Below are 208127 nucleotides of genomic sequence, written 5' to 3'. Positions count from 1 at the left end.
AAATTAATTTGCCGCCTTAAATATTGTGTATGATATTTTTATAACCTCATGTTTATTTATAATAAAATTACATGTCGGCCGATTCTCTGTACTACGGTATCTCCACATATAGCACAGTATAAGGAAACTTCTGTAATACAGTGTTACATTATGTAGCCCTATTGGTGCCTGTATTATTTTTGCCTATGATACAGGTGTCTAATGTGATGTGGCATTCTATTACAGAATTTGCCATGATACTGGACAAAATTCAGTACCGAACGGCTATAACAGTGATTTTGAATATATTAATAAATTCTGAAATTTACTATTATTCGGTTTTATGATGACCGTGATAAAAGTGTGTGAACCTGTGAATCCAGAACAAGGCATTCTAACACCTGCCGGGAAAAAAGTTATATTAGCCGCCGGGAAGCAAGACAAAAACTGATATTGCCTAAAGGAAGTGATTTGGACAACGTCCGTTTTTTGTCGCTCATCTCAACAAACATGAAGCTCTTTAGTTGTGTCTTGATCAGCCGACAGTCGTTTGGACACATTCGTAAATATTGCTCAATGGTCAGTACACTATATAAACATTTGAGTTAATGTAGGCCTATATCTAGATTAAGTGTAATATAATATATAATACAATACACGTGTATGTCCTGCACATTATTTTAAACCACTGTGTAATTGAATTAGGAGAGGTGGACGAGAGGTGCATACGAATCTTGTCAGACTTTTTCTTCGACAATCCGGACCGTGACGATACATTCGATTTAAAAAGGGCCTGCTCATTGCTATGACAACTTTGTCAATACATGTACTGTAGGCCTATTTGTTTATTTTCATGATTTTGTTTTTGAAATTTATAACTATTTTTATAGATTGATTCTTCTTAAAAAAAGAGAAGAGTGTATGAATGTTGGTTGTCTCACTCGGATCCCGATCAAATCACGACTCGTGGTCCACACCTTAGGCGATAATTGTCTAGCTTTGACCGCTCTTAATGTCTCTCCCCAGTGCACCTTTTTTATGTATCACTGAAATAAATAAATCAAAAACTATGTGCTGAACCTAACCTAATTCATAATCATATCCTTTGTATTGAATGTGCCAACATTTAGAGTTCCTAGTTCTCTGGATCCGGCTAGATAGTAGTTAACTCCCAAGTTTTTTAAGATTAGGCAGCGCCTGTAGTTGAGTTTAATTTGAATTGATAAAACAAAATGTATTACAATGTTATGGTTATGTTGAAGATAATAATGTTTATATTCATGATTGGTTCTTATCTCAATAGATTGGTAAACTAGAAGAAATTGTACATCAACTTGAAAAGGAGAAAATAGAGATTGTTCGTTTCGAAAATTCTGATATGTTCGGTATCTCTCGATCCAAAGTAATTCCAGCCTCTCACTTTAAGTCGACGGCAGAGAAAGGTCTATGCTTCCGTCTGGGATATCTAGGGATGGATTCCTTGGCCAATATAGTCGAAGGATCGGGCTACAACGAAGGCAAGTACCGAAACTACCCAGATGCGGTTATGTTTCCAGATCTTGACACTTTTAGAGTGATCCCGTGGTGGGATAATACTGCTAGAGTCTTGACGGAACCAACGTTTAAAGGAGAAGAAGTGGCTGCACATCCAAGAACTCTTGCCAGAAAACAAGTAGAAGAACTGAAGCAGTTGGGTTACAGTCTGCTTTCATCTCATGAATATGAATTTTATGTTGTTGATGCAGCCACAATGAAGCCAGTGACGAATGATTGTAACTTAAGATCAACTATTATAATGTACGAATATGCTCCATTCATCCATCAATTAGTCAGAGATCTGCCTAAAGTTGGCCTTGATCTTGAATGTCTAGAAAATGAAAAAGGACCTGGACACCACGAGATAACGTACAAACCATCGTTTGGAATCAAAGCTGCGGATGACGCTTTTACACACAAATGTTCTGTCAAAGAGATCGCAAAGCAACATGGTTTGATAGCTTCCTTTATGAGTAAACCATATTTGGGTAAAAGTGGTTCCTCGTGCCATTATAATCATTCGTTATGGGATGCAGCTGGGCAAAAAGATGTTTCATTTGATACCAACTCGTCTGATGGCCTATCCGATGTTATGAAGCACTGGTTAGCAGGGTTGATCCATCACACACCAGCATTAAGTCTTTTTATGGGTCCTACCATAAACTGTAGAAAGCGATACGCGCCTTACACGTTCGTGCCAATTAATGCTACTTGGGGTTTTGACAACAGGTCATGCGCATTCCGCTTGAAGGTCAATGGAGAAAGCGGTACGTACATCGAGAATCGTATGGGTGCTGCAGGTTCGAATCCGTACTTGGTACTAGCCGCAACAATTGCTGCAGGAATAGATGGTATCAAAAATAAACTACCACTCCCGGATAATGTCACAGGATCTGCATACGTGGAGAATGACGTTTCTCCATCTACGCAAGAGATACCAATAACCATGGAAAACGCGATTGAAGCATTCTTAAAAGACAAGGTCATTCAGAATGCTTTCGGTGAAGATTTCTCCAAGTGTTTCATTGCCATTAAAGAACATGAAATAAGGCTAGCCAATCAACAAGCTGGTGTTGGTATCAAGAACGTACACAAATGGGATGCGTTCTTTAATAACGAGGTTATTCGGAATGCTTACGGTGAAGATTTCACCAAGTGTTTCGATGCCATTAAAGAACAGGAGATAAGTCCTGCTAATCAGCAAGCTGGTGTTGGTATTGAAGACGTACACAAATGGGAATTCCAACAATACTTTAAATACATGTAGGCCAAACATTCTTGAAATAATAATTCGTTTGGATCCTAATTAGGAGTAAAGTACTTACTACGACGCCCATATACATGTAAAACTTTCAGGTAGATATACCTACTACATAGGTTGTTCCATGTAATTATTGATAATGTAATAAATGTCATTAACCTTAATCTAGCAGAACCTGGCTGGTGGATCCAAAATTATAGTGACTTCATCGTCTTTCATGAATATTGCATTCCAATTAATTTGCTGTAGAAAAAACAAAGAAAATTGTGAATTAGATTTATTATTGTTTTATACATTTCGTGCTCGATCGAACTGCGAGTTTGGAACGAATGGTTTTCCAAAGTTTGTTTGACCATAGTTGATGAATTTGGGGAAATTGCAGAAACCCAGTCTACTATATTAGCAAGCTTTACCAAATTGGTGTTTGCAAACTCGAGATTGGAGATTGGAGAAACTACCAAAGTTTGCTTCTGCAGAAGAAGTCAACATGCCGATGTCAACATGTGAACTGGTCTACATTTATAAACCAAACACCAATTGTGGAAATAAGCAACATTCGTTGAGTTCATTAGTGTTGACAGTTGAAAAACTGCAAAACCATAATCTGAAGAAGTTAGATGTTAAATGTACACTAAACTTTACTTTGCAAAAGTCTGAGGTTTAGAACATTTTCCCCATGAAATACCAGTTTATAAACTTAGATAAACTGTTAGCTATGTACGTATAACTTCTAGTTGGCTGATGTATTGATCGGCGAATAAAATAACTTTATATTTAGCATACAGTTTTGCCAAAGTTGGTATTAAGAGGAAATGTATTTTATAAGTTTTATCAAAAAGTGTAAGGTACATTTTGAAAGACCAACTTTATTACATTAAAATTACACCTGGTTTTAGCTAATTCTTGTGAATTATAGTAGCCTTGTAACTTTAAAATGAGCTGCTCATCAATGCTGTTCTCCTTCCATTGAGTTCTCAAAAAGCTATTGAAGACACGTTTATTCTGTATTCGGATAAATTTCTACGCGAGTTTGGGTCTAAAGAAGACTGCTTCGCAATCATGCTTACGAATTTATATTACTTAGGCCTAATATTGAAGTTGTTATTGTTCAATTATAAGTAAATCCAAATTGGAATTGTATTATTTGGTAAAACCCAATTTTACAAACCCACTACCGAAGATTAATTAAAACAATATTCAAAATCATATAATTTGTTCGATTAAAAAGATATTTAGGCCAAATTATATCGTGTGAATATGTCATACTTTTTAATTGCCATATGCTTATTCTGAATAATAAATAATTAATACGGTAAAACAATAGAAAAATATATTTCAATTCCTTTGATTACTGTCGACTTCCGTAAAATGTCCATATTAAACAGGCTACTAAACTAATTTACGATCAGGTTAGTCTCCATGACGTTTATCGTACATATGGTTAAACAGAGAAAGATGCGGGTATAGTGTCTATATAAATGGAATTTTGTTATTTTCTTTAAACTGCATTAAGACTACATGATTATTTTATAGTTAAATAATTGTTTAGTTTACTTCTAAACCTTCACTTCTGATCTAAGAAATTAGCCACGAGCAGGTAAACATTTTTACAGAGATATCAAGGATTGTTTGCGTTTTCCAACGTTTTAGCTCTTTTTCAGGTAAATATATTCACGGTTTATAATTTACATTGTTTGTAGCTTTTAATGTTTAATTATATAAGTTTAACTTACTATTTTCTGAACGATTAATCCCACATCATTATTATTTATTGCAACTTGTTTTAACTCTAAAAGTAAGCCAAACTGTTCATCATAATCAAAACTTTTACAACATGATAGCAAAAAACACATTTTATATATATTGTATTATATTATTAAATATTATTTTTGTTTGTTGTTTCTTAGGTTATTTATATCTATTTTCATAGATTGTTATAATGGAAGAAATTTTAAATCAACTTGAAAAGGAAAATGTAGAGATTGTTCGTTTTGAAAATTCTGATATGTTTGGTATCTCTCGATCCAAGTTAATTCCAGCTCGTCACTTTAGATCGAAGGCCGAAAAAGGTGTAGGCTTCCGTCTGGGGTATCTTGGAATGGATTCCTTGGCAAATATAGTCGAAGGATCGGGCTATAACAACGATGGCAAGTACCGACATTACCCAGATGCGATTTTGTTTCCAGACCTCGACACTTTTAGAGTGATCCCTTGGTGGGATAATACTGCTAGAATCCTGGCAGAACCAACGTTTGAAGGAAAAGAAGTGACTGCACATCCAAGAACCCTTGCCAGAAAACAAGTAGAAGAACTAAAGGAGTTGGGTTACAGTCTGCTTTCATCTCATGAATATGAATTTTATGTTGTTGATGCAGCCACAATGAAGCCAGTGACAGATGATTGTAACTTAAGATCGACTATTAGAATGTATGAATATGCTCCATTCATCCATCAATTAGTTCTAGATCTGCCAAAAGTTGGCCTTGATCTTGAATGTCTAGAAAACGAATATGGACCTGGACAACAAGAGATAACGTACAAACCATCGTTTGGAATCAAAGCTGCGGATGACGCTTTTACATTTAAATGTTCTGTTAAAGAGATTGCAAAGCAACATGGTTTGATGACTTCCTTTATGACTAAGCCATATTGGGGGAAAAGTGGCTCTTCGTGCCATTATAATCATTCGTTATGGGATGTAGCTGGTAAGAAGAGCGTTACGTTTGACGCCAACTCGTCTGATGGCCTATCCGATGTTATGAAGCACTGGTTAGCAGGGTTGATCCATCACACACCAGCATTGAGTCTTCTTTTGGGTCCTACCACCAACTGCAGAAAGCGATACGCGCCTTACACGTTCGCGCCAATAAATGCTACGTGGGGTTTTGAAAACCGGTCATGCGCATTCCGTGTGAAGGTAAATGGAGAGAGAGGTACATACATCGAGAACCGTATTGGCGGTGCAGGTTCGAATCCGTACTTGATACTAGCTGCAACAATTGCTGCAGGAATGGATGGTATCAAAAATAAACTACCATTACCTAATGACATCACAGGATGTGCATACGTAGAGGATGACGTTCCTCCGTCTACGCAGGCAATACCAATAACCATGGAAACCGCGATTGATGCGTTTTTAAAAGATAAGGTCATTCGGAATGCATTTGGTGAAGATTTCACAAAGTGTTTCGTGGCCATTAAACGACATGAGATAAAGTTAGCCAATCAACATGCTGGTGTAGGTATCGATAATCTGCAAAAGTGGGAAATTCAACAATATTTTAAGTACATATGATATGTGACATTTATATATTTAATCTCAGTAATTAATTATTTTATTTAACCATTAATCGACTTTCCTTTCTTTTATTTTGTAAATTGACTATTTAATTAATACACACACTGCGGGGCAATTCCGAGGTAAAAGAACGGGCGGGCCTCTCAAGGTTTCCTATTATTATGAGACAGTATTTTAAAGATTTTCGACTTGTTGATAGAAAGTAATTTACTAAATATTTATTTATTTATTCCATATAACAATTGTATTATGATGTGATTAAATTGTGCAATAAATAAACAGAGAATGATTTGTATCTCACTCATTTTTGTAGGCCTTTCTTTTCTGAATATTTTTATAGAATACGACTATGGAAAGATATATGAAAATAGATTTGTTGAGTAAATTGATTTAAGCAACAGAATATATTATCAAAAATTAATTCTCAATTGAACTTAAACCGGTTACCGCACCGATAGGGCTAAACTATTTGTTGTTTTAACCATGTAGAAATAAGTTGAGATTTCTCCATGTTTTAAAGAAATTATAACATGAATATTATTTTCGATTGTCGAGAATTGTTACTTTTTTGTTATACTGCCCTCAACAATTTGAGCATTATTCTTTATCAGCTGGTAGTAAGTTGAGAATGTGTTTTGATTCTGCATACCATAGTAGACCTTAATCGCGGGGAGATGACAAAACGACAGATGCAAACTGAACAATGAGGTTAGTACATTATTATTATTTTGTCAAGAAATTAAATTACGTTATTATTCATAAACTTTAGTAAATAATAATAGTTTGAGTCTAGAACTGGTAGACCACCACCGATCTCTGATTGTCAGCTCTGTTCACGCATGGGTAGGTTAAGCAAGGGGATAAACTGCTCGTATGAGATGGGGATGATTGAAGAAGGCAGGAGAAGAGCGCCTAGGCATCAATTCTTTATTTTCTATCTTTAAATTTTGTGTCAGACTTAACGAAAAAATCTTTACACATTTTCACGTTATATACTGTTTTTTAAACATGAATTTTTACTGATTTTCTCCATTTAGTATTGATTATTTTAATATAATTGATACATTTTTTTTACTGCCAACAACATAGTTGTACTATATTTATTCTTTTACTAGGCCTACACTTATTTCTTTGAATTTTTATAATTTAACCACAAATTAGCTTTTGTCTATTTTTCTTTTTGATCTTTACTTTAAAATTTTTTGTTAAATTTGTCATAAAGTGAAACTATTTAAATGATAAATTCTATAATATCACCGCCAACACATGTTATTAATTATATTTAATACAAATCATGATCACAAATTTGTTTAATAGCAGATTGTTATGTGTGAGCGCTTTAATAATAGTTAAGGAATTATGTGATTAAAGATTACACATACCAAGTCCATAGCAACGCAATTTTTAATTCCTTTGTCCTACGTGGTCAGTAAAGTTCAACTTGTTGACAGATTAAGTAACAACTTGATATTGTTAGTTTGGTTTCACACCGATTTATTGACCGAGTAAATAAGCTGAACTGTTATTTTGTTGTTACTGTACATACTTTGTGTTTAAGATAATAATAAGATTCAGTGGTGTTACATGTTTGTATAATATTAATACTATCTTTATGTATAATAAATGATAATGGTATTTAATTGGCATTACTATGTAAGTATAATATATTATATTAGTAAACATTTTTCATTTTATATACAGTAGGATATTAATTTTACAGGCATAAAGTAAACATTAAACCACCCGATGAGTGCTATCTTAAAATTTATAAATGGTGAAGATAATAAATAGATGTGAGAATGAAAAAAAACTGAGCCAACCAAGATTTGAACCTGGAATCTTCTGCTTGATATGTAGACATCCTACCATTAGACCACTGAGGCTTTAATAGTATGGTTCTAAAATCTGATCAGATAACAACTATTTTACACCTTTCATGTAGAACGAACAACATAAGTTCTGGCGTGTATGCACACGAAACAGAGTTCGCCATGTAAACATTTAAATAAAAATTAATCATCTTAAAATATTCTATAAAAATTACCTAGAGTGACTAATTATATTTTAAAATTAAATCATTACAGAGAAAATTTGTTGGCATGAGAATTTTTACCTTTTAATTATAAACATGTTTTTCCCACCGAAAGCAGACAAAGCTGTATTTGTCGGTGATTTCTTTAAAATCCTGTAATTAAATAGAAATTTGGAAGTTGGCGACAAAGATAAAAAACAAATTTAATGGTAAATTTGGGAACAAAAGAAATAGTGTTCTGTACATGCCCAAGAGTAGGATTTAAATAACATTAATGTTAATCTCTAGAGATATATCGGAGATGTTTGTGAGTATGTGTTTTGGAAATGTACATGTTCCCATGCAAAGGTATTTACTTTCGTTCTGTTCCGTGATAAAAACATTTTATAAAAATATAAACGAATTCAGTACTAAATATTTTCCCATGTTTAAAAGTTATTTTTAAATTAAACCCCTATTCATTCATTCAAACTTTTATTTCGGAATCTCTGGTCCATAGAAAGTAAAAATTACATATAAATGAAATAAAATAAACAAGAATAATTACTACTACTCATCTAAGGATGGCATTCCACCAGCAAACCATAGGACCAAAACAAAATTTAAATATTTTTTAGTCTATTTCGTGCCTAGCTTACCTGGATAAACCGATAATAGCCCATGCTCTCCAGAGGGAGGGCTTTTTTTTTCGATATTGTACATGCATTCTATGGCTAAGGCCTTGTTCACACTGTCCGTTTTATCATGAGGTACATAATATGTGTGAATATAAATATTCTTTTTTTCATATTTTCCGGTTTGCATTTATCTACTTTAATTTTGTATATTAAAATATTTATTAAATATTTCTATTCAATTTTATACATGCATTCTATGGCTAAGGTCTTGTTCAAAACCATTTTCCTGTATTTTTTTAATAAATATTTTCTTCAAATCTATATGCTAATAAGATAAGATTATTTATGAAAATATGTATTATTTATATATTATTTTTACTTACTGGCACTTAAAAAATCGATAACGTTTTAGCAAAATAGATGTAGTATAGAATCTTACATTCAATGAGAAATAAATAACTTATACTGTACATTTTCACGACAAAAGACTTTAAACCTAATGTTTGTTTCAGATATTGGACAATCAATAATTTCTGTTGGAATTAAAGAAATTATTATTTCTCTAGATAAATTGATAGAAATTATAAATTTTCAATATTCATTTTAGTAGTGGTCTAGATAGATTATAGACATTATGGTTTTATTTTTTATTTTATTAATTTCTGCGAAAACTTGCTATATAAAGCATACATTAAAAATTAAAGGTATATAGTTTTTGCTATGTTTCTTTTTTTGTGAAAACTGGTCTTCATTAATAGGCTGTGCTGTAAATAAACATAATTCTGTACAGAGTTCTTTATTTTGAAATCAAAATCTTAGCAGAATTTAATTTTAAATAAAAAGTATGTTTCGGTCCAATTTTATATCTGTGTTAATAATTGAAGGTCATTAATGAGAGAAAGCTATTTAATATTGCTATTAACATTGAATGTTGACCATATTGACCACTGCTGTTCACAAGGTCAAGTAGCTTGTTGACCAACATAAAAGAATGAATTATCAAAATAACATTACCTTGAGGTCACTGTAGGTGGTATGTGTACAGACAGGAGTCACAGTTGAATTGAAGTAGGGTCACGGTGATGACGACCAATTTACACGGTGATGACAACCAATTTACTTTCAATTTAACATACAGCTCTAAAACACTGTAATGTTGGAGTAGCTGAACAATGTATGATGTATTTGGATGGGGAATCAGTTTACAATCCAGCGTTCGCAATAACACTGGTCCGCCGGCCAATGGCCAGTTTAATGTGTGGCGGACCAGTCAAATAGCAAGTCAAAATTTTAACAAAATCTGATGAAATATAATTCATTGTACACAAACATCAAATGAGCCGTTTTATATTATTGAGTACAGAATTAGGCTTTAACATGTGATCTTTGTTAAAATAATTAATAAAACCAGTTAAAAAAAAATGTTCTTTTGGAATTTTTCAACAGAAACAAGCCTTATAAATTTGTAAAATACTCTTTATAAAATTATATAGTACATTATAATTATACTTTATTGTATTATAATTTATAGTTATCATCAGTATCATAAACTATCATGAATCAGTGGATATTTATGTAGGTCAGCCCTGTAATTACTTCACCCAGTATCCTGATGAAATCGTAATTCTCTATTATACATGGTATTATATAATAATCTTTCTCTAAGTGACATATTGTTATAGTTCTCTTTCAATATTCTTTCTTTTTCTTTGTATTTGTGATTTACCCTACCACGAATTTGTTACAAAAAATGTATAGTGTCCAGCCCATGCAATTATTGCATATCCGGATCACCATAATTTTGTTTATGTCTAGACGTTATACTGTTATCTCATGTATTACGTTCTACGTGTAATCTATTAAAACTAAAGTAGGCCTAACACTAATATTGAAAACAATTGTTTTTTAAACAGCGCATGTTTGTCTAGTCCACAACGACAGGGGCTGAATGGACCAGTACACTGGGTAATCCTCTACTCTTCCGAAGGATGAACTGGGTTCTGTAAAGTGCACACGAGCCAGATATTAAAAATGTAAACAAAAATTGTTGAAGTTGTCATAGTGGTCTTTCATTAGAAGCACCATGGGTTTTATTTGGATGTAAATTGGTTTTAAATAGTCCAGATGTTTGTCATCAAAGTCACAACATTTCCCCAGGTCAAGAGCTAGTGGGCGTAATGGATGTTTATTTGTTATTTACAGAGATTCATATTGCTTTATTTGTTAGCTCTTTCAGACCACCTGTTACTCTGGGCGTTAACCTTTATCAATAAGCCCCAGAGGAAAATGTTCACATTTTTGTAGTCTTACAACATCAGTATAAACTTTTACTTACTACGCCATATATGATTCGTACATGTATAGTAAAACCCCTTTGCTAAAGGGGACACTTTCTTGTGTTAGCACAACAGCCAACCTGTATTCAGGAGGCTCACCCCTAAGGGGGTACTTTGTTGAGATTATTGCCTTGGCCCCTTGATAGGGGCGTTACTCTAGTAGGGGTTCTTGTATCCCATATGTTACTCTTTGGTTGTTTGACATTTATAGATCTTAAATTAAGGAGAACTTGTTTTGGGGAATGTCTAAAAGATACACGTCAGGTGGTGGCTCTAGACAAATGGAGAGATCTGTTAAACCAGTTACTTCCAGTCACGCTTCTATTGCAACGTCTTATCCGACACAACACTAGTAAACGGCCAGCATTCAAACATGTTTACATTCCGATATCAATGAAAGATTTACCTTATTTGTCTCAACCCCAATAATTAATTAAATGTTAATTATAAATTCACATTTAATTGATTCCACAAAACAGTCATGGTACTGATATGTTTTAATCCTGAAAATACTTTGTTTTGGGCTTATGTTAACATTAGATCTGATGTTTGAGTTGAAATAGTACAATTTACACTATATAATGTAAACACAATCAACAGCTGTATAAATGATTAGATTTCTGACAGAATGGTAATTCAATTAAACTACTTCAATTGTTGGAATTTATACTAAACAAATATTCCTTCTTTAACTATGTAGTTTTACAGTAATGTACACAGTATACAGTACCATCAGAATATACAGTTTAAATTATAAAATTATTTGTGTAGTGTACAGTACAATTGTTTTGGGATATTTTAATAAATTAAGAAGATAATTTATAGGTATAACAAGTTTTATCAACAATGCGTTATTTTTTTTATTGGCTGATGATTTCATTGTTTCAACAGCGTTCGTAAAATAGAAGGTTCGTATATGAGAAATACGTAAATGATAAGGTCGACTGTATATGTATTTTAAATACCAGAAAAAAACTGTTCCTATTTGATAGGTGGCATAAATCTGACTTCCTCCTTCTCCCCCTTCCCCACCAACACATGACTTAACTACTTGTCATTATATTTATATGCAAGTTTATCTATTATTATTAACTATTTTATCAATGTTATTGTATATTATATGTTGTTATATTGTGGGAATAAATAGGAATTGAATTGAATACAAATGTACATTTTTGATACCCCTGGATCCACCAGGCTGTGGCTATGTATATGATGCTTTATTAAATTTTACCTAAAGCCATGCTTATCATTTTAATATATATTTAACGAGGTCGGTTACAAATATAATAGTAATATAGTTAATATTCAAAATATTTATTCTTCCATAATTAGATGCAGTATTGTTTGCCATTGTGTTATTAAACAGAGAGCTATATTTACATACTTTATTGAAGTATTGTACTATTATTAATAGTGTGTGCTAAGTGCTATCTTTATGGTAACATGTTTTGTCATGTCCTTAATACTTCCACTTTTGTGTCATTGTCAAGGGCTTCTACAGTGTAAATATTGTGCCAATGATACTGTAGCTACTTCAGTGAAAGTTCCTTATTAATAATGACCTAGTCTCTTTAGCAGTTAAAGAAGTCTCCAGTTCAAAGTCCTGTTTCTCCTACCATTAATTGTTTTACCGTTTAAAAAACTACTTGAAGTTATTGAGTATTTTATGACAAATAAACAATTGTCCTACTCAAGAATTGTACATGCAGATTCTCAAATGTACTTTATGGCAAAAAATCTGACCAATCAAATAATTGTCACCGTGTAGTAGAATGTACAAATGTTGAAATTATTCACTTAATTTTTCAACACAGTTTGCACTGCATTGCAGAGAAATAGATTATTTAGGATAATAACTGATAACAGTTTAGGTGCTATTGGTTAGTTTTTCCTTTCAGTGAACAGATTTTTCTATCCAGTTTGAGACCCTTCCAATTGTAGACCCATCAAGTAATACAAGACTACTGTTGGCTCTTCCTCTCTATCATTTCAAGGTATAGGGTATATATATTCTGGGTACCACCACCATTGTAGAATTACTGTATATTCACCTATTAAAAGTCACCTAGACGCAGTATAAAGGACCAATTCTGCACCTTATTCTTAAAAGTGAAAGTAAAATGCTTTTGTTGTTCTTAAACAAATTCTATTTTATGACGCAAATGAAATATCTTAAAATCTTCCTCTTTCTGCTCATATTTGTTTTCTTAAAATCATGTTTGCTGTACATCCTAGTCATAAATAATATCTGATGACAACATGATTATGTTAGCCTATTGCCAGCACCTCCTCCCAAAGCGAGACTTGGAAATCAGCAAGTGGTAGGTCACATGGGGTCACGTTTTGCATTAGCAACCAAGTAAACTTACAACCCATGTTGTTGTAATTTATGACTGGAACACTTGTATTATAGCAATCACTTTACTAGTACTTGTCTGTACTTGTATGATTTAATGGGCTGCGTACACTTGTGTTTCCTCTCTATGAGGAAGAAACAACAAAAGAGGTAGCTCAAGAGATACTCACTGAGATACTAGAATGTGTTGATGAAGTTATTATTTCTCTGACTGGTGGTAGGAGTTTCAGATTTGTGCTTTGAAGGTATGTGTACATTCTGTCACATTAGACCTGTTGACAATGTATAGAGTTTTAATTTGAAATTTACACCAGTCTACTACCTGTGTCTATAGAGTTTTTAATTTCATGTTTGAACACGGTCTACTAAATGTTACCAAGTTTTTAATTTAACGCGAGACCTGTCTACTGCATGTATCGTTAGACATCTTATTTTCTTAGTGTTTGAGAAGTTTAGAGATGTAGCAAAACCTTATGTATAGTTGTTTTCTACAAATATTTGTAATAAGTAATACGTTTAATTGGGAACTGATTTATTGTTGTTGGACACATATTTTGTGGATTATTTCGTAGAAATAATTTGTTCCATTGAAAATCATTTAAAATTAATAAATCAATACAAAATCTAAATTTAATTCTAACTAAATTATTTTTATTATCATTTTAGACTATTGTTGGCATATAAATACTATGTGAATATAATTGGTTTTGTATAGCAATATTAATATTATTTATATTAGCTTCAAAGATCTGTGGCACAGATCTTAAGATATACATCTGCCATATATGTTTTCTTGTGCTTGGAAAAATAAATAAATAATATTCAAAATAAATTCCTCAATGAATAAATCTTATAACTTGGCCTTTCATATTATTGGGATTTACATTAATTGTATTATTAATCTGTATATTTATCTTAGCATTTAAGCATTTGTTTACATTGTGTTTAATGTAAACAACCTATAATTGAATTATTTTTATCCAACTAGTATTTTAATGCCCTTTTTAATCTTCAATAATTATCATTTTAATAGGGAGAGTTTTTTGATTTGCTAGGACTTAGGAACTAGTTACATCATTGTGCGCATACAGGGACAGTGGGACATGCTTTGCATAGCATAATTTAATTTTTTTTTCTTAAATTTATACTCAATTTGCTAAATATAAATTTAACCATTGGTGAAGTAGTAATAATAATATTTTGTGGTTTTATTTCCTGTAGTGCATTGGAAATATGTTGGCCAAATAGTATGGAGAGTCAGTATGTTTTGGGTTGTAGACTCCCACTGATACTCAAACAAACCTACTCAATTAGGCTAGACCCACTGTAGTCAGTCTGTGTACCAGTCATATTATTAAAACCAACAGTGGTTTCGTATTTGTAATTAAAATAACTTTCTTGTGAGAAAGCCAGAAGGCTTGTTGAGCAATCATCAAACCTGGATTAGCAATACAAGATATTTTCATTGTTGTATTGCGGCTAATTCATGGTGATGACAACTATAATTGTCGTTCATGAGTTCGTTATCGTTAAGAGTTCGTTACCGCTTAAGAGTTCGTTACCGCTTAAGACCTTGAGTTATTGAGGATAATTATAAGCGCTAGTTTTATTTCAAACATGAATGACGGATATTAAAAAAATAAAATATATTTTGTTTTTTTTTATCATCTTATGTGAGTTTTGTCCCACTTTTATTTCCATGTATTGTACAAGTTACTTATCTCTCTGCATATATTTTTTCTCTAAACACATTTTAATATTATTTGTTATTAACACTGTTTAAAATATATTTTTTTGTGTTTGACCTGGGTTGACACCAAAACACTAACTGTTGTAAAAGCTATATAGAGACCTTTAGATTATGTGAATGTGGACGCCATTCACATCGACCAGTTTTGAGGTGTATGGCAAATTCATAGTCATCTACCACTCAAGCAGTGAACGAAGATGTGGTGCATGCGCAATGTGTCAAAATGATGTAGTCAACTTGGCAATTTAGTCCCTATTGTATCTAAAAGGAGTTCATATGTGATTGAACCCAGGACCATGTATTTGGAAGACGTGCATCTTACCATTATTCCATTGTATTTAAAATGTCTGAATAGGTGCCTATAGTACAGATAATCTAGAAAAAATATGTTTTACAATTTTTTGCTCATTTATTGGAACCAAGATTCATGGAATTTGAAGACGGCTAAATATATTTTTAATATAATGTTTTCTTTACCCTGTCACTGTTTTGCATTAATTTATATACTGAGATTGACTTTAACATTTAGGGTAAAGTACCTAAAAATGGAAGAAAATCTGTTTCCTTATTTTGTTACAGTATTTTATTTCAAATAAAATACCAATATACCCATAGAAACAAGCAACAGAAATTAGTCATTGCAGTAAATAAAATAGAATATTTCATATTTTAAACTTGTTGATAAATTAGTGTAGGTGTAAAACAGATAGATCATTGTTGCCAACAACCATGTTTTAAGGTGTTTTCGTACATTCCCAGCAGAGCAATAAACCATGCTATAAAGCAAGAATCAAATTATGGGAAAATACCATGCTTGCACCATACCATTCATTCCATTTCTAATTACTGACATTTTAGAAGTGAGATTTTATTTCCAAAGTTTCTTTGTTGCAGTCTACTGTCAAATTATGATGTACTGTATGAAATAACATTTTATTTTATGAGAACCAAATTTTAGTAAGATTTTCTTTGTTACACTCTACTGTCATATTATGAGATAGGAAATGAAACTTCATTTTATGGGAACCAAATGTTATCTTGTGTGAAAACAATTTCATCTTTTGGGTTTAATAGCCAAATTTCATCTTGGTGAATACTTGATGTTATTGTCAGTTTGGATTGACAAACAGTACTATAATAATATTGGTTTCCGGTCACAATTAAATTATGTTATAAGGCCAGTTTATTTAAGGTTAAACAAACTGAAATCTACATAATTAGGTTTTGATTAATATTTGAAATTAAACTTTAATTTAACAATTGATGGCGTATAGAAAACTGTTTAGAAATGAGTTTGTGATATTCTTTGCAAACACAGCATTTAAAGAAAAGACACAGAGTTTTAATTACCACTAACGATTAATTAAGGTTAACTAGGAAGAGTAGTCTATTGATAATAGAAGAGGTAATTTAATTATAGCGAGACTGAGGCCTGTTCTGCATATTGCTAATATCCGTATTTTAACATTGGCCTAGAGCGTTTGTGCCGGGATTTGTGCAGTTTGATGTTTTTTTCCTTGTAGTTTTATTGTTTCTAATGATGAATGATCATTTATTCACACTGTTCATAATCAGTTATTTGTTCGCTGCAGGAACAGTGTGTGATGAGCAGACAGAGAACAACTTGCGATTTTTTTTATTCTGTATTGATGAATTGGTACAGGACAATCATGCCATTAGGGAACGTTCACATGTACGGCGTAAGGCTGGCGTGGCTTTACGCCATACGTGTAAACAACTTCATACTATAATCGCAACAAAATCTTCTTCAGGTATCTGCTTACTAATTGCGTCATAAAAATTGATATAAAATGCAATATAAATTTGTGACCTTTTAAAATCAGAACACTTCAGTTCAGGTGTAGATTTACAGTATTAATTGACATGCTTTTCTTGTTGTTTTGATTTATTGCGTCAAACGGTTACCTGCTTTGGATAAATGATAACTTTCAATTAATATTGCAAATGTGTTTCAATATAGAGCGCTTTATGATTTATAGTGATCCATTCAGTAAGGTAATTGGTGATTAATTTTTTACCAGTTTCAGATGCATCTATGTAATCATTAATTGAATATTGTTGTACTGTTGCAATAATTTGCCTTTTAGAAAAATTCTGGATAATAATCATGTCATGAACCTTCTTTTAAATCTATTTGTAGTTCAGGTATTTTTTACTTATTTCGAATTTACGGTATGTAGCAAAAATTCTTTTTTTTTATTCAATATTTGTTTTAAAAATACATATCATTATTTAGTATTGTTCTGTGAAAACTCTCTATATAAATCCCAGTTATGGCAGGCAATTATTATTTGTTTTAAAAATGCATATGATTATTTAGTATTCTGTACAGAATCTATTATAAACCCCAGTTACGGCAACCAATTATTATTTGAAAAAAAAAAAAAAAAAAAATGCATACCAATATTTAATATTGTTCTGTGTAGATTCTCTAATATAAAACCCAGTTACGGCCCAGCCAAAATGGGCTAAGTTTGTCAGTGAACAAAAATGTGGTTGGTTGAACTATAACCCCATCGTATTATATTTCCAGGAAGGAAAATGACAAAATTGTATTTTTAAGAAAAATGTAATAATACATACTGTACAATGTACATTAATACATAAAATGTGACATGGTGACAACGTGATATTTAACCAAATGTCAAAACAAATGAAATTATTAAAATATTGTAATATAATATAATATCATTTTACGATCATTCGGGAAACCACCTCACGACGTAAACACGTTTCTTTTGTACATGAATACCAATTTTATACTCGTTTTTGTTTTGAAAATGAAAAATGTTGAATTAATTTTTTTCAAGCATTGGTTTATTTATGTGATTAAATAACCATAGTTTCAATGAAATTGTATATATTGATCACATCTGTTTGTTCATTTATTCTTGGTTTATGTAAATAGTCCATTTATATATTCATTTTTTAATAGTTAATTTATTATCATAGCTGAAAAGATATTTTAACATTATATATTTATAACCCTCTGCCTGGTAATTAATCGAAAGTTAGGTTTTTAATCCCATACAATTTGCTTAAATATGGCTAATATACAGTAAGCCATATTTATTTACCTATAACCAACAGAATTCAACTAAACACAGATTTTAATTGAAAACAATTTTTAACTTTAAGTATTTTGTAGTACTGTTTTTTTTTGTATGTTATATCATTCAGGCTATTTTATTTGTTTATTTTATAATGGGTAGATCTAACAGCTGTATTACAGCATTACAGCTGATCTGAACAGGCCCTTTAAAAGATTTAAAAGGTTTATATTATTTGGTTTTCCAGTAAAGAATTTTGATTATTATATTTGAACTCCATTTTTTGAGATACTACTGTATAAACTTGTTTGATTGGGTTATATCTAAGCATTCAAGTAATACTTCCCTCACTTTGTAATTATAATACATGTTTTTTGTATGTTCATTTTGAAAATAAATCAATTAATCCGGATTCACATAGGTTTCCTGGAATTATAAATGAATAGCATAAAGTATTAATCTTCAGTCTATACCATTTCCCGAATGTTGGACGCGTGCTTAATTGCACTAATAATCGCTCATTAAATTAAATCTATTGTGTTTTTAATTATAGCACTCGTCTGTCCAGTTGGGGCCCTAGTTATGTCACAAACAAAGAAACATCAATACTGAAACCGACTAATGCGACAGAATCGGAACAAAAAGAATTGTTGTTCTGTTATTGTCTGAACATCAGTCTGCAATATTTATTAATAAATAACTTTTGATTGAGGTTTATTCTTGATCGTAAATCTATTTGTTGTTTGTACCGATGACAGCGATTTGGAGATTTAACAATAAATTGTTTTTGTTTTATGTTCTATTTAGGAGGTGATTAGAGACTTTTATGAGTGATCTCTATGTGGTTGTACACACTACTGGAATGAGATAGTTGGTTGAACTTTAATACAGGTTAGTCTTGTTATTGAATTTTACATGCAGTACATGTAATTTGTCAAAAATGAAAATGTTGTTTTTATGTAAGAAACCTGTAATTTATAATTTTTCTTTACAAAATACTAACAAGTATTAATTGTGTCCTTATTTTGTTGACAGTTTATTTTCTGCTATTTTGTCATCAGAATAGCAATTTTAAGCATAAATTGTTATCATAATATGTTGTAATAAAGACTATAGTATTTTTTTTTTCTTTTCCAAATCCTGTTAATATCAGAAGCCAAAGTTTCTTTATCCATAAAATAGGAATCTTGGCACCTGTATATTCAGGTATACTAAACACATACCCAGTTTTTTCTCAGTTAATAATAAAATTCTTTAATAACCTTAAACAAAATTAACCTCAAAGTATGCAAAGTGGTTTATCAGCCATCTGTAGCCACATGGTAGATAGACACCACCCACACAGATCTCTCTATAGGAACATTTAAAAAAAATCTGGTTTGATTTTTGATACTCTTGTATACAGATGTATATTTAATTGTTTTTCGTATGAAAAATGAATGTTATATTTTTTTATGATACAGTACAAACCGGGCCAGTAATTCAGTTTTTGTTGTTTGTTATTGGGCAAATTCAATTTTACAATATCATGTACAGTATATGGGAAATTTCTGTGACAAATTGGCCAATACAGGCCATTACTGGGACATTTTACCGGCCTGGTTTTGCTAGCGGATCTGTACTAAATCGAATGCTAGGTTGATAATCTCTTTGTGTCAAGTCATCTTTATTCCCCAGGCTGTACGCTGGTTCTTTCATTGCTATAGCATCCTTCAGATTAGGCATTTTAGATGTAGATCACCAGATTTTTATCTTTCCTTAGACTTCAATTTTCCTATTTTATTTTACAGGCATAATATACACAAAACTAAAAAATGAAGTCTTTTTATGTTTCTGTGATGTTCGCATTACTTCAGTCATTTCAAAGCAACAGGTGTTTGGGTCTAAATGCTAAAGGTAAGTTCATGTACAATTCATTTGAATGTTGGGGTCAAAGTTCACAGATTAAATGTGCGTTCCTGTCAGACAAACATTTTAAATTGCATAATCATTTGCAATTTTAATACTGGTACTGGTAAAGATGCCATACGTATTAAGATATTGAATTGTAAAAATGCATACAGAAATTAGAATAAAAGTTGTTAAAATGAATCAAATTGGTTTTAGAATGCAAGTATGATATAAAGAAATGTATTTTTTTTTATTAGACCTCATTTATTAGAATATGAACTACAATATTGTGGTTTACTCTCTAAATACAGGGACGGAAGCAATATTTATGTTTTAATCTATTTGACCATTTTTTAAAATAACTGCAATATGTCTTGAGCATAAAATTGTTATATGTTGTTAATGTTTTGATAACATTTCTATGTTTTTATTCTCTGTCCATTTATAAATGTTTTATATTTTTCGTGACATTTCATGTAATTAGAATCATTGAACATGGCCATCCTTGTGACAAGGTTTTTATTCATTAAAATATATAAAGTAGCATCCATTAGCAATGGTTAGAGGCAAAATTAGTGCTTACTATGTGAGGTGTATATACCAGTAATGCAAATGATTTATTTGCATTCAACTGGTATTTTTTTAAATATGTTTCATATTATAAATGCCTTAATTAATATATAGTGTATAAGTCTATTTCATGCCTAGCTTACATGGATAAACCGACAATAGCCCATGCTCTTCAGAGGGAGGTACGATGCGAAAAGTTAATGCTTTTGATCCTCAATCAACTTTATAAATTTATAAAATCCAATTATGTACAACATTAATTTAAGTGAAGATATTTGGCAGTGATATTTATTAAATTACATTAGAAAGCAAAAGATTTTTCAAGTATGCATTTAAATGTTTTACAGGTAAGTTCAAATATTCCTTTATAGTAATGTTGAGGTCAGGGTTCACAGTTTAAAGCACCTTTGTCTTTAATGAACTTGAATCATTCTAACAGCAAATACGGAAAATCGTAATAGGCCTAATATATAATTTCTTTGTTTTCTTTTTTTAGATTTTACTTCTATGACCACATATCAACCCAATACACAAACATCAAATTCAATTATTACAGAAGAAGAAAATGTATATAATGTGACAGATACTATGACATCACAAGATGGGATGATGTCACAAAATACGATGACATCATCACAAGATGAAATGATGTCACAACATGAGACTATGTCGCCTGAAGGGACTACATCACAAGAAGGAATGACAACACAAGAAGCGATGACAACACAAGAAGGGATGACAACACAAGAAGCGATGACAACACAAGAAGGGATGACAACACAAGAAGCGATGACAACACAAGAAGGGATGACAACACAGAATGAAACTACACAAACAATGATGACATCACAAGATAATACATCAGAATATAGTGCAACAGATGTCATTCTTAATACAACAGATGAACCATCTTCTACATTGGTATATGCAAGTGATGTAGACAGTAATTATACAGTAACTGAAGTTTATTTAGAACCTGTTACTACAGAGTCAAAATCATGGCTGACAAATTTGATGACTGACCATGTGGAGACAACTGATCATGTCAAAAGCACACCAGATACTACTATGTCATCAGTTACTCATGTTTCACTAACGTCAACCCCAGTTGATTCAACCACTTTGAACATTCCAGTATCAACAACAATATCCCCCTCAAGTACACAAGCAGGTCCAACGCTTGCAACGTCTCCAAAACAAACAACAGTTAGACCGCCTGGTACAATACAAGCTCCGAAAGATTTCAAATTTACAATGAAGATGGACGGAGATTGCAATGAAGTAACGAGAGATGAATACACGTTTAAGCAAGCGTGTGTGGACGCAATTGTAAAAAGAACTAGAGTTGATAGGGAGCAACTTAAGGTTGATGGTATTACGTGTGGTTCCATCATTGTTGAATTCACATTCTCTGATAAAACGGGAGATGATAAAGGTAGTGAGATGCTGGAGATGGCATCTGATGAGGAACCTTTGATCATCAGGTTTAAGGATGTTGATTACAGTGTGATACTGGTGGAACCTTTTGAACCTAAAGACACTTCAGAGGATGATGGTTTAAGTATCGAAGATCAACGTCGTCTTATCTATATCATAGCTGGTGGAATATTAGGCTTTGTTATTATCCTTGCCATGTGCGCTTGTCTCTGCCAATCGTGTAAAAACCGATGTAAAAAACGTGATAAAGACATTAGCTTCCAGACCGAGCATTTGACTAAACTTTCCGATATGAACCTCACAACGACAATCATCCCACGACCTAAGAGTATTTACGCAAATGTCGGGGATTACGAAACTCGCTGTAGCTTATTCGCGATAACGAACAACTATTACTATTATAACAATGGTGCATTCATGTATGATGACGAAACACAACCTAATGGAGAGGTTATGTCCAGTGATGGTGAAGGTGGTGTGGTAGTTGCGGCAGAGGTCAATGAACCCACTACGCCAGGTACTAAAGCCACTGAACAATTTGGAATGAGTAGCATTCCGGAATGGAAACTTCCACAACTAGAAGGTACATATTGGTTTACATTGGATATTGATTATCATTGTGTAAATTGTATTAAATATATAGAGTAGAACCCGTCCTTTGGGACATCCCTATTGAGGGGACACCCATATTAAAGGGACACTTTTCCATGACATGAACGAGGGCCAACCCTGCCATCTATTCTTTGGTTCTGAAGTTGTCCCCTTAATAGGATTTCTACTGTATATGTACTATAGTAAAAAATGAATAGTTCTTTATTAAGATTCTAGATTAATTTCCATGCATGCGATTTATAGTGGATTTAACATGGATCGATTCATTTTACTCTAGGGGTAGTTCGTGCTGGGAGTGAAGTAGACGGTTCTGAAACTGCAAGCATCCATGAATTCAGTCGGCCGTCTTCTCGTACATTCAGTGTACCATTCCCTCCTCCACCACCACCAATAGCAGCATCTAACAACCAAGACCCAACAGTGAAAGATATAATTTTACCCGTTCCACAATTGAACAGGCAGAGTGATGCATTCTCAGAGCTTACAGACTCATCTTCGGGTGATACCAATGTGCTTTTGAGGGGTGGTCCACAGAGGAAGGAGAAGGAGGGTGTGGACAATGCAGGGCTTCAAGTCGATGAGGATAAATCACACGGAAATAACACCTTGACACGTAAGGCACCAGGCTCTGAACTAGCCTCATATGAGGCTTTAAGTAGGTTATGAAATAATCGCTGAATTACTTCTGATAAAGGTACTATTGAAGATTAAACAACTCCAGTGCATTTACTTCTGAGAAATATGAAAATTAAACAACTCAATTAGTGCATTTACTACTAAGAAAGGTACTACTGTATTGGAAATTTAATTAACTATCACATAGTGTATTTTCATTACTGTATCACTTGTCTATTATCTTAGGCAAATTCTGTAATACAGAGTCACATATGTATCACATGTGATGGATGTCTAAGCCAACCTTAACATACAGGCACCACATACATGTGATACTGTATACACAATGTGCCTATATACTATGATAATAGACAAATGCCATATGTGGAGATACAGTACAAATTCTAATACAGTATTTTAATACATTTTTTAAAACTTCTGGAATCGAACAAACAACTTAACATTTTTTAAATACAAATCAAAGATATATATTTACAATGGTTTTATTACAAATTTTATTTATATATAAATATATTGAATATTTTAATATTTTTTGCAAAGATTTCATATGTTTGAAATCAACTGTAAAAAAAAAGCTATGAAAAGAAAATTATAAAAAAAAAAGTATTTTTGATGTGTATTTTAAAATCATTGCTTCATGTAATTTACTACAAAAAAATTCATAAAAATAACCTTGTATTTTCTTTGTTTTTGTGGTTTGAGTTATTAAATTATGAATGTGGAGTTTCTACCATTTTATATAGTAATTAATTAATTAATTATTACTATATAAAATGGTGATATTTATTGTTGCAATTTATCTAAGTAATTTTGAAGCAACAAATGTTACATATTGCAAAACCAGCCTATGCTATGTTAGTCCCTTTGTCTTAATATAAGGTATTGTACTTAAAAAATAAATTTTAAAAATATACTTTCTTATAATATGTTTAATCTGAAATTCTTGTAGCGTAATATTTATGTTTGTACACTTGGAGTTTATCAATGTATTGTGAGAAAAATTATTATTAATTAAAACAAGATAGTTATAAATGGTTACTTGAAATCTAGGGAAAATATCTTTTTATCCGGGATTAATAATCGAGGAGATCTATTTGAGGTATATTTGATTCCAAAATCAACTTATGCCATTTAGTTAGAACGATTACTTACAATAGCATTACATTTTATATACCATAATATAGATATATATTTTTTATTTTAAAATACCAATTGGTCTAATCGGTGCTAACCCTGTGAGGTTGATATTATTTCAGGGTGTGTGCTATACATACAGGGTTTTAAATACTTATATATCTTGAAAATATATTTTTTCCAGAATTTATCTATGCCTAGTAGAATGAAGGGAAAACTAGGTTGCTTTAGTTAAATTTGTTGAATCTGTTTTTTTTAAAATGCATGATTTGGAAGTGACTATTGGCACAGTTAACTGTGCATGTAAATCAATATTTTGTTTTCTGTTCCCTGTGCAGAAATAACGAGCAAGGAATTAGACCATGGTCAAACATGCCGAGAGTAAAGAATGTTTTTCGTACACAACCATACTATATATCAGCATGGCCAACTGTGCCGATAGAAAAAAACATGTTTAGTTAACTGAACTGTGCTGATATCGTCTTTCCAAATCTACAAGTGTTTTTTCACACTGAAGTATTGTTTCACTTTTATATTATAATTATATCTTCCTTAAAATTTGTGAAAGCGTAGCTGCTACTGTATGATGCTCTAAAAACTATCACATGCTGCTGTAAAATGCTGTATACTATAATCTCTATGTAATCTTGACATGAGTGTGAATGTGATTGTGCTTACAGCAGTGCAAAAAACATAAGCACCAAGGATTTATTTGTTGATAGCATACCATTTTTACAGTTGATACTACATACTGTGTAATCACCTTGGTGTGATGCTTGAATGTTGTGTGCGGACATGTGCGATCCCACATTACATTCTTTTCAAATTGTTTATGAAATTTTACAATTCACAATGTCAGCAGGAGGGTTATTAATATGATAGTTCGTTAAGTGTAAACCAGTATAAATTATATTTTACCATACCAATAGAAGCCAGAAGAAAATGTTTTCACTATTAGGAGGGTTATTCTGTAAAGAGGGATCATGTCAAAATTATTCTACTGCAGTTACTGCAGTTACTATATTTTTTACTGCAGTAATGTAAAGATTTTAGTGTTTTATGTAGAGGTTTTAGGCAGTCGCTGCAACAAACCGTGTGTATGATTTCCACGAACATCTTACTAACTATTGTAAAATAGGTTAAAATGTATTTTCTGCAGTACCGGTAGAATACTGCTACTATATGAATAGATGTGTTAATAAACAGGTTTGAGTTTACAAAAACAATGTTATAGGCATTCCATCCAAAGTGAATAATTAAAACTCCTTTTTTACTTGCTATGATTTACGTTTTATTGTTAATGTTACTAAAATTGATTTGTTTTAAATTATAAAATAATAGTATAGTTTGTCGATTTTTTGAAATAATTATTTTAGAGGTGCATATTGTTGAGATGTTTTATGAGTTTTACCAGCTTAAATGTAAAAATGGCAATACATTTATAATAAAAATAAAGATTTTTTATCTACATTTTTTGAATGGTTTTTTGTTGTTGAAAAGTCTTTAAAAAACAGTAACATTTCATTTTAATGTATAACTCCTTCATTCTATCTTGATTAATACATCTATGGCTATACTAAATACCATGTAATAAATTATGTTTTACTTGATCATGAATACATAAGTTGTGTTTGACTATTACTATATATTTATATAGTTAAAACAAAATCCAAATCTTAAAACACTGTTAATATAAATCGATTTAGAAAATAAATATGGAAAAGACCTCAACCAACAAATTCGCACAAGTGACCAGAAAATTTAAACACATTCAATAAGTAATCATTTTTATTCAAATAACTATATATTTATCTTTGATTCTGAAAATTATGACTTGTATTAAAATTAAATTTGAGGTATACATTATAGACAAAATACTGAAATGTCACCAAACAGTGGCTCAATTGTCATTCACAAATTGTAAATTATAAATATTATCATCCCTACATCCTACTATTATATAGTTATCATGAGCAATCAGTGATGAGAAAATGTCGCCATTCAGTTCCCACGACAACACTAACTGTCCTGATAAACTAAGCACGAAAATAAAACCCTGAGTACAAGAACAAACGACAAAGTGATTGTTACTGCCCTCGCTCTGTAGAATATCACTTTGAAAAATAAATGGTGTCGAATAGACAGGTGAGGGTGTTTTAAACTTCCAAACTTCTTTACCTGTCAATGTATGAACGCAATAGATATAAGAGTCATGTGATCCAATTACTGTTAATTCATTGGTTGATTGGTGAGTGTTTGATACACAGGGTGATGAAAATATTGGAGCACCGGTTTCGAAAGACCAAAGCTGTGGATTAGATGGAATCCTGTGTTTTAATGTTTAGTTATTTTTTCAGCCAATAACGATATGTTTAGGCTTGAGAACAGTTAGTAGGTTGTTATATACTGTAGTTTAAAGGTTAAAATGCTTTTATATTTTATTTATATACTGTATATTGATTTATATATTGTTTCAATTTACCATTACATTTGACGAGCTAATATGGTAGAGATGGTTGTCAACACACCCAACAACCACGCCCTCATTGGTTAACGCTGGTGATGAAAATATTGGCTTGCCAATGTTATTTTTCCATTTTACTTCACCAGATATCTGAAAATATGTAAAAACAAAATTGTATTCTACTATATATAAACACTTACAGTATGAATGTCTATTACATGGTGTGTTGGTTGTTTCCACTTGATGATGGGGTTTATGGATTGTACCATTAACTGATAGGGATGCTCTTCTGCGGTAATAATGTCATATATCTCTTACACAATTGATGGAAATTAGTTTCCCATTTAATGTACCAACGTAAACTGTATCCATGGCAACATCGATGCAAGGTGATGAAAATACTGAACCTCCGCCACAATGAGTTGAAAATAAACACTTTTTATTCTGTTGATGACAAAATAATCATTATGTTTATCCAGGTCTTTATATTCTAATAACATAATTAGTCTAAATGTCATTTAATCAATATATTTCATTTCATGTACTTAACCCAGCTTATATACATATAATATATCGTTCATTTTTTTACTTGGCCTTGATGAAACTATTGATTTTTCTCTCAAAATTTACTTGGAACCAAAAGTTCAATACATTATTAATGTACCAATGACATAGAAGTCCAATTTATATGGAAACCAAATTTTGTAATGTATACAATAAAAGTCTTATTTTATTCTTTTCAGCAAGACATAAAAATAAACAAGAACACAATTTGTTGTCAGTGGCGGATCCAGGATTTTGAAATAGGGGCCCAGGGCCTAAAAATGGTGAAATGAAGGACTACCTTAATTTGATTGCATTACAATTTTCGAAATTTAAAGGGGCTCACCCCCTGGTTCTGGAGTGGCAAGAGTAGACATATCCATGGGAATGGTTGACCCTCTAACTCCAGCTTCCAATAAATCAAACTTATATTGACATATTTAAGATACACTATTAGAGCTCACATTAAAAATTCAATTGGAATGAACCATATATATATATATTTTTTTTTTTTTTTTTCGTAATATTTATTCAACCAAAAAGCCATATTTAAACTTCAAATTATATTATTATTATATTATATGAAAAAAAATAAATATTGAGATTGAATAGAGTGCATTCAAATAAAGGCACTATTTAATAAGATAATTTATGTATCTACCTCTATATCAAGAGCGTGAATACACTGGTCATGTGACCCAATAAACACAATGCCTGTGTGTGGGTGTACAATAGGTGAGCTTTTGACTGGCCCACCTGTCTCCCATGTCCAAAATATTCCACCATTGTCTGCATTTAACACGTACACATTATGATCATAGCAGCCTAAAACAAAAGATGTTATCATCATCACCAACATTTTTTATTCAAGACAATTTTCTCCATCTTCCATGGGGTTACTGACTGTCACTCGCTCCATGTAATGTAATGTAATGCGAAATTTATATAGCGCTATTTCATGAAGATCAGAGCGCTGTGGACATCGGCAGCCAACTACAGCGCCATTATGTCTGTCCTCGACAGTGTGTGTGTGTGTGTGAACTAGTCCACCGGGGTAACCCCCTACTCGTCTCGAAAGATGTACTGGGTTCTTTAAAGTGCACATGAGCAATATGCTGTTATAGACATACTCCACTTCTTCCAAACTGAATTTTATGTTAACAATCTTTACCATACCTTTCCACATCACCTTGGCCATTTTCTTTCACTCCAACATCTAGATGCCAAGCTCTCTTTACTGGTTCATCTTTTTTTCTTAGTCCATCTCTTCTCATAACAACTTTTACAATTATTTCACTCACACCTAGGTGTTTCACAATTAATAAATTCATGGAGGTATATATCTCCAAAATCGAATTAATGTACTCACCAACTATGACATAATTTCCACACTTTGAAAGGCAGGCTGAGGATTCAATTCGGTCCCCTAACATTCTTGTCCAAAGCGGCAGCCCAGTATCAAATGAAACAGCTTGAAACTTGTGAGAGTGAGAACCAATATAAACTACACCATTGCCACTAATTATAAAAACAATAAAATAAATTTAATTATACATTTTGTGGTATACTTGCAAATAATGACCATATTAATTATCTTGCTGTAAACTCTTACTGATGGTGAAAGACTTAAAAAGGGAAAATGGACATAATAATAATAATAATATCCTGAATTTATATAGCACCTATGTTGTGAAACCTCTAAGCGCTGAACATTATTACCCCAGTCATTTTTTCCTGATCAAACATGTATGGAAACATACTCCCATAATGCAGCTAGTAATCAGTACAAAGTTGTGTCTTGATCTAACCGGGTTCCCATTTATATACATGGGTGGAGAGAGGCAAACGTAAGTAAAGTATCTTGCCTAAGGATACAAGCAATGTGGGGAGAGTTGGATTCGAACCTCGATCTCACAATTAGTAGTCAAACATCCAACACACTGCACCACACGCCCTCATATAGATTGATAGATTACCTACCCATCTTTACAAACCAACAGTGGAGATGCATCAATACATTTGCCTGTGTCATATTTCCACCTCTCCTTAATAGACACCGTTCCCTTACCCTTTCTTCTATTATTACATTCCAATATATTCTTGTCCGTACATTTCACTATTCTCTGCGAACCGCGACACACTTTTTTATCATCTGAAAATGTACAACTATTTGATGCAATTGTATTATCTGATTTTAATTGTTTTGATTTATTCAAATTATCCTTTACTGAGCTCATGCTTCTTTTCCTTTCATTCTCTGTATCTGAATTTGTTAATTTATTTGATACATTATCTGACAACAATCCATGTGAAATTAAACATCCTCTTGCTTCAGCATTTTGATTGGTAGTTACCTTACATGCGGCCTTTAAGTTATTTTTATTTTCTGTGTTCGGGTTTAACAGTTTATCTTTAACATTACTTGACAACAATCCATGTAAAACTGAACATCCTTTTTCTGCAGCACTGTGATTGGTCAATAGTTTACATGTGGTTGTCTTTGAGACATTTTTCTTTATAAGTTCAAATATTTCATGATAGTTGTTATGAAGAATGTAGTCTAATAGATCTGGTACAGACTGTCTTGTAACTTGTTCAATTTGATTTAATAGTCTGATAGCTTGGAAAGAATCTCCTCCGAGTAAAATAAAATTACTATCATCGTTAATTCCACTCTTAATTTGTAGAACATCCTGAAAGAAATGAAGCAATAAATGTCAAACAATTAATAGTAATATATAAGGTAAACATTATGTGACATTTTAAACTGAGAACTTGATTGATATTCAAAGTATAATTACAAAAGCAGAAATCATGTTAGTCTTAAGCTCTGTCTACACTATCAAACTTTATGTGACAAAAATTGTGATGTGCCCATATATGGACACGATGATGTCATATCACTACCATATTTAGGCATATCACTACCATATTTAGGCACATTACACCTTTTTTGTCAACTAATTTGATAGTCTAGACAGAGCTTTAGATTGTAATTTGAATTGTCTCAAGAGTTAGCCTGTCAGTAGTATATCACATTGTATTAATCATATAACATGATAATGTTAGAACATAACATACAATTTAGTTTATGTACCAACAAATTAAATTTAATAGATGACGCTACTTCAGCCTTACATGCTTATTATGTTTTATGTAGTATTATAAGATTAATTTAAAAATCCTTGACAGCTAATGAATATCAATTTTAATTTGAAAGATATTAAAACAATAATGCTGTAATAAATTATAATATGAAATGAAAATCTGCGAGTATATATCAAGGTTCATACAGAATTATTTTCCATGATTTTCAATTACCTTTTTTGCCGAAATTACATTTGAACAAATGTCATAATGAAGAGAAATAATTCTATATTAAAACTAGACATTCCATGATTTCCAGATATATAATAATTTTAATAATAAAATAATTTTATTTTATCCCTTCAGGAAAACATTACATAAAAAGAGTGGAGTGTGCTAAGAAGGGTCAAGATATCCTATCACCAGGAATGGTTTGACCCTTCAACTCCAGCTTCCAGAACATATGTATTCCTATGTTCCTTTGATATTGTAACTTTTTTATATTATGTCTTTTATATGTTTTTCTTTATTAATGTTTTATGGATGTTTTAATTGGCTGCAATGCGGAGCTGAGTCTTGCATTTTATATTTTTATATTTTACAGTATGACATGAAGTGTATCTACAGTATGTCTTAAGCTCTGTCTACACTACCAAACAAAAATCATATATGGCCACATCACAATTTTTTGTCAAACTAGTTTGATAGTACAGAAAGAGCTTAACAATTCAAAAAGAGATTCTACTGTATAGCCCTTCAAATTTTAGTTGTACCTTCCAAATCTGTCGCAGCTGCTCATCAGATATCGTTTCTCCAGCAACCCCACTTCTTGCAACTTTCCTTTGAGCTAGCAGCTTCTTAGTATCCACTTTCCCATGCTTTGTCATTGGTAGTTCCTCCAGGATTTGAATAGCATCAGGAATACAATTCCTGGGTAAAGCTTTTCCTAACTCTTGATATACGGAATCCACTGATGGTTGTGCTTTGCTTGTATTTAGCATAACAAATAGCAAAAGTTTATTGGTGCTTGGTTCTTGTAGAAAACAGCTACTTGTGAATAGTAAAATTGATGATACTGCCTAAATAAATAAAATCAAGTATCTTTTACCTTTAATTCCTTCCATTATTTAATGTTTTGTAGATTTAGATCCTTACAAACAGGATGCTGAGTGACCTACGGAGGTCAAAGGGTTTGTCTGTAGCTATGGAGAATATGTACATAGTACAGTACTATTGGTATTTGTTGCAGCCAGACATAAGATCAAAGCACTGTTATGAGTTCCATGCAAGGCGTGCGTTCTAATGTATGTTTGTGTAGCATTGGAACCTCATAACAAATACTGTCCCCTTAATAGGATTGTCCCTTGAATAGGGTTCCTTGTATAATGATGGTTTGTGTTGCATTTAACCAAAACCAAATATTTGGCAATACCTCTGATAGCTGTGACAGATTAATACGCTGTCCATTTCTCTTGATCTGGTGATCTTTCCTGCCAATGTACAATAGACCTTCAGGTGACAATTCAACAATGTCACCAGTTGCTCTCATTGTCCTCGGTATAATGACATCTTCATCATTTAGCAGGCAGACTCTTTCCTCTCCACCTGATGGCAAAGTTAGATTGAATTGTATTAATTTTTCAGATAGATGATGTTCTTGGTGGTTAACGTGCTTGCCTTCCAATCACAAGGTCTAGGGTTCAATCCTGACCTAGTGCCAGGGTTGTAACTCACGAATATTTCAACTCTACTCCCTAAGCCTCAAATGAGGCTTAGTTTATAAACACGATAATTTATAAAATAGTTAATCCATCCTGTTTTTCAATGATTGTTTTTAACAATATTTTTACAAAACAAACCTATGTAGAGTTGTCCTTTTCCAGAGGTTATAGCCTGCCCTCTATCATTCCTGACTTGAAGAACCGTTCCATCTAATGGTTCACCAAGTGGCACACTCCATTATCAAAATAAAAATCAAGAAGAGAAGAAATTTAACAGAAACAGTAGTTGAATAGTTATAAAGAGCTGAAACAGGCAGGCAACAAGTGGTCCATAGATAGAGACCATTCATTAAGATAAAATAATATACCTTTTATTCACTTTGTTCCTGATATCATTTTCTGCTATTTTGTACAGTGTAGCCCAACTTGAAACTTCTGTTATTCCATATATATTCCAGACCTCTGTTATATTTCCTTCCTCTTTCCATCCGGCTATCACGGCCGGCACTGGACATGGCTCTCCTCCAAGTATCAATGCTCGGAGCTTTGTACTTCTACTTAGAATGGTTTTCTTTAAGAGGTCTGGTCCGAATCTTAAAATAAGGCTTGGTGTTGCCTAATTTAAATAAATAAATAAACTTGTGTCTGCTGTTGTGATGTGTTTAAGTTTAGTAGATCGAAAACAATATTGATTTTGATTTATATTTTTTGGTACCTGTATGATTGTAACACTGTTGTCTTGTAAAGCTTTAGCCAGCTTCCTCGGCATCAACTTTGTTGTCATGGAAACCATAAATAATGTTGCTCCAGCAGACAAGGCCAGAAACATCTCCACAATACTAGCATCAAAGGTCAAAGGTGACGCCATGAAAACTACATCTTGACTACTGACGTTTAATTTTGATCTGAAATGTTAATAACACAAATTTAGAAAATCCTTTTTTAAAATTAAAAGATGAAGAAAACATTTTGCCAAAATCAGTGTATATACCTTCTCTCCACTGTCATATATCTGTCTTTTTCCGGCGATAAGATAATGTGAAAAGAATAATAGTAGAACCCCTTAAGGGGACATCTCAGGGACCCAACAAAGTGTCCATTTATTAGGGATTTCTCCTTATTAGCTGTATAGTGTTAAAACTATATTTCCCCTCATTCATTATACAAGAAAGTATCCCCTGAATAGGAGTGACCAAAGGCAGGGTTCTAGTGCATAAAGCTCTGTCTACACTATCAAACTAGTTTGAAAAAAGTGCCCAAATATGGTAGTGATATTCCCAAATATGGTAGCGATATTCCCAAATATGGTAGTAATATGACATCATGTCCATATACGGGCATATCACATTTTTTTGTCACATAAAGTTTGATAGTGTAGACAGAGCTTTATTAAAATGTTACCTTAAGCTCGTAATATTCGGTAAAATACATTTGTGGGGTACGCGTACCACTTTCGGTGTTCCAGTGGAGCCTGACGTGTGCATTGCATATGCTATTTCACAATTATGTTTTGATTGTAGTTGAGTAATATCTGTAGTCTGCGCCATCAATACCAGTTGATATGGGACAAGTGCTGGTGATTCCACATGCTTCATATGAAAACGTTCTGAGATTATCTGTAAAACAATTTCAGTACTATGTTGATGGTTGATCTTAAGCTCTGTCTACACTATCAAACTTTATGTGGAAAAATATGTGATGTGCCCATATATGGACACGATGATGTCAAAATACTACCATATTTGGGCATATCACTACCATATTTGGGCACATCACACTTTTTTTGTCAAACTAGTTTGATAGTGTAGACAGAGCTTAAGATAAAACAAATTTTGAAATATTTCAATAGCAATACAATATTTTGAAATAAAGTGTATTTATACCCGAGAATCATGGTTTGTACAGATCATGTAATCAATGCCGAGAATGTTGAGGGCAGTATCTGTCCAAAGATCTACGGGAACGAAGCAAGCTGGCGCATTCAGGATCCTGTGAAAGAAAAATTTTAAAATATCAAGCAAAAAATACTGCTAATACTAATCAAGTTTTCCGTCAGTAAAAATAAACATTAATGCAGAGGCCAAATAAAAAAAAAAGTTTAAATTCATGTCCAGGATTTTTTTTTATGATTAAAGTGAGTTAAAAAAATTCAGTCAATGTTTATCATATCTTTGAATGCTTAACGACCACAATCATGCATTTTCGATAATGATTCTTAAAATTGTGTTACTCAATTAGTTATCCAATACTGAATACGACTATTTTCAGTAATTGTAAAAAAAGTAATAATTTGACGAGGGGATGTGAAACTAAGAAATAGTTTTGCCATAAACAATTTACATACTTTACAATACATTAAAAGATACTAAAAGTTTTACTGATAATAGTATTGTTGTTAAGGATGATAAAAATGTATTGTATTAAAATATTTTTTATTTTAAAATATTTTTAGAACTTCGTTTGCAAATAGGGTGCGACAATAAAAGGCATACACACCCTAAAATAATAGCAGGAATGTGAATTGAAGGTGATGCAATGATACCAATAAACTTTCCAATACAACTGTATTGTCTCAGTACAGATGCTATTACTTTAGAAAGTTCTGATAGTTTAGAATATGTGGTGTTAAGTAACTCTTTCTCTGTCTGCATACAAACAGCAATGTTTTGGTTATTTTTAGCACATCCCTCGTCAAAAAGACTACACAGGTTGAGTGATTTCTGCATTTTGAGAAACAATACTGTAGTTCATATCTGATGAAAGAGAAAAGTCAAAGTGGTAATTATAATAATAAGCATAGCTTGAACTTTTAATATTTAAAAAAGAAAATTAATAGGCCTAGAATTTAATTTATATAATTTAATAAAAATTTATAATATAAAATATAATCAAAATCCATGTTTCTAAAAATATAATATAATTTATTAAACTGAAATTTTGTTTATTACAAATAACAAACCTCTTTGTCTAATATAATACATAGGCTTTCTTGGGAATATGCCTCGCGCTAAAAAACGGCTTTCCTCGGGAAAGTTGTTTTCGATATTGCCATTGATTGGCCTAGTTAACAATAGCCTAGCTTTACCATCTGCATACAGCTTAACCATTAATGCAACTAAAGATGTATTACATCTGAACTCTATAATAAACTTAACTGAATCGTACTGTATATCAATCTTTATAATCAAAGCATAAACTATACCATATTTTTACTAATTTTAACTGCTTTACTCTATCGGTCTTCCGCGACGACCATGTTTTTGTTTTGGTGCACTTTTATCAAACATTGAGGGCGGGCTGCATGCGCGTATTGTATGTCGGAAGTGCGTAGTAGATCAATGTGCGTCGGAAGTGCGTAGATAATGTGCGTCGGAAGTGCGTCAGTAATGCGCGCTTCATTTTGTACTCAATAAATGAGGCTTTTATAAAAAAGTTATTTTAACCATGGATTAATCCATGTTTTATAAAAAAAAAAAAGGAATTACTCCAAAATGAAAATACCGCCATCTATAATTAACTTAACAAGAGAGGGCCGAAATCTGGAAACAAAAATCCAAGCAGTGGTTGTTGAGGTGGCAAAATTGCATTTGTAAAGGTAATTTGCGTGAAGTATTTTAGGATTGTTGTAGGCTTGATTGCTCACTCACAGGAAAAAGTTAAGAAAAACCTACTAAAATACCAGTTATTGGATTCACAGAAGTTACTAATAGTATTGTTCTAAAGGATAATATAAATGTCATTGTAAGTTGTTTTATAAATTTAGCGATGGCAGTCGGAGAAGTTAAATACCCCGAAGACAGCGATTTCAAAGTTTTTCGCAATTTAGCAGACAGTGTTGACGGGTGGACAGAGAAATACAGCAAAAATGGAACAAAAGTTTGGGCTAAAAATTCAGACACTTCATCCAAAATGTTTAAGGTATGTTAAGTTGGATCTTTAAGTTAAATGTACATATTTTATAATTAGTGACATATGTTTTTTATTGATCTGGGGAATTTTGGTTTAGCCTAGGCCTAAAAAGCTATGGTGACAAGCCAGGTTAAAAATCAGACATCTATCACTCTCTATTAATAGCCTAGCCTACAATTTGTGTATATGTGTGGTTTTCTTTATGTTTTACCCTTTCTTTGCACCATTGTTAGTTGCATATTTATACACTCGTAGCACTATGTTATTTATTGATGTAATCTGTAATACCAGCAAATTCTTATGGGAAATTATATTTTATTTCTTAACTGACTTACAGAGAGAGAGTATTAATAAATCAGTAAAATTTTATACAGCTATAAAAAACATGCCGCATAATAAAAAATGTATAGACTGAACTTTTATTTTTTACAGTACAAAAATAACTGTTCATGATCTAGCAAGTGATTTTTTTTTAAATTTAACTTTCAGGCACATAAAGTATTTTCCGACGTATCGGCGTCTGTAATGTATGATGTTTTACACGATTCAGATTTTCGAGTAAAATGGGATTCAAGTATGGAGGAAGGCAAGGAGATGTATATGGTGTGCCCAAACAGTGATCTTAGTTATTATCAATGTACGTATGTCGGCCATTACAAGAAATCAGAGATGCCAAGTTACCCAGATTATGGGGTCTGTTTGCACCCTTAATAACCAATTTCCCTTGGCATCTCTGAAAAAATGTTTTAATTTATATCCTTTATAACTATTAGTATTAATTACTGTATATTTTCTATTTCACACAGTTGTTTTTTTCAAACATTACAGTATGTGACAAAAAAAGTGATGTGCCCATATACTCTATGGACATAATGATGTCATACAGTATCACTACCATATTTGAGAATATCACGACTATATTTGGTCACATCACAATTTTTTTTGTTAAACTAGTCTGTACTGTTGTTATTATACAATATCAAAATATAGCAGAATTCCATGACTTAGTGCAGAATTATTGTCTGTATTTTTAGAAAGACTCTTAATAATCTATACCCGTGAAAAAAAAATCGCACTTTATATTAACTGATACCTGATTTAAATTTCCTGATTGCTTCAAATGAAGCTACAGTACAGTATGTGTCAACCATTTCCAGAAAGTATTAGTAGAAATATCAGTATTTTAACAATAGGAAACACTCTTCAAATGATATACCCAAAAGAGATATCTCAAAATTGAGATAACACCAACACTTATTTTGAGGGTACCCCTAGAACATTAGTAGATTAGGGCACCCTTTAAAATTGACTTTTCCTAGGAATACAGTACTCTTATCATTACTGTACATACAACCAACACTTATTAATTAACCCATATTACTATATGTAAGAGCATCCTTACTGTATGTGGTTATTATTTCCAAGACAAAATATGGTGAATGTTTATTTTAACACACTATCCAATACATATTTATGAGATACAGTAATAAGAAAGTTAATATCCTAAAAATAAATATTGATTCTTCGGGTGATATGTTTGAAAACTGTAGTCATGGTCATTTTAATCGCGTGATTCATCTATTATTGCCATCTGAAGCAGACCATATTAAGTGAACCAAATTGACTTTATTTCTAAAGTAAACAGTAATTCTCAATCATTATGGATTCATCCCACTCACTCCTAATCATAATCTTATGCATTATTCATAAATACGGAAACGAAATAATATTTTTAGCAGTGGACAATTTACAGAATTGATTGCTAATCTTATTGAAGATTTTTAAACCAATTGAATGTCGAGACGAAAAACAATTATTTAGTTGAAATATAATAATAATAATAGTTCATTCTTATATAGCGCATACAGTATAAGCAAGCACTCAATGTGCTTCACATTATTATCCCAGTCATTTTTTGGATCAAACAACATACTCCCATAATAATGAATCGGCGCAAAGTTGTGTCTTGATCTAACCGGTACCCATTTTATACAAATGGGTGGAGAGCGGCAAATGTCTTGCCTAAGGATACAAGCAATGCAACAAGAGTTGGATTCGAACCATGATCAGTAATCCAACGTCCAACACACTGCGCCACATGCCTTCAAAATATATAACTTTAAAAAAGGTGAACAATATGAGTGATGTATTATATTTTGTGTGAGTGGGGGTTCTCAATGTTTGTTGTGTTGTGATTTTCATCCTACTCAATTTGTTTACTTACTGTAATCAAAGGAAATGTCATGAATAAAACGTTGAATTATATTTTTTTCAATGCATTTTGCTGAGAAGAGGAGTCTTATTTTTAGCTAGCACCCACTCATAGACATTTTTTTTACCTCCTACATTTGATATTGATTACAGATGGTAATGTACTACTACATAATTGCAAAGGAACAAATGGTATCTTGTTTACTGTGTATTTCAATTACGTTGTACGATACTGGATCATAGAATACTTACATGCAGATTTTGATACAAATATCATTTTACAGAACTTATCTTCTCAAATTATGATTACCGTAGTTGATTAGTAAAATGTTGATCTTAAATCAGTTGATTAAAATGAGAAAAAAACACAATTTTCTCAAACTCAGTCACCACCTTTTCAATTTTTGGTTTTCAAAAGAAAACACTGAAAGCAATATATCATACAGTAGTACTACAGTAGAACCCCTTGTTTGGGAGACCCCTATTAAGGGCAACACCCTATTTAGTATTATAGGGCACATCCTTATTTAGTATTTAAGGGCACACCCCTATGTAATAAAGACCACACTCCTATTTAGTATTAAAGAGCACATCCCTATTTAGTAAAGAGCACATCCCTATTAAAAGGTACACCTCTAATATTAAAAGGGTACTCCTTATAAAGGGTACATCCCTATTAAAAGATACACCCCTATTAAATGGTACACCCTATTAAAGGGTACACCTCTAATATTAAAAGATACACTCCTTATAAAGGGTATATCCAATTAAAAGATACACCCCCCCCCCTATTAAATGGTACACCCTATTAAAGGGTACACCTCTAATATTAAAAGATACACTCCTTATAAAGGGTATATCCAATTAAAAGATACACCCCTATTAAAGGGTACACCTAATAATAAAAGATACACTCCTTATATAAAGGGTACATCCCTATTAAAAGATACACCTGTACCACTATTAAAGCGTACGTATTGAAACAAATGAGGGGAACATTTCCCAAAACTGTCCTCTTAATACTATAGGGATTTTACTGTATTACATGTTCTACTATTCATTGCAACATTACAATATTGTATGTATGTAGCAACATTTAAAGCTATTCATTTTTCACAGTTTGAAATGTGTCAATTGGCTAGTGACTGAATCATCTTTCATCGCCCCCACAATTGGATGACAAATTACAGTCATGTATTAAGTGGGCTTAGCAGTTCATGGAAACATTATTTATCAGCCTACTTTCATGTATTAATTTGTCAGTTAAATTTCTATGCTATCAATTTATTTGAAACATTTTTTTTACAACTCTAATTATACAGTATTTTATTTACCAACAACACTTTTCCTTTAAAAATAAATATAATATTATTACTGTAGGCCTATATTATTAATTAAAAATAAATTGTCATCAACGTTAACTTATCACTCTATTTCACTTTCCAATTTGAGATTATTGTAACAATGAATTTACATGTAATTAATGCATACTAAATTGTTATTATTAATTATTAATAACTGTATTATGTACTGTATAGTACATTCTTCAGGACACTGAGTTTGCCTTGCCAAGATCGGAACTCGTAACAGTCCTTTGATCTTATTTCTGGCTGCTACAAATACCAACAATACTGTTACTAAAACTATGTACGGTGTCTGCTAAGGGGCATACTGTAGAACTGATCGTGTCACAGCCACAGATAAACCCTTTGATCTCCTGAGCTCAGCATCCAGTTGTTAGATTGCCTTGGTCACACTAACTTTTCTACTGTAATACTTAATGTACAGTACTGTATCATATAAATAATATTGACTATAAAATGCGCAGCAAGTTGAACGGAAAATGTGTCATAAGAAGAAATCAAATCCATGTCATAGAAATATTATTTTATTTGTAATTTCAACAATATGAATCCTTTAAAATGTCAACAACCTTTTTTTCAGTCGAGGTAGAACGTGTTTGTTAAATCTGATATCATTATGTTTAGTTTACTTTAATAGTGTATGTAAATTGGAATTTGTGACTGTGTTTGTCCATTTCTGTCATTTTGTTTGTGTTCCAAGTGATTGATTGAATAGTTTATGACCAGATATCAAATTTGAATAACTTGCCAGTTTTTAATATAATCATAATTTAATCAAATTAAACCCTGGCTTTAATTCTGTAACATTTCTGTTCCATTTTTTCAGTCGAGGTAGAACGTGTTTGTTAAATCTGATATCATTATGTTTAGTTTACTTAATAGTGTATGTAAATTGGAATTTCTGACTGTGTTTGTCCATTTCTGTCATTTTGTTTGTGTTCCAAGTAATTGATTGAATAGTTTATGGTAAAGGTAAAGTCGAAACCTAAGCTAATGCTAACGGCCGTGGTGCCCATCTCCATTTCTTTAGCGTTTGGGCCAGACTCCACTAAGTGTGTATGTTTGTGGGGGGTACGCTACTCCTGCCGCACAAATGAGTCTGATTTACCTTCCCAGTACTTTTTACATACCGGTACCCATTTCTATCACCTGGGTGGGGAGGAACAATGTTAATAAAGAATCTTGCTCAAGGACTCAACACTGCAGTGACTGGCTTTAATTCTGTAACATTCCTTGTTCCATACTAATTAAATGGATGATTGTTTCATTGGAGTAATGAAATGTCAACTAAAATGATGCTGGTAGTACAAACAATAGAAGAATAGATTGTGTAATGTGCCATACCATTATATTTGAACTTTGATTCTAAGTCATTGATATTATAGATATTATGATGGCATTATTATCTAGTTATATGAGGCTCCATTCCTGTCATTGTAAGAGAAAATCTATTGTATTCCATACAAAAAAGATTGAGACGGAGCGAAAATTCAATTGAAAGCATATTTCAACAGATTTTTTTTTATTTTTTTTTTCAGTTGTACAGTAGAACTTATTAAGGGATACCTTCACACAAAAAAAGTATCTCTTTAATAGGGGCTGGGCATACAGTTTTAGCTAAATAACAACTCTCTAGTAAACTATACAGAAGTGTGTACTGTATTGTATTTTAAATTAAAAAAAAAAACTTTATTATCTTTTTCTATTTTTCTCTATGCTTTTTCTCATTGTCTACATTTAACTAGTCGTTTTATTAAACTCTGCTAAATTAAATTCAGACATTGAAAAAATATATTTTTTATTATTTATGGACAAAATGGCTACTGTACATTACATGTTGAGCTTTAAAATTGATCCATACTGATCCTATTTTCTATAGCAGCGTTTCTACATGAGCTCTGATACGCCTCACTGACTCCAATATTCATTGTTTTGAAAGTGACTGCGATTTTGTATTGTTATTTTAGTTCAGTCAACTTCGTTCACTTAAAAAGACAATTATTCGAATCACTGCAAAGATTATTTTATCATCATTCAGTGACTTTTATTATGTAATAGTACTATTTGGCCTTGTGGAGCTCTTTTTTTAAAAGTAAAAATAGACTAAGCAATGAATAATATAATAAACTGCTGCATACAATGATTTTATGTCATAGAAATACAGTAATACTGTACTGTATCTCAATGTACTGTACAATACCTCTGCATGCTACAGCAGGCAGTTATTTACTTCAGCAAGAAATAAATATTACTTTTTATAGGACCAATTCAAGGCCATAGCCACCAGTATGGTTGGTAAGGTTTCAACCTGACCACTTTTTCACAGAGGCCTTTGACAACCCAGTGGCTTGAACAGAGCTCTAATAACAACTCCCTGAACAGAGATTGTTTCCTTCGTCCACTTTAATTCTTGTGACTACATCACTGAATATCGTTGAAGAGTAAAAATTACCAATGTTTATGTCATCGATTTGGTGAAACTTCTCTTTATTTACTTTCATTCTATATTTGGTATTTTGGTACAGAAATAAGCACCAAAAAATGTTGGCAGTAAAATTTACCAGCATGAATTGTTTGTTAACGCAATTTCTATTGTCAATATTATTATTGTTGTCCGGCTGCAGACAGAAAGAAATTACAGTAAATGGAAAAAAAAAAAATTTTCTAGAAAATCTCAATTACAGTCTTTTTTTTTGTAGATGTGTTTGATTTAAAACTTGCATATATATAATAATTCATATGACCTGCAGCTCTACAGCTGTTTAAGTTAACGTCATCTAACGCTGTACTGTATCGTTCAAGTACTCTACATTGTCAATACAACAACAATAGAAAACGATTTGGCTTTTTGTCTTTTGAAGTCATCACGCGTGACGTCAGTAAATAATGCACTTTGTACCCACGCATATATATTGTTATTCACACATTGATAAATGTTGTTTGTGCTTGGGGACCTCCATAGGAAAGAAGATAACATTGATAATTCATTAAAATAATTGGTAAAGATGATACCACCAAGAAGTGGAATAATAATTGCTTGTATTCTATAAAGTATCAAATACACAGTTATTAATACTTGGTGGTATTCTAATGATTAGTGTGTTTTTGTTTATAATAAAAATGAATTGAATTGTTAAGGCTTTATAGTAGAATGAATTAGAATAATTAAATCCACTATAACTTATAAGTGTAATGGCTTAAGCATAAAGCCCACCATGGGATATTATACAAATAATGAATGTTTATCAGTGCAATGGTACAAATAATTTCATGAGGTAAAAATAAAACATTTCATTTTTCATGGAATTAAATTATTTTTACCATTGCAAGAAGATAAAACATTATTATTTGGTTTTACAAATATGCCTATTTTACCGATAAGCTAGGCCAAGTCCTGAACCATTCGTGAAAGCAGTACCCTTAGTACAGTAGGTGGAGTAAAACAATTATAGATGGTATGACAATACAAGTTATTTTGGAACGTGCAGTTGACAGCCTAGCCTATATACAATTAACTATACTAAATATTAAAGTCAGTCCATATTGTTTCGCATTGAATACCAAATTTACATACGTCAATGAACTTTGTCCTATTGTTACACATTTATTGTTCATCTCATAAGGTAATGACTCATTTAGAAAAATTTGTTTTTAATTACGGAAATTAATATCCATTAAAAAAAAATTCATTTATATTTATCACAATATTAATTATAGAACCCATTCATAATATGGAGTGAAAAGTTATTTTAATAATGTTTTTACTGATTTTTATCTTCACAGTGAAAGTTCCTTCACCATTTAAAAACCGAGATTACTTAATGCAAAGAATATGGCTACAGACGCTAGATGCTTCATATATTTTCAATCATTCCGTATTCCACAAGGTAATTACAATAATCGCAGAAAATACCACATATTTTTAATAGCTCAATAAAGAGATGAGAAAGTATTTGTATCGTTCCTGTATTTAAAACCGTGATTGCTTTAATACAAATATATTTGAATACTGACTGTTAGTGGAGCACTGTGGCGAAGTGGTTAGAGCATTGGACTTGCAATCAACAGGTTGTCGGTTCAATGCCCGGCTCGGTCACCGCAGTGTTGAGTCCTTGAGCAAGATTCTTTATCCACATTGTTCCTCCCCACCCAGGTGATAGAAATGGGTACCGGTAGGTAGAAAATACTGGGAAGGTCAATCAGACTCGTTTGTGCGGCAGGAGTAGCGTACCCCCCACAAACATACACACTTAGTGGAGTCTGGCCCAAATGCTAAAGAAATGGAGATGGGCACCACGGCCGTTAGCATTAGCTTAGGTTTCGACTTTACCTTTACCTGACTGTAAATGCTTGGTATATTTCAGAAAATACCACGTTTTAGCTAGTGCACAGAATGTCAAGCCATTCTACAATATAGTTATAATGCAACAGGGTTTTTGTTAGGAATGGAAGAATTGAAGAAAAATATGGTAGACCATTTGGTATGCTTGGTTTAAGAAAGCTATGCCTAAACCTTAGTCTAAAACAAAAATATTGTAGTCTCTCTCTCTTCCTAAGCAAAAACCCTATGCAAGAGTAGCGTCTCTAATATTTTATTTTGAACTCTATAGTGAACATATCGTTAAAATTTGTGATCAAAGGGTGTATTGGACCCTGGCTTGTCACGTTGTATTCTTCATTCTGAACTGAATTTGTTGACTTAATCTGGCAAAAGAAATGGAATAACTAGAATGTCAATGTTATGAATAAAACATTGAAATATATTTTTGTAGGAAATTACTGTGCAGTGGTGCTTGACGATTTAACACCACAGAATGAGATCTATTTATACCGGAATAAATTAATTGTTAGATCTTGCATACAGATTTAACGGGTGTTAAAGTTCTTTTTTTTGTGTGGATACTTCACTGAATTCACCAATGAAATCCGATAAATATTTCTTATAATATAATGACGTCGTAAACACAGTCAATCCTGTGAAAAACCTTATTTAATTATATAATATTACATTAAAATGCAATAACGCATCATTTTATAATTCAAAACTGTTAAAAAAAACAATATGCGTTGTATACAGCAGTACCACCTCTCAAAGACTTATTTTGTGATGTTTTTTTTAATAGAATGTTCCAGAAAGGAAAGGTGTTATACGCGCGGAATCAATTTTAACTGGTTACCTGGTAAGGGTGAATGGAAAAGGCTGCGAATTGACATATGTTTCACAATCAGATCCAAGAGGTAAGGTTCAAATCCTAAGTGACTCAGCATAGTATCACATGACTGTTTCAAAACACTTTGAAGATTGTTATTAATGTATTTTTTTAAACCCTAAGTCGTCAGGAAGATATTTCTAAGGAGACACTTTTAAGTAATGTATTCAGTCCTGGAACTTAAAAACTGGACAATTTTCTCCACTTTACAGTTATTAGCTATTAGTTCCAGACACAAGACCATTGAGTCATTGTGTTGTATTTAGTCTTTAAATAATATTCACTCGTCAGTGACTGTCACATGATGAGAATGTTGTTGCCTATCAACTTGGCTATTGCTTGAGCTAGTTGATTCAAGTGTGCATAATTGAGTTATCGTCTTCGTAACACACTTAGTAGCCATCGGTTCACACTTAAGCTTACATCGCTATCAAGTGTCTTATTTAGTAACATTATCCTGTCATAATTTTATGTGAACTACGGTTATTACTCCTTCATTTGAATTTGATATTTTAATATTACATCAATCAATTTGTATTGTTTATTCTTGATAACATTCAATATGTTGTTTCCTTGTATATTTTGTGTTGATTGTACACTTTACTAATAACATGTTCAATAATAATGTACTGTAATATATGACAATTTATTTCATGCCTAGCTTACCTGGTTAAACCTACAATAGCCCATGCTCTCCAGAGGAAAGGCTTAGATACAAAAAGTAAAAATTTCCTAGAACACACCTGTACCATAATGGACTAGTCCGCAACTACGCCTCCTGTCATTCCCACAGTCAAGGCTAAATGATGTAGTTTTGGACGTTCCCACATGAAGGCATAGTTTCTGACTAGTCCATTATGGTACAAGGGTGTTCTAGGAACTTTTTACTTTTCATATCTAGGCCCTCCCTCTGGAGAGCATGGGTTATTGTCAGTTTATCCAGGTAGTAAGCGGCACTCATACTGTAGACTACAATAGTAGTTTTGACAAAGCCTAGGCTCCCAGGAATAAACAAAGTAACAGTACAGTAATAGTTGGGCAACTAAAGATTAACAAAGAACGTTCAAAGGTGGGTGTTCCCTGACTTTCTTTGCTTATGATTTATTTTTACTTTTTTTTTGCAGGGTCGTTACCAAAGTGGATAGTCAATAAACTCACACAATATCTCGCTCCAAAGGTATGCTTAAAATTTTAAAGAATTATTCATTGATGAAATGACTGTGTAATTACATAAACCATGCCAACTTCTTCTCTGAAGAGAACTATATTAAAAGTACCCTGGCAAAGCTAATACTAATTATACGTAGTATCCTACTCTATCAACTCTGTCTCTTTTTAGATCTTGATGCTTAGACGATGCATTACATATTTCTATTTACATGCAAATGCAATTATAAAAATTAGTAGTATAACTAGAATGCCCTTTCCATTTCGTTAATGACAACTCATTCGCGTGATTGGTATTCACTTCTCTAATAACGACACCACGTTTTAATGAAATTTCATCACGAGAGAAAAAAGTCTTTCTCTCGATTCAGTTATACAATGAAAGTAAAATATACAGTATACTTGATTGTACCGTGCCATCGTTTTGTCATAAAAATAAATTTGCATTTTTTTTTGCTATGGTAATATGAGAGTGAATATAGTAAATCCTTAATGCATTTTTTATGGAATGTTATTAGAGATTAATGTTTGATGATTTAGAAAAGTCTAAGAATATATAATAGATTCAGTGATAAAGCGTTAAATTAGAAGGCTTTCTTGAAGAGTTTGAGTATAAATGCAGTGATGTAGCCAGGAGAAAAAAAAGTGGTCCGGTTTTTGCCAGAAAGGGGAACAATCTCGGTTCAAGCCACTGGGTTGTCAAAGGCCCCTGTGAAAAAGTTGTCGGGTTGAAACCTTACCAACCGTACGTTGGCTAAGACCCTGGAACACTATAGGCAGGCTTGTTGCAGGCTGGGTCTTTTTTTTCCGAAATAGGGAATTGAAAGTGTAAACAAGAACTTTGTAAAAGACTACAGAAATTAATTTTAGGTATAGCCTGGTAGATAAAATTTGCTTACTGGTTAGGCAGAGTAGGATTTGCCAAAACATTGTCACTAGACCTATGGTCTCTAGTTTGAAACGGGCACTGAGAAAATACGGTCATACCAAGGCAATCTAACAACAGGATGCTGAGTTACAGAGGTCAAAGGTTTTATCTGTGGCTGTGACATGATCGTTCCATGCCCCTTACAGACACCATGCGCCGTGGAGAATATGTACATAGTACAGTACTATTTGTATTTGTCGCAGCCAGACGTAAGATCAAAGGACTGTTTTAATGTTTACGAGTTGTTATTTTGGCAAGGCGAGCTCAGTGTCCTCCAGTTAGATTGCCTTAGCCATACCAAGTGTATCAAGTAATGTGTGGCTTAGATTGTGTCAAGCATAGTGGGCCTGTACACAAATTATTCATTTTTATATAGTTAACAGATATTTATACTCTCATAAAAAAAAATAAATGTAGCAAATTTATGAAAGGTATAGCATGAAATTGCCAAAATAAGAAATATTGATGAATTCTACACAAATACAGTATAGTAATTAATACATGTCACATGATCTGAGCAACGGCACAGTGTGCCAATCAGAGGAGTGGGGAAAAAAAATCAGCACTACTGTCGTGATGTCATTGTTTGAGCGCTGCATCCAACGATGAATTTTCTGTTTACTTATTAAAATCAAAGTTGCTGCATGGAAAGAGTTGAATAATATGAATCTACCTGTAGACTGTTTTTAATCATACTTCGTCTGAGAAATATATCACAGAGTATTATTGACCATAGGTCTTCTTTTGTATTGAAATCATACAAACATAATATTATAATATCGTATCTTATCTCAATACTCCAAGCATACAGTAGGCTGGTTGATTTTGTTTAGGTTAAATACAGTTTTATATTCTGTTTTTATATTCTGGTACCTTTTTTCTAGTGTACGTCTCTATCATCGGTTTAATAAAAATGGTTTTTTCTATATGTTTGTTAATAAACAGCTGTTTGTATGTTATTTTATATACAGAAAAAAATAAATAGATCTTTACCTGTATATTAACTATATCCGTTTCCACTTGTAAGTATGTAGTACAGTAGATCTGTACTCAAAATAAATAAATAAATCGCCGCTATCAATATTTTATCTGTTATCTCTCTAAAACTCATAAATCTGCCGTAATATCTTTACAAGATGTTTGTTGATCATTTAAATATATTGATATCAAAATATTTTCAACATTTAATAATATTTTCAATTTTTCAGATGATGAACAGGCTCCACAAAGCATGTTTGAAATATCCAACATGGAAAAAAAAAAACAGACCGCATCATAAACCGTGGTTAAATCCCGAACAGCTGTCCATTCCACGACTCGATATGAACGACATTTTACCGAGACAAGAGTATACTGATGATGATTCACTCGACGAAAGCGAAGTGAAGGAGGAAGACGTTAAAGAGGATGAAATCAATTTCAATGACATTTGACGACGGTGTGTGAGTCTAGGCAATATTATAGTAATTAGGGTTATAATGTAAGAAATTTCCTGTAGTGTACAATATTCCACCTATTATTTCTGATTGGTTAATTAATATTATTTGTATTTTAAGTACCATATTTTTTCTATATAATCAAATTCCTCGTTAAAATGTCAAATTTGTCATTAATTTAGTTTTATCATGCGTATGAAAGGATGAAGGAATATATATTTATATATATTTACTCCATGTTTATACCAAAGTACCAAAAATTTAAATTGTTGATTTTATTTTGGAATTAAAAAATCAGTTTTGTTTGTTTTGGGAATAGTAAAATAATTACCTTTTTACTATTTTACATGACCTCTGTCATTGGCTTATACTGTTTTATGGAGAAATAAGTTAGTTCGTGCCTAGCTTACCTGGATAAACTGAAAATAGCCCTTTCTCCACGAAGAGCGAAAATAGAAATTTTCATTGAGCACCCCTCTCCATAAATGGTATGGTCCATGAACTATATACAGTAATTCAAATTTTAAATATACTGTAGAACCTTCAGATGTTTCAATTTTTGTTTAGTGCATGTAATAAATCTGTACAATTTTGTTTTAACCACTGATAAGACTATTGTTTAGTGTATTGACTTTTGTTTGTTACTCAACATCTGTGCTTATTTATTTAACTCGCAACACTTCAATTGCAGTATAATAGCATCTGCAATTAATTACATGCTAAACTTACCAGATAAAGTGATGACCGATTTCTATATAAAAATGAATAATTTTACAACCAAACAAATCTATATCATTTTTTTTTTCGCTCATCTTTTTCTGTTCCATTATAGTATTTTATTTCTACCAGTTATCTAAAACAACAAAAAATATTTACTTCGCTCATTTTTTTCTGTGCCGATATAGTATACAGTTTTGTTACAGGGCTCCGAAAACACTTTGGTTTCAGAACTTTTTCTGTACTCAAACAATATTATGATATTCTTTGTTTGCAATTTGGAAAAAATATAAAAATAAATTACCCAACTACTGACATTGTTTCCAATTTCCCACATATTGTGGTATACCACTTGATTAACTCTCCATAAATAATTAAATATTTGAACTGATGGTTTCAAATTAATTCATTATACAGTAGCCAGATACTGATTAAATTGAGTGGCCTATTATACATATGGATTTATTTTTCAATAGACTGATAATAATATATATCCCTTATTAGTGGCATAATGCAGGGGGAAAAGGTACTTTGGCACTCCTCACTAGGGTGCCCTCCAATGCTGGGTCGTTGCATTGGGCTGCTCATGCTCTGGCTTAAGCAGTGAGGCCTCTTGGTTTAGCCAGTGAAAGCACTGTCCTTTATTAAGAGACAGTCGGTTAAAAAAAGTGCTCCTTCAACAGAGGTTGACCATAGTGTTAAAATTTGTTTCACATTAAATAGGTGTGTCCTTTGAATAGGGGTTTCCCTTCAATAGGGATGTCCCAAGGAAGGTGTCTTGTAATTATGGTGTATTATGTATTGGATAAACCACCATATCAAAATGTATAACATTCCAAATAGATACATTGCCAACATACAACATTCCATCATATAAACTATACATTTATTGAGTCAGATATATGTTGTGTGGGCTTTTATAGAAACCTATTGTTTAAATCGTACAGTATATGATAATTTGTAAGTTGTTATAAGTTTTAGAAACATATATTGCCATGTGAATAAGAAGTTTTTGTTGCTGATAAACATTCTAGTGGAACTCCAAAAACTATACATTCAAAAAATCTAGAAAATCCTTTCCTATCCTGTTCCAATTTATTTTACACTCTTTAAAAATGCATCTTTTTGGCCAATGTTTTTAGCTACTAGATTTCTGTTGAGATTGCGGATTTCTAGTAATGTGCCACAGAAATTTGAATTTATGGAGTAATTTCATATAAACAGTCAACTCTCCCAGTACCAGATTCTTTGAAAACCAGAACACTCCAAAAAAACTGTTCTTGAGGTCTAAAATTCTTTTAAAAAAATACATTGGGATTACCACACTTTCCAGAAAACCATACATATTAAATTAGCCATAGTGTGATCGGTATTGGGAGAGTTGGGTGTATTTTCAAATTATGACTAGAACTCTTTTCACACAAGCACACATCCTTATCTCCTTCTAAGCAAGTTGGTGAAACACTTGGCTAGATTCATTACTGTCTAACCTTTGTTCTATATGATGGTTCTATGTTTTTCCATTCCAGTGCCAATACTTCTTTATAACATGGCTAAAAGGTTATAGGTTTTGGCTAAAGGTTATAGTTTTCCTTTCACTACAGCTGTCTTTTCACACTACAAAATTCCCCAAAGATTTTGTTGTTCTATAATTATTGCTAATTGTTTTTGTTGCAGTCTACAAAACTCTCGATTTCACTCTCACTGTTTAGAGAAGTGTAGTAACTGTTTGTTGCGTTTTCCATCTTCACGATCATGTGACAACATGTGGTTTGATTCACTTAGGTTCTCAAACCTCAGCAAAGGTTTTGTCAAGAAGATGCATGACTGAACATCTGCAAACTAGTTTTCTACAGTTTATCCATGGAGGAAATATATACAGTATAGTATAAATATATACTGTATATTTCCTCCATGGTTTATCGACTGGTCTACACTAACAAACTTTGGAAAACTTTGCTAAACTCAAAGTTTGCTCAAGTTAGCAAACCAAAGATTGCTAGTATAAGGCTCTTGTGTTTGTAGGTTTCTAAAGTTTGTCACTGTTCTACACCCTAACCAACTTTTCTTTCTAAACTCTGTTTACACTGGCAAACTTTGCAAAGTTGAGTGAACTCCTGAGTTTGCTGGTGTAGACCATGTGTAGACTATTCTATTCTTTTTTTCCTTTGTTAGGTAATTTAAGGTACATATTGTTTTGCCTTGTCTGTTTAGTAATAAAAAATAACTATACATGTCTTCCAGATATTATAATTGGTGAATGTAGTCGTAAGAAAATTTGAACATTTAAATGTTACATTTTAATAGATGTTAGTTTGTAATCCCGCCAATTTTTTTTTTTGGTTTAACAAGTAGATAAAGACCATGTTTTTTTTTGTTTTTTTTATAGAATAATTATGTGCGCCAGGCATGGATATAAATCACATTAAATTGAACTCATTTATTTGAATAATTAGTTTTTGGATGGGTATCTGTGCCAATGACATGTGATAAATGAATATTCATTATTATAATGAAATGAATCGCATTAAAACTTATCAATTTGAATAAATTAGTATAAGTTTGGTAATTGGAGAGTTTTATCTATTATAGTGTACAAATGTGATATATATATTCATTATTTTAAAAAGTATTGCATTTATTTAATTTAGTTAAGTCGATCCAGAGGCCTACATAATTTGAGATTTTTTGGAAGAAAAATTAATATTGGTTTTTAGAGTTGATATAGATTACAGAAATGTACATAAGAAACTATGTTTATTTTTGGGAATGTTTAAAAGAAAACGTTTTTTTTAGAATGTTCATTTTGCAGAAATGACCCAGGAAAACTATGTGACTATCTTTTAACTACTGGTAATTAGGAGACATATGATAAATTACAGTATGTGACCAATATGCCAGTGTATCATGCTAAAATTCCCAAAACAGGACATCCTTTAATACTTATCCGTATGAATTAATTTGAATGGTCTTTTTTAGTGCAAGAAAAAAAGAAACCTCTATTACCGCAGCATTGGTTACACAGAACACTGAACATTTAATATCACTGACAATATCACATACCCATTAGAAAATATTAAATTCAAAATCGTTTTATTTAAGGCAGATTTGTCGTAAGCTTTCTTGAACGATTCATCAATGTTGATTTCTCCAGTCGGAGAATATTTCCTGTGAATTATTCAGTTTGCTATGAAAAACAATTTAATGAATTAATATTGACGTGCCTACCTAGGAGTTGCGTCAATAATGAATTCTCGTCTGTGTACCAAAGGCAAACAAATCAAAATTCATTTACATATTAATATTAAATGAATTTTCTAATTTTAGAATGAAATTTATAGATTGTGTATACCAAATTTAATAGCATCGTTTGAAAGTCTTAAAAAAGTCTCAAAATAATATGGACATTCTTAATCTTTTTTTTCTGTATAACATGGCTATCTTCACATCAAATGACTGGACTTGAATTTTTCTTATTATTTCTAGTGGATCAACAAATACATGCATTATTGTTTTTAAAGCAGGAGAATTTGCATTGGATTGTGTTACACCCCTTCTCCCCCATCCCCCTTATTTTTTTTATTGGTGCATACAATTTTCCAAAATATAGACATCTATGTACTCCCTGCTACAGTATTAATAAAATTCCTATCATAAGCTTATTAAATACAAATTTAGGTGTAATTGTACTTCAAATTCAAAATAAATATTCAGTTTTAAATTTACCATTATATTACATATGCTACAGTGGGGGATCCAGGATTTTGAAATAGGGAGGGGATGATTGGGGTGTGTGGGGATGATTGGGGTGGGTTGGGGTGGGAGGTGTGTGACATGAAGTGCTGAACGTACGGTAATCTAATATTCTACCCTCTGCGTTGTAATTTTCAAAATTTGATCCGCATATGTGTTATATAACAAACTTTTATATTTAAGTATAGTCTAGGGAGGTTGTTAAGTAATGTGATCAAATAATACTTGTATTCCATAGCTCTGATTACATCACGCATACTGTGTAGTTGGTATTGTACTATACATGCCAAGAATAGGACATTGTACTAGGTTACTATATGTAATTGTACATGGCTAAGAATAGGACATTGTACTACTAGGTTCTATACTGTATGTAATAGTACATGGCTAACAATAGGACATTGTTCTGGTTTCATACTGTCCTAACATGTAGGCTAACAGTACATGTGATAGCTAATAACATTTGATGAAAGTTAAAGCAGTTACACAGTATGAATGTGCAAACAAAATACTATCTATTAATCTACAAAATTGAATGTTATGTTTTATGATGCCATGTGATTAGAGTCACGGAATGCATTATATATTTTAATTTAATATATTAGTAATAAAGTTGTCAAATAATAAGATATTGTATTTTATGTCAGCACGTTTAATGTACCATATTTCACTGCTGTAATTAAATTAATAAGTGCAAAATATTTTCAAAATTAGTAGTAAATTATATTTAATGTACATTTTTTTGTGATTACTACTTCTTATGCAAGTGCTGTTGTACAATTGAGAAGGTGAAGGGTCATAGTTTGTATTTATCTTTCTAATATGCAAATTAGGAGTGCATTAATTGAGGTACCTATATTGAATAATAATATTATCTTTCCGATTTATTGAATAAATGAAATTGATTATATACATTCTTTTGCGAATTTGGTTCATTTGTAATGTAGATATTTTCATATCATTTAATTTCTATTATTTCGAAATTCATATTCATAAAGAACAGTACATAATTGGTGTGGTCTTTACTGATGGAAAGTCTTTATAGGTCACAGTGGAATGTGTGCCTATAGTTCTGTCTTTGCAGAACATAATTATGGTGCATGATTGACCTTGACAATAAGACCCCTTTTACACCGCCAGCAAAAATGCAGAGTTGATCCGGAATTGTGTAACCTGAGTCGTACCCGGGACTCAGGAATGCGGAAATGTAGGCCGGTGTAAGCGACGTAAAAAGTTACCGGGGTCGCTGTGACGAACCTGTGTATTTGCATGTTCACGGTGTAAACAGTCCTGTGCGTATTATTTGCCCGGTTGGTTGCTATCCTCGCTCATTATTGTATTTGATTGATATAATAATAATTGATTTTGTTTGTTCGCTTGTTTATATAAATAAATCATATGATTATTTGTTATTCATTTATACTAGATGCATGGTTGGCTGTGCTGATAGAAAACAACAAACATTGTTCAGCACTGTCAACTGTGAAAATAGAAAATTCTAATTTACACGCATAGTAAACCGTGCTGATAGCCTCAACCGTCATACGAATGATTTCCAAGTTATTCCATAAATAAATCAAATTAAATGCGAGAGAAATCGACTAGACTTACGGCTTTATAAGATAATTTCTAGTACAAATAGAATCTTAATGGCGTCAAAGAGCTATGTAATGAATTTGTTGTTGATAAATCTTATTGATTCTGAACAGGATATTGTAATAGAATTCTGATGTATATTATGAACTTTAGTTTGACTTTCTACGATGTTGTCATTGATGTGATTTTATTTTATTGACCGGTAATTCAATATCAAGCCACATTTAGAATGATAACATTTTCAGAGATGTTAAAGAGTAGTACGGTGTACTGCAATGGAAAACAATTTTTGACAACAAACAATTGTTTGAAGTGCAGACAAATTGTATCTATATAAAGTCGACTCTCCCAATACCATACTCTCTGAAAACCAGAAACTCTTCCAATACCAGACTTTTCTTGAGGACCAAAATGTCCCAAATTCATTTTTACCATTAAAAACACATTCCAAATACCAGACTTTCCCGAAAACCAGACATACTGTATTAGGCCAGCCCAAAGGTGTCAAGTATTGGGAGAGTTGACTGTATTACGTGAACCTAATGTTACAATAAAATTACCTAATTGTGTTTTAATAGACAACACTTTCGCCACCTAATACAGTCAGATTAAATCAAGCAAGATATTGAGCTTCAATTCTACATCTAGTAGATTTAATCCATTCTAAAATAAAATCTCGTACATTGACAAATTTGTATTTATTGTGCATTGTTTATGCATGTTTGTACATTATTTTTTTTTTGCTGTTGTGTCAATTGTTGTCAGTTGTAATTCAAATAATCATGTTCAAAATTTACATTTTTTATTGTGAATTTTATAATACGGTCATGCTTTGTTTTCTCACGCGAGTGAACATGATGAAACGATAAACAGAACATTATTTACGAGAACACAAGACATTAAAATCTTGCGTTACAAAATTAATAAATAATTCAAATAACATGATATGAACGTTCATTTTCTTGTCATGAGAGTGAAGTTTGTTATATTTATGTACATGACCTTGGGTCAATTTCTATTAAAGGATTTTATTCTATATATATACTGTATATCCTCGAGTATAATCCCACTTCTGGTTTTCTTTATGTCTGATTTCACAAACAGGCATATCCCCAAATGTAGTCCCAGTATTGACTTTTAGCTCTGGATGTCTCTCTAGGCAGTCCAGATGAGTTTTTACAAGAAATGCTTACCAATCATTTTTTTTCCTGAATCAGGGTTTTCTGGTATAGTCCCACCCCCAAAGTCGGCCCAATTTCATATTCTAGTGGGGTTTACCAGAGGATATATGGTACATTATTATATATATATCTTATCAAACTGAACTGCTTTAACTCATGTACAGAAAAAGTACTGAAAAGTACCCTACAGTTCTATGGTTTTCATTTACCTGGAAGTTGAGGTTTTCCTTCAGATTAGACCTCTAATAGACCCACAGCAGCCTTGCATGCAAGTTAGAATCAAACTCATTTTCAAACATATACCATTCATTAATTTCATATTACTAAACATTTTAAAACATATTACTTTCATTTATTACATACAATTACAAAGATGCAATATGTTAATTAGCATAAGCGAAAGGAAAACTAAATTTAATGGAAATAACGCTTTTTTTTATGTTGCCGAATTGCAATTCTAATCACAAGCATCTCATAAATAATTGCCAACTAATATTGTTCTTAATCTAATGTAAGTATCAATCCATACTAATTTGATGTTTATGAGGGTTTTTCTTTCACTTCTGTGAACACTTATGTGCGACCGCAATGGAGTTAGCAATTTGAAATACAAACCATTTTTTCTGAAGAGAAATACGATTGATTAGTAGATTCAATTGCGAAAGTGTTTTAATCTCATCTTGTTTTCTTAGAAAGCAGTTTCATCTTTTTTCTTTGTAATTTATTTCTGTTTTTTTTCCCAGCGCTTTGAGACAATCTTTTGATTGTAAAAGCGCTTTATAAATCGAACAACATTACATTACATTAACATCTATTTTCACTCAGGTGCATACAAGCCTGCTAGTTTGTGACTAGACTTGCCCAAGTCTGTAGTTAGTATCTTCTTTATGTTAGTCTATCAGTTGGTGTTTCGATTTTTGTCTGAAACAAATTTATACATGAAACGCCATATGTGCCAAAATATTTATCTTTTTACTAATTTCAGTCTAGAACTTAGACTTGTCTGTGATTTACCTGGACTGATTATTACTTAATAGATAAATATAAATTATAGTATTAAAGAGAAAACGAACAATGTTTCAATTGTAAAAAAAATAACTTTATTACATTTCAAGGTGCAACTACAAACCACATCAATAATTATTTTTCTAATACTGTCACTAATGAGCTTTCAAAATAGTGTAACCCACACCTGATATTCTAGAAAATTCATCATTACCAATACAAAACTAGAGGTTAAAAAGTAAATATATAATAAAAATAAAATAAGGAAATATAAATATACTGCATTACTATTAAAATCTACAGTATCAGCTCTCTTAACATGGCAATAAGAAAATGTATTTATCTTATGTTTATTCATTAACTTTTTCTATGTACCTCAACCAAGGAGGTTAAATTTTGACTCTTGTGAAGTCTACACTATCAAACATTATGTGATGATGTCATATCACTACCATATTTGGGCACATCACAGTTGCTTTGTGAAAAGAACTCAATTCTTTGTGAAAAGAAAATTAGGAATTTGGCTTAGGTCCTCTACAGACCCAAGCCTGCCGTGCCTACCCAGATCAGCACACCGGGATATGATCCCTTAAGCTCTGTCTACACTATCAAACTAGTTTGACAAAAATAGTGTGATATGCCCATATATGGACACGATGATGTCATATCATTACCATATTTGGGCACATCACACTTTTTTTTGTCGTCAAACTAGTTTGATAGTGTAGACAGAGCTTTAGTCTGTTCGTGTACAAGATATATTAAAATACTTTGGCCCACGAAACAATCCATTGGCCTACATATAGGCACTTTAATTGCATTTTAATTTGCTTAAAAGGAATCTGCAGACTAGCAAGTTTCTTAATAAGAAAATATAGGTTTATTCCATGTCTTAGAATGTTGCATATGTGTGTACATAATTCTTTAAATGTGTTTCAGCTAAGTAACTTCTAACCAGTGTCAAGTGTCTCGCAGTTCTACTTCCAGCTGGTGGGGCTTAAGAGTGGGTTGAGCTACTGTCTCGTAGAGTGCTGTTTATTTTATTGGTTGAATTTTTTTTAACATATTCCTCATATTCTTGATAATCTAATCGTTTCTGCTGTAACTCTGACATCCGACAAAGCTTATCATAACCTAACAAAAATAAGAAATATTTGTTCAATGTTTTTTTTTTCAGAAAAGACTAATAAGTTTAATATCTGAACATTTGTATTAAATTGATATACAGTAGAATTTTTCTTTTGAAACAACCCCTCTTAAGGTGTCCCCTTAATAGAGGTCCTACTATCTGTATTATCTTACCATAAGGAAAATATTTCACTTGCATTTCTACATCTCTAGCTTCTTTTAAAACAGAAACTGCCTGAAAAAATAAAAAAAAATATGAACATACTACACAATAGAACCTCTATTTAGGGGACACTTTTAGGACCCAACAAAGTGTCCCCTTAATGGGGGTTTCCCCGAATAAGGGTGTCCTAAACGAGGAGTATTCTGTATTATGTATACTCCTTTCACATCACGTTGGAACACATCGCTGAGGCGAACACCAAGCAAAACTCCAGTGTTGATGTTTAAAAATCATTGTTTATGTTATTTATCAATAAAATCAAGAAATATAAATTATGGATTTTTCTGAAACCTAGAAACATTCTAAATTCAGTATACATATAGAATGATTGTTTCTGTTTTTCTATTATCAATGTTTTTCTCTTACAGAATGACATAGTCAAATTTCTTAAATTGTATCTATTTCACAACAATTGTATCTGTTTATATAAATTGATCTTGTAAGACGTAATCCAAGTATATCATTTTCCTAACACTTGATATTTTACAATCAATATATTACATCACAAAAATATTACAAGACTTCATGTCTCATTTTTTGAACTTTTTAAAGATTATTTTGTATTTAATTTGTATTTACGATGAGGATCTCGCACATTTAGCTTAAACTTTTTTCACTCACATATTTCATTATAATTTAATTTGTGAAGTGAGGGAGTGGCCGAGCGTTTAAGACAGTGGAAACGTAATACATAGCCATAACATCGGCAAGGGTTTGAGTCTCCCTCACTCCATGGTTCTGGTAGTAGAACAAGTCTTCTTGGATAAGGACTATAAACCGTAGGTCCAGTGTACACATCTGGCTCATGTGCACTTTAAAGAACCTAGTACATCTTTCAAAACGAGTAGGGGTTACCCCGGGGTACTAGTTCACATACAGCCAATGTCACAAACTCATCCTATATATATACACTGGGCCCTCTGAGAGAACAGTCTTAGACTGAAGAGGCTACCCAGTATAAAGAATAAATAAATAAAAAAACACAGAAACGAATCCTATATATCTATAAGAGTGTCTCCTTAGTGTTTAAACCAATATATTTAACAATTTAATATCATTGGTCAGTTGTTTATACCTCATCATGATCTAATGTTTCAAAATTATAACCATTGACAACTAAAATCTTGTCTGCCACTCTCAAACCAACACGGTATGCATTTGAGTCTTGCATTACCTACAGAAAAACAAAATATTATTGTGACTGTGTCTTTTTATAAGCACAAATCAGTGTTATCTGTGCTCAGATGGAAAGGTGTCTTGGGTTTAGGTCAGTTTTCATCTAACCTGATGAATCATACCAGCCAGCAGGTGTTTGCAGATCGACCAACATCTTTAAATGAATCCCCAAAAATCGGAGTATTACGATTTTATCTAAATTGTAGGCCTAAGTGACCACTATGTTCTTACCAGGTACAGACTTACTATGAATTAGAGTTGAGAAGTATGGCATAACGGTCAGGGTTATTAGGACTAGCATGTGAGAAGCATGTGTTCGAGACCTGTCTGTGTCATATTTCTTGTAACCTTCAGTCAAGATACTTTATTCTGATTCCCTTGTCCTTTGGATGGGACGCAAAGCTGTTGGTCCTGTGTACATACATTACACATACTGTATGTATGGTAAAGAATTTGGTACACATTTTAGTTCATTTAATGTTGTAACCTTTCACTCACCCTTGACACATAAAGACCCAGCTCATGCTCCTTGCCACCTTTTATGTGAAAACCAAACTAAAATATGACAAAAAGAAATCATGACACTGTTAATAATAATAGTTACTTATTTTAAGAAAATAATTGTGTTTAAAATGCTTTAGCCAACTGTGATTTTTTTCAGTAGGGTATTTAGATATGTAATTTACTATAACATATAATGCATGATGTTGGTTATTATTATACCTCCCTCTATCTGATGTTATGTCTATGTGATATATTGGAGGGTTACATTAATATAGCCTAAAGCTCTGTTTACACTATCAAACTAGTTTGACAAAAAAGTGATATGACATCATCATGTCCATATACTGTATGGGCACATCACATTTTTTTTGTCACATAAAGTTGGATAGTGTAGACAGAGCTTAAAAGGAGAGGTATTGTTTCTCTAAAAATGAAAACATTGTGTTAAGAATTCTATAATTTATAAGCTGTTGTGTGGAGAAAATTGATTGATGCAGATGAGTTTTCAAAAAATTACTTTATTTTATATTTAAACAATTAGCCAAGTCATATGCACCTGATTTGTCTGTCTTGATCGTGCGAAACGAACTGTACGAGAAAGAAATTGATTCAAAGTACTAGCATAATCAGGATGGCTGCGTCTCTGTAAAATGAAAATAATAACAATAAGTTAATAAATTAATTGCGATCATCATTCATTAAATTATAGCACAGATTATATATTTAACTCTCAACATATTTTATGTTTAGGCGGCCTTACTGAGTATTTTTTTCAGTTTTGTTCTTGATTTTAGAGAGCGGGCAAAAAGTCTATTATTATTAATTTCAATATTTTCATTTTAGAAATCGGGTGGTTAGTTTGATAAAAAATATCACAAAACCTACCTGCTCTGGTGGTATCCAAGGGGGAGGAAATTCATAAGGTGGAAGGGACACTTGAATGATCTCATCTTCATCCATAGTGTTTTTGCATATGATATGATGTATTAAAAACAAATCATGTTCTCCTCTAGGCCTATACAAAATAAAAAAACAATGAATTATTTACATAAGTCATACATACATATATATATACAATGAAAACAAAAAAATATTTATTATATATAAATATTTATTTAAACAATTTCAAAATAAATCATTAATTTTATTACCAACACTAGCCTAGCTAGGCTAATGGGGGTCATGTTTTTCATCTCATCATAGCCTAATCATTTGCCACTTATGAGCTTTCCTAGCATAGTTTAGCTAGCCTATCTATCAACTTCCCCAGCAGGCTAGAGAGTGCCACTTCCTCCTCCCTCTCCGACTCTGTCTGTCTTTTGGAGAGAGGCTAGCTTGAAGACTAGTCTAGGCCTAGCTAGCTGCTGGCCTACTTTACTTAATTTGCTTAGCCTACGCCAGTGTTCATTTTATAAAACACAGACATAATCATTATCTTAAATATTTCACTTAAAAAGAAAAGTTTAATACAGAATGGTTTATAAAAAAATGTTTGTTTACGTTTTTCCGCGACGATGATCCTCCTCTGAGTGACATTTGACCCAAAATCTTCCCAGCATGCCATGAAACTTCCTCTTTTAACCTGCAGTGATCCACCATGGCTGTCGGGAAAAATAAACGGTTAACAAAAGGTGGCAAAAAGGGTACCAAAAAGAAAATGTATGTAAAATAATGATAGAAATGAATATAAAAATTATCACTTTATTATTATGTTGAGTAAGAGTTGTGTGGATTTCTTGATTTATAAGATAAATACTGGATTAAAATGTCCTCTCTGAAGTCGAATTGGATAGGGTAGGCGAATAGGCTACTGTACTGTTGTACCGAAATGAGTCGATCATATAGTCCGTCAGTAGTTTCCCTATGCTGTGATATTTTTAATTAATTCATAGTAAAGAAGGACAATATACATGTAAAAATATTTAGGCTAGCTAGTACTGTAGTAGCTAGGCCTAGCTAGACTAGCTTGGGCCTTGGCCAGTCAGCAGCAGTCCTTCTATATTTACGGGATTTGGCTAGCTAGTGTACTGTAGGGTAGGCTAGCAGAAGCCCTAGCCTAGGTAGGCCTAGAGTTATTACATTAGCGGGACGATTCGGTCCATGTACAATTCAATAAATAGGCCTATACATTTATATAAATAAAGTCCTGCTGTAACTTGGACAAACTCGAATCTGCTGTAACTGGCCTAGGCCTAATTAATAACTGTTTAAATTTGATAATTAAAAAAATACATGGAATAACTTGACGTACATTTTGTTTACATAGTGTGGACCCTTTCATCAAAAAAGAATGGTATGATGTGAAAGCGCCATCTATGTTCAACATTCGAAACATTGGCAAGACCCTCGTTACAAGAACTCAAGGAACAAGTATGTTTATATTATCATTTATCGTGTAGTTCTGTATGTTAAAAAACTTTTTTGTTTTGCATATTGAAATCAATTAAATTTATTAACACATTGTTTCCTGTTGACAGTTTCACATTGTTTACATTGTACTAACTTACTTACACTTTTATACTCTATATGAAACATATATGTTTTTATAAATGATACTCCATTCATTTTCAGAAATTGCTTCCGATGGTCTGAAGGGACGAGTGTTTGAGATCTCTTTGGCTGATCTGCAAAATGATGAAGTTGCCTTCCGCAAGTTCAAGTTGGTTGTAGAAGAAGTGCAAGGAAAGAGTTGTTTGACCAACTTCCATGGCATGAGCCTCACCAGAGACAAGTGCTGCTCCATGGTGAAGAAATGGCAGGTATGTGTTTACCGTTCTGAGCTTTTCAACCAATCAAAATCATTTCTATAAGTTGTCGTATCTGAAATAGTATTTTCACTAAATTATGGCACACTTTTTTTTGTGTTCAGACTCTTATCGAAGCCAATGTTGACGTGAAGACCTCTGATGGATACACACTACGTGTGTTCTCAATCGGTTTCACCAAGAGGCGTGACAACCAAATCAAGAAGACATCGTACGCACAGAGTACCCAGGTACGTGCCATCAGAAAGAAGATGGTTGAGGTCATGACGAAGGAATGCCAGAGTAACGATCTCAAAGAAGTCGTCAATAAACTGTAAGTCTACTCTTTCAATTTGTTCTTTTTACATCATTCATATGAGCATGCTTTTTCTGTGAAAAACTACTTGCCAAAATGCGAAGTTTTACATGCCTGTCATGGGTTTTACTGGCTATTGGCCAGTAGATCTTTACTATTGTTTAATTATTGCGTTTTTTTTTTTCAATTACAAATAGTATCCCAGACAGTATTGGCCGTGACATTGAAAAGGCATGTCAAGGAATTTACCCACTTCACGATGTCTATGTAAGAAAAGTAAAGGTACTAAGGAAACCAAAGTTTGACAGTGAGTAGACATTTTAACCATAACTTATCACTAATGAATGTATACTTTATTTAAAGGTTTTATTTTTATCTGGTCCCAAATGTGGTCCATTATTTGAAGGCCCTCTCTTCATCTGGTCCTAAAGGTGGTCCCTTATTTGGCTGTTGTATAATTGATTTCCTCTTTAGAGTTTGGTAAACTTAAATTATTGTTGAAAATCTACCGCAAGGCATTACCTGTTTTTGTTAATGCTGTAGAAATATTTGGATGGTGTCCTCGTTTACAACTGATGAAATTTGCCATGTTTTTTTTCAGAATTGAAAAGAGTATTTAATAGAGTTAGGTTTAGTGTTAGGCTGATATCTATGGAGTTAGTAAGGCTAGCGGGTTAGATAGATGTATATTAAATGATGTAATCCATTTTTTGAATATGGTGATTAATGACATTCTGTTGATTATTTTACAGTTGGCCGTCTCATGGATATGCACGGTGAAGGTTCGGGCACTAAGGCCGCTGTATCGTCAACGGACGAAACAGGCACCAGAGTAGAAAGACCAGATGGGTATGAACCACCGGTCTTGGATGCCGTTTAAAGAAATAACACCATTGAATAGACAAATATGACAAACTGTTAATGACCATTCAACATCAAAATGGTTTTTCTGATATGAAATGAATAAAATATCGACAAAGAATATAATTTTGTTGGTGTTTTATTTTGTTGGGAGTCACAAAGATAAGGTTTTTATTTACTTTCATTTGTCTGCAATTTTATTACATTTTTTATTTGTGCAGAGAAAAATTAATTTGTTTATAATGATTGAATATCAAAATTTTTTATGATAGAAAGAAATAATTGCAAGTCTTAAGATATTTAATGCAAAATGAACATTTCTATCCTGTTAACAAAAATATTGTTTGTATGAAACATAAGAAAACACAAAAAAAAGTTACAAGGTGTACGCTAAACTAAAAGGTGAACATTTCAAAACAAACTTACAACAAAAAATTTCCTACTACATATAATATAATACATGATTTATAATGCTATTGTATAATTTAAATAGTACATCACATGAAATTAATAAAACGAATTGAAAGCTTGTCTTTTGATACGATATAAATATAATTTCTGAAATGCTTATTGATGAATAAATATCAAGGCGTCTATATTTACAAAGTTTAACAGATAAATTTTAATTATCAATTATCCTGTACATTGAATCAAATTACATGTGAAAGACTTAACATGGTCAAAGTACTTATTTTTTCCCACTAGAAAACTGCTAAATCAAGGAGTAATTTCATGGCTATTAATTAACTATGTGCTTTGTGTGGAAAATTATTTTACAAAATATATATTTCTACTTAAAAAAACTAACTTGCCATTACTTGCGTAAAGTAGGCCTACTATCATTCATTCAGAAAAACATTTTATGCAGTTCCACTAAGAAGAGCAACGACTTGCTTTGGTAAATTGATAAATTAAGCAAGAATAATTTAAAACCATGAATATTCTATTGCATGATCGTTAATTGTGTTCTGAAGTCACGTTCGGTCTATTTTAATCAAGCATGCGATCACTTTCACTCAATACAGTCAATATTTATTTAGCTATTCCTGACCCAGGTCGACTCCCTGCTCCAACACCTTTGATTGACAGCTTATCTTTATACTCGGCAATTTCTAAAAAAAAAAATTATATAAAAAAATAATATATATACCATTGCTACACGGATATAATTGCAACATGTAACAAGAAGTTATTGGTACTGATAGAATTGTAACCAAAAAATGAATTTTGTTGCGTTCGTCTACCTTGGCGTAATGCCTGGTTTTCCTGTACAAGTTCAGAGTTTCGTGTTGAAAGGAACACGGCATCTTGAATCGCATCTTCCAAAAGACCGCGGAAACGCTGTTCCAATGCTGCTTTCTGTTCTTCAAATACTTCACGGTAGTTGCGAAACGTCTGGTGGGGAAATATATTGGTGTAAAGTTAGTTAAATTCTCAATGCTGAAGATGTAAAAATATTTAAATAAATGAAAATTAGACCATGACAGTATTAGGTGAATTATGTAGAAATTCTAGCATTGATCATGAAAGGGTAAACCAATCATTTTCTTGAATTCTATCGAGACCTTAAAGATATATTGTCCCCCTGAAAATTTTTTTTTTTATTTTTTGTTGAATATGCCACTGTTACATAATAGTTATTCACTTTTGTCTTTTTATAATTGAAATAAGTATTTTTGTTGATTTTTCTTTCCAGAAGTGAATAACTTTATTAAAACTGCAAAATGGCATATTCAAAGTCTGATTTTATTAATTAATCTTTATTTTTCAGGTTTTGGGAGACAATACATCTTTAACACAACAAGTTCTTCCAACAGTTTATTCTACAAATATTTGGGATAACATTTCTGTCTCACTTGAAAATGTTGTAGTTGCTGAATTTCCAGTTCTTCTGAATGTTTCTGATAAGCCTCATCAAGCTCTTGTTGTATCGCATTCTTCTCTAGGTCTAGGCCCTCAAGTTGCCTTGCCACCACACTCCTCTCCTCACGCTCTTTCATCAAATCAATTTCAAGGTGCATGGCTTCCTCTGTGGTATATGTTTTACCCTGTGCCACTTTCATCTAAAGAGTAAAAAGAATTCAGTTACTTATACATACTCTACAGTTATTCCAGGTGGACTCATTTGCATATTTGCATAATAACATACTACACAAGGTGTTCTCAAAAGCAGTCCAGTAGCCAAGGAGTTGTCAGTTTTGCTTGAATATGTCTGGTTTTCCAGAAAGCCTGGTATTCAGAATTTTTTTTTTTTTTGGACTTCGAGAAAAGTCTGGTTTTGGGAGAGTTTCTAGTTTTCAGAAAGTGCGGTATTGGGAGAGTACAAGGATAATTTGAGCATCTTTATTTCTACAAAATTTATATTATTTGAGGTAAACTTCATAATAATAATCTACTTGTATTTCTGCTCTCTGCTGGTCCACTTCTAGCTTCATTCGTTCCAGTTCTTCTTTCAAGAGGGCGGTATTCTCAATTTCCAATCTCTTCCGTTCTTCTTCCATTACCATAGCTCTCATCTTGGGATTTGATTGCAAATCTCGGTTTTGTGCTCGTAATTCCTACAAAAATGAAATCATTTTTGTTAGTGCCAATGGCTATATATAGCTTATTATGTAGTTCTTTCTACTTGCCTTGGATGACCTATGACTGCTAGGAAATAGTTATGTTACGACCTATGACACAATATGCGTAGGTCATAGGTCTTTGCAAATTTAAAAGCTCCTTACTATAGTGAACAAACAGAAAAAAATATATATTTTTATTTCCTTTCTTATATGAGAATGATTCATGTATCTACCTCTTTCTCTCTCTTTTGTTTGTCTTGTAATTCTTTTAGCCTTTTCTTTACATCTTTTACCACTTCACTTTCTTTCTTGATTTTTTCCTTCAGTTCATGGATTGCGCTAACTTTAGCTTTGGTTTCTGCCTCATTTCCTTTGTTGTCTAAAAATGTGAAGAAATAATTATTTTGTACTTTTTTACACATAATGCTCTGTCTAAACTAAAGTGTGATGTGCCCAAATATGGGAGTGATATTACATCATCATCGTCCATATATGGGCACATCACATTTTTTTCATATAAAAGTTTGATAGTGTAGACAGAGCTTAAGAGTATGTAGCAGTTTTGGGCCAGCACATCCTCTCTCAGATTGAATCAACTGCCATTTCCCAGCTGCTTCAGGTAAGTACCCTTGCACATCATTAATATTGGTATATTCTACTGTAGTGACTATACTAACTTAAGTTGTAAAGTTGCATATTATGATGCATTGCATTGCGTGTGCCTTACCTTTCTCCGCTATTTTAGTGTAATCAACAATCTTTATCTGCAGGTTTTCTTTCATAGTATCCACCAGCTTCCGTTTTTCTTTGTATTCCTCCTGCAACTAAAATATATCATACAGTTTCCATATTTAGTATTACATTCAGTAAAAACCATAGTGAGCAAAATCATTCTCAGATTGGAGTAACTAATTTTTAAGTCTAAACCAAGGACTGTGATTTTATTTGAATTGCAATGCATTCCACATGGGATGCACATCTTATAATTGAATAATACCTGGTCTTTTTCTTTCTGCATAAGAAGCAGTTTTTCTTGGACTTCATTATTCCCTTTCCTCATACTGTCTCCCATCACATATTGCAAGATACCCTACAAAATTCAATAATACATTATTGTAAACATTTGGGTTTTTTTCAGACATAATCTGCCTTTGATTACGAAAAGCTGTAAAAGAATGACTACCTTATTTGCAAGGTTCACTTTCCTGTCATCTTCATATTGTATGGACAACCTTTCTTTCTCTTCCCATGTCTGTTTCTTTGCTATCTGCAGGTCTTTAATAAGTTCCTAAATGAGGAGGAACGAAAAGGAATTGTTTCATTCCAAAGTAAAGTGTTTGTTATCACATGTTATGATTTATTATAGGAATTGGTACATTCCTTAGAGATTTTTTTTGTAAAGCAGAATAAAAATCTGATGTTTTATTTACAATCATCTAGCTGATTCTAAAAGGACATTTGCCTCCCCTGTTGTTGAAATTATTAGTAGATTTCCTCTCACAAACTAGACTTTTCACTTCCAGCCTCGATTCAAGTATTCATCTTAAACTATAACACTCAAGACTCCATCTAAAACTCCACAACCTGTCTAAATTACAGTCCAGTATCATAGGAAATTTCTGCAATACAGCATCTTATGTGTTTCAGATGCGAGGCCTGTATCATAGACGCTAAATCTTAACCTAACCTTCCATGGATAAATATTGACATGTGTGGAGATACAGCACTAAGAATCAGGTAAGCTGCACCCCAAATCGTACCTGCATCCTAGTAACATCTTCTTTGCTTCCTGCCTCATTCAAATTACTGGTGGCCAACTTCTCTCTCAGACGGGATATCTCATCTCGCAGCTCATTAAGCATTTTTGTGCTGTCGTCCTTCAAAATCAAAACAAAGGAGTAACATTTTACTGAGATGAAGAAGTTTGTATAATAATATCCTGGATTGATAAAGTACCTAAAGCTTTGTCTACACTATCAAACTAGTGTCAAAAACCAAAAAAGTGTGATGTTCTCAAATAGGGTAGTGATATGCCCAAATATGGTAGTGATATGCTGTCCATGGGCACATCACATTTTTTGTTACATAAAGTTTGATAGTGTAGACAGAGCTTAATGTTGTGAAACCTCTAAGCACTGTACATGGGTCTACTGTATTATTACCCTGGTCATTTCTGGATTAAACACATATGAAAACATACTCCCATAATGCAGCTAATCAGCGTAAAGTTGTGTCTTGACCTTACCAGGTACCCATTTGTAAACTTGGGTGAAGAGTATGATTCTGCAACCCCTTTTAAGCAACTCATTTACAGTGAACCTGTCCCCATTTACAATGATTTCTGACAACCTATATGTTGGTTTTAAATCAGGTTTAACTTACAGCGTTCTTCTTGGCGTTGTTGGAGATGTTGTGACTTGTTTGAGCCATTTGAAGTGTGGCAATTGTTTCATTGTAGTTTGTATCAGCAGGAGATACAACAGCAAACAACAGCGTTTTGGCATTTCCACCCAACGAGTCCTGAAAAACCATAAATTGAGATTTATACACTGTATATTCTTAAGCTCTGTCTACACTATCAAACTTTATGTGACAAAAAATGTGATGTGCCCATATATGGACATGATGATGTCATATCACTACCATATATGGGCAAACTAGTTTGATAGTGTAGACAGAGCTTTAGAGCAAAGCATTCAAGTAAATTCTGCGTCCCATTATTTTACATTTCAATTTGTCATTGTTTTTTTTTTTTACTATTGTCTCATAGACATAAATAAATGTCTTTAGAAATGAATTGAAACATTGAAATGCATGTTATTTACCTGTAGGAGTCTTGTCATCTTGGAGTCTCTGTAGGGCACATGACCTCCCTTCTTTCGTGGGTCACCGAGTGTTGTTATAACTCTGTTCAAAGCACTGAGGCTAGAGGGATAAAAACATAAAATTAATATGCAAAGCCTAACACCTACTTTATATTTACTATTTTGTAGCCTTTAATTTTTAACTTAATAAATAATCTATTGTAAAGCTTTTTTGTTTTGTTTTCTGTTTTTCCATAGAAATCAGTCATACAGACATACCTTAAGTCCTTGCTTTGTACACCCTCGGAGCCTAAAAATTATAGAACAATTTAAAATATAATTATAGGAAACACTATTTTATTGTGAATTGTTACTTTAATTGTGAATTGTTATAACTTTCATTGCGAACTAAAAAAAACTTACCAGCGAGATCAACAAATAAAATCTTGCTTCTCAAACAATGCGTGCTATTCTCTTCACGTTGTTCTACGGTGATAGTGAAGTACCCATGAGCTCTGAAGATTAATTATCATTCACATTTATTTTATAAGATAGTAAGAGATATGGTGCAATGATAAGAAATCAGCCAACATTATCATAGGGCATTCTTCAATGATAAAAACTGCAAATTAACTGTAGGCATATATTAAACACTAAACATTTTCTATTTCTTCACCTTTGTCGATGAGCTCTGATATCTGATGTGCCCATCTTTCTAGCTTTGTTTCCTTGATTGTACAACTCTGTCAGCTCATCACTACTTGTAGCGACTATTTCAGACAAACCATCAACAAATCTATAAACAAAAGGAAATAAAATAAATTTAAATCTTTGTCTTAAGCTCTGTCTACACCATCAAACTTTATGTGACAAAAAAATATAATGTGCCCATATACAGACATGATGATGTCATACCACTACCATTATTTGGGTATATCACTACCATTATTTAGGAACATCACATTTTTTTTTGCAAAATAGTCTGATAGTGTTAGACCTCTAAAAAGATCTTCAAAAATGATATGGACTTCCTACACCTGTGTCATGTTACAGTAGGTAGGTAGTACACCCACACATAAATAGTTGAATTTTTTAAAAAGGTTACTGCAAAACCTCGAAAAGAAGCCCATGGGTTTACGGTATTACAATTATTGGTTATCAATGGTGTAAAGTAACTTACATTCCAACTTGTGGATGTTGTCGTATTTTCATCTCATTGCCATGAGGATTCAAAAGGTCAGTCAGGTTTTCATCCATAATCTGCAAAGATGTTTTGGAAATTTAGATTTAAATAATAGTACAATTATGGAATACAGTAAAATGTAACAGAAAAACAAAACAATACTGTATTTTATAATAAATTTACCTCTAGAAATGAAGCCGTCACAAAACTATCTTTCTTAGAATCTGAGTTCAAATGCTTGAAAAGACTTCTTATCAACTGAAATAAAAGAAAACCGAATATCTCTTTATTTACATATTGCTATAATATTACCATACACATCTAAACATTATGTTGCGATTAACTCTAGTGGTAGGAGACTGTTTTGTTAATTGTAACTTTGGGTAAGCGGAACAAAATCATACCATTGGCACCATTCCAGGGTCATCATCAGTGCCCGACAAGAGGTGTGTTTTGCCGCTACCGGTCTGACCGGATGCGATGATCGTTACGTTGTATCCTGAAAGCGCTTCTTTTAACAATGGTTCGCATTCTTCTTTATAAATCTGAATCTACGAAAATGAAGGAATAACATAAAATTATTAAAATTTATTATTATTACGGTAATACTGTTTTAGTCATGAAAAAAATGTGGGTATTGAGCTAGAGTTAGCCCACCACCCTAAATATGTGTATTATACTTACTGATTTAGCATCCCAGAAATAACTTGAGCTCAGTGCAAATGTGTTTTCCTGCAAAGGTAAAAATTAAATTTTAATTTCAAACTACAATACAATATGTATTTGAGAAAATGAACACACAACCAGTATCCTACTGTCAGTCAGACAGGGGTTATAGTTACACAGCTACTAGGCCTATTGTAAAAGCTGTGATGGGTTCAAATATGGTAGTAATATGCCCAAATATGGTAGTAATATGCCCAAATATGGTAGTAATATGCCCAAATATGGTAGTAATGTGATACAACTTCTTCTGGTGCTGTACCTGTCCAGATCCTCCCTGTGGACTTTGCACTGTTGTTTTATCACCACTCATCTTAATGATTCTTGTTGCTCCTTTTCCATTTTCTGTGTCTGTAAATGGTCGGCATCTTGCAACAACTTTGACTGAAACTGCTTTAGACTGAAAATAAATAAAACCAACAAAAATAGTGAATATAGTTTCAAGTAGGGCTTTGGCTGGCAAGTTATTAATTTATTATTTATTAATTATCCTGGATATCAAAACTACTAGACTTGGAAGAGGTCTGGGATGAACCTAGGTGTCTGCTACCTATATGATCACTATCATCCCTGGACTCTACTATTCCTATGTTTATTTAGGCCTAACTAACCACTGAATCCTGCCTTTTTAGTAGGCCTAGTAGGAGACTACAACAACAGTCATCATCAGTACCTACAGATAGGCCTACTAGGCCTAGATCCTACAACATTTAGGAGATGATCCCAAAACAAGGCTAGCAAACCTATCTAAATTGTACATTATAACAATACAATACAAATTTATGGTTACCATGATATTTATCTACAGAACAAAACTTGACTTTGAAGTTATTATATATATTAAATGCGAAAATTATAGTATTTTTCAGCGGAGTTACTAGAAACCATCAACGTTGTAGATTCCGTCAGTTTACAGTCAGCTAGGCAACTATTACGTCACGGCGGCAAGTCTTTGAGTTGAGTTCATAGTTCAATTTTTGTTTGGCCTCTCGTTCGTCGTCGAGCGTGCGTTTTATCTTCTTTTTTATTTGCCTAAAACTATGGCAATGGAGGCACAGGTAAGATGAATAAAACATAATATCATTTTTAGATGTAATAATTCTTGTGAACATGCTATAAACTTTTCCTTGTAATCGTCAGGTTGAAATTTAAAATAGATTTCTATCTGGCCTATTCTAGGCCCAGCCACGTACCGTTATCATCATCTATCTCAGGGGGTGGATTTCAGTTTCCCCGGCTGTAAACATCTTATGACTCGGGCATAAGGGCCTAGCCATACAAACTACCTTCCAATCGTGTATTATGCATTTGGATCTAATCAATTTATTGTCGTAATGTACAGAAATCAGTTTTGCAATACTTTATTTACATATTTTTATAAATTTGTAAATTAATGCATATTTTTTCTTAATTTTTTTTTTTGCATAATTCTATTTTTCTTTTTGTTGATTGCATATATACATTGCATGTATTCTGTATACTTTATTAAATATTAATATATTCTATCCATTGATATATTTTATTAAAGATAATAATTGAGACTTTTTTTGTATCCACCACCGGCGTGATTGCATCTCTTCAATTTTTAAAAATTTTACGGAACTTTTTTTTTCTAGCCTGAAGTGACTAAACATTCAGTTCATACTCTTGTATTTCGTTCACTAAAGAGGTCACATGATATGTTTATCGCTGATAATATTCAACCACCAGATTTAAATGAAGCAAGGTAAAAAGATTTATTTTTATGATAAAGACTCAACTCTTTTTTAAAAGATTGGCTTATAATACATCACTGTATGATTGAAAAAAGTAGAAACAATTGATTGCCTAAAACCCATCGAAAAAACACCACAGAGTGTATAAGCATATTTTTCACTGTATTTTCTTCTTATTTTCCATTAGTGAACGTACCAAGCTAAGCTGTAAAGCTAGAGATGAGTATGGCTTAGTAAAACAATTGATGGCAACCAGAGCCAGCTCATTTCAATCTGTCAGGCCTCAAGTAAACGATAATGACATTCCAGAAGGTAAAAATAATTTTTCTTTCCTAATCATATACAATATCTTCCTAGATTGCAAAATTCATAAGATAAAAACAGGATCAGCACTTCATTTTTACAATTTTTATCACCTTTATTTACCTTTAAATTTTAGAAACTGGACCAGAATCTGAATTGGAAACACAGATAACTACTGGACATCCATTTCCAAATGAACCTGGTAATATTGTTATTTTTTTATAAATAGTCAAAAGATGCTAGTTGTAACTTTAACATTTTAATGAATGCACTACAGGCTGTTTCATGAGGAGTACCTCATTCTTCAGGTGCTTGGCTCTGAATATATTGATGTTTATACAATTTGGTGGTCTATAGCTGCTGTAATACAGCCAACTCTCCCAATACCGGACACCCTTGGGTTGTTTTTCTAGAAAATCTTGTATATATTCTAAAATGTGTTTTTGGACCTCTAGTTTTATTTTAAGAAAAGTCCCGTATTATGAGTAGTTTGTTTATTTCTTTTCATACTTCTTCATTTTTTTTTTTTTTTGTGCTTTTCGATATTTTATTCTGACCCCAATGAAAAGTAATTCTTATTTACGATTAATTGGGTTGTCCTGAATCTATTCATATGTTTCTCTTTTGTTTTTTCCTGATGTTTTTTCTTTTGACTGTTATTTATGTATTGACTTCTTTATAAAAATGTATGATGTATGATGTATGATATGCATAATACTGATGTTTGTTTTATTACATTTTTTTTACAGGTGTACGGTTAAGTGCAGAAACAGCTGCACAACAGAGGGCGCTGAGCTCAGAAGGTATAAACTCAGTACTGGCGTCATTACCGCCATCACAGTCGCAGTAAGTTTGCAAGTGTTTGATTTTGTCATCCATTCATGTTATAGAGTTCACTGGTGGTTATCTTTTGTATTAAGCTCTGTCTACACTACACTGCCAAATAAGTGTGATGTGGCCAAATATGGTAGTGATATGACATCATCATGCCCATATATGGCCACATCACATTTTTATGTCACATAAAGTTTGATAGTGTAGACAGAGCTTTAGGTCTTTCAATATTTGTATTTAATTGGCTTTCTTGTAGGTTAGACAAACAAAGAACTGCTGCTGGCGTAGATGAGATTCAGAGAAGAGCAAGCATACCAGAACGAACGGGTCCATCAAAGGTATATTTATTTTGATATAAGTAGCTAATAACTAATTTGAAGTTTTGTTTGTTTGACATTATTGGGCCAAAGTAAAGTTTTAGCTAACTCTACTTACATTAAATTTTCCTTAATACTAAAATAATCAAATAATATTGTATTCACAGAAGTATCAGACTATCCTATGTAGCTATTGAAAATTCAATAAATAGTTGTATTTATTTATAGGCCCTTGTTGCTGTTTCTGGAACAAAAAATTCACAAGCATTGGTTTCAAGGAAAGCACCCACAATGCCAAAACCAAAATGGCATGCGCCATGGAAGTTGTATCGTGTTATAAGTGGACATCTTGGATGGGTACGATCTATCGCTATTGAACCAGCTAACACGTGGTTCGCTACTGGAGCTGGGGACAGGCTAATTAAAATATGGGATTTGGTAAGAACAGATATTAAATAACTATATGTTAATAACTTAAATCAATAAATTATTTTACTACTATAAATAAAGAAAAACAATGAATTTTATGAAAAATTGTAACTAAGAATAAAAGATTTTGTAATACAAATAAGATTCATTACATTTTTATTCAGACAGAAAATTATGAATAATAAGGTAAATTATACAGACAACTTTTTAGGAATCAAATGTATTTGTAAATTTATTATTAAAACTAACTTTTCTCTATTTTTAATCTGTGTTCTTTAGGCATCAGGCAAGTTAAAGTTATCTCTCACTGGCCATGTGAGTTCCGTTAGAGGATTGGCAGTCAGTGAACGGCAGCCATATCTCTTCTCTTGTGGTGAAGATAAAATGGTAAAATGCTGGGATTTGGAACAGAATAAGGTTATTCGTCACTACCATGGACATTTAAGTGCATGTTACGCCATGGATCTTCATCCCACCATAGACGTTCTCTGTACGTGTGGACGTGATGCTACAATCAGAGTGTGGGACATGCGAACAAAAGCATGCATTCACACACTAACAGGACACACAAATACAGTCGCTGATGTTAAATGTCAGGGAGCAGAACCTCAGGTAAATGTACATTAATTAAGCATGCATTCACACACAAATAGGTACTGATGTGAAATGCCAAGGAGCAGAACCTCAGGTAAGCATACCTTAATTAAGCCTGCATTCACACACAAATAGGCAGCTGATATTAAATGTCAGGGAGCAGAACCTCAGGTAAACATACATTAATTAAGCCTGCATTCACACACATTGGTAGATGATGTTAAATGCATTGAATCTATGCCAATATTGTGAATGTGATTTGAAGTGCTCCTTAACAACTCTGGCACTCGACTCAAAATTACATTCTCTTGTATAATTTATAGAACCTTTAACCTTTCACCTTTAAAATGTTTCTTACAGGTCATTAGTGGAAGTCATGATTCTACGATACGTTTGTGGGACTTGGCTGCAGGCAAGTCAAGAGCTACTCTCACCAATCACAAGAAGAGTGTCCGAGCTCTTGCACTCCATCCTAAACTGTAAGTAATTAAGTAGGGTATCGTTAAATAGTACGTATTATTGCACACCATGTGACCCACAATCGTCCAATCAAGTGACAGGAATTTTTTTATGTGTTATATAATAGGTCCAAAGGCAAAAAAAATGTGGATATCAGTGGCTGGATCTCAATGGAGATACAAAATAAAATAAGCAAAAATCTAAATCAAAACGATAAAGTAAAACAGCCAGAAAAATTAGCAGAGCTTTCGGCCAACGCTAGCCCTTCATCAGTGCAAGTGTGTTATATAATAGTAGTCTATAAATTAATATTAATTTTATGGACTAAAGCGTATATATATTTTTAGTTTTTAAAAAATGACAGCGCCCTCACAGCCTTATAATATGAAAGTAATTTACTCTGTTATGATATAATACAATAAAATTAGTATAAGGTAATGTTTTTATGCAAATGATTATGTATTTATGCAAATAACATATTTGCATATTTATTTCAAGGTATATGATGGCATCAGCTTCTCCTGATAACATTAAACAATGGAAGTTTCCAGAAGGCAACTTCATGCAGAATTTAAACGGACACAATGCAATCATCAATTGTCTGGCGGTCAATCCGGATGGAGTCATGGTTTCTGGAGGTCAGACATATAGAATTTCATAAATTCTTACCGTATTTATTCAAATAAATGCCTCGATTTGAATAAACTCCCCACTCAAATATATACCCCGTAGTAGTAGTAAGAATTTATCGATTGACATGGTCTACAATACCAAGCATTTTGATACAATTTTTACTTTATCTTATCATTTTTCAATATTAATTATTTATTTGATTAGATTATTCATGTTACCATATTACACCCAAAAAACACCTCCCCCAAATAAAGTCCCTCTTCCCCCCCTCCCACCTTTGTAAAATCCCTCTTGAACAATAAATGCTTTGAATATTTACGGTATTTAAAAATCTTCTAAACCCCTATTAAGAGAACACTTTCAAGACACAACAAAGTTAAATAGGGCTTGACGACCATAGTGTACATCTATGTCCCTTTGTTCGCTTCACAAAAAAATCTCCCCTTTTTTAAATATGGCTGTTTCAATAAAAAACGTGTGTATAAAATCCATGGTGTTACACATTTAGAGATATGTGAACCTGAACATCCCTTTGTTTTTTTCTCTTTATAAGGCTAATCAATTTAAATATACAGGTATTTAAATACAATACAGTAAAATGTTATAGAGTATAAATTCAATATTTCTCCATGGCACCACATGTCCATTAATTTCATTTCTCATTAGGTGATAATGGATCAATGTTTTTCTGGGACTGGAGAACTGGTTACAACTTCCAACGAATGCAGGCGCTGGCTCAGCCAGGCTCGCTAGACAGCGAATCTGGAATCTTTGCGTGCAGCTTTGATAAAAGTGGGAGTCGCTTGATTACCGCTGAAGCCGACAAGACGATTAAGATTTATAAAGAGGATGAGACAGCCGTAAGTTATAATGTATTTTACAGTACTGTTGTAGGTTGTTTAATGTTTATTTTACCTACCAAGACATATTTTTTTCTGTAATTCTGTTTTTATTTTTGTTTTATTTTTCATGATGAATGAAAAACATTTTATTTTATTAGTTTTTTCACAATGCTTTTGTTTAAATTTCGATTGTATGTGAAATTGATTTTCTTATTTTTATTATATAATGATCTAATAAATATATATTTATAATTTCTAACACTAAAACACACTGCGGTGTCGGCAAAAGGATTTTGAAATAGGGGTCACCGGGAGGCCTAACAATTGTGAAATTAAGTTTTTCTCTTTACCTAATGTCCTATATTTGAATGTCTGGAATTTAGTGAGGCTGTGGATGGTTGGGCCTTGGTTAGATCTGCCTATGCACTGTACAAATGAAGAACATTTAAAATATGCCATGTTTTGCATAGGCTTGCTGCGCATAGTGGTACATGGCTGAGCTGTTCATGACTGTTTTTTTGCAACCATATTGTACAGGAATGTTTCCAGCGTTGAACACAATTTTTTAGAAATAGTATCTATTGAATTTCACCCTCTATGGTTATTTTATTATTTTACATATACCAAAATATTTTTCATTTAAAATTAAAACAATTTTAAAATTTATTTGAAGCGGGCAGGTATAAAAACGATTATGCATAAGTATGTTGTAAAAAATATTAATTGGGCAATATAATGCTGTAAAAGATTAAACCCTATTGAATAGCCGTATGCATTGTCAAGCTATACTTTTATACCAAACCGCTTATAACTAAATACAATTAATACTTTTAATAGCATGCCTATAAAACATTTTTAAAGAGTGCACGTATAAAAGAGATTGTTCAATATTATATAAGCTACTAGGTGACAAAGTGACTCATTCGTTGCCGATTAACTATTATATCAACCATCACTAACAGTCACTTAGTCCTCATTAGCGGGTAACAATGAGAGTAGATTGGTTTATTTTTTATCGGAAGTGAAAATATGCAATTTGTTCATGATTGAAAATTTACATTATTTTCGTACATTAAGTTGGTTTGGCTCTCAAGGTATCTATTATGTTTTCTGTTTCTGATATTTTCACATATCATAAGTGTTTATATTGATTTGTTCTGAGGAACATAAATGTCACATGGTGCCATGTAAACTTGCACCAAGAAATGTAATGCACTTTACAGTTATGTTATTAGCAATGTCGGTGAAAATGTTAATATATTCTTGTTACCTACAAATAAATAATTAATATGCATAATCAGGAAGAGTGTATAGAAGTATAGCTTGACAATGCATATGACTATTCAATAGGGTTTAATCTTTTACTGCATTATATTGCCCCAACATACTTATGCATAATAGTTTTTATACATGCCTGCTGATATAATATATATAAACATCATAGGTACAGAACATTATTCTAAACCGCCTGGTCAAACTGAAAATTCATTATTTTAAACAATAAAGATGAGAAAATCTGTGAGAATGAGAAAAAGGCACCCCAACCGAGATTCAAACCTGTAACCTTCTGTTTGATATGCAAATGTCCTAACCATTAGACCATAGTATACGCCATTAGTCACAATAGCAACTGGTGGCTCCTAAGGGTAACCAGTTTTTAAATAGTGCTCAGGTAAACTGATGGTAATTAGCTTACATTAAGCGCTCAGAACTTGAAATTCTTAAATAAATGCAGAAAACAAGATTGTATACTAATTACTATTTAAAGATGTATTGTCCCCCTGAAAAAATGATTTTGAAATTGTTGTTGTTGAATATGCCATTTTCATGTCACATAATAGTTATCCACTTTGACCAAAAATTGGATTGGAAAACTATTATTTTTCTGAAAAAACTGTAATTTAAAGCAAAAATAGTCAGATTGGCTGCCAGCCAATGGATTTTGGGTTGAATTTAACCATTTATTTTATCATTTTACATCTTTAATAGAAATAGATTTTCCATACATATTTTGTTGGTACTGTATATGTTTATTTGAAAATGAATTTCATTTTTTTACAATATTTTTTGGTTTTTATAATGGAATTTATTTATTATGTTTGTTTTTGCATTAATATTGATTGCTAATTTTTATTTTCACTTAGACTGAAGAATCCAATCCGATTAATTGGAAACCAGAAATTATCAGAAAGAAGAAATACTAAGAGAAGATGAATAACATTCTCCAACTCCAATGACTTAAGCCTGGTTCACACTTAAAGGTTCTTATCTATCCTGTGCTCTAAAGGTTAGATGTTTGTGTGTGAACAGAATGTTAACTCAAAGGTTAAAGTTCACAATGTTTGAATATATCTAGATTTGTTATGAACAAAAACTTCTTTTATTTTATTATATAATCTGGATATTTTATCAAAGTTTTTGTGAACATTGACTAGGGTAGTAATACCTTTTAGTAAGTAAACCAAATTTGGAAGCACAGAAATTCTGGATCGAAAGGAGCAGTGATAGATAAAAGAACACTCCGTCAAGAAGAACAATCGGACGAACGCCTATGGATTTAAAGTTTGTCTGATCAATGAATTGGACCTTTTAATATTTTTAGTAAATAACCCAAATTGTGAAAAGTAAACATTTTGTATTGAAAGAAGCAGTGATAAATACAGGATGTATAAAAAAGATCACACAGCAAGAAGAGTATCAACAATTCTAAAGAATTTTTGGAAGAAAAAAAGAAGTTTGGATTCATGTGTACATGATGGCACATGTCTACGTTGTGTGATCAATGACCTGGGTCTTTAGCCCAAATTGTTACTCGTAGAAATTCTGTGATAAATGAAAGATGTGGGCAAAATCTAAGAATGCCATGTTATTTTATTTATTGTCATCATTGCTATCTCTGTATCCGGACATGTAGTATAGAGAAGATAATGTGCAGCTTTCTGCTGAATATGTCTGATAAAATGATTCTGGTAATAATAATAAAGACTTTTTTTTTTTTTTTTTTTTTTTTTTTCTTTTCATTGTTAGATGAAAACTGTTTCTCAAATTATTCTATTTTTTTAAACAAACAATATTTTCATGAAAATAATTTTACGAGAAAAAAAAAATGAATTAAACGCCGCAGTCGAGTAAGCTTCGCAGTCAAGTAACCGCTGCACTTAAGTAACCGCCGCAGTTAAGTAAATTCTGTCGCGATCAAGATTATTTTAATCATTTACGGAAGGTTACACTTTTATTTATGTCATAAATTTGATAATAAAGGTATACAAGTTTTGTACTGTACTACTTTGCATTTAATTGACGTAATACAGTTGTTCGCAAAATCCATCATTTTACGACACAATGGGTTTTTTTGTTGTTATATTTTATGAAATAAATGATGTTGGAAAAGAAAAAAACCTTGCAGTAATAAATGGAATATATTATATATATATATTATGAAGGGTTTCTGGTAATGGAAACCTAATTATTTCATCGACTATCGAATGAAAAGTACGTTGAGGTGGTATCCAAGTTGGTTGTTGTTCGAAACCGTTGTCGTGTCTTTGAATTAATCGGATTGGATGTTTTCAAGAATGTTCGCGTTTTGGCTGATTGAGTTTAATTTTTCTAATTCCACCATCGGATATTTTGTGAATAATGTTGATGAATTATCCGTTATACGTCATTCTGCGATGTAAGGTTAAAACAAGACGTCGCTGGTTGATGACATATACGAATTAATTGTTTGCTTTTGGTCGCTTTTAATTGTTTAAGAGTTTAGCAGGAACGATACAAAAAGTTGTCAAAACATTTGGAAACGTTCAAGCCTGAAAGTAGTTTTGACTATTATTTGCTTGGTTTTTAAATGGCATTTTTCGTTGAACGGTGCTTCAAAAGAATTTTACTTCAGCTTAGATAATCGTCATCATCGTAGTACCATCCGATATTCAGATATATCCACATTATATATGTTACCTGTTTTGATTCACGGTAAGTTTACATTTATTTTGTTAGGCTTACCGTTTTTAAAGGTATGAAATTCTCTAGAGTTGTTTAGGCCTAAAGAAAACTTCTTAAAACGTTTAAATCTGATAGTTGTGTAACGAAACTATTTTTTTTAAACAATTTAATTTCTTGTTGGACCGTATTTCAGAAAACAATTAGACAAGAACATTAGTAGAACAATCTCCGATATAATTCAGATGTTACCAGTTTTAATATAAGATGTAAGTGTACATTTATTTGTTGTATTGTAATTGCAATTGTGTAGAGATGAACCTATATTTACCCATTAGATAGCCGTATTTTTAAAGAAGCGATTTTTAAATTCAAATTCAGGTTTTTAAAAGTGTTTTTTTTAGCTGCAACGCGATCTTTTTTTTTTTATAAAACCGGTTCGAAGAAAACCGTGTTTGGGGATTTTCAATAGAATAGAACAGATCTTGTGTGAAAGTCTCCATTTGGTTTTTGAAAATAGGCATCAGACTAAATAGATAAGCGGCGCGGCACTTTTGTTGGTCGATCTTTAAGGCCAATTTACACAGACGAGCGGTAACGGTAAACGGCGAGCGGAAAACAAAAATATAGAATCTGTATGGTATTCACTGCTTACGACCATTTACACAAAACGCGGATCGGACGAGCGGTTGAGCGAAAACCAGGATAGATACAGATTCCACGTAGGACAAGCACGCGGTTTTCCGCTTACCGTTACTGCTCGTTTGACGGTAAATTGGCCTTTATTTTACATTTATTACAAACGCCATCCAAGGAACAATGTATAAAAATGAGAAAATCAATCTTTATATTACCTTAAATGGTGTTTGGTAATACATAGCAACTACGTTCCAATTCACAATTGTTATTTATGTAGGCCTACGTGTAGCCATGACAATCATTTGTGATATTAATTTGTTTATAAGTTTTATTACGTCACAAATTCTGATGGAATTAATCCAAGGCAACAACACTGTAATGTAATGAAATGTTTTGTACTTTGCAATCAAAAAGTCAATTTGTTATACCCCACGTTTTTTTTTGTGTCTATATAATTTCTATAAAATATTTTAATATTCTATAGAAAGTAGATTGCACTAAAATATAGTCATTGTATTTACAAAGATGAACCCAAATGATTGCTTTTAATGTCGTGATCGTTATTAGGCTGGTTAACCCAGCTAACAATTTTGTGTTGAAAAAAACGTTATATAAACGTATCCGTTTGTTTTTGAAAAAGTTATAATTATACGTTTTAATAACGTGGATTTGTGGAGTTTTGCGAACGTTAAAAAAACGTTTTATTGAAACGTTTTAAAAACGATGTTTAAACGTATAAATAAACGCAATATTGTTCCAATAAAATGTTAAAAAACGTTATTTTAACGTATTTAGAAATAGAAACGTTTCAATATAACGTTTCACAAACGCGTTTGTGGAGTTTTGAAAACGTTTAAAAATAATTTATTGTCACTTTTTTAAAAGCATTATAAAAAAGTCTTTGTGTTAAATAACGTTTAATTTTAAGGTTTCCTTTACCTTGCCGCTGTACATGACTTCAAATGCATAAGTGTGTTTAATCACCAATTTAATGAATACATCGTATAATCAAAATCTTAAAATTCTGCACAATCTGTGAACGTTCTTTGCCTCTCTTACGTTATGTTGTTAATGTTTCTGAGATTATGATACCAATATTTCGTATAAAACAATTAAAGCTTAACAAGTCATTGTCGGTTCCCTTATGTTTTAGAAGACTAGACGTACAAATGTTGTCACCTACATCTCCTACATGAACTTGAACAGGTTTCTGAAAAAATATGAACGAGTAATTAACAGAGTAATAGGAAATTTAAGTCATCATCAACATAATCGCGACATTTAATGAATGTACTTAATTTGTCTCAAGGGTCTATTCTATTGATTTGTGGCTCTGGTCATGTTTGTGTTACACTGTAATTTGAATAAACAATAACATTATTCTCTCTTATTATGAGGAGCTATAATTAGTGTAACCAATAACGGGTTTAATTTGTACTATACAGGAATTTTTAGAATAGCGTGATAATGATGTAGTCTAAAGTTTTTGTTACGTTTTTTTTTGCAAAAATTGATTGTGTTGAAAATGCAATATTACGCTTTTGAAACTGTGTAAAAAGACGATTAAATTTATGTAAAGAAAATTTAGTTTTTAAATAGTTTTGTACATACGTTTTTTATAACGTTTTATTACGTTTTGCTGCAAAATGTATTGTCTTAAAAATGCAATGTTAATAAAGACGTTTTAAAAACGCTTTTAAAACTTTGTAAAAAACGCTTAAATTTTATCTAACAAATTGGTAAAAATTTAGTTTTTAAATAATGTTTTGATTTCGCTTTATTAATACCCTTGTGTTTAGTTTTTATATGTATTTGTGCAACGTAATTTCCCATAAATTTGGTAAATACCGCCATTCCAACGATCATTGGTTGCTTATGATAGATGTTTAGGCCTACTACTACAGTACATGCTTCTACTCCATAGGGTCACGTCTTGCCATTTCCAGCGCGCTCTTACCTGTCCACGACACTGGCTGTGTGACCAAGGTTCTGTTGCGCAATGTGTACACGAACAGTTTGTGTACACTGAACCTATAGTTCGTAGTCTTTTACGAGAAGACTCAAATGCTCAGTTATCAAAAATTCTGTGCCTTAAATGCATCAACACCAAAATGTTGTTGTTTTTTAGGGGTTGCAATAGCTACCCGAAATAGTGATTTTACAACAAACAACCGATATACAGTATTTATGGTAGATTGCTGCCTAGAATAAACATGTATGCCTGGGCGGAGAAACCACCCATCAAACAGGAGGACGCTATATCCACTATAGTCTACTCAATCCCTATTGCGAAAGAGAAAAAGAAAAAGAAACAACCACAAAGAGTACATATTAAGGAGGCAAAGCAGATTAAAAAGAAGAAGAAGGATGACAGTAGTGACAGCGACAGTGACGATGATATGTTGCAGTATGTGATCAGTGATCTGGAAGAGTTTTCACAGCTCACTACTCTACATGGTCTACACTTCATAACGGGTAAAGATTCATCTATTGCCCGAAGGTCAGTATTTTGTAATGTAGGCCTAGCCTCTCCTTCCGAGTTTCTGAGAGAATGTCTTTTTAAGTATTCTCAAATGTGCATAAAGTAAAATTACGTCGGAGTAGACAGATATTTGATCAATTAACTTCAGATTTCTCTGGGCCTAAGCTACTTCGAAGAATTATCATTCTCATTGGTTCGCTTATTCATTCGAACAGCGGCGCGAACTTTGAACGGGCTCTTTCACATGCGGTGGTATGAATACAAATGAAAGAGTTATAGCTATTAAAGACCCTCTGAATACATAGTAGCGATGGCGCGATGTATTGCTCAACACATACATAGGGCCTACACTATCCCTTTTACAACATTACCAAGTTGTACGGTATTTGATGTAAATCATTTATTTCGTATATAAATTACTGTTTAACCTCCTTTTTTTTACAGAGTTACATGGACTTTAATAGTAGTCGGAATGATGTCATGGTTAGTGTATAGTGGTATTGTTGTAAGCATCATAAAATACTTCGATCGTCCGATCAACACTGTGATGAGCCTCAACTACGTCGATGACTTGAAATTTCCCGCCATTACGCTTTGCAACTACAACCAGTTTCGTCTGTCTGAGTTAGACGAAAGCACATCAACCGTCATCAAACTCATGTCAAAATCCACTTATATTTTAGACCCGGATGGGGTCGACTGGGATACAGTAACTGCAGCATTACGTAATTATGAATCCATTAACATGACGAGTTCGGCGACTAGACTTGCACATCAAATCGAAACGATCCTACTGTTTTGCTCATGGCAAGGAGTGCAGCCGTGTGATCCTCGCAACTTTTCGACTATCATAACAGATTTCGGCGTATGCTACTCGTTTAACAACGTGGCAGATGGTAAAGCATTGAGGGCCCGGCAAACTGGGAGTGAGTTCGGCCTGATGTTACGGTTGCATGTCCAACAGTACGAATATAGTTTTGGTGAAAACTCCGGAGCTGGATTTAAGGTAGTAGGCATAAGATTATAAATATATAAATTTTTAAGAGAATAGAAATATTATGTTATGAAAATCATCAGCACACTATAATGCTGTCAAATGTTGGATAAATGACCGTTTAGTGTACACGTTCTTTACTTTCAAATTCTATTCTCGGTACTGTATGTTCAAAATATAACGATACAATATTTCAGCATAAAATTAACAGTTTTAAGGCCCATTTACACTAGGGCGATAGGCTAATGATCGACGATAAATAGATAAACATACATTTTTCTTGGATAAAACGAAAGAAATTAGAACAGTTTTTGTTCTAGAACTGTAGGATAATCATGTATGCTGTATTTGATAAAAATAAAATTTTTGAAAATCCAATCAAATGACGTCATGATCAATAAAAACAATAAAATCGTTGTATTGTAACGATATTATTGCTCTTACTAATCATGACGTCATTTGATTGGACGTGTGGAAATATTATTTTCGTCAAAGGCAGCATAGATGATAATCCTATAGTTCTAGGATGAAAACTTTTTTAAATTCTTTTGTTTTAGGTATGAAAAATGCATATTTATCTTTTTATCGTCGATCGTTATCGCCCTAGTGTAAATGGGTCTTTATCTTTTTATCGTCGATCGTTATCGCCCTAGTGTAAATGGGCCTTTATCTTTTTATTTTAGTTGTTGATTCACCCTCAAGGACATCTGCCACTGGTGAATTCATTCGGTATCTCACTGTCACCTGGATTTGAAACTCACATTGCAATGAGAAAAACACGGGTAAAACTTGGTATACTTTTATATTACATCGTTATTAACATTCTCATCATCGTCGCTGTCATCATCATCATCATCATCATCATCATCATCATCATCATCATCATCATCATCACCATCATCATCATCATCATCATCATCATCATCACCATCATCATCACCATCATCATAATTAGCATCATCATCATCATCATCTATATTAAAACAATATATCATTATATGTTAAGTTTTCAACGATTAATTAATGTTCGTAATTGCTGCGCATCGGCTATTCGTATTCTGCACAGCAATTTGACCTCCTGTAACGCTTCATTGCTTGACAGATCCAAAAGTTCATTGTTTGACTACAAAACATTGGCCTAAGACGACCCAGGCAGGTTTACGGCTTCGCTCTTTGTTGGTGAAACCATTGACTGGGAGATATTTTGTCATCAAATTGGAAGCGTTCTAAAGCGTGGTTCCCACTAGCGACGGAACGTAACGCAACCTACGCAACGTATGAAAATGTCCTTCCGATAATTGTGTTTGCCCCCGCCTGCGTGAAATCAAATCTGCGATATTTGCAGCATTGGTGCGTCGTCGGTTCCCACTTGTGATTACGCAATACAGCACTTTGCGTCAAAACGTCGCTGCGTTGCGTTATTGCGTCGCTAGTGGGAACCATGCTTGTTATAGACATCCGTTTTGTCACTTGTCTCTTTAGGAGGGCCCTGCGTCATCAAAACTACGTTTGCTAGATCTTGCAAAGTATAACTATTATTTTCTTTATCATTGAAGGTGTTTAATTTACAAGATCCGTATGAATCAAACTGCACCAATGAAAAGCTGGAACACTCGCCGTATACAGTACCCATTTGTGATTATTTGTGCAAAGTGGACTATATTATCCAACATTGTGGCTGTCGAGAATATAAAATGCCTGGTAAATCTCTATTTTATTGCTCCTTTGTTGTTACCTATCGATTATTAATTTATTATCAATTGTTATGGGTAAAAAGGTAAGTGTTCTACTGTAGCATAGAGATATTATAGTTCACTATAATATCTGACTGTAGTCACTGCAGTAAACTTTGTTTACTCTTGTTCAATTCAATTCAATTTATTTTCCACATACTACCACCACTACAATCAAGTACATGGAGGATGCATATTTTAGGAGCTGAGCAGAGCACAGATCTGTTAAGCTAAATAAGCAACCTTAGAAAATAATAAATATTTACAATAAACATCAGTGAAAAATAATAGAAGTAAATAAATAAATAACCCGTTGATGTAAGTATTTAGGAAGCTTTTTTATGTAGGCCTACGGTAATATTATACACATCGATTATTGCAATAAATGCCTCAGGCACTGAGAAGCTAAATCATACGTTAAGCTTTGTTCTCACTTTGAGGCAACGCAAGCATGTATCATCGTAAAGCTTGTTTCCAACTAGCGACGCAACCTACGCAACGTAAGAAAATGCCCTTCCAATCATTGTGTTTGCCCCCGCCTGTTTGAAATCAAACTTGCGATTTCTGTTGCGTCGTCGGTTTCCACTTGTGATTACGCAATACATCACTTTGCGTAAATACGTCGCTGCGTTCCGTTCTAGTGGGAACCACGCTTAATTTGACCAATCACGACGCGGTGGATCATTCTGTCGCTTGTGATTAATCACATTCGTGGTTGCGTTGCGTCGAACCATGAAGTTTTATCGGGGTAAAAATATTTAGTTCCCGCCGTAACTGCATAGTTATTTTGACATTATTCCTTGGTTAGATTACATTTATTAATTTACAAATTTACGAATTAACTATTTAAATATTGATTTAATATTGTATTTCTGTCGATGCAGGAAACGTACGGGTATGCAGTCCTCTTGAAACGGTCCAATGCATATTTCCAGTTTCAGGTTGGTTTTGTAAATTCTTTTTTTTTTAGTCTGTCATGTTACTCATAGTGTTAGCTTTTAAAACAGCTTTCAAAAACATGTACTTTTTTAGTTCAGCTTTCTCAAATGTTTGACTTGTTGGAATATAGAAAACAGTTTTATACTTATTCTTATTCTTTATTGCCAATCAACAAACAAAAAACTAGTAAATGTATTCAAGCACGTGACTGGGCAATTACCATAATAGTAAACAAACTGAAAACAAACAAAATCCTGTATAAAAACTAATTGTTTAAACTTTCGTTTTTTGCAGATGATTTTGTGAATAAACATATTCGTTGTTCCTGTCCGACTGCTTGTTTCTCGGAGACGTATGAGCCCGCCATCTCATCTACTTTCTGGCCATCAGAATTCTTATCGAATGAGTATTTACCTACTTTGAACTTAACTACAGACTATGCTCGGTAAGACGACTTCTGGATATTCGTCAGGTTTAATTATCGTCCATCTATTATCAAACTCCAACTCTTTCCTTTCAGAGTATCACATTTGTATACACAGTCTGGGGAAAAATGGCAAAATCAGCACTGTCGTCATGTTACAAGAGTTGTCAAAACAATATAGACTATCTGATAAAAATCCTGTAAAGTAGGAAGCCTTTTGCCATTTTCCCCTGACTGTACAGTAGAACCCATACTTTGCGACACCCCTAAGCGAGACGCTTTTACGTGAAACGGACGAGAAGCAAAATGTTGTATGCAATATTCAGGGAAAACCCATATAATGGAGACGTTTTGTTATAATTAATATAACCATTATAATAATTGTTTTACAGACGAAACTTTCTGGAAATTCGCATATTTTTTGAAGAAATGAGCTTTTCGGAAATACGGCAAGTTCCAGCATATGAAAAAAGTAGTTTGATGAGTGAGTATACAAACATATGTCCAGTGTCCTAACCGGCGCTCCATCGTCGCGTCGCGTGCTAAATACGCAACATTATACTGAATACTGAACACAATATGCCGTGTGAACAATTTATACTCCACTTTAATATCGTACCCATTGCGCTTGCCAAAGTTACACACGTATAATAATCTCAACGTCGATGTTTTTGGCGGCGTTACTTTTGGCGGCGTTACATGCAAACCCCAAGTAGCCGACATTGGTTAATACCATCTTATTTTATTTCCAGGTGATATTGGCGGTTTTATGGGGTTACTTTGCGGAATGAGTTTGACAACTATTTTTGAATTCTTTGACTTGCTTTTTTGCAACTTCATCGTTGGTTGGAAGAAAAGACCCGTTACGCCATGACTTAATGTGTACATCATGACACATTCAATCCTGATTCGTCAGAAACATTATGATTCGTCTATACATCCTATTGATCTAGTTATCCTAACCGTCTATATATTATCTATGATTTGTCAGAAAACATTATGATTCGTCTATACATCCTGATTGATCTGGTTATCCTAACCGTCTATATATCCTGATGCAGATTCGTACGTCTAAAGCGTGGTTCCCACTAGCGACGCAACGCAAGGACGTAACGCAACGCAAGTGAATTGACCAATCACAAGCGATGGCTTATTCGCTTGTGATTGCTAACTGTCTATAACTTCGCTTGTCATTGGTTAAAACGCTTGCGTTGCGTTTACGTCCTTGCGTTACGTTCTAGTGGGAACCAAGCATAAGCATCTTGGTTCGACGTCTAAGCACCTTGATTCGACGTCTAAACGTCTCCATTCGTCTAAACGTCCTGATTAATATACTCTGTATCCTTAATCGTCTCTAAACGTCATAATTTGTCTATTCATCCTGGACTGGATGATTCTTCATCATCTATACATTTGTAGAGACATCGTTGTAATTTTAACTTTTTATTATCATTGTAAATAATTAAAACTGTTTTAAATATTTTTATTCCAACTATAAACCTCTTGAATTGGAAAACATGTACAGAAAAGATTATAATTAAACTTGTTGACATTTTTTACCCACATTTTTTCTCTTACACCTATCGATAAAAAATAGTTTTATAATAATATGTTATATACTAGTGGTGGTTGTATTGGTAGATAACAATATAGTTAAATGTATTCAGTTGTTCAACTATCGTAATAATTAGTATTATCTTGATCATATGCAAATTTATTCACATATTAACATATTATTCTGAATGTACAGGTAGTAAAATATAAACTAAACAGTATTTACGAAACTGTTTGGCTAATAAAGTTTTATTCATGCACATAAATTTACACAGTACTGTTCAATAAAGCCTTCTTTACAACTGAACTCACAACAAATTGTGGAGCTTAAACCATTAAAAAAAAAATGCTTTAGTAATGCTTTAAGCCTGGTTTCCACATGGACGAAAGCACATCGCAAATAATTTGACCAATCACAACGCGATTATAAATGATCCATCGAATCGTGATTGGTGAAATAACTTTCTGTTCTCTTAAATCCCGGCTACTCTGCGTCCTAGTAGTGGAAACCAAGCTGTAGGCGTGACATTGGGAAGAACATGGCTGCAGACGCTTGCTTAATTTAGTGTTTACCGACCGACCGACATAGTGAGCGGTAGACTAAAAAGATACAAAACAATAACAAGAAAAAACAATATCATTTTCTTTCTACTTCTAGGCTAGAACTAACTACTAAACTAAACTTTACCTGTTTTTATTACAATGGAATAATTAAAAGGTATAAAATGTATGTAAATTAAAATGGCAAGAACTTTTTTTCTTCATATTTGTCCATGTGTTTGATTAAAATACAGTGGCGGTACACTTTAATACTATTTAAACTTCTATTATTTTACCACGCACGAATTTTCGAGTAAAATTCGAGGATTTCGCTCGAATATTTAAGAAATGTCGATTAGTTGTTGCAAATTGCTAACCTTCTTCTTCGCTTGTTAGAATCTCCTGGCTAAATATTTGGCATTCTTCATCACTGGTATTGTTTCTACCGCCGATAAAAACTAGATGGTTCTCCTCGGCTTCGCCATTCATTCCAGTATAAGAGGATGGCAGCGCTCCAAATACGCACCTCATCGTTGTTTTTATTAGGATAATTTGCAAGGTTACTACGACAATCCCTAGAATACAGTGCCATGCGAAAATCATTGAGAAGAATTTGACATTTAAGTGGTCGTCTTCATCCCATGAATAATCATCGCTGCGCAAAGGATGATAAAGCGCTGACCCAACCTGCAACATCCAAGTACCTTGGAGAAACGTAGCCCACGTGCGTAACCACGGCAAGACATCATCTCGCGGGAACCAGATTTCACCCGCACTGAACAACACGCACATAAACACAGCGAGCACTTCTAATGTATGTAACCGTATATTTAATTCTGTTCGCCCATGGAGATGAAAATAAAATAACATACATTCTACGAAGTAAGCGAACGTTAAGAAGACTTTTGTCCACCTTTCCGCGCCTTTCAAATAAGTTCCAACAGCGATCTTTGAAGCTCCGTAGATTGCGAATACAGCGTACATAGTGCAGTGTTGCCAGACGTCAGAATAAACTACAACACCGTTGTCATCAAAAAGCCTCCATTTCCATGTTTTGTAAACTTGTTCACCAATAATCCCGATTACACCAACAACAAGCACTACAGTTCCTTCAACTGGTAATCTCTTCAATCTCTGTAACCTTCTATCACCTCTACGACCAGTTCGTTGGTAGCTAGCGTACGTAGGATTAAAAGTTTGCTGTATTGTCCAAAATGTTGCCAATGCCAGGAAAGAAATCCCGGACATAGCATGACCAGGAAAGCTACCCATAATTATACGCTTTCAGTAAGTAGCACTATATAAACTGTTCTCAATTAAATAAAATGTTAACCTAGGCTAGGCCTAATTGTACTGCCCTTCAGAAGTAGGCCTCGGAGGTTTGCCTTCGTTGGGTTTGAATCATCTGGCAGACACAATAGAAGCGATTGAAAAGTCTGGCTACATCCAGGCTGAAGAACAATGCTTTCAGATTGTTCTTTCTAGATCTACTAGGAAACTGAAGAACAAAATGCTTTCAACGCGCGATTCCGACAAACTAATATCGATTCCAATGTTTCCCTATATACCTGCAGTTTCGAATTCATATATTCCAAAAAGTATACAACCACCCGCAAATTGTTTTAATGTAGAATAATCAATATGTTTAAAATTAATTATGATAAGAAAACAAAGTAGTTTAGATATTCTTGGTGTAAGAGGAGGACCAGTAAAAGTTATAAAGGTGGTGATAATAGGCCTATACATGGTATATATTTACATTAATAAGAGAGTATAATAGTTTATAGATTTAAGACACAACGGTTTGTAAATGAATAACAATGAGAGACATTGAGTAGTAGACCTATATTTATTTATTGTCATATTTCGTGATTTAATTTTGTTGATATACTCTATTATAGGTCTATTGTATTTGTTTTATTTCGATTTATTTCATTAGTTGAAGGTAATTTGTATAGTATTGGTACATGCCATTACAGAAAACAAAAATCAGCCGTAGTCTTTAATATAGTCTTGGTTAAGAAGTTAAAATATATAATTACATTTACAACTCATACAAAAATAATATATATTTTTAAATTTATACCGCCGTATCATAATAATATTGATAAAACTATGTTACAATTACAGAAAACATTTACGTACCAAAATAGCTGAAGTTAAAATATATAATTACATTTACAACTCATACAAAAATAATATACATTTTTTTAATTATTGATAAAACTATGTTAAATTAATCGTACTGACCACAATCAATAACTCGTTTTGAAGACAAAACACTGTAAACATATATGAGTATTTAACTGTTGAAAAAATTCTCGAATACCTCAGCAGTTGTTGATTTCCACTTAATAAGCCGATTTTCCACTAGACGAATTTGTTCGCGCGAATCGAAAGCGCCAGCTTATACGCATGTGTATTCATGTTTCCATCTTCCAAACCCCTCTCTACACATGCGTATAAGCTGACACGCGATTAGCGCGAACAAATTTGCCTAGTGGAAAATCGGCTTTAGACAGATTTTCGACGACCGACGTACAACGTCATGTTTATTCACTGTGCGCATGAAAGGATATTAGGAAGCGTTTCCTCGCTCCCATCCCAGTTGATGGTTTCGGGTGATGACCGACGACATCAATTGACCTGACCTAGGTAGGTCGTCGGCAGTCGTCAGAAATCGAAATAGTCCGGTGGCAGGAGGGGGGATATCACCACCCGAAAGGGGACAAATTGCCATCCAACTTTTCTAGACTAGAATTTTCCGTAGATTACGAATATGGAAGGTAATCGATCAGAATAGGAAGCGTTTACGAGATATAAGGGGTCAAAGTTCAAAATTGACCAATATAAAAACATGCTATATCTCTGGAAATTCTGGACCTAGTGAGATAATTTTTGTGTCAAATTGTTCACAATGTATATGTTTATATTAGCTCTAACAGAACTTTCTTTGTAAAATTGACCGGAAACCCCATTTTTAGCAATTTTGACCTTTGACCTCTTTTTGCTATATCTAAGTAACAGCAGGTCAGAGAGAATTAAAAATAGGAGCAAATTGTTCCCAAGATATACATTTATATTCAGTGTAACAGATGATATTGCTTGAAAATGACCGGAAGTGTGGTTATTAACCTTTGACATAATTGAATAAGGTTATAAAAACATAAATTAATAAATATTTGTCGTAAGGAGCCAATTTTGGTATCAAATTGTTCACAATATATATGTTTATACTTGCCATAATGCAACATTTTTTTCAAAAAGTGACTGAAACACTATTTTTCTGTAATTTTAACCTTTGACCTGTTTTTCTCATCTAAATAACGTCATGGCATAGAGATTTCTAACGGCAAATTGTTTATAATAGATATTTTTATTCAATCTAATAGATTATACTGCTTGAAAAATACAAGTGTGATTGTTGCTTTGAAATCCTGTACATAAGAGCCTATCGGGAGGATTTAATTCAAAGAGGTGTGGAAGGGGAATACTACTACTATACAGTACAATGTCTTTCAGAAACATTTGAGCAATTTCAATCAGGTATCCATGTATCTCCAATAAACGGAATGTACGGTTCATAGAGAAGTTACCCTTGGTTCATTTTGGCAAATCCATATGGGTTCCTTTTAAAAGGATTGAGGGTACACAGACAGTCTTTTCCCATGGCATAATATTGGAACCTACAGTTTTAGTTACCCGATATATTTCTAACACAATAACTTATGTAGCCAAATGCATTGATCTGATACAGGGGCCAAATGTAGAACTAAACATACAGTAGAGAAGGGTCTAAATAGATGACCTGCTGTTTCATTTTAGGCAAAATCCAAATCGGTTACTTAAGGATCGAGAGTGCACAGGCAGCTTTATTCCATGTGCCTGTCTATATAAACCCACATTGTCACTCCTTATATTTCCATTATGGGGCTTAATGTCCATCCATGGAGGACCGGCCTTTGAGGGGTTAATTTTGGCAAATCCATAAGTGTTCCTTAAGGATCGAGAGTGCACAGGCAGCTTTATTCCATGGGCCGCGCCTGTCTATATGAACTCACAGTGTCACCCCTTCTATTTCCATTATGGGGCTTAATGTCCATCCATGGAGAACGACCGGCCCTTGGGTTAATTTGGGCAAATCCATAAAATGTTTCTTATGGATGATCGAGGGTGCACAGGGATATTTATTATATCTCTATGAACCCACATTTTCACCCCACATACAGTATTTCCAATATAGGGTCTCTTGTAGACCCACATAGAGAACCCCGAAAGGTCCATGAAGGATCGGCCCTTGGGTTCATTTGGGCAAATCCATAAATGTTATTTAAAGATTGAGGGTGAACATTTTAGTTCATCTATGAACTATTTACCCCATATTAATTTCTAATACAGGGCCTTATGTAGCACACCACATAGAGATCCCAAAAGGGTCCTTAGAGGGTTCATTCGGGCAAATCCATATGGGTTATTTTAGAATCTTTTGTGTACAGGAAACTCTTTCCTGTATGGGCCAAACTATCTGTGTCTATATAAAAATTGTGGTCTGTCTGTGTAGTGAGTTGTGGATTGAGTTTGGCCACCTGGATCTGCCTATGCCCTATCCTGTACGAATTGGTATTCTCTGGTTCTGATGAATAGTAGTTTCTTTTCCAAAAACGAATATTGTAGCCCTAATAAATTCAACTGTATAGTGGCAAATCATTGAAGGTCAGCGTAACATTTTAACATCATAACATTTTAACCGTCATAATATTAATAATTTTATTATTTATTTTACAGTATTATATTAATACATTTAAAATAATGCGCACTAGAAAAATATAAAAATACCATAACTTCACTGATCAAATAACGTGATTACATTTATGAACATCGATCTCATAGTTTGAACAACTTTACATTATTTAGTATATCACTTGTTCAAATGTTGACCTTTGACCTATGTCAACTTGTGTAATGATAAATGTGCTCTTTTGATTGTGTATGATTGATAGATGTCTTAACAGAATGATAAAACATAACATTTTTCTTAAATGTTAGTTTTTATTTGGGTTTATATGCAAATTGTGTGATTGGTCAATATTGACATTTGACCTTTAATTGAAAAGTATTTGTTTTATAAGGCGACTGAATAGATACCTATAACCATACATATGTATTAAAAGACCAAATTGAACTTCAATAAATTGGTTATAATACATATGTATATAATACATTGTTATAATTGGTCAATTTTGAACTTTGACCCCTTATCTCTTCCTATTCGCTTCCTATCCTGATCAAAGTCTGATTTGATTAAATACAGTATCAATTATAATTATATTAATCAAAATTAAAATGAAATAACATAACTTTACTAATCAAATAATTTGATTACTTGTAAAACCATCAATATCATAGTTTGGACAACTTTGCATTTATTTGTTAACTAATACGTGTATTAAAATGTTGACCTTTGACCTTAGGTCAACTGATGAAATTGACCTTATGTCAACTGATGAAATGATGTATTCGCTCTTTTACATTGCGTATGATTGATTAACAGGATGAGAAAACATCCAATTTTTATTAAATATAAGTTTTTATTTGGTTTTATAGGTACGTTCTATGATTGGTCAATATTGACATTTGACCCTTAATTACAAAGAATTTTTTTTTCATAAGGTGATTGAATAGACACTTATAATCATAAAAATGTAATAAAAGACCAAATTGTGCTTTAATAAATTTGTTATAATACATATACATAATACATTGTTGTAATTGGTCAATTTTGAACTTTGACCCCTTATATCTCGAAAACGCTTCCTATCCTGATCGATTACCTTCCATATTCGTAATCTACGAAAAATTCTGGTCTAGAAAAGTTGGATGGCAATTTGTCCCCTTTCGGGTGGTGATTCCCCCCTCCTGCCACCGGACTATTAGTACAACTCATCGGATTTTCCAACCTTTGTTGAAAACACAGACAAAAAAGTCGACAAATTCAAATATAGTTGTTAAACTCATGCCACAAAGTAGACCCATGTATCCGCCGATGTCACCTGAAAAAGATATTTAGGCCTATTAGATTAGTAACTCATGTTTTAAAAGTTTATAGTTATGTAATTGGTCAGTTTGCCCATTATCTTACGTAATTGTACTTCAATCTTAGCACATTGAGAACACTTACGAAAACATTAATTTCTTCTCAGCCAAAATCCCTGTACGGTAAGGAATAACTCTGGCCTAAAATAATTTTTTAAATTAAAAGTTAAAAAAACAAAATCACTTTACCTAATAAGCTCAGCAGGTCATAGGCGGGTATCTGCTCTACCTTCTCAAAACTCAACTCTTCAAAATATATTTTTACGTCAAGTAAATTTTTTCTGGTAAAATAATATCGAAATAGCGTTAAGATCTAAATATCAAAATGTTGCTTCATATACTGTATACACTGATTTCATAAAAAGTACATGAATGTTCCTACTAAGCAGTACATCATAAATGTTTGCGTTGAGTGAAGCTTCTAGTCTAAAGCTCCGTCTACACTATCAAACTTTATGTGACGTGCCCATATATGTCATATCACTACTATATTTGGTTATATTACCACCATATTTGGGCACATCACACATTTTTTGTCAAGCTAGTTTGATAGGGTAGACAGAGCTTAGACCATCACGTGTTGTTGATTGCGCATGCGTAATTTTCGGCCTGTCCCAATGACCAGTTTTTGGAATATTTCAGTTGTTGCTTCATCAGAAATGTGGAAATTACACAGTAATGACCTTGTTTACTGCTAATTGCTTACAATTAATACTGCTAGTGTTCATTTGAGAATATCGAAAACAAGTGCTATGTTTAAAATACGATTTTAGCTGAGACAAATTTAAGTATTGCAATGCTTGGATAGCAGCAATAATCTGTAGAACGAAACGAAGCATACAGGGAAGGAATGACGTTACGTCGGCCTTTTATCAACGTAACGCAACCGGAAGGAGTTCCAACTAGGCCTGCTTAGCTTGGGTAAGTTGATTTGATTTCAATATTATTCAATTCATAATTATTCTTTATAAGTATCACATTATACCAAGTAGATCGGCCCTTAATTGATATGTTACTCTTCAACATTAAACGAGCAAGGCTGATTATTTGTCATTGATTATTTGTTGACCTTTTATTAGTATCATTATTCCTCTCACTTCGCAAATTAATTTCGCTCAAAAATCCAAACACAATACTCGGTCAATATTTATCAATTTGACATACATTAGGCCCTAGGTTAAGATGATATTGATTAAGGTGTGATTCTGATAATGATACTGCTAAAGGATATTGTTATTAAATTTATTTGATGACGTCATTTGTGACTTAGCTCGGTCGCACTATCAAACTAGTTTGACAACAAATTGTGATGTGCCCAAATAAAGTAGTGATATGACGTCATCGTGTCCATATGGGCACATCACATTTTTGATCAAAAGAAAAGTGACGAAGATAAAAACAAAAGAAATATTGATTATTTTTATGAATATCGCCATTATTATGACGAAGTTGCCTTTGGAAAGATAATTATGAAGATGATATGGTATATGATAGTTATTGAAACGAGGAAGATAATGATAAATATGATAACAGATGATAAGAAACAAAATACAGTAAAACCTCGTAGAAGCCCGTTCAACCATGGAGGAAATATACAGATATTTCCTCCATGGTTCAACCAAGATTACGAAAAAAAGAAGCTCATGGGCTTCTTTTCGAGGTGTTGTTAAGAGAGACTCACCTTGCTTCGGTCTCTGAAACGTTCATCGGTCCTAAATACATATTAGTGACGTAAGAAGAGGGCCAATATGTTGACGAAACTCTGACGTCATAAACACCAGTCGAGCACGCGGTTGGACAGGAACACCTTTCCCCCTCCAAAATAAAATCAACTGAAAAGTTTTTAAAATATTTGAAAAGATTTATTTTAAACATAGTTTTGTTTACCATATTATTGTAAACAACAATATAAATGGTTAACTTTGTGGTGAAGATCACTAACTTTCCCGAAGAAACAATTATGATCTTGAACGGACCCCGCTTAAGCTTGGTTCCCACTGGTGACGCAACGTAATGCGACCTACGCAACGTAAGAAAATGCCCTTCCATTAATTGTGTTTGCCCCGCCTGCGTGAAATCAAACCTGCGTGAAACCAAACGATGTTAGCAGCATTGTTGTGTCGTCGGTTCCCACTTGTGATCACGCAATACAGCACGTCAATACGTCGCTGCGTTGCGTTACGTCGATAGTGGGAACCACGCTTTAGAACAGTCGGTGTTGCGTTGGGTTTTTTTTATGAAAATAAATACACGAAGGTACGGATTTCCAGTAATACATTTTACGTTGTCTGATTTCATCAAATCAAATCACTAATACTTACACGTTGCATTATTTACACAAGTTATTGTCTCGTAAACGTCGCATATTCGCACGTCTCCTGAAAGATTACATTTATGTAAATAATAACAGGTGATTATTTAAAAAGGCAAATGGCATTCTCTCCTCTTATATCCATTTCACCAATCCCAACCCCCTTCCGTTTTTCCAATAGGGTTGGTGAAATCTGTTCATTATAGGGGCTTCGTTTGGACTCAACCATAATAGGGGTTATCATTGTATCCATAATAGGAGCCGTTTGATGCGCGCCTTTTTAAAAATCCATATTATGAAGAGCTTAGGGGGCTGGTTAGGCCTATGTCTGATTTATAATTGCATATAAATAATAATAATAAACAAACCTGGCATTCTATAATCCCGGCAACCACAGTTTTTGATGACGTAATCCACATAGCATTCATAATTACAGGTTTGTGCCGTGTACGGTCCGTATTTCAAAGCCCTTTGTCTGCAATTTGACGGGTAGGGGTATGGTAAATTCTCAACCTAATACAACAGAAAAATAAACGAGACCCATGTTAATCATGATCGATGGGAATAGGGGTGTGACTATTAGTTTGCGTCTGATGGTATGACAGCCGATTCCCGTACTGTATCATGTCTTGTCTTGTCTTGTGTGACAATAAACAGCTGTCTTTTGAGGGAAACCATCGTCCAAAGTATTTACACAAATTAGATTTATGATACTGTTATTTATTTCTGCATAAAAGCAAATTTACATAGACGAGCGGAAACGGTAAGCGGAAAACCGCGTGCTTGCCCCCCCCCCCCTATCCCCCTCCCGCTTTTTCCACGTAGAACCTGTCTATCTGCCCATCCGCTCCGCGCTAACTGCCCATCCGCTCCGCGTTGTAGTAAATAACATAGCTTCTATATGTTTGCTTTCCGCTTATCTACCGTTATTGCTGAACATTACCACTCGTCTGTAAATTGGCCTTTAAATGAAATGCATTATAAAAACAAGACTATATACATCACATTAAGGCATCATTGCTGCACAAGTATTTAAAAAGATCATTACGGCGCCATATTTGTTATTGGTCGATATTTAGAAATGGTTGCAGCCTGTATAGCTACAGGTCTGGAAGCATTATGATTAGGTGTCGAAGTCAATCAATGTATTGAACTGAAATACATTAGGGAGATACGTTAAATACAAAGCCTGTGCGCGGTATACATTAATGGAATTGAAACCGGTGTCGGCCTAATAAAAATACACCTATTATTGATAATGAAAATCGAATTCAAATGAATGTGTCTCATTGATGGTGATATTCCAAAGGAGAAATTCTTCTGTAGTTAAAAAATGATTTAAAAAAACAGTCATTTGTAATACATAACATCGGTGACGTAACAGCACACACATCGGTGACGTAACAGCACACACATCGGTGACGTAACATCACACACATCGGTGACATAACATTACACACATCAGTGACGTAACATCACACACATCGGTGACGTAACATCACACACATCGGTGACGTAACATCACACACATCGGTGACGTAACATCACACACATCGGTGACGTAACATCACACACATCGGTGACGTAACATCACACACATCGGTGACGTAACAGCACACACATCGGTGACGTAACATCACACACATCGGTGACGTGACAGCACACACATCGTTGACGAAATATTTGACGCTCGTGTTTAAAATGTTGTTGGAGGAGATGGGTATAATCTCTTTGTGATATCCTTCAGAATATTCATACAGACGTCACAGAATCTTGATAGTAGTTGTTACTTACCTAGTGGCGTAACGCAGAGGCATGAGGCCCTGGTTTAGGGACCCTAAGTAGCCCTCCAACACTGGAGACTTAGGTCGTTTTTTAGCCCTTTTCGACTTCTTTTAATGTCTTCTGAGTTTAGCCAGTGAGCGGTCATAGCCGTTACGACACTGTACTTACCTTTGTATGTCTCATTCCAACGTGAGATTCAAACCCTGGGGAGACGGAGAACCCTAAGGATTTTACCAATGGTATCTGTCCTTGCTCATGTACCATTATCTGTAAAATATATTTCAAATTAAAATCATAGGCTTCAACATAATTTCTCGTCACCGTTATAAACTATTGTAGTTACATGTTATTACCATCGTCATGATCATAATCATCGTTATATTTATCACGAGTCAAATGGCCGCGTGATTAAGGCAGGGGCGCCGTTTACCGTACCTAAATAGCCAACAATATCGGCAAGGGTTCGAGGCCGACTCACTCATAGGTCTGGTGGTGGAACAAGTCTTCTCGGATAAGGACTATAAACCATAGATCCAGTGTACACAGTTATAACATGTGTGTACTTTAAAGAATTCATCATTCGAGAAGAGTAGGGAGTGAACTGGTTCACAAAATAGCCCCTGTATCAGGGGCTATTTGATAGGACAGTGATTAATTTACTATTGGTAATCCTTGGCCACATGTGCCTAAAGACAAAAAATAAAAGTGTCTTTGTATTCTACTATTATCATTATTATTACCCGGACTATCGTGGCGTTATCATCTTCATCGTCATCCAATACACTTTTATCACTGTCATTGTTGACGTCATCATCATCCGTATTTTGTGTAGTCATTAAATAAATTTTCAAATCTGATTTTAAATTGTTTATTTACCATCCTAATAATTATCGATGCTGTCATTACATAATTGACTTAAAATTTTGCATCGTCATTATGACCGCAATTTGTAAAATGTTTCCATTTTCACGCCGCCAGTCGCGTTTCGTTGTGTGTCGCGTTGTCGCTGTCGCGTCATCTTTGTCACGCCGTCGTTGTCACGCCGCCAGTCGCGTTTCGTTGTGTCGCGTTGTCGCTGTCGCGCCATCTTTGTCACGCCGTCGTTGTCGGGTCGACTTTGTCTTCCCCTCAATTTTGATGGAATTTTAGGTCAAATAGGTTAATAATTTCATTATAATTTGTGCTGATACCGATCTTTATTTAATTAGGAAATTCTCCTAAATTGGTGATATTGTTTCAAATGTTGACATTACCAATTTGTATTTGATTTATTAACGTGGGTCAATTTGCTCTCCTTGTAAAATTCAATTTATTTTTCTAGTCGATAACACAAGTATAATTATGGAATTGGTTATTAGGATATTAATATATGTATAGAAGAAGAGTTTTGTTTGTTTTTTAATTATCACAATTGCTCGGCGTCTTTCTTCTTAAATATTAATAACGTTAGTATACATCTTGATGGCCCGGTACAAATTTTGAATTTTTGAATTCGTTAGTGGTATTATGACGCTTTTTGCTCGTTCATGGTGCAATATCAAGTATGTAATTAGACTTGCCCCAAGTCTGTATTTCTGTCGTTTTATCTTAGTCCACCAGTCGGCGTTTCGATTTTAGTCTGAAAATACGAGCTCATGTATTATACGTATGAAACGCCATATGTGTCAAAATATTTATCTTTTTACTAATTTCAGTCTAGAACCTAGACTAGTAGGTAATCAACTGTGTACCAACAATAGGAACAACTATTGAGTTGAAATGTAATTAGACTCAATAGCTGCGTAGTTGCGTGGCGATGTTGCATGAAAATGAAAGGTCACTATTGGTAACAAAATTCGTGTTAATTAAAAATGTCAGACAATATATCGGCATATTCAGTTTAGCTTAACAATTTTAGGAAATTATTGTAGTTACATAACATTTAAAACGAGTTTTAATCAAATAGTACGATATAGAATCAGTGAATTTAAGTTCATTTACTTTATGTAAAACTTGTTCTTTTTTATATTTTTTGTTGATATGGCAAATTAATTATAAATTGCCTAAAGTAAAGTATGTATATGAACCCAACATTTATCGAACGTTATCCTAAACCTAAAACCATAAGGTAAAGTTATGTTACGCAAAGTAATTTTACGCACCCTGATTCCAGCTCCAGTATTATCGCCATGTATGTATTCTTCTTGCTCGACCTTCAGTCGCATACTTAGCCCATAATTACTACCTGACTGTTTTACTTTCCTTATTTGGCTTGAGTTTTCCGGGTTGTTGAATGTGTAACATACACCCCATTGGGTCACTACTCGCCTAAAATCTCGCGGACCACATCTCTCAGCATTCTTCCACGAGCAACTCATCAGCATATCCTCAATCTGATGAGTCATGTTAAAATCAGTTAAGTCAAAATCTCTTTTAGTTGCATTGATAATATCCAATGTCTCTTGATCCGGATACTTCAAGCTTGACCAGGAAAGCAGAAATAACATATTAAAATTGTCTGGTCCTACAATGGAGGCTTTCCATTGGTTGTAATTACAGATGGTCACTGCCGGAAAGTCCATATCTAACAGATAGTTCATTGATATGATGGTGTTGATGGGACGGTCTAGATACCGTAGGACATTGTTTATTATCCCGATGTATATGAACACAATCATCATTGCTGTGACAATCACTGTCCAAGCCAACCTTTTAGGAAAGAATATAACGAACAAGAAAAATAAAAATTAGCTTAATAAATTACGCGTACTGTACTGGACACATTATCAACATCTCTTACAAGAGTTGGTGTTCCACTATCTGAATCAAGTTGTGTGTTTTAAATTTGCAACATGAACATTCAATGTTAATTCGGCTTGAAAAGTTTAATGAACCACAAAATATAAATTACCTTAAAGAAACATTTGATTTCTGAATACATGGGCAGCCACCTCCAACACCACCCCCAAAAAATATATACAGATATTCATAAAAAAAAAAGTAATTAAATGTAATAGCATTTAAAAGCAGCAAGTTTTAATGCCAAATTTAAACGCAACGGACCAACAGACAGACGGGTAAACATACCTTCTAGCTGTGGACGACTCCTTACTTGTAACATAGTTGAGCCCATGTAGAGTAGTATTCTGTGAAAACGATTCCAAATCATCAATAATATGTTTTTTCTTTGAAGAGTTACTTTTACCAACATCGTCAGACTTTACGCCATCCCGTGGATGCACGATATAGTTAGTAGGCCTAAAACTTAGCCGGTTATCATTCGTTTTTTCCTGGTTTGCCGAAAATGTGTCCACATTTGACCAAGCTTCCATGACAAAGAATTGCCGTGAATGTTAAAATTGTTAAAAGTAGTTTACAGAAAACAGACTAAATGTACACCAAATAGAATGATCAGAAATCGTAACTCGAGGTAGTAGGCCTACACTATTATTACTTTTATTATTTTGTTATCCATTTCCCATGAGCCTCTTCATTACGCCGTATCGATTATTTAATTGATTCGTTATTGTGTTTCTAATGGACCTCTGAACTAGGTAATAATTAATTAAAGACTTCTCTTTCTTTTTCTTACGTCAGCGCACGCTCACATTTTCTTTGCTACTGCCGTACGAAAACAAAAATATATCTAATTAGTGTCTGCTGCGCATGCTATACATTCGTAGTTACCTTCAATCATTATTTTGATCGTAAAACACAGTAATCTCAACCATTGTTGCGAAACCTAAGTATCAAGATGTATTTAATTCCAAATAAATAATTATCAATAACATCGATTTTTGAATTAGGCCTAGTAATATCTGATGCATTAATATTTACTTTTGCCTTTGTGGACAATTATTTTCATGAGAATATTTTGTCAAATAATGTTCTTTCTTAAAATAACAAAGAATATTGGGACCCGGGGCAATTTAATTGTTTAGAAAATGTACGTGTCATGAGTTCAGAACTTGCGCGTGCGCAGTAATCATTTGTTTATTAATGGATTTTGTAAGGATGACTTTGTCTATTGACCAATAGAGAAGTAACTGTATATAATATTTTCCGCAATTAGTTAATTAAGTACACTATCAGACAAAGATTTATAATAAATGAATTTAAAGGAAGACTTTTACTGTTTTGAAGTGCCTTTAAATGTCATTGTTTGTAGTGGAAACGGTAGCTAACGATTGGAAAACAAAACACACACACTGGTATTTTCAATTAGTTAATAGAAACAACTAAGCACTTTCATATGCCAGATTCAATCAATCAATATATAACTTTTGCTTATAACCATGTTCATTTGTAGGCCGTTGCAAATATGCAGAATCTTCCTAAACACTATCTGCTATTTTTGATACTTATAATATTATATGTATAGGCCTACATTTTTTCCATTGATTGTTTCAAGTTTATTGTTTCACACAATATAATACAATATGAACAGAAACATAAATTAATAAATACAATTGTGTGAGGAGGACACATTAAGCCAAGGCTTTAAGTTTGGTCCTCCAGATAAGTAATATATTTAATTATCTAATTTAAGTGAGAGAACAAAGAAAAAAAGTTCTTCCTTTCGTCAAATTGACAAATAAAACTAAACAAAAAGGCACGAAAAAGAAACAAAAAAAAAATTGTAAACCTCTAATGAAACTTTGTATTTATTCAGTATTTTATTATGACTTCTGTTTCCAATAATAGTCAATATAATTTTTTATTATCATTACTGTAAATAATCAATGTATATATTTTATAAATAATTTTTTTGTGTGTAAAAATCACTGTAAATACACGTTTTTATGGTTACCATTATAATACCAAAAAAAATGTACGATTAATTGAATAAAGTTCACATATATATAAAAGAATTTTTTAATTTACTGTAAAATATTAGAAAGGTATTCAAAAAATAGAACATAATTATAAACTGTTCAGGTCTTTAAGTAGCTACTTCTATTACTTGTAATATTTAGCTGATCTCCAAATAGACCTCTAATTACTTAGTCAATTATCAGTCAAGTATAGACCTACTGTATACACTCACAGCGAAAAAATAGTTTTTCTCAAATTGTAATAATTCTCACTGACTATTGTTTATGGTAAGACAGTTTTTCATTTGTTTGTTTAAAATCAATTTTATTAACAAATATACATAAAAAAAATATAAGAAATAAGACTTCAATTTCAGTAAGTAAACACTGAAAGTATGAACAAACGAGATAAAAGATTTTAAAGTACAGTTATAAAATAATATAGTAATATTTCTTTTATGTAAAAAAGGTATTAATTATGTGACAAAATTGTGATACGATGGAAAATATATTTTTAGAAAAGGAAATATTTATAAGGGTAGTAAAAAAATTATTCGGGTTTATTTTCGTTGGAATCCTGAAATAAATTTATAATTTCAATGACGTTTGTTCTAATAATACCGTGGTTAACGTTGCCTAAAGCTCTTTCTACACTATCAAAGTAGTTTCACAAAAAAGTGTAATGTGCCCAAATGTGGTAGTGATATGCTCGAATATGGTAGTGATATGCTCAAATATGGTCGTGATATGACATCATCATGTCCATATATGGGCACATCATATTTTTTGTTTGTCACATAAAGTTTGATAGTTTAGACAGATAGATAGTTGCGTCGATAAATGGTGCTGAATATTTTGATATTTTCAGTGTTTTAGTAAAATTGAAAAGTTTATTCCATTTCAATGGATGTAGCAGCCCATCAACACAATATTTTTGTTGTTGTGGTACGTACGTTGCTTGGTCGATTTTTAGATTTTGTTTTCAACAATGTTGTGGAATCGATTTTATTATCTTTATTATTAGGAAAAAAGAAAAATATCAAGACTGATTAAGAATATTAAGATTTATTAATATTTCCATGATTGAAAATAGTTGAAGGTTGACTCGGTGATTGTTTGGAACCCATCATTAACATAGGATTTATGTGTCCAAACTAAATTTATTTCACCGCCTGCACTTACCCATTATAGCCAAACTAAATGCATTAATTCATATTATGCTGATGACACCGCTATTGTTGCTTATTAAGTTGAACTGAAGTAATAATTTAACTAGATATGATAAAATTAAATGTTTTTACAATGGAATCTAATCCAAAGACATTATTGAAAGGCAATTACCGGTGCGTCAAGCGAAGATCGATTTTTGCAGAGATCCTATATTAATCAAAGAAAGCTAGTCTGAAAGCCTTAAAGCCTACTCACCTAGGTGGGTAATGATTGATAACGAATGCCGTTTGGAGCAACACTATAAGAGATGTTATAACAAGATTATAGATAAAAGATAAAAACCACAGTGAGCTGACAATTATTTCATTTCATTATTTATTCGGTCTATTCCAGTATATACATAACAAAAAAACTGAAATTGGGGAGACCAGGGTCAACCTAAGTGAACTGTAGCTGAGCCGGTTGACCCAACCCCAAAGTCAGTTTACACATAAAAGACACAGAATACAGTTGAAGCGAATCAAAAGAGGTTGAGATTGTAAAACATCATAGATATTTAGGTACAATAATTGATGATAAACTAAAAGAAAATTCAACATGTGTTACCAATAGGTGCAAACAGAGGATTTATTTTTTAAAACGTGTGAAGAAATGTCATGTTTTCAATATAATCTTGGTGTTGTTTTATCAATCAGTAATTTGATCAGTTTTAACATTTTGTGCAATAGCTTGGTTTTATAGCCTCGATAAACAAAGTATGAAGACAGTAGAGAAAATCTTTAAAACAGAATAATATTAGCTAAAGATAGTAAGAACGCTAAATATATTATAGTATCACCATGGAGCTATAGCTCCATGGTATCACCCTCTCCACCAAGAGAGTGTACCCAAGATGAGAAATTTCTCCCTACTGTATTGAGGCAATTCAATGAAACTTGGAAACGTAGATCACTTCCCTTGCACAAACCAATCTTGCTTGTATTTGTATTTTAAACGATGTATTTTATCTGTATTTTAAACGTTGTGTTTTTGTTTCTATTTTACCAAATGTTAACCTTTTTAATTCATTTTTATATTGTATGTGAATTCTTAACTTAGAACAAACGAAAATAATTTCAAACCCATGATATACATATTTTACTGTGTTTGACCATGAATAAATGAATACTGAAAGACTTTAACATTTCCTTCCTTAGAAAAGTAAAATTATTAGTTGAATAGAAATGTAAAACCAGAATACAGCGTATATTAAATATATAAAAAAATACCGGAAAACTATAAAATCACACTACAAAAAGGTATTCGAGGGCCCCAATGATCAGCTTTGCTGGATGGGCTACCTCATGAAACATGGTTAAAACAAAAATAAATAAAGTACACATTCAAAAGCGATATAATTATAAAAACACGATTGATTGATTCATTTCTGAAATGGACTTCATTTGTTTGTAGCCTACTTGTGAAAAAAAACTTCATCGAAACATCTATAATTCTAGGAAATGAAAACGTTATCTTAAGTTGTGTTAGTTTTCTGTGGGAAAGTGTATATTTATATATCGTCAATATTTATTGTACGTCCGTTAGTAATGTCAGTCAATGCATACGATGATTTGTAACTATAAAGGTTTACCCTTTATCTGTAATTAATTTAAAATGTAGGTGTTTGTTATAAATATCTACTATTGATTTTGTATGAGCGCGATGAGTCCGGAAAAAAATCAAATAAAATCTAAATCCAAGCACCCATTTATTGATTGCAGTTACATTTTTGGTCACGATGTTGCCATAGACACACGAGTACTTTAAATTGTATATTGCACTTCGAATTGTACTCGTGTTTAAATCGCTAATAACACATCATTACGTGGACATCGATTGATTAGAATTGGGAACCAGCCATTTATGTCGACGAACTCGACTCCGTAATGAACAGAGTTGCCTAGTCATCTGATTGAAAGTTACGGATGTAAGATATAGGCCTAGCCTCCGATGTATCATTCACCAGTTCTGGTAACGTCCGAACCTAGTCTGATCATGAATGTCAACGGTAACGTTTATCCGATGTTTACGTTTAGCAATCGGGAAGCGAGAACGGATTCCAATGATGGAAAACAGCCTGAAAAATCCAGCTTAACTGATGAAGTGTGTACGTTTGCGGGCGAGACGACTCTTCACGGAATACGTTACGTCGGAAACCGATCAATCTGCGCTGCCAGAAGGTAGGTAAACGACAGTGGCGCAACGCCTGAGACCACTGGCCTCAGGAGCCTTCTAACGCTGAAGGCCCCCTTTCGACATATTTTAATGCCTGTTTTTTCCTCTGGACACTGCTAAGGGGCCCCCATAAGATCCGGGGCCTCTGAGTTTAGTCCGTCAGCACTCATAGCAGTTACGCCAATGGTAAACGATTATATAACCATTTAAGAAATTATGCTTTGTATTAGGCATTGGTTTGTGTGTAAATTTACCATCATAGAGGCTATTAAACTAGGCGCTTATTCGAATGGATTTAGTAATTCAAATGTTTTAATTATATACAATATATCTTTGTTTAATAATGTTATTCCAACCTCAACAATGAACAAACATTAATTGTGTTGAAATATCTAATCTATTTTAATGGAGAAAAAAACAACTTTAGTGCAATAGTAGTATTTTCTATAATCTCAATGAGGTAGGCTTAATATAAAATCTCCGCTTCATATTTTCATGGATTAAAAGTTTTCCCTATTCATCATCAACTTTAACACTTCCTTCAATAGTGTCGAGTCTATAAACAAAAATGTATTCTTCTCTCGCACTAAAAACGGTCTGCTTATTTGTTTTATTATAATTTGAATTAATAATTAAATAAACATTTATTACAGATATATTTGGTGCATTCTGGTTTTCATAGCGCTAGCCTTTCTTGTTATCATATTGAAAGAGTCCGTTGTAAACTACAGGTCTTACCCAGTTGCAACGAAGATATCCATTGCTCACTACGACGAAATCGCGTTTCCCGCCGTTACATTCTGCAACTACAACCAGTTGCGTCAATCGCAGGTCTCCGACGAAGAATTGAAGTACATTCGCGCATTTTTCAGTGGAAATTATGCAAATTTTTCTAATATAAACCATTGGAACCTTACAGAGCTTTACCTAAGAGCAAGTCACTCTATTAATGACCTACTTACGAAGTGTACATGGATGAGTTTAGAAGATTGTGGGCCAGACAACTTTACAACTGACATAATTGATTTTGGGGTGTGTTACACGTTTAAGACGACGCGTAATGTATCGCATGCTGGCGTCTCAAGTTCTTTATTCCTGCAGATTAATATCAATGATACAGATCATACTGGTCATGAACAAGGCATTAAAGGAATTAAGGTACGCCAATTCGTTTTTACCATTGCCTCCATTTAATGGTTCCCGCTAGAGACACAACGCAGTGAGATAGAGCGCAACGTAAGTAACTTGACCAATCACAAGCGATTATTGAAACTGTCGCTTGACATTGGTCTACGTCTTTGCGTTGCGTCTACGGCATTGCGCTGCGGCTCTATCACGCTGAAGTTCCACATGCAGGCATCTATTTAATGTTTAATGAAACATTGTAGATATGTAAGATTTTTGTTGGACCACGTTTTTTCACTATTTTTCTTATTCCCTTCTTGTATGTTTCAACTTGATCGTTACCATCATTAACAAGAAATACTTGCTCAGGTTGCTATGGTCACCTTTGATCTACATGTAAACATTTCATTTTCGACACACCCTACTATTTACGAAACACTGATTTAATATTGATATATTCTGAAACGTTTTTAAATTCACCTCAGGTTAGATGGTGATCAATACGAAGTGGTATGTCGATCTCTAGTCACAAAGAAAAATTATTTCCTTTTCTGTTTACAAATGGAATGGCAAGGTTAAATATTAAACACTATACAAAAGAACAAATGCAACTGCAATTATAGATAACGTGATCATTAAAATATCATAAAATTAATGGGTAACAACCGTAAAAATGAATATGACAAAGTTTACAATTGAAAAAAGCCTTACTATAGATGGAAGAAATAATTATGCAGTCGACTGGTTTTCATCAAAATAAAACAAATTCTTAGCTTCTTCTATTAAGTGATGGTTATTGTTAGTTCAATCTTTTAAATTCAAATATATTCCAACGTTTTAACATTTATACCAATAATTTTATTTGCAACTTTCAAGTTTTAGTATTTTAATTATTTTTTATTATTTTTTTTTATTTCAGCTCATTAAACCGCACTACATAGCAATCGTTTAACAAAGAATGTATAACAGATTAAAAAATAAATTTTCTCTATTTTAAAGTAATCAAAAACATGTGATGTGCCCATAATGGACACGATGACGTCATATTGGGGCACATCACACTTTTTCAAACTAGTTTGATAATGTAGACAGAGCTTAATCTTTTTTCCCCTCCAGATGATGATACATCCTGCAGATGAACTTCCTCTTGTAAAGTCGTTTGGATTTTCAGTATCTCCTGGTTTTCATACAGAAATTGCTTTAAAGGGAGTACAAGTAAGTAATACTACCTTTACAAAATATTCTACAGAGAAAAGAAACAATTTGTCTTATATTTCACATTTACTTGCTAAACAGATTGGAAAAATAAACTAATTTTTTTTTCAATTTAGACTAAGTCTTTACCAGACCCATACTCATCAAAGTGCACTGGGAAAGAGCTTCAATACACAGGCACATATACTAAGGCTCTTTGTATTGAGGAGTGCAGATTTGATTACGTCGTCGCAAAATGCGGATGTAAACTAACTAATATGATAGGTTAGTATAGTTTGCAACCTATTTTTTAAAAAGTAGCTTGATTTTCTCATAAAGCACACAATTTACATGTCTTGTCATTTTGTCTCCTTCAGCACTAAATCGGTAGCTATATGAAAAAAAACTGTTTGTATCCATATATAAGATACGTGGTATAATTTCGAGTTTGATATTGTACTGAAAGAATGAATGCTATGGCGGTCTATTCTTAATGAATCAAGATAATTGAAAGATTGTCATAATCCGCAAAGTTTCAACGTTCTTCATTTTCCAGATACGTTTTCGATGATTTAAAAAAATAATGACCGACATTTATCTTGATGTTTTCGGTGATCATCAAAGGCCCTAAATATGATATAATAAAGTGCCCAGATTAGCCTCAAATCGGTGTTAGGTTTGGTTCAGCCCCTTTGAACCAATTCGACAAATGTCCATTAAAACCATTTCATTGATTTTCTTTTTTATTTAGGTGATGTTCCAGAATGTACTGTTCTACAGACCATTAATTGTGGTGATGCGGCTTATAGTAAGTTAAAGATGTATATCCCTTAAAAACATGAAAAATGAAGAATAATAAAAACGATTTGAATAGGCCATTTCGCAGTTTTAATAAAGTGAATCACTTCCGTAGAAAAAAATACTGTTTAAACTAATAAAAGATAAAAGTAAACTGTTAAATTCAACCAACCATTGACTTTCAGTCAATTTTACTATTTTTGGACTTTCTAGGTCTAACTGATGCTTGAAGGTGAAAAAATTATGCATTGTGGACGTTAGGTTATCCGCATCATTTAGGCTTAACCTCTGTAAGCTTAAACAAACTAAAATATTTCCTTGCTTCAACCGAGAAAAAAATGTATTCTTTGTACATGCTAAAACGCTGTTTGCTGTTTCTTGTACAATTCTATTTCAGCCATCCAGACTAAAGTATATTTAGAACAGGGATATGCACACATTCATTCATTGTCCTCTGAACATTCACATTGACGTTATGTTGAAAATTTTTTAACCTTTCAAAATATTTAACTTAAAAAAAAAATGTAAATACTTTTACTTTACAGATCGTTTTGTTAGTGATAGAAATGTTTCATGCGATTGTCCAGTAGCATGTGATCAGCTAACATATGAACCACGTACATCCAGCACATTATGGCCGGATCCAGCGACGATACAATCATTTGAAATTAATGATGGATATACAAAGGATTACGTAAGGTAAGTTAGGATCAGTTTCAACTAGGACGAGTACGCAACGAAAATAATTTGATCAATCACGACATAACCTAATGACAAATACTTGCGTTGCGCTTACGTACGCGTCGTTACGCTGCGTCATAGTGAGAAGTATGGCCGACACACAACTGGATCAAACGTCGAATGTAAAGGCATGGTAGCTGGAACAATCAGACGGCTTGTAAAAAGTGTAAGAGATGGTGCAACTGTAAAGGTGTACAACCTTTATGAAACCATTTTTTGTCATCGAGTAGGCCTACAAGGGCTGATACACTTTCATGTTTAACGGCGTGTGTGGAGCATTTCTTTAAATACCCTTCCCAGAGCGAAAGATAAGCCGCAAAAGCTTGAGCAAATATATGATTATATAACTTTTCGTACCTTGTGCCCCAGTCTCAAAGTATGTATCTCAACTCTAATATTGTGCATATTTCAGGGAAAACATTCTTCAGGTTAGCATATCATTTGAAGATTTGGACATGACCGTTGTTGAACTCGTCCCGTCATACTCTGTGAACCAGTTGCTTTGTAAGTTGATCACAATTATTGCTATTTATTAGGCCTACAATTTAATAATAACAATATTAATTTTTAAATTGGACACTGCAATCAAACACTAAAGTAAATACAGTTTACAATATAAAGCGCACTAAATGATAGGCATATTATATTTGTAAGATTTGCATTTTTTTAAAAGGTAAACAAAAATATTCTTATTTACAGCCGAACTTGGAGGAAACATGGGTTTAATATGTGGAATGAGTTTGATTACTATTGTTGAATTGCTGGACTTTGTCTTTGTCGCAATTCTACAGCGTTTGATTAAAACGAAAGAGTTTAGACCCACTAAAACGCACACAATCAGTAAATGAAAAGAAATAGTCGATTTGAAATGTATATGCATTGAAACGTGTACGTTAGTGTTTACAATTAAGTAAAGAGACACCTAAGTGATTTCACTTAAATGAAATTGCTTTCACTACGACACAAAAAGGCGGCTACATTATTCAACAATTTATTGAATAATGATATGGAAACAAGTAAGACAAATAAAGTTCAATATTTCTTGAAAAAAAATGAAACAATAGCCATTACTTCTGAAACCATAATAAGAGTTTAAATGGTTTTCTGTCTATAATTAGAACAATAGGCTATATTTAAAACAGAGATTTACTTAGCAGTTTGGTGGGTTTTCGTTAAACAGTGGAGACAATTGAGTTGTCTGCACTTGCAGGTGCATTATACAGCTTGAAGAAATGGAACGCGTTTCTGCTGCGTTTGTACAGGTGAAATTTCGTTTTGGTTTATACAGGTGAAATTTCGTTTTGGTTTATACAGGTGAAATTTCGTTTTGGTTTATACAGGTGAAATTTCGTTTTGGTTTATACAGGTGAAATTTCGTTTTGGTTTATACAGGTGAAATTTCGTTTTTGTTTATACAGGTGAAATTTCGTTTTGGTTTTCACGGGTGAAATTTCATTTTAGTTTGTACAGGTTATTTAATGTGATAGCTTTTTAAAGTTTTGGAATTATCACTTTGATAATTTGTTTAAAACTATGTATATACTATTATTAGCAACCCAAGATGCTGATAGGCATCATGGCGTTATTTATTTTTACAGTATTAATAAAATCTAATTAATATGCCTAAAGACTCCTCAACATAGTATTATGTAGCATACGGGTAACAACTGTGATTTCAAATTAAATTCCAACTACATCCGCTCAATAACCGCCTTCCGGTTTCATCAATCAATAATCAATAACTACCAATTATTGTCGCTTCCCAAATCTTGCTTTTCAAATACACAGACTACTATTATTAAAAAACCTAATCTATGACCTCTTATCAACAGACAGTATTGTTCGATTCAACGCGCGCGTTAATATGAATATTATTATGACGTCCTCACTGTACTTCATAACTGTTCATGCGTGAACATTGAGCTGTGATTGAGTAACAGTAATTGAGTTTTAATAAACAGAAAAATCTATAATGCAAAAATTATAAATTACAATTGTATTCTTTACAAAAGTAAAAAGTACAGATTGAATAGATAAACGCAGATTATACATACACATATTAAATGCAGACAATGTCAGTTATAACAATAGAAGTCAATAAATCATTGATTGTAGTTACATCTTCGGACACGATTTTGCTATTATGAATACACGGGTGATTTAGATTACATTATATTAAACTTTACATTATCCTGTCCATCGGTGATAATACGTTGTTGTCGATGTAGAAATCGTTAGTCCATACAGTGTAATTTTTATTCTGAGAGTTCGGCAATTGGGAATCAACCATTTTATGTTGACGAGTTCCGTACCTTAATCAGCAGAGTTGCTTTGTCATCTGATTGATTGCTACGGATGTAAGGTACACCAAGGTATTATTCGCCATTAATGCTTGATTAAAATGAATGAAAATGGTAAAGTTTATCCGATGTTTACGATTAGTCGGGAGACAACGGATTCGAATGTCGAAAAACATCGTAAAAAATCCAGCTTAACTGATAAAGTATGTACGTTTACGGGCGAGACAACTCTTCACGGGATACGGTACGTCGGAAACCGATCAATCTGGGCTGTCAGAAGGTAGGTAAATGGTTACATTTTTATAGTACTTAGTGGGTTGTGGATTTCACTGCTTTATATTGTTCGATATATTGTGCCTTCACCATCACTATTCATTCAATCATATATTCTGTTAAAAAGGGTTTGTGTAATATGACCTATCTAACCCGCCATGGAAACTAGTGTTGAAGTGCCTAAATATCCCAATAGGCATATTCTTTAATATATTTTAATAATCTTATTCTCCAACCTAGACAAACTTTTTTTTTATAAATTTTTAAATATTGTGGATCACCACCAATATTCATTCAATCATGTATTCTGTTAAAAAGGACTTATATACTAATATCTAACATGGAAACTCGTGTTGAAGTACCTACAATATCCCAATAGGCATATCTGTATTATATATTTAATAATTTTATTTCCCCAACCTAAATTTACCTTTAAAAAACTGAATTAGTTCGTCAGGTTCTATCCTAATGGATAAGATAATTAATTATTAATTAGGCAGGCTTAATATTTTCAGATTTTAAGCTGGTTTAAAGAATAATTCTTTTCCCAGTAAAAACTGTCCGCCTTTTTTGTTCCCTGATGATTGATACACAATTAATCAGTAATTGTACCAATAAACAAGAATTAGAAGATATATGTTTAAATATATTTGCATATTTCACATGTTGCTAGGCATAGTTTATATATTTTGTGACGTGCTTTTCTAATTATAATATACTTTTACAGGTTAATTTGGTGTGTTCTGGTTTTCATAGCGTTAGCCTCTCTCGTTATAATATTGAAAGAGTCCCTTGACAACTACAGGTCTTACCCAGTTGCAACAAAGATATCCATTGCTCACTACGACGAAATCGCGTTTCCTGCCGTTTCATTCTGCAACTACAACCAGTTCCGTCAATCGCAGTTAACCGACGAAGAATTCGAGTTTATTAGCGCAATCTACAGTGGAGAATTGGCAAATTATTCTACTACAAACGATTGGAACATTACAGAGCTTTACTTAAGAGCAAGTCACTCTATTGATGATCTACTTACGAATTGTACATGGATGAGTTTTGAGGATTGTCGGCCAGAAAACTTTACAACCCATTTCGTTGATTTTGGTGTGTGTTACACGTTTAAGACGACGCGTAATGTTACGCATGCTGGCGTCTCAAGTTCTCTATTTCTGCAGATTAATATCAATGATACAGATCATACTGGTCATGAACAAGGCATTAAAGGAATTAAGGTATTTTACGTATCTGTTACTGTTTTTGGAACATTGCTTTTTAGTACTCTCTATTTTACATCCAATTTATCTATTTCATCTGTCCTTTCTCCATTATCTTATAAATTGTTGCACCGAAATTACATTGAGTACATTCTTAAACAAATTTTTGTTGAATATTCCATTTTATTGTAACATAATAGTTATCCACTTTGACAAAAAAAAAATGGATCGAAAAAATTGGCTGCCCGGGATTTTAGGTTGAATTTTACCATTTATTTTGTCATTTTATAAGTGAAAACATTATTGTTTTCGTTTTTTTTCTATTGAAGTGATTAACTTGATTAAAACTACAAAATAACATATTCAAAGTCTCATTTAATTAATCTTCATTTTTCATGTTTTTGGGGAACAATACATCTTTAAGTAAGATTGACTTTGGAGCACTTTGAGAACATTCATAACAATGTGACGGCGCTATAGTTACCCTTCGTTATGCATGATTAATTCATAACGATGACGTAATTATAACAGTATAAAATACAGTGTAGACATGATTTCCATGGTTCATTGCTGGTACTGGTGGATTGGTTTATTTATGTAGGCCTACTTGTTAGCAAGCAGGCTATCATTATTGTGATTCTGAATGAATTTAACTTCTTGTCGTTAGTTTGTACAGCAGTACAAGTTAATGCATTTTCATTTTCACATTTCCGTAAGTTGCCAAACGTTTTTTCTTTCTTTCAGATGTTGATACATCCTTCGGATGAACGACCTCTTATAAAATCGTTTGGATTTTCAGTATCTCCTGGTTTTCATACAGAGATTGCTTTAAAAGGAGCCCAGGTAAGCCTAATAATGCAACTTTATACGAAGTATTTTAGACCTATAAAATAAAGTGATTAAATAATAGGTAATTTATATTGGCATACAAAACATAGCATGAGAAAAAATATTTCTTGTTTTATTCTAGACTAAGTCTTTACCACACCCATACTCATCAAACTGTACAGAGAAAGGTCTTCAATACACAGGCACCTATACTAAAGCTCTTTGTATTGAGGAGTGCAGATTTGATTACGTCGTCGAAAAATGTGGATGTAAATTATCAAATACGATGGGTTAGTATAGAACGTATAACACTTTAAAACGTATATGTAGCTTGGTATAACATTATATTTACATGCACGTTCAGCTTTCAGTAACATTTTGAGGGTGTGTTGTAACGCAACGCAGGGTTGGTGACTATTGTGGAACCGAGAAAAGTTTTCGAAATAACAATATCATCGATATTGTACTGAAAAATAATCTATAGACAACATTGTAAGATTTATTTCACTCCACAATATTTCAAAATTTGTTTGACTAAATTTAGCCTATTATGGAATACTATCATCCTTAACACTACCATTCGGCATGCAAATTCGAAACAGCTATAAATCAGTCGCGGTTAGACCAGACGGACAATAATACTTTCACTAGATACACCTTCCTAGACTGATATCTAACTGACTTGCGATAGTCGGTTACGTTTTATCTAGTGACAGATAGTAGGCTCTATTGATTGATTTTTTTTCTTTTTAGGTGATGCTCCAGATTGTACTGTTCTACAATCCATCGATTGTGGTTTTAATGCTTATGGTAAGTTTAACATCAACTTAACTAACTAACGGATAGATTCGCGTATTTTAGGAAAACCAGGCATTTTTGGAGAATGTTTCAAATGTTATCATTATTTAGTTTAATTCCAAACTATAAATACTTGCACTTCAGATCGTTTTGTTAGTGATAGAAATGTATCATGCGATTGTCCAGTAGCATGTGATCAGCTGACATATCAACCACGTACATCCAGCACCTTATGGCCGGATCCAGCGATGATACAATTATTTGAAAATAATTATGGCTATACAAAAGAATACGTAAGGTAAGCTAGTATGGCCGACAGGATCAGACGTGGGGCACACTGACGTGTTAACTTAGCTTAATTAGACGGCCTGTCAAAAGAGACGAGATGGTGCAATAAATGACATAGACGGCGTTTGTCTTTGAGTGCAAGATGGGCTGGCGCATTTTATTCGTATTTAATACGACGAGCGCTACTATTAAGTTAAGTAGAAACTTATAGCAAATAGGCCCTACTGTGATATTGTGTATTTTCAGGGAAAACATTCTTCAAGTTGGCATATCATTTGACGATTTGGACATGACTGTTGTTGAACTCGTCCCGTCATACTCTGTGACACAGTTGTTTTGTAAGTACATTCATGCAGTTAATGGCAAATACAATTTTGATAAAATACTGGTAAAAGAATAACTTATAGTTAGGTAGAATAGGACACTGCAATCAAACACTCTTGAATGCAGTTTGAAAACTAGGTCGATAGGCCTATCTTTATTTAATTGTCTTGATTGTGTTTTCTTATAAAGAAAATGTTCTTACTTACAGCCGAACTTGGTGGAAACATGGGTTTAATATGTGGAATGAGTTTGATTACTATTGTTGAATTGCTGGACTTTTTAATTGTCTTAATTCTACAGCGTTTGATGAAAAAAACAACTAAAACGCACACAATCGATCAGAGTAAATGAAAAAAAAGCACTAGTCGATGTGCAATATAGCCTACCGTACGCAATCATTGATTACGTACTGATTACCTGTTACGTTGATTACAATTGCTTGTATGTAAATAAAACTAATTACACTACGACACAAAAGAGCTGTTACATTATTCAACAATTTATTTGTGCTATAATATGGACACAGGTATACTGATACGTAGTACAAATACATATCAATATTTCTACAAAAAAAAACAATGAAAAAAAATTCTGAAGTGGTTCGTATTGTGGTCTAAGAACGATAGTCTATATTTAAAACATGGAGTTTGCGTTAACCACACCAGATGTTGTGTTAATCACACCAGAAATTGCGTTATTCTGGGTACGTTTTTATATCTAGTAGTTTAGCCACTCAAGACATGAGACGCGTTTTTGCGTTGGTTTCAAGTGAAATTGCGTCCCAGCAGTGTGTGTGTGTGTTGGAAATCGATGAAATGAAACGCGTTTCTTTGTTGGTTGCACGGTGAATGCGTTTTTGTTTGTACGTCTAAGCAGCTACATACAGTGATGTTTGCTGAAATTGTGTTTGTATTGGTATGACCACAAGAAGCTACTGTATGTTGTAAATCACCAAACGATAGTGACATGAATGTAGAAAATAACTAAATGTGTATACAATTAAGATAAGAAAATCTACGAACTTTTGAATGCTTAACACTTCCCCAAAAATGTAGAAAGTTCTCTCTTCGATAGGCTACAGGCGGTGAACTGTCCGACAACTTGTATGTAAATAGTATAAAGTTCTATGTGATATTTGATTGTACGTTTTATACATTTTTAATGTAAAAAATACTGATTAGGTTTATTCCGAAACTGAAGAACGCCCTCTGTAATAAGTGATGTTTTGTTGTTGACGCGTTGAAAAGTTTAACAATATTTAAACTGATTTTAACTTGTTTCTAGAAAGAAAAATATATAATTAAGCTAAATTTACCCCTAAAGCATGTTAATATAATGTGCTTGACATCATTTTGCATCGTAAAACTTTACCGGGCGATAACGGTCCCTACCGATCCTATTGGGCTTATTGTACCCTACCGGGCTTAGATTATTATGGCCGATAAAAAAAACCAAAAAAAAAACCCAGTATATTTAACGTGTAAAGTGGTTTAATATTCATGTCATAAAATACTAGTAATCTATGATATTAATAAAAATAATTGTTATGCATATAAGGTTTTTTTTGTATACTGTCAACCTCAACCTTTATTTCATCATTATTTTTTAAATAGAAAAGCTACATTGTATCTGTAACTTGTATTATTGTATGCAGGGATATTTCAGAAAAAACAACCAACCATAGATTGTGTTTTTTCAAACTTTACATTGACCTTTGTCAATTCTTCTTTGATGTTGTCTTTCCTGTGTTTCTTTGTTCTTCCTCGCTTCCTCCCACTTTGTATAGTTCCTGGCATGGTCATTTTTTACCGGATGATCTCATAATGTGGCCGTACCATCTCACCTTTGACAATGGACAGAATATCATCTGTTCCAATGGCTGCTCTTACTCTGCTTCATTTTGTTATTCGGTCTTTGTATGTAATACCCAAAATCTTCATGTAGCATCTCATCTCAAAGGCTTCGGTTTTTCTCTCTAGTTCGGCTGTGTTTCACACAAGTATTATAGAAAGATTGATGTAACTAAAGAGCGCACGGAGTAGCCTGATGGTATGCTTATGTTTAATTTTCTTATTGCTCCATATTTTCTTTAGCTTTGTTAGCGCTGATGTAGCTTGCGCTATATTCTTGCTAACACTTCCTTTCTTTATCATTTCTCATAATGGCTCTTCCAAGGTATTTAAAACCTGTGACTGCTTGTAGAGTGTGATTTTTACTTTGATGCTGTTGGTAAAACTATCAGTATTGTTGGTCATGAATTTTAGGTTTTTTCCCGCGCCGATGATCTCCATGCCATAGGCTGTTTCTAGAGTTTTTCTTTTTATTTGAACAAATGGTTTAACCTAAGTTCGTTTTAATTGCAAATTAAACTAATTATCGAACTCAATTTAATAAGTAAACTGCATCATCAATAGGGGCTAAACAATTAGCAACAAAGTATGTACCAACTGTAAATATCATTGAATAAAGCATTTATAAATTACGCGCGATTTACTGACAATTTCCTTTAAGTGAGTTTATGGATTAACGATTCTATTGTAAGGTAAATATGCATAATAATACGTCAATGTAGAAATCAGGAGACTTCCAAAGTGTAAATTTACTGAGAAATCGATAGTATAGAATTGTTAATCAGCAGAGTAGGCTTGTCATCTGACTGATTGCCACGGATTTAAGATATACCAAGGTGTTTTTAAAACGTATTATTAGGCGTACATGAATGAAGGATGGACGATAAGAAAGTATATCCGATGTCTACGATTAGCAGTCGGGAGACAACGAATACACTCGGAGAAAAACACTGTGAAAAATCCAGCTTAACGGATGAAGTATGTACGTTTGCGGGTGAGACGTCTCTTCACGGGATACGGTACGTCGGAAACCGATCAACCTGGGCTATAAGAAGGTAGGTAAGCGGTTTTTTTTGTATGCATGGTATATCGATGTCCTATGAATGAATTAGTCAAAATCAATTTCAGCGTTTGTTCGACAAAAAGAAAATGATTTAGTATTTTAAAATTAAATTTACTTCACAAAAGATAGTACATACATTGGTATATTAACAGTTGTTTTGTGCCGGAGAAGCTTAGTTCTACCAGCAAAAAAATGTTGATCTGTAAATCTACATGGAATATACGGGGGCCTACAAATTATTTACATACATTGTGCATAATTAAATTCCGTATTCTGGACCAGTATTTACAATCGAGGCAGTTAGATTGCCTTGGTACAGTCGAGTTTTTCGAGCTTTTTCTGGCTGAAGTGATTTTTGTAGTTAAAATGTATTGTGAACTTTATGTAAAGAAACCTTTAAAGGTGACGAAGAGTTTCTGATTGCTATTGGAGTTTTACTTTTTGAAATATCCATTTAACGAGTGTTACTGTTGTACTGATTTTTTTAAATACTTATAATGCAAAGAATAAAATAGATGAATCAAAAATGCTGTTATGGCAACAAAAAAAAGTTGTAGAAGAAAAATTGTTTTGGGTGCCAATTAAAGGAATCTGTGAAGATTCGAATTGTAGTCTTTTTATTTAAAAAAAGGTCTGGTCCATTCAGTGCAAAGTGTAGTAATATCTTCATTCCATTTGGAACTTCGTGTACAGTAGTAGGCCTAGTGTCAAAATATTTCAAATAGGCCTACTATATACTTATTATATTTTTGTACGTTATGTTTAGTTTCAATGTTATCCCAGCGTCATTAGTTTTGTTAATTATGTTGAAATATGCCTTTTAATCTATCCTAATGGAATAAAATAACTTATTAGCACAATATAAATATGTTTCATGATCTCCAATGAGGTAGCCTAAACATTTTGAAAATGTCCGCTTTGTTTTTGTTAATCATATTTTCATGGAAAATGTCAAATACTTTTTTAACTTCTACAGTTGAAACTTTTAACACAGTGCCGAGTATATCGAAAACACAAGTTTGGTCTTTTACCACAATACAAATTGTCTGCATATTTTATTTGCTGATAAACAATTACTGATTGAATTGTTTATATATTGTACTTTTCTATTTACACTATTACAGATATATTTGGTGTGTCCTGGTTTTCATAGCGTTGACCTCTCTCGTTATAATATTGAAAGAGTCCCTTGACAACTACAGGTCTTACCCAGTTGCAACGAAGATATCCATTGCTCACGACGACGAAATCGCGTTTCCTGCCGTTACATTCTGCAACTACAACCAGTTGCGTCAATCGCAGGTGACCGACGAAGAATTGAAGTTCATTCGCTCATTCTACAGTGGAGAATTTGCAAATTTTTCTACTATAAATGATTGGAACCTTACAGAGCTTTACCTAAGAGCAAGTCACTCTATTGAGGATCTTCTTACAGAGTGTACATGGATGAGTTTAGAAAATTGTGGACCAGAAAACTTTACAACTAATATCCTTGATTTTGGGGTGTGTTACACGTTTAAGACGACGCGTAATGTATCGCATGCTGGCGAATCAAGTTCTTTATTTCTGCAGATTAATATCAATGATACAGATCATACTGGTCATGAAAAAGGCATTAAAGGAATCAAGGTACGCCAATTCGTGTTTATCCCTAAGGCTTGGTTCCCATTAGTGGACGCGAAAACGTAGTGGCGCAACGTTAGTGATTTGACCAATCACAAGCGTTGAATTATTCAAACTGTCACTTGTCATTTGGTCTGCGTCTTTTTTTGTGAAAACCACGTTTATGTTTGATAAGTTCACTTGTAGGTTTCTATGTAAGTTTAGTGAAACGCTTTCGGAAGCCAATGCATTGTAGTATATGCAAAATAATTTGTTAAATTGTTAGACCGCCTTGATGCTACATATTTTTAAATATGTTTGTTTCATTATTTTCCCATTGGCTCTTTCTTTCAACGTGATTGTCCTCGTCTTCATCATCATCATCAATCATCATCATCACCATCATCAATACAGATCAGTAAATCACACTACATAGCAAACATTTAACAAAGAATGGATAAAAGATTGTAAAAAATAAAATATTTTGATGAAGAAGCTGTCTGAGCATGACAGCAAAACTGTCAAACAGGTTTTGGGGTTTTTCAAAGAGAATTACTAACTCATCTCTATTTGATAGTAATATAATCTTTTCCTCCAGATGATGATACACCCTTCAGGTGAACTTCCTCTTGTAAAGTCGTTTGGATTTTCAGTCTCTCCTGGTTTTCATACAGAAATTGCTTTAAAAGGAGTCCAGGTAAGTAGTATAATTGTATAAAATATAGAAATTAAACAATTGGTCGTATTTTTATTAACAACATACGAACAATTCAACCAGATGAAAAAAAAAATGTTTATTTTCATTCTAGACTAAGTCTTTACCAGACCCATACTCATCAAAGTGCACTGGAAAAGAGCTTCAATACACAGACACCTATACCAAAGCTCTTTGTATTGAGGAGTGCAGATTTGATTACGTCAGTGAAAAATGTGGTTGTAGACTATCCAATACGATGGGTTCGTATAGAACGTTTTGAACTTAATTTGAATAATAAAGTAGCTTGAAAAAACCTACTTAACTTTTTGTATCTATCTATCTGTATGATACGTAGTTAAATTTCCAATTTAATATCGAAGAATGAATGCTATTCTAGTATATTCTTCATAGATCAAGATAAATAAAAAGTTGTCATAATCCACAATGTTTTAAATTCCCTCCATTTTCAAGAATCTATTAGATTTTTAGATTACCAACTGAGCATGCGCAATGCACATAAAAGAAAAAAAAACAAGAAACATATTTTTTCTTTATTTTTTCGATAATTTTTTTAAATACAGACAGTTCATCTTGTTTTTCGGTGGTGATCAATGGTCATAATATTCCGAAAGTATAAGCCCTTTCAAAACAAAGAGATCAGATTAGTGTTGTATTTTATTTTAATTAAGCCTTTTGGAGCATTTTCTTGACTTTTTGACATTTATTTTTTTGTTACATTTAGGTGTTGTTCCAGAATGTACTGTTCTAGAGACCATCATTTGTGGTGATCCGGCTTATAGTAAGTTATGTCTATCTATCTATTTAAAATAGCAATATTTGAGTCTTTCCTGATCTACTTGATGCTTGACGGCAAGAAACTGCTTAAGAAATCAACCTACGTATTCATAATTCAAGTGATGCATTGTGGACCTAATTAGGTTATTCCCATTTAGGCTACACTATCAAACTAATTTGACAAAAAAAAGTGTGATGTACTCAAATATGGTAGTGATAACACATCATCATTTCATATTACGGGCACATCACTTTTTTTGGTCACATAACGTTTGATAGTGTAGACAGAGCCTTAGACTATGTAAAACTTGGCTCCACTAGATACGCAAGGTAAGGGAGTTGGTCAATGACATGCGAGTAATCCATCGTTCCTGATTGGTCAAATCATTTGCGTTGCGCTTACGTTCCTGCGCTGCGGGAACCAAGCATTAGTAAGGGAATGTTTCCTTGCTTCTACCGACACACAAATGTTATGGTTTCCAACATGTATTTCTTGTAGATGCACAAATTCTGTTTTTTAATTCAAATGTTTTCTACAATTATATTTCGGTAATCTATTCTACACACGCAGGAATGTGCACAAATTCATTGGTCTTTGACCATTCAAAAAGTGTAACTTTTAGAACTGTTGAACTTTTTTAAAACTATAAATACTTTTACTTCAGATCGTTTTGTTACTGATGAAAATGTTTCATGCGATTGTCCAGTAGCATGTGATCAGTTGACATATGAACCGCGTACATCTAGCACATTATGGCCGGATCCAGCGATGATACAATTATTTGAAAACGATTATGGATATACTAAAGATTACGTAAGGTAAATGATTAAGAGTGGTTCACACTAGGACGTCAAAGGCATATTTGGCGCAATTACATCATTAGTTATTATCCTCGTTTGCGTTGCGCTAGCGTAACTCGACAAAACAACCCGTATCTTAACGTTAAAACAAAGGGAAACAAGTTATTCATCTTTTTGTAGTCTTATAGAATTTATCTAGCACTAGCCTACGATATTGTGTATATTTCAGGGAAAACATTCTTCAAGTTAGCATATCATTTGAAGATTTGGACATGACCGTTGTTGAACTCGTCCCGTCATACTCCGCCACACAGTTGCTTTGTAAGTTGATCACAATTATTGCCATTTATTAGGCCTACAATAATAACGCTAATTTCTGATAGAGCAGAATTGAACAATGCAATCAAAGAATAAAGTAAATGTAGTTTGCAATACGAAGCACTCTAAACACCATACGTCTCATGTAACTACTACTAGGCGTACCGATAGGCCTATCTTTATAAACAATCAAAGACTAAAGTAAATGCAGTTTTCAATAGGAAGCACTCTAAACACCAGGCGTCTCATGTAACTACTACTAGGCGTACCGATAGGCCTATCTTTATAAACAATCAAAGACTAAAGTAAATGCAGTTTTCAATAGGAAGCACTCTAAACACCAGGATAGATAGACATCTTATTTGCGTTTAAGATTATAATCAAAAAAGGTTCTTATTTTACAGCTGAAATTGGCGGAAACATGGGTTTAATATGTGGAATGAGTTTGATTACTGTTATTGAATTGTTGGACTTTATTATTGCCACAGCTTTACAGCGTTTGATGAAAAAGAAAGTCAATGAAAAAAACTAGTCGATTTGAAAAGCATGTATAAGCATTCATACGTGTACGTTAGTGTTTACATTAAGTAAAGAGAGACCCAAGTGATATCACGTAAATGTACTTGTTTATACTACAACACAGAAGTGCGGCTACATTATTCAACAATTTATTCAATAGTGATATGAACAAGTAGGCCTAATGTAAATAAAATTTCTTTTTCTGTATCAACAGTTGTTTGTTGCAAGAAGAAATGTGACGCGTTTTTGCTGCGTTTGTTCAGGTGAAATTGCGTTTTTGTTTTGTTTTTTACGTCCCTGTAGCTGTGTTGGTTACCACTCATAAAAAGATACGCTTTTTGTTGCTGCGTACGCGTTAGTTCAGGTGAAATTTCGTACTGTTTTTTACGTCCCTGTAGCTGTGTTGGAAAACATTAAATACGTTTATGCTGCGTTGGTTACAGGTGACATTGTTTTTGTGTTAAAACGCCCAAGTAGCTATTGTATATTGAAATCGTAAACCACTCAATGATAATGATAAATGAGATACAGAAAATAAATAATGTGTAAATAAAATAAAGAAAAAATCTACCAAAGTATGAAAAGTTCCGAAAAGCTCGAACTTGGTCTACTCTATAATATACCTTGAATATACCTTGAACCGTAGGACTTTGAGAACTTAGCTCATTTGTCCCTCCATTGTCATCAATGAGAACTCCTCAGTAACATATGGGCGAAACTTGAGATGGTGGTCAGACACCAATGTGGCCGGCTCTGTCTTCAAACGTTACCTTATTGTTTAAAGAACCAAGCGTTAATTTGTATAGCGTTTAATAGTTTAGAATTTATGTTATATGATGATTAATTTTTGTTATGCATTGTGTCTTTATTATTACAGTATAATAAAATCTAATTATTATACCTAAAGACTCCATCAAGTTAATATTATTTATAATACGAGCAACAGCAGTGATTTCAAATTAAATTCCAACATCAATCGACAATCAATAACTATCAATTATTGTCGCTCATCAGAGTTTGCTATTCAAATACTCAGACTATAAGTATTAAAAACACCAATCTATGACTTCTTATATCTACAGTAGTGTTTGATTCAATGCGCGCGTTAATATTAATATTATGACGTCCAAACTTCATAATTGTTCATGCGTGAAACAATGAATTGAAATTGAGTTTTGATAAGAAGCAAAAGCTATAATGTACAAATGATACATCTCGATTGTCTTCCTTGCAGAAGTTAAAAGTATGAATTGAACATTGGCCTAATCGTGAAACCAGATTACACAGTAAAGTTATTAAATAAAGAAGACCGGATAGATAACTACAAAATACATACACAAAAAATGTTCAAAAGCAAATATATAATAATGTTAGTATAGTGCAAGTGAGTGCTGCGAGCAGATCTATTGCATAAACATTGAATATATATATTTAAAAAAGAGACAATAAAGGTGGGTTACTCCCACGAAAGACAAAAAAAAAAGCAATGAAGCGTTACTGGAGGTAAAATTGGTGTCAAGAATATAAAAAGCTGCTACCATATGCAGCAATAACAAAAGTAGTCATTTATTGATTGTAGTTACATTTTCGGACAACACGATTTTTCCATCAAGGGCACACGACCACACTAAAAATACATATTACCATAATATTACAGTATATTACACTTTATAATGTTGCTGTAACTCTGTAATAATATGCCATTAATTTAAAAATCGTGAGATTTTAGTCTAAAAGATCGATTGATTAGAATTGCGAATCAACCATTTATGTTGACGAGCTCAACACCTTAATCATCAGAGTTGTTTTGTCTTTCGATTGTTACGGATTTAAAATACCAAGGCAATATTCACTAACGTATAATTCGCCTACGTTATGAATGAAAACGGCAAAGTCTATCCGATGTTTACGATTAGCAAAACAGATTCCAATGGTGGAAAAAAACGTAAAAAATCCAGCTTAACGGATGAAGTATGTACGTTTGCTGGCGAGACATCTCTTCACGGAATACGTTACGTCGGAAGCAAATCAATCTGGGCTGCCAGAAGGTAAGTAGGCCTACGCGATTGTGCGAACCATGTAATAAGATTCTATATTTTTTCTTCGTGGTAAGGGCCTCGAAGGCCTTTGTTTTATTACTGAATATCAAAACATCAATGCAGCGACTATTTAACTAAATGTTATTTAGTATTTTAAATTTATCATCTTTATTCTCGCGTCTGAGACACCTGTGTATTTAAAGGATAAAGTAAATTCCTCTATTCATCATTTCCAGGATATTATATTATTATTATTATTATTATTATTTTTCACAGTTTGTCAAAAGAAAGACTCGACAGAAAAATCTGTGTCTTGTTTTCTCAGTAAAAACTGAATATTTTTTTCGATGATCAAAATATAAATTCTTTAATAATTATAAAACCAATAAGGAAGAATTGAAGATACACAAACCTCGATATGTATATATAGAGGGCTAGTGTTGCTCTGCACTTTTTTCTGGCTGTTTTACTTTATCGTTTTGCTTAGTTTATTTCTATCTCCATTGAGAGCCAGCCACTGATACCCAAAGCATTGTCGTTTTTCAGTGCTTATATTATTTTGTATCTCCATTGAGAGCCAGCCACTGATACCCACAGCATTGTCGTTTTTCAGTGCTTATATTATTTGTATCTCCATTGAGATCCAGCCACTGATACCCACAGCATTGTAATTTTCCCAGTGCTTATTTTATTTGTATCTCCATTGAGATCCAGCCACTGATACCCACAGCATTGTCGTTTTTCAGTGCTTATATTATTTTTATCTCCATTGAGATCCGGCCACTGATACCCATAGCATTGTTGTTTTTCAGTGCTTATATTATTTGTATCTCCATTGAGATCCGGCCACTGATACCCATAGCATTGTTGTTTTTCAGTGCTTATATTATTTGTATCTCCATTGAGATCCGGCCACTGATACCCATAGCATTGTTGTTTTTCAGTGCTTATATTATTTGTATCTCCATTGAGATCCGGCCACTGATACCCATAGCATTGTCGTTTTTCAGTGCTTATATTATTTGTATCTCCATTGAGATCCGGCCACTGATACCCATAGCATTGTTGTTTTTCAGTGCTTATATTATTTGTATCTCCATTGAGATCCGGCCACTGATACCCATAGCATTGTTGTTTTTCAGTGCTTATATTATTTGTATCTCCATTGAGATCCGGCCACTGATACCCATAGCATTGTCGTTTTTCAGTGCTTATATTATTTGTATCTCCATTGAGATCCGGCCACTGATACCCATAGCATTGTTGTTTTTCAGTGCTTATATTATTTGTATCTCCATTGAGATCCGGCCACTGATACCCATAGCATTGTTGTTTTTCAGTGCTTATATTATTTGATCTCCATTGAGATCCAGCCACTGATACCCATAGCATTGTTGTTTTTCAGTGCTTATATTATTTTTATCTCCATTGAGATCCGGCCACTGATACCCATAGCATTGTTGTTTTTCAGTGCTTATATTATTTGTATCTCCATTGAGATCCGGCCACTGATACCCATAGCATTGTTGTTTTTCAGTGCTTATATTATTTGTATCTCCATTGAGATCCGGCCACTGATACCCATAGCATTGTCGTTTTTCAGTGCTTATATTATTTGTATCTCCATTGAGATCCGGCCACTGATACCCACAACATTGTCGTTTTTCAGTGCTTATATTATTTGTATCTCCATTGAGATCCGGCCACTGATACCCACAGCATTGTCATTTTTCAGTAATTGCCTTTGGGTTTACTTTTAAAAGTGTTGTACATATTGTTATGCCTATGACGCTAGTTTATTATGTTTCGTGTATTGTGCTTTTATAATTATGATTTATACTATTATTACAGGTTTATTTGGTGCATCCTGGTTTGCATAGCGATAGCCTTTCTCGTCAACATATTAAGAGATTCCGTTAAAAACTACAGGTCTTACCCAGTTGCAACGAAGATATCCATTGTTCACTACAAAGAAATCGAGTTTCCTGCCGTTACATTCTGCAACTACAACCAATTACGTAAATCACAGGTCTCCGACGAAGAATTGAAGTTTATTCACGCATTCTACAGTGGAGATGTTGTTGATTATTCTAATATAAACCATTGGAACCTTACAGAGCTTACCTTAAGAGCAAGTCACTCTATTGATGATCTACTTACGAAATGTACGTGGATGAGTTCTGAGGATTGTGGGCCAGAAAACTTTACAACTAATTTTATTGATTTTGGGATGTGTTACACGTTTAAGACGACGCGTAATGTTACGCATGCTGGCGTCTCAAGTTCTCTATTCTTGCAGATTAATATCAATGATAAAGAAAATACGGGTCATGTACATGGGATTAAAGGAATTAAGGTATGGTACGCCAGCTCATTTTATATAATTGCCTTCACCACTTACCACTAAGTTGATAAGCTCAGCACAAGGTAATGTTATGTAATTTACCTCTTTCTCTTATTATCCTTTTAATTATTGTTGGACCGTTACTTATATACTCTAATGATGTTTATCATTGTTATTATCATCGGCTCCTTCTCTCAACTTGATCGTCTCCACTTTTTTCAGCTAGGCCTATATATAGGTCCTAGTCCTTCCCTGAAAATAGTGTGAAATTAATTTTCTTCAAAATTGTTTTTATAAAAAACGAATGAGTACAAATTAGAAGTAGAACGGCACTTCGGGAGAGTGCATACCTCCGCCTACTGTAAAATTCACCTACATAAGATTTCTCCGGAAATTATTTTTGTATCTTAATGCTGCGTGTGACTAGGCTAATTTCACTAAAACCATGTATATTATCAATTATGTCGTGTACAACAATTTATTTTATGGACAAGAATTTTTTTTCGAGAAAATGCAATTTCAGTTTACTTGTTACTTTAAGACTGCTCTCCGGCTTTTGAAAATTGTCTCCTATGTTTTAACAATAGCTGGTCTGAAAATAATACTAAAAAGTGGTCCAGAATTGAAACCATAGTCCGGATTGCCTCCAAAATTGAATGGAGTGGTCCTTGACCACATATCTATCTGTATGGTAAATATCTTGCAAAAACGTTTTGATCACCAAATGTCTAAACCTACGATGTATGTGTGTAACTTCAGAACAATAATTGTGATGGCGCTAGTGAATCTTCGTTATGCATGACTAATTTATAACGGTAACAGCATAAGATACGTTGTAGACGGCTTGATTGCCATGGTTCGTTGCTGGTACTGGTGAATCGGTGTGTATTCACTTGTTAACAGGATATCAGTGTTATGATCTAGCTTCTTGTTGTTACTTTGTACTTGTAGATTAACGTCATTTCATCATAGTATGACAAACTTCGTAATCCTTAAACTTGTTCTTCCAGATGTTGATACATCCTTCGGATGAACGACCTCTTGTAAATTCGTTTGGATTCTCGGTTTCCCCTGGTTTTCATACAGAGATTTCTTTAAAAGGAGTCCGAGTAAGTAGTAGGCCTAGAGTTTTATGCTTTACGAATTACCGGTAGTTTATACAAATATAGAATTTAAACAATAGCTATTTTATTTCACATTAACAAAAGATGTTTTATTCTAGACTAAGTCTCTACCAGACCCATACTCATCAAAATGTACTGGAAAAGCGCTCCGATACAGGAACACCTACACTAAAGCTATTTGTATTGATGAGTGCCGAATTGATTACGTCATCACAAAATGTGGATGTAAACTAACTAATACGATCGGTTAGTAAAACGTTATAATAAATGCATGTTTTAAGTTCACAGTTACTGTTTTTGTGTTTATTTTGACTGGACTTGAATATAAGCCCATCTTCTTGAACATGAAATCATGAATAGGCCAGCTATGAAAAACATAGACTTAATCAACTAAAGATAGTTGAGTGATTGGGCTAGTTACCAAATATCATAGGGGGCACATAGAAAACTCAGATATAAAACTCAAATATCATTGTTATTTTTTTTTTCGTTTTAGGTGATGCTCCAGATTGTACGGTTCTACAATTCGTTAATTGTGGCATTATTGCTTTTAGTAAGTTTAATTTTATTTCAGCATATAATGTTCAATAAGTGTCCATTGGTTAAAAGGTAAAGAAATAAAAATGACCTAATAACAAACAAAAATGTTGTTGATTTTAATAATAATAATTTTACTTCAGATCGTTTTGTTAGTGATAGAAATGTTTCATGCGATTGTCCAGTAGCATGTGATCAGCTGACATATCAACCCCGTACATCCAGCACCTTATGGCCGGATCCAGCGATGATACAATTCTTTGAAAATAATTATGGATATACAAAAGAATACGTAAGGTAAGTAAGCCGACACACAACTTTATCAATCGTGGAACGTAAAGACATGTTAACTTGACTAATTTAGACGGCCAAAAGTGTACGAGATGGTGCATTTAAATGACTTTAGACGGCGTTTGTCTTTGAGTGCAAGAAGGGCTGGCGCATTTTATTCTTATGTACGGCGTGTCGAGCGCAACTAATATAACGTTACTAGAAAAGACCCTCCCCAGAGCGGATACTGTGATATTGTGTATTTTTCAGCGAAAACATTCTTCAAGTTAGCATATCATTTGAAGATTTGGACATGACTGTTGTTGAACTTGTGCCGTCATACTCTGTGACACAGTTGCTTTGTAAGTATCAAAATGCAGTTATTGGCAATAATAATACAATTTGATAAAATTGGTAATAATACAGTAGCCTAACTTAGGTAGAATAGGACACTGTAATCAAACACTATTGAATACAGTATGCAAACTAATAAATCGATAGGCCTATCTTTATTTAATTGTATTGATTGTGTTTTCTTATAAAGAAAATGCATGTTATTACTTACAGCCGAACTTGGTGGAAACATGGGTTTAATATGTGGAATGAGTTTGATTACTATTGTTGAATTTCTGGACTTTTTAATTGTCACAATTCTACAGCATTTGATGAAAAAGAAAGAACTTGGATCAAGCAAAACGCACACAATCGAAGTAAATGGAAAAAGCTAGTCGATATGCAATATACCCAATCAGTGAATTACTGTATGTTGATTGCAATTGCTTGTATGTAAATAAACTGCTTACACTACGACAAAAGAAGGGTTGTTAATTCAAAAATGTATTTGTGCAATAATATGGACAAAAGTATACTGTAGTACATATACATTTCAATATTTCTTCAAAAATAAGTCAAGGAAACCCATTACTGGCTATAGTTAGATCTTACGTGGTTCGTAATTTACACAAGAAATAAAACGCGTTTAAGTTTCAAGTTATATATTGTATTTGTTACGTCCTAGCAGCTAGTATTTGTACCAATTCAAGAAAATAAAACGCGTTTCAGCATTGTTTGCAGGTTAAATTGTATTTGTTACGTCACAGCAGCTAGTATTTGTACCAACTCAAGAAAATAAAACGCGTTTCAGCATTGTTTGCAGGTGAAATTGTATTTGTTACGTCACAGCAGCTAGTGTTTGTACCAACTCAAGAAATAAAAAAAAAAGATTGTAAACAAATTAGATTTGTTTCTGCGTTGTTTGCTCGTGAATGCGTTTTTGTTTTTACGTCCCAGCAGCTATAGAATGTAGTCCTACAATGTTTGCTGCTAGAATAATCGTCGCGCCTGAATTGTGTTGGAAATCGAAGAAATGAGACGCGCTTCTACCAACTGAAGAAATAAAAAAAAAAAGATTGTCAAAAAATTAGATGTGTTTCTGCGTTGTTTGCTGGTGAATGCGTTTTTTACTAGAATAATCGTCGCGACTGAAATTGTGTTGGAAATCGAAGAAATGAGACGCACTTCTGAGCTGGCTGCAGGTGAATGCTTTTTTTACCTTGCGCGTCCCAGCTAGTTATAGAGTGTAGGTCTATAATGTTTGCTGCTAGAATACGTCGCGCCTGAATTTGTGTTTATTGGTATGCCCACAAGTAGCACTATTTGTTGTAAACCACCCAGCGGCAATAATAAATGAATATATGAACAGTTAAGATGAGAAAATCTGCTAACATTTCCTTGGACGTTTCGAACGTACATGGTTCTTGTCTGATGGGTATGCAGACGGCGCACAACTTTTTAGTCGCGTGGACGCGACTCTATAGTTCACTATGTCGGTCGATCTGTCTGTCGGTCCGGTATCACTATGCATTGTAGCACGCGACTTAATGGCTGTTGGCCTTGTTAGTATACAAAAGTTCTATATTTTATAGTATTTAGACAAAATAATTATATTCTTTGAAGGTTTGAAATAAAAGAAAAACAAACAAAGCAACACACAAAACAAAAATACTGAGAGAAAAAAAAGAAAAACAAAACAGGTTAACTAATGTGTAGAGCACTTTAATACACTATTCACTTTATATTGTTTGATGAATTGGTTTTGTGAAAGCCACGTATTCATATTCTATGAATAGAAACCGAAGAAGTGTTATTTATTATTAACAAAAGTCATTTTTATGCCTAAAAAGCGCAAAAAAACCTGTCTACCTTAACCTTTATTTAATTACAATATAAAAGTTGCATTGTATCTGTAACTTGTATTATTGTATGTGGGGATATTTCAGCATAAACAACCAACCATAGACTGTGTATACCACAGAAACCCCCTATTTGAGCAAATGGTTTAACCTAAGTTCGTTGTTAATTGTAAATAACTAATTATCTAACTCGATTTAATTAGAAAACTGGATTTCATTAAGTGGGCTAAAATTAACACCAAAGTATGTACCAACTTTCAATACTATTTAAGAAAGCATTTAGAAATTACGCGCGATTTACTGACATTTTCCCTTAACGTGCATATAGATTAAACCTTATATTGTATAGTGAATCTAATAATACGTCATCATGTCGAAATCATGAGACCACATTGAGAAATCAATAGTTTAGATGTGTGTTAATCAGCAGAGTAGGCTTGTCATCTGACGGCTATCACTGATTTAAGATATTATACCAAGCTATTTTTTAAACGTGTACATTATGAATGAAAAGGTATATCCGATGTCTACGATTAGCAGTCGAGAGACAACGGATACACTTGGTGAAAAATCCAGCTTAACGGATGAAGTATGTACGTTTGCGGGCGAGACGTCTCTTCACGGAATACGTTACGTCGGAAACCGATCAATCTGGGCTGCCAGAAGGTAAGTAACCATTGAAGACGTTTCTATTTGTATTCGTGATGGGGACTTGGTTTCAATTGATACAGCCGTGGTACCTATCATTTATTGATCATTATCAATTCTAGTGCTTATCTTATTCGACAAAAGGAAAACATGAAAACGATTATTTAGTAATTTGAAATTCAAATACATTTGGCATATTTATATAACAATTGTTATTGCGCCGGCGAACGTAAGCTTTACGACTAGTTCCACCAGCAAAAAAAAAATTTTTATTTGTAAATCTTTAGAAATATACGGTAGACCTAAATACTTACATACATTTTACATAATGCTAAATTCCGCCATCGGGACCAGTATGTATAATCGCGTCTATTGCTGTATCGTGACAAGATAAATTTGTTTGCTGGAATTATGGGTGTTTTAAACTTGGTTATCGAAACTTATAGTTGTAATGAATTTGCTTGTATTGTTTTGAATGTGTAGTATTGTTTTGGTTAACTTTGGTTAAAGATGTAATGTCCCCCTGAAAAGTAATTTTTACAATTTTTTTGGTTGAATATGCCATTTTAATGTCACATAATAGTTATCCACTTTGACCAAAAATTGGATCTAAACAAATTTATTTAAAAACTGTAATTTAAAGCAAAAATGGTCAAATTGGCTACCAGCCAATGGATTTTCGGTTTTTGTTTTTTTATAAGTGAAAACATTATATTTTTCTTTTTTTTCTACGGAAGCATAACCTTTTTTAATTAATCTTCATTTTTCTTGTTTTTGGAGGACAATATATCTTTAATAAATAAAATCAATCAATAATGTTTTATGACAAAAAAAGTTTTCCTTCTAAAAAAAAAATGGAGATAATCGGATTGACATCGAATGACGCTCTTGGTAATTAGCACATCTGTTCGATTCAATGCTAGTCTATAATTATATTTTATTATAAGGAGATTCGTGTAGTAGTTTAGAAAGTATTTCAAATAGACCTAATATAGGTTTATATTCTTTATTATATCACTACACTCTATGTTTATTTGTAATGTTATAAGTGAGGAAAAGAGAACTGAGATCTAGCAATCAAATTATCTTGCAAATTCCAAGGAGAAAACATAGCTGGTATGAGTGGAGATCGGACATTCAGTACACTGCTGGGCCTAGGCTCTGGAACAATCTGCTTTTACATAATATCAGAAAATTGACAGCTCTATGAGCAATATTCGTTGGAATGGCGCTTTAAAATTGGAAGGATTGATGGATTGATTGTTATTCCATGCGTCACCAATAAACAAACGTTAATTCGTTAATTTTGTTGAAATGTAATATTAATTACGCCGTTTAATCTATTTGAATGGAGACAACAACAATTTGCATTAATCTAATGAGGTAGACTTAATATTTTCAAAATCTCAATTCCGGTTTGTTTCTATACAGTATCAAAACCTGAGATATTTTAAAAAGAAGTGTATAGCATTATTTACATAAATAGTGTTTATATGTTTTATATATTGTGTTTTTATAATTTTTATATTACAGGTTTATTTGGTGTATTCTGGTTGCTGTAGCATTAGTCTCACTCTTCACCTTACTACAAGCGTCCCTTAAAAACTACAGGTCTTACCCATATGCAACGAAGATATCTATTGCTCACTACGACGAAATCGCGTTTCCTGCCGTTACATTCTGCAACTACAACCAGTTACGTAAATCGCAGGTGACCGACGAAGAATTCGAGTTCATTCACGCATACTACAGTGGAGAATTGGCAAATTATTCTACTATTAACGATTGGAACATTACAGAGCTTTACTTAAGAGCAAGTCACTCTATTGAGGATCTACTTACGAAGTGTACATGGATGAGTTTAGAAGATTGTGGACCAGAAAACTTTACAACAACTTTAATTGATTTTGGAGTGTGTTACACGTTTAAGACGACGCGTAATGTTACGCATGCTGGCATCTCAAGTTCTTTATTCTTGCAGATTAATATCAATGATACAGAAAATACGGGTCATGAAAAAGGCATTAAAGGAATTAAGGTACGCCAATTCGTTTTATCATTGTCTTCCCATGTACTCTTCCTCGGTCTTCCCTTATCCCCATTAAGTTTGAAAAGCTAGGCCTAAACGTATGTAATCTGTCTCGCATATATTACACATAAAAGTGTATGAATAAGAATTTGATTATAAGTATGTCAACCTAATCTGACTTTTCTTTCTTCAGATGTTTATACATCCTTCGAATGAACATCCTCTTGTAAGGTCGTTTGGATTTTCAGTTTCTCCTGGTTTCCATACAGAGGTTGCTTTAAAGAGACTCCAAGTAAGTAATATGCTTTAAGTATAAGTATGAGATGAAGCAACGTTTAAATATGTAACTTATGAGGAAAAGAATTTTCTTTGTATCTTAGGAAAAGTCTCTACCAGACCCTTACTCATCAAAATGTACTGCGAAAGCGCTTCAACACAAAAGCACCTATACCAAAGCTCTTTGTATTTTTGAGTGCCGATATGATTACGTCATCGAAAAATGTGGATGTCAACTACATAATGTGATGGGTTAGTCAAACTTTTAAAACTTAATTTGATGAGTAAAATCACACAGTTTACTTTTACTTTTAATTAGTCATATTGACTTAGTTTTTTTTTCTTTCCTTTTTTCCATTTTTTCTTTTTCCCTCAAAAGAGTAAATTAGGAGTTATGTTGACACAAAATCATAGTACTGTAAAAAAAAAATTCTTTACTAATTTCAGTTATGATTACAAAAAATGGCTGAATGGGTTCATGTTCTATTGAACATGGTGTTTCTAGTTTTATATATATTTTTTTACTTATTTATTTAATCACACTCTTGTGTTCTGGCTTATGAGTGAATATATAAAATAACAATTATAAATAGACACGGATTAAAAATAGACTGATTATAAATACATACTTCTACACGAAACCTCATTTTTTTTCTTTCTCTCTTTTACCCTTTAGAATGAAAACAATTGTATATGTAAATAAATATGTTAAAAATTACTTGTTAAAAACAATGGATTGATAGGCAAATTTAGCAACTGTAGAACAGTGGTTGCCATCACACATAAACAATTTGAATTTTTCTAATTCCTATCAGTTTGTTAGTAAATATCGTCTTTTATAGGTGATGTCCCGGTGTGTACCGTTCAACAGTTCATTGGCTGTGGTAATGTTGCCTATAGTAAGTTTAATGTCGAATTAGATGGTATATGATATTTAATAACAATAAAGTACATAAAGTATCTTCGTTTTAAATCGTTCGTAAACTGACCAAATTCTAAACAAACAAATATGAATATCAATATACCGAAAAGAAATTTACGATTTTCAAGAATGCATTTCTTGTTATTTTTTTTTCTCTCCATTATTTATATATTATATTTCTCCACTTTAAACTCACATGGTGGCAGTCTATGTAATTTTGTACTTTATTTACTTTTGAGTTTGATTTTAAACTAAAAATAATTTGTCTTCAGATCTTTTTGTTACTGATAAAAAGGCATCATGTGATTGTCCAGTAGCATGTGATCAGCTGACATATGAACCGCGTACATCCAGCACCTTATGGCCGGATCCAGCGATGATACAATTATTTGAAAATGATTATGGATATACAAAAGAATACGTAAGGTAAGGCCTGGCATAACCAAATGAACTTATCCTGCTTTTACATAGCCCTAGCCTCTTAGAAATGTTCTACGATATTTAATTGTGTGTTTTTCAGGGAAAACATTCTTCAAGTTAGCATATCATTTGACGATTTGGACATGACCGTTGTTGAACTCGTCCCGTCATACTCTGTGACACAGTTGCTTTGTAAGTAAATAATCCTTGTCACAAGTACATGTAAAAATTATTGCTGATTATTACAGTTATTTAATACTTTAATAATATTTAATATGCAATTTGCAATATAAGCGCACTAAATATTGTGTTTGCCATTTCTTAAGAAGACATTCGATTTTTGCTTTTCGTTACAGCCGAACTTGGTGGAAATATGGGTTTAATATGTGGAATGAGTTTGATTACTGTGGTTGAATTGTTGGACTTTGTCTTCGTCACAATTCTACAGCGTTTGATGAAAAAGAAAGTGTAATAACTCAAACGCACACTAATTGAAAAATCTATATAGGCCTAATACACCTGTATATATGTTTTAGTGTTTAAGGGTAGGCGTAAGTGCATTGTTTAAGATTGGTTTTCACGAGAAAATATCCTACTACAACGCAACGTATAATGACGTAACGTTGGAATACAATCAATTTCTTAAAAAGATGAATTCAGAAAACTCTAGGACGCAACGCAAGGACATAATTACAGCGCCAGTAATGTGAACAATCGTCAGCAATTATTTGAACTGTCGTCATTGGTCAACTCGCTCGCGTTGCGATTACGTCCCTGTGTTACGTTCTACTGTAGTGGGAACAAGGGATTACAAAAAAACAGAAATATAAAACAAACAGCATACTTAAGCTTGGTTCCCACTAGGACGCAACGCAAGGACGTAGATGCAACGCAAACGAGTTGACCAATGACAATCGACAGAGTCGAATAAATCCATCGCTTGTGATTGGTCGAAACCCTTAAGTTGCGTTACATCGTTGTGTTGCGTCTCTAGTGGGAACCAAGTATAAGCAGGTTTTTTTAATGTTTTAGAATTTATGACTAATTTATATTCTGTGATGATTAGATTTTTTTAAAGTTATGTAAAACGGGTATTAATCTATGACCACGAAGATAATAATTCGTATTAATAAAATTAAATAGTTGTGCCTGAAAAGTGTGTATACTGCCAACAGACACGATTATTTTTGCACCACATTTTAACATTACCAAATCACTTTTCTTCTCAAGTGCCCTTTTCTAGAAGTCAGAAGTGGAAGTAGGCGTATAATAAATCGGCCTACCTAGCCTAGCTAATGATCATGTTTGCCCTTTTGTGAAAACATGATCCCCACCCCCTCATGGAAATAACTGGCTTCGAGTGACGACTGTGGTATTTTTTCATAATTCTAAAAATAATGACCGCGATCGCAACCTTAGTGACGCAAGGAAGATTCGAAATAAAACAACGGAATTTGAAAAAAAGAACGAACGGGAAATGTTCTGAAAATACGTAACGTACGTGTAACAGTGGCGTAACCCTTGGTTAGGAACCCTGACTGGCCCTCACACGCTGGAGGCCTAGGTTTCTTTAAAGCCTTTTCGACAACGCGACTCTACAGCTCACTTTGTCGGTCGTTTGGTCGGTCGGTTGGTCGGTAAACACTAACTTGAGCATGCGGCTGCAGCCATGTATATGGCCTTGTTACTCAGGGCTTGGTTTTAGCCAATGAGCGCTCATAGATAAACAAAACAAATAATTATAATAAAACACCACTGACGTGTATAATTATTATCAACGGTGATTTCATCACTACCATCAGTAGTTTAAAACCCAATAAGGCACCGTTAGACAAACTCATTACTGTAGCTTCCGGTTCCATCAATCAATATATATCAATAACTATCACTTAATGTCGCTCATCAAAGTTTGCTATTCAAATACACTACAAATAATACTAAACGAATTATTTCTTAATGAGAAGACAGGTAGTATTTCGCGTTAATATGAATATAATTACATTCACGCTTCATAACTCTTCATGCGTGAAACACTGTGTTGTGATTGCCTAATTGTGATTTAATAACCAGCAAAAGCTATAAGAACGAATGATATTGTAAATGCTATAACTGTGCGTATAACGAAAGGTATCACTATAACGAAAGGCGACAGAACCTTCAAAATGGCACAAACACACGATGAAGTCAAAGATGTAGGTGATTTCCAACAGCTAACTGAAGAAACTTCTCTTCATGGGATCCGATTTGTTGGAAATAAAGACATTGCGACAATAAGAAGGTAAAATAGGTGCATTTTTTATAACGTAGGCTGCGGGGTATTTAGGCCTATTAGGTGCGTATTCCTGGAAGTTTTAAAAGATGTTTATAGTTAGTTGAAGCCATCATCTTTTGACATTCAAACCCTTCCATCTTCAATTGGTTATTGTAATGGTTGTGCCAAACTGCCCGGTAACCTTCCACCATAATAATAGCCTTGGATTAAATAGGATATAAACCCAGACGACTTCTTCACCATCTCTCGTAACAACAGAACTCGTGGTCACAGTCTGAAGCGTTCTAAACTTAAAGCAAATCTCTTGTGCAAAAATAACCTTTTTTCAATCAGAATAATTTAGCATTGGAATGCCCTGCCCGAGTCAGTTATTCAATCCCCCTCAGTCAACACATTTAAAAGTCGAGACAAATTTTTAAGACTAGACATGGAAGCAAATAGGCACTAGCCTGAACTAATTCCATCAAACATTAAGTGTAAGTGTAGGCTAAATAGAGCTACAATTAGAAAATGAATGTTTTAATTGTTCATTTTATTACAATATTTTTGTTATTAAATTTGTTTGAAGCTTCATCATCCTCAATTTATTGTTTATATATGATCATTTTTAATCGGTTTGAGAATTTTAACTTTATGAATCCTCTTGTATCTTTATGTTTGGATGTCGTCTGTATTTTTTTGTTTCAAGCGGGCCTCTTCAAGTCAGCTACTGCTGTAGCCCAGCAGCTATTATATCTACCCTTGTGAAATAAAGTTGAATAAATAAATAATGATAATCACGTATCGTATTGTCATTATTTAATCTTTCAAGTTTCTTCTAATCATTTTGATCACCAACTCAACTAACACAAATATCATTTTCATCAACGTAATCCTCATCATTATAACAGTTATCATGTTCAAACATTCCATCAAGTTAGATCTTAATTATCCAGATCTTCAAAGCATTATTCAAACTATCTTAATAATGATACCACAAGGCAATCTAACAACAGGATGCTGAGTTCTGGCATTAGATCAAAGGTTTTATATGTGGTTGCGACACGATCATTTCTCCCCTAAACATAAACCGGAGAATAATAATGTACTTGGTATGTACCCGCAACTAGTATGAATGTGTCGCAGCCAATCTTAAGAACAAAGGACTGTTACACGTTTCTATCTTTGCAAGGCGAGCTCAGCATCCTGTTCGTAGATTGCCTTGGTATTTATAACAAACAATTTACTGTACTTCAAGGTGTATTTGGACTGTACTGCTGGTGCTGTCATTGTCAACGCTGAGTTTTACAGTGTATAAAAGTATAACCAAATACTACCAGTACAACTCGTCATCAGCAATCACCACCTCTCAAAACGACGTTATCACTTTTCCAGCTGTCACATTATGTAACTACAACCTATTTCGTACAACAGGAATGACCGAAAGAGAAAAGTCGTTTTTTTTCTCGGATTATATGGAACCCTCTTTTAATTTTACTCCATATAATGACATGAATTTCACGGCGACGTTGATTCGAGTTGCCCATCAGATAGAGGATATGCTTATAACAAGTTTATGGCAGTATCGGCCATGTGGACCGGATGTTTTCTCTACTCATGTATACGGCTTTGGAGTATGCTCTACGTTTAATGGTGATAGTAGTAATCCATTGACTACCCGAATTGCTGGAGATTCGGCTGGACTCATTTTGGAGATTAACATTAACCAAACAGAGTATGCATATTCTCCTAATAATGCAGCTGGACTAAAGGTAACAGCTTTTCGTGGAATCGTGTTATACATGTACTTTTTGGGTAACAATAATGGTGTAAATGTTTATATAAAAGTGATCAACGTAAGAAAAGTGTCACACAATGGAAAAAAAATCATCACATCAGTTCCATCTTCATATTCATTGTCAAACATTATCATAATCTTGCTTTTTTTCCTCCAAACAGACGTATTTTGCCAATTGTGACACTAATATAATATGATATATAAGTTTAAAAGTAATATTTATTGTTGAATAGGTATTGGTACATCCACAAGATGAATATCCCTTAGTGGGTACCTTTGGATTTTCTGTTTCGCCTGGCTTTAAAACGCAAGTTGGACTAACTGGTAAACAGGTAGGCCTATAAACATTTACAAAGATACATTTGCATGATGATGTTGATAGACAATGACGTAATGATCTGATGCAATAATTATATTTACGGTCAATATTATTGTCGTTATAATTCATGTTCATTCATTTAACTCCTTTTCCCTTATAGGTCGTAAAACTAGCACATCCGTACCCATCTAACTGTACAAGCAGGGCTCTAAAATACACGAAAGCTTACACCGAGACGAATTGCATCAACGAGTGCAAGGACAGATATATCACTGAAATATGTGGATGTAAACACCCAACTATGTTAGGTACAATAAGCGACTTCGATAACTCCAGAGGGCACCATATTGCCATATTTAAAAGACCAATCGGGACAACTACAGGCGCGCGAGGCTAGCGGGATGGTAATTTACATCATGGCGGTAGCCTAGATGGAATTTTTTCCCCGATTGAACTTTAAATATGGCGCCCTGTGGAGTTATCTGGTCATTATCTAATTACTTGACAAAATATAATTTTGCTATTTACACAGCTGTATCCTACTTGCTTTGGTTGTTTTTCAAGTTTCTGAATGTTTCGGTGTAAATAGGTATTACTTACAAAACATGCCTATTGAAATTCAAGAAAATCGGTTCACTAAATCAAAAATGAAAAATATAACAATTTGTATTATTTTAACATTGGCCGAAATATTAACACGCGCCCTCTGTAGCAATATTTTGCCAATACTTTTCTAACTCTTCAAAGCGACGAGTTCAAATCTAGTCGATCATATTAAGCGATCGTAATATTTAGATCCAGAGTGGAGGGAGGGTTATGCAGGACGCAGGGTTGGTGAAATCTATATTTATACGATTATTTTTCTGCATCAAGAATCAAGGCAGAACCATACATATAAATTATTATGGCTCTGCATTAGGGGTTATGTGGTGGACGACGAGGATATTGATGACGATCTGAAATACTAAGTAGAAAATTAAATTTACAAAGTCTTAATAAAGTATTTGATTTAATTTTACAGCCGATGTCCGAGATTGTACGATTGAGGAAACGTTCATGTGTGCGTTTAAAGAAGAAGGTAGCCTATAATATACTATAAAATGGCGTAATAATGAATGCATATCTTTTTTAGCAGATAATGAAGGTTGTTGATGTCATAATTAATTTCAATATTGTATCATATTTTCCATATTAGAAAATTTCGCTAACTCTGGTACAAAGTGTGATTGTCCAATAGCATGCGAGCAGACGTTCTACAATAATCGGATATCGACAAGCTATTGGCCAGCAAACTATGCTTTGGGAGGCTATCTAGACAAAACTGGGTACACGACGAAAGAGGACATAAGGTATCACTTCATTTGTCATATCATATTATTACAACAATCGTCTTATTTTTCCAAAATCAGTGACAATCGAAACTAGCTTATATGTAGGCCTATTTGTCGGAAGAATCGCGCTTTATGCAGTAGGCCTTAGATGACGTGTTATTTTACCGTTTTAAAAATACACTTATGACAGAGAAAATCTACTCCAACTGCAAATCTATTTTGAAGAAATAAACTTTCAAGTTGTCACCGAAGTTCCAACATTTTCAATACTACAGTTACTATGTAAGTACTACAAATTATCTTATTCCATTGGTGTGGATATTAATAAGTTATCTTTATATATTTTGTTTACGTGAACGTGGACAGGGCCTTTGAGCATGTATTTAGGCCTATCATATTTATTACTTGCATTGTATATTTTTGTTGAAATAGCATCCTCTACCGCTTGGATATACAATATTAAAAAGTCATAACACCCTCTATCGTTTGACGACTCTTTTTGTAAAGTCTCCCCAAAGTCTTTGAGTCTCCTATATATAAATTACTGTTACGTATTTCATGTTCCAACTTGAGACCACCCTGCATCTCACATTATTAATGTATTGTTCTGTTTGCTTTAAAGCTGAAATAGGTGGTAACATGGGTTTACTGTGTGGAATGAGTTTGATAACAATTATCGAATTTTTGGAATTTGGATTCCTTTCTGCGATTTTTCAGTATTGCAGATTCGGCAAAAACAACAACGCAGTAGACATTACGTCAACTAAATAAGCAACACGTTACGAAGTAAACAATGCGTCAATAAATGCATATGTGAAGAATTTGTGAACGTGTTATCCGATGGGACGATGGAAATGAACGAGACTACGTATTTGTTTAAGGTAGTTTAGCTTAGTGAAACTTGAAAATGTGGCCAAATTTGTCAATAATGTATTTACTTGTATTTAGATGCCAATTTGTATCCATATGTGTATAAGAAGTACAGTAGAATTTGTGAATAGGGCCTATATTTTGTTTTGATAATGTCTTTATATTAAGTGTGTATCCAAAAACAAATATTGATCAACAACCATGTTATAATGTTGATGGTCCACCATCAAGCCATGGTTTATTTATCATACAGTTATTTATCATTTATTTGATAAAAAAATACACACGGGAACACAATATGTTTTATTTATATCAATTAAAAACAATACAATATAATATACTAAGTTCAAATCAAATCAATATATTATCCCCAAATACCGTGTGAGGTAAAAATTGAGCAATGCATATCACACATCTTTTTTTTGCGGAGGAGCTTTAATTATCGAAATTGCTGATAATGTAGTTCATCATGAATAATACCACCAAACTTACGAGTTAAGATGACTATAGCGAGGCATTTAATAAAAAGGCAAACTGCCTTAAAGATGTATTGTCCCTTTGACTAATTCCAAAAAAAAATTTTTTTTTATATTTCGAAAAAAAGTGGGTCATTTTGAAGTATCATAATAGTTATTAACTTTCACCAAAAATTAGTTGAAAAAAAAATAATTTAACCGAAATACGGGCGTTTTTTTGTTTAAAAAATAACTTTGACTTCCAGTCAAAGTTTTCGATCAAAACATATCTCATAATGCAACGCGCTTGTTTGGCTACTCTGTATGCATAATCATAAAACTTCCTCGCGATCTGTGTGAAAACACCTTCTCAACCGCGACGAGTTGTAAACAATCCTAATTAGCATCATGCATAATGCATACTCGTGGTTTGAAATCTTTGTTTACTTTCGCTCGTGACGATTTTCCAGACGAAATGTAATCAAATTAATTTACCTGTTAATTGTTGTTTTTGCCTCAAATTTTCGACTTAAAGTGAATAACTTTAATATTACTTTGATATGGCCAATTTAAATTTAGAATATTTTTTTTTCATTTTTTTTGTTTCAAGGGACAATACATCTTTAAAATGTAAATGTGACATGTTTCGAGAAACTATTCTCATCATCAGAACAGTAAACAACGCCTAGAGTGCTTATATACCAATATGTGTGTGTGTTCAAAAGGTCTACATTTATTATTTTATGTACAGTACTTGGTGGAAACATGGATTTAATATGTGGAATGAGTTTGATTACTGTGATTGAATTGCAGGACTTTGTCTTCTTCACAATTCTACAGCGTTTGATGAAAAGTGTAATAACTCAAACGCACACTAATTGAAAAATCTATATAGGCCTAATACACCTGTACATATGTTTTAGTGTTTAAGGGTAGGCGTTAGTGCATTGCTTAAGATTGTTTTTTCACGAGAAAATATCCTAATACAACGCAACGTATAATGACGTAAACGTTGGAATACAATAAATTTCTTAAAAAGTTGAATTCAGAAAACTTGTTTCCACTCTAGGACGCAACGCAAGGACATAATTACAGCGCCAGTAATGTGAACAATCGTCAGCAATTATGTAAACTGTAGTCATTGGTCAACTCGCTCGCGTTGAATGTAGTGGGAACAACGGATTACAAAAAACAGAAATATAAAACAAACAGCATACTTACGCTTGGTTTCCGCTAGGACGCAACGCAAGGACGTAGACGCAACGCAAACGAGTTGACCAATGACAATCGACAGAGTCTGTTTTTTTTTTTTTAAACCCAGACTCTGTCGATTGTCATTGGTCAACTCGTTTGCGAAAAGGCTTGTAATGCCCGTTTTTTCTCTGAGCACTGCTCAGGGGCTTGGCTTTAGCCAAAGAACGCTCATAGCTGTTGTTACATCACTGACGTGTATAATAACTACCATTGGTGATTTAAAAGCAAAAAAGGTTAGAACGTTAGACAAACTCATTACTGTAACTTCCGGTTCCATCAATCGATATATATCAATAACTATCACTTAATGTCGCTCATCAAAGTTTTCTATTTAAATACACTACAGGTATTACAAAATAATACTAAACGAATTATTTTTTAATGAGAAGACAGGTAGTATTTCGCGTTAATGAATATAATTAATCTTTTATTTTTTATTTACGTAAGTGATATTGTAAATAATATTTCTTCTTCACTTTTTCAATTTGCTGAGGATCACACATTATCACGTCCTATTTATATCAATAATGATTTTTTTTTTGTCTTGTGTGGGGTCTTCCCACTTTTATTATAATTCTCAGATTTATATGTATATATATTATATATAAAATAAAGGTACATTGTAACACTTAATTATTTGTATGAATATTTCTCTTTCTATTGTATATTACTAAGATTGTTACAAGTTAAAAAGTAGTTAAAAAGTATATTTACATAAAAAGATGATTGATTTCAATATAATAACCATGCTTTCATTTACAATTTTAAAAAGATGTTAATTAAAATATAAAGATAAAACATGGTAATAAAAGTCTATGAACTGTCATTAAAAACGTACTTATAAAATCTTGTTCATGTTCGGGTAGAGAGGCTATAAACTCAGAGGAGGAATATAAAATATCCTCCCTTTTCACCAAGACAAAAAGGATGAGATGAAAAAAGAGGAATGCAAAAGTAGATAAGGATGATAGAGTGGAATGATATATTTAAATGAAAACCGTAAGGTTAGAGTCCATACACCGTGCAAGTCCAAGATGTCATTTTGGCTCTGTGCGTATGTGAGACGCTTCTATATATATATATATATATATATATATATATTATATATATATACACTTCTATTAAGCACTATGAGACAACTGTGTCACTTATGTTTTACATTTCACCTGAAGAGTGCGGCCAGCTACATGGTGGTCGTACGAAACAAATTTGTAGTGATTAAAACAATGAAGTAACCAAGTTTTCTGCTGTTATTTTATTTATATATATATTATATATATATATATATATATATCAATAATGATTGTAAATTGCTTCAAAAGGATTTAGATTTAATTGCTAAATGGGCAAATGTAAACAAACTTCCCTTAAATCCTGTCAAATGCGCCGTAATTGATTGACTTGTTTAAATTACATAGACTTTCCTTAGGATTTAAAGTGTTACTGTTCCCATTCTTTCAATGAGTATATTAAAACTAGTGAAAGATGTCCAGGTAGGCTCTTACGTTGGAATTCGAAAGGCAATACTTTTCATAATTCTGTATTTGTTTCCTTTCCTAGACTATGGGAGCAAATACCAAATGACATAAAAGATTCACAAACAATTTCAATGTTTAAGGCTGCTCTAACAAAACACTATATTTCATGTTATGTATAGTTTATTTGTATTTTTCTTGTATATGGTTTTATCTTAACTCTTTGTATTGTATGGAGTGAGTGCAGAATCTGTTTGGGCTTTAGCCTATTCTCATTCCTGGTTATTTTTACATTGATGACCGAATAAATATTATTATTATTAATTCATTCACGGCTCCATGACTGTTCATGCGTGAAACATTGTGTTGTAATTGAATAATTGTTAATAACCAGCAAAAGCTATAAGGATAAATAAATATTGTAAATGCTATAACTGTGCATATAACGAAAGATATCACTATAACAAAAGGCGACAGAACCTTCAAAATGGCACAAACAAACGATGAAGTCACAGATGTAGTTGATTTCCAACAGCTAACTGGAGAAACTTCTCTTCATGGGATCCGATTTGTTGGAAATAAAGACATAGCGACAATAAGAAGGTAAAAGAGGTGCATTTTTTTTATATGTATGCTGTGGGGTACTTAGGCTTATTAGGTGCATATTCCTGGATGTTTTAAAGGATGCTTATCGATAGTTGAAGCCATCATCTTTTGACATTCAATCCTTTCAATCTTCAATTTGATATTGTAATGGTTGTGCCAAACTTCCAGGTAACCTTCCACCTCCACCTTCCACATTGCCGACTGCCTTATGGAACGTAGTGGTAGACTGAGACCGCCACGGGGATCCACTGAACGCCATCGTCTCTCCTTCCTCCCAAGAGGCATACGAGACTATAATGAAAGATATCAAAGATAGGGGAATTTAGTACGATACACTATTATTGTTATTATTATTATCACACTTATGTATTAGGCCTATCATTTCTCTTTTCTTTACGGCATTGTTATAAGACAGCAACACAATTTCCCAAGTTGGGATGAATAAAGTTTCCTTGTATCCTTGTATAATAATAGCCTTGGATTAAATAGGATATAAACCCAGACGACTTCTTCACCATCTCTCGTAACAACAGAACTCGTGGTCACAGTTTGAAGCTTTATCGTCCTATACTTAGAGCAAATCTCTTGTGCAGAAATAACTTTTTTTTCAGTTAGAATAATTAAGTATTGGAATGCCCTGCCTGAGTCAGTTTTTTAATCCCCCTCAGTCAACACATTTAAAGTCGAGACAAATTTTTAAGACTAGCCTGAACTAATTCCATCAAACATTAAGTGTAAATAGAGCTATAATTAGAAAATGAATGTTTTATTTGTTCATTTTCTTACAATATTTTTGTTATTAAATTTGTTTGAAGCTTCATCATCCTTAATTTATTGTATATATTATGATCATTTTTAATCTGTTTGAGAACTTTAACTTTATGAATCCTCTTGTATCTTTTTGTTTGGATGTCGTCTGTATATTTTTGTTGTTTCAAGCGGGCCTCTTCAATTCAGCTACTGCTGTAGCACAGCAGCTATTAGATCTACCCTTGTGAAATAAAGTTGAATAAATAAATAATGATAAATCACGTATCCTATTGTCGTTATATAATCTATCAAGTTTCTTCTAATCATTTTGATCACCAACTCAACTAACACAAATATCATTTTCATCAACGTAATCCTCATCATTATCACAGTTATCATGTTCAAACATTCCATCAAGTTAGATATTAATTATCCAGAACTTCAAAGCATTTTCGAACTATCTTAATAATGATACCACAAGGCAATCTAACAACAGGATGCTGAGTTCCATTAGATCAAAGGTTTTATGTGTGGTTGCGACACGATCATTTCTTCTATAAAGCCCCTAAACATAAACCGGAGAATAATAATGTACTTGGTACTGTACCCGCAACTAGTATGAATGTGTCGCAGCCAATCTTAAGAACAAAGGACTGTTACAAGTTTCTATCTTTGCAAGGCGAGCTCAGCATCCTGTTGGTAGATTTCCTTGGTATTTATAACAAACATTTTACTGTACTTAAAGGTGTATTTGGACTGTACTGCTGGTGTCGTCATTGTCAATGCTGGGTTTTACAGTGTATTCAAGTATAACCAAATACTACCAGTACAACTCGTCATCAGCAATCACCACCTCTCAAAACGATGTTATCACTTTTCCGGCTGTCACATTATGTAACTACAACCTGTTTCGTGCAACAGAAATGACCGAAAAAGAAAAGTGGTTTTTTTTCTCGGATTATATGGAACCCTCTTTTAATTTCACTCCATATAATGACATGAATTTCACGGCGACGTTGCTTCGAATTGCCCATCAGATAGAGGATATGCTTATAACATGTTCATGGCAGTATCGGCCATGTGGACCGGATGATTTCTCTACTCAAGTATACGACTTTGGAGTATGCTCTACGTTTAATGGTGATAGTAGTAATCCATTGACTACCCGAAATGCTGGATATGCGACTGGACTCATTTTGGAGATTGACATTAACCAAACAGAGTATGGATATTCTGTTGATAATGCAGCTGGACTAAAGGTAACAGCTTTTCGTGGAATCGTGTTATACATGTACTTTTTTGGTAAATAATGCGTAAATGTTTGTATAAAATTGATCAACGTAAGAAAGGTGTCACTATACCAATGTAAAAAAATCATCACATCAGTTCCATCTTCATATTCATTGGCAAACATCATCATAATCTTGCTATTTTTCCTCCAATCAGACGTATTTTGCAAATTGTGACACTAATATAATATGATATAATAAATAAGTTTAAAAGTAATATTTATTGTTGAATAGGTATTGGTACATCCACAAGATGAATATCCCTTAGTGGGTATTTTTGGATTTTCTGTTTCGCCTGGCTTTAAAACGCAAGTTGGACTAACTGGTGAACAGGTAGGCCTATAAACATTTACGAAGATACATTTGCATGATGATGTTGATAGACAATGACGATCAATTTTCGTTATAATTCATGTTCAGTCATTTAACTCCTTTTTTCTTATAGGTCGTAAACCTAGCACATCCGTACCCATCTAACTGTACAAGCAGGGCTCTTAAATACACGAAAGCTTACACCGAGACGAATTGCATCAACGAGTGCAAGTACAGATATATCACTGAAATATGTGGATGTAAACACCCAACTATGTCAGGTACAATAAGCGACTTCGGTAACTCAAGAGGTCGCCATATTTAAAAGACCAATCGGGACAAAAAGTATCTGGTCATTATCTAATTACTTTAAAAAATATAATTTTGCCAATTACACAGCAGTATCCTACTTGCTTTGGTTGTTTTTCAAGTTATCGTTCTAAATGTTTCGGTATAAATAGGTATATACTTACAGAACATGCCTATTGAAATTCAAAAAAATCGGTTCACTAATAACTTTTATGAAAAATAGGAAAATTGTTATTATGTACTTCACTCAGTTTCAAACTAGTCAAAGTGTCGAGTTCAAATCTAGTCGATCATAGTAAGCGATCGTAATATTTAAATCCAGAGTGGAGGGAGGGTTATGCAGGATGCAGGTTTGGCGAAATATGTCCATTTTATACGATTATTTTTCTTCATCAAGGATCAAGGCAGAACCATACATATAAATTATTATGGCTCTGCATTAGGGGTTATGTGGTGGACGACGACGATATTGATGAGATCGCAAATACTAAGTAGAAAATTAAGTCTTAATAAAGTATTTGATTTAATTTTACAGCCGATGTCCGAGATTGTACGGTTGAGGAAACGATCAGGTGTGCGTACGAAGCAGAAGGTAGCCTATAATCTATATATAAATTATGGTTAATTCTGACATAGGCGAGCACAATGAAAGAACTTCGGTACAAATCTCTGCCTTGGATACCTACCTAATCTATCTCAGATGTACCGTGAAATGTAAATTTGATAACATTAGTTTTCACTATTACGATATTGTTATTATAAAGAGTTTTTTTACAACATTTATGATTTCAACGGTAGATTTTCAACTCAATTTCAATTCTTCGCGGTCAAAGTAATTTCCGGGTTCACGATGAGTTCACCTTGCAACAACCTGGTTTCAAAAGTCCGCCTTCCAATCTCCGCCCTATAAGGGCCCTACCAAACAATAAACACTATACTTTAAAATGTTATTAATCATCTAAGACACTGTGAAACAGAGTAGATTTAGTCAAGCATTTTAAATAATGGAAACCGACAGAAAACGTACAAGGAGAACGTCCTTCTAAAACCTTTTTACCCGAGTCATTATCATTCCAAGAACCATCGTCTACACTCCTAGAGGGGCGAGCGAAGCGAGCTCACCCTCTAGTATACTATAAAATGGCGTAATATGAATGCATATCTGTTTTAGCAAATAATGAAGATTGTTGATGTCATAATTAATTTCAATCTTGTATCATATTTTCCATATTAGTAAATTTCTATAACTCCGGTACAAAGTGTGATTGTCCAATAGCATGCGAGCAGACGTTCTACAACAATCGGATATCGACAAGCTATTGGCCAGCAAATTATGCTTTGGGAGGCTATCTAGACGTAACTGGGTACACGACGAAAGAGGACATAAGGTAACACTTCATTTGGCATATCATATTATTACCTAATCCTAAATCAGTGACAATTGACTAGCTTATAATGTAGGCAGATAGTTTTTAGTATATACCGTAACATTTTTTTTAGTTAAAATGTAATTGTATTTTACGAAATTTAGTATATTTTAAGATTCTTAATGATGTAAGTTATAGTGAGTAATTTTGCAATATTGTAATTGTATTTTCCGAATTTATTGTTGTATTTTTATAGATTTTTTTTCAATATTTTTTATTGTAATTACATTATTAGCTGTGTGCTATTGCTTTTTGTACATTTTATATACTGTAATAAAAAAAATTGTAAAAAAACTTGTCGGAAGAATAGCACTTCATGCAGTAGGCCTTAGATGCGGTGTTTTTTAACCGTTTAAAAAATATTCTTTTACACTTATGACAGAGAAAATCTACTCCAACTGCAAATTTATTTTGAAGAAATGAACTTTCAAGTTGTCACCGAAGTTCCCACATTTTCAATCCTACAGTTACTATGTAAGTAATACAAATTATCTTATACCATTGGTGTGTCTATAGATAATAAGTTATCTTTAAAAATGTTGCTTACGTGTGAACGTGGACAGGGCCTTTTAGCATGTATTTAGGCATAATATAGTATCATAGTTATTATTACTTGCATTGTATTATTTTTGTTGAAATAGCGTCCTCTACCGTTTGGATATACAATATTTAAAAAGTCATAACACCCTCTATTGTTTGACGACGCTTTTTATAAAGTCTCCCCAAAGTCTTTGAGTCTCCTATTATATTAATTATATACTGTAGGCCTACTGTATTTCATTTTCTCTTGAGATCACCCTGCATCTCACCTTATTATTGAATTGTTCTGTTTGCTTTAAAGCTGAAATAGGTGGTAACATGGGCTTACTGTGTGGAATGAGTTTGATAACAATTATCGAATTTTTGGAATTTGGATTCCTTTCTGCGATTTTTCGGTATTGCAGATTCGGCAAAAACAACAACGCAGTAGACATTACGTCAACTAAATAAGCAACGCGTTACGAAGTAAACAATGCGTCAATAAATGCATATGTGAAGAATTTGTGAACGTATTATCCGATGGGACGATGGAAATGAACGAGAATTACGTATTTGTTTGAGGTTTAGCTTAGTGAAACTTGAAAGTATTTCATTAATGTATTTATTTCTATTTAGATGCAAATTTGTATCCATATGTGTATATGAAGTACAGTAGAATTTGTGAATATATTTTGTTTGATAATGTTTTTATATTAAGTGTGTTTAGTAATCCATAAACAAATATCGATCAACAACCATGTTATAATGTTGATGGTTCACCATCAAGCCATGATTTATTTATCATACAGTTATTTATCATTTATTTGAGAAAAAATACACACGGGAACTCAATATGTTTTATTTATATAAATTTAAACAATAAAATATAATATCGTAAGTTAAAAATTGAGCAATGCATAGCGCACATCTTTTTTTGTGCAATTCAGGTAGAGACGTAAATTATCGAAATTGCTGATAATGAAATGTGTTCAAACGTTCTACATTTATGTATTTTGAACCTATTATGTTAATAAAGTTCCAAAGAAATGTAGATTTGAATTAGGACCTGTCTTGTATTTTTTTTTCAAACTGAGCGTTGGCATTACTTGTTCGGAGTTTTTAAAAAAGTTTATTAAATCTAAAACAGAGTCTTTTATTATGGCTCTGATCTAAACAATAAATAGCGCCCTCATTGTCTTGGTCGCTTGCAAAAAAATATTTTTCAGAAAGTTAAAACAGCGCCCTCATTTTATGTTTATACCAATGGCGGAGTTCGAGAAGGCGGATCAGAGAAAAGAGCGAGTCAGAAAAATGACAACATAACAAATTTATGGAAGTACAACTAGCTCTTAAAAGAGCGACACTATCATTTATTTGAACCAGAAAATGGGGGCTAATGTTGACCCTGAAATCGAAGTCAAGAAACTTCAGGATCTTGTAAAAAAACTCGAAAAGCAGAACGAATTGTTGAGGAGTAAAGCAAACTCTATCGTGACCCCCGAACTTGGCCGGGGGAAAAACGGTTCCTCCTCGCTGATCAACGATGCGGATACAAATGCACATGTAGGCCTAGGCCTAAACAATTCTTCTCCTGTAGGGGGATCGCCTGTACATTCATCTAATAGTAATGGAAAGGTAGATTTAAATTCATCTTTGGACAGTGTCAAGACTATAGACTTTCATTTACACCCTATTGATTGTGAAGAAGATGAAGATAGTTGGTAAGTTTTTATTGAATTGCATTTTATTTTAGATTAGGCCTAGGGCCTAGGCCTATTTATTAATATTATATAAAAAAGGCTATGACAGGCCTACTACTCTCTCTAGGAAAACTATACTTCATCTTTACAGGGTCCGATTACAACCTAGCTAATTAAGGGCCACAATGTCAATGTTTTTGTACTATTCTATACCATACCAGCCCAATCAACACCGTCTCATATTGGCCCTGGGCCGGCATTCAAGCAGTACAGTAGTACTTTTACTAGCCTAGTAAGTAGAGTTGAGGTGAGGCAAACTAGTTAGTTTAACCAGTATATATATGTAAGAATAGCCTTGGGACAAACTCCATTTATGATTAACTTTTTTGGCAAGGCACGCTAAACAAGTTGATTAGTTTATTCATCATAGCTTTTAGTATTATTGCAATTAAGTCTTAAAATTGTTCTCAATACTTGAAAGTTGTTAGCTGGTTACCATTATATAAAGCAAATGTCACTGCTTGAAAGGACTGTATCATAATATTTTGTTGACTTACCTACAGTATGATTACGTATAAAAAATTAAATAATAACATTAATTGAAATTAAATAATAATAATAAAAAGAGTAATATAATACTTATGACTATACTGTACATACAGTACAACATACTAGTTCAAATCACTAATATATTCATTGAAATAAATGTAAAAAGATTATCAGGGATACAGTAACACTCCTATGCATGTTTGGTACAGTAGACCTGCCCCTACCACCCTTTTTAATTGTTGGAAGAGAGTACCCTTATTTGCACCTGTCCGGCCCCTCCCAACATTCTGGATCCGCCCCTTTTTAATATGCCCAGGTTTCATAGTTTTATCACAGTTACTTTTACTGTAGCATTTGTTTTGGGATCTACAGTAATTCAACCACAGTTGAAACAGTCTTTAATTGAATAGTTATAAAGCACTAACAAACTTTATGTAACAAAAAAATGTGATGTGCCTATATGAACATGATGATGTCATATCACTACCATATTTGGTTATATCACTACCATATTTGGGCACATCACACTTTTTTTATATGTTTTCAAACACACTAGTTTGATAGTGTAGACATAGTTTAATAACATTATAACATCTAATATTTAAAATACTGAAATATGTCAAGCTGTTTTGATATTTAAATGACTGCCATAATTAAATTGGAAATTATGCCAATTGACATATTTGTCATTAATTGTATCCCTTGCCAGCACATGTGTTGTCCAGTATTCTATGTGGATTAGTACATAATTGGTTTTCCTCTGTTATGTCAACATTAGATAAATACTGGTAGGTTTTCTGTTTATGCCTAATTCAAAACCCCTATAGCCTAACTTGAATCTAATTTGATAATTTATGAATTTTAAATACTTCTTATAATTTATGAAAACCATTTTTTTTTTATGCGATGCACCTGTGACGTCACAGCAATTTACGGCGACGGCTGTACGGCGAGCTCGTGCGGCGATATCCCTAATCTCGCGAAATCATATGTACATCCCTAATACATTGTAAAAATATGATCCTCGGTCAATTTGTCCTTTAATTGTAGAAGAACCTCTATGAGGGACATCACCTCTAATGAGGGGACATTTTCCTGTGAAACTAACAAGAGCAATGTTTTAACACAATAGCCAATCTCTTCAGGAGATACAGTACCCCTAGTATTAAAGGGACACTTTGTTTGGTCCTCTTAACAGGGTTCTACAGTATCTCATTGATTCTGTCACAGTGTCATTAAAAATATTTTAATTGACATTTTAATTATACAGTATTGTTGATATTTATTAAATAACTTAAAACAAAAATAGACATAGTTTTTATGCAATTTTGTTTTCAGGAATGTTGTAGGCCTACACATGTATTTTATCCATTTTTGTACCCAAGGAGATTTCTTTTGTTTAGCATCAGCTGTTACCCCTGGAAACCCAATCAAGCCTAGCTTCTGTATTGTTCTCTTCTAATGCTTTAGGTAACACAGGTTTAATATCTGTGTGTTGGCCCATCATTTATAACTATAAACAATTGATTGAATCGCAGGAATTTTATTTTATGAATGTGTGTGAATACTAATATTTCTATAGAAACAATTAAAAAAAATTTAGAATCAGATATTGTTTCGCATGTTTTTGTTTTTACAATTTCTATTAAAATCCAGTAAATGGTATTTATAGTAATTTTTCATTTGATGATAATGATATTGTATTGTCCTAATATCCAAGAAAACCACCTTGCAACTCTGGTTGTCGACATCTCAGTGTAGTGTCGATTTTGTGTACAGTGTAGAACACCTTGTTTAGGACACCCTTATTCAGGGAACACCCCTGTTAATTAAAGGAACACTTAATCGATGAACCAAAAGGCAGTATGTTCTAACGCTACGTTCAACCAATTGATTGGACACCCAGTGCTGTTAAAGTGGACACTTTTGACTGGTCTCACGTTGTCCCCTTAATAGGAGTTTTACTGACTGTTTGTGCCTTGTTTACACAATGCAGTTCCTATCATTAACAATGGTTGTTGAGAATAAGAATAATAACAAGCTGTACATGGTAACGATACTGTACATCTATTGTATTTATTATCGTTTTATATAACAACAGTTCGGGGAATCATTGCCTGAACATACAGTATTACTGTATGTCAGTACTGTGCATGCTGGCTGGTAGTTTACAACCACTTACAGTAAGCCTTGTCTACTGTACACTATCAAACTTTATGTGACAAAAAAATGTGATGTGCCCATATAATAATGATGTCATATCACTACCATATTTTGGAATATCACTACCATATTTGGACACATCACACTTTTTTTGTCAAACTCTTTTGATAGTGTAGACAGAGCTTTAGAGTACATGCAAAAGAATTTTGATCAAGCACTGATCGTATATAAATGGCAAAATTCCCAATTTGTACATACTAATTTGAGCAATAAGTGGGGTAGACTGAACTTGGCACCACAACCACAAAGTTGATGACATCAATGATGCAACTGGATTGATTAATACGAACAGGACGACGCTATCGTTTCTACCACATAGATTTCAAACAATAACCGCTTCCTGTAAAATCTTGGATTCACTTTCATGATCGGTTACATTTTGTTTCACGCTTCATTAAACATTGACGACAATCTTTGCACTAGTGATTATTCAACTGACCCGATGAATTCTCACCTCACCCGTGCGTGTTTGACGGCTTAACCCATTGGCTGATTTGGTCACTGCATTTTTTGAATCTCAAATTGACTTGGGCCAATTTGACATTTTAAATTGTTGATTTCCTGTGATAAGTTCTAAGAATTTGACACCCTTTGAAACAACAACTTTAAATTTTGTAAACGCAACAAGTTAGATTCATTTGAAGTGATAATATTTTGTTTCGATTTGAAACTTTCCCGATGCCTGTTACCAAGACAGACCACACAATTTGCACATGTAATGGTCAATGCTGTAACAATTTGACCAACACAGAGGAACTGACCTGGATCGTTCGAGGTGAACTGGCAAAAATATTTGATTCGGATGCCGAGAAGATGGACAATCTTCTGGTCAAACTGATGACCGTGATGACAAAATTTATCCAGGATGATTTTTCAGGACTTTTTCAGTCTGCTATTCAGTGTATCGTTAACGAATGCGTTAAATCCGAAGTTGAGGAGATTAGGAAGAAGATTCGCAAGCTAGAACGACGAACGAGTGATATTAAGCTAGGCATGAACGATATGGGACATTTAAAATGGGCCAATGGCACGTCAGCACTTAAGGCTATTGATGAGGCACATCTGGAGTTGACTGGCCTAGCAGAAACTACAATAAGGTTGTAGAAATGATTATATAACACATTTTTAGGATTATTTAAGACATGATAGGTTATTTACACTAACCAGTAGGCATGAATGATCGCACATTCAAAATGCTTGGAATAGAACATCATGATGAGGATTGAGAGTTTACTGGTCTGCAGGTACTGTAGCAAAACTACAGGACTTCAATTTGTACAGTAAGGCTTATCCAGATACGATTGCTTAAATTAAATCTATTCGTCTATACAGGCTTTTTATTTATTTATTCATCTTAATGTAATTATTTCACAATCCCCTTGAGGTTTCCTGGTAGTCTCTTTCATTTTAAATTTGTTTTACTCTTTTTTTGTTAAGTGTATTGTTTTTTTATGAGATGAATAAAAGAGATTGATTGATAGATTTACACTGTCGTAGTGCGTGAATGATAGGACATTCAAAATGCTCTAGCATCAGCTGATCATAGCTACTGTTGATGAGCCACATATGGAGTTATTGGCCTAGCAAAAACTACTGTACTTTATCATGGGACAGTTTGCAATTACATGCTTCCAATCATCCTGTGCGACATACCTTTTATTCAATCTTCTTTTTACAATGTATTGAGCAGTATTGTACTGTAGATAAAATTTTTAAATCAGTTTTAGTATTAAAACAAATTTAAAGATTAAATCAGTTGATCTTTGTATGTGTGCTACATTATAACTTGTATAAATTTCCACTGCTTTGGGTGATTGGCCAAAATTTTGTTTAAATATTTTTCATAAAATTTAGGAAAAACAATGTAATTACCTTATGAAAAGAGAGTGAGATTTCAGAGAAATGATATTACTTAATAATTGATTTTTTTTTTTCAAATTTTGTAGGTTATATATGTCTCCTGTGAAGGTACCGACACCTGAACAGCGACTACTAAGTCCTGAAAAATGGGTTCGCAAGGATTTTGATAATCCAAGTAGAGAAATGGAATCGGCCAAGAAATCCTTACAAGCAAAGTTAGATGAAGTCTCTAGAGGTATATAAATCTGTTTTCTTCAGTAAAGCGTGGTTCCCACTAGAGACGCAACACGGCGACGTATTGACGCAAAGTGCTGTATTGCGCAATCACAAGTGGGTACCGACGACGCATCAGTGCTGAAAACATCGCAGGTTTTATTTTACGCAGGAGGGGGCAAATACAATTATCGGAAGGGCATTTTCTTTCGTTGCGTAGATTGCGTTACGTTGCATCGCTAGTTGGAACCCAGCTTAAACAAAGCACACAAAAATAAGTGAAATACAGTACTTGGCAAAATGCAAATAATTAAGATAATTAATTAATTAACAATAACTATTTGATTTGCCTGAAAATCAATTATCATGGGATGTTAGTAATATAACTGTACAACTACTATTGATGAAAAAAAGAAACGACACTAAAGCTCTGTCTAAACTATCAAACTAGTTTGACAAAAAAAGTGTGATGTGCCTAAATATGGTAGTGATCTGCCCAAATATGGTAGTGATATGACATCATCATGTCCATATATGGGCATATCACATTTTTTTTGTCACATAAAATTTGAGCTTAAGTCTCATTTGAGGCGTTGACCGTCGGACAACTCTTTGTTAATTATCATTGATAAATGTATTTTTCTTTTTTACAGCTAAAAGGAACAGTTTTGGTAGGCCGTCCGCTCTAAGAAGAAATTCAAATGGATTAGATTTAGACAATTGTATGTATGCCATTTAAGTTCACACATTTTACACCTGAAACCCTCCCCCCATATCCAGAATATACCACTGTGTGCTTTTTCTTTTCTTTTTGTTGAAATTGCATTTTATTAAAGTGTACATAGTTTTTACACTGAAAGAATTCATATTTGTTTGATTGAAAAACTAATACCTTTTTGACAGGTAATTCGGCAAATTCTGAGCAGTCATCAACGGGAAACTCTCCCCCCTTGTCCCCTCCTAGTACGTCAGCAAATACCACACCAAGAAGACGAAGTGAAGATCGTAGGATGGAAGAAAGGAGGAGAAGTGAGGATGGTCTGGCTAAGTTAGAAGATGTAACAGACGTACAAATATTGGCCAAAATGCAAGAAGATAGTAAGTTGTCAATGAGGTTAAAGTTCATTTTCTATGCATAGGTCGAAGTTCATCCACCAACTCGCCAATTACAGAATAGATAAACCAGGGAAGAATGTGATTTCACTCTTCCCTGGATAAACTAAGCTGAGGCTTAGAGAGTGGAGTAGTAATGGTTTTTACAACTCTAGTAGTTACTTGTAACTCTAATTTTCACCTTAATACAGTATGTCAAAGAAATCAAGATTTCGAGATATTGATATGCTTGACAAGTATAAACCACACTTATAAATAGTTGAAATAAAACAGGCTAACCACGCCCTTACCGCATTTCAGCCACACCTTAACCACACCCTTTTTTGGCACTAAAAACTGCTGTTTCATTTCCAACATAGACATTATGGTTTCAACCAATATCCTATGTTACATTATTTCTTTGCTAAAATAACGTATTCTTTGTTGTCCAATTCCAACTTTAGTGAAACACTGACCGCTATAATATTTCAACATTATTAAAGTTATTTGTATTTCATAATTTTATTCTATCAGGTTTACGAAAGGCAACGCAAAACTCTCCAGCCAACACACCAAGGCGTCCTACGTCAGTATCCCCTGCGTCATCGGAGAATTCACTCGTATCCTCACCACGTGCAAAGTCTGGTAGCGAAACGCAACTAAATAGGTCAGAATATGAAAACGATTCCGGAAAAGTTGTTTTACGGCGACGAGCTTCATTAGAAAAAGTCCGAAAATGCGATGGTTTGTATCTTTTAATATGTTTTATTTTAAGAACCATAAATTTATTCATTTATTATAAATTAATTATTTTGTTGGTTCGCAAAATTGTCTCTGGTATTACAGTAATATTTATTTTATCTGTATCTTTGTATGGTGTTTTTTACCGTCTTTAGTTTTTCAATAACAGGTGGTGTAATAGCAGCTTATAGCAAAGTCCTGTTGCTTTGGTTACACCTAGTTTTGTAGCTAGATTTTCTGTATTATAACACAAGTTATATTTTGTTCAACAGGTGGAGGATTAACATATAATGGCAAAGCTTTATTTTACTTGGCCACTCTGTATGTATAATAATGCAATGTACTTTATATTTGAGTATAGTTCACTTTTGCAACAGGTGGAGTGTTACTAGACAATAGCAGAGCCAGGTTTAATGTTAAAAGTTCAAAACAAGGAATTGTTTGCCAGGAAATCAGTGATTTCTTTCAATTATTGTTTTGTTATGTCAAATAGAAAGTCTTGATGTATTTGGTTTTTTTATGGCAATTAGTGAAAAGGGAACTATTTGTCATAGGTATAATAATAACTTTATTTGTTGGGCTTATTTTTGAAGTAGTATAAATTATTTCTTCATCTCACTTGATACATTTTTGAAACCCTGAATTTATATATTTATACTAACATCAATCTGCCCAATTAAGGTTCTGTTCAGACCTACTGTACAGAGGTATGCTTTCATATCGTAGCAGATGTTCACACCATTCTATGACAAGTCTGACCACTCTGCTGTTACGATGCTAATTATAATGTGGCCTTGCTTTATTATACGAAAGCCTAACCCCATAGATCTGAAAATATCTTATTAAATTGTACAATTTATCACTGACAATGTAAATTTACCCCTGATAAAGCCTTGTCTACACTATCAAACTTTATGTGACAAAAAGATTTAATGTGCCCATATATGGACATGATGTCATATCACTACCATATTTGGGCATATCACTACCACATTTGGGTATATCACTACCATATTTAAAAATATCAACTAGTTTGATAGTGTAGACAGAGCTTAAGAAAGACTTCTCCCACTTGTCAGACACGAGTGTGTGTTTTGTTTTTTAAATAATCAATTACTGTATTTAGTACTCGTTTATGTGTGTATTATTTTCACACTTATTACACAACTTGTCTGGTAATTATCTGGCCTTTGTAGCGGACAAATTACCAATTTACGTTAATTATGATCGTGTTTGATAAAGCGATATTTAATGGCTCATGCGAATCTGTAATTATACGATTCATTGAAACTCCCAAGGCTAACATTGTTGAAGTATTATTATGGAAATGGATTTAAATTTTTATTTGCTAAAGTTCAAAATTAATAATTTTATTTTAACTGTAAATTTGGCCTTGTAATTTTTTATTTGTTCAAGTTTGAAATTTTATTTTAATTGTAGTGTAAAGCTATGTCTACACTATGAAACTTTATGTGACAAAAGAAATGTGATGTGCCCATATATGGACATGATGATGTCACATCACTACTATATTTGGGCATATCACGTACCAATATTTTTTAGCATATGACCACTGGTCATATTTTATAATTTTGGCCTTCTACCAAAAAAATATATTTAGTTTATTATTTGCTAAAGTTTGAAATTGTTCATTTTATTTTTACTTTTAATTCTGGCCTTGTACGAAGTACCTAGTATTTTCTATCACCCATTGCCAACTAAACATTTAGGAAATCATAATCACCCATACCTGTTACTAACTTGATACAGTTTTAAATAAACTAATTGTAAATTGAGAGATCATGGCAAAGAAAATAGTATTGTTTACTGAAATATAGTAGAACCCCTCCTTTGGGACACCCCTCTTTAGGGGACATCCTTATTAAGAGTACACCCTAATGAAGTGGACATTTTCATGTGACAGAACAAAAGGAAATGTATTGTTTATTTACTATGATCAACCACTAAGGGATACTTTGTTGGATCCACTCATGCAAGTCATTTTGAAAGCCCTTTATTTTTGTCGTCCTATTTCAAATAACACCTTTAATTTTCGCTATAAAATCTATATTTTAGCCCGTTTAATGTTCAATGTCATTTACTTTTACAGAAATGAACGGTTTTACACTCAATGAATTACAATAAATTTTCTAAAAAACAAAGTTCACGATAAAACACAGGATGTTACACTTCCAGTGGCATTAATAATCCTAATTATTTCCTTCATTTTAAAGAATTTCATTTCCTTATTTTTTTTTTAATCAGTGGTTAAGTTGTCTTCAGATTATTTATCATCTGACTTGACAGAAATTTTTTTTAACAATCAAACTGAATTTCCTTTAGTTGAAATTGTTTTTTTTATTTTTATTATTAGCATAGTAAGTTAAGAACAATTTTTTCAACCCAACATTGAGCACCCTTGGGCTGGCCAAACTATCCGGTTTGTGTTTTTAAGTATGGTAGACCTCCTATTAAGGGGACACCTTTGGGACCCAAAAATTGATTGATTTATTTTTCAACAATATTTTACGAGGGTGGTCCATCCAGCCGAAGCTGAACATTAGGGACCCTCACAAAAATACAATATGACAAGACATAAAAATATTTAAATTGTTCAAGTGAAAATTCCTCCAAGTGGCTTGATGTTTAATCAATTAACTGTACATAATTTATTTATCCCTTTTTTAAAGTAAACAGAATAACAGGTTCATTCAGTATTACGTTCTAACTCATTTAAATGTATGCATAATTCATAATCATGTAAATACCTCATCTGCATGTTTAACTATACAGGTGATGTTCGAAGGTATAGTTTCGGTTCTCGTGTTCAGAATTGCTCAGCTTTTGATAACGACGAAGGACTTAGCTTGTCCGACTTGCAAAAGCTTGCAATGGGTAAGTTTGGTCGTGCATGGTCGGTCATCGCTCGTTGCGCATTGATTGTTGATGGTTTTCACGCCAGATTGATTGACACGTCTTGATTTATTGTTTGTCGTTTTCATAGCATGGTTTGATGTGTTTTTGATATTTTTATTTTGTGCAAGTGCATCTTGTGTTAAGTGAGATTAGGGTAAGGTATTGGGGTGTAAGAGGGGGAGGGGAGGGACTAAATTTAATAATTTCCAATTATTTTATTAAAACTAATTTTTACTCATTTACAGACATTGATAAAACTTATGCATTCTTCTGTATATATCATTTCAAATAGTTTAAAATTTTACTTTTATATGAATATTGAATTTTTTTTTTTTAGAACATGTTTTTTAAAATGACAACTTCTTTTTGTTTTTATCACTGAGTCTTTTCAATTTGTGGTAGAATCGTTAGTGTTTGACATTAAATATTTTAATCACTTGAATAAGATCACCATGTTTACAGAATGATATATTTTACTCACAAAATATTCACATAATGATGATATTTAAATGATTAAATTTGTCGACATTTCTTTTCAATGCAGTGCAGTAATCTTCCTAGATTTATGTATGCTTGTGGCTACTCACACCCATTGCTTGGCTTCAGCATGGACTTGTTAAAATGCTTAATATAGTCAACTCTCCCAATACCGGACACCTTTTAGCTAGCTTAATATGTCTGATTTTCTTGAAAATCTAGTATTCGGAATGTGTTTTTAATGGTAAAAATGAATTTGGTACTGTTTGAGCCTCAAGAAAAGTCTGATTTTGGGAGAGTAGACTGTACTGTATATACGGTAACATCTCTCAAGTGCATGCCACATGCCTCTGTCTGAACAAATACATACAGTCCCTTCTTTGGGACACCCCTATTAAAGGCCAATTTACACAGACGAGCGATAACGGTAAGCAGAAAACCATATAGCTTGTCACACATAGAATGTGTATCTCAACCAATCTGCGTTTTGTGTAAATTGTCATAGAAATTACATAGATTCCATATTTTTGTTTTCTGCTTACTGTTACCGCTGGTCTGTGTAAATTGGCCTTTAGGGGAAATTTCCTGTGAATTGAACGAAGGCAGATATGTGGGTATGAGATAGAGCATTTGCATTGAGATGTTACTGTATTTATTGATTATTACACATACTAAAAAACAGAAATGATTTTTTATTCTTGATCTAAATGTAAACAAGTTTAATTATTGATGTTCTAAACTAATAATATACTCTTTTTCTGCAACAAATTTCAGCTCTCTTTTCAATTAATATTAAATTAATTTCTTTGTTTTTCTTTTCTGAATAATCTTGCCTTCTAACAGCATTTGCACCCGGATTAACAAGCGTGGCGGAGCATCCGCATCATAACACGATACCGGTTCACGAACCTGTATACGTGGACGACGATTTTGATGAGGAAGAAGGTAGAACATTATATATGAAATGTTTGGTGGCGGTGCTTTTGATTCGGTGTTTTGTTTTCTAATCTTGATTGACTCTTTAAACTCGTAGTTTAAATACAGTAGAACCTCTATTAAGGGGACACCTTCAGGACGTAACAAACTGTCCTCTTATAAGGGTGTCCCTTCAATAGGGATATCCCTTCAATAGGGGTATCCCTTCAATAGGGATGTCCCCTTAATAGAGGTGTCTCCTTAATAGGAGTGTTCTACTGTAAATATCAATTCTTTGAGAGTTTTTGTAGCAGTTCTATTTCGATAGATTTTTTATAGCGATAAAAAAAATCAACTATTTTATTATGGTATTGATACATTCAAGTTATATATGTACATATTAATTAATAAGATGGAAAAAGATAAACACACAAAACCACGTAGTGTTATTATATAGGGAACTGCTACAAAAAAATAAACAAAACAAAAAAGAATTTAGGCTTGCTTTATATTCACTTTGTGATTTTTGTACATGATAATGCTCTTCAACACTATCACATTTAAATATCAACAACAAAACTGCAAAGCCTATTTTGTTTAAGAGAAAACTGAACAATAGCAATTATATGTTTTTTCTGTTATTCAGTAAGATTGTGTTTGGGATGTACAGTATACTGTATACACCTTATCTCTTAAATAACACAGCTTTTTATGTGATAGTGTTTTTTGTCACTAACTCTCAATTTTCACATGATTTGATTGTATTGTAATTCCTTGTCGGTTATGTCAGTACCGTACTTTGTCCTCATTAAGGCCAACTCAGACAGTGTCATACGACGAGGCCCTACAAAAGATCTTGACTCGTTGGTGCTGTCTAAAGTTAAATTCCGACGAGACGAGGTAGCGTCGTGCGTAGTTTTTAAGTAGTCAATAGAACTTTATACAACTTTTTATTTTCTCCTGACGAGAATACGCATCGGGCCTTGCCGTACAACGCTGTCCGAGTTGGCCTTTTGGAAACTAAGAATAAGATAGTGCATGTTTTAATATAACTTATTTTATACGTTTCTAGGTTATTTCTCATTTTGAAAACAATTTTATTGTTATTGCCTTTATACTACTTCATTCAACTTTCTTGTTGTTACTGACTACTACTCAAAACTTTTAGATATAATAGATTTGATAAGACAAACGTTTTTAATACTGTACACTGCATGAATTAGTTTAATTAGGGCAATCTTTGAAATACTTAAAAGTGTTTCACTCCCCACAATATATTTTATATAAAACTTTTTATAAAATAAATGGCAAATGAAGTTATTTATTTGATTTTTTAAGGTTTATTTCCAACCTTTTACACATCTGTGCCCTGAAGTCCCTTGTGCTATTTGGCTAGTAGCCTATTAAGGGGACATCCTATTAAAGGGACACTTTGTTTGATCCTGAAAGTGTCCCCTTAGTAGGTGTTCTACTGTGTTACACATTGAATAACAATAGCACAAACACAGCATTCAAGCCAAACACGTATCAGTACAGATGCAGCACCTGGAATTTATGCAAATTTCAGTTTTGTATAATTTCAATTGTTCACAAAACATAATCACAGGAGCTTTATATGCAAATTAAAGATGAATTCTAGTAATAATATATTAAATAACATTAAATTAATCTTATATTATCGTTTATTTTTTGACAGGACGTAACGAAGGCCACGGCGGGAGTATGCCAAATTTAAACCGATCATTCAATTCATCGCCCTCTGGATCTCCACGTGCACATAACGGCCATGAAGGTCGATTAAAACAACCTGGAACGATACCAGTTAATAGGTCGATGACCCCACCTAAAGGCGGACTGAAGCCCCCGTCACCTTCAAAAGGACGATCGTTGTCGCCCCAAGGTAAGGGGATACCAATTCGGGCTATCGGAAGTGAAATGACAGCTTCTCGTGGTAGCGGGATACCAAAACCAAGACTTATGGGTAGTTCAACAATACCAAGAAGTAAAATAGCTACACCGAATAAAAGGTAATTAATTCAACTAGATTTGAACGCCACATGCACGTCATACGTTAGAATATTGCGCACAGAAAAACGATTATGCCATTGAAAAAATGTTAGTGTGCTCTCTATTTTGTGTGCCAGAATTAGAGATACGCTGCAAACAAAATTCGTGGAAAGAAAGAAGAATATTAAAAGATCCTGACAATAACAAGGGGTTATCCACTAAGTGGATAATATTTCTATGATAGCGTTTCTCAATGAAGATTTTAATAATAATAATTTTAATAAATTATATAATTTTATTAATTTTTCTTTTCAGGGCCATTCCTGCTTCCAGGAGTTATTACAAGACCAAAGATGAGAGCTGGAAGGACGGCTGTTTTTGAGATAAAAATAGATCTTTAAAAAAACTAAAATGATAAATGAAAGAAGTTCTGATAAATAATAGATAATCGACATTAAAATCTTAAGGACCACACCCCATTATTTCAGGATCGAAATTTTAAAAGTATTTTAATTCTTTTAAACTTTTAAAAACCGTGTTTAACGAGACATTGCAGAGTATTAATGTGGTATGATCAGGAAAAGTATTATTTTAAAAGATAAATCTGAAATTTTTTTTTCATTTATTTTTTTCTAGTGTAAAACCATGATCTTAAATATATATTAAAAAATTGGAAATTTTGCGCTAATAATTTTTAATAATAGTTTGATTGCCATTCGGCTATCAGGGAACTATGTTTAAAAGGCAATACTGTGGTTATTTAAAAGCAATACTTGTGAATCCGTATTTGTAATGGTATTTAAGCTTGGTTGGGGTGTTGGTTCAATTCCGACATTTATTCATTTTTTTGTTAAACAACATAGCACCGCTACAAAATATCCCTCTCTGCTGTAGTGCAGTAGAAGCCCTCCTTTGGGAGACCACTATCAAGGGAATACTTTTAGGAACACTTTGTTGAGTATACTTAGGTCCTGAAGGTGTCCCTTTAATAGGGGTATTGCTGTCTGATTCAGCATTCAGCTTAATAATGGTAAAAAGATATACATTTTTGCACACATGGCGTGTCATACGTACACTTGAGCTTTTGGACAAAAATCAAAACTTCTTTTAAAGGAATACTAACAACATAAACAGAAATAATAACTAAAGCTCTGTCTAGTACACTATCAAACTCTGTGTGACAAAAAATGTGATGTGCCCATATATGGACACGATGATGTCATATTACTACCATATTTGGGCACATCACACTTTTGTCAAACTAGTTTGATAGTGTAGACAGAGCTTTAAAAACTATGTTAATGTGAAGAAAAAACATTTTTACTAGAATTTTTAATGAAAGACTAAACATATTTATTAAGTAAAGTGAATAAGTTGTGTACTGTATCTCTATAATATAGGTAAAATAGTATCAGTAATGTTCTATAATATTTAATACCAAGTTGTGGATTAATTAACTAATAATTACAATATTAGAAATGTACATTTATATACTGTTGTACAATTTTATTTTCAGACTTTATTAACTGTAAGATATTTAATTTTTGGTTAGCTTGTAAAAAATAATATTTTTATATTTCTTGCAGATCAGTATGATAGTTCATTTTATAGTTCTTATTTTTTATTCAACTTAAAAGTATTGTAGCATATTTCTAAAGACACCAGTTGCACGTTTTGATAGTACTTTAATTAAGTTGTTGTTCTGAGTTAATTAAGTTTCTGTTTTAATTGTGCAATTTCAGGTTTATGTTATCTGTCTACCTGACCTTTTCATAGGTCAGAAGCCAATGGAGCGTAACACACATCTGTGCTCTTGTTTTGCTTAATTTATTCTGCTTGGCAAGCATGCTCTGACGGTTAGAAAGTGTGCTTGGCTACATCAACTGCGTAAAATGTCCAATTAAAATTTTCTTATTTTATAAAATAAAAGTAAGGAAAAGTTCAGATTACATTTGGAATAGGACTTTTCTGCCCTAAGTTTTTAATTCTTATAACAAAATAGCTCGGAATAAACTCGTTTCCATTTTGTCCGATGTGACGTTATAGTCGGTAATTTGTATATGCAAACATCGGATAAAAAAGTTTGCTTTTATTTTGCATTGGGCTTCCGTTGTAATGTGAAAAACAGTCTTTCTTAATCTTTATAGATTTGTTTGTATTGTGTAACAAACTTCTTGTGCAGCGCAGAATTTTAAAATATAAGACAGAAAGTCACCGCACGCCCCTCATAGTAAATTCGGTAAATTAAAAGTCTAAGAATTGGAAGATACTAATTTACGGTCGACCGTGCATATAGGAAACTTTACATTACAGGTACGGTTGACCGTGCATATAGGAAACTTTACATTACAGGCACGGTCGACCGTGCATATAGGAAACTTTACATTACATGCACAGTCTACCGTGCATATAGGAAACTTTACATTACAGGCACGGTCGACCGTGCATATAGGAAACTTTAAATTACACGCACGGCCGACCATGCGTATAGAAAACTTTAAATTACAGACACGGTTGACCGTGCATATAGAAAACTTTTAATTACAGGCACGGTCGACCGTGCATACAGAAAACGTTAAACTACGCGGGTGTGCCGATAGCCTCATCAATGTAAAAACTGTATGTAGATGTTTACATTATTTTATGCATAGTCCTACTAAAATCGAAGCGTTTTATGATACTGTGTTTTATATACTGTATTAGTAAAATATTGATAATTTGTTAGTATTGGATAGTAATTAATTGGAACTGTTTAAAATAATTAATTTCTTTTCACTATTTAAAAAAATATTGCTGATTATTGAAACAAAAACCGGTTTGTCTAACTGAGAACTATCTCCTATTTTGTTTTTTTCTTTACTTCTAGAAAATGAAAAAAGAAAAATGATTACCCTTAGGCCTACCCCAAGTTTACGTTTGTTTCAGAATTTTAGTTCGCACCACCTCAAATAAACCCGAGAAATCAGACCAAAGGCTCCCAAATACAAACTGCCTTGAATTTTGTTTTATTTTGTTTCTTATGTGGCCTTAATATTTCAGATGAAAGACTTTTAAAATTAACATTTTAAAATAATAATTGCATTTTCTTCTGTATTTAATAAACACTCGACTCGACTCTAAAGAAACAGCAATATATATGTTATTGTTTCCTGGTATCGTCGTATCTCGTAAATCCTACCTACTATAACATACACCGATATATTTATTAAACAACATGTGTAAACTTTGCAATGTTTTAGTTTATATATTGGCAGAATGTTATGTAAATAATATGGATAAATAATATTCAATTAATTTATATTCTCTTAATTAACTGTTAATAATATATGTTTTTTTTAAATTTTTGATATCTCACATCGTCAGTGATATAACGGCAAAAGTTTTGATTTTTTCCCATTTTTTTCTTTGTCTTAGCCGATTCGCTTATTGATTATCAAACATATTTATGTATGGTTTTACAGTAATTACGTTTTTAAAAAGATATAAATTATATTTTCTAAACAATCGTCTATTAATTTTTTTTTCCAAATTTGTTTTAATGTTGGAGGGAAGTAATACTTTTTAAATTGTTTTAATATTCATAAAGTTGTTTATTTTGTTATTTATTTTGTTGTTAACAGAATCATGTAGTCAAATTCTAAAATCATCTTTTGTTGTTTGTACCAAGTATACAGACCAAAAGTTAATTTATTTATGCAGTTATTTTGGAATAATTTTAATGTGAGTAAGGAAGTGTACAATTTCTTCCCTGATGCGAGTTTCTTTCTTTTTGACTATTCAAAGTATACTGTATTTAATTAAATTAAAATTAAATTTAAATTAAATTTTTTTTTACCGTGATGTGTGCGTTTTTTAACACAATGTTCAGAGGTGTCTAGAACGGTTAATTGTGTATTTATACTCCTTAGCTTGAATAAAATAACATGTTAATAACTTATATTTTATGAATTTACCATGTTGAGCGCGATTCTGTGGCAGTGTTTAAAATGAGGGAGCGCGCTTGTTAGATGACGTAATACACGTGCACTGTATGTATACTGGAATAAAGGTATATTAATAAAAAATGCAAGAAGCGCTTGTAAACTTGGTTGTTTTCTGTATTGTGTTTGTTAGTAGGAATCTACCGGTGTCAACAAACTGTACAGTTAGTGAAAGAAAACAATTCAAAAAATGACTTATTAAGAAAATTTACCAAAAAGGAAAAGGGTTACCCTAACCGATGTAGTAATGAAAACTTCGCAAATAGACCTAATGACGACTTAAAAAAAACGACGTAGTAAAGAAAGACTTTTCGGAAAAAACCCCGATTAGTAATGAACATTTTTTTTCGAAAATAAACCCAAATGGCATGTAAAGAAAACTAAAAAAAAAAACCCCAAACAAAACTCCAATGTCAGTAGACAAAACTCCCGAAAAAAAAACGGTTTAAAAAAGAACAAAAAAGAAAAGTTTCAGAAAAACCTATGTCGGCAAAAAAAAAACAACAAAAAACGGTTCTTTAAAAACGATCTCAGTAAAGAAAACTTTCCAAAACCAATTGTCTGGAGTAAAGAAAACTTTCCGAAAGAAGCCTGATGTCAGTAAAGAAAATAAATAGAAAGAAAACCGATGTCAGCAAAGCCACAATGCCAACAGTTTGTGAAAAACCAGAAGTGAACAAAGAAAACTTTGCGAAAAACCAGATGTCAGAAAAGAAAACTTTGCGAAAAACCAAATGTCATAAAGGAAAACTTTTACGAAAAACCCAACGTTGGCAAAGAAAGCTAACTACTGATGCCAGCATGACTTTGTCAATACGAAGCGTAGCTGGCTACCTATTTTGATTATTGTTTTGTTTTTTAAATGAGCCTTGTCTAAAATCTTTAGCCTTGACCGACTCCTGATGTATTTGATTTGTGTAGTAAATAACTCCACTCTCTCTCTGATTTATTGATATCTTTATCTACTGTTTTGTTGACAATCGTTCAAAGTTCAGATTTGTTTGGGACATTATATAGGCGTCCGTCCCCTGGAACATTTGACACAGGGCCTACACTATGGATGCACTCTGGATATGTTTAATTGTATTAGGAAGGTATTGTATACTAAAACATGTTTTATTTTTATTTATTTGTTTTACTACTATCTCGCTGCCTACAGAACAGCGGTAACGATTGGACCGCGGCAGTCTTTAATAGTGTTTATAATGGATATATAACACATATACCGTAGTCAAATGAATGTTAGAATGACATGCTTATGCTCACATGCCATCCGATTTTGTCTAAAGCTCTACACTATCAAACTGTTTGACAAAGAAAGCGTGATGTGCCCAAATATGGTAGTGATATACCTAAATATGGTAGTGATATGACATCATCATTTCCATGGACACATCACATTTTTTGTCACATAAAATTTGATAGTGTATATAGACAGAGCTTTACATCATTATCTTCGTATAATTATTCTGACTGATAATAATTGTTTTATTCTTTTCTCTTTATGTTTAGCATTACAGCAGCTACACTCATTCTGTTTGCCATTCGTGCTCTCCACGGTTACGTTCAGAAATCAAAGATAAACACTGCATCAAGTAAAATAGAAGTTTATAAATTGGAAGAAGTAGTCATAAATGAATGAACTTAACTTGTATCATTTCTTATAATTGTATTGGTCATGAATCCAATATTATCATGTTCGTTTGGTGGAGAAGCAGTGCAGTGTTTACCAATAAATGTTGGGAGTACAACGTTACTTATAAACCAATGAATTAACGCAAAGATAGTCTTACTATACTATACTATCTTTGCTCAACGTATCAAGCAGTTCGCTATCAATATGAACAACAGTTCAGTATGGACCGCCGCCGAGCAGGAAAATGGAATGCACACCACCGGTTTGCAGTCAGTCGATGACCAACACATAAACAGCATTCTAGGCATTTACAGTACTTATATTTAATGTAGTGTTGATATACTAATGTAAATACAAGAAGTGTATTGTTTTATTACGTGTTTTGATAATAAATGTAACAATGATTCAAAGTAACGCTGAAGTATTTTATAACATTTTTGTTTACTGCAAGTCAAGTATATTTTTGCAGAAATTGCCTTCCATATTCACATGTATACAGCGCCACCAATCAATTCAAGAAGAAAACAAGAAAAAGATGTAGGCCTAGCATGCAAAGTCTCTCTGAATAACTGGTAAAATAATGATCTAATATTAACAATCTTACTTTTGAAATGCTATAAATTAGTCTAATTGAGCTCTGGGATTACAATAAATCTAAAGCATAAAGAAAATGTGTAGACCTGACCTAGATAGAACTAAATAAAGACAATTCCAATCTCTAGCTAGGTCTCAAGAAGAAGGCGGCTCAAGCATGATGATGTCGCTCGACAGAAGAGTCGCTTGGTTGGTGAAAGCAGTTTACGATCTAGGCCTAGCCTAAAAGCATTTGGGCGCTAGCATTTGCACAGTATTTTCGGTGTTTGCATTAAGTCATTTTATTTGTTAATGTTAGAGTTGACATGTGTGTTAATTTGGAAAGTGACTTTCGTTGGCATAACTAAACAAGAATTAAAAAATAAAAGGAACTTTCAACTGTACTGTGTGCATAAATTAAATTTCCGTAGGCTAGGTGCTGGCTTGGTTGATTGTGCTCTCAATGTAATTGTTTCTATTGCTATAGATAAATAGCCTGCTCTGGTGTGGTTCCAAGGTACAGCTGCATCATGGACCGAGAGGCACGAGATGAAAGTTCGGGATCAGACGGTGAAGAGGAACCAAATGCTGCCCTCACTAGCTTTCTTTTTGGAAATATTGACAAAAAAGGACAGTTAGAATCGGATATTTTTGATCAGGTAATAAACAAACATAAAATATGAGTATTGACTCTTACAGTAGATCGAGATTTCAAGCAAACGTTTGTCTGACTGAAGAGTGCCAGTGCATTCTGGGACGAATTTAAACTTATTATGCAATTATGTAGAATCGGAAGTTATTTTATTCGTAAATTACATACAGTGATTGTGACGCATATTGTGATATGTTTTATTTCAGGAATCAGTACGACACATCGGAGCCCTTGGAAGTCTAAGTGGCTTAGGTACTCTAGCCCAGTCTATAACACGGACACAGCAGGAAGGATCAAATGTAGACGATGACTATGATGGAGATAAAGAAGATGGTATGCTTTTCAGAAATTATTTTACTGTCGAATGATTTTAAATTATGACAAATTTTTAAATAAAAACCTCATTTCAGTCATGGGTAGACTCATTTTGGAATCAGTTTGGTCTATTATTAGAATCACTTAATTCAGTAGTGATTATCTATATTTATTTTCATCTAACCCAGTGGTCTCTATTTGGAGGCATTGAATGGAGACTTCCTCTTTATATTATTCTGTAATCATATGATATGCATGTTGTTGTCTTGCTTCAGATGATGATAGTGTGGCAAGCAGTGCAGTGGACTATTCCGACATAACTGAAGTGGCCGATGATGAGACTCCTTATGTACACATGGGTACATACATCGCCCCAAAAAAAGGCAAGTACAGTATTTTAAAATATATTTAAACTCTAAGAGAGATAGTCAAATGGTCGAGCGGTTAAGGTAGTTTACCGTATTTAAAGAGCCAATAATATCGGTAGTGTTCAAAGCTGACTTGCTCCTAGTTCTAGTGTTGGTAGGTCCAGTGTACACATCTAGCTCATCTGCACTTTAAAGTACCTAGTACATCTTTCAAGACGAGTAGGGGGGCTACCCCGGTGTACTGTCAAACACAGCCACACGTCATAACTGGGTTCTCTGGGAGACCAGTCTTTGATTAAAGAAATTAATCATGAACCCTTGGCGCTAACAAGAATTACCTTTCAGATGATGATGATGACAACTATGATGAAGATGAGGAAGAAGATATTTCAAAAGACACCAATCTGATGCCACCACCCTCTCAACCGTCAGACATCAACAAGGAGTCCATGGAAGTGGATGTTGCAGAGCTTCAAGCAGAACTTGACAGCATCCGACATCCAATAGAGGAACCAGGAGGCAGTAAGACCTCTCCAGTTGACTTAGGATCAAGTATCATTTTACCATCAGTAGTTCCTGTTACAAAGAGTTCTGGCAGCGATTCTTCAAAAACCTCTGATCAAGACTTGAATGACGCTAATGGCAGTACTGGTGATGTAAAGACTGATGTTTCTGGCGTGGTGGATTCTAGTAAACTTGGAAAGAAAAAAGGTGATTCCAAGACAACTGTGAAACGTAAAATGCCACATGTTACTGAACTCTTCCCAGAATTCAAGCCTGGGAAGGTATGTTGATTTTATAACATTATTTGCTTTCATTTATTCATTCATTTATTTCATCCATATACAAAACATTCAAAACAAAAAACAAAAATTCACCAGGTAATGAACAATAGTATCTTCCACAAAAGCAACCTAATATATAAATTTGCACCAATTTGTTCATTTATCTATGGTTTTAATTAGACTAATACAATTGTCATGAATTATGTTATTAAAACTCTGAATGGAGTTCCTCCAATTTCCATAAAATGAGGGAACTTTAGTTGTAACAAACATCATGCGTAACCTCAACTTACCATACATTTTAAAAAAACGAGTCACTAGCCCAGAGGTGGCCTAGTTTAATTTAATCTGAAGGACATACATACTATTTAATGTAGGTCTCTTTTCATACTTAGAGGCTCAGAAGTGTTTCTTTAGTAATCATAAAGTATAATCCATATTTTTTTATAGTCTTTAATTTAAAATTTCTTTATAGCTAACCCTACTTTTATTTTTTATAAGGTTCTACGGTTCTACCGTTTATTTGAGACCAAAAACACAAATGCACTTCCACAGCTATGGCGAGGTGCCAAGAAAAGGCGAAAAAAGAAGCGTCCAGCAGAGGGTTCGGAGGTTTTGAGTCCGAATAAGAAAAGCGGTTTTGATTTTAACTATGCTCCAACACCGCCACCTGAACAATGCATGTCAGACGATGAGGTAACAATTTTGCTTTAAACTACAGATAACTTTCAAAATCAGAAACCAAAAAACGACTAACATTTTTTTTAGCCATTTGAACACTGGGTGTTTTTTTTTTTTGGTAAAGTGTACAGGGTCCCTATTAGTGGGAGTTTAGCCTTAAATGTTTGCATGTACTTAGATATGTCTACCATTATTATGAAATAAGTTTAAATGTCAACAATTATATTTGTTAGATAACTATGATGGCACCTGTTGAGACACATCGAGAAGATGCTGATTCTGACTCTGAGAATCAAAAAGAAAACCGTCCGAAGGTCGCGCCCTGGCGATACGGACCTGCCCAGTACTGGTATGACATGCTAGATGTGCCTGAAGATGGTGAGGGCTTTGATTATGGATTCAAGTTAAAATCTGTAAGTAAATCTTTGTCTACACTATCAAACTTTATGTGACAAAAAAATGTGCTGTGCCCATATATAGACATGATGTCATATCACTACCATAGTTGGTCATATTACTACCATATTTGGAGACATCACTACCATATTTGGTAGTTATTTTCATTGTAACTTACATATCATTTGTCACATCTGGTATTTTTTTGACTGGTTCGAATCATACATTTTGACATTATTGGTCATGGTTAACTGTTTGTTTTTATTTGATTTCATTATTTGACATTTATTTTTAAATCTAATTTACCTTTTTTTTTATAAAAGGAAAATAAAGAGAAGGAAGAGACCGATTCAGAACAACAGGAGAATTTAGTTGTGATCCCGGAGGCTGCACAAGAGTGTTTTGAAATGGTCAATCAACAACAATGGGAGAATGATATCATATGGAACGCTGATGATGTCAAAGACAAGGTGTTGAAAAACACACAGGCTGCAAACCAAGCAGGCTGGTTACCGACTCTTGCACACCGAACTGCATTTCAATACCACCAAGAAAAAGGTATTTTAAAACTATTTTAAGCCTATGATTCATATATCAAAAGTGGATTTAGGTATTCATGAAAATTCTTTCCTGCTTTCTTTACCATATCTTTCCACCTTTGGTTGTCTTCTTTCTCTTTTACCTTCAACTTCTAAATGCCAAGCTCTCTTTACTGGCTCATCTTCATCTTTCTTAGAATATGTCCCAACCATCTCATAATACACTACAGTTTTACTCAGACCTAGATGTTCCATGAGCTCTTTTGTGTTCCTCCTACTATCAAATAAAATCTATCCCCAGATATATTTTTTAATTTTGGAGACAAATATTTAATTACTGTTGTAAGAGGACCACGATTTTAAAGTTAATTTCACAGTATTAATTGGACATTTTGTTTTTTTTTTCAACTCAGGGGAGAAGCATATTAACCACTTGGAGTCGACTGCTTTTAATGTGCAAGGAGGTTTTGGTAACATGACTCCAACACCAATATCATCATCTAAAGGAAGCAAAAACTCGCAACAACATGACGCAGGTAAACAAATATTATTTTGATGTGCGTGTTTACATGTCAGTGTTTACAATTATTAATTATCCTTGTCCTTTTTTTAATAACAAAATAGAAAAATATAATATATTTAGTGGAGTGTCACAGCCACAGATAAATCCCATGTTAGATTGCCTTGATTGTAGCAGTCAGTTCCACACCCCTTAACAGTTACCACAGAAAATATGTACATAGCACCGGGTTCAAATCTTGGTTTAGACAGCTTTTTCTCATTCTCACAGACTCCTTATAAATTAATTGTATATTTTTATTTTGTTGCAGCTTCGGTCTCTAAGAGCATCACTCAAAATTGGAATTCAATATTTCCCATCGAGAATGAAAACCTTATTTATGGAAGATGGGAAGATGATATTATATGGGATCCGGAGGTTTGTTATTTTATTATTATTTAAATATTAATCAAATGCAAAAAAAAATGTTGCACATTTGGAATATTTAATTGGGGAACCATTACTCAATAAGAAAATAAAACTGCACTCAACCATACATTATAAATTATGAGTTATAAGTTCTATATAAACAATTTGTCTTTTATATTTCAGAATATGGACAAGATTCCGTATCCAAAGCCATTGTTGTTGGATCCGAATGACGAAAACATTCTATTGGGTATTCCCAAGGATAAGAACCCAAGTCAAACCCTTTCTCCTACTAAGGAAAAGAAGGAACCCAGACGGTCCCAGGTCTTGCTCAAGAAAGCCGGAGTCACCAGGGACGATGATGACGAGGTGTGTAAATGGGTCTCATTGGTGAAAATAGTCAGGGATTTCAATTTATTTTAACAATGGTTAATGGAATGGCCCTTTCTGCCAAAGCTGATCATTACGAATCCTCAGGAAAAATTAAAATTAAATGTTAAAAAAAAAATTTAATATTAAAAGAAAATTAAATACAGTATTAAAAAATATTAAATTTAAATATAAAAAAAAAAATTAAATATTAAAAAATAATTTATTTATTATTAGTACTTATATATCAATTATTTCGCCTTACCTAAATATTATTTTAAAATAACAGTCTATATAATAGAGGTTATCCACATAAGTATAAGTATTGTGCTGTTTAACTAGCTTAAAAATATTGTGTTTTTTTTATTAAGGATTTACCAATGGACGAGGATGAAGGAACAGATCCATACAACATCTCAAATGATGAATATTATTATCCTAAAAATATGGGAGAAAATAAATTAAGAGCAAGTATGGCCGGAAACCTACAGGTAGGCTAAGTTTGGACTAAAAAAAAATTGTTTTTAAAAGGCAGAATTTCTCTTATTATTATGATTCAAATATTTTATAATACAAATTTATTTTCTAATTGTTTTATCTTTTACAACAAAGCATTCAACTCCAGCAGTAGAACTGCGGCAGCCATTCTTCCCGACACATCTAGGACCGTTTAAACTGCGCCACTTTCATCGTCCTATCTTAAAGAAGTTTTCGCACGGTCCACTTGCAAATCCAGGTTCCCATGAAGTTTGGCCATTGGCCAGAAGAATTAAGCTGAAAGCCAAGGTACGTGGAGTAATAAGGAATTACAAGTTTACAAATTGCAAACATATTTATTGCTTTTTATTTATGAAATATAGTAGTTTAAAATATATAATTGGTGGTCCCTGTTCTCTAAGGCTTGTAAAAGGGACCACCAATAATAAACATTCAATAAAAAAAAATGTATATACACTACACCCTTTATAGGTGTGTCCCCCGAATAGAGTGTGTGTCCCCTGAATAGAGTTTGATCCCCTAATAGGTGTGTCCCCTGAATAGAGTTTGGTCCCCTAGTAGGTGTGTCCCCTGAATAAAATTTGATCCCCTTAATAGGTGTGTCCCCTGAATAGAGTTTGCTCCCCCTAATAGGTGTGTCCCTTTAATAAAGTTTGATCCCCTAATAGATATGTCCTCTTCATTAAAGTTGTCTATTTATTAATTCTCTTTTACTCTTTTAAAATTTCAGCAAAGAGAACAGGAGCGAGTTGCGTCAGGAGGGGGCGGTATGTTTTTCATGCGTAAACCTGAAGATTTATCTGGCATGGATGGTGACGTAGTTATTACCGAGTTTTGCGAAGAATACCCACCTCAAATATTACAGGTTGGAATGGCAACACGACTTCTTAATTATTATAAAAGGGTACGTATCAGTTAGCTTCTTTTTTCTATCAACATTTTTATAAATATCTTTTTAGAATTTTAATTAAAGATGTATTTTCTCACAAAAACATGAAAAATGAAGATAATAAAATCAGACTTTAAATAGGCCATTTTACAGTTTTAATAAAGCTATTCACTTCTGTAAAAAAAATATTTCACTTATAAAAAGACAAAATAAATGGTTAATTTTAAGCAAAAACCATTGTCTGACAGACAATTTAAATATGTTTTTGTTTTAAATTACATTTTTTTTGCAGGTAAATGTTTTTATTGATCAAAGTGAATAATAAAATGGATAATATTAAAGACCCCTTCCCTGCAATTTTGGACGTTTTTTGGAAAATAATACATATATATCACTTTAAAAACATTAAACCATGTCATTCCTTGTCTTAAATGTACGTTTTATGGTAAATTATGATAAAAAGTGAGAAACAATGCACTACCTAAGTAGCTCGTGGCGATCGACCTCTCGTGGACGGTCTTAGGCCTAGCCTAGCTAGGCTTAGTTTTGTAGGCCTAGCTGGTAAACATCGGTAACGTACGAACATCGTACGCTAGCTATATACCTAGCCTGACGTTGTATAGTTGCTGCATTAATTGTCTTTCTATTTTTGCCAGACTCCGTTGATACAAATTGGGGAAAACCCGGTATTTTCGCTGAAAAGTTAGGAGTCTTCCATTTGTTTTGGCCTCACGATCGATCGAAAAGTGGGCGAATTACAGGTGAAAAACAAAAATATCAATCCGCGCGCAATGCATTTTGGGATTTATAGCGGGCCGCTATAATTATTAGAATAGACTTATTTTTCACATTTTAACCGTTTAAAGACGAAAAAAGTTATCGCAATAGGACCATATAGTATTACTTTTACATTAAATATAGTTTGTGATCTTAAATTAGATCTAAAAAACGTAGGGAAGGGGGCTTTAAAAAAAAATTTTTATTTTATTTACTTTTCAGAAACCTGGAACTGATGCCAAACCCCCATCTTACGAATATGGAGAGACGACCTTTGTACACACTTCGCCATTCTTAGGCAACATCCCTCTTGGCACTACCCTTCCAGCGTTGGAGAACAACCTGTTTCGTGCCCCTGTTTACAAGCACAAAATGCCTACTAACGACTTTCTTGTGATCAGAACGAGGCAGAAGTATTTCATTCGCAACCTGACAACAATATTTACAATTGGTCAACAATGTCCGCTGATGGAAGTGCCGGGACCAAACTCAAAGAAGGCCAACAACCATATCAGAGATTTTCTTCAGGTAGTTTTTTATTTTTTGTTTATAGCTTTTATTTCTTTATACTTATTACTGTATCTTGGTATTAGCACAGTCGAATATATAGGGTAACTAGCTCCAGCTCGATATTTGTGCCAAAATTGATTTTATTGGCTTACTTTGTTATTCTTGAGTTGCTGAATTAAAAACAGTTAGGTACCATTTTTAATCCATTTAGACACAAATATCGAGTTGGAAAGCTTAACACTCCTTACTATATGCAGACAACACCTTTTTCAAACATGGTAGTAATTATGACATCATCATATCCATATATGGGCACATCACATGTTTTTGTCACATAAAGTTTGATAGTGTAGACAGGGCTTAAGTTTAGTGAAGCAGCTATTGATTTCTTTTTCAGGTGTTTATATATCGACTGTTTTACAAGAGTAAAGATAAGATCAAGCGAATTAAGATGGAAGATATTAAAAAGGCGTTTCCAACACATTCTGAGAGCAGCATCAGGAAAAGGTTGAAGCTCTGTGCAGATTTCAAAAGAACAGGTTAGCATGAAATCACACATCTCTCTAGCTCTACTAACATACTATAGTAGAACCTCTACTAAGGGATTAATGGAGGTGTAAGATTTTAAAAGAACACATTAGGATGACATCATCGTCCTAATTTTACTAGCATACTATAGTAGAACCTCTATTAAAGGGGACACCTTTGGGATCCAAAACAAAGGGTTCTCTTAATGTGCAGATTTTAAAAGAACACAGAGGATGACATCATCTTCCTAATTTGACTAGCATACTACAGTAAAACCTCTATTAAAGGGACACCTTTGAGATCCAAAACAAAAGGTTCTCTTAATGTGCAGATTTCAAAAGAACCAGTTAGGATGACATCATCTTCCTAATTTGACTAGCATACTATAGTAGAACCTCTATTAAAGGGACACCTTTGAGATCCAAAACAAAGGGTTCTCTTAATGTGCAGATTTCAAAAGAACACATAGGATGACATCATCTTCCTAATTTTACTAGCACACTACAGTAAAACCTCTATTAAGGGGACACCTTTGGGATCCAAAACAAAGGGTTCTCTTAATGTGCAGATTTCAAAAGAACCAGTTAGGATGACATCATCATCCTAATTTTACTAGCATACTACAGTAGAACCTCTATTAAGGGGACACCTTTGGGATCCAAAACAAAGGGTTCTCTTAATGTGCAGATTTCAAAAGAACCAGTTAGGATGACATCATCATCCTAATTTGACTAGCATACTACAGTAGAACCTCTATTAAAGGGACACCTTTGGGATCCAAAACAAAGGGTTCTCTTAATGTGCAGATTTCAAAAGAACCAGTTAGGATGACATCATCATCCTAATTTGACTAGCATACTACAGTAGAATCTCTATTAAGGGGACACTTTTGAAATCCAACAAAGGATGTCCTGCTTTTATAGTGAACTGTAAACTTTTGATATTATAATATTGTATTTTTATCTGGAGTTGTTCTGTCACCTTATTAGGAATGGACTCCAACTGGTGGGTGTTGAAGCCAGATTTCCGGCTGCCGACAGAAGAGGAGATGCGGGCTCTGGTGACCCCTGAGCAATGCTGCGCTTACTACTCAATGTTGGCTGCAGAACAAAGGCTTAAAGTTAGTATCATGCAAGAACATTTTATGGTACAGGATTACATAGATTGAACCCATTTTTTCAAAATGTAGTAGTAAAGATGTAATTTATTCTTAGTTTTTTGCATTTTCTTATTTTAGGATGCGGGTTATGGTGAGAAGTCGTTCTTCGCTCCAGAAGATGATAATGAAGATGACAGTGCTAAGATAGATGATGAGGTAAACAATGTGTTTGTGTTATCTTGGAGGAGTTCAAGTGTATTAAACTTGGGATGTATGTTCTCCCAAATTAAAATACTTTCTGTGTGCTTGTAAAAGCAGTGTACAGCTAATGTATTATATGTATGCTCTCTATACACTCTCAAACTAGTGTGATGTGCCCAAATAGGGTAGTGATATGTCCAAATATGGTAGTGATATGACATCATGTCCATATATGGGCACATCAAATTTGTTTGTCCCATAAAGTTTGATAGTGTAGACAGTGCTTAATAGATGTATATGTTTATGGAGTTCTGACATACAGTTGCTCAGCTTTGTGGTCTTGGAATGCTAATCTTCCTCCTGACAGGCTTGGGTCTAACATATCTTAAGCTTTATATTGCATAGTTCCTCCCCTTGATTTTTTAGTTTCACTGGTATCCCTTTGTAAAGCTTAACATTTAGACTTCAATTGTTTGACATTGATAGGTAAAAACAGCACCATGGAATACAACCCGAGCGTTCATCTCAGCCATGAAAGGCAAATGTCTGCTGCAGGTTACAGGTACTGCTGATCCTACAGGTTGTGGAGAAGGATTCTCATACGTGAAGGTTCCTAACAAACCAACGCAGCAAAAGGTTAGTTTATGCTATCTCTTCATTATTTTCATCTGTAGTGAGCTTTCGATTTAAAACGACCAAGGAACAAGGTCAGGCCAGGTCAATTAATGCATTGGCTGGACCTAGAAACCACCAAAAACTTCTCGGATAAGGACTATAAACTGTAGGTCCAGTGAACACATCTAGCTTATGTGCACTTTAAAAGAACCTTGCACAGTCGGGTGGAGTTACCCCGGTAATCCTGGTACATCACAGCCACTGATAATAAAAACCAGTTTTTGACTGAAGAGGTCGCCCAATATAAATAAATAAATAATAACTTTTTGTTTTAAATTGAATTTCTTTTTTGTTTATGAAAAATCTTTGTATTCACAGGACAATCAGCAGTCACCTCAACCAGAGAAGAAACTTGTTACTGGAACAGATGCTGATTTAAGAAGGCTGAATTTAAAAAGTGCTAAACAACTACTAAGGAAATTTGGTGTTGCAGAGGAAGAGGTAAAGTATTTAAATCCTCCTTGACTCTTCTAGCACCTAGCCAAGCCTTAAACCCTAGACTGAAGCTTGTCCATACAGCCTAAATAAGTCCAAGAGCATTAGTTCATAAGTATAGGCAGACCCGGAAATTTCTGGTAACAAGCTAATTTTTTCAGGAAAGGTCGAGAACTATGATTGGAACATCATATTAAAAGTCCTGAAAAATCCTCCTTGTGCTCTCTGAGAAATCCAAGATGGCGTCCAAAATGGCTGCCATTTTAAATTGGTCTATAACTTTGTAACCGCTTGTCGTAGAGTATCGATTTTGGTGTCAAATAGTTCACAATATATACATTCCTATTTGCTCTAACAGAAAATTTTGTCAAAAAATGGCCGCTACTACAGTTTCTGGCAGTTTGACCTTTGACCTGGTCTTATCATATCTCGGTAATGGCTTGTCATAGAGAATTAAGATTAGGCCCAAATTGTTCAGAACATGCATATTTTTATTTGGTGTAATGAAATATTTTATCCCAAAATGACCGGAAGTGAGGTTATTGACCTCTTATTGACCTATTTATATCTCTTTACCGTATCTCAAGAAATATTTGTCGTAGAGCATTACTTTTGGTGTCATATTGTTTGGAACATATACATTTCTATTTAGTCTAATACAACAGTTTGCCCTCAAATGCTCGGAAGTAAGTTAATTTATTGAAAACTTAAAAAATCAAAGAGCTACATAGGCAGAGGATATGAATACTGTAGAAAAAATCTGAATCAAAGTTTTAACTCTGCCTTAAAACATGTTTTGGGCATAGCACATCATCAGGTAAAGTGAATTGTTACAAAAAGAAAATATAAAGTCAATAAATTACAAAGAATAACTGTCAGTGGCTAATCAAAGTTGGTTAAGTAAACAAAAGACAATTGGCAAATACCTATGTACACAGCACATATCCGACCATTTATATGCAATTTTGAGTTGCGTGCAAACGCGACTCTATTGCTCACTATGTCGGTCGGTAAACACTAACTCATATTCATATTTTGTCGTTATTTTGACACTGGATATTAATACTTGTAGGCATATATATATGTTTTTAAACATTTTTCAACATTTTTTAACTTTTTCAGCAATTTCGGTCGGTTGGTCAGTCGGTAAACACTAACTCATATTCATATTTTTTCGTTATTTTGACACTGGATATTAATACTTGTAGGCAAATATAAATGTTTTTAAACATTTTTCAACATTTTTTAACTTTTTCAGCAATTTCGGTCGGTTGGTCAGTCGGTAAACACTAACTCATATTCATATTTTTTCGTTATTTTGACACTGGATATTAATACTTGTAGGCAAATATAAATGTTTTTAAACATTTTTTAACTTTTTCAGCAATTTCGGTCGGTTGGTCAGTCGGTAAACACTAACTCATATTCATATTTTTTCGTTATTTTGACACTGGATATTAATACTTGTAAGCAAATATAAATGTTTTTAAACATTTTTCAACATTTTTTAACTTTTTCAGCAATTTCGGTCGGTTGGTCAGTCGGTAAACACTAACTCATATTCATATTTTTTCGTTATTTTGACACTGGATATTAATACTTGTAGGCAAATATAAATGTTTTTACAAATTTTTTTACATTTTCAGCAATTTCGGTTATTCGGTCAGTTTGTAAACACTAACTCATATTCATATTTTTTCGTTATTTTGACATTGGATATTATTTAATACTTGGAGGAAATGTTTTTAAAAATGTGAACATTTTTAAACATTTTCATCAATTTCGGTCAGTTGGTCGGTTGGTCGGTCGGTCGGTCAGTAAACAATAACTAAAATTTACGCACGCGACTGCAGCCATGTATATGGCCTTGTTGACTTTGTAAAAATAATGCATTTTGAAACATATTTTGCTTTAAATGTTCGTTGTATGGCTTATTTATGATAAAAAGAGAATATACCCTAGGTATTTCACGTCAAACGCTCTTTACTCGGCATGCATAGACTTTCTTTTCCAGATTCAGATTTTATTTGGTCCTTGCTGAAATCTATGAAAAATAGATTGGAATACCCGGGCAATGATCCCGGTACCTCTCACATGCTAAGTGAGAGCTCTACCATTTGAGCTATAGTCCCCCAGTTACATATTTAACTGTTTAAAGATGAAAAAAGTATCACCATATGCCCTATATATGATTTATTAAATATTGAAAATATGCAAAATAAGGGTCTTTAAATCACTTCAACATTGATCAGCAGCATTCTGTTACAGTCATTCATCATCTGATGTTGCATCTTCAACATCTTGGTGTTTGTTGCTTCTTTCACATCATTATCATCATGTTCATCTGTATGGGTGTTGTTGCATGTTTGCCCAAAAGTTATGACGTTATGACGTTAGAGAACATTCAATAGTGCATTCTCTTTTAAAACAAGGAATGGCCTGGTTTCATGTTTCAAAATGCATTATTTTTACAAATAAAATGGTCTTTAACATTAGGTTTTTGACAATCTAGAGTATAATATATGCCATGTACATAGTGTTCCCTGCCAATTGAGCATTTCCATGCGAAATGTACATGACCTGAACATTTCATTCTCACACTCACAGTATCATAAAGTCTATACATTTCCTAAATTACATAAAATTTCTACTTTTCTGAGCAAAAATAATTATCATAATTTCTATAATAAATAATAAAAATAACGACGTGATTTCAACAAAAGCACTAATTCGCGTATGTACTGTAATGCGAGTTACAGACGAATAACGCATTTAAAATGTATTCATGACATCTACATATAGGTGACATTTTGTAGCAATAACTTTTCAACCATAACTAGTATGAGAATTTCAATTAACGTGTCCCATGATATTCTTTGTTCTATCGAAGTTAAATAAATGATTATTTTGGTTTTTTCTTGTATAGTTCATACCCTTATTACAGTAAAATTTACCCTCAAGGTTATTGTTGAAAATAACAAAACACTCTTCAACTACCCAATAAAATGTTGCGGAATAACCCATTTTTTTGTTTACTTAACCAACTTTGATTAGCCAATGACAGTTATTCTTTGTAAGTTATTGACTTGATATTTTCTTTAAGTTTTCAATAAATTAACTTACTTCCGAGCATTTGAGGGCAAACTGTTGTATTAGACTAAATAGAAATGTATATGTTCCAAACAATATGACACCAAAAGTAATGCTCTACGACAAATATTTCTTGAGATACGGTAAAGAGATATGAATAGGTCAATAAGAGGTCAATAACCTCACTTCCGGTCATTTTGGGATAAAATATTTCATTACACCAAATAAAAATATGCATGTTCTGAACAATTTGGGCCTAATCTTAATTCTCTATGACAAGCCATTACCGAGATATGATAAGACCAGGTCAAAGGTCAAACTGCCAGAAACTGTAGTAGCGGCCATTTTTTGACAAAATTTTCTGTTAGAGTAAATAGGAATGTATATATTGTGAACTATTTGACACCAAAATCGATACTCTACGACAAGCGGTTACAAAGTTATAGACCAATTTAAAATGGCAGCCATTTTGGACGCCATCTTGGATTTCTCAGAGAGCACAAGGAGGATTTTTCAGGACTTTTAATATGATGTTCCAATCATAGTTCTCGACCTTTCCTGAAAAAATTAGCTTGTTACCAGAAATTTCCGGGTCAAACCCTAATGCTCTTGGACTAAAACCTCTCTCACCTAGCCAGCCCTTAAGCTCTGTCTACACTATCAAACTTTAACTGATGTGCCCATATATGAACATGATGATGTCATATCACTACCATATTTGGGCACACCTTTTTTTGTCTAGTTTGGTAGTGTAGTGTAGAGTCTTAAACCTTAGACTGAAGCTCTTCCATACAGCCCAAACTCTCCCACCAACCAACTTAGATTAAAGTTGCAGCAGCCTAGACCATTTTATTTTAGATAACAATTTAATTATTTTTAATTGTTTTGTAGATTAAAAAGTTATCTCGTTGGGAGGTAATCGATGTAGTTCGTACATTATCAACACAAAAGGCGAAAGCAGGTGAAGGAGGAATGAGTAAATTTGCGAGGGGAAACCGCTTTAGTATCGCAGAACACCAGGAACGCTACAAAGATGATTGCCAGAGAATTTTTGAACTTCAAAATAGGTGAGTGATGTTGAGACTCTTGGAGTGGTTGGTTTCAGTGAAGTGTAGATTGATGGTTATGATAGGCTATCTAAAGCTCTGTCTAAACTATAAAACTAGTTTGACAAAAAAAGTACGATGTGCCCAAATATGGTAGTGATATACCCCAATATGGTAGTGATATGACATCATCATGTCCATATAAGGACACATCACATTTTTTTGTCGCATACAGTTTGATTGTGTAGACAGAGCTTTAGGATCCTGGGTTCAAATTCTGAGGATGCCAGGATTTTTTCTCATTGATTTGAAAAAATGTATAATTTTCTTTTTGTCAGAGTATTGGCATCTAACGAAGTTCTGTCAACAGACGAGGACAGCAGCTCTGGCGATGACAGCGACATCGAGATGATGGGAAAGAATATCGACAGTATGTTGACCAACAAGAAAACCAGTTCACAGATCTCACATGAGAAAGAAGAAGAGGAAAGAAAAGAATTGAAGCGTATGATAATGGCAGAATCTCAGGATTCAAAGATGAAGAGATCAAACGATGGCACATCTGCTGGTGGACCTTCTGGTGACTTTAAAGATGATGATGGTGGCTCTGTCCACAGTTTTAGCTCATCACTGGTAAATAAAATTAAACAAAGTTCTTGTCTATGACTGGTTAAAATACCCTGTTCTAATTTACATTAATTACTACAGTGACATACTCAAGTGACTCCTCAAAAGAACTCCTCTATTATTAAGGAATCCTCTATTATGGGGAATCCTCTATTAAGGGGAATCCTCTATTAAGGGGAATCCTCTATTATGGGGAATCCTCTATTTTTATTATTTAAAAACATATTTCCACTGGATAACAATATCAACGTTGTCCCACAAAGGGGACATTGTTGTAATTAAGGGGAATCCTCTATTAAGGGGAATCCTCTATTATGGGGAATCCTCTATTAAGGGGAATCCTATATTATGGGGAATCCTCTATTAGGGGGAATCCTCTATTAGGGGGAATCCTCTATTAGGGGGAATCCTCTATTAAGGGGAATCCTCTATTAAGGGGAATCCTCTATTAAGAGGAATCCTCTATTATGGGGAATCCTCTATTATGGGGAATCCTCTATTATGGGAAATCCTCTATTATGGGAATCCTCTATTATGGGAATCCTCTATTATGGGAATCCTCTATAAAATAAAAGGAACTCCTCTATTAAGGGAACTTCTTTTTTAAGGGAACTCCTCTATTTAGGGAACTCCCCTATTAAGGGAACTCCTCTATTAAGGTAACTCCTCCATTAAAGAAAGACTTTTCCCTAAAACAAACTAGAGATATTATATATTTCAACACTACAGCCAACCCTATGAAAGAACACCCCAATTAAAGGGACACTTTCCTGAAGATGTCCCTTTAACTGTAATTATATGTTACACATATTCATGACATACATTTTTATAATTATTTATCATTGGAGCATCTGGATTGTGATAATTTTAGTAGTAGTATTGTAACAGGTGTCCTAGTCTTAGTCATCAACATGACAAACACAGTCAAATAGAATCCAATTTGAAAAGTGTTTAATCTTGTTATTTTTATTCTAGACGGGTAGGCCACTAAAAATATACCGTACGTTTCGAGATGAGCATGGGGTTGAGTTTGTAAGGACAGAAATGGTAACCAAACCGGAAGTTATAGATACATATGTAAGAATCAGGCAGACCAAGGACGAGGCTTACATGTAAGTTGCTATTTAGTTGTTTTATTTAATTAACGATACATACTATTGCATGCCATGTGACCCACAATCATCCAATTAAATGACAGGAATTTATGTTATATAACAGCGTATATGGCAGCACAAGGCTGAATTGTGTATAATTGGCAAGAAGACAGTAGAACCTCTATTCAGGAAACATCCCTATTAAAGGAAATTATATGTTTTAACATCACAGCCAATACTATTCAAGGGATATCCATATTAAGGGGACACTTTGTTGGGTCCTATAAGTGTCCCCTTAATAGAGGTTTTACTATATTCGTGATCATTTTTTTTTTTTTCAAACAGTAAACAGTTTGCATTACATGATGAACAACATAGAGAAGAAATGAAGAAGGAACGAAGGAGAATACAAGAACAGTTGCGGAGAATTAAAAGAAATCAAGAGAAAGCTGCGAAAGACAAAATTAACCCGCCGCCACCAAAGAAACCCAAGAAAAAGAAGGAACGCCCAGAGTCAAAGGTTAAGGCAAGTTTTAGGGTCAAAGGTTAACTAACTTTATAATCAAAGGTCAAAAGTTCTGTATGTGCTGTATTTGTTTACTATGTTTATAGTGTTGTGGTAACTAACACGACTACTCAAAATTCAATGTGCATAGACATGGGGAGCTACCGCATTGTGTGTGAGCATGTGCAGATGTTTGTCACGCTTGGTTGCTTTTATAGTTTTAAACTCTAGTGTGAAGTATTAGTTGTGGTCAGATATTTATAAAGTGATTTTGTGTGTGTTTTGCAGTTGAAATGCGGTGCCTGCGGCCAGATTGGTCACATGAGGACCAATAAAGACTGTCCTCTTTACAACAAAGCTCAGAAAGATGTGTTCCCGGTTGTGGTTGCCATGACGGAGGAGCAAGAGGAGATTGAAGAAAAACGAATTGATGAAGATGAGTTAGTAAAAACCGAGGGAACCAAGATAACACTTCTAAAGTCTGTTGTCGAGCAGTAAGTAAATATAATAATCTATATTTTAATTTTTACTGATCGTGAGTTCAAGCCCAACGCTCGTCGCATTGATTATACACTAAGGAAAGACACTTTACTTACGTTTGCCTCTTTCCACCCAGGTGTATAAATGGGCACCTGGTAAGTCAAACACAACTGCACTGAGGCTGCATTATGGGAGTATGTTTCCATTTGTGTTTGATCCAAAAATGACCAAGTTAATAATGTGAAGCACTTCGAGGCTTTGTGCATATAGCGCTATATAAGAATGAATATTATTATAATAATAATATCTGGGATTTTAATTTTAAAGTGTAGCTACAGTTTCTATTGTTTAATAAAACTTATTTTTAAAATCCAAAGCTACCCTTTCATTTTTATTGTATTATTTGTACGTCACAGTGTAAAAGCTATGTCATATCATTGCTAATTGATATTAATTGTACACTGAGCCATGTGTTGAAATGTATTTTTTTTCAGTCACAACAAAGTGCGTCGAAAATCTTTGGTGCTCCGATTTCCTAAAGAAAGTTTGCCCAAGAAAAAGAAGAGGAACTACGATGGTGGAACAGACTTTGATTATCTCAAGGTATGTTTTTACAATTATCTTCTACCTAATTAATTATTTTTATTTATTAATTATTTATTTATACTGGGTGATCTCTTCAGTCAAAAACTTGTCTCCCAGAAGACCCAGCTATGATTAGTGGCTCTGAGTGACAGTTGCTGTGTGTGTACTAGTACACCAGGGTAACCCCCTACTCGTCTCGAAAGATGTACTAGGTTCTTTAAAGTGCACATGAGGTAGATGAATACACCGGACCTACGGTTTATAGTCCTTATCCGAGAAGACTTGTTATACCACTATAACCATGGAGCGAGTGAGCCTGACTTAACCGCTCAGCCACTCACTCACACATGTATTAAAATTAAAATACATATCATACATATGGAGTAGAAACACCCCTCTATTATGGGATCACTTTTGGTCCCCTTAATAGGGGTTCTACTCTATTTTAATAATTATATTATTACAGTCTCCGTACATATGATTGTTATTCAATTCCATTTTTAGAAACCGAGACAGAATATGGTGAGACGTAGAATTGATCCTGTGGTAGCTCTGTCATCGATGCTTGAAGAGATACTTAATAGCATGCGAGAGGTCAATTATGTAAGTGTACTCTTCTACCAACTGACCACCCCTTTAGATGTAATATTGGGGATGGGTCATTATTTATTAGGTCCTTTTCAATATTTAAATAGCAACAAAAATGAAATTTGGTGAGACCAGGATCAACCTAAAGGCCAACTCAGACAGCGTTGCCCGACAAGCCGTTTTTAAACATGTCTCTCGATGACCTAAAAACTACGGCTGAATCTATCTCAAGACGTCTCGTCACGCTGTATCTGAGACAGCACCGACGAGTGAAGACGACTTGTCGGGCCTCCATTAGGACAATGGTAGCTGCATATTGGGCTTCACTATCTTTTAACTATAAGACCTTCTGTAGCAAAACAACCGAAACGTAGAGACATTCCCAACCATACTTTTAGAAACACATGGTTTACCTCAAACATATAAATTTACTAGTGCCATGCATACCTTATATATCAAGATTACAGTTGTTTTGTTTTGCATTTCATAAACATTTGGATAGATAACTCAGAAATTGTTTACTCTGAGCCTGGTCCTTGTTTTCTACAATAATGCTTGTTTTTCTTTTAACAGAGTGAACCGTTTCATCACCCTGTGAATGCCAAAAAAATCCCAGACTACTACAACATTGTGGCAAAACCGATGGATTTACAGTCAATGAGAGACGTAAGTTTACAGTTTTAAACATTCAGTGTTTGTTTTTATCATGTCCTTCCATGTTTCTGAAGGTTGAGACCTCCTTGCCTAATCATTCTCTCTCCTTTCTTCTCCCCTCTATTCTACTACTTTTCTTTCTCCACATCTTTTCCTCCTTCATTTTCCTACTCTTTTCTTTTTCTCATCTCCTCCTCTTTCATTTTCCACTCCTTTTCCCTCATTCATTTCCCATTCATTCCTTCTCTCCATCCTTCATTTTCCCACTACTTCCTTTCCCCTATCTCTCCTTAATTTTCCACCCTACTTCCCCCTCCTTCATTTCCCACTCCTTCCTTTCCCACTCCTTCCCCCTCATTTATTTTCCCATTCAATCCTTCTCTCCATCATTCCTTCCCCTCATTCATTTCCTCACTCCTTCCCCTGCTTTACTTCTCACCCAAACAATAAAAAGAAAATACTGCATACACTCTGAATATTACAGCCAGAGAAAGTCTGTTTTATGATTATACGTTTCACCTTTCTATCCCCTTCTCTTCTTAAAATCCTCTATGAATGTATTTCTCTGTATTGTCAGTAGTCTAAATACTGTAAGTACTGAAATCAAATCACGAGGCGATATTTATAGATTGTTTAAACAGTCATCCTAACTAGAACTAGAAATGAATGTGAAAAACTACTAGAATTAGACGAAGGAATTTTTACAAGCAATATATAAATCATTAATTCCCAGAAGGAATTTGCATTTTAATGACATTTTATTCCATTCCATATTTATTGATTTCTTTCGTCGTTGCTTCAACAAATTAATCGCTGAAAGTAATTCAAGAATTTGCGATGGAAATTATAAATGGATTAACGATTATAGGCTTAACTGTGATCATTAGGATGATTAGCGATGTTTGAACTGTCGTGCAGGTGACAGACAGCATTATTCATTGCTGATTTCCGATTACCTTTAAACCCTCATGTTATGTTAGGTGTTATGTTTAATGATGCAGTAGTAGTGTCTTATGTCATATTTTATTTATCATTTATTTAAACTTTTGAAACTTACATAATCTGAAATTTTAAAAAAGAAGCACTAGATAGCATTGCAATTTTTAATATAAATTTATTGAAATATGGTATTTAAAATGATAAACATTTTAATACTGTAAGTGTAACCCCTATTAAAGGGACATCATTGCGACTCAAATGGTGTCGGCAGAATAGTGGTTGGCCGTAGTGTTTAAACATTTATTGCCCATGTTTGTTTCACAGAAGTTCTACTGCTTTTATAGAAGTGTCCCTGAATTAGTTGTTATTGTTTCTAAGTTGTTCTACTATTAAAAGGGAATCTATGTATTTGGAATATTAGTATGAACGAACAAAAATGATAAGTATTCACTGGAAAGTGTCCCCTTAATAGAGGTATCCCCATAAATAGGGATGTCCAAAAGGAGGGATTCTACTGTAATAAAATGGAATTTATGTATTTTGAATATAGAATGAAGGAGGAAAAAAATGACATGCTATTTATATCCATAGCATGGATTGAAAGCCTTTTGGTCACAACATGTTAAAAACAGTATATTATAGTACATATTCATAAAATACACTGTACGTATGAAAGTGTTGCTAGTGGCAAATTAAATCTTTTTAGGTTCTCATAAATAATGTATGAAACAATAAGTGCTGTGTTAATGAATTCAAAGTCATTTTTATGAATTAATAAACATTCAAATAAAAAACAAAACATTCATTCAAAATCATTACACATTATAATACTTTTTGAATATTTTCTGATTGAATTTGACATAAAATATATTCAATTTCACTCTCCAGGAAATTAAATATACAATTGGACAGAGTTAGCTATTTGTTGGATCAAACGATCAAACGTTTCTTTGATACTAAATTAATTCTGGCAATTTTGCATTTTTTTCTACTGAACATATTAGTTTGAGCAGTACCTACCTATATCTTCTATCTGCCTAACAACAATGTTCATGTATGTTTTTAATAATGTACATTCCGTGACCAGTCTGGGGCACTTCCCCTAGGGAGTCACTTAAGGAAGTACGGTATTAGTGGATTGTCATATTCTATCTCAATCTATTTCTTGACCTCCTCAATGGTTGTATACCTAGTTTTAAGTTCTGTCTACACTATCAAACTTTATGTGATGTCATATCACTACCATATTTGGGCACATCACACTATTTTTTGTCAAACTAGTTTGATAGTGTAGACAGAGCTTTACATTTCAAGTTGGATTTATTAAAAACTTTGACAATGAATCCTTTTTCTTTTTATTGTTCTTCAGTAGAACCCCTATAAATGGGACATGTTTGGGACCACAAAAATTGTTCCCTTATATATGGCTTTCCTTTGAATAGGTGTTGGCTGTCGTGTCAAAACATATATTTCCCGTAGTTTGTTTCACAGAAAAGTATCTCCTTAATAGGGGAGTTCTCTGAGTAGGGTGTGTGTACCATAGAAAGAATTTTGCTTTATATGCCAAAGGCTATTAATTGATTTTTTACTGGAAAAAAAAACCCCAAAAAACAAGCAAAACCCCTTTGTTTGTTTCAAGTTTCCAATTTTTAATGCATGCAGTATTATTTTTGCATAGTATTTATTACATAGCTGAAGTTTGTCTATTGTTCTACTTTAGTTTTTAAATGAAATAACAGAAGATCAAGTTCAAATCAGTTTGTCATGTATTCTAGCAAAATTCACCAAATCTAAAAGTCTTTGTCTTTTTTCTAATGTTCTGTAAAAATTTTTTCTTCTGAATTCTATTGTTTAGTTTTTTTCTTGTCTTTTTTCCTTCATTGATCATTTAAAATAATCCTTATGTCTTCACCTGTTAAACTGTCACATAGGATTAAGTCAAAAGGCCATTGTGAACTTGGGTTCAACAAAGGTTTTTCTTTTTATTAAACAAGAGTTATCAAAACAATACTGTATCAAACATTAACAATGGAACCCGTCTTTTGGGACACCCCTATTAAGGGGACACTTACCGATGAAGTAAACAAGTGGCAATATTATGTTTCAACACTAACAGGCAACCCCTATTCAGGCAACCCCCCTATTTATGGACACTTTATTGGGTCCTAAAGGTGTCCCCTTAATGGGGTTCAATTGTTAATACAAGCCACGAGAGTGCAGAATTTAGACTCAATCTATCCCAACTATTTTTATTTTAATTAAGGAGACGCCTTTCCATAATTTTTTTGTACACCAGATGTACTGTAAACTACTAATTTAGAAGAAGTATATTTTCAGCCACAAAATTGTAAAGTACTGTAACATGTGTTTTGTGTTACAATTTTGTTTGAGAACTAATTTTTTTTAGTGGACTCCAATATTGTTAGTAGAACAAAACTACCAACCATTTTGACCTGTGTACCGGCAGTAAAAAGTAAACATTAAAAAATGTTTATTATGTAACTTTTATTTTATTTCTAATGGTACATTGCAAGGTGTATTTTATTATAAAATCTTGTAAGAATGAATAACACCTTTAATTGCTAATATCCGATCAGTGTGACTTCATTTCTTGTTTGTAATGATAAATCACATATGGGATTTCATGTTTAAAACATGTGTGATTATATTATTGTAAAAAAGAGTTTAGTATATAACTTTTATTTTATTTTTAAAGGTACATTGCAAAGTGTATTTTATTATAAAATCTTGTATGAATGAATAACACATTCAATTGCTCATATCCGATGATAATGATAAATCACATATGGGATTTCATGTTTAAAACATGTGTGGTTATATTATTGTAAAAAAAAATTAAATTCTAAGAAGCTTATGCATGTGGAACATTCAAAACCCTCTTTAGGGTTTTCGTCTATCACAATTAATTTGCGGTGCATTCTTTTTAAGTTATTTATTAAGTTGTAAGGAAATGTGTAAAATGTGACGAGTTCCCATGCTAGGTTAGGAATCGTACAAGTGGCCAGACTCGCTTATCGATCTTATCCACACCGAATAATAATGTTATAAACTTGTAACCACAGGTCTCTAGAGAAATGGAAAACTTAGCTTTTGGTGCCCCACATTTTCTGGCAGCTTTACCAAACCCTTACACTCGTCAGTTGTTTTGAATAATACCCACAATTCCCTCGGGACGGAGACTTGTACAACTTTATTTTGTCTGGGGTCTACTGGCAAATTTACCTACCGAAATCCGTACTCAAATTGTTTCCTTACATTTGACATTTGTTTTCAATCTTTTAGAATTTGAGAAAACGGAAGTACCAATGCAGGGATCAATTTGTGGCCGATTCGCAGCAAATTGTCGATAATAGTATCCTGTACAATGGTGAAAAAAGTCCGATGACAATCATCGCAAAGAACATGCATGCAGTCTGTCTCAAGAAGCTCGATGAGGTAAGTTGTCTGTTCTGTTCAGAAAGTTTATAGACAATGCCTTTTTAGAATTTCAAAAAAAGGCGTAAGATTAAATTACAAAATTGGGTCAAATTGAGCAGGTAGATAAAAAATATGTATTTTTAAAACTGTATTTATTCTACAATATTTGCTTTAATTTACTTCTTAAAAATATTTGTGTTCACCCCATACGCTTATGTTATTATATTGCATGTTTTATGAATACTGTATGTATTTAAATTAAAACAAGTTTTCAGATTTTTGGAGAAAGGACAAGTTGTGTTAGTTTTTCATATTCAAAAATGGATATCAACCGTTTTCATTGATGTTAATAGTAATACTCATTTCATATTTCACCTCATCCCCCACCCACTATTGTTATGTCCATTTTTATGTTCAGGATGTCTAAGTAAAATATTTTAAAAATATCCCCAAGGTGTGTTTGAAGTTGTAAAATATTTCCTAGTAGTAGTACTAGTAGCTAAAACTGCTTCTAAACTTTTTTTTAAAGGTAAAGGTATTTATTATTACATTAAAATCTAAATTTAAATAATCATGTAGTTTCTGGATAGATCCAATCCAACCTTTTTTTGTGTAAAATATTGATGATGTAAATCTTGTTTTTTGTTTATTAAACCATCACACTAACAACTTATGGCTAATTTCAGTCTGAAGTCTTTGTGGACAGTTAACTATTTTTAAACAAAGTAGTTTGATTTATGTATTGTTTATTTATAACAAGAAAAGAGATTTAAAACATGTACTGGATAGATCCATTCTTTTTTTAGTAAAATAATTATGTTGTAATCTCTTCGCTTTTTAATAAACCAGTATATATCGCAATAACAACTTATGGCTGAGTCGGCCTAAAGTCTTTCTTTTCTTATTTTAAAACAGTATAATGACAGCATTATATATGAAATATTTCTTTAAAATATTGTTTAGTAACTAGTGATTTAAAGGGTGTATTCACACACCAATAAAGAATTTTTTTTTTTTATTTATGTTAGAAAAAAGATAAATACCTTCGAATTGAGAAGAAGATAAATCCGTTGTTAGATGATGATGATCAGGTAGCATTCTCATTCATTCTGGATAATATTGTAACAACGTTAAAAGCAGTACCTGATGTAAGTATAAATATAGAACCTCTATTGAGGGGACACCTTCAGAACCAAATAAAGTGTCCCTTTAACAGGGGTCTACAAGGTTTACAAGGCTCTAGGGTTGAATCATATATTGTTCGTTTGACGGTGTCTCCTTATTAGAGGCGTCCCCTAAACAGGGAGTGTTCCATAGGAGTGTTTTCAGGTAAGATAAGGAAATCTGTGAGAAAGAGAGAAAGCGGCCCAACCAAGATTTGAACCTGGAATATTGTGTTATTGGATACCGGCTTAAACAACCTTGGCGTGGTATGGTGGAACAGCACTATAACATTCAACTTTCACGAAACCAGATTTGATTTTAAATTCTAAATTCTACTAAAACTAAATTAGATGAATTCTGAAAAACTGACAGGAAACCAGAAATCAACAAGCCCAACAACTTAAGAAAAGTTGATGTTTTTTTTTACATACTGTATAATGTACATGATTTACATAATGGTATTTTCTATCATTAACTGAAAGCATACACCTCATGTATTGAAAGAAGAAACATACGACATTTAAATACCACTGTTTAGGTAGAATTTTCTGTTTAATGTCCAGCCCCAAATATCAATAAATTCCCTGAAGTATATTATGAGTATTTGACTAGAAATGTAAGCTGATCTGTTCACATTTATCACAGCTATTTGATTACGACATACATTAAGCCCATAATGAATTAACTACTTACTGCAAATGGATGTAATAGATCATGTAAAACTCTTCATTATTCAGCTTTTAGATTTATCCTACCCAGACAGGGGTTTCCCCTACCCAGACAGGGGATTTATCCTACCCAGACAGGGTTCCTCCTACCCAGACAGGGTTCCCCCTACCCAGACAGGGTTCCCCCTACCCAGACAGGGTTCCCCCTACCCAGACAGGGTTCCCCCTACCCAGACAGGGTTCCCCTACCCAGACAGGGTTCCCCCTACCCAGACAGGGTTCCTCCTACCCAGACAGGGTTCCCCCTACCCAGACAGGGTTCCCCCTACCCAGACAGGGTTCCCCCTACCCAGACAGGGTTCCCCCTACCCAGACAGGGTTTCCCCTACCCAGACAGGGTTTCCCCTACCCAGACAGGGTTTCCCCTACCCAGACAGGGTTTCCCCTACCTCTTTTATCATTTCATTGTAAACTCTGTAGTCTGGGTGTATCTAGGATTTTTTAAATGGGGGATTTAGAGCTGTAGCTTGGTGGTTAGTGTGCTTGCCTTCCAATCCCAAGGTCCAGGGTTCAATCCTGACCTAGTGCCAGAGTTGTTAGTCAACTCCACTCCCTAAGCCTCAAATGAGACTTAGTTTAGCACAATAAATTATAAAATAGTTTATCCATCCTGTGATTGGAGAGTTACTCTCTTTTTGATGCATATGAAAAAAAATTGATATCCAGTCCATAACTTAAGTTTAGCTGTCAAAAGTGGAGAGTGCGTGCCCCACGCGTAACCCCACTGAATCTTCCCCTGGTAGTATCTATCACATTTTTAATCACAGTTTTAAATCCCTTAAATCCATTAATATGTTAGTGGCGTTTTTCAATACAACTTTTTTGGATCACATTAAAATTGTATTTTTGTAGCTACATGATAAATGAATAAATTAATGTGCTTTAAAAGTCACAGAATGGAGTGTCTCCTTCCGCTAATATTCATCAATTCCAGTTTCTAATCTGTTCGTAAATGCTCGATTTAAATCCGTAACAAATTCCACAATTCGTATATTGTCTTGTGCAATCTTATTTAAACCTTTTAAAAGAGGATTCAGATTTTGTGTATATGCGATGAATGAAATAAAATGTCTATAAAAAGAAATGAAATATTTAAATGTTGAGTTACTTTGAAATGTATGACATGGATATGGATTGGTGTGGACATATAGTGACATCATGAGGAAGAGAAATTAGTATAAATCTGACAGTGATTTATGATATGAGATTAAAACACTTCAAGACTGTCTGAATTACTTGTGAATTAAAGTACAAATAATTTTGATGTTACTGTATGTGATTTTTATCTGTTGTATTTTTCTTAAATTAGAGGATAATTGTATGTTGTTTTTTTTTAACCACAAACAACATACATTGCATTCAAGATTCCTCATTTTTAGTTGACACCATATGTTTTATTATATGAGACTAACATCTTATGTTATTAAACAATATTTCAGTTTCAGGTGTGCCAGTTCTACACAATATATATTATACGAAAGAAATTTTTATAGTATATAATGTAGAATAAAAATTTAATAAAAAGATAAAGAAAATATATATAGTTCTTATGCTATGACGTAATCCAAATTCCTTCACTTTCACTGATGAAGGGCTAGTGTTGCCCGAAAGCTCTGCTAATTTTTCTGGCAGTTTTACTTTATCGTTTTGATTTAGCTTTTCGCTTTTTTTTTGTATCTATATTAATAATAATAACTGGTACTTGATATAGCGCATTATGCTGAAAGCCTCAATGCGCTTTACAAAGACAGAAAATTTTGAAAAATTACAAATTAAAAAGGTGGGTTTTGAGGAGAGATTTGAAGACACTGGTGGAAGTAGCCTGACGGATTTCAATAGGCAACGCATTCCATAGAGAAACGGATGCCGAAGAAAATGAACGATTTCCATAAAACTTAGTGGAGGGATGAAATATATGGGCAAGAAGAGACTCAGATCTAGATCTCAGAGACCGCTTAGGAACATAAGGTTGAATAAGTTCAGAAATGAACTTAGATGAAGAATTATGAAGAGCTTTGAAAACAAAGAGCAGGATCTTGAATGTAATTCTTTGTGTTACCGGAAGCCAGTGAAGCTGTCTCAGCACAGGTGTGATATGTTGCCTTATGGGGCTTTGAACGACCAATCGGGCAGCTGTGTTCTGGACTCGCTGAATTTTAGAGATATCCTTTGCTGGTAAGCCATAAAGTAATGAGTTACAACAGTCTAGCCTTGATGTAACAAAGGCGTGAACAAGAATCTCAGTTGATCTTGAATCCAGGTACTTCCGAATGCTTCCAATTTTACGAATAGCGTGAAGCCCAGCTTTGCAGATGTTATGTACCTGATTGGACATACAAAGCGTTGAATCCATGACAACTCCAAGGTTTCTACAGGATGACGAAGGTTGAATGAAAGAATTACCAATCTTAACAGAGGCAGTCCAACACGCAGGCTTAAAACGAGAAGAAAAATGAATAAGTTTTGTTTTAGCATCATTCATAACCAGGTTGTTAGATTGACACCATGCTCTGACTTCGGCAATACAGGATTCAAGTTTACTGACAGCAGAATTACGCTGATTAGGGTTGAAAGTGACATAAAGCTGAGTGTCATCAGCGTACGCCATACACTTCACATTGTGAGATTCAATAAGGTCAAGGTCATATTGAGATACCCACAGCATTGTAATTTTTTCAGTAATTTGCCTTTGGATTTATATATAAATAAAGAAAATATAATAATACACTTTTAATGATGAAGGAAATTTTTTTTTTTTTCGGAAAGCTTGGCAGTTTCTGACTGTTTTACTTTACCGTTTTGATTTAACTTTTTCGTATTTTCTTTCTATTTCCATTGAGATCTAGCCACTGATACCACAGCATTGTCATTTTTCAGTAATTTGCCTTTGGATTAATATTATTATTATTAATGTGTATTTTTTTTCCCCACATATTTTAGAGTTGGCCATTCCACAATCCCGTAAAAGCCAAATTTGTGAAAGATTACTATAAAGTTGTAGAGGTACCAATGGACCTTGAAAGCGTTCGCAAAAACACCACCAGGCATTACTACCGCACACGAGACGAGTTCTTAGATCATGTGGAACTTATATTCGAAAACAGCAAGAAATACAATGGTAAAATACATTAAATATAAACTTTGTTGCCTTTTCCATTTGACCTGTATTTTATTTATACACAGTCAACAGCAAGTAAAGCGTGGTTCCCACTTGAACGTAAACGTTAATCACGACACAATAGATCATTTGAACTGTCACTTGTGATTGGTCAACTGACTCGCGTTGTGCCTACATCGTTGTGTTGCGGGAACCAAGCTTCCAATTAAATAAACTATATCCTTGTAGTAACATTTGAGGCTTAGAGAGTGGCACTAGGTCAGTATTGAACCCTGGACCTTAGGATTAGAAGGAAAGCGTGTTAACCACTAACGCCACTATTTTTTGTTTTAATTTATTTTCATTTATTTTATTATTCTGACTTATTTTTTGTTATTGTTTAACAATTTATAAATAAGTTTTCACTAACTGCATTAATATCTTATAATCTCATAATTATCTGTAGGTCCTGATAGTAACTACACCAGGATCGCTGGCGAGATTGTTGCAACATGCAAGCGCGAACTTGCCGAAAACAGCGAGTATTTGACCCAACTTGAGAAAAGCATTGTAGCTGTTCGTGATGCAGCTATGGAAGCGGCAGAGACGGACAGTCTAACAGCGCCACACACGCCAATGAGTACAACCACAAATGAGGACAGTTATCAAGGTATATGCTCTTGGTTTTTATTGCTGTTTTTGTCAAATGTCCAACAAAGTTGACCAGTGTCTACTTCTCTGCAAAAAAATATGTTCATTCGATTCCAAATTGTTGAAATTGAAAAATACATCACCTCTATTTTTGTTGAATAATTGTTGTATTGTTAAACATATACTGTATTGCCTGTCATGAAAAAATGTCCCGTAATAGGTTGTCCCCTGAATAGATGTGTTACGAGGGAACTGTATTAATACTTTTTTTTTTCTTTTGGCAGGATTTGATGATGATAGTATGAGTGGGTTCTCGTATTCAAAATTGATTGGTGGAATTGACGACAGCGAGTTTGTAGATATTGAAGGATACGACGAGAATAGGCAGGGACCTAGTGATTTACAGGTAAGATCACGGCGCTGTGGCGTGTTTGAAAGGCTTGTCGTACAATCACAGGGTCTTGGGTCCAAATCCTTCCTCTGGCTTAACATCCCTGAAAAGGGGTGTCCTAAATGAAGGGTTTCTACCCAAATGTTGCACCCAGATGCATTCCCATTCTGCTAGTCCCTTCTATGGCCAGGTACAGTGTTCTCTACACCCTCTTCCAGGGAGAAGCCCAACAGTCAAATCCTTAAGCTCTGTCTACACTATCAAACTTTATGGGACAAAAAATTGTGATGTGCCAATATATGGACATGATGACATTATATCACTACCATGTGTGGGCATATCACTACCATATTTAGGCATCACACTTTTTTTGTCAAACTAGTTTGATAGTGTAGACTTTACTTCTAATTTATGATAAAACTTCACAGTATGATATAGGAAATGATTCTAGTATTGCATAAATTGAATATTACAACAAAAAAATCAATGAGTATGGCACGACAAAGGCATGAAAATCGGTATGACTTGACACTGATTAGAAACACATAATAAATTATATTCGCATATCAAACTGCATTTACATTACTCCATCAAATATAAGAAAATAGTGGCACTGACATTTAACGGGCATCATCCTTGCTTACAAGTTCCAGAGTCTTGGGTTCAAATTATAGGAACTTCATATTTGTCAAAATGAAAATTAACAAATAAACTTAATAAAATTTGTGTGTATTTATTTAATTAATATATTTAATATTTTGATTTATGCTCTTTTTAGGATAATAAAAGAAAGTGAAAATAAATAGAATACATTTTTTAATAGGTCAACTTGATAAAATAAAATGTTTGTGTATTTATTTAATTAATGATATTTTATATTTTTGATTTATTTTCTTTTTAGGATAATAATAGTGCCTTGATGCATCGAGAGGACAGTGTTTTATTTAAGGATCTACAGATTACGCCAGAAAACAGCGAAGACGAGGGCGACAGTGAAGACGACGGAAACTTCACGTTCTTGCAGCATTACAGCGAAAGTGAAGAAGAATCCGAGAATGAGGACACCCCTAATCAAGGCATCATCAAATCTCAAGATGGTACCAATCAGAGCGGTATGAAGATGGAGGAGGAAGATGAAAAGATGTTTGCGGAAGAAGATGAAGATGAAAATCAGTTTGATCCAACGATGGATGACATACCGTTGGAAGACAATCAACAAAGCGACGAAGAGTTGGACGTCGATGAAAATGCGGGACACGTGTACGATAGCGAGGACAGCGACGAGGACGACTTTGTTGCGGTTGACCTTGAAGAATCTATGGAGACATGAGATTAAATAATGATCTCACAATATTTATTTTTTATTTGCTTTGAGCAAACTAGAGAAATTTGGGTTGGATGGTGAAAATTTCAGAAATGTTTTCTCTCACTCCCTGGTACCATAGAGTATCAAACTACGTAATACAGCATCTCATGGGTATCACATGTGGTGCCTGTATCATGTTAAGTTAATGGTCTATTGTACAGGTGTCACATGTGAAACATGTGATGCTGTATCACAGGATTTGCCTATGAACAAATTTAGATACAGTACAAAGAATCGCCTGAGACTATTAATCCATAGATGTAAATTGTCAAGAATCTGTTACAATGCTGAATTTAGTCCATTTTTCTGAGCATGTGCAGAAGTTGTATAGATGCCCTAAATTACAGTAAACATTGTACTGTATATAATTTAAAATCAGTGTTTTACCGATTTATTTGTATTTTATTTGTAAAAAATCAAGGAAAAGAATTCTCATTGCCTAGGTGGCAATCTCTCTTCAGTCAAAACTGATGAAAAATAAAAAAGTTTATAAACATATTTTTTTAAATTGTTTCTTTGTCGTTGTCGTGTTGGAGTACTTTTAAGTTGTTAGGTGTGCATTTGAGCAAAACTATAGTTTATATCTTTACAAAACGATCCTAGTTTTTATTTCACATTTTCTGCTTTTTAAATTATTATTTGTATTTGTACTCATTTCATTTCGTTCATTTAGTCATTCGTTCATTAGTCATTCATTTATTCGTTCATTCATTCATTCATTCATTTATTTGTTCTTTCATTCATTCGTTCATTCAATTAGTTATCAATGTTCTCAGTCATTCATTAAGATGGGAGCTTTTGTACTGAACATACAAACTTTCTCATTTACGAACTCTGAACTGAGATGTACGTAAATGGGAGATGTAATACAAACACTACGTAAAGAAAAACATGATCTTATCTTGTGTAAGAGATCGCGTAGGAATGTTTGTTCATTAATTATGCATGATTTATTCATGAATAATTCGCGAAGTAGTATGTTATGTAGCAGAAACAGGAAGAAACACTCGAGTTTGTGTGTAATGACAGTTTTCAACGAAAAAAGAAACCGCTTTACTTCGCAAACATGTCGTTATTACATCTTCTACATTGTTTTATTAGGCTTGGTTCTCACTAGCGACGCAACGTAACGCAATCTACGCAACGTAACGCAATCTACGCAACGTAAGAAAGTGCCCTTCTAATAATTGTGTTTGCCCTCGCCTGCGTGAAATCAAACCTACGATGTTTGCAGCACTATTGCGTCGTCGGTTCCCACTTGTGATTACGCAATACAGCACTTTGCGTCGATACGTCGCTGCGTTGCGTTCTAGTGGGAACAACGCTTACTACGAAAGTGTGCCAGAATTGCGAAGCATTATGGTAGTGTGAATCGGGCCACTGCCAAGAGTCTTCCGTGTCAAGTATGTAAAATGTAAACTGCAATTGATAGATGTAGGCCTATATGTACTGTAGTGTGAACCAAGCCTTACTAATGCAAAGTATCTATACTTGACACAAACGCGAGAAAATCAGTGCAAACCAGTTCCTAGTGTTACACCACACGCATAACAATTTTTTTTCTTGCTTGCAAACGAGTAACGTACGTCGTCATTCTCACAAATTTGACGCAATCGCGTGAAAATGACTAGCGCAGGCCAGTTCTTAGTGTTAGACCACACGCATAACAATTTTTTTTCTTGCTTGCAAACGAGTAACGTACGTCGTCATTCTCACAAATTTGACGCAATCGCGTGAAAATGACTAGCGCAGACCAGTTCATGGTGTAAGACCACACGCATAACATTTTTTTTCTGGCTTGCGTTTCGTTACACAGACGAGTCACGTACGTCGTCACTCACAAATTTGACGCAATCGCGTGAAATGACTAAGTGCGAACACCAATTCCCAGGTGCCCAAGAATCGCAAAATTTAAACAGATCTACGCTTGCATTAAATACTGTTACTGGTATACAGTACTGCAGTGTGAACAGGCAACATGTTACGTCACTGCGTTACACACACGTAATCGGATAACAAGTACTGCATTGTGTGAATAGCCCGTGGTCAGTACTAATGTGCACTAGATTCTGGTGTTGGCGAATCCAGCTG

The 208127-nt window shown here is 33.4% G+C and overlaps 21 protein-coding genes across 32 annotated transcripts; 16 read left to right on the top strand and 5 right to left on the bottom strand.

Moving 5' to 3' along the window:
- The first annotated feature begins 1182 nt into the window (after positions 1 to 1182).
- On the top strand, positions 1183 to 3007 carry LOC144842283 (lengsin-like). Its single transcript, XM_078698714.1, has one exon. It carries the CDS (start codon positions 1358 to 1360, stop codon positions 2780 to 2782), a length of 1425 nt encoding a protein of 474 aa, XP_078554840.1. The 5' UTR covers positions 1183 to 1357; the 3' UTR covers positions 2783 to 3007.
- A 1708-nt stretch (positions 3008 to 4715) lies between these two features.
- LOC144842530 (lengsin-like) lies at positions 4716 to 6119 on the top strand. The gene has a single exon (XM_078698979.1). It carries the CDS (start codon positions 4716 to 4718, stop codon positions 6069 to 6071), a length of 1356 nt encoding a protein of 451 aa, XP_078555105.1. The 3' UTR covers positions 6072 to 6119.
- Positions 6120 to 6695: 576 nt separating this feature from the next.
- Positions 6696 to 25980, top strand: LOC144842292 (uncharacterized). 2 transcript variants are annotated; one of them, XM_078698723.1, is made up of 5 exons: positions 6696 to 6782; positions 19047 to 19130; positions 20030 to 20135; positions 21196 to 22719; positions 23026 to 25980. In XM_078698723.1, exons 3-5 carry the CDS (start codon positions 20054 to 20056, stop codon positions 23412 to 23414), a joined length of 1995 nt encoding a protein of 664 aa, XP_078554849.1. In that variant the 5' UTR covers positions 6696 to 6782; positions 19047 to 19130; positions 20030 to 20053; the 3' UTR covers positions 23415 to 25980. The 2 variants fall into 2 exon arrangements, with proteins under 2 accessions (XP_078554849.1, XP_078554850.1); XM_078698724.1 differs by lacking the exon at positions 6696 to 6782 and adding an exon at positions 13358 to 13663.
- A 298-nt stretch (positions 25981 to 26278) lies between these two features.
- On the bottom strand, positions 26279 to 35581 carry LOC144842762 (beta-alanine-activating enzyme-like). Of its 2 annotated transcripts, none has more exons than XM_078699286.1 (15): positions 35536 to 35581; positions 34830 to 35086; positions 34217 to 34322; positions 33735 to 33949; positions 33049 to 33238; positions 32702 to 32949; positions 32472 to 32566; positions 32045 to 32217; positions 31386 to 31691; positions 29506 to 30218; positions 28895 to 29043; positions 28187 to 28350; positions 27301 to 27426; positions 27001 to 27132; positions 26279 to 26826 (listed from the first exon to the last, which is right to left on the bottom strand). In XM_078699286.1, exons 2-15 carry the CDS (start codon positions 35057 to 35059, stop codon positions 26419 to 26421), a joined length of 3255 nt encoding a protein of 1084 aa, XP_078555412.1. In that variant the 5' UTR covers positions 35060 to 35086; positions 35536 to 35581; the 3' UTR covers positions 26279 to 26418. The 2 variants fall into 2 exon arrangements, with proteins under 2 accessions (XP_078555412.1, XP_078555413.1); XM_078699287.1 differs by having other exon boundaries at positions 35489 to 35547.
- Positions 35582 to 35801: 220 nt separating this feature from the next.
- LOC144842800 (START domain-containing protein 10-like) lies at positions 35802 to 49170 on the top strand. Of its 2 annotated transcripts, XM_078699342.1 has the most exons (7): positions 35802 to 35928; positions 36097 to 36251; positions 36732 to 36879; positions 43601 to 43704; positions 44941 to 45055; positions 46152 to 46204; positions 48331 to 49170. In XM_078699342.1, exons 2-7 carry the CDS (start codon positions 36099 to 36101, stop codon positions 48553 to 48555), a joined length of 798 nt encoding a protein of 265 aa, XP_078555468.1. In that variant the 5' UTR covers positions 35802 to 35928; positions 36097 to 36098; the 3' UTR covers positions 48556 to 49170. The 2 variants fall into 2 exon arrangements, with proteins under 2 accessions (XP_078555468.1, XP_078555467.1); XM_078699341.1 differs by having other exon boundaries at positions 35879 to 36251.
- A 7712-nt stretch (positions 49171 to 56882) lies between these two features.
- On the bottom strand, positions 56883 to 61370 carry LOC144842810 (PDZ domain-containing protein 11-like). Its single transcript, XM_078699356.1, has 7 exons — positions 61342 to 61370; positions 60727 to 60856; positions 60398 to 60484; positions 59836 to 59892; positions 59237 to 59335; positions 58113 to 58173; positions 56883 to 57944 (listed from the first exon to the last, which is right to left on the bottom strand). The coding sequence occupies exons 2-7, from the start codon at positions 60799 to 60801 to the stop codon at positions 57808 to 57810; spliced, it is 516 nt and encodes a 171-aa protein (XP_078555482.1). The 5' UTR covers positions 60802 to 60856; positions 61342 to 61370; the 3' UTR covers positions 56883 to 57807.
- Positions 61371 to 61388: 18 nt separating this feature from the next.
- On the top strand, positions 61389 to 94066 carry LOC144842798 (small ribosomal subunit protein eS1-like). Of its 2 annotated transcripts, XM_078699340.1 has the most exons (7): positions 61389 to 61500; positions 62108 to 62211; positions 62413 to 62600; positions 62711 to 62919; positions 63099 to 63208; positions 63654 to 63797; positions 94057 to 94066. In XM_078699340.1, exons 1-6 carry the CDS (start codon positions 61439 to 61441, stop codon positions 63779 to 63781), a joined length of 801 nt encoding a protein of 266 aa, XP_078555466.1. In that variant the 5' UTR covers positions 61389 to 61438; the 3' UTR covers positions 63782 to 63797; positions 94057 to 94066. The 2 variants fall into 2 exon arrangements, with proteins under 2 accessions (XP_078555466.1, XP_078555465.1); XM_078699339.1 differs by lacking the exon at positions 94057 to 94066 and having other exon boundaries at positions 63654 to 63888.
- LOC144842772 (uncharacterized) lies at positions 64088 to 71945 on the bottom strand. The gene is made up of 20 exons (XM_078699303.1): positions 71827 to 71945; positions 71299 to 71436; positions 70998 to 71045; positions 70718 to 70864; positions 70497 to 70571; positions 70311 to 70390; positions 69807 to 69926; positions 69554 to 69645; positions 69410 to 69440; positions 69152 to 69251; positions 68709 to 68846; positions 68087 to 68203; positions 67510 to 67614; positions 67324 to 67416; positions 67054 to 67150; positions 66560 to 66705; positions 66159 to 66320; positions 65619 to 65825; positions 65007 to 65157; positions 64088 to 64874 (listed from the first exon to the last, which is right to left on the bottom strand). The coding sequence occupies exons 1-20, from the start codon at positions 71827 to 71829 to the stop codon at positions 64795 to 64797; spliced, it is 2130 nt and encodes a 709-aa protein (XP_078555429.1). The 5' UTR covers positions 71830 to 71945; the 3' UTR covers positions 64088 to 64794.
- Positions 71976 to 80444, top strand: LOC144842775 (pleiotropic regulator 1-like). The gene is made up of 12 exons (XM_078699306.1): positions 71976 to 72094; positions 72653 to 72762; positions 72939 to 73063; positions 73191 to 73256; positions 73804 to 73900; positions 74145 to 74226; positions 74434 to 74643; positions 74914 to 75246; positions 75589 to 75707; positions 76186 to 76325; positions 76987 to 77180; positions 79307 to 80444. The coding sequence occupies exons 1-12, from the start codon at positions 72077 to 72079 to the stop codon at positions 79364 to 79366; spliced, it is 1554 nt and encodes a 517-aa protein (XP_078555432.1). The 5' UTR covers positions 71976 to 72076; the 3' UTR covers positions 79367 to 80444.
- LOC144842778 (acid-sensing ion channel 1C-like) lies at positions 83874 to 89606 on the top strand. 2 transcript variants are annotated; one of them, XM_078699309.1, is made up of 9 exons: positions 83874 to 84240; positions 84667 to 85228; positions 85900 to 85998; positions 86773 to 86917; positions 87834 to 87890; positions 88183 to 88333; positions 88705 to 88796; positions 89065 to 89226; positions 89322 to 89331. In XM_078699309.1, exons 1-8 carry the CDS (start codon positions 83954 to 83956, stop codon positions 89184 to 89186), a joined length of 1515 nt encoding a protein of 504 aa, XP_078555435.1. In that variant the 5' UTR covers positions 83874 to 83953; the 3' UTR covers positions 89187 to 89226; positions 89322 to 89331. The 2 variants fall into 2 exon arrangements, with proteins under 2 accessions (XP_078555435.1, XP_078555434.1); XM_078699308.1 differs by having other exon boundaries at positions 89065 to 89606.
- LOC144842796 (transmembrane protein 45B-like) lies at positions 90767 to 91770 on the bottom strand. Its single transcript, XM_078699337.1, has one exon. The coding sequence runs from the start codon at positions 91676 to 91678 to the stop codon at positions 90779 to 90781; it is 900 nt and encodes a 299-aa protein (XP_078555463.1). The 5' UTR covers positions 91679 to 91770; the 3' UTR covers positions 90767 to 90778.
- Positions 94067 to 96346: 2280 nt separating the features above from the next.
- LOC144843474 (acid-sensing ion channel 4-A-like) lies at positions 96347 to 103906 on the bottom strand. The gene is made up of 8 exons (XM_078700260.1): positions 103662 to 103906; positions 102737 to 103283; positions 100764 to 100862; positions 99179 to 99323; positions 98821 to 98877; positions 98181 to 98331; positions 96689 to 96780; positions 96347 to 96456 (listed from the first exon to the last, which is right to left on the bottom strand). Exons 1-8 carry the CDS (start codon positions 103904 to 103906, stop codon positions 96347 to 96349), a joined length of 1446 nt encoding a protein of 481 aa, XP_078556386.1.
- LOC144842780 (acid-sensing ion channel 1-like) lies at positions 97112 to 114252 on the top strand. Of its 3 annotated transcripts, XR_013612176.1 has the most exons (9): positions 108595 to 108777; positions 109426 to 109930; positions 111014 to 111112; positions 111229 to 111376; positions 111843 to 111899; positions 112435 to 112588; positions 113043 to 113134; positions 113330 to 113918; positions 114101 to 114252. XR_013612176.1 is itself a non-coding variant. In XM_078699313.1 (8 exons), the coding sequence occupies exons 2-8, from the start codon at positions 109748 to 109750 to the stop codon at positions 113476 to 113478; spliced, it is 882 nt and encodes a 293-aa protein (XP_078555439.1). In that variant the 5' UTR covers positions 97112 to 97420; positions 109692 to 109747; the 3' UTR covers positions 113479 to 114252. The 3 variants fall into 3 exon arrangements, 2 of the variants coding, with proteins under 2 accessions (XP_078555439.1, XP_078555438.1); XM_078699313.1 differs by lacking the exon at positions 108595 to 108777 and adding an exon at positions 97112 to 97420 and having other exon boundaries at positions 109692 to 109930; positions 113330 to 114252; XM_078699312.1 differs by having other exon boundaries at positions 113330 to 114252.
- A 779-nt stretch (positions 114253 to 115031) lies between these two features.
- Positions 115032 to 120319, top strand: LOC144843473 (acid-sensing ion channel 1-like). The gene is made up of 8 exons (XM_078700259.1): positions 115032 to 115210; positions 115931 to 116435; positions 117162 to 117260; positions 117388 to 117535; positions 117999 to 118055; positions 118188 to 118341; positions 118578 to 118669; positions 118864 to 120319. The coding sequence occupies exons 1-8, from the start codon at positions 115032 to 115034 to the stop codon at positions 119004 to 119006; spliced, it is 1377 nt and encodes a 458-aa protein (XP_078556385.1). The 3' UTR covers positions 119007 to 120319.
- Positions 120320 to 121381: 1062 nt separating this feature from the next.
- On the top strand, positions 121382 to 126915 carry LOC144843472 (acid-sensing ion channel 1-like). The gene is made up of 8 exons (XM_078700257.1): positions 121382 to 121560; positions 122693 to 123197; positions 123769 to 123867; positions 123980 to 124127; positions 124610 to 124666; positions 125328 to 125481; positions 125693 to 125784; positions 126186 to 126915. The coding sequence occupies exons 1-8, from the start codon at positions 121382 to 121384 to the stop codon at positions 126311 to 126313; spliced, it is 1362 nt and encodes a 453-aa protein (XP_078556383.1). The 3' UTR covers positions 126314 to 126915.
- A 1188-nt stretch (positions 126916 to 128103) lies between these two features.
- Positions 128104 to 133763, top strand: LOC144842779 (acid-sensing ion channel 1B-like). Its single transcript, XM_078699310.1, has 8 exons — positions 128104 to 128348; positions 130191 to 130695; positions 131694 to 131792; positions 131906 to 132053; positions 132304 to 132360; positions 132488 to 132641; positions 132885 to 132976; positions 133182 to 133763. The coding sequence occupies exons 1-8, from the start codon at positions 128176 to 128178 to the stop codon at positions 133340 to 133342; spliced, it is 1389 nt and encodes a 462-aa protein (XP_078555436.1). The 5' UTR covers positions 128104 to 128175; the 3' UTR covers positions 133343 to 133763.
- A 1545-nt stretch (positions 133764 to 135308) lies between these two features.
- LOC144843471 (acid-sensing ion channel 1-like) lies at positions 135309 to 139676 on the top strand. Its single transcript, XM_078700256.1, has 8 exons — positions 135309 to 135472; positions 136988 to 137492; positions 137677 to 137775; positions 137864 to 138011; positions 138602 to 138658; positions 138954 to 139107; positions 139202 to 139293; positions 139458 to 139676. The coding sequence occupies exons 1-8, from the start codon at positions 135309 to 135311 to the stop codon at positions 139571 to 139573; spliced, it is 1335 nt and encodes a 444-aa protein (XP_078556382.1). The 3' UTR covers positions 139574 to 139676.
- A 1587-nt stretch (positions 139677 to 141263) lies between these two features.
- On the top strand, positions 141264 to 145658 carry LOC144843470 (acid-sensing ion channel 1A-like). The gene is made up of 8 exons (XM_078700255.1): positions 141264 to 141379; positions 142611 to 143124; positions 143384 to 143482; positions 143630 to 143777; positions 144491 to 144547; positions 144665 to 144818; positions 144991 to 145082; positions 145423 to 145658. Exons 1-8 carry the CDS (start codon positions 141264 to 141266, stop codon positions 145569 to 145571), a joined length of 1329 nt encoding a protein of 442 aa, XP_078556381.1. The 3' UTR covers positions 145572 to 145658.
- A 3670-nt stretch (positions 145659 to 149328) lies between these two features.
- On the top strand, positions 149329 to 154914 carry LOC144842782 (acid-sensing ion channel 1A-like). Its single transcript, XM_078699315.1, has 8 exons — positions 149329 to 149457; positions 150956 to 151469; positions 151734 to 151832; positions 151945 to 152092; positions 152656 to 152712; positions 153355 to 153508; positions 153930 to 154021; positions 154389 to 154914. Exons 1-8 carry the CDS (start codon positions 149342 to 149344, stop codon positions 154535 to 154537), a joined length of 1329 nt encoding a protein of 442 aa, XP_078555441.1. The 5' UTR covers positions 149329 to 149341; the 3' UTR covers positions 154538 to 154914.
- A 425-nt stretch (positions 154915 to 155339) lies between these two features.
- On the top strand, positions 155340 to 170871 carry LOC144841900 (SLAIN motif-containing protein 2-like). 4 transcript variants are annotated; one of them, XM_078698187.1, is made up of 9 exons: positions 155340 to 155787; positions 160485 to 160633; positions 161265 to 161333; positions 161515 to 161709; positions 162238 to 162447; positions 165238 to 165339; positions 166681 to 166782; positions 168449 to 168779; positions 169075 to 170871. In XM_078698187.1, the coding sequence occupies exons 1-9, from the start codon at positions 155453 to 155455 to the stop codon at positions 169139 to 169141; spliced, it is 1560 nt and encodes a 519-aa protein (XP_078554313.1). In that variant the 5' UTR covers positions 155340 to 155452; the 3' UTR covers positions 169142 to 170871. The 4 variants fall into 4 exon arrangements, with proteins under 4 accessions (XP_078554313.1, XP_078554316.1, XP_078554315.1 ...); XM_078698190.1 differs by lacking the exon at positions 165238 to 165339; XM_078698189.1 differs by lacking the exon at positions 166681 to 166782.
- A 4046-nt stretch (positions 170872 to 174917) lies between these two features.
- LOC144842759 (transcription initiation factor TFIID subunit 1-like) lies at positions 174918 to 206406 on the top strand. 2 transcript variants are annotated; one of them, XM_078699281.1, is made up of 34 exons: positions 174918 to 174947; positions 175436 to 175607; positions 175807 to 175933; positions 176191 to 176298; positions 176629 to 177068; positions 177570 to 177764; positions 177983 to 178162; positions 178469 to 178703; positions 179098 to 179220; positions 179515 to 179621; positions 179796 to 179981; positions 180353 to 180472; positions 180594 to 180767; positions 181210 to 181383; positions 182368 to 182673; positions 183053 to 183194; positions 184173 to 184303; positions 184421 to 184498; positions 184970 to 185119; positions 185477 to 185599; positions 189575 to 189750; positions 190068 to 190362; positions 191332 to 191468; positions 191796 to 191970; positions 192244 to 192449; positions 192930 to 193038; positions 193525 to 193623; positions 194182 to 194274; positions 198505 to 198657; positions 199668 to 199787; positions 203472 to 203649; positions 204095 to 204298; positions 204564 to 204685; positions 205572 to 206406. In XM_078699281.1, the coding sequence occupies exons 2-34, from the start codon at positions 175479 to 175481 to the stop codon at positions 205998 to 206000; spliced, it is 5724 nt and encodes a 1907-aa protein (XP_078555407.1). In that variant the 5' UTR covers positions 174918 to 174947; positions 175436 to 175478; the 3' UTR covers positions 206001 to 206406. The 2 variants fall into 2 exon arrangements, with proteins under 2 accessions (XP_078555407.1, XP_078555406.1); XM_078699280.1 differs by having other exon boundaries at positions 174919 to 174947; positions 191796 to 191976.
- The last annotated feature ends 1721 nt before the right edge of the window (positions 206407 to 208127 follow it).

The sequence above is a fragment of the Antedon bifida genome, chromosome 5 (genome assembly GCF_963402885.1).
Source record: "Antedon bifida chromosome 5, ecAntBifi1.1, whole genome shotgun sequence".
NCBI classification, from domain to species: domain Eukaryota; kingdom Metazoa; phylum Echinodermata; class Crinoidea; order Comatulida; family Antedonidae; genus Antedon; species Antedon bifida.
This window is presented reverse-complemented; position numbering and strand designations above follow the sequence as displayed.

Excerpts from the sequence above, each read along its gene's own strand:
- LOC144842530 (XM_078698979.1), top strand. The coding sequence starts at position 4,716 with ATGGAAGAAATTTTAAATCAACTTGAAAAGGAAAATGTAGAGATTGTT.
- LOC144842292 (XM_078698723.1), top strand. The coding sequence starts at position 20,054 with ATGAAGTCTTTTTATGTTTCTGTGATGTTCGCATTACTTCAGTCATTT. Across the intron at positions 20,136-21,195 it reads TTTGGGTCTAAATGCTAAAG|ATTTTACTTCTATGACCACA; the intron begins GTAAGTTCATGT and ends TTCTTTTTTTAG. Across the intron at positions 22,720-23,025 it reads GAAACTTCCACAACTAGAAG|GGGTAGTTCGTGCTGGGAGT; the intron begins GTACATATTGGT and ends ATTTTACTCTAG.
- LOC144843470 (XM_078700255.1), top strand. The coding sequence starts at position 141,264 with ATGGCACAAACACACGATGAAGTCAAAGATGTAGGTGATTTCCAACAG. Across the intron at positions 143,483-143,629 it reads TTGGACTAACTGGTAAACAG|GTCGTAAAACTAGCACATCC; the intron begins GTAGGCCTATAA and ends TTTCCCTTATAG. Across the intron at positions 143,778-144,490 it reads TAAACACCCAACTATGTTAG|CCGATGTCCGAGATTGTACG; the intron begins GTACAATAAGCG and ends TTAATTTTACAG.
- LOC144842796 (XM_078699337.1), bottom strand. The coding sequence starts at position 91,678 with ATGGGTAGCTTTCCTGGTCATGCTATGTCCGGGATTTCTTTCCTGGCA.
- LOC144842779 (XM_078699310.1), top strand. The coding sequence starts at position 128,176 with ATGAATGAAAACGGCAAAGTCTATCCGATGTTTACGATTAGCAAAACA. Across the intron at positions 128,349-130,190 it reads TCAATCTGGGCTGCCAGAAG|GTTTATTTGGTGCATCCTGG; the intron begins GTAAGTAGGCCT and ends CTATTATTACAG. Across the intron at positions 131,793-131,905 it reads TTTCTTTAAAAGGAGTCCGA|ACTAAGTCTCTACCAGACCC; the intron begins GTAAGTAGTAGG and ends GTTTTATTCTAG.
- LOC144842772 (XM_078699303.1), bottom strand. Across the intron at positions 69,927-70,310 it reads CAACATCCACAAGTTGGAAT|ATTTGTTGATGGTTTGTCTG; the intron begins GTAAGTTACTTT and ends TTTTGTTTATAG. Across the intron at positions 69,441-69,553 it reads TTTATTTGTTGATCTCGCTG|GCTCCGAGGGTGTACAAAGC; the intron begins GTAAGTTTTTTT and ends TATAATTTTTAG.
- LOC144842283 (XM_078698714.1), top strand. The coding sequence starts at position 1,358 with ATGTTCGGTATCTCTCGATCCAAAGTAATTCCAGCCTCTCACTTTAAG.
- LOC144843472 (XM_078700257.1), top strand. The coding sequence starts at position 121,382 with ATGGACGATAAGAAAGTATATCCGATGTCTACGATTAGCAGTCGGGAG. Across the intron at positions 123,868-123,979 it reads TTGCTTTAAAAGGAGTCCAG|ACTAAGTCTTTACCAGACCC; the intron begins GTAAGTAGTATA and ends TTTTCATTCTAG. Across the intron at positions 125,482-125,692 it reads TATACTAAAGATTACGTAAG|GGAAAACATTCTTCAAGTTA; the intron begins GTAAATGATTAA and ends TGTATATTTCAG.
- LOC144842759 (XM_078699280.1), top strand. The coding sequence starts at position 175,479 with ATGGACCGAGAGGCACGAGATGAAAGTTCGGGATCAGACGGTGAAGAG. Across the intron at positions 175,608-175,806 it reads AATCGGATATTTTTGATCAG|GAATCAGTACGACACATCGG; the intron begins GTAATAAACAAA and ends GTTTTATTTCAG. Across the intron at positions 184,499-184,969 it reads GTGCTAAGATAGATGATGAG|GTAAAAACAGCACCATGGAA; the intron begins GTAAACAATGTG and ends TGACATTGATAG.
- LOC144841900 (XM_078698187.1), top strand. The coding sequence starts at position 155,453 with ATGGGGGCTAATGTTGACCCTGAAATCGAAGTCAAGAAACTTCAGGAT. Across the intron at positions 161,710-162,237 it reads GGCCAAAATGCAAGAAGATA|GTTTACGAAAGGCAACGCAA; the intron begins GTAAGTTGTCAA and ends TTATTCTATCAG. Across the intron at positions 168,780-169,074 it reads ATAGCTACACCGAATAAAAG|GGCCATTCCTGCTTCCAGGA; the intron begins GTAATTAATTCA and ends TTTTCTTTTCAG.
- LOC144843471 (XM_078700256.1), top strand. The coding sequence starts at position 135,309 with ATGAATGAAAAGGTATATCCGATGTCTACGATTAGCAGTCGAGAGACA. Across the intron at positions 135,473-136,987 it reads TCAATCTGGGCTGCCAGAAG|GTTTATTTGGTGTATTCTGG; the intron begins GTAAGTAACCAT and ends TTTATATTACAG. Across the intron at positions 137,776-137,863 it reads TTGCTTTAAAGAGACTCCAA|GAAAAGTCTCTACCAGACCC; the intron begins GTAAGTAATATG and ends TTTGTATCTTAG.
- LOC144842780 (XM_078699312.1), top strand. The coding sequence starts at position 108,620 with ATGTTTACGTTTAGCAATCGGGAAGCGAGAACGGATTCCAATGATGGA. Across the intron at positions 111,113-111,228 it reads TTGCTTTAAAGGGAGTACAA|ACTAAGTCTTTACCAGACCC; the intron begins GTAAGTAATACT and ends TTTTCAATTTAG. Across the intron at positions 112,589-113,042 it reads TATACAAAGGATTACGTAAG|GGAAAACATTCTTCAGGTTA; the intron begins GTAAGTTAGGAT and ends TGCATATTTCAG.
- LOC144842775 (XM_078699306.1), top strand. Across the intron at positions 74,227-74,433 it reads AACGAACGGGTCCATCAAAG|GCCCTTGTTGCTGTTTCTGG; the intron begins GTATATTTATTT and ends ATTTATTTATAG. Across the intron at positions 75,247-75,588 it reads GTCAGGGAGCAGAACCTCAG|GTCATTAGTGGAAGTCATGA; the intron begins GTAAATGTACAT and ends TGTTTCTTACAG.
- LOC144842798 (XM_078699340.1), top strand. The coding sequence starts at position 61,439 with ATGGCTGTCGGGAAAAATAAACGGTTAACAAAAGGTGGCAAAAAGGGT. Across the intron at positions 62,601-62,710 it reads CCATGGTGAAGAAATGGCAG|ACTCTTATCGAAGCCAATGT; the intron begins GTATGTGTTTAC and ends TTTTGTGTTCAG. Across the intron at positions 62,920-63,098 it reads AAAGAAGTCGTCAATAAACT|TATCCCAGACAGTATTGGCC; the intron begins GTAAGTCTACTC and ends AATTACAAATAG.
- LOC144842810 (XM_078699356.1), bottom strand. The coding sequence starts at position 60,801 with ATGGATGAAGATGAGATCATTCAAGTGTCCCTTCCACCTTATGAATTT. Across the intron at positions 60,485-60,726 it reads CTTGGATACCACCAGAGCAG|AGACGCAGCCATCCTGATTA; the intron begins GTAGGTTTTGTG and ends TTCATTTTACAG. Across the intron at positions 58,174-59,236 it reads AAACATTAGATCATGATGAG|GCAGTTTCTGTTTTAAAAGA; the intron begins GTATAAACAACT and ends TTATTTTTTCAG.
- LOC144842762 (XM_078699286.1), bottom strand. The coding sequence starts at position 35,059 with ATGCAGAAATCACTCAACCTGTGTAGTCTTTTTGACGAGGGATGTGCT. Across the intron at positions 32,950-33,048 it reads ACAGTGTTACAATCATACAG|GCAACACCAAGCCTTATTTT; the intron begins GTACCAAAAAAT and ends TATTTAAATTAG. Across the intron at positions 32,218-32,471 it reads AAAAGGACAACTCTACATAG|GTGGAGAGGAAAGAGTCTGC; the intron begins GTTTGTTTTGTA and ends CTTTGCCATCAG.
- LOC144842778 (XM_078699308.1), top strand. The coding sequence starts at position 83,954 with ATGTATGCCTGGGCGGAGAAACCACCCATCAAACAGGAGGACGCTATA. Across the intron at positions 84,241-84,666 it reads GATTCATCTATTGCCCGAAG|AGTTACATGGACTTTAATAG; the intron begins GTCAGTATTTTG and ends TTTTTTTTACAG. Across the intron at positions 88,334-88,704 it reads TTAACTACAGACTATGCTCG|ACGAAACTTTCTGGAAATTC; the intron begins GTAAGACGACTT and ends ATTGTTTTACAG.
- LOC144842782 (XM_078699315.1), top strand. The coding sequence starts at position 149,342 with ATGGCACAAACAAACGATGAAGTCACAGATGTAGTTGATTTCCAACAG. Across the intron at positions 149,458-150,955 it reads GACATAGCGACAATAAGAAG|GTGTATTTGGACTGTACTGC; the intron begins GTAAAAGAGGTG and ends CTGTACTTAAAG. Across the intron at positions 151,470-151,733 it reads ATAATGCAGCTGGACTAAAG|GTATTGGTACATCCACAAGA; the intron begins GTAACAGCTTTT and ends ATTGTTGAATAG.
- LOC144843473 (XM_078700259.1), top strand. The coding sequence starts at position 115,032 with ATGAATGAAAATGGTAAAGTTTATCCGATGTTTACGATTAGTCGGGAG. Across the intron at positions 117,261-117,387 it reads TTGCTTTAAAAGGAGCCCAG|ACTAAGTCTTTACCACACCC; the intron begins GTAAGCCTAATA and ends GTTTTATTCTAG. Across the intron at positions 118,342-118,577 it reads TATACAAAAGAATACGTAAG|GGAAAACATTCTTCAAGTTG; the intron begins GTAAGCTAGTAT and ends GTGTATTTTCAG.
- LOC144843474 (XM_078700260.1), bottom strand. The coding sequence starts at position 103,906 with ATGGAAGCTTGGTCAAATGTGGACACATTTTCGGCAAACCAGGAAAAA. Across the intron at positions 98,878-99,178 it reads CCGGGATTATAGAATGCCAG|GAGACGTGCGAATATGCGAC; the intron begins GTTTGTTTATTA and ends GTAATCTTTCAG. Across the intron at positions 96,781-98,180 it reads GTTTCAGAGACCGAAGCAAG|AAAAAATTTACTTGACGTAA; the intron begins GTGAGTCTCTCT and ends TTATTTTACCAG.
- LOC144842800 (XM_078699342.1), top strand. The coding sequence starts at position 36,099 with ATGGCAGTCGGAGAAGTTAAATACCCCGAAGACAGCGATTTCAAAGTT. Across the intron at positions 36,252-36,731 it reads CTTCATCCAAAATGTTTAAG|GCACATAAAGTATTTTCCGA; the intron begins GTATGTTAAGTT and ends TTTAACTTTCAG. Across the intron at positions 45,056-46,151 it reads TTCACAATCAGATCCAAGAG|GGTCGTTACCAAAGTGGATA; the intron begins GTAAGGTTCAAA and ends TTTTTTTTGCAG.